The sequence below is a fragment of the Rattus norvegicus genome, chromosome 5 (genome assembly GCF_021556685.1).
Source record: "Rattus norvegicus strain SHRSP/BbbUtx chromosome 5, alternate assembly SHRSP_T2T, whole genome shotgun sequence".
Classification (NCBI taxonomy): Eukaryota; Metazoa; Chordata; class Mammalia; order Rodentia; family Muridae; genus Rattus; species Rattus norvegicus.
In genome coordinates, this window is record NC_141538.1 from 127,800,465 (window position 1) to 128,041,057 (window position 240,593).

At 45.6% G+C, this 240,593-nt stretch overlaps 7 protein-coding genes, 2 long non-coding RNA genes and 1 other non-coding gene across 54 annotated transcripts; 5 read left to right on the forward strand and 5 right to left on the reverse strand.

Moving 5' to 3' along the window:
• Positions 1-9,892: 9,892 nt before the first annotated feature.
• Positions 9,893-49,516, reverse strand: Tceanc2 (transcription elongation factor A N-terminal and central domain containing 2). Of its 2 annotated transcripts, XM_087550200.1 has the most exons (6): positions 49,050-49,516; positions 48,794-48,940; positions 47,388-47,527; positions 36,539-36,680; positions 19,108-19,301; positions 9,893-10,871 (listed from the first exon to the last, which is right to left on the reverse strand). In XM_087550200.1, the coding sequence occupies exons 3-6, from the start codon at positions 47,484-47,486 to the stop codon at positions 10,683-10,685; spliced, it is 624 nt and encodes a 207-aa protein (XP_087406326.1). In that variant the 5' UTR covers positions 47,487-47,527; positions 48,794-48,940; positions 49,050-49,516; the 3' UTR covers positions 9,893-10,682.
• Trnaa-agc38 (transfer RNA alanine (anticodon AGC) 38) lies at positions 29,838-29,912 on the forward strand. The gene has a single exon. It is a non-coding gene; the product is annotated as a tRNA-Ala (tRNA).
• Tmem59 (transmembrane protein 59) lies at positions 48,510-69,808 on the forward strand. 2 transcript variants are annotated; one of them, NM_001139465.2, is given in 8 exon segments: positions 48,510-48,748; positions 54,665-54,770; positions 56,621-56,715; positions 59,753-59,905; positions 61,640-61,721; positions 62,529-62,610; positions 66,312-66,420; positions 69,182-69,808. In NM_001139465.2, coding segments are annotated over 8 exon segments (972 nt in total). In that variant the 5' UTR covers positions 48,510-48,559; the 3' UTR covers positions 69,338-69,808.
• A 3,981-nt stretch (positions 69,809-73,789) lies between these two features.
• On the forward strand, positions 73,790-87,065 carry Ldlrad1 (low density lipoprotein receptor class A domain containing 1). 14 transcript variants are annotated; one of them, XM_087551176.1, is made up of 8 exons: positions 77,402-77,601; positions 77,869-77,950; positions 78,055-78,157; positions 78,492-78,542; positions 81,237-81,362; positions 83,525-83,662; positions 84,546-84,674; positions 85,878-87,065. In XM_087551176.1, the coding sequence occupies exons 1-8, from the start codon at positions 77,489-77,491 to the stop codon at positions 86,024-86,026; spliced, it is 891 nt and encodes a 296-aa protein (XP_087407302.1). In that variant the 5' UTR covers positions 77,402-77,488; the 3' UTR covers positions 86,027-87,065.
• A 13,713-nt stretch (positions 87,066-100,778) lies between these two features.
• Lrrc42 (leucine rich repeat containing 42) lies at positions 100,779-121,797 on the reverse strand. 5 transcript variants are annotated; one of them, NM_001025653.1, is given in 8 exon segments: positions 100,779-101,253; positions 103,063-103,147; positions 106,101-106,214; positions 106,640-106,728; positions 107,818-107,936; positions 108,908-109,039; positions 115,745-116,231; positions 121,577-121,748. In NM_001025653.1, coding segments are annotated over 7 exon segments (1,266 nt in total). In that variant the 5' UTR covers positions 116,218-116,231; positions 121,577-121,748; the 3' UTR covers positions 100,779-100,999.
• Ift25 (intraflagellar transport 25) lies at positions 121,575-148,644 on the forward strand. Of its 15 annotated transcripts, none has more exons than XM_087551111.1 (9): positions 121,575-121,686; positions 123,795-123,928; positions 126,614-126,716; positions 126,798-126,876; positions 130,285-130,397; positions 141,748-141,854; positions 143,451-143,519; positions 146,486-146,529; positions 148,431-148,639. In XM_087551111.1, the coding sequence occupies exons 5-9, from the start codon at positions 130,300-130,302 to the stop codon at positions 148,542-148,544; spliced, it is 432 nt and encodes a 143-aa protein (XP_087407237.1). In that variant the 5' UTR covers positions 121,575-121,686; positions 123,795-123,928; positions 126,614-126,716; positions 126,798-126,876; positions 130,285-130,299; the 3' UTR covers positions 148,545-148,639.
• Positions 148,645-159,791: 11,147 nt separating this feature from the next.
• Positions 159,792-176,620, reverse strand: Dio1 (iodothyronine deiodinase 1). 2 transcript variants are annotated; one of them, NM_021653.4, is given in 4 exon segments: positions 159,792-161,186; positions 163,177-163,376; positions 167,040-167,183; positions 176,265-176,620. In NM_021653.4, coding segments are annotated over 4 exon segments (774 nt in total). In that variant the 5' UTR covers positions 176,602-176,620; the 3' UTR covers positions 159,792-161,093.
• Positions 176,621-183,005: 6,385 nt separating this feature from the next.
• On the reverse strand, positions 183,006-188,364 carry LOC148005965 (uncharacterized). The gene is made up of 2 exons (XR_015621034.1): positions 185,231-188,364; positions 183,006-185,148 (listed from the first exon to the last, which is right to left on the reverse strand). It is a non-coding gene; the product is annotated as an uncharacterized LOC148005965 (long non-coding RNA).
• Positions 188,365-191,950: 3,586 nt separating this feature from the next.
• LOC134486960 (uncharacterized) lies at positions 191,951-197,760 on the reverse strand. The gene is made up of 3 exons (XR_015621035.1): positions 197,681-197,760; positions 195,351-195,540; positions 191,951-193,103 (listed from the first exon to the last, which is right to left on the reverse strand). It is a non-coding gene; the product is annotated as an uncharacterized LOC134486960 (long non-coding RNA).
• A 97-nt stretch (positions 197,761-197,857) lies between these two features.
• Positions 197,858-233,120, forward strand: Yipf1 (Yip1 domain family, member 1). 11 transcript variants are annotated; one of them, NM_199383.2, is made up of 10 exons: positions 197,871-197,946; positions 199,370-199,449; positions 200,920-201,083; positions 211,584-211,664; positions 211,901-211,988; positions 214,542-214,658; positions 218,764-218,930; positions 219,286-219,468; positions 224,705-224,812; positions 232,911-233,120. In NM_199383.2, exons 2-9 carry the CDS (start codon positions 199,419-199,421, stop codon positions 224,792-224,794), a joined length of 921 nt encoding a protein of 306 aa, NP_955415.1. In that variant the 5' UTR covers positions 197,871-197,946; positions 199,370-199,418; the 3' UTR covers positions 224,795-224,812; positions 232,911-233,120. The 11 variants fall into 11 exon arrangements, with proteins under 11 accessions (XP_087404292.1, XP_087404291.1, NP_955415.1 ...); XM_087548166.1 differs by lacking the exons at positions 224,705-224,812; positions 232,911-233,120 and adding an exon at positions 221,116-221,563 and having other exon boundaries at positions 197,858-197,946; XM_087548165.1 differs by lacking the exons at positions 224,705-224,812; positions 232,911-233,120 and having other exon boundaries at positions 197,858-197,946; positions 219,286-220,878.
• Positions 233,121-240,593: the final 7,473 nt, after the last annotated feature.

The window sequence follows — 240,593 nt, forward strand, 5'->3', positions numbered from 1 at the left end:
GAGGAAAGAGATGTCCCATAAGCACTGTCACTCGTGAGAGGATGCATTTATCTCCAGCAGGACTGACATAGCACACTGCTGGCTGATTTTTTTCTCTTTTATTCTATTGTTGTTGTGTGTGGTGTACATGTATGTATGCATTCATGTATGAGTATGTGTGGGGGTGTGGGCACATGTGTGAGCCTGGGTGGCCAGAGGTCATTGGGTGTCTTCCTCTGTAATTGTCTATTTTTCACCCAAGACTCTCACTGAACCTCAGCTCATTAATTCAGCTCTACCCTTGGTGTCCCCCATCTCTGCTTCCCCAGTGCAGAGATTAAAAGGACAGGGCTTTAAAAATAAAACAAACAAGCAAACAAACAAACAAAAACCCATAAATGCCCTCACACGTGTGTGGCAAACACTTGACTAGTGACTGAACCATCTCCCCTCACTGTTGGCTTCAATGACAGAATAAATTTCCCTGGAGGCCTTGCTCTGCTTTGCACAGAGCCATGGCCTTGCTGTGGTTTCCACAAGGTCTCTGTGTAGCCCGTGTCCTCAAACCTTTCTGTAACAGTGGCATCATACTGGAGCACGGCATTTGCCTAAGACCTCAGTCTGCCCTGGTTACCCCTTCCCAGGCCCTTTTCAAATGCAGTCAACTTTGAAGCACAGAAAGGTGAGACTTCAGCATGTGACGTTAGGAGAACACTATCAGTTTACAGACTTTCAGTAAGAGAGGGGGCAGACAGTGAGAGGTTCGAGAAGGACACTGAGTAGGGCAGTAGGCACTTGGTCTAGTCTCTGGAGAAAAGGGTGAAGAAGAGGAGGAGAACGAACTCCTACCGGGAGAGGGTGGAAGAACAGGAAAGGAATGCTTGCTGGGGTTGAGATGGGAAACAAATGTAGATTGTGTTCATAGCATGTTCTCAAGAGCTAGTAGCTCCGAGGTCATTTTCCAGCATAAATAAAGATAGACATTAAAGATGTAAGGTCTTGGGCTGGAGAAATGGCTCAGTGGTTAAGAGCACCCGACTACTCTTCCAGAGGTCCTGAGTTCAATTCCCAGCAACCACATGGTGGCTCACAACCATCTGTAAAGAGATCCGATGCCCTCTTCTGGTGTGTCTGAAGACAGCTACAGTGTACTTATATATAATAAATGAATAAATCTTTAAAAAAAAAGATGTAAGGTCTCTTTCAGGCAATGAAATGCCCAGAGATTTAGAAATACACAAATGCCAGCCCCTTCTTTACCCTAGAGCAGAGGTTCTCAGCCTTCCTAATGTTGCCATCCTTTAATACAGTTCATGTCATCGTGAGCCCCAGCCATTAAATTATTTCATTGCTGCTTCATAACTGTAATTTTGCTACTGTTATAAATTGTAATGTAAATATCCGATACGCAGGTTATCAGATACTCGACTTCCCAAAGACGTTGCAACCCACGGGTTCAGAACTGCTGCTCTAGAACATTTCATTAAGTTGACTTTCTAGTTAGGGAATGGAGGCCTGAGAGTCAAAATCGCTTGTGTGAGGTTGCTGGGCATCTGTGAGCATCTCCTCATAGTCACAGGGAGGGAGAAGCCTGCACAGAACTTAGCCTTCGTGGTCACTGAGGAATACAAAGCTCCACTGTGAAAAACAAGTAGCCTGGATTATAGCTCAATGTACAAAACAACCATGACTCCATGTTGATATAACTAGATCCATGGGGGAGGGACAGGTCTTCCTCAGAGGAGACTCAGACCTGAGAAGCACTCCAGGATGTGGGTTACACCCACCTCCATTCTCTGGCTGGGGAAAACAATGTGGTGCTAGGGACTTGCCCCTAAGTCAGAGAGGGAAACAGTCCTGAGGGAACCCTCCTCAGACAGAGAGGCTCCTACCATTGGGGGTGGCCCTGATGGGCTGTGGTGAAAAGGGACCTTTGTGGTGCTATTTTCACCCTCAGTAATCCCAACCTAGCAAGGAGCAAATTCTCATTCAAACCAGACTGAGGGGCCATCTGCGAGTGACCGAGTGACTGGCTAATGCTGCTCAGGGCTGGAAAGGCTGTAGGAACAAGAAAAGTTGGAACCTGCTCCAGGGCAAAGGCGTCTGCAGAGGCGTCGAAGACTGAGTGCAGACAACCCTGGTCCAAATCCTGGATTAGAGAGGGAACATTACCAGCAAAGTGAGGGCTTCAGCTAATAGCAGTGTACCAACAGTAGGCTTTTCCTCTCGACAAAACATGTAGGAGGCTGACTGAGATGCCCAGTGGATGAATGTGCTTACGGCCAAGTCCCATGACCTGAGGTGCTCCCTTAGAGTCACATGGTGGAAGGAGAGAAATGACTACTGGAAGTTGTCCTCTGACCTAAACACACACACACACTTCATTTATCTATTTGTGTATTTATTTACTGTGTGCATTGATGTTGACCTGGGTATATCTGAGTGAGAGTGTCAGATCCCCTGGGACTGGAATTACAGTTCTGAGCTGCCATTTGGGTGCTGGGAATTGAACCTGGGTCTTCTGGAAGAGCAGGTTAGCTCTCTTAATCGTTGAGCCATCCTTCCAGCTCATGATTTTTTTTATATTGACTTTTTTTTCTTTGTTTTTGTTTTTGTTTTTGAGACATAGTTTCTCTGTGTAGCCCTGGCTGTCCTGAAACTTGCTTTGTAGACAGATTGGCCTCAAACTCGCAGGGATTCACGTGCCTCTGACTCTTGAGTCCTGGGATTGCTAAATTCTTTGTAGGGAGTTGTTTGTACACGGGGAGAAATATTTCCTAGAGCAAGGCTTGGCAGAGTAAGGCCTATTCCCCAAGTGCAGCCCAGCACTTGTTTCTGTAAATAAGGTTGTTGGACACAGCTGCATACACTTACACATTCTCTATGACTGCCTTGGTACCTCAGCGGCAGAGGAGAGACTGAGTGTAAAGGATTTAGTATCTGTCCCTTAAAATTTCTTCCTGACCCCTTTTCTAGAGTTGCTACTAGGTCCGGTTCTCTGGAGAGTGGACTCATACAGCAGCAGGCAGGAAGTTCTGGAGGTTACTCTCAGGGTTCAAGAGGGGATGCCATCGGACCCCAGTCACCACGCTGTGACTTGTGCGTGACTCAGGCTCCTCCTGAGTCATCCGGAGAGGGGTGGTGGGGACAGGCTGCTGCAGGCCTCAATGACCTGTCTTGGGAAATGGGTGCATCCTTGGGTGAGGTGGCTCCCTTCTGCAGAGGGCATTCCGAGGACAGTCTGGCTGAGGGCCTGCCCATGAGAATGTGCTGGAGAGTGGCAGATGCAGCCATACCCTGAGCTGCTCTCTTCGGTTCTTGGTGTTGTTTGTTGCCCTAGGGTCTGTGCATACTAAGCACATGCTGTACCACACAGCTTCAGCATAGGCCTCCACTCCAGCTCTTGGTTTCATTTCCCTTGGGCCTCTTCCAGGGGGAGGTACAAGCTGGTGGGTCAGACTAAAACCTCCATCCATCACTGTGGCTGCTCCTGAGGTCACAGCAGATGCTCCCCGCTACAGTAGGGAAACCTGCTCTAGCTGGTCTCCTTTGCTCCCTTCTTCAGGCCTCCAGGACTTACATGGAGACGTGAGCTACAGACTATCTGCCCTGAAGTTATCAGAGCCCGCACTCACACATCCTGCTCAGGCCATGGCCTCTTAACCTTTAGGACTTACTTTTATCCCCCCACTCTTCTCTCTCCCCCTCTTCTCCTTCCCTCCCTCTCTCTCTCTGTACATGTCTGTGTGTTTGTGTGTCTGTGTGAATACATGCCATGTGTGTGCTGGTCCCCACTGAGGCCTGAAGAGGATATTGAATCCCCTGGAGCTGGAGTTACAGGTGTTGGGAGGTATCTATGGGTGCTGGGAACAGAACTCTGGTCCTCTGGAAGAGCAGTAAACATTTTTTATCAGCTGAGCTCAGATCCTTGTCTACTTACTAACTGGGGAAGGTGTATCAAGAGGCCAACTAGATCAACTGGGTGTCAAAGATGTAGCTTCCTGCTCTCAGAGCTTCCCATCAGGGCTAACCGTGATCAGGAGCTTTGGCATCTAGTAATATGGTAAACCTGATGGTCCATGGTCAGATGATCTGTCTCCACCAGAATTCTTGACCAGTCAGAAGATGTATTTGGCTTTGTTTTGAGAGTTCTACATAACCCTGGCTATCCTAGAACCACTAGGTAGACCATGGTGGGCTCCAACTCTCGGAGATCTGTCTGCCTCTGCCTGCCGAGTGCTGGGATTAAAGGCGTGTGCCCTTGGTCATCCTTGGCTGTATTTTTTTTTTTCCCCTCTGGATCCCCAGGGGCTACATTGCAGTTTTGCCGTGGAGTCTTGTCATAATACTCTGTAGGTCATTTTTCACCCTGCCAACTACCTCAGATAACACAGGCTCTACCAGCTTACATGGCTCACCCAGCATGGCAGCTTGCAGTAGAGTCTGCACCTGCTTGGGAGCCCTTTTCTGTTCTGGGCTCCTATAACAGCTGGTAGCTTTGTGTCAGCCAAACCTGGAGAGGCTGACTGGCCTGGGGTTGTTTTAATATTAGGAGTGACCAGTGGCTGTCAGACCTCTGACTCATCCGAGTTCCCCATTCTCTACAGTGTATGCTTCCGATATACCAGTGTTTTGCTGATCTGACCCAGGTGGCTGATGTCTTCCAACTACTGGGTCAGCATGTTATCTGGGTGGAACAGGTCATTGCAAACCGTATTATGAGAGGGCTGGAGCAAGCAACCCCGGGGGCAGGCTAGTACCTGTATACCGATAAACGTATATGGATAAATGTTGGATGTGAATGTGAACTGTTTCTGATCTTCCTTCCCACAGTCCAATGGCTACACACCTGGGATCTGAGAACACGTTGATGTACACAGCTGGCCCAGATGAGGCAGACAGAACTACCTCCAAGTTTTGCTGTTGTCGCCTGAGATTCCTCTGCTTTGGCAGCGGCTAAAGCTGTGGCTTAGAGCTGTGGTGACCTCCAGGCCTCCAGCCCTTAAGGACCGTATCCATCAGTGATCGCCGGCAAGGCTGAGCATCTTCTAGAAGTGTTGTTGGTTGGGTCACGTGAGATGGTTCAGCAGGTAAAGGTGGTTGCTGCCAAGCCTGACACCTTGGAATCAACCTTTAGAGAGGGGAGGGAGAACCACCTCCCCTAGGTTGTCCCCTGACCTCCACACACACATCATGGCGTTCGTCGCCCAATACATAGATATAACAAATATTTTTGTTGGCTATTATTTTATTGCCTTTTTTTCTGAATTCTCATAAATCACAATCATAAGCCTTTAAAAGAAATGGTCTGCTCAGTACCAGAGAGATGGCTGAGTATGGTAAAGGCAGTTGCCTCTGCGCTCAACGGCCTGTTTAATCTCTGGTACCTACATAGGAGAAGGAGAGAACCTTGCAAGTTGTCCTCTGGCCTCCACACACAAACCGCAGCACGCACTGCCCACACTCCAAACCAGAGTGACTTAAACAACTTTTAAAAGAAGGTCAGTTTATCATTTTCCTTCATCAGGCTGTGAACTTGAGGCTAGAGTCCACTGTCTTTGTCCCATGACCTCTGTACCTGACACACAAGAATTCAGCACCAAATGAATGATTTTGACAAGAAGGGAAAACGGCATCACTTTGGGCATCATGGTCCTGTTGGATCTGGAGACCAGCCTACCCAGTCTACGGATAATCCTGACAGCAACTATATCGTTTTGGGGAAATTTGACAGGAAACACCATGTCATCCAGTCAAGCTAACTCTCCTCTGAAGCCTGTGTCCCCTCGCCAGTGGACGCTTTCCAGCCTTGTTTTCCCGGCTGGGCTGATGGTTTCTGATTGCAGTAATGAGCGGTAACAGACTGAACCCTTGTCCCACGTGGCTGCAATAAATGCATCCGAAACACATTGCCCATCTCAGGGTGAAGCTCGGAGGCCCGAGGCAGCCGGGGAAGAAAACCAAGGTTGACAGCTCCCAGTTTAAGAACCTGATATTCTATAAATGAAAAAAGACCAGCTGCCTGTCCCGTCACCACTGAACCCGGTAAACGAGTTATCTGGGCCTTCTGTTATTTTTCAAACCCGGAACTCCTAATGATATCTGTTTGGGCAACTCTAAACTTCATTTGTCAAAAAAAAAAGGTCTCCAATTTACTGAATCTGAGTTTTTTTTTGTGTTGTTTTTTTTTTTTTTTCTTCTCTAGAACTTAAATTGTAGAGGGTTTTTCAAAGCTTGTTTCTCTTCCAGAAGGACCATTTTATCTTGACTGCCTTCCTCAAAACCTTCTTGGGTCACCCACACCCGAGGACCAATTGGCTAAGGTTTCAGGACCCTGAGACCTTTTTTTTCGTAGTTCCTCATGAAGCTGGTGCCGCACACGTCTCTCCTCTCTACCTGCTCTGAAACCAGTCATGCACTGCGTGCGCAGAGCTGGGCTTCCTCGTGCTGCCAAGACTCCTGGTCGAGCTTCCAGCTTTGCTGTGGAGATGAACCCTTCCGGGACTCTTTCCTCCTCTGAGTAGCTAATCATTCCCTTCCCCACCTCCTCAACATGTAAAACAAATGTCTACAGTAAACACCCGATAGGCCACATCCTAATTATTTACTTACTCGTCCTCACTGGACTAAGAGCCCCTCAAGTGGAAATCATATCTCGCTCATTGCTGTATTCCCAGGGCCACTCTAGTCTTTGGCATACAGAAGACACATTTATTTGTTGACTGAATGAATGAAAATAAGGAGACTTAGTCCCTACCCAAAGGACAGGGACTTAAAACTTCAATTTAACCACTGGAAAAGGCCAATAACCTCTGGAGTGGATTCTAATGGTATGGGTCCTTCAGCAACTGAACGCACGCATTAGACACAGAACAGCCAGCCTTACAGGTAACTTCCCCATCCATTTCCGGGAGCAACCCTTTCATTTTTAACCACCTGAGCCTGCAAGCACTTCTCAGCAGGAGAGCGGGCAGCCCGGTCAGAGCGGCCAGAGCTGGCTGCAGCCTCCTCCTCCCCTTCCATGAGCTCACAGCAGCTCCATTAGCACCCGTGGAAATTCTGCTCATGCATCAAGGAGAAAACAGCCACTGAGAACACAGCTGTTTCTCTAACGCCAAGACATCTCCAAAGCCATCTTACCCTCCAGCTATCGCTGCTGAGGTCTTTTGGGTAGGTAGCAAGCAATTTGTTCTCAACTTACTCTGACTCGTAAGTTAGCAGAACTCCTGGGTTTACTTATAAAGGAGGCCTTCTATTTCCACTCCTTCCTCACTTCTCCTGAGAGCCAGATACCACCAACCTGACCATGCCTTAGCCTGCCTGTTGCAGGATATTCGATCACATGGTGAGATGGTGCTTTTTGCTGGGAAAACTGTTTCCAGTTGTGGTGCGGCTCAGTCCTTAGCACACACCTTTAATCCCAAACAATGAAGGTAAAGTTAGTCTGTAGAAGGACGCACGGATGTTTGAAATCGATGTCTAATTGAGTGACGAAGTGACGAATCAGAGAAAGCTGTGAGACAATAGGATCTGCCCAACTCTAGTGAGGAGAGGAAAGGGAAGCTACTTCAGAGAGCTGCGTAGAGAGAGAAAAAGGAAGGAGGTGGTTTTACTGGGAGACTTTCATAGAGACGGGTTGCAGAGAAAACAAGCTAGACGAAGGTGAAGACAGAATGAGCCATAGAATGAGAAGGAGCCAGAAGATTAGAACAGACTGCCAGAGTTAGTATGAGGCCAAGCAGAGCAATTCAGGAGAGGCCATGAGAGAAGCCAGATTGAACCAGTTAGCAGGGAGAGAAGCTGGACCCAGAACAGCTGAGTTGAACCAGCCTCAGAAAGAACTAGGAAGGGTGAGCTAATTCAGCGGTAAGTCTCAGAGGCTGAAAACATTCTACCCTAGATGAGATTGTAGGAGGGTGGAAGCTTCCAGGACTAGGCTTAGGTTAGCAGACGGAGGCAGTAAGCCTCGGAGAAGACAATTATAACAGGAGAGTAAAAGTTACACTTTACACTTGCCTAGTATGCTGTCTCCGGGACAGCTAGACCTGTCACTTGCCAGTCACCTCTACTTCTGGATCTTTCATTTTATGCTTTCTCTGCTGGGCATGCGCCTCAACCATGCAGGTACCCCTTCCTCCAGGAAGCGCTCCCTGATTTGATTAGGTCCTGCTCCTGTTTCCCCACAACTAGATAGCTGTTCAGTTATACAGTCAACAGCTATGGCCGCCTCACTGGCACCAGGCTCTGTTCCTGGTACTGGAGACTCAGAAGGGAGAAAAACACAAACATTGCTAAGTGGGGACAAACAGTAAACACACAAATCAACAAATGAAGTTTAATTAAAAAGCCTCCCAGCATTTAGGGGGCTGAGGCAGGGGGAGCTCAAGTTTCAGGCCTGTATGGGCTACACGGCAAGACCATCTCACAACAAACACGCAAAATCACTGCAAAGAGAGATCAGCAAAGAAAAGGGAACAAGGAGAGGCTCTCTGTTCTGTGGCACTGGGGGATCTAACAAACTCAGGGCCTTGAACAAGCTAGGCAAACGCTCTCCCATGAGCTATGGCCTCAGAACTAGACCAGGTTAAAGTGCTACAGAATATTTGAAAGGAAGAGAAATTGTATTCATGGCTATCTGTGGAGCAATGGACCGTGCCAGGAAACTTGGTAAGGCTGAGTGGCTTCGGAAGTTCCGGCACCTCATACCAGAGGGATGGTAGGTGCTTTACCTGTTCCTGACCAGGCCCCTGTCAGGTGACCACAGCACCCCATGGAGAGAATCGGGTCACATAGGTGCAGGTGAGGCGTCCCTAACATCCCAGACCCAGCCAATAGGAAACACTGCTGTCAGACCCCAACCCACCCCTAAAATGTACATAAGACCCTGTGTACATAAGACCCTATGTACATAAGACCCTGTGTACATAAGACCCTGTGTACATAAGACCCTATGTACATAAGACCCTATGCGGAAGGAATAAAGGTGTGAGAATGGCTCCATCGAGGACCATCTGAGAGCTTCTGTCATGTAAGCACTGTGACATTCTCTGAAGAAGAGAGCTCTGCTGAGGATTTCACCTCCAGAAGCTGCCTGGGCCCACTGAGGTCACTTCCCACCCAACTCGGTGGCCCCCCACATGGCCACCCCCACCTCCCCACCTGTTCTGCTCATAGTTTCATTTGGACTCCAGAGTAACTGCAGTCGAGCTTCCCCCTCCCTGTTTGAGCAGCTTCCCCCACCGCACCCCCCTGGGTAGCAGGTGCACATTCCCATCTGAGCAAGAGGCAGGGCAGAAGAACTACAAGCCTCAAATCCCCACACCCCTCATCTCAGACCAAGAACCACTTGCAAGGGGGGCCTTCCATCCTTGCTTTGCAAGCGATCCCTTTCCTTGGAACTCTCTTCTCCCTCTCTGCCTCTCGGAGTGAGCTTCCACATACTTTTGTTTACAGCCTTCCTCGGGTCTTGTCATCTTTTGCAGATTCTGCGTATGTTTGTGTGTGTGTTTTGAGACAGGATCTCACTACACAGCACTGGCTAAGTTGGAATTCACTATGTAGACCAGGCTGGCCTGAACTCGCAGGGATCCACCTAACTCTGCTTCTGAAGGGCTAGGATAAAAGAAAGGTGTGCGCCACCAACCTGGCCTCCCTCCAATTCTCAACCCACCATGAACTTTACCAACTGCACCTTCTAACCCATTTACTCTGTCCACTATGCCCCTCTTCCTGCTCCAAGCTCCCCCAACAGAGTCTTGTTACGCAGCTCCAACTGGCTGGGTGCTCACTCCATAGCCCAAACTGGCCTCAAACCCACAGCAATCCTTTCGCCTCAGACGCCTGAGAGCTGAGGCTACAGGCAGGAGCCGTCATGCTCGGTTCTGTAGGATGCTTCAAGGAGGAAGCTACATTCTTGATTTGGTATATCTCAGTTTATTATTACTTTTTAAAGAGCAAGAGCATTTACATAATCACCCAAGCGGGCACGTATAGATGTATTTCATTGAAAATCTTCACGTATGCATTTTTTTCTTACTGCAGTAAGTCACTGCAAGAGAAATTTCATTATGCATCTTCAACAGAGCCTGTATTCAAATGAACCCTGAGGTGCAGGGAAGCTTCAGGCCAGTTCCTCATTAGAAGCCTCAGCATGGGGGCTCAGGAGCCCATCCCCGAAGGTCTTCCAGGGAGAGCTGAAAGGCTCAGATAAGTGAGCGAAGGCAAGCAGGGCTGGTCTCGGGCTCCAGTGGGCTCACCCCTGGGGTAGAGCAAAGAGAGCAGGCAGGGGAGTTCTGAGAGGCATCGGAGCTGTCTAAACTCAGGGGGATGGAACCAAGTGAGGAGCAGCGGTAATTGAGTTTCAGTTACCTGCAGGGTGGCGAAATAAAGTGGTAACTTCATCTGCCTGACATGGGGGAGTTTAGAGGTGTCCTTGGCAAGCTCACAGTGAAACCTGTCACCCTTCCATTGTGTTGGGTGATGGCAACTGGATGGCGCTTCCTAGTGACAGCCCTGTTCGACCCGTCAGGCAGTGCCAGCGCGAGGCAGCTAATGAAGCCGCTCCCACAGGCTCCCAGGGCTCCCCACGCTCCGTCTGCAGGAATGGCACCGTGGGAATATCTAGCACAGCCAACATCCGCATCACCCAAACTCAAAAGAGTCTTTGAATGGTGAGCGGGGCCCAACGCTGGGCCGTCCTCGGGTCACTTTTTGTGGGTCTGTACAAACGTGCCGACCGGCAGCGTCCCGCTCTTCACCTGCTCCCGGATCTCAGCTCGGTGCTTTAATGTGAAGACCAGAGCGCGCACCGTCCTCCGGTAGGGCCTGTTAATGAGCCGCGAGCAGAGATGAAACGTTTCCCGTTCAATATTTTCAACCAGTAGGTGATCCATCTGAAAAACAGCAAAATTATCAAATTAGGGCCTTGAGTTGCATAAGGATTAAAAGCAAGAGAGGCTGGCGCACTCTGCTCTGGGGCCTCCATTAATCAACTGAAATTCAAGGACATCTACTTCCTGTCACAGGAGAAACAGGAAGAGCAAATTAATTCCACCCTGGCAATTAAGGAACAAGGCCATGTGCTTTGTGACAGGGACCTCATTCACAACCCCTGCCGGGTGGTAATATTTGCCATTATAACAGGAAACCGGCCTGAACTAAGCAAACGCCACCAGGCCCCGTGCTTCACCAACCAGGAAGTGGGGTTCAAGGATAATAAATCAGAGTAACGATGCCTACTTCTTTGTTTTAATCGTGCCTTTTAACTTTGTTTAACATTTTAGAAATGCTGGTCTGGATCCTGAGACGCTTAATATTCGTAACCGATTATCAGATGTTTTACATCTGAGGAGGAGTTTCACAACTCAAGAGGCAGACAGAGCCTGACTAGAGTTCATGCGTCTTCCCGTCAGCAGAGACACTGCTGGGCGGCTGAGTCTGGATGGGGAGGCCAACTGGACAGGATCTGTAGCAGTGCTGGGTGATCTGCCTCAGGTCCGGGCCAGCCGGAGGTCACAGGTCTAATCAAGGCCAGCCTCTGTGGCTGGTCAGGGACTTCCAGCCAAACCCACTTTTTCAGGCCCACCTCCTAGTAGCAAAGGCCACCTTTCCCTAGGAATCACTCTGTGCTGGCTGGCTTATGTCAGTTTAACACAAGGTAGTCATCTGAAAGGAGAGAACTGTCAGAAAATGCCTGTGTAAGATCAGGCTGCAGGCAAGTCTGTATGCCCCCCCTCCCTTTCTCACTCCTTCCTTCTTTATTGTTTTTTCTAGACAGGGTTTCTCTGTGTAGCCCTGGCAGTCCTGGAACTCACTCTGTAGACCAGGCTTGAACTCAGATCTGCCTGCTTCTGTCTCTGCCTCTGCCTCCCAAGTGCTGAGATTAAAGGCATGTGCCACCACGCCTGGCTGTAGGGCATTTTCTTATTTTGTGCCAAGGCCCAGCCTACTGTGGGTAGTACCACCCTGGGCTGGTGGTCTTCTGTTCTATAAGAAAGCAGGGTGAGCAAGCCAGGGGAGGTAAGCGGTAAGCAGCACCCTCCATGGCCTCCGGATCTTCTCCTGCCTCCAGGTTCATGCCCTGCTTGAGTCCCTGCCTTGGCTTCCCTCAGTGGACTGTGATTCAGGATATATAAGCCAAAGAAACCCTTTCCTCCTCCCCAAGTTGCTTTTGGTCACAGTGTTTCATCGTAGCAACAGTGACCCTGAGTAAGACTGTGCTGGTATGTCACTCCATCACACACACACACACACACACACACACACACACACACACACACACACACACAACCTTAGTGCAAAAGACTGAGAGTTCTTTAGGCTGCAACGCCCTCCTCAGTGTTCCTTGATCACTGTCATAATACACTGCAGTTCCCCTGGTAATAAATTCTTCAAAACAGGAACTCTCTTATTTACTTATTTACTGGTTGACCAGTGCTGGAAACTGAACTGGGGACATTACACATGCTGGGCATATGCTCGAGCACTGAGCGATATTCACAGCCCAGACAATTTTTACTTCTCACTTCCTCTTCAACCCTTCTTAGGGTTTAGTGTGGGCCACTAAACCGGGCTTGGTAAGGGTTTCTATTGCTGTCCAAACACCATGACCAAAGCAACTTGGGGAGGAGAGGGTTATTTGGCCTATCCTTCCACATCACCGATCATCATTGAAGGAAGTCAGGCACCTGGAGGCAGAAGCTGATGTCCAGACCATGAAGGAGTGCTGTTGACTGGCTGGCACGGCCTTCTTTCTTACATCACCTAGGATGACAAGCCCCGGAGGTGGTACCACCTACAGTGGACAGGACCCCCCCCCCCCCCACGTCAATCGCTAATTAAGAGGATACTCTACAAGCTTGCCTGTAGGGGAACGTGATGGTGGCATTTTAGCCAGCACAGGTATGCACTGTACTATGTAAAACACAAAGATCAAGTAGGGAACGGTTCACATCTCTAATCTCAGCACTCAGGAGGCTGAGGCTGGAGGGCTTCGAGTTAAGGACGCTGCCTTGGGGAGACTGCAAATTTGAAATCATCCCGGGTAAAATAGGAGAATGTGCTTGTCTAAAATCAAAACGAACCAAACAAATAAAAGCATAAATATATAAGGTCAGGCATGGTGGCACAAATCTTTGATTTCAGCACTTGGGAGACAGAGACAGGCAGATCTCTGAGTTTGAGGATAGCCTGGTCTATAGAGCAAATTCTAAGCCAGCCAGGGCGATATAGTGATATCCTGTCTCAAAAACAAAATAAATATATGGAAATGTATTATGGGCCTGGAAGGATGGCTCAGCAGTTAAGAACACTTGCTGTTCTTGCAAAGGGCATGGCTCCAGTTTCCAGCCTCTGAACTCACATGGTGCACATGCATGCACTCAGGCATATACATATAAACAAACAAACAAACAGAACTTGGAAAGAGAGAGAAAGGCAGGGTAAAACCAAAGAAAAGGAAAAAAAGAAACTTCCCTAAGGACTCACAAAAGAGAGTAAGAATAAGAGAGAGGAGGAAGATCCAAGAGTAGTCACTGGTGCAGGCTGGCCCACAGACTGGCTCAGGCTGGCAGACACGACTGTCTTGGGCTTCACGCTTCCCAGCCACAGCTGGAGGGTGCACACTTTGTGCCACAGTTCTTTGGAACCCAACTTCCTCAGGCTCATCAGGGCTCCCTGAGGAGAAGGCACTGGACTTGTCCTGAAGAAACCCTGTGTCCAAACTACTTTAGCAAGGTTGTAATGGCAGCCACTCCCTGGCCCTGGGCCTGCAGCATTTGCCAGACAGGTTCTTACCTTGGGGTGAAGTTCATTAGTTACCAAATGCTAAGATTTACTTAGTTTAATGTGCAAGGAAGCCTTTTTAAAGGGGGGAGGTTATCAAAGAAAGAGGGTATGTTTCTGTTTATACAAGTCACAGCCTTGGAAATGGAAGTAAAAATACCAAAATAAAAAAAAATCAGAGAACTTTGACATTCAGTGAGCTGGACACACACACACACACACACACACACACACACACACACACACACACCATTCAATAGTCACTGCTCTCTCAGGTCTGATCTGGGGCACAGTGCATAAGACCCCACTCTTCACCTCTGGACACTCACAGCATAGAAAGACATGGCATGTTACCAGGCATCATGGTGACACACACCTTTAATCCCAGCACTCAGGAGGCAGATGCAGGCAGATCTCTGAGTTTGAGGCCAGCCTGGTCTACAGAGTGAGTTCCAAGATAGCCAAGGATACATAGAGAAATCCTGTCTAAAAAAACTACCATCACCTCCACCATTAGAGAGAGAGAGAGAGAGAGAGAGAGAGAGAGAGCGAGAGCCAGGCATAGTGGTGCAAATCCTAACTCTTAGGAGTCCAAGGCAGGAAAAGCTAGTTAAGACTAGCCTGAGCTCTATGGAAAGATTATGTCAAAATATCAGCAAACAAAACAAACCACAGACCTGGGGCAGCACAGCAGATACTATTCAGGGGTGATGGAAAACAGAAACATCTAATAGTTCTCATGCTCCTTGCTAAATTTAGGCCAGTCAGGGTAAAGAAATAAAGAGAAATATGTGTGCCACATATAAAACCCTCTTGTATAGGTTTACTGCATGAAATGAAAGATACTTTTGACTGATGCAAACCTGTTCAATGTTGACCCTATTCCAGCAGGTCCTAACCTGGCGCTTTAGGTGACAGGTGGGTGAATGATTCAGAGTCTCTCTGGGACCTCAAGACAAAGGGATTTTTCTGTGAGGTGTAACTGCTGAATGGGAATGGGAGCAAGAGACCCCACCCACCCACACCCCCCAAACCTGAGGCAGTTACTGTGTGTAGTCACCAGATCCTGTTTTTGTAACAGAGATCATGGTCTCTTGCTGGTTGGTTCTTTGTCAACTTGACACAAGCTAGAGTCATCCAGGACGAGGGAGCCTCAGCTGAGGGAATGCCTCCATCACTCTCTCCACATTCCACACACTCTCTACCCACTTGAGCTCCCTTGTAACACCCCAAACCCCAATCCCAGTCTAGAAAGGAGATGGCACCTAGCACCGATAAACAAGGGGCCATACAGCCAAGTGTGGTCACCCCCTAATCTTGTCAGGATAGAGAAGCTGATGTGCTGCCATTATCTATCTACTGGTGCCTGTAGGTAGAGCGTGTATTGGTCAGCTGTCCAATGTGGACCAACTGGCTAGAACTGGGGGAACGTATACACAGCAAGCCGTGTATCAGAGGAGTGGGCTTGGCAAGACATGGAGCCACCATCAGTTACCAGTTACCATGTCCGTGAACTCTCCTGACGCTACCCTCACACTGAGGGTGTTTATTCCCCAGCAGACAGCAAGCACCTCTGGGTTGACCTCAAACACAAGACTCACTTCCTAATTTTCTGTGCTTGACAAATACCTGTTGAGTGAATATCGTTTCTCCCCGTACACACCTCCCTCTTCTCCTGTACTTCTAATAGTATCAGTCCCATAGCAGATAAAATGTAAATTAGAGCTCCATTTTGTTTTCTAGTTCATAAAATTCTACCCCTCTTATAACAGGGAGCTCACCTGACATCTCTTTCATGAAACCTCAAATTCCCAGATCACACTGCGTGTTTGCAAACCAACTGTTCCCAGGGATCACTCGTTCTGCAAGCCCTGTAGTTCTATTAGTCACTCACAGGCACTGGCCGGGGGACAGGGAGCTTTTAGGGACAGGGAGGCAATTCTTCAGGCTTGTATGACACCCCCACCCCCACCCCCACCCCCACCCCGGCACCTAGCAGATCCCATATTTGCTGAACTATATACTCACTGGGGGCAAGCTTTAGCACGAATGGATTTGTACACACTTCCCCACACTTCTTTTTGACCACTGGATAAATTTGTGAGTGAGCTGGTCAAAGCCAGGGGCACAGTCTGAATCTGTGATTCCATTAAACAAAGAAAAAAAAAAAAAACCTGCCAACAGTCCTGCGTGAGATATACCCCTGAGCTGGACCTCATTAGCACCGTCTGCGACCAACCGGGCCACCAACCAGTGTCCCAACTCTTAATGATATGGCTCACTTTAGAATCAGGCTCATTTTTTTAAATGACATAATAGGAAAATGATCCCAGGCCGTGCGTGAGGTAGGAAGGAGCGTGGATAATGAGGAAAGGGAAGTAAGAGAATGACACTCAGGGGTGCTCATGTGAGGAGAGATTAAAGGATAGGGAAGAACAAAGAACCTGGAAGGGAGAGGGGAAAGGGAATGGGGCCCGGGCTTCGGCAACAGCACCGTATTCATCTGGTCCATTATTCCAGGAACAAGGAAGGAATCCATGAACATGGAAAGCAAATCTGCAGCGTGATAGAGAGAGAACCTATGGGGTGTGCATTTGTCACACATGACTTCCACCGTTGAAGCATGAGCCGAAACAGATACACGAGAGACTTGGGATTTGCAAAAACACATGCTAGGATAAGTGGAAAAAGTTTGTCACTGGGCCGGGAAGTTAGGTTTACTACTGCGTGGAGAGGCACGCTTACAAAGCCCTGATGTCTGAGGTAGATGCGATCAGGATTAGGTGGGTCACGGACTGACGGCAATGAGGAAATGGCGGGTGCGGAGGTTAGCCTATGTAACTACGTAAAGGACTTGTGATAATCTTTTGGACATACCAAACCAACAGAACAACCATCAAAGCTGCTTATGCAAGGCAGACAGGGTGTTTGTTTTTCTTTTTTGAGCGAAGAAGAGGCATCCTTTTTTGAGTAAGTTGCATACTTCAGATTTTTGAAATTTACTCCTTGGCAACAAACCCATTCAGCTGTACTGAACCTGACATTCTTTCCAATTACGGTGGAAAGCACTAACGAATGTATCACTTTTTAAACTTCGCTCTGCAACACTTGAACGCTTACCACTTGATGTGCCATTTAAAGGATAATTAATGGATAAACTAAAAGGATAATTATTATGGAGTTTAATATAGCAGGCAAACTGCTCATTAATCCTTACAAGCATGGCTTCGTTATTATCATTTACGTAAAAAGATACCACAGGGAACTGGTATTTACCACCACATTAACTACGTATTATAGACCGCACTGTATGTTTCGGCAGTAATCCGGGTTTATTTAAAAAATAAGCTTTATTTAAAATATCAAGTCTGTTGGCTAATCGATACTCTAGAAAATGACTTACATTTCACACTTTCTGTTGTCATTATTCACATCAAAGTTTCCACTAGGAAAAGTTATTTTACAGCCTAGTGAGTCTCTGCCCATCGGACAGACAGTAAAGCTCACAGACACGAGAATAAAGATGCATAGAGCAAGACATAGAGGGTGACAGTAATTGAGACTGAGCAAGGTTCATGGGACAACACAAATATAAATAATTATGTCAATTTTCTGGGATGTGATTTAAATAATCAATAAAAATATCTTATGGGACATTTGGCAAATAATTTGCCCTAAATAAATCTTGGCTAACCACAGCTTGTCTGACATTTCATTAAAAAAACTGTAATAATTCACCATAAAAGAAAACACACCAAAATGTTAGCAACATTATCTCTAGGTGGCAGGTTCAATGGTGACTGTTTTTTCCCCTCTCTGTATCTTTTTCATTTGGTATTTTAAGTTTTCATTTAAAAGAAAGCCCACGTCTTTCTTTAAAAGTGTAAACAATACACTGTGTGTCCGTTTGCTTTCTTCCGTGGATAAATACTTGGGACAGAGAAGTGCAGTGGCAGATGTGGCGTGTAAGCTAGGCTCTGAGTGCCTTCCTTTAAAGGTTTTGTTGTCATTTCTTCATGGAGGGGGCGTGCATAACGTGTGTGTGCACTCGTGGTTCACTTGGATGCCAAGGTCAGGGAACAACCTTGGGGGCCAGTTCTCTCCTTCCCCCTCTGGATGTTTCTGGGATCAAGGTGCCAGGCTTGCATGGCCAGTGCTTTCGCCCAGGGAGCCACCTTGCCAGCCCCAAACACCTATGTTTGCAAGTTATTCTTTAAGGATATTTCAATAAGGAGAAATTACAACAGGAAAAATATGGATAAAAAAAATGTTGTGTTTTCATGACACTAGCTTCTTTATTTTTTGAGACAGTCTCCCTATGTAGTCCAAGCTGACCTGGAACTCACTATGTACCCCAGGCTGGCTTTGAACCTACAGATCTGCATGTGCCTTTACTTCCCCAGTGCTGGAATCAAAGGTGTGTCCATCCACATCTGGTTCATGATTAATATTATTAATAATGAACAAAATTTTGTCCAGTACATATATGCCAAACTAATCACCTGGGCTTCTAGTTGCCAGGTTACAGGGAATATGCCTATGGCATTGATTCTATGTCATGGATCTGAAGGTACAGGTCTTGACAAATAATGAGGCAACAGTCTTTTTTATTGCCACTGATATTTTACAACATTTCAAAATTTTTATTTCAATGGGAGGAAAAAGAATTGAAATGGAAAGAAACCAAGATTCATTAAATGACTTTTTGTTTTGAGACAGTGTTTCTCTGTGTAGCCTTGGTTATCCTGGAATTTGCTCTGTAGACCAGGCTGGCCTCAAACTCAAAGAGATCTTCATGCCTCTGCCTCCCAGTGCACAACTGACTATGTTCTTATATAAACTGTTCATTTAAGTTTCTCAGGAACTTAGGTGATGGGATTCTGAGTCTCCTTTCACAGGTAAACATGGGCGTCAGCAATGTTGAGGAATGTCCCTGAGGTACACAACAGAGACCTGAACTGGAGCCTGGTTCTTGGTAGTTCGAAAGCCAACATGCAACACTGTTTCCCCAAATGCTTATAAATCCAGAATCCTTAATAACCTATGAGTTTATGTATGTGCATGTGTGGCTATGGGTATGTATGTGCCTGTGCATTGTGAGTGCCTAGAAGGCCAGAAGAGGGAGTCAGGGCCCTGGAGCTGTGGTGGTTCTGAGATACCCAGTAGGGTGCTGGGAACCAAACTTGGGTCCACTGCAAGAGCATCAAGTGGTACCCTTAACTGCCGAGACATCTCCAGTCCTGAGGATTATCACAGACTGGGCCTGGTGATGGCCAGAGCCCATCCTGGGAACACAGGCTCATTCAGTTAGGAGCCCCCTCAGCCACAGTTCAAGCAGGACCTTACCTTCAATTCCAGGGCTTCTGAAAGTAATTTCTGGGCATTTTTTCTAAATGACTCAGTTTTTGGATCACTGTGGACTTCAATAGAGGGTCTGTCCAGATGGTTTTCAATGAAAGTTTTCCACTCAGTGTAAACTTCTTTGGCAAGGCCCGCCACCTCTGGGTCCGAGTGCCTGCGCACCTTGTTCACAGCATGACCTGGAACAGGAGAGAATCAAAAGAAAATGCAGTTCTGTCTTCTGGAAAATACAGTGTTGCAGGATCCTCGATCACACTCTGACCCCGAGACTGTGTTATTTACTAGAAAACCTGTTTTTAGTTGAGGTGTGGCTCAGCCTTAGCACACACCTTTAATCCAAGAGCTTTCTGCTTTAATATTGTAAACAGGATTAAATAAAGTCAACCATGGGTCAAGAGGCGGAGACCAGTTGACAGGAAGTGAACAGAGGACTGTTAAGAAAAAAATGGAAGTAAGAGGGAGTCAGGAGGATGGATAGAGACGCACAGGAGTAGAAGGGAAGGACATCGGTCTGAAGAGATTTTGTGAACCGGGCATGAGAGAGGGATTCCTTCTGGGATGCTGGCTGAGGAGGAAGGTCAGCTGAGTGCTTTCTCTGCCTGCTCAGGCAGGTTTCCACCACTCCATCTGGCTCTTGAGTCTTCATTGATAAAATGGAACAACTGAGGTTTGTACAGGGCTCGACATACTGCTGTGTGGCCCTGAGGAGCACCCATACATTCGAAGATGCAGACGTCTGTGCAAGCAAGGTCCATTTCATGGGAGTGAAATGAGACAACCCCCCGGGACTGAATTGGCCAATGTAGAGGTCAGAAAGTAAACTCAGAAGGAGCAAAGGAGGCAAGCATGGTGGCCCACACTTTTAGTCCCAGCACCCAGGAGGCAGAGACCAAGGCAGCAGATCTTGATGAGTTCAAGGCCAGCCTGGTCTATAATAGGGAGCTTCAGGCCAGTCAAGATTTGTGATTCCCTGTCTCAAACAACAACAAAAGGGGAAGGCTCCAGAATTGCAGTAAGAGAGAATGAATTAAACATTTATCTTTTTTGGAATCTTAATATATTTTAAGTAAAAAAATTAGTCCTATTTATTGAAAGAATATTCTTGGTGGGTGTGGGTGTTGTACGCATGTTTCTGTAGGTAGCTGATTGTGTGAGTGTGCACGAAGGCTAGAGGTTGATGTCAGGATACCTCCTCAATTGTGTCTCCATTTTATCATTATTAATTAATATATTTGTTACATGTTTGAGAGTTTGTTATGTTCATATGTGTCTATGTGTACCATGTGTACACATGAAGGTCAGGAGAAGAAATTAGAGTCTTTGGAACAGGAGTTAGAGGCTGTGAGCTACCCTGTGGGTACTGGGAACCAAACTCAGCTCCCTGCAAGGAGAGGTCCTCTTTGCACTGAACCTTCTCTCCAGTCCCTGTCTCCTTATTTTTGGAGACAGGATCTATTAAGCTGACTGCTTCAGTAAGCCTGTCTATCCAACAAGTCCTGGGAAATCCTCCTGTCTCTGCCCTCACCTGGCTGTGTGAGTTCTGGTGACTGAGGCATAGATCTTCTTCATGCTTGCATAGAAACGCTTCACCAATCAAGCCACCACCCCCATCCCCATCCCAACCAGACCCTAAAAGAACATTTTTTTATTCAACTAGTATGAATGGATTCGCAGAAAACATTTGTAGGCCCTGATAAACGATGCAGTCAGAAAGCAACTACTGGTACAAGGAAATGCTGACGGGGACTTGGTGGGGTGTACTGCCATCGCCTGTATCCTGAGATGGACCCCTATGAGAGGGACTGAGACAAACGACCTGACAGCTCTGCCTATGACTAGTTCTCCTCGCCTCCCTCAGAGAGAAATAGGAGCTGCAATCCACCTGCCATTCAAAGCTAACTCCCTGGCTCTAGGGAACCTGTTCGAGAGGAAGAAGCAAACTCATTCAGAACATGGACATTCTGTAAGACAACCAACAGGGTCGCTTCAAGCCCATGGCACTGTTCACAAAAGGAGAGCTTCAGACTCTGAGTCCTGGTTACCAAGCGGATGTGTGATCTGAATCCTGGACAGAGCCACATAAAGGGTATTTTGAAATAAACAAGAGTATGGATATGCACTAAGTATTCAATTATACCAGGGAGTTGTTAATTTGGTCATGCATGAAAACCATATTTTGACTGACTACAAAACTATGTAGGTATTGCAGAAATGAACCCTGATGCCGTGTACTGGAGCTGTGGTGTCTGCTGAGCTCAGGAGCCCCTAGCCTTGTCCATCACAGCAGCTAGGGCAAACTGGGCTGCTCCTTAGTATTTCTTCTGTGAGACTGACACTACCTTGAGGGACACTACCCACAGAGACACTACCCACGGTGCCAAGTCTCCTCATTTGTCTTCTTAATTCTTTGATGATTATTTATTGTGCTTAGTGTATCTATTTGCTGATGTGTTTGTGTGGGTGTAGGGTCTTCTGTTTGCATACCATGGCGCACATCCGGAGGTCTGAGGACAACCTGTGGGAGTTGGTTCTCTCCCTCCACCATGTGGGTCTCAGAGTAGGCTTGGTGACAAGAGCCTGTATTTTCTGAGCTATCTCTCTACCCTGTATTTTCTCTTTTAAAGAATTTCCCCCCCCCCTAAAACATAAGTTTGATTACTTCACTCTTTTATTTAAACCCTTAAGCCCTACAGCCAAACTCTTTTTCAGGGGTCCCTTCACAATCTGCCACCCTTCCCACCACTCTCTAGCTTCATTTCTAGCTACTGTCTTCCGGTCATCCTACACCAGCTGCTTGTAAGCTCCTAAAATGCTTGAATAAATTTTCTAGTCTGTTTACTTTGGAGCACACATCCGTATAAGCATTTCTGCTGCCTGGAATGCTCTCATCCCTCTTCAGCTGGCTAGCTTTCAGCTTTTAAGACTCATTCAGGACCCCTCCTCCAGGAAGTCTTCCTTAGTTACCATGGCTTTACTGGCACCCCACCCTACACCTTATGATCCTAATGATCACTAGTGTATGCCGTACTTATCTGCCAGTCAACTCTTGCTCATAGAGCCTCTTCTTCAGGTCTCCATGAGTGAGCACAGGAGCAAGAGCAGGCTGGCTGAGACCCACAGGGACAGCTGAAGGTATTTGACTAAAGCATGTAAGAGATGACCTGAGTAAAGTGGAATATATCACATGGAAGGCTGGAAAGAGACACAAACTCCAGCAGAGAAACTGATTTGCAAACTGTGGATGGCAATGGGAGGTTGTGAGGTTAATACTCAGGATTGATGGCAGGACACCAAAAGCTCATATCCTTGGTTACATCTCAAGTTTGAGAACAGCCTGTGCTACATGAGACCTTATTTAAAAAGAAGGGGAGGAGGAGGAGAGAGAGGGAGGAGGAGGAGGAGGAGAGAGAGGAGGAGGGAGGAGAAGAGAGAGGAGGATGAGAAGGAGGAGGAGTATGAGTATGTATATTTAACAGGAGCTCAATTTAAAAAAAAATCACAGCTGGTGGTACACACCTTTAATCTCAGAACTTGGGAGACAGAGGCAGTTGGGTCTGCTTTATGAAATGAGTTCCATGACATTCAGGACTGCACAGATAAACCTTGTCTCAAAAACAAACACTCCCCCCACCCCACCCCCACTCCCACACACAAAAGAAAGAAAAAAAGAAAGAAAAACTACAGTAAGTGGCTTTTATTAGAGCACAGCTATTTCTAGACTAACTTTGGAACTCTGTTGCACGAGAGCCTAAATCCTGCTTTTTACCCAAAGGGTTAATCTACTACAGATGCTTTCCAAAGTATCAGAAAGCATCATAAAGCAACATTACTTAAAGCTGCACAGACCAACAGTAAGACAAATGGATGGATCTAGGAAATAAAAGTAAGGCCCAGAAACACACGTATTTAAGACTCTGGTACGAAGCTGGGTGTGGTGGCACAGGCCTGCAGGAGGCTGAGGCAGGATGGACGATTGATTGCTTAAGCCCACCAAGCTTGAGGTCGGCTTAGGTAACGGGGAGATCCCATCTGAGAGGGAGATTTAACATGTACTAGGAGAGTTACTGAACGAAGGGAAGCAGGGATTTCAAATTGAGCAACAATCAGACCATCTCCCCAGGTAAGCCAAATGCACAGCTCTAAACTGCTTGACTCACTCTTCTCTGCACACTTGCCCAAAGGCCATTTGTACAAAGTTCTAGGCCAGACGCTAGTCATGCAGGGCTCGAAAGGAACTATCGTCACTCTTAAAGGGCTCTGTGCGATGAGGAGATACCGGTGCACAGCGGTGAGCACGACCTCCAGTCTAACTTGTTTATGAAGGTTCTCATCTGTCTTCCACCAGGAGACGAGCGCCGCGCTCACTAGACACATCTGAAGGTGTTTTCCAGCCAACAAACGCTCAGGACAGCGCTTCTGAAGCACACATGACCTAGAAGCAGGTCCGCCCCTACCACACTCTCCTTTCTAGAGCTAGTCTCACGTCCTTGGGACTATTAACTCACAGACCGTTCTTTATGCTGTCACTCAGTGTTGTAAATACTAAAAACACAAAGATGTGGCTAAGTGTGGACTCAGGGCGAGTACACGTGCTGAGAATTTTCCAGGCTATGATGTAGTTTCCCGCACCAAAACAAGAAATAGATAAGAATACAAAGAGAAAGACAACATTGTAATATTCAGGTACCTTAACCGAAGGCACTGTGAAAGCCACAGAGACTCTGCTTTATGGCCAGCCCTGGGGACAGAGGTGAAAAGTGACAGACAAGCCAGAGGTCAGCTTTCACTCACCATGTGCAAAGAAAGCACATGAATAGAAACATTCCCCTAAGTGCTGTCTGAAATGGGTCAAAGCTAGGGACAATCTATGAGCTTCCCATCAAGGGTCCATTCCAATGGTGACAAGCACACAGTCCTACCAGCTGGAATAAGGAAGCTGCACACACCAGCACACACCTGTAACTCAGCATTCAGAGGTGGAGGCTGGCTGGGTACACAGTAAGACCCGATCTCAAAAAAAAAAAAAAAAAAAAAAAAAAAATTCACACTATAGAAAAACTAGAAACAAACAAACACAAAATGCAAATACTCAGATAGCTCTACACGGAGAACCATAGAAAGATAATCACTTCTTAAGTAAAGTTAAAACAGCAGAAGAGTATGTTCAGTGTGAGCCAATATTTATTTTAAAAATTACATATGTAGATACATGTAAACACCATATTTGTTTACACACAGAGAAAAAAAAGTCTTAAAGGATTTACAACAAAATTATTACCAGAGGTGTCTTCCGAGCAGCAGGCCTCTGTCTCGTAGTTCAACTCACACACCGAGAGGCTGAACAAACTGCCTTCACAGCACAGTGTGTAGAGCGGGCCTGTCCCACCACATGGTCCTCACGGTATCTTCTGCTCTCCTAAGGCACACTGGTCTCCAGGTATGAGGGGAAAAAGATGTAGTCTTTTGTGTAAAATCCAGGGGCCTTCTCTGTCCTGCCACTACTTAGCCTCTGTGGCACCAGACTCGTGGCCTTCTTCCTTCTGAAAGACTTCCTTCCAATCCTTGGATACTATCTGTTACATCTAGGGTCTGCTGCCTGCACCGTCTTTGACTCGCCCTTAATTACTTGAGGACCCTAGCCAGGACACTGTCCCCAGCTTCTTTCTCTACCCATCTCTCCTAGGTAATCTTACTCCTGTGGTCCAACCTCTGCCAGAAAGCAGGTATCCTCCAAATATGTATCTTTAGCTGAAGGTTCCCCTGGGTGTGGGGCCACATCTTCAGTATCTTCCAGGACACCTCCTCATTCTGAGGTACCCCAAACTCAACATTGCTGTCACACAGTAGTTCTCCTGTTCTCTCGCTCTAAGACACAGGTCCACACTGTAACACTTCTTACCACCCTTCCCCTTCCTCCATCTACCTCCCCGCTCCTCCTGCCCCGACCTCTCCCTGGGTCTATTCAAACAGTTACATGCTTGCAATTAGGAGGAGAGCAGGTATTTAAATATTCTGGGCAGGGCTGGTGATGTGGCTCAGTGGAGGACCACTTGTTCAGCATGTGTAAGAACCTGGGCCATTTCTGTCCCTGAGCTGGTCCTTTCTGATTTATCTTCTACACTGAAGCCAGACTGCTGTTTTAAGGTAACTGGATGAGGATGGGGTGTGGCTCAGAGGTAAACACTTGCCTAGTGAGAGGGAGAGAAAGACACTGAGAAAAGGGGGAAGGGTAGCATGAACGCTCTGGATATCTGGGGCCACTCTGGACTAGACCCTCCCCTGCCTGTGTCACCCTCTGCTGTCCCAACTCTTCCACAGAAATTAAAATTGTATGTCTGCTTTGGGTCATGCTATCTGGCCTTGTCACATTTCTGAGTCTTAGCACACACAGCTCCTTCTACCTGGAATATTTGTTGTTGTTGCTGTTGTGTTAGAGATCAAACTAGGGTCCTCGCACTTTCTGGGCAAATGTTCTACCACAGACTTACATCCCCAGCCCTGCCTAGAATAATTAAACACAAACTCTCTGTTCTAAGTGGTCAGAAGCTTACTCTGAGTAGTATCATTCCCAGTCCTCAGCACAAGGCTGTCACAAAAGAGATGTGTGCAGAATTGAGTCAAACTATTTTTGTTAGTTGTGTGTTTGTTGTTGTTTGAAACAGGGTTTCTTTGTGTGGCCCTAGCTGTCTTGGAATGTACGATGTAGACCAGGTTGCCCTCAAACTTATGCTCCAACCTGCTTCTGTCTCCTGAGTGCTAGGACTAAGGTGTATGCCACTGCACCTGGCTCAAACAGTCCGCTTTAAACCGTACACTTGGCTTTCAAATGAGTTCTGTGCTAACACTCAGATACAGATGCAGGTGACTGAGGAAAGCACACACCTGCAAAAGCTCTGCTGTAACAGGGAGGTTCAAAGGCGCTGAGGAGGTAACACTGTTGACTCTGCCTCCCCCACCTCAGAGGCTCTCCTACCCACCTCACCAGGCTCTGTTCTGATCAGTCCATTTACTTAACAATAAATTAAACAGCTCTAATGTGTCCTTTTATAAATGGTAAGCTGGAGCTCAGTACAGTTACTTGCCAAGGTTTCCCAGCGAGGGAGGGAGTCCTGAGAGCAGGATTTGTAACACACCGTGACTCTCACAGCCTATGCTGTCCCACGAGTGCCTGGCACAGAGATCACTGAGGTGTCACTGAGATAATGCAGTGCACCCTCTTTTTTTTTTTTTTTTTGGTTCTTTTTTTTCAGAGCTGGGGACCGAACCCAGGGCCTTGCGCTTCCTAGGTAAGCGCTCTACCACTGCAGTGCACCCTCTTAAACTAGGGGTTGGGGATTTAGCTCAGTGGTAGAGCGCTTGCCTAGGAAGCACAAGGCCCTGGGTTCGGTCCCCAGCTCCGAAAAAAAGAACCCCCCCCCAAAAAAAAATCCCCAACTAGAAAAGGACAGCCCTGAGAAACAGCTAAAGGCCAGAAGGCTTGACAATCATGTCAGGGCAATGGAGTTCCTGCTTTTAGCCTTCGGGGGCTGGCATCTCCCATAGAGCTCCCACGAAGGCGAATGCTCAGGGCAGTACAGACGAGGACCAGCAGGTACCAGTCTAGGGAGGCAACTGAGGAAGAGCAGGGCTAGAAGCCCGGTGAGGGAAGGGTTACGACACTTGTTGACAAGAGGCAAGGATCTCAAGAAGAATCACAAGAGATGGAGAAGGGCAATCTGGTTGGTCTGAGGCAGAGAGAGCTTGAGGGCCTAGTTTCTAGACAAATGTGGGCTGAACACATCTGAACACAGAGGGAGTATTAAGGTAGTAAGAAACTATTTTCAGGTGTTTCTCAGCACTGTACAGGTTTCTTTGGTGCAGCCAAATGTTTCCCATTGTTCATGCACTGAAGGCCGGCTCTCCTGCTGTGGCCTGCTGGGAAACGGTGGAAACTTTAGAGAGAGGGACTAACTGGAAGATCATGGTGATGCACCTTTGAAGGGAATATGTTCCTCCTTGTCTCTGCTTTCTCACCGAGTGAGAGGAGCAGCACGAGGTGAGGAGACAGAACACAGCCATCATGTTCTCTGTTTCACCATGGCTGCGGAGCAATGGAGTCAAGTGAACATGACTGATACCCTGACCCTGGTCAACACCGATCTCTTCTCCTTTGAACTGGTATTCTTAGGTATTGTCATGGCAACAGAGATCTGACCAACACAGAATCTAACTTAACTCCGGCAAGCCCAGGACAACCTGTAGAAGATGCAACAAGTCCCTGTCTTACAGGTTGGGAACCTGAGGTGCTGAGGGCTAAGTAACATAGGAAGCAGAGTAGAAAGCAGGGCTGGTGGGCAAGGGTGTACGTAAGCAGCCCAGCGTCTACTCTATCATCTCTGGTGATCAAACAGTCCTACCTTCTCTGATTTCAATGAAAAGAAGAATGAGGTTTCATGACCTTTCCCCAAGGTTACAAGTTGGTCAGTAGCTACATCAAGGAAGTTAATGATCTGCAAAAAGTCATTATTTGCTCCATGAAGTTTATATTTTAAAGTAAACAGTGTCACTGCTGGTCTTATGACCTGGGTCAGGTCCCCTGGGTTTAAGGTTAAGGGTTTCTACATCCTAACACATTGTTAAGACAAATTCCCCACAGGAAGCAGCGCTTTGCTCATCTAACAAACATTACTAAGTACCAAGTGTATCACAGGCCCAGGCTGGGCACTGGCCAGAATGCTGAGCGAGACAGAGCCCTGAACTACGGGTCTCCAGGTGGGACTAAGACACTGGCTCATACTATTTATGGGCCCTAGAAGATTACTAAAGAGGGTCTCCAAAGACCCCAAAGAACAAATAAGTCAAGTCAACTAACCAGGGAACACCACAAAAGAGGCAGTGTTTCCCCCGAGTCTTGATAATTACAGGAGATAAGACTAGTGTAAGAAAGGAACAAGAATACAGAAGCCTGAAACTGTGAGTGTGAGTGAGGATGACGGTAAGGAAGTGATGCCCAAGAGGCGCCCGCATTGCCTCTGTGACTGCAGCATCACCTCTGTGTCACATGAGCCCCTCGAATTGGGAGAAGCTGTCTGTGTGGAAGATGCAGAAGGATGGTCAGAGAGACCCTGGACGTGAGGAGAGTTCTAAGTCACTCATTTGAAGATGAAGAAAGGGGACTGCAAGCTAAGGAGCACAGGTAGCTTTATAAGGAGCCTTCAGAAGGCATCTGACCCTGCCAACACCTTCCCTTCAGCTTTGCAGACTCTCAGGTGTCGGAAGTAGAGGACACAGTAAAGAACATCTTGGTACAGTTGCTCATCATCTGGCTGTCTGACTTGGAGCAAGTTACTTTAAACCCTCAAGGCTTCAATTTTCCCATTTTCAAAATGGAGAAAATAATTATAATGACTTTACAGGACTGTTACATGGGTCAAAAGGGTCATGGATGTGACAGCACTTTATAAATATGAGTAGCTATTTATTGCAGTTAACCAATCGTGAGTTAAAGGAGCCAGGCATCTGTGAAATCAGGTCACTAGAGCAGACAGAGCCCTTTCCCTGGACTCTCAGGTGCAGAACTGCAGGTGGGCATTGCCTGCTTGCCGGCCTTCATCCTCATCTTCGGTTTGCTCAGTGCCCCTTGCCCACTGGTTCTATGACAAAGGAATCTTCTCGCAGAGGCCCAGTAACTGCAAGGCTCAAAGGCCTTTTTGTAGCTGGCCCTCAGCTGCCCTGACCACTTCAGAGTCACTCATTTCCAATGTCCCTGGCCCACATGGCCTTCTGCCCTGCTTTCCCTGCTCCAACAGAATCTTAGCCTCTCCATAGCTGCCCTTCTTTCTACTATGAATTTCCTCCAGGTCCAAGACTTTGGCCTTTAGTCCTTCCTTTAACTCAGAGAATTCATTCACTTTTGTGATTCTAAACAGATGTTTCCTAGAAACTTACTTCCAAATACCCATTTGTAGTCTAACAGTCTCTGAGATGGGCATTTCCATTAAGAGATTTCAAAATGCAGGCTGTGTGTGGTGCCCCACGCCTTTAATTTCAGCATTTGGGAGGCAGAGGCAGGCGGATTTGAGGCCAGCCTTGGTCTACAAAGTGCGTTACAGGACTCCAGTGCTGTTACACATAGAAACCCTGTCTCAAAAAGCCAAAATGATAAACTCTTACCATTAAATGACCAAAGAACACAATTTACGAGAGAGAGAGAGAGAGAGAGAGAGAGAGAGAGAGAGAGAGGAAGAAGAAGAAGAAGAAGAAGAAGAAGAAGAAGAAGAAGAAGAAGAAGAAGAAGGAGGAGGAGGAGGAGGAGGAGGGGGGGGAGAAGAGGAAGAGGAGGAGGAGGAGGAGGAGGAGGAAGAACAACAAGAACAAGAACAAGAACAAGAAGAACAAGAAAGGCAAAAGGACATATGGCTGACCAGCCTATTACAAACATGAATTCTACTTCTCTGAATAGATTCTTAATAAGAATCTATTTCTCTGACTATTTTTTCGCCAGTTGGATTACTAAGAGTTTAAGGAAAACGTAGGCATGCTAATGAGGACAACTTCCTAGGATCTAAGATTCCCAAACAGATCGAGCCAGAAGGCGCACAGGGAAGTCTAGGTGAAGGCCTTGGGGAGGCTGGAGCCGTGCACATGGCTAAGTGTGGTGGAGTGGTGGCTAGAGGCTGAGCTGCCCTTCCTGAAGAAGCATCTTTATTGGGGAGAGCAAGAAACAGGGATGGGAGTTTGGGGATTTAGCTCAGTGGTAGAGCGTTTGCCTAGCAAGCACAAGGCCCTGGGTTCGGTCCCCAGCTCCGAAAAAAAGAAAAAGAAAAAAAAAAAAAAAAAAGAAACAGGGATGGAAGGCACGCAGAGCCATTGTGAACCCGCCCAGTCCTGCCCTTTCCTGCTCTTGGACAAGCACAGTCTGCACTCCTGTTCTGTAGCAGTGAAGTGGGAGGCAGTACATATAGCAGCACGGTCCTGCTGGCATGGAGTCACCGCTCAGCAAATAGGAAATAAAGAGGCAAATCATTAAATAAGTAATTACAATCTGAGATAAGAGCCGGGAGGAAGACCGGTTAAAAATACAGACGTAGCAGCCAGTTCAGTGTCACTTATGCCAAGAGAAAGGAAATAATCAACGGTTTCAAATCACAGGTCTGGGAAGATGAGAACCGAGACAAGACATTGGATTTGGACAGAACAAAATCACTGTGTCCTGAGAGGAGTGAGTGTGGAGAAGCCGCTGGGACGAGAGGCCAGAGGAGGGCGCTATGCGCAGCCAACACTTAGAGAGGCCAGAGGAGGGCGCTGTGCGCAGCCAACACTTAGAGAGGCCAGAGGAGGGCGCTGTGCGCAGCCAACACTTAGAGAAACAGGTGTCTGGGAACGGGGACAAGGACAGTTAACGGAGAAGAGGAGTAAGGAGAGCCGGTAAGGACACAGCTCTGGTGACAGAGGAGACGCACTGGACCACACCCACTTCCACAGTTGGTCCTTGTCAAGTCCACCTAAGGGCTGCCTGCGGCGCTGTTTCTCCGCTCCATTCTCAGTCCGTGCTTGCATCGTGTCTCGCCGTGACCAGAGCCATACTCTGCGCCCTCCCTCACACCCGTTATGCGTTTGTTCACTGCCAGCCTTTCCCATGAGCTATCACCATCTACCACCACACAGATGACTTCTGTTTCTTCTCTGTGCTTCGCTTCCTTTTGTTACTGTTTTGTTTTGTTTTGTTTTGTTACTGTTTTGTTTTGTTTTGGATACAAGGTCTCTGTATCCAGGAACTCACTGTGTAGTCCAGGATGGCCTCAAACCCAGGGCAATCCTTGTGCCTTAGGCACCTCTCAGCTCTAGGATTATAGATAGGCTCCACCATGCTCAGCTAGGGCAGAGATCTTTGTCAGTGTTGACCACAGGCGTCCACTTCAGTGCCTGGCACTCGGCAGGTGCTGCAGTTTCATTGGCTGATGTAATAAAAATACTGTGGCAAGAGTAACTTAGGGAAGAAGGGTTCACTGCGTTGCCAATTCCAGGCTATGGTCCATTACTGCTGGGGAGTGAAGGAAGGAGCTTATAGCCTCACAACCACAGTCAAGAGCAGAGAGCATAAAAGCTCAATCCTCACCTGCTTGCACCCAGCAAGCTCTCTTTCCCATCACATGGTCCAGGGCCCTAAACCAGGCAATGGTGCCTCCCACAGTGGATGGGCCTTCCTCTACCAACTATCAGTTAGGACAATCTCCCAAAATTCCTCCAGGCTCTCTTCCCATGTGACTCTTGGTTAAGCTGACAGTTTAAAAGTAGCCAGCATATCGGGCACTGAGTACTCACTGAACAAATGCTAGGTGGTTGCCTATGTGGTCTCCCTTACCCTGGTATCCGTCACCTTTACCTTCTTTTAGCCACCAGAAGCTCCCGGCATGCATCCCATGGCTTAACCGCATTAAATGATTACGAGTGTGTCGTTTAACCTTAGAGGTTGCTAATCAGATATTCTACGAAACACTTTCATGAATAACCCTGAGTTAAAACCAAAGCCCAGAACAAAGACGGACAAGCTTGCTTGTTTGTCTACTCATTTGGCAGTGCTGGGGATTGAACCTAGGGACTTGTGCACTACCATTGAACTACATTCCCAGCCCAGCTTTTCTTCTTATGAGATTCCTCTTACTTACCTTATTATATAAGAAATTATGATGAAAACCTCCAGTAGAGAGGAGACTACCTCCCTGCAGGAGTTCTGGGAATACACAGTAGCAGACACAACACTGAATACAGAGGTCAGACGCAGCTGATATCCAGCTGTCCCCTTTCTTTACAGGCAGACACACCTGGACCTGCTGCTGCCACCCTCCCCAGGCATCTGTGTTCTAGGGTGCTGTCTCAGGACTTTGGGCTTTCTTTTCTCATGCCTCAGCCTGAAATGAACAGGAGTTCATTCTGACCTACGGAAAGTACGTGTCTGTGCAAACCCTTCCTACTCTGTGGAGAGTGCCGTTGTACCCTCATGGGCTCCAGTGCACGCCCTGACTTCCATATTTTCAAAGGTCAATTATAAGTACACACTCACACGCTTCCTTTCTAAGCAAGAACTGAGGATCTTACAAACACAGACCAAGCATCATTGTCTGGCCTTCAGCATAAGGCATGGTATATTAAGGTCCTTTATGTGTCAAGTGAGTGAATGATTCCAGATTGAAGATAAAATACAGATCAAATGATCCAAGGCTCTTGCTGATCGGCACGCTACTCATTAGTTAACACACAGACCTCGCCCTGTGAGCCTCCTCTATGCAAACTCCTCTCACTCGACTGGATCCTTCTCATTAGCGTTCAACATTACGTTTCTCTCCTACCTAAAACCCCGTTCTCATCCATCTCCTTTCCCTTCCTTATCCTGTCACCCTTTAATAGCAAACTTCTCAAAAGCATTCTCTTTTCTGCACCCTTCCTTTGCTCCTCACGCTCCTGCCCCCATCTTGCTTCTGAGATTGTTCCAAAACTACCTATTCCGTTTTTAGATTAAGCTTATTTGGCACAGAGATAACCTCGGATATGGCTGATGGTGCTTCCCCGCAAACCCCAACTCTTTTCTTTCTTTCCAGTGACAACATTCTCTTCTGTTTCTCTGGCCAACTTTCTCAGAATGGTCCTATAAATCCCTTAAATAGTGGAGTGCATCAGGATTGTGGACTTGGCTCCTTGTTTTCCTTATAGTCTTCCTGCAGAGGCTTATCTAGTTCTGTCTTCAGTTCCTAGCTCTATGTTGATAGTAAGTAACTCCTGCTGAAATGGTTACCATCTTTCTTTAGTTTGGGCTTTATCCATCCAATATCATTTTTTGTTTTGTTTGTTTGGTCTTGCGAGACAGGGTTTCTCTGTGTAGCCCCACTGCTGCCCTTGACTCAGAGATGTCCTCGCCTCTGCCTCCTGACTGCTGGGATTAAAGGCTGCGTCCAACATCTGTTTGGACACTTCCTCTGGAATGTTCTATGGTTCTAGAGAAAATAGGAAAGATGAAAACAGAAACTGGCTTTGGAATAAAGAGCTCATGAATGAGTTAGAGTCAGCAGAAGAAAGAATTAGTAATTTGGAAGACATGTATCTGAAGAAATTAGCTAGAATTCTGACAGACATAAAGGGATAAAGAATATGGCATAGGGGTTTGGGATTTAGCTCAGTGGTAGAGTGCTTGCCTAGCAAGCGCAAGGCCCTGGGTTCAGTCCAAAAAAGAAGAAAAAAAAATATGGCATAAACATATGAAGAACAGGTCTAACACAGTCTACCTGTAGACTCTCAGGAGGGACTATAGAAAATAAAAGCGCATTTGAAGAGAGAATAGTTAGAAGCCAGGTATGGTGGCTCATGCCTGTAACCCTAGCACTTGAGAGCCTGAGATAAGACAATCACAAGTTTGAGGCTGGCTGAGGTACATAGTGAGTTTCAGGCCAACTGGGGCTACACAATGAAACTCAGTTTCAAAAAAAAAAAAAAAAAAAAAAAAAACACAACCAAAGAAACAAACAAATTGTGACTTCCGTATCAGTTGCTGTTTCACTTTCTTGTCCGTTTTGGGAACTCTGGCCCTGGGGACTTCAGCTGCTGTGAGGGCCACCATGAGGACAGGCCGAGGAACTAAGGGCCTTCTCTGAGCAAGCCTTTAAAATGTGCATCTAGGGGGCTGGGGATTTAGCTCAGTGGTAGAGCGCTTACCTAGGAAGCGCAAGGCCCTGGGTTCAGTCCCCAGCTCCGAAAAAAAAGAACCAAAAAAAAAAAAAAAAAAATGTGCATCTAGGAAGCCCTTGGATGCCTGAAGCTCTAAGCAACAGACCAATAAGAAGCTCTTAAAAGACAGGGAGGGCTGGTGCAGACCTCTGCACAGTACTCAGGAGATGGTGAGAAGAGAATCAGGAGCTCACGGTCATTGTAGCCAGGCTGACTGGAAGAGCACCTACCTAATCAAACCAAACCAAACCAAACCAAACCAAACCAAACCAAACCAAACCCACTCTGAGCCAGAGCCAGTCCCACAAGCTGGCCCCTGGATTGCTGACCGGCAGAGGAACTATGAGAAACAATGCTTTCTTAAGCAGCGGATTTTAGGGAAATTTTATATAGTAATAGACAACTAATCCATTGCCAGAACCAACCAGTTTTGAATTGCTTACAAAAAGCCTTCTCCATCTGGTCCAGACTGTCTCTCGGCTGCCTTTCTTGCCATACTCTCTGGCATATTACGTTTTAAATACACCTAACAACTCGGGGCTTTTGGAACGGGACTGTGTTCTCTCTCCCACCTCCACCCTCACGCAGCTCCCACGATGCATCTCTGCCTGACACATCCCTCAACACTTTCTTTCCTACTTCCATACACTTGGCTAGCCGCGCCCCATCCTCAGAGCACTGTACTAAGCTACAGAACAAAGTCTATAAACTGCCTATATCTCCATCAGACTTAAAGCTCCAAAAAGAAGGGAGCAGTTGCTGTCTCCGTTATCCCCCATAGCTCCCAGCACACAGAGGACACTCTGTGATATCTGGTGCTTACATCCCTCGAGGTAGGGAGGCAGGAAGGCTAAAAGTTGAAGCATAAACATTCTCAGGAAATGATCCAAGTAAGATTTTCATCTGATACAACTGTAGAGGAACCACGAACCCTCTGCATCCCATGGGATTTCAGTTTAAGGAAGGCTCGGGTAAGGTCAGGGTTCAACAGCTGGATGGGTTCCAATTCCTGCTAAGTCAAACCTCATGGTAGTTCCATTCCGGCCCCTGGCTGTAATCTCTGGATACCTGACACACCCATTCTTGAAAATACTCACTACACTCATCTGTCAAACAGAAATGGTTTTTAAAATTATCACCTGCTGCATCTTTAAGACAGTCTTAGCTTATCATGTTGAGATTTAGGATCTGATCACGTATGGTATCTGTGGTATGTGTCTAAACAGGAACACATACGCACATACATGCATCAATAAGCAGGTCCTAAAATATTAAACACTAGTACCCTCTACCGGTGGAAAGCCCTTACAGGCTCATGTGAATGGTCGTACTGCCCTCTAGTGACCACAACCTATAAAGACAGCAAACCCGGCAGCAGATGGGAGCATCTCCTTGGCTATAATGATAGGGTTTTATATTCTTTAAGCATCTAATTTCCTCAGATTCTGGTTTATATTACAGGGGTGCAACTCTAAGACTCTTGGGGGCTCCCTGGGGACTCCGTAAAGCTCTTCCCAGCTGTTAGTGACAGTGTGAGGCTGCTCTCTCCTGCTTCTCAGGAACAGGAGGTCAAGGGGAGGCAGAGGAGGCGATGGCAGCACTAGTGAGGGCAGAGGCAGCAGCTGTGCAGGCCCGCCCTGAGCTCCCCGGGGAGCCGAGAGCAGCTTGAGGAACACATGTTGTTCTTCCCTTGCATATTATCCACAGTTGTGTGCTGTGCTAAAACGGCAATTCAACTCGGTCCCTCACTCACCTCTGAAATATCTCCAAAGCCATAATAAGTGACACGGTGGCAAGTGTTGCTATCGTTTTTGTTTTATAAACCAAGTTCGCCAGTTACTGCCACTGGTGACAGATTAAGCTGAATTTCTTTCAAGATTTAACTGAATCACCACCTCCTCTATGGGGCCTTCCCGAAGTCCCCAGACTGCAGCCACTGCTCCGTCCTTTCTGATCGCATACAGACGCTCCAGATTGAGCGGACAGTGTCAGATGTGCTCATTCATAGCTACGGTAGAGTACTGCTCCTGTCTGTGTACACCATCACCTCTCTACCAAACCCTCAGATCCTCAAGGTCACAACCAAGTCTTAATCAGTTTGCACAGTCAGCATCAGGCACACTCAAAATGTCACCTGTAGGTGCTCTATACGGTAAGCACAGATATTGGACACATGCTTTTAAAACTTTATATAATAACTGTTATTATAAGCTAGCACCTCTGATAACTCTAATGAAAAGGTAGAGGGGGTATAGCAAGGTGGCTCAGTGGGTAAGGGTGCTTGCCAACAAACCAGACAACTTGAGTTTGATCCCAGGACTCACATGTTGGAGGGAAAGAGCAAACATCCGCTAACCCGTCCTCTGACCTCCATATGTACACTGCGTCAAACACACACCCAAGCCCATTCCCAGCACAGTAAAATGAAGGCAAAAAATTTAAAAGATTGAGGACTGTGCTTTGTGTGTTTTCATTTCATTTTTTAAAAATTTTTACTGTATGTTACTATACTTTACTATACATTACTATTTTACTATGTATTGCTATAGTTTACTATATATTATTATTTTTCACAATAAATTCCTAGCCTGAGGCTAGAAGTGTTCTACACAGCAGTCCCTCCAGCGACAGTGTGGAAAGCACCGATGGGTCAGGTAACTCATGGCGTACAGGAAGAAGGGAGACACCAGGAAGTGCTTCCCAGGGCCCAGGACCATACCTATCCTTGTCGACCGCAACACCTCCCTGGAGGGTATCTTCTTCTTTAATTCTTGTAGGGCGGCGACCAGGTTTTCTTTGGTTTGCTCAGGAAGCTCCAACACAGTTTTCCACCTTTTTATGTCTTCTATAACCACAACTCTCTGTGAAAAAGAAAAGTTATTTGGAAAATAGAACCCTTTTATTAGAAAGACAGCTGCCTCCACCTGAGCTAATGGCTCTCCTATTGACATATGAATTATTGATTATGACCTGAACCAAAGCAGTGTATCTGATGGCCCCCAATGACGGGTAATTGCTTAGAAGCAGGCCCTGCCTACTGCAGATCTGGAGAGATGCATCTATTAGGAAAAGTGCAACTTTTCACCTCCCCATGCCCGGCACCATGGCACTTCACCGTGAGAGGTGACGCAGGAGAGGAAATGAAAGCTATGGGTACTCAGGTGGACCAACCTCACAGCTCACTTAAGTGTCCTAATTTGCATGCACAGAGCAGAGAAGCCATAAAGCCATGTTTACTTCAACAATAAAAATCACACAAACAGTTCTCCACTTCCCACAGGAGGAAACTCAATTTTTTTTTTCTGAAAGAAAGAAAACTTCCTTTTTAAAAAACTTCAAACACATAGAAAGGCACGGAGAGCAACCCACTACTTAATGAGATTACTATTTTGCCATTCCCCGTAAAATAAAACATTATAAAACTTAAGTCCCTTGATGCTCTTTGCAAATTCACTTCCCTTTGTCCTTCCCAGAAGCTGCCACCTTAAGGCTGCTTCTCATGCTTCCTGTAAGCACTAGGGGTTAGAGAAATGTGTGAGGGGATGGAAAAGCTTTCGTGATTTTTCTGTAATTTCCACATAGTTTAAACGAAGGACTTTTTAGTGAACAAAATTGGCAGACAAAAAGTAAAAGAGTAAAGTGGCTTTTATAACTAAAAATTAAATATCTTAGAGCTGGGCACAGTGATACACCCCTTTAATCCCAGCACTCGGAAGCAGAGGCAGGCAGATCTCAGCCTGGTCTACAGAGCAAGTTCCAGGACATCCAGGGTTACATAGAGAAACTCTGCCTCAAAAACCCAAAATAAACAAAAAGACAAATAACTATCCTATCGTGGTCATTCCTCACCACATTTGGCATGTGTACAGTTTTCCACATGAAATTCCAGTATAGCCATGTCAATAAGGACAATCCCATAAAAACCTCATCTCCTTTCCTTGGGGGAAAACATGGGGTCTGCTTCTAGCCTAGAAGCCAAGGGTGAAAGGAGGGTCCATCTGCGCCCTGACTCCCAGCTCCCAGCCTGCTTGCACTGGTTTTGCTTTCTAGGTTCAAAGCTGGGAGGACAACAAGGGAAAGATTTGCCGTCAGTCCAGTTTGGGTGTCTCTGAAGTGGCGGGCATTTAAAGATGACTTCCCTGACAGGATGACTTCTGCAGGTCCCTGAAGAGCTCTCTGCCGAGAACTCACCTGAAGCACCTACTGCATTGGTAATGATTCTTCTAGCGGTCCCAAGACAACACACACACACACACACACACACACACACACACACACACACACACCACACACACACACACCACATACACACACACACCACACACACACACACACACCACACACACACACCCACACCACACACACACCACACACACACACACCACACACACACACACACCACACACCACACACACACACACACACACCACACACACACACCACACACACACACACGCACACACCACATACATACACCACCCACACACACACACACCACATACACACACACGCACACACACACACACACACACACACACACACACACATACGACGGGAAGGGGAGCAAGATAGAGTAATGGCATACATGTAACATGAGAACAGAAGGTGGGCTGTTTTCTGGGAGGAAGAGGTCCAGTTAGGGTGGAAGGACAGTGGAAAGGGACTAGGGAAATATAATGAAATGTATAACCATGCCATGAAAAGAGCGGTGGGAAGGCTCAGAGGATACAGGTGCCACCAAGTCTCAACACCTGAGCGTGATCCCTAGAACTTAGAACTGCAAGTTGTGCTCTGACCTCCACACAACTGTAATGAATAAATATAAGAAATATAAAAGAGAAGAAAGTGTCACAGTGAAACCCATTGTTTTGTATGCTTTCTAAATACAAGATCAGAGTCTCCAGTTTGGGGCAACCTAGTCCATAGACTTTCTCTGTAGGGACCCCAGCATCCTTCTAAGGATCCTGTGAATCCAGCCATTTAAAGCCATTTAAAGCCAGGCTGTCCAGCTTTCTCTCCTATGATTGCCTGGAAAACCTTCCCAAGGCTAACAGCTCCCACTTCTCCCTCTGGCATTAGCCAGCAACTGTCTTTGCACTTTCCCAAACACAGGTCTGGTGTAGGCGTTGACCAACCCCAGGAACAGAACTGAGTTCTCCAACTGAAGCCACCACAAAAGCCTCCCACTTTACACAGACGAGCGAATGCACTGTCTTTCTGTTAACTTCCACCGGCTTCACGGCCTACGGCAGGTGGTGGGTTCAGGATTCTGAAAACAGTCTTTGTGTGCTGCATGCACATGTTCCAGATAGATGGTCAAGATTCTCACTTGGAAACGCCATTTTACATCCACTCTGTTCTTGGAGACTCAATCAAAACTGAGAGAAAAAACTCTTCCTATGTGCTATTGTGTAGTATAAACTAGTATTACTATTAAATGGTTTAAAAAAAGAAAGAGGGGGTTGGGGATTTAGCTCAGTGGTAGAGCGCTTGCCTAGCAAGCACAAGGCCCTGGGTTCGGTCCCCAGCTCCGAAAAAAAGAAAAAAAAAAAAAAAAAAAAAAAAAAAGAAAAAGACAAAACGTAAGCCACATAAGAAGCTATTTTCTACTGGAAGGTATAAATATCAAAATTTTCTCATTCGGTATATTTTACTGGTGTTTCCATAGTAATATTTATTGTTAGAGCTGACCACTACAATGGCAGTATTGAATTGTAATCCTACTATTGTATACACACGCCTTAGACTCTTGAAATCTATTTCCCTAAGAGGTGTTGGGAGTTCCTTCGCTGTGTGTTTACTGTTATAAATAGTGTCTCGGTGGACTCCTGACTTCCCCGTACACCATCTCCCACCTGCTTACTTTTATCTCCTCTGTATCTTCCTGTGCTAAGTAGCGAGTGCTGTGCTGTTTTGCTCTCCCTCCCCTGCTCCAGTGGAATCTAAGGATCTGTTTTCCAATGTCCTTATTTGGTCATCTGTATTATTCGCTAGAGATATTTTTCCTTTACTTTTTATCTCCTTTCTTATCGTCTGCTAAACAAACTACATTTGTTTGTTTTGTTGTTTTTAGAGAGGTTCAGTGCATCTACATTGGCCTGGAGTCCTCCATCTTCCTGTCCTAACTTTTAGATTGTTGGGACTACTGGAGGCACCGCCACCCTTGGCTCTGGGTTTTCTTCATAGTTTTCCCTCACAGTTTAAAAAGTAATCATTCTTCTTTCACTTAAATATTGCCATTTTTAGAACACACATTCAAAGGAATCTGGGCTGATCTTACATCTGCCTTTCAAAACCTATTTTTTTCATATTTCTTTTATTTCTGTGTGATATATTCTAAATGATTTCCTTATTAATTAATTAAGCTTTCACGTCATCATTTTCTCTTTAGGCACTAATCTATCTACTTTTATTTAATCTGTTCAATATGTTTCTGCTTCAACAAACATGTATTTTTCATTGGACAAATCATTTCTCCTTTCATTCTTAGTTCTATTCCTTTCCTTTTTAAATGTTTCCTTGGTGAACATTACAAACATACTTGAGATTTCAGATTGTTTTCTGACCCCCATCTTTGGGGATAGAGAATTATACATCTACCCCTTCACTCCCTGCCTTTGCAGCTCACTTTCTCATAGGGTTCACTTGAACCATGAACTCTTCTCTGAAGAGGACTGCTTTTCTTGGGAGTCTTGTGTGCTCTAGGATGTGAAGTGTCTTAACGGCAAGCTCACATTTGCCTGTGTTTGGAGTTTCCTGGTTTTACATTAGACTTCATACTAACACTGCGGTTTATATGTGTGGTAAAAGGTATGTGGTTCTAATGTATTCCAGTCAACTCTTCTTTTATCTAAGACCCCAAGAAGACGGCAATCTTCGCACTACTTTCTTCAGCTGGCAGGGAATTTTTCTGCTCACTGTTCACAAACATGGTAGACTTCTTTTAGTTCCAAATTCCACTGAGAGCATGAGTGTCAGCTTCATCTCCCCACAGATGAGGCTCTGACATTAAAATGGAAGCATTACAGCCACTTACAACACCCCCCAAACAACTCCATTGTCCACTTAAAGCTCCAGGTTTCAATTTCCTGTCTCTTGTAGCCCTGGCTGTCCTGGAACCCACTATGTAGACCAGACTGGCCTTGAACTCACAGAGATATCTGCCTACTTCTGACTCTCCAGTGCTGGGATTAAAGGTACACCATGCCTGTTTTTAAAATTAAAGACTTTCAATCCAGCCCCGATACATGGTTGCAAACAGGTCAGGAATCCCAAATCAGATCGTTTTGACTTATGGAATAAGTAAGTCCAAACATTTTTTTTTCCCCTTCAAGACAGGGATTCTGTATGTTACAGCTCTGACTGTCCTGGAACTTGATCTATAGACTAGGCTGGCCTTGAACTCAGAGACCCACCAGCCTCTGCCTCTTGGGTGCTGGATGAGGCTTAAGTCTAAACTCTTATACTGGCTATAAAAGGCCTTCAGGACTTGCCACCCTGTCGGTCTCACTACATGCTCTGGATACTATCAGCAGCGGCCAATGCTTCATTCACACCCACCTGCGATGCTCTTCCGCTGCCTGGCGGCCAGAGACTCTCTGCAGCATCACCCTGTCTTTGGAAGCTTCTGTAGCCTTTGACTGCATCCCTCTCCGTGTTCCATTTGCTGTTCCTGCGCTTCTGAACGCACTCCTGAACAAGACTACCTTTCCCACCAGACTACAACTTGAGAGTCCAAAAAACTTCTTTATCTCCCATCCTCAACACAGAGAAAGTAAAACAAAGCAAAACTGTTATGATAGTTTCAGGTCTGAAAAGTAAGGCCAGAAACCAGAGAGAGGAAAAAAGAATTCTACAGATATCAGAGAAATATTTCCTTGTAACTCTCTTTCACTTTTATGGAGGGCAGAGTACGGTCTCGTGCAGCCAGGCTCCTCGCCTTGAACTTGCTAGGCAGTTTGAGGATGACCTTCAGGTTCCACCATAAGAGTGACGGAGTTACAGGATGATAAGCATGCGTCACCCCCACTGTATCCGCATATCAGATTCTTACCAGCATCACTTAGAGCACAGATACAGAAATGGATGCAGACTATCACTGGGAGAGCTATTCTGAGTATTGAACAGTTATCACTGGAAAAGATATGCTGTCTATCTGGTCTTACGCCTGGGGATGGCTGCAATGCCCAGGTTCGATCGCAGAAAATAGTAAGTCATAAGCGGTCATGTGTACACCATTCCACTGGCTGGGCCAGGAGTCAGCACACTGGCTGGTCAGCCCTACAAGGGAAGGTTCATAAAGCATTAACACTTCGGAGTGTTTAACCTGAACGAACTGGCACATTCTCTATCTTTTAAAAATAGTAAAAAGTGTTCTTGGAACTAATAGAGGAAATCACTTGCTAAAGAGCAAGATGAGATTAACCAAATTAACCTTTACCATTTAAATGTGCGCGACATGAGTTCCACCAAGTATCTCTTTTATTGAATGAGATAAGACCATGGTGAAACTACTTGTAATATGCTGATAACAGAAGTAAAATGATCCTAAGATTTTTATGCCTCCCCAGCCCAGCTTGGTTGGCACTCAGAAACCTCTACTCTCTTTTTAGTTTTAGTGGGCAGACTATATGGACCCAGATTGCCCAGTGCAAATGCCAGCTCTGCCACTTAGTGCTGCCCTGGTCTTAGGCAAACCGCTTCACCTCTCTATGCCCTGGTTTTCTTTCTAATGATGTGTATGGGTTTCGCCTGCATGCATGTCTGTTCACCTTGTATATGCCTGGTGTATATGCCAGAGGCTAGAAGTGGGTGTGGGATATCCTAGAACTGGATTTCTAGATAGTTGTGAGCTGTCCTGAGTGCTGGGGATAGAATCCTGATCCTCTAGAAGGGCAGTCAGTGTTCTTAACCACTGAGCCATGTCTCCAGCCCCTGGAATCTTCATCTGTATATGATGAAACTATACCTTTTGCCGCTGTTACTACGACTGGAGAGCTAATATCTGCAAAGCATTAGCATAACATCTGGCCTATAAAAACAGGCTCAATAAATGCCATCATCATCATCATCACAATCATCATCATCATCACCACATACCCCCATCTTGAGCTTTAAACTCTTTTTTTTACATTTTTATTCATTTATTGTGTGCATGCCTAGGTCATAGGGCACATGTGCTGGTCAGAAAGTGCCTTTACCAGCTGAGCCATCTTGCTGGTGTCTTGTGGGGAAAAACAAACTAAACAACCCCACCCCCACCCCCAAACCAATGGATCTTCACGACACACCAGGCATAAAGCTCAGTCAGCCCCCAGCAAGCATCTGTTTGTTAGTTCTCTGACAGCTCTGTAGACTGGGTGTTATTGGGAGTCATTCCTGACACTGATGGGAAAAACCAGGCTTCAGCTTCAGCAGATTCTCCCATTAAACCAGAATGCTAGTCAGCCATGGGTGGCACGCACCTCTGATCCCAACACAGGGTGGCCAGGCAGCGAGATCACAAGTCAGCTCGGGCTACGTTGGGATGCTCTGTCTCTAGACAAATAAAAACTAGAGCTGGTGTGTGGGAATAAGTAATTGTCAGGGAGCGGATCTAGCAAATTCTCTAAATCACACACAGGTAAACACAACTTACTTTTAGAACGCTGCCGCCGTACACTTAAAGAGGAGAGCACGGAGACACGCTGAAAGAGAACGGCAGACACCCATGGCTTTGTGTGCAGCCTCCCTTTACCTAGACAAGCCCTCCTTCCACCCTCTCAGGTACTTGTCACAGAGGCTTCTCTAACCACCGAAACAGTCATTTTTTGGAATGGGGTCTCATATAGCTCAGGCTAGCCTTGATTTCACTCAGCAGGAGAGAATGACCTTAAACTCCTCGATCTTCCTGCTTTTATCTTCCAAGTGTGGAGATTACTGGCATTTGTCACAACACCTGACTCGCTTTCTTCTTTATTGCTTATATGATAATTTTATAATAAATCAGTTTTATAGTATTATCTTTAACGCCCTTATTGGAAGTCTGAGGCTTATATTTTTGAACTCAGATTTATGCTGGGCATAAAGTTGTTTATCAAGACTGTTACATGGGTCTGGAGAGACAGCTCAGTGGTTCAGAGAACTGTCTGCTCCTCTGGAGGACCCGGGTTCAGTTTCCAGCACCCACAGGGCAGCTGACAAAGGTCTGTAATTCCAGATCCCTGATGATCTGAGGCTGTCACCTGGCTTCCACAGGTACTGGATGCATACGGCGCACATATATTCACACAGGTAAACAGTCATATATATTAAAAAATGAACAAAAGTTTAGAGAGAGAGAGGGGCTGGGGACTGAAGATAGAAGGGTCACCTCCCTTAAAGGAGGCAGAAAACATGTCAATGCTCAATTTTAACAAATGCTTAATGACTCTTTAATATATATCGGGCACTAAAATATTCCAAGGGCACAGAGGTAAATATTTCAGAGTCCCTGTATGTAACTTATGAGCTAAGTTTCCAAGGAAACTAGTTCTTGATTGAGTAGATAAATGAGAAATTATAAAAATAAAGATTTTTATATGAAAAGGGACCAGCATCAGGTCAAAAGAAAGCCGTGATGGCTTAAAAGAGACAGGAAAAAAGGGGGCGTGGTCAGAATGTCCTCACATAAATGGAGAGCCACAAGCATAAGTCATGTTGGAGCCAAACAGGAAAGACCTCCTGTGTCATGCCAAAACTTGTAGAGTTCTGGGTGACCTGGTTGTTTAGAAAGATATCCTACCTGTCAGGTCCTATGCCAGGCAGTAGGCTTAAAACCAAGAGGGTACACATGTTCAAGAAGCTCAGAGTACGGCTATAGAGTGCCAGAAGCAGAGGACGCACACATGCAAAGGAGCAGTTTTGAAAAGGCGGAAGTAAGTGCAGCGAGAGGAGCATACTTAAGTTACACAAATGACACAAAGACCAGCCTCCTCTGTCAGAGTGGTTCTGTACCCAGGAGACTGACAGTAACACAAGTTATGGGAGTCAGTCCTCTCCTGCTCCCATGTGGTTCCCCAGATTGAACTCAAATCTTCAGGCTTAGCAGCAAGCACTTTTAACCTGCTGAGCCATCTTGCCTGCCTGGCTCCAGCGTATTCTTAATCACTATACTATACTGTTTCCAAGACAGTGGACTAAGGAAGAGCATTCCTAGCAAAAGGATTACAGGGGGCTGGTGATGGAGATACAGTTCACAGTAGAGCCCTTACTCAGCATTCAAGAAGCCTGGAGTTTGATTCCCAGTACTGTCCCCACTGCCAAAACTACCTTGGCAGGCCCTCTTCACTGCTCTCTAATACAGGTCTGGTAGCCTAGGAGGGAACCGAGGAAAAGAACACGTCTAGGATCTAAGCCAAGTACTCAGAATACTGCCTTCCTTACCATTGCTGTTTATAGCCCCAGATGCCCTCTCGGCTTTAGAAATCTAGACTAGAGAAGTAGGTGTGTCAGTTACAGACACGGAGAGCCTTGGGATGGATATGGTCACCCTGGTTAAACACAGAAAACAGGGCAGAACTCTGGGGAGCACAAACATTAGGAATCTCATGGATAGAGAAGCCAACAAGGAAAACTAAAAATAAGCCAGAAACGCAGAAGATGTAATCAAAAGGATTCTCTGAAAGTTGTTCTCAGTACATCACAATTCATTCAGCATTCACATGACTGTCGCCTTGTAATTTTTTTCTTTGGTGTGGTGTGGAGACTGACTGGAGGGGCCTTCACACATGGCAAGCAGGCACTCTACCACTGAGCTACACCCTAATGTAGTTCTTTTCCTTTCTTGGACAGTCTTGCTATGCAACCCGTTATATTCTTGAATGTTCCATCAGAACACTCTAAGTGCAAGGCCTACCAGTGTGTGTTAGCACACTTAGCTTGGCCGATTATTTGTAAACAGTCCTAGCCTCTTCCTAACTAGTTGGGATCAAACTTAGTTCCATCGAGCAAACAGCACATTTAAGTCTCTGTGGTCCAGGGTGGCAATGTGGAACCATATGAGTCATGAAACCATGTGCTACAATTCTGGTCAAAGCACGACATATAAGATGCCATATCATCATTTACACTCCACTAGGTTTGTCTAGAGCAGTGGCTCTCAACCTTCCTAATCCTTCAATACAGTTCCTCATGTCGTGCTGACCTCCAACCATAACGTTATTTTCACTGCTACTTCATTACTGTAATTTTGCTACTGGTATGATTCTAACGTAAATATCTGTTTTCCCAATAAGGCAACCCCTGGGAAAGGGTCACCTGACCCACGGGTATAGAGAACCTTACTAGAAATCTTAATATTCTTGAGGAAAGTTTTGGGGACAGAGAGATGACGGCTCAGAGGTGGTTGAGAGCGGGCACTGCTGTCGGCATTCTGGGTCTTATGGGTCGATTGGAGAAAGAGAGACACTACAGGACATATCAAGGCCTTGCTGGCAAGAGGGAGATCCAGCCTCTGTGAACTGAATCTCGAAAAGCCATGCAAAAGCAAAACAACAGTTGTCCTTTAGGTGACACAAGCTCCTCACACCAAAGTCCCTGAGGTAGTCTATGTGTTTTGTGAAGGGAAACATCACACCCCAGCAACTTTATTGTGTTTGCAGTACCCAATAATGCAGAACGTTCCAAGTGTGCCAGGATTGTCTTGTGACCAAAGTCATGCAAAGGCTGTACAGCTCCTTCAGAAAAACAACTCCATAGATAACAGAAAACAATCACTGTTTTCTACAATGATTTCCCCAAGGTCCAAGTACTTCTAGAACACAGCGATTCATTCCGATGTTTATCCTACATAGAGTGAACAACAGCTATTTCATCCTAACGTTTATCCTAGATATAATGATTCTGCTAGAATGCCTGCCCTACACTGCTCTCGCAGAGGACCCTAGTTCAGTCTCCAGCATCTGAACTTTCCACTTTAGGTAGTGCACAATCACTATAACAACAGCTCCCGAGAGATCCAAAGCCTCCAGTGAACATATTCACACACAGGCACAGACACATACAATAAGAATAAATCTTAGCCAGGAGTGGTAGCACAAGCCTTTAATCCCAGCACTAGAGGTTCAGGCAGGAGGATCTCTGAGTTCTAGGTCAATTTGGTCTACAGAGTGAGTTCCCCGACAGCCACGGCTACACAGTGAAACCCTGTCTCGAAAACATATATATATATATGATTTATATTTGATATATATTTGATATATATATCAAAACTTTTTTTTTTCGGAGCTGGGGATCGAACCCAGGGCCTTGCGCTTCCTAAGCAAGCGCTCTACCACTGAGCTAAATCCCCAACCATATCAAAACTTTTTAATCAAGGTGGGTGGTGAGCCTATCAGCGAGCAACCATACTCGAAAGCCAGAATAATTGGATTAATTCAGGATAGCAGAGGTACAGGAATTGATAAGTCTGTACGGGGTGTGTGAGAAAGAAAAAATGGTCCCTGAGGGGGGGCTTAACAAGAACCCATGATTCCCTACAATGAAACCCATTCCCTGTCTCTTTATGGCAGTCCTTGGGACATTTTCTCTCATCCCACATTCCTTCTCACCTTCAAAGACTCAATCGTGGCTTGCTTGTAAACCTTTTCTTTGAGTTTTTTCTTCGGGCTATTCTGGATCCTAGGCGTTCGAATGACAAATTTATCCATTGCTGGGGGCTCTGATTATCTTCAGGGGCTTGAGGTGTATTCTATTCAAGAAACAGGGTGAAACTTCATTAGATTGACAGGTGTACTCCCAGAAGTGACACGACTAGATTTTCTAAACACTCCTGAACTATGGAGGCTTTTGGATGGTATTTACAGGAAATACGATTCCTTCTCAAAAGAGGAAATTTCTTCTGAAAAACTGAAACTGTAGTTAAGTCTACTTCCTGGGTTAGATTCCTAGCTTCCAGAAGGGCATGCTCTAGAAGGAATAGGATTCTAATACCCAGGATAATGGGGTGACTTCTGAAGTCCTTTTCCAGTTTAGGTTGAGTTGTGTTAGGGTTCCACTGGGCTCAGTGAATCCCTCTTTACAAGCACTCCGCGGTAGCCCCAATCCTAAGAATTACTCTAAGACCCACAACAACCATCTCCAGACACCAGCACAATACAGAAGCAGCTCCAGAAACCACTGCTCTGTGGTCAAAGAACCCCAACCACGTCCGTAAGGATCCCATCCTTCCCTTGCCCCCAGCACTCGGAGGCCTGGAAAGGGGTTATCCAATCACAGTTCGACTGAGACCCACCGGGAAATCAGCCTGCCTACAGCTTGGTCTCTTGACCCCTCCAGACCTCCAGCCGGACCACGCGTTGTAACTATTTTATACACTTCTTCCGGGGCCCAGTTCCTCGCTGGTGACTCGCAGGAACTACACTTCCCAGAACGCACTGGGAAGAGCCCGGAAGTTGTGGTTGAGGGAGGCAACACCCCTCTGCTCGCTCCCGGCCGCCGAGAACTACAGGCCCCAGTCAGCCTGGCACGGAGAAAGAGGCAGGCGCCGCTCTGAGCCCAGAGCTGAGATGGTTGGCCCGGTTCTCAAGCCCGCCCACGAGAGGTTTTCCGTCTCAGAGACCGGCCGGGAGGTAGCTGCTTGGACGGGTCAGGGCGGAGCCAAAGAGCTCTTGGAGGCGGAAGCTCAGGCCGGAGGGGCGGGGAAAGGGGCTGGCCCGGAAGAAGGAGAAACACTGAAAAGAAAACAGCAACAATTCGGGCTGCTGTGACAGAGGGGAACAAGATGGCGGCGCCAAAGGGGAAGCTTTGGGTCCAGGCCCAGGTGGGGCTCCCGCCGCTGCTGCTGCTGACCATGGCGCTGGCCGGAGGCTCCGGAACTGCAGCGGCCGAAGCGTTTGACTCGGTCCTGGGAGACACGGCGTCCTGTCACCGAGCCTGTCAGCTGACCTATCCTTTGCACACCTACCCGAAGGTAGGTAGGGCCCATCGATACCAAGTTCCCCTTATCCCTCGGTACCCCAGCTCGCGTCTTCCCATGTCGGTGTCAGCGCCGAGACCCTAGTGGTGAATCTGCGCTTCAGCTGCTCCCCCCTTGGTGTAGCTGCAGTTTTCCTTGCTCCTGCTGTAATTGCCGGAAGTTTGTGCTGCAGGTCTCGATGATAGGCTGGGGGAGAATACAAAGATGCGAAATAGGCGAACCCTTGGGAGCCTGCGGGACCACAAGGGAGTATATCACTTGCTAGGGTAGATTGGAAATGAGCGGGGGTCCTGACCTACTAGCAGCGCGGGGGGTGGGGAGGAAGGCGCGGATGCATGCGTGCACAAAATATTGCCTTCCAGCCCGGATTTATTGCGCGCCTCTCTGGGACGAAGGGACGAAACGCGTTCTGTTCCGCGAGTCGGAGAAGCCGACAATTCCTTTGAGGTCTGAAGTGTGAAGTCAGCCTCAGTAGTTATGAGACACACTAGAAAGGAGGACTTCCTGTCTGTGTTGAGTGAGTGTGTGCGAGACGCTGCCGCAGGAGACTGGATGCCTTTGTGAGGCAGCAGTTAGGGCTCTGTCTTCAAAAAAATAAAGTAAAATGAACGTCACTCGGTGCAGAAGATAAGGAATCAGTGGAGTGGATCAAGAAATTCGACTGTCCCACTGAAGACCTATGCTGTGTAGCTAGAAGAGGGACCAATTCCTACCCCTGGAACCTCCCCGCAGCCGCTGCCTAGCCTTTAATTCTACCTCCTTAAGTTGTTTTTCAGTTTCTTATGAATTCTGTTTACTCAACATTCTAAATTGCTTGGTGATTCTCCCCACCCGTTTTCCATGTATAATTAGGGTTTATACCCCTCCCCACCTGGCCTTGTAAGGGCTTTCGCTGATGCTTGTGGTTTTTTATCCTTGTTTTCTTTCGTCTTCTGTATGCTATTTGCTTAACCATTGTGGCTATCCGTCTTTGCCTTCTAAAGCTACAAAGTGGCTAGAATAGCAGTCCCAGTGACTTTAAAATGTTCCATATTGACAAATGCTTTCGTGCCTTTGAGATGAAAAATTGTAAATTTTGTACCTTTCAGCATTTTGTTCCCCTTACCTATCTGAGAGTCATCAGTTACAAGCAAAACAGAAAAGGCGCCACAAAATTGTAGTGGGACTAGCCTTAAATTTTCTAAGTTAATTTCTAGAAATTAATAAATAATCGGGAGAAATGAAGAGCTGGAATGATGGACACCTGTGATTACAGCCTGCTGGAGGCTGAGGTCAGAGGGTCATGAGTTTAAGGCTTGCCATGGAACAACCTTTGGGAATAAGAAGGTTTCTTTAGACTAAAGTCTATAAAGGCTCTCGTCATCAAAAGGTTCTACAGGGAAGTTCATCAGTATTGATTGGCCTAGAATTAGACTAAGGTTTATGTTATTTTAATGTTTGGTCCCCTCTTTTAAAATTTTTCCTAGTAAATTTGTAATGTAAGCCAGAATACTGAGAACATAAATAATTTGAAAGCCATGGATACCATGAATCTTTGGCTATTTCTGAGGTGTTTGTTTTTGAGACAGGATTTGCCTACATACAGTTCAGGTTGGTTGTTCAGTCTCAGTCTCCTGCCTCAGGTTCTTCAGTGCTCTGGGGTTACAGACGTGCACCATCACAAGCAATGCCTTAGGTATTATAATATTCACTAGTTGCTAAGAGTTGATGTGATACTGATAAGTCATTTTCACTAATTTATTAATGCTCTTCTTAACCAGAACTCCAAATCATTGGCTCCCTGTCTATCCTGGACTTCAATTTGTTTTGTTTTTGAGACAGGATCTCGGGTTGGCCTAGAACTCAAGGCAGTCCCCCTGCCTCACCCTCTGAATTCTAGAATTATACGCATTTTTAAGAGTGTTTGCTTGAGACAGTGTCTTGACATACAGTGCAAGATGGTCATCCCAAGGGCTGAGATTATAGGTTTGCCCAACTGGATCCAGCTCAAAATTTACTTTCTTACTAGGCATGGTGGCACTCACCTTTAATCCCAGCACTCAGGAGGCAGAGGCAGGCAGATCTCTGAGTTTGAGGCTAGCCTAGTCTACAGAGTGAGTTCCAGGACTGTCAGGGATATACAGAGAAATTCTGTCTCAAAAACAAAAACAACAAAAAAGGAAAAATTAAAAAAAAAAAAAAAAAGAGGTCTTGGCCAAGATCCTATAACTAAGAAGTAGTGAGGTAGAAACGAGTCTTCAAGCTGGCTGCCCCATGCTATTGCCATCAAAGAATGAAGTTGTATTACAAATACTTCACTGGTTTCTAGAGGCCCTCATTGAGTTACTGTGCATTGCATTGCAGGCAAAAAGTGGTGCGTTAAATAGAAAGTAAATGAGCTATAAATCTCATCTTGTCTCTTCATCTAATAAGTGGCAGATAAAAATCTCATCTTAATTATTTATCGTAAGGATATAAAATATTGGAAAGACATAGAGTAGATATTCTAAAATTAATATATTTTGCCCTTTGTTCTCAAAGATTTAGTTGTATGATGTCTGGGTTTAAATGTAAGGAGCATAAGGCATGTTGTCAATAACTAGTCTGTTACAGGACATGGGCTTCAGAATCGTGCAAGCCTGTGGTCCATTCAGGCTCCACTCTTAACTGTATTGCTGATCAATTATTTTCTTAGAATTTAATTTTGTAAACTGTAGGAAAATCACATATTTGCAGAGCTAGCATTAGATTGAAGATAATTTGATGCTTTCAGGGCACTGCCTAGCACAGCCAGAGGTAGCTATTTCTCCTCATACCATGCAGTCTGACTAGGTTTGTGCATGTTTGCATTTGTGGTACTGAGAAAGAGAATACTTAAAACCAGGCATGTGGCTCATGCATGTAGCCCAGTACTTGGGAGGCTGAGGTAGGGGGATTGCTGTGAATATGAGGTCAGTCTGGACTACAGACCAAGACCAGTTACAAACAGCATTAGCCAAAACAAGGGAGAATAGGTAGATTGACTTAGCTAACTGAGGGTAAGAAATGTATATGAAAGCTATCTAGGGAGCATTGTTGTTAAAGGACCTTTGAATTACTTAGCTGATATTATGATGAGAAGTACCCTTTTCTTGCTCCTGTCAGGAGACTATATTTTCTAAAAGCTTGTCAGTCACTTGAGATGCATAGAACTGAAGTGTTTACCATATTTGAATTTATGTTCTGTAAAATACAAAATGCTTGAACTAAGAATATGATTTTTTTTTTGCTTTTAAAAAAATAGTATTTTCAATTTATGTGTATGTGTTTAGCCTGCATATCTGTCTCTACACCATACAAGTGCAGTGCTGGCAAACACCAGAAAGAGATACGTATTTCTTGGAATTAGAGTTACAGACTGTTGTGAGCTGCCATGTGGGTGCTAGGACCTGAGATTTTTGTCCTCTGGAAGATCAGCCAGTGCTGCTAACTACTGAGCCACCTCTCCAGCTTTCTCTTTATAGGTGTTGTATAAGGGATTAAATGTTAACATATAGCCTGGCACACTGTGGGTGTTTATTGACTATGTTATTAATGTAATATACCAGCACAACATAATATGAATGTTTAACGTTCCTAGTGTGTAAGATTAATGTGAGAGTATCCTTCCTTACAACTTAGATGACTCTGAGAATCAGAGAGATTAGTAACTTTCCCAAGGCTGTACAGAGTAGTGGCAAGGCTGAGCTTTGGCGGTTGATTCCTGACCCACCAGACTTTCAGCATGCCATATGGTTTCCCAATGTTGGTTCTGGGTGTCTTTTGGGTTTGGTTTAACAAAAGAAAGCCTTCTGAGCTAGGTGTATTGGCACATATGAGCAACCCCAATATTCAGGAGCTGAAAAAGATGGGGATTAAGGGTTCCAGGCCAGTTTGGGATATAGAGAGAGTAAAATGTCATCTGATGTAGTTCGTGGTAATGAGCTCTTTATTGTATAAGGAAATATGTGGCGCTTGAAAAACAGGACAATTCTTTTGCTGTTTTACAAAGCCTGTAAACTGTAAATGCTGAAAATGAAATGTAGTTTTTTGGTTTTTTTTTTTAACCTTAGCAATTAATGCAGTTAGAACCAAGGTCTCAAAATGTACCACCTCCAAACTTGTGTAATAAAACTTCATGTAGGACTTACAGCCGTGTCTTCATACGGGTCATTGCTGCTACATTAGCTTTGCTAATTCTGCTGCTGAAAAGAAATGCACACTACTGTATTAATAACTGGAATATGCGCTGCTTCTTCATTAGGTGCCCGACAGTGTGCACAGTGGATCACACATAAAGTTACAAGGACGTTATTATTTTTTTAAACACTGTATTCATCAAAGGAAAGAAAAGCTTGTTGATCTCATTGTTCATAGTCTCAGTATGCACTTAACCATTTTCTAAGCATGAAAAACTCTCCTAAGAAAAAAGGGGAAAAAATTTTATTTTGATTTTCACATATAGTTCTCAATGCTTGTAATTAACATTTTCTACTTTTAACACATATTACTATAAAAGAGAAAAATACTATTGTGATTGTTATTAGTACTAATATTTGTTAGGCACCTCGTGTGTCTCAGACATTTTGGTAAGATTAGCAGTCTCCCAGAATAGTGTTGTCTTACTTCATGATGAGGAAATTTGAGATTTCAGCAGGTAAAGTAACTTGCACGGGCTTTGTTTTTGTTTTTTTAACCAGAAAAATGTGATTCTGACCTAGCCCATTGCAGTACCTGTTTCCGTATCTCACCCTGTTGCTCTTGTTCCTAGTCCTAAGCCAATTAAAAATTAAAATAAAAACCCTTGGGGGTGGAGGATGGCTCGTTGGTGAAGAGCACTTGCTGCTCTGGTAGAAACCCCAGGTTCTGTTCCCTGAGACCGTGTGGTTGCTCACAACCTCCTGTAAACTCCAGTACTGGGGCTCTGATGTCCTCTTCTGGCTTCCCCAGGCTCCTGTATGCACATGGGCTCCACATGCTACATACAAATTTTAAAAAAGTGTTTAACATATAAAAATCCTTCCACATGAATATTCGTGTAGATCCCTCGTCTTTGTTCTGGCCTTTGTTTTGCCATTTGCTCTATGAAGCTGGTCCTGATACCTTTTGCTAATGAGCTGATGGCTATGCACTTGGTCACAGCAGAAACATGCCAGCGATCCCTGGTGCTTGCTAACTCCTTTCTGCCTCATGCAGGATTCTTATTGTCACTCTTAGTTCTATTTCCAGTTTTTCTACCTGTTTGTTGTGTCTACAGAATATGCTAAAAGGGTGATATATATTTAGCCACTTGGCTTTTTTCTTAGCATCTCTTTTAAAATAAGGAAATAGGGATGGGGCATGGTTTAGTTATTAGGTTCTCAATGTTCAGTATCACACAAGCCAGGCATGGTGGAATGAGAAATCCCAGCATTAGGAAGGTAGAGACAGGAGCTTGGAAAATACAAACTCAGGAACTGGAGAGATGGCTCAGGAATTAAGAGCACTAGCTGCTTTTCCAGAGAACCCACATTCCATTCCCAGCGCCCACGTGGCAGTTCACGACTGTCTGTAATTCTGGTTGGGGGGAGGGGGCAGGACTGATGCCCTCTTTTGGCCTCCATGGGCACTGGATGTAGGTAATGCACAGATACACTTATAGGCAAAATACATTAGATAAAAATATGTAATTCTTTAAAAACAAAAGTACAAGGTCATCATTTATTGCACGGGAAGTTAGAAATCAATCTAGTGTGGGAGAGCCCATGTCTCTAACTGAGTAATTTAAATTAGGAACTAAAACTTTTCCCTTTTAGTGCAAAACTTATTGTATGGTTTAAGACAAACACTAACTCTGCTTTCTTCTTGACCTTTTTTCCCGGCTGAAAGAGCATCTTATTTTTTGGTAATCGTCTTTGTTCTTGAATTTCCCAGGAAGAGGAGTTATACGCATGTCAGAGAGGCTGCAGGCTGTTTTCAATTTGCCAGTTCGTGGATGATGGAATTGATTTAAATCGAACCAAACTGGAATGTGAATCTGGTAAGAGACTGTGCTAATGACATCAGCCGTGCATAACTTTGGGGCTTTCTTGGAGTTGAGTTATGCTTTTTATGTATTTTCCTAGAAAAGAGAGACATCCTGTTTAAACTAGTCACCCACCATATTGTAATTATAAAATTAGAGTTCTCATAGATGCTGCTAAAAATGTCATGGGCTTTCATCCATCTGTAACGAGACAGTGTTTATTTTGTGCTATGGATAGGATTCCTTTGTTTAGCTAGGCATTCGGTGAGACAAATGCAGAGGTGACTAGCCAACTCATTCACCACACCTTCCCATGGATAATATAATTTCCCTAAGCCTTTCCCTCAGGCGGCCAGTTGACAGAGCTCCAAGGTTTTTACTGAATTGGCCTTTGACTCTGAAGTGTTTTTAGAGTGTTCTTTATCAGTCATGCCAGTGACAATAACCGGAGGCTGTCACCACTCTTAACCACTCTTCTTACCTTTTAGTGAAAGAGATGTGCTTGGGGTTGGGGATTTAGCTCAGTGGTAGAGTGCTTGCCTAGCAAGTGCAAGGCCCTGGGTCCTCAACTCTGGGGGGAAAAAAAGAAAAAGAAAAGAAAGAAAGAAAAAAAAAGAAACTCGCTTAATGAAAGAAACCTACAATCAGGACACAAGGAACATTTGACTTTGTAAAGAACTGTAATGGAATCTTGTCTTTTTTGCAGCATCCTCAGTGTGGCAGGACTCAACTGTCCCCTGAGGTGGCCCTCACACACTCTTCTGTGATATTGTGAATTATTTTTATGGTTCAGGCTCCTTTTCACTGGCCACCGTTGTATATTCATAGTGCCTCGTTGGTTTATCTAAAGCTTCTGAGAGGTACATTACTTATCTGAGTGGAGAAGAAGATAAAGTTGCTGTGGTGGTGAACTGTTAAAGAAATGAGCGTAAACTAAGGGATGTGAGTGTATCCGATAGAATCCGTTTCAGCTGTTTCTTGTCTTAGGAGTGCTGAGGATTGAACCCAGGACCTAGTGAATGCCAGGCCAGTGTTGTGCCCCTGAACTACAGCCCCAGCCCTACTCCAGCCTTTAAAATTCCCTATTTCAGAACATTTCCTAGTTCCATTTTCTTAGAATTTAGCATAATAGACTGATCGGCTTACCCCCCACCCCCTTGCCATATTGATACTTTGTTTCTCAACTGAACAATCCCAAATACTTATATGAATAACTATCACACATCGTTTCGTTCTTATAGTCTATCCATTTCAGACTTCCAGAAATCAAACTAGGCCCAGCGGCACAAGTCTGTATTCCCAGTCATTTGGGAGGCTGAGGCAGGAAGGTTCAAGGCTTGTCTGGACTGCAGAGTGAGTTCATAGACAATCTGGGCAACTTGGGGAGACCTTGTCTCAAAATAAAAATAAGAGCTAGAGATATAGTTCAATGGTTGAATACTTGTCTAGTTCTTACAAGGCCTAGGAAAAAAAATGAAGACTTAGAAAAATCAGTCAGAGGTTTAGTCCCTCAGTCCAGGTTGAAGACTACTTTCAGTGGCATCATAAGGACATCAAACTATTTCTTCCCTCTCCACAAACTTTTAAGCTGTGAGAATACTTTATGTGAGTGTCATCATATAGCCAGAGCCAGGTATGAAATTAATAGACTCGTTTACGAGACATTGAACTTGTAGGAGAGAGATGAAAGAATTCTGTTAAAGTATTTTCTGCTTTTGCCAAGTTTGGCCGCTCATGGAGAAGAAATACTGAAGTGTGTCTTTGTGTCTCTGCAACCTTAGAAGTATGCCAGATCTTTCTCTTTTGCAGCCTTTGTCTTCTCCACCCTCCTCCTCTTTCTAAGAATTTGCCGTTTCCTCTTTCAGCGTGCACAGAAGCATATTCCCAGCCTGACGAGCAGTATGCGTGCCATCTCGGCTGCCAGGACCAGTTGCCATTTGCTGAACTGAGACAAGAACAAGTAAGAGACAATCCCGCCCTTCCAGGCTGCCTGCTTCTGTGCTCCGTCCGACTTGCTTACTCCACGTGCTCATTGCCAGTGTGGTCTTATTTTACTGTTTGATTCGATACTTACTTTCCAGCCATCAAAATTATGTTTTCAGATAGAAAAGTTACTAGAATACTTTCTAAAAATATTTTTCTGTAAAACATTATATCCATAATGTCATCTTGTTTTCTCTCACAGTCCAGTAAGAAGACGCCTCCATTTTTCCCTTATTTTAATTGGATATTTTATCTACAAGGATACTTCCATCTTACATGTGCAAAAAAAGCAAACACAAACCCAAAAGCCCTAAATTGGCTAAGAGAAGATGACATTGGAGTCCCTCTCTCCATCCCCTTTGCCACTAGAGTCTCATCAGATCATCTGTCGTCCCCATTGCTCAGTTAACTCTTAGACTGTTTTTCTGCGCTAGCCCTTCCAAATCCTTTCCTTCTCCTGGGTCTGGATATCTTTCTTTCTAAATGGAAATCTTGTCATCTCCCTGCCTTACATAATTCAGTAGCTCACAATGACACACAGGGTTGAGTTCCAACTGCCTCTCAGAGCTTAGCTCCCAAGAGCCTCTACCACCTCGTCTCTGAAACTGCCTTACTCCGTGGGGTCTCTGTCCTGGGGAAAGGATCTTATTTCTATTCATACATTCATTCCAGTTTTTCGAGACAGGATTTTTCTGTATAATAACTCTGGCTGTCCAAGAATTTGCTTTGTAAATCAGGCTGGCCTTGAACTCACAGACATTCCCCTGTCTCTGTCTCCCAATTGCTGCGATTAAAGGCATGTACTACCACGCCCTGCTGGATCTTAAGTGTTAGGAAAAAATGTTTTTGTTTTTTTTTTTTGTTCTTTTTTTCGGAGCTGGGGACCGAACCCAGGGCCTTGCGCTTCCTAGGTAAGCGCTCTACCACTGAGCTAAATCCCCAGCCCCGGAAAAAATGTTTTTAATTAATTATTTTTTAGACAATAATTTTTCAACTTTGTGCATAAGCAATATAGTCTGTATGAAACTCCAGATACAGTGTTTACAACTCGGAGGGTGTGCCTCTGTGCTTCGTACTCGACACCTGTGCTCATGGTCCCCTGGGAGCATCGCCTTCCTCCACTGTGCAGCCAGGGTACTCATACTGAGGTATGTTATATGTGTACAAGGATGTGCAAGTGACTTTTGTTAATATAAGCATGTAAAGCTCATCTTCTTTCCCTATATGATATTCCATATGGATGCATCATGGTGTCAGTAGCCCCTTGTTTGGGGGTTGGTTTTTGGTTTGTTTTTAAGCAAGATCTCACATAGTCCAGGTTGGCCTTGAACTAGGTATGTAGATGAGGGGGCCTTGAACTCCTGATTCTCTCTCCCCCTTGATTTTAGAGTTACAGGGCTGAGCTATCACACCCAACTAGAGCATCGTCTTGCTAGTGAACATGACGTTTCTTCTGATGTTTCTCTTTTATAAGTGTTACATATTTCATACATTTGTGAGTATATCTATATAATAACATAATGAGTATATCTATAAAATAAGAATATATGAGAGTATATCATAAATTAAGAACATAGGATTAGAATTGCTAAAGTTTGTGCAGTTCTAATTTTGAGAAATAGAGCAAAATTGTCCTCCATTGCAATTTGTAGAAAATTTTTAATTTGACAAATAATGCACATATTAAAAGAAATCCACGGGCTGGAGAGATGGCTCAGGGGTTAAGAGCACTGGTTGCTTTTCCAGAGGTCCTGAGTTCAATTCCCAGTGACTACATGGTGGCTCACAACCATCTGTAATGGGATTGGATGCCCCTCTTCTGGTGTGTCTGAAGACAACTACAATGTATCCTATACCTGAAATAAATAAATAATTCTTTAAAAAAAAAAAAAGAAATCCACACTTCTAACTTCAGTGACTTTTAGAATAAATTGCAGTTGCACAACCATCATCACTATCTAATTCCAGAGATTTCCATCACCCCAGAATAAATCTCACACCCATTAGCAATTGCTTTCCCCTGGTTTGCAGTAGGTTTCCCTCCTTTCATATGCACGCTGCCCTGTGCTAATCCCTTTCCTAATTAAAGTATTCTGACTAAACACAGGTGCACATTGACGATTGAAATAGATATGTAAGTAGACATGCTTGCAACCTCAGCTTTCAGGATGCTAACTAAGCCTGGAGGATTGCAAGGGGGAGGCTAGCCTGGGCCACATAGCAATACCTTATCTCAAAAAAATGAAAACAGAAACACCTGGTCTCTGATCTCTTCAAATTTGTAGCCTCACTAAATACTTTTGAGTGGACTTGTGATAGGTCTCATAGCTACTACATGGGGAAACTGGACCCTGAGTACAGATTGTCCTACTCTAAAGCTGTCCTTTGCTTTGCAGTGGCTCTTGTGGTGTGTCTCCTGATGTCACATGAGCCAACACTATCCCTAGAGCTCAGTAGTCTGCACCCCAAGTCTGTGCCCCAGGGTCAGAGCCACTTAGTAAGTTAAGAAGTCAGAATTGGGTTGAGCGAGGTTGCGTCAGCTGGTGTTAAAATCTTGTCAGCAGCACCCATCACTTAAATTAATACCACAGAATACCAGTCAGCTTTCAGTGCAACCAAGCCTCATGTTTTCTGTGTACATTTTTGCCTTTGATGGTCATTAAGACATGATTTTCCCTCCTGGGAATGTTAAGGGTAAGAATGATTTGATTTCTCCTTTCCCATTCAAATTTCTTTTAATGAGATCTTAAGAGTTTCCATGTTGGGGGCTTGGCTCAAAGCCTGTTAGCCTGATAGAAGTCGTGGGTTGTGTATGAGTGTTTGAGTTTGGGTAGCCTGCCATGTTAGCTTTACCAGAGTTGATCTGCATCAGCAGCAGGGTGGAGTCTGATGCTGGTGGTTGTGACTGTTCGTGAAATTATCTATACCCTCTCCCGGCAAGGTTTGTTCTCTTGAGTACACACATCATAAATAAAATAATTCTTTTTCCTTAAACGCTTTCCTTGTTTGTTTAGCTCATGTCCCTGATGCCAAGGATGCACCTCCTCTTCCCTCTGACTCTGGTGAGGTCCTTCTGGAGCGACATGATGGACTCTGCACAGAGCTTCATAACCTCTTCATGGACTTTTTATCTTCAAGCTGATGATGGAAAAATAGTCATATTCCAGGTGACACCTGTGTCGCACACATTGACCGAAGTACAACAATGGGCGCTGTCCGTGTCTTACATAAGGGCCTTGGCATAGAACCATGTAGTCAGTCACCTAATGCTTTTGTCAAATGCTGCTGCTTAACTGGCCTTGTGGAGACCCTGAGCAGCAGGACACAGTGTAGTCACCTTTCCTTCTTGCCTTGAGGCCTTACCTCAAGCTTAGTGGTTATTTGGTCTTCTTGGTTTGACTAACTTGGAAAATGAGAAATTTAGATAGGAAGGTAATACCATATACCTTGAACATAAATAGTGGCATATAACACAGACACTAGAAAAGTGTTAATGATACAATAGGAAGTTTATGTGTTTTCCTCTAGCTGCCTGTAAGAACGTGGTACAGATGCATTTGCCCTCCAGGGAGGTAATTTTCCTCTTGTCTAGAAATTGACTGTGTGATAAGATGTTAACAAGTTCTATATAGTCTTAGAGTGCCTATGAGAAGTTATCCAGGATCCTGAGGATGCTACTATTTGGGGATGCTAAATCTCATAATATGAAGTGACATTGCATTTACATATAACCTACAAACTCCCCCCTGTGTAGGTAGTTATGGGTCATTTAATAATATAGTATTCTTGAACTGAGATGCTACAGTATTACTAGGTGGGGATGTCATTATAGTGTTGCTGTCACAGTGCGTGACTGCGCTTTAAATCACCCCTGAGTTGCTTGTGAAATCTGCACAAATAATTGTTATGATGTAGTTTAATGATAATGGAGATGCCTGTGCACACTCAGTACAGATCCCCCCAGGAGTGGTTCAGTTACAGACATGAAGTGCAGTGACATAGAACGCATGGGTGTAGAGAACTGACTGGTTTCTGAAGCTCTAAACAGTGTTGTGAGGTTGTATCACCCCTGCTTCTTGGTGAGGAAGCTAAGCACCCAGCTTTCCTAGAGTCGTGCTGTTGGTTACTAGTAATGTGATATTCAGCTCAAACTCAGGGCATTTTTAGGCTCCACACCCATAGTGCATCCTGACATCCTATTTTCTTCAATTCAGTAAGTTCCTCATCTATATCAGTCAGCAGGTTGCGTTGTGACACTATCTAGCTCTCACGTAGTAAGCCACGGCTTTAAGCATTATTATAGTGGTTTACCATATGACTACTTTGTGATTCCTAGCATTATCCTACGTTTGGGTCCTCTGCACTTAATTTGATGGCAATAAAACACAGTGTCTTCTTATATTTATGGATAAGTTCTGTGTCCTAAAGCTACATACACAAAAGCATCCTCAGTGGATGAGGGATTCTCTTTCTCTCAAGTCTATGTCAGCTTGAGTGTAACTTGGATGAAGAAAGTCCCTTTCCAGAGGCTCAGAGATATGAGGTGTAGAATGCATGCCTGTAGTGTGTCAGAAGCTTAGCGTTAGGAAGGAACAGAATGTTCCAGATGAGAAAAGAGTTCGTATGTACAATATGTATTTGGTTAAAATATACTATATCCAGGATAATATATAATATATATTTGGTTAAAAATTTAAGCAGGCTGCTGAGTTATTTCTGATCAACTAAAATCGGAATTCATTTTTACCAGCTAAATAATATTGAAGTTTTGTGGTTGATGTGTTTTATCTGTTACTGTTTTTCAATTTGAAGTTTGATAGTATGGATAGTGTGTTCTAGAACTTGTTACTAAGAACAGCGTCTGAGGTATGAATGACATAATGCTTTCCTCACCATTTTAGTCTAAGCCGGAAATTCAGTATGCACCGCAGTTGGAGCAGGAGCCTGCAGACTTAAGACAGTCATCGTTAAGCAAAATGTCCTGTAAGTTTTATTTGAAGTAGATGGTTAAACCTTAGCTGTCAGATCTGTTGTAATTGCCCACTCTGACTTCCAGTTCTGGTTCCATCTACCTGGGGGTTTGCACTTCTAATGAGTTCCACATCCTGGTAATGCTGCTAGCATGGGGACCATGCACTGTTCTAAACTCCATTTCAAAGCTTCCAATGTGAACTAACAAAGTAGTGGGTTTTTTCCCAATAAGCCTAATCGTGATACTACCTTAAAAGTGTGAGTTTCCTATTCTCTTTTTTATTTCCATGCTAGATACGAATTTTAAATCATAGGAACATCAAAGATCAGGCTAAAGCAGTTTATCTTTGATGATGTTCTACCTGCCATCTTTTACTTGTTGATATAGTTAATTTACAGGTTTTACTGTTGAGTGGGAATGAATAGATAATGCTAACATGGACTGTTTTAATTAGGATAGACTAAAACAAATTCTGTTACTCAGGTTCACATGTAACTCAACAAGAACATCAGTACCAAAAACATGTGATCCAGGCATGATAACACACACCTTTAATTCCAGCATTTAGGAGGCAGGGGCAAGCAGATGGCTGTGAGTTCAAGGCCACTCTGGACTACAAAACAAACAACATTTAAAAGTAAGGCAGGAGATTCATAATATGGTACAATACTTATTTGGTTTTGATGTGTCAGAAGAATTTTAACACATAGAATGTGTCAGAGCCCACTCACAGAAACTCCCTTCGGGATGTACATATCTAGGAGAAAGTGAGACTGGCACTCAAGACATTGATTCAACACCGTGCTTTCTCATTTCAGATCTACAGATGAGAAACTCCCAAGCACACAGGAACTACCTGGAAGATGAAGAAAGCGATGGCTTTTTAAGATGTCTGTCTCTGTATGTGTTTCTTCTTAGCGTATTCACCAAAGATAAAGTCTGGCTCATGCCAGTCATTCTGTTTGCCATTTTTAGTTTTGTTTTTTTTTTATTTTTATTTATTTATTTATTTATTTATTTATTTATTTATTTATTTTTAAGATTTATTTATTATTGCCTACATGCATACCTGCAGGCCTGAAGAGGACACCAGATCTCATTACAGATGGTTGTGAGCCACCATGTGGTTGCTGGGAATTGAACTCAGGACCTCTAGAAGAGCAGTCGGCGCTCTTAGCCTCTGAGCCATCTCTCCAGCTCCCTGTTTGCCATTTTTAAATTAGAAGTTTAATAGTTAAAAAGTGAATATTTTTTTCAACTTCCTTTCCAAATTTGTACTTTTGAATAATTAGTCTGATGAAGGTAATATTACTGTTTTCTAAATAGACATATACTTATACAGTGGGATATGGTATGCTATTTTAATACGTGTATGCCTCATGTAATAATCACACAGGATAATTAGCATATGTAGTACCTTAGACATCTACATTTCTTTGAAATCACAATGAAAATCCTCTCTTATAGCCATTTTCTTTTTTTTTTTTAAGATTTATTTATTTATTTTGTATATAAGTACACTGTAGCTGTCTTCAGACACACCAGAAGAGGGCATCAGTTCCCATTACAGATGGTTGTGAGCCACCATGTGGTTGCTGGGATTTGAACTCAGGACCTCTGGAAGAGCAGTCAAATGCTTTTAAGTGCTGAGCCACCCCTCCAGCCCTCTTGAAGCCATTTTCAAACAGTACGTTACTATTAGCTGTGGTCATACTGTCACACAGCAGGACAAATCCCTCTTGTCTCACTGTTGATCAGCCTCTTACCGCCTCTTTCTGCTACTTAGTAAAACCAAACAGAACACATATTTTTTCCTACAGTACAAGGGCATTCTTGTTAGAATTACTTGATTTGTCTTACTCACACATTTAAATTAAACTCCACCGGGGCCTTAGTAAGGCTGTAATGACTTAGTGGGTGACACCAAGCTGATAAGCTAAGTGCAGTCTTGGGAACCGCATGATGGAAGGAAAGAATCAGCACTGCACACACTAAATTAAAAATAAATTAATTAAGCTCAACTTTAAAGTATGTCTGACTAGTTTTAAGGATTGGTTTTATGTGCACGCACAAATACGCAGTTAGAAGAGATAGGTATGGACTAGGAAGATTCTTAGGAGGAACAGGAGAACTGGGAGGCACCAGTGACGGCTGCCTTATGCCCCCTCCAAGGAAGGATGGCCAGCCATTCTGATGGAGTGGAGAGGGTTTGATCAAAGTGTACATCTCACCATAGGAGTGCCTCCATGAGCCCTCCCGATAAAGCTGCAAGCCATTATGCTTTACAGTACATTGTTCTGGGGGAGCCAATCTGGTTGAGTGTGATACTGCAGTGAAATATTTAAGTTGTATTGAGAGAGAGAGACTGTGTGTGTGTGTGTGTGTGTGTGTGTGTGTGTGTGTGTGTGTGTGTGTGTGTGTGTGTGAGTTGGGTCTGGTTGAGTGTGATACTGCAGTGAAATATTTAAGTTGTATTGAGAGAGAGAGACTGTGTGTGTGTGTGTGTGTGTGTGTGTGTGTGTGTGTGTGTGTGTGTGTGTGTGTGTGTGTGAGTTGGGTCTTGCCTTCACTGTGGGAGTTGTGAGGATTGGACTCAGGTCATCAGGCTTGGCAGCAAGCATCCTTGCCAGCTAAGTAATCTCACTGGATCTGACCTAACAATTTAAAAGTAATCTTTGAATGTTTTACTTGGAAAATAGCTAACTTTTAACTAGAAGTTTATTCTCTAGAAGTTTCTGTGTACAGATATGGGTTATTATAATGTACTCTATATTTGAAAGAGAAGTATATATAAAGAGTGTCAGGAGCAATCCTGCATATAATGAGTATAGGCCGGAGAGCTGTGAGCAGGAAATTATGGGCCAGATCAGGACAATGGCCAGGGAAGTCAGGAGGTCATGGAGATGATTGGCATCTACAGGATCTACTGTGCTTTGCTATGGGGGTCTAGGAAAAAGATACACTTGGAGATGCACCCCAGTTTTCTGTCTGTACTAGTTGCTGTAGTCCAGATATCAGATCTGTCCTCACCCATGGAAGTGAGTTCCTTAGGTCCAGAGAGGATGAACCATGAAAGGGGAGTGAATGCTTTTATTAACAACATTTCTTACTCTGCTACTTTTTAAAAATTGGAATATTTGGGTTGGGGATTTAGCTCAGTGGTAGAGCGCTTGCCTAGCAAGCACAAGGCCCTGGGTTCGGTCCCCAGCTCCGAAAAAAAAAATTGGAATATTTGAAATTTAGCATCAAAGTACAATTGCACGCTTTCTAGAGTCTACTTCTTTTAAAGTAAACATAAAAATATTTTATTTGATTATGGGTGTGTATGTCACAGAACCACACAGCGACCAGAAGGCAATTCTTCCTTTTTCAATTCTTTCCTGGAATCAAGCTCAGCTTATTCTCCAAGACCCACGTCCCTCTTTTGTTAGGAGACAAACAGTGAGTGGCACGCCATTTCCTTAGGCTGCGACAAAAAGTGAATGGATCACTGGCGATCTACAGTATAGGTCCTTTGACCATGAATGAACACATGGGAATTAGGGATTGTCACAGACTTTGAGAGTCCGAAATGCCCTCCTATGTAGCCAGACTTTGCTACTTTTTGGGTTTTTCATTTTCCTACCCTTTATCCCCAAGCCCTATTCCATCCCCTATCACTGGATAGGAGAGAAAGGAGGAGAGAGGAGAAAGAAATAGAATTCTCTGAATGAATTTCTTTCCTTTTGTTTCTTCTTTGAGCTACTAACAAACTACAACCCCTCCTACCAACCACCAACCCCTCCCCTCGGGACCCTAGCACTTATGTACCCTCTGAAAAGTTTGCAGATTCCAAACATCACGTGACCACAGAGACTATCTGCAGTTGGCAAAATCATGCCTTGGCTAGAGCATGAGGAAAAACAAATAATCATTTCATAACTTACCTTAACTTTTAGGGGTATTTTATTAAATGAGTATTATTGCAATAGCCTACAAATTTAAAAAAAAAAAAAAACATGTTCAGTTTTTAGGATACTTGCTTGCTTTTTCTAATTTAGTAAGTAGAATGTATTCTCCAGGTTCGGTGGTCCAAACTTGTAATCCTAGCGAGGTAGGAAGGCAGGAACTTCAGGCCAGCCTTATCACACACCAAGTTTGAGGCCTGCCTCAAAAATAAATAATTAAAATGCCCTGGACAGTAACTTGATGGGAGTCGTTTTTGGTTTTGTGGGTTTGTTGTTGTTTTAGAATAGGCTCTTACTGTATAGGCCTGACTGTCCTAGAACTTATTATGTAGACCAGGTTGTCCTGGAACTCAGAGATCCATCTGCCTCTGCCTCTGGAGTGCTGGGATCAAAGGTGTGTTTCACTAAGCCCAGCAATTTGAGGAAATTTTGTAAGTGTAGTAGGAAGTCTATATGTCTGATTTCATCATTATTAATTATTATTGTAATAGTTATTTAGCCATGCTACAGACATCCTAGACATAGAGGAAAGAACATCAGCTCATCCTAACAAAGTAGATATAATAAATAGGTTCGTTAACTAGTTCTGAAGACAGTGCAGAGTTCAGTATTCTGTGTGAAGGCAGTGTGACTGACTGCCATGATGTTTTGCAGTAACTCTGGGTGGATTTTAACTACGACTCTGGTGCTCTCGGTGATGGTGTTGCTCTGGATCTGCTGTGCAGCTGTGGCTACAGCCGTGGAGCAATACGTGCCCCCTGAGGTGAGTGGGCTTTAACCCTTGGGCTACCTAAAGCCAGAGCCCCTTGAATAACCAATTTAAGTGCCCGCTTAACTAGAAAAATAAGGCCCTGCTGGTAGAATGAGAGAGTTTTGTGATGGTTTTACTCAGGTGAGATTGGCCTGTATGAAAACCACAAGTTTGTAAGCCCAGCCACAGTGGCTTCCATGGGCCCTGACATGTATCTGCTTGTGGGCTTGAGCACAGCACCATCACTGCTGCTCTGAGACTGAAGAGAACTGCTGGCCCTGCTCTCTAAGCTGGGGTGGGAGAGAGGGCTTGTGCAGCCACTTAAAGTTATGAATTGCCATAAATATTGTTTTAGAGACTAAGAAACCAGTCCTTGATTCTGAGTTTCTCTGTTCTGGTAGCTAACCTCAAAGAGATTATGACCTTGTTCCTTAGTAATTAAAATTTAACTGGCTCAAGAGACAGTTGTTAAGGTAAAGAATGTTTGTTTGGGGAAAAGCTGTAATTTGCTGATTTGCCTTAGTTTCCAAGAAAAGAAAGTTACTTATATAATTAAATGTGGGATAATGTCTGTTGACATCAAATCCAACCGAAACAAGCGAGAGTTCTGTGTGTCTACAATACCACAGGAGAAGAGCAAAGAGGGAAATGCAGTAGGATGTATAGTGAGTCACTGCATGGTACCACAACCAAAGGGCCTGGAAACTGGGTCAGGATGCTAGCTAGCACTGACGTCGTTCTTTAAGACTTGCAGAGCATTTTCTCGAATGTCAACCCAGTATTCACCAACATCCTACTGTGTGATTTTCCTCCTCCTTGTTTGCTTTTTGAAACAAGTTCCAAGATGGCATTACAGGCCAGCACTACCATCTGTGACTCCTTTTTACTTTAATTTTATGTTTATGGGTGTTTTGCCTCTATGTATATATGCACACCGTGTGTGTACAGTGCTCACAGAGATCAGAAGACTAGAGTCCCTGGAACTGAAGTTACAGATGGTTGTTAGCCACTAAGTGGATGCTGGCAGTCAAACCCAGGTCTTCTGGAAGAGACACCCTTAACCACTCATCCTCTCTCCAGCCCACGTGCCTGACTCACAGCTGGTCCTAACCTACTTTATATATGCATAAGAAAATCTAGGCAATGTTTCAGGGATTGCTTACCTGTGGAAGCAGTAAAACTGGAACGAAGTTCATGGTAGATGTTTGTTTTGATGCGGGCTTTCAGTCTAACTCAAAGCCTTTGATCTTTGTATCTTGCCTGGAGTCATGAGCCAGTCCTTGGGACTAGACTCAGCACCCACTCTGACTCTGGGAAAATGGCCACCTCTTGACGGGTTTCTCACTTTGCCCTCCCTTCTCCTCACTTGATTGGGAAGTACTTGTTGGGATGGTCTCACATAAAATTCCTCCCCCTTAGATAACTCTTTTTTTTTTTTTTTAAGATTTATTTATTTGTTTCATGTATTTGAGTACACTGTAGCTGTCTTCAGACACACCAGAAGAGAGCATCTGATTTCATTACAAATGGTTGTGAGCCACCATATGGTTGCTGGGAATTGAACTCAGGACCTCTGGAAGAACATTCGGTGCTCTTAACCACTGAGCCATCTCTCCAGCCCTAGATAACTCTTTTAAAGTTGTATTTTCTGTGCGTATGTGTACCTTGAATTTATATGCTCTGTGTATATAGGAGCCCATGGAGGCTGGAAGAGGGCCTTGGATCCCCTAGAACTGGAGTTCAGGTGGTTGTGAATGGTCATGTGGCTGCTGGGAACTGAACCCAGGGCCTGTGCAGTAGAGCTCTCTCTCAACTGCAAAGCCTTCTCTCTAGCATGACTTGATTTCTCTCTTTTGTTTTGATTGTATAATTCTGTGAGACAATTTCTCCATTTTTTTTAAGTTCTTTGGGATCACCTCATATTTTAAATTTTTAAAAATTTAACTTAATTTTACATGTATGTGTGTGCCTGCTCATCCATGTGTGGACCATGTGCACACAGGACCTACAGTGACCAGAAGACAGTATCAGGTCTCCTACATAGGTAAAGGCAGCTCCAAGTTGCCCAGCGTAGCTGCTGAGAGCTGAACCCAGGTTCTGCAAAGCTGCAAGTGCTCTTAGCCACCGACCTGTCTGCAGACCCCGCCGCCTCAGTGTCTTACTGAGCACAGCAGCATGAGGAAGTGTATATATTCAGGAGGATCTTTCTACTAGTGTTAGAATGTTTCCGTTTAGAGCAGTGCGTGTCACTTTCCTGGTATGACAAGTTAGACACCTGCAGCAAATCATTTCCTAACTGAATGGGAGACTTAAGGTCATAAACTTGGTCACTTGAGACATCTACCAAAACTCCAGAACAAAAGCTCATAATGTGGCCATGTTAACTTCAGTTAAACCAAAGCACGTTTACCTGCTACTCGTTTGTTTGCCTCTAAGGATTAACGTAGGACGTGTGGGAACACTCCCTCCGGCTATGTCCAGGAGACTGAGCCTCATCCATAAACATTCTCCAGTCTCAGAGATACAGATGGAATTTCCCAAACCAAATATCCATAGATCGGTCGTGTGTTTGTTTTGTGTTTTCTGTTTTCAGACTGTATTCTACTGCATGGCCGTGGCCGGCCTGCAGCTTGCATGGGGCCTCCTTCCTCTGCCTCCCGAGCACCAGAATTCACCAGCCGTTCAGCTCAGAGATTGAACTGTTGCCTGGAAACTTAGGTGGAGAGATTCCTGAGTGTCCAAGTTAATGGTGTGTGCTGATTTTTCTTTACAGAAGCTGAGTATCTATGGTGACTTGGAGTTTATGAATGAACAAAAGCTGAGCAGATATCCAGCTCCTTCCCTCGTGGTTGTCAGGTCTCAGACTGAAGAGCACGAGGAGGCGGGGCCCCTGCCCACCAAGGTGAATCTTGCTCACTCAGAAATCTAAGCTTTTTTAAAAAGTGTTGTCAACACATAAACTTCCATTCCTCATAGAGCTTTTTAAAATTGTTTCATTGGACATAGGCCTTAAGAAATCACTATGAGATGCAAATAAAGTGACCCGACCCTGGGAAGACTTTATTTGCTGTGACTTTACCTGTATTTTTCTAGTCGTTTGAGATGGACATTGGGTTGTATTTCATTTTACTAATACCTGTAGCTACTTTGTTAGTTGCCTTGGTTTTGGTTTTTTCCTCTCTTAGCCAAATTCTATGAGCTGATCATTGTTGCCCCGCCCCTGCCATGACCCCGTCAGTCACCTCACTTAAGCTGAAAACTTAGGATGTGATGCTTCTGCCCGGAAATGGCCTCCAAACTGTACTCTGAATTATAGCAGAAAATGTTATTTAATGACACTACATTTTCAGTTGTATTGAATTGAAATCATTAAAATTTATTTGAATAATTATGTACTGAATCTTGAGTGTTGAGCTTTCTTGTCCTTCCCTCTCCCCCTTTCCCAGTGCAGGGAGTCGTGAGTTGCTGTGCGTCTGCTGTTCAATGCTAGGTGAAAGCAAACAAGGGCCTTCTCGGGAGAGGCATTGGTGTGATTTTCTAAAGTGTGTGTGTGTGTGTGTGTGTGTGTGTGTGTGTGTGTGTGTGTGGTGTGTATGGTATGTATGGTGTGGTGTGTGTGTATGGTGTGTGTGTGGTGTGTGTGGTGTATGTGGTGTGTGTGTGGTGTGTGTGTGTGTGTGTGTGGTGTGTATGGTGTGTGTGTGGTGTGGTGTGTGTGGTGTTATGTGGTGTGTGTATGGTGTGTGAGTATGGTATGTGTGTATGGTGTGTGTGTATGTGTGTGTGGTGTGTATGTGTATGGTGTGTGTGTATGTGTGTTTGTGTGGTGTGTATGTGTATGGTGTGTGTGTATGTGTGTGGTGTATGTGTGTATGGTGTGTGTGGTGGTGTGTGTGTGGTGTGTATGTGTATGGTGTGTGTGTATGTGTGTGGTGTGGTGTGTGTGTGGTGTGTGTGTGTGTGTGTGTGTGTGTGTGTGTGTGTGTGTGTGCTGGATGTGAGGAACATTTGCATGCCACAGCATGTGTAGAGAGATCAGTTCTTTCCCTTACCAGTTGAGATGGGTCCTCTCCTCATATTTTTGCTGCTGCACTGTGTACTCCAGGGTGGCTGACCTGAGAGCTTCTGGCATATTCCAGGAACTCAAATGACAAATTTGGGTTGTTGGGCTTTTGAAGCTAATGCTTTGGCCCCTCAGCCATCTCTCCTGAAGTCCCATTTGATGCAGTTTTTGCACAGCTTAGATTTGCAAGAATTTTTCCAAAGGAACTGTTTGACCTCTTTAAAATCACATCAAGGTATTTTTAGAGAAAATGGCATTTTAACATTAGACATTCATTCTCCTGTGCTGTAGACTTAGGTACAGATTTGACTTGGTAGAAACTGACATTTGTTGCCCTTCCTTTACCATCAGTGATAGAGAATTATTATTGATTTTTAGCTGTTTATTTCCGGTATGCCAGTGTTTTGCCTGTATGTGCACACGTGTGTGCCTGCTGCACACAGCAGTCAGAAGAGGATCTCATCCCTCAGAACTGGGTTTATAGGGACTTGTGAGCTGCCATGTGGGAGCTGGGAATGAACTTCAGTCTGGTCGACCGGCCAGCGCTCTTAGTGCTGAGGCAGCTCCCATCCTAGTACTAGAGATTGAGAACAACGGCAGCACCAGAGGCCGTCTTCTACTGCGTCTTGATGTGGTTCTGCATCACCACACAGGGAATGTTAAACCTTTGCTAACCACCATCGTTGATCTCAGAGCTGGGTGGCGCTGCAGTGGGAGTCTCACTGGAAGGCCTCACACACTGTGGTGCAGTTGTCAAGCTTCTCTAAGTCAAGAAGATACAGCTGACAGCTAAGAAGCAGGGACACTGGTCACAAAATATAGGCTTTGTTTATAAGATAGCGTGTCTAGATTTGGAAGACAGCAGGCCGAGGGCCAATTCTCAACACATGAGCCTTTCGTGGGCGTTTTCCCTCTGAGCCTGAGTAAGCCTGGAGGACTTCGAGAGCACTTGGGAGCACCACTAATTTCAGGAGGAAGCAGTGACCGGCTTCAGCCTGGAGGGAAGTTGGGGGGGGAAGCTAGGGAAGTTGCAGGGAACAGTGTTCTCGCAGTGGGGACAGCAGACCTAAGCTGAGGGACCCAGAGCCGGGACTGCAGATTGTTCAGCAGCCTAAGCTAGGACGTAGATGTGAATATTAAAAGGCCTCGCTAAGCCTCCATCCTGCACAGAATGGAGAGTCATTGCAAAGAAGTGAAGCCCCAGGGTCTCGTTGGAGAATGGGTCCCAGAATGATTCTGAGACAGCAATGTGGAACAGCCTGGGAATGGGAGCAAATGCAGAGACGGCCATAGCTTGGCCCCACTGTTGGGTTTATACTGTAGGCCAAACCCAGGGCCTCACTCATACTAGGTAAGTGCTCTACAGTAGAGCTCTATCCAGCCTTGGATTTCTGAGGCAGCCTCTGTGTAGCTCAGTCAAGCCTGCCTCAGCTCCCGAGTGCTGGGATTACTTACGGGTGTGTACTTTGCTCCATACTAGTTTTTATTAAGTGGACTGCGGTCCTGTTCTCTTTACTCACATTGTTTAGACCTTATTCCCCACAGTGTTGTAAGTCTAGGACCCTGCATTGTGGTCACAACCCAGATCAGCAGTTCTCAACCCGTGGGTCACAGCCTTCTGGTGGTGGCACATCAGATGACCTGTGTATCCGAGATTTATATCACGATTCATAACAGTAACAAAACGACAGTTAGGAAATAGCAACCAAATGATTTTATGATTAGGGATCCACAACATGAGAAACCATAGGGAAGGGTCGCAGCATCAGGCTGAGAACCACTGCTCTAAGTGAGGCCAAACAAAAGACTGAGCCAAGATCCAACCATGAACTGCTTCCTGTTGGACTGAGTCTTCAAGCTACATTGTCACACAACCAGTCGGCTTAACCACTGTCTAAGGTTGCACATTCTCAGAGCAGGCTCCCTCAGCTGCCCTGGAGCCCTCCCCCAGGCTTCAAGTTGCTAAGCTTCCCGTTTGAGTACCCTCAGCTCCTTTCCCTTTAATCTTTCCTTAACTATTTGTTCTACATTAGTCTGGGTTTAAGGTGTGGCCTGCAATAAAGGCTGAGGCACTGGAGACTGCATTGTGTTCTGTGGAGAGCTGACTTCTGAGGCACAGCCCCTACCGTACTTGAAATTCCTAATTATGAAAACCATTTTCATATTTCACTGCTAAGTGCCCTTCCTATGCTGTGAGTAACTGTCCTGTTTAGAACAGGAATGTTCTTTTTGGGAGAGCATGTGTGTGTATGCATGTACCCCCAGTGTATCCATGTGTGGAGGTCAGAGGTCAGCATCAGTCTCCTCCTATGTTGCTGTCCACCTTATTTTTAAGACTGAATCTCTCACTGAACATGGAGTACAAGAATTTGGCTAAACTGGCTGGCCAAGCCCCTGAAGTCCTTTTTGCCTCCCCACTGCTGGAATTACAGGCCTGCAGCCCTACTTCCCCTACTTTTTATTTAGATGCTGGGGATCCAAACCTAGATCCTCATGCAGATTACCTACTGAGCTATCTCCCCAGACCCCTAGGACCGGGATTCTTACCTTCTGCACCACAGAGCTTTTGGAGATCTTATGGAGTCCTTGGACTCCCTCTCAGAATTATGATTTCATATGTAGAACACTAAATATGAAGGATTACAAGGAAACTAACATAGTGCTAATCAAAGTGTTTTCAGAACTTTGATGTAGTTATATATGTATATATGTATATATATATGTGTGTATATATATATATGTATATATGTATATATATATGTGTATATATATATATATATATATATATATATATACATTCACCCAGAACATCAAAGGGTAGTTGTAACACTTCTTTGATCTCAGTATTTTTTTATTACTATTAATTAACATCTACTGCAGTGTGGACTCTGCTGGTGATGATGTCACAGGCCTGCTATACTCCAGTTCAAATCTAGTGAACACTTGAATTAGCTTTTTCCCCAACCAAGTTCACCTAATCCCCGCCCGAGGGTGGTCTGAGTTTGACGTATTAGGAGGAAGTTGTTTTAGTTTGCTTGCTGGGTTCAGGTTATCGACCGACCCGACTCACTGTATCTGCGTGAGCTTTCTACACCTGAACTGTTTGCAGTGTTAGCCGCAATTGAGGGCTTGGGTAGAAAGGAGTCAGGAACTGATTGGAAAAGAAGGATTTCATCAGAAGCTCGTGGTAGTGATGCTTTCCCTGGGGCAACATGCCTCTTAAGTTCATAATGTTCAACTGCATGGACTCTAATAAAATTTGCAACATCTGAATGAAGCAAGTACCTAATTAGATAATTCACAATAGGCTTTGCTTTTAGAAGACTTGTATCTCACAGGATCTTGTCTTCAGTCTTCTTTCTCAGCTTAGCTATTTTGGTGGCTGAAGAATCCTTCTAACACCCCTGCAAGGAGAGCAGATGGACCAGACCCTCTCCATCTTGACAGTACAGTCTGGGAGGTAGGTTGTGTGTGTGTGTGTGTGTGTGTGTGTGTGTGTGTGTGTGTGAAGTGCTGTAATTCTAGGGCTGTGGAAAGTACCTGGGGGGGGCAATAAATGCTGAGATGGGGGTCAGGCCATTCTTCTAGACAGTTCGATGCTCTGGGGCCCCTGTAATTGGGGTACCCATTTAGTTAGATGCTTCTAACGCTGTGCCTAGCTCTCAAGAACATCTCTCTGCCTGGAGACAGACTTATTCCATTCTGCCCCCATTGTTCTGATGAGACAACTGAGGCTAAGATTGGTGCTGCCTTCTTAGATAGTAACTTGATAGTGAAAAGGAAAACTGGGGCTGTCTGACTCAAGGCAGGTGTCCTATGTCCAGTGGGTCTCTCCTGGCTTCAGCAAATTAAGATGTGGCCAGAAGCTAAAGAAGGAAAGGCAAGGGAGGTATGATACCCAAGGCTCCCTGGAAGGAGGCAGACTCAGAAAGATAGAGGAAACCTGCAGAACTCCTCAAGCAGATAACCAAGCACAAGCCAGCCAGCCCATATGGCAGGCTGCTGAGATGAGCGTTGGTGGTTCGTACCTGTTACTCTGTCATTAGGGAGCTGCGGCAGGTAGGTCACCATTCAAGGGGAGTCCTACACCTCCCAGAAGAGGGATCCTTCTCTGGCCTTTACAGGCACTAGGCACACACATGGTGCACAGACAAACATCCATGCAGACAAAACACACACACAATAAACAAACAAATCATAAATAATGTTTTTTAAAGGAACAAAGGGACTGGAGAGATGGTTCATTGGTTAAGAGCACTTGCTGCTCTTGCAGAAGATGTTCAGTTCCCAATACTCATGCATCCTATAACTCCAGGGGATTTCACACTCTTTTCTGGCCTCTAAGGCACTGCAAACATCTGGCACACACACACACACACACACACACACACACACACACACACACACACACACACACACACAAATAGTCATTAAAAAGAGGGAGAGGAGAGGTAGAGGGAATCCACAGCCAAAGCAGTAGCTGTCCAGCACCAGTATCACGTTACAGAACTTCAGGATTATCCATCTACTAATGAACACCATACTGGGTCCTACCCTACTACGTCTGCAGCAGCATGGACATCCATAGCAACCTCTTGACCTCCTCAGGCTAATAGCAACAGCGTGGAGGTCTTCAGCAAGTATTTCTACAACGCCTTCGAACATTGTAGAATAGGGTTCAGCTTTCATAGTTTTCTGAGCACCGATGAGCTGTTGCTTAGGGCCAGGTAACTGAGATACCCTGCTTGCCCTGGGGTAAAGCGGGCTTTCCATTCTGCTGGCCCTTTTGGACTCAACCTGCTTGAGTCCCATTGCCTGGCTGGCAGCCAGCCCATCCCAATGGCCTACACCTCAACTACAGGAAGAAAGGACCCAGAAAGGAAGAAAGATTTTTATTTCCCTGCCTCTGGGCCCCTGCTGTGGACATAGCCTGCCTTTTAAATCCTGAGTGATTGTGCCATCATCAAGTGATGCTGAGACTGTATGGGGTGGAGCCCCAGAAAAATATATCTTCCTATAGAACAGAAAGACTCATGAGTCAATAAGGGAAAAAAAAAGCACTTGTTGAAAATTGAGCAGCCTATGAGCAGTGAACAAGCAGTCCACTAGAGGCGAAAATCCTCCAGATGGTGCATTCTTAAAAGCCAACAGTGGAGGGAGGGGCCTTCAGGCTCTGGTCTGTAGTCTGAAATGAGGCCTGCCTGTGGGAAGGAGTATCAGGATGGTTCAGCCAGCTGAGCTGCAACCCTAGCTCTGTCCTTCAGATGACAGCCTTGAGCAAAATGCCTTTAGACCTGTTCCCTCATTTGAAAAATGGCGATGGGATGGCCTGTATCCTATTGGGGAAGACAAGGTGGGTTAACTTACAGAAAGCAAACCACACAGCAGACAGGGACAGTAGTAAGCGCTCAGAAAAATGGTACCCTTGGAGCAGTGGGAGAATAACCAGACGTAAGTCAAACAATCACCTTGTCACAGGAGCCAGCCCGGCAGATGTTGGAAGACCTCTGGGTTTCGAGGGCTGAGGAAAGGGTCTCTTACCGTTTACACAGTGCTGACTAGCCTTGAAGAGCAGCTTTACAGCACCTGAGACATCGCGGCTGCCTATAGTAGGACTGGAGGGGCAAGAGGCCAAGCACATATACTAAGATGATCCGTAGGACCCCTGCTGCCCTTCCTTCAAGGGTTCCTGGCAGAGCCCTGGAGAAATGGGATTCTTCCAGTCAGACATGGCTATACCTGCATTGAAGGAGTCCAAAGGAGGAGGCATCGAACAGGATGAGGAGTATCCTGATAAAGGAACACAAAGCTGATGTATCAGAATGTAGTTCATATCTGTCGTCGCAGTACTTGGGAGACAGAGGCAGGAGGATTGCCATGACTTGGAAACAATCTTGAACAATAAAAACAAGAGTAACAGCAATATGTACATACAAACCTATGTACGTACATACATACATGCAATCATGCATGCATGCATGCATACATACATATAAAGGGACACTAAAGAATCAACAGTCCATGGAAGTCGAAGACCAAAGGGCATGTGTTGGTCCAGGAATGCATTCTACTCTCCACTCTGACATCCATGGTAGGCATTACTAATCAATCATAGACCCTGACCTCAACATCCTTTTGAAATCATGTTCCTCATGGTCTCTACTGTAGTTGGCACAAAAGAAGAAATCTAGGTAGCACCTTTAGTTTATTTTCGTCCCCTTCGGCCTTTTCCTTTTCATGGCTTACCAGCCTGACTTGCAACTGCCATTGGCCTCCCTTTGCCTCCCACAGGCCAGTGAAGCTAGGGATAAGGGGATCGCCAGCAGACTCATCCAATGGCTGGCAGCATGGGCTAAGTGCTCCAGTTCCCTCAGGTGCATCTTCCCCAGTGTCCCCAAATGCCTCACAGAATCTAGGTGCTGCCCCATATCAGTGAGAAGTGTCTTCTTCACCCCAGCTCCCTCACTCCATACCAGCATGTCCGGGATCCTTCCCTTTGAGACCCACTGACTTCTATTCTTGTCAGAGGGCCAAGCTCTGAGAAACCTGCACTCAAGCACCCCTGCATCTTCATGCCTGTGAAGGGAAGGGTCTTTCCTGAGCCATTGGCAAGGCCCTTGTAAGAACCAATGCTTAGCTTGCCCAGCCCACTGACTACCTATGGTCTTCAACCTCCATGGTTTGGCATTTATTTCCCACCGCAAGAGAAATGGCCCAGCAGGGGAATCTCTGATGGGAACGCCTGGACACATGGAGGTAGGTACTACCCTTGGGGTGGGCCTCGGAGCATCCATACCTGCTTCCAGGACCTCTGTCTCCTCCACAGACTGCATTGCTAAGGACTCTGCTCCATGCTGGGATAGAAGGTATTCTGGAAAGCAGCTAGCGCCCACCCAGATACCATCTCGAAAACGTTAAAAAAATGTACCTCTCTATGCTTTTAACAATGCTAATGTCTATGCCTCTCTTTTATTTATTAATGTATGTATGTAGGGGGAGGGGTGCGCGCATGCGTGTATGGAGTCAGGACAACTTTGTGGAGTAGGCGTTCTCCTTGCACCTGTACCTGGGACTGGAAAGAAGGTGCTCAGGCACCTTTACCCACTGAACCATCCTGCTGGCCCTCAGAAGTACATATCCTTCTGGCTTAGATCACCTACTTAATGAACGTCCATCAGTGAGAAAAGGAACTTGGCCTTCTAGCCACTGAACCAAGACTCATGGCACTTCTGCCTGTGGCTTCCTTCTGCCGGGGGAGGGTGTATGTGTGGGTGGGGGTGGGGGATGGGGTGGGTTGGGATGGGGTGGGGGTGGAGGTGGGGGTGGGGGTACCTGAGTCTGTTGGTGCAGAGGAGGAAAAGCGTGCTAAAGCCCTGGTTCATCTCTCCCACGTATAGCGTGACTCGAAGCACAAACAGCAGCTTGTCATCTGTGGAATGGGAAGTGTCCCTGTCCAACTGCAACCTAGGGAGACACTTGGTAGGAGCAGGTACACCTGTCCTTTCCTCCGTGCATGCGCATGCGGGAGGTAGCCTGGGAGGAGAGTCCCTGGCAAAGCCTGTTGCTGTCCTTCCCTCCCCCAGGCTGCCCCTGGTGACAAGGCAGAGGACTCTACACTGAGCTCTCCTTGTTCCACAACAGTTCCTGGAGATGAGTGTTGGAGCCATGAACAAAATCTGCCCACAGGTAAATGCTGCCTGAGCCTGAACTGACTCTTGACCCAGGGGGCCATCCTGGAGATGGAAAGGGCTCTGGGGAGGGGGACCCTAGGACCTATGGCCACATTCACCTGCCCTGGAGACTCATTCCAAGTGAGAGTCAGGAGCGCTGAGTGGCAGCACCGAACACCTAGAGGTGTTAGGACACTGCCCCAGGAGGACCTGCCTGAGTCAATTTGGAGGATGAAGGAGTAGTGGGTACTGGGCAGAAGTCGCCCTACTGTACCGGGTGGGAAAGTGTGGAAACACGAAGCAGGCAGGATAAGTTTGCCCAGCCCTCTTCTGGTCTCTTGAGCAGGCAGATGCCGAGAGCAACATGACCACTGGAAGGAAAACCCGCCCTGGAGGTGAAGGTAAGGACAGAGGTGGGGGTCAAGCTCTGAGCTGTGATCCCTTCCTGGGAAACTACCCTGATGCTGGGCATAGAGTCCGAGGCTACCTTTCTTCTACCCCAGTGTGGGTGGTGATGTCTGCTCCCAGCTTCCTGGTCTGCCATACCAACAGTCATTCGCTGGATAGAACTGTTCATTCTCTCCAGCTACTAGCATTTTCTGAGTGCCTACTATGTGCCTTTTGCCTGCTGGCCTACCACGCTGAACCTGTAACACCAAGGACCTCCGAATCAACCTCTGGACCCCATGCCTGATCCGGACGCTTCTGCTGATCATGAGACAGAGTGGGTCAGGACCCCAGCTGTACTTTCTATGTCTCCCCAGCTCCTGTGCAGCCAGGACCTTTGTGTCTCCCAGGGCCCACAGTTGATCGAGGAGGAAACAGATAGGCGCAAAGCATGGCTGTAACGGGTCTGCCTCCGCTCCCCGGAGCTGCAGATCTTGGTTTCAGGACAACCCTGGGTGGGTGGGGTACAAGAAGCAGCTGAAGCTAGGAGAGGTCGGGCAATCAGGCCAAGGTAATATGGCACCGGGGAGAAGGCCCCTGGTTGCCAAGCTTTAGGGTCATGCTCCATGCTGGTGGCTATTTCTGAGTTCAGTGTGGCTATAGGTGTGCTTTTTCTTCCTTTGCCCTGGGTGGGCAGTTTCCGAAGTTTCTGGCTTTAAAGTGGGCATCTCCACCAGGGCAAGACCTCTCTGGAGGTCTGCCCCTCCAGTCTTGCCTACAACCCCACCTTGCATACCATATATTCTGCACAAATATTTGAGGATCAACCATTCAGCTGGCTCTGCTGCCAATGTCAACACCATCTCCCTGGTGACCCAAGTTTACTCTGTGTTGCTGACCACAAAGAAACAACCCACCAGGCTTCTGGGAGTATAGGTTTTGATGTATACTGCACTTCCTGTAGGCTCCTTGCTGTCTTCTCTACCAACCCACACCCACACACCTTCATCCACACCAGCCACCCACCACGCCTCTCCCCCGCAAGCCCTCTCCCTGGAAGGCCTGCTCTTTGAGGCCTCTGCCCCACCCCACCTTATAAACCAGCCGGTTTTCCTGAGGTCCCTAAGTCACCAGGAGCTCCTCAGAGTCCTGTTCACACCTTTCCAGCCACCTTTCGGGCACAGTTCTTGCTGACAGGGGACTGGAAACTTGAGTGTCGTGAATTAAATGACCCAAATCAGGATCCTCCCCTTGTCTTCTGTATCTCTAGTTTGCACACTTGCACATGCATGTGTACCCCCCCCCCCACACACACACACACACACATGCAGCACCAGTGAGAGCCTCAGAACATAAGAGCGCAAGGGATGAATCAAAGCTACCTCTGCCCTTCTGTGGCTGGACACAGGGGACTTAATCCCTACCCTCCTTCCTATTCAACCACGTCTCCAAGTGAGGCTGAGAACTCTTTGAGAGGATTGGAAGCTACTGTGTCACCTTCTACAGAGCAAGGTGCCCATGAGGCCCACGGATAAAACTGCTTTGCTTCATTTTGCTACACACCCTTTTTTTTTTTTTTTTTGGTTCTTTTTTTTCAGAGCTGGGGACCGAACCCAGGGCCTTGCGCTTCCTAGGCAAGCGCTCTACCACTGAGCTAAATCCCCAGCCCCAGTGCTACACACCCTTAATCCTAGCACTTGGGACGTGAAAGCAGGCGGATCTCCGTGAGTTCAAGGCCAGGCTGAACACAGTGAGTTAGGATAGCCAGAGCTAGATAGGCAGAGACTCTATCTTGAAAAACATAAGAAACAAAGGGAATTAGGGGAGCACAAGTCTAGAGTATGGGACATCTGCCAGCTTCTCCTTAACTGCTGTCTCTGCCATGCCTAGAGTTTGTGGCATTTGGTAGTCGCACAACAAATTCTTAGCTCACACTTAGCACCTACTGTTTCAGAATAATCATTCAGCTAACCAGCCCCCAGCAAACCACAGTAACTCTCCCCGTCCCGGCTTAGCCCTCGAGGAGGCTGAGACCCAGCAAAGCAAATGCCCACGGTTCTGGGGGGTACTAGAACAGATGATAGGCCGGAGGTGAGCAAAGGCTCTGGCTTTTGGCATCAAACAGAACAGGGGTGACCCGGATGTTTGTTTCTTGGAACCTCGGTTTGTCATCTACAAAGGTCAAGTCACAGCCAGTCCATGGTGGCAGGGAGCTCAAGGAGCTGGAAGGGGCTGGTCATATCAGACCCGCAATGGAAAGAGGAGAGGGGTGAATGCAGAGACTGTCTGCTGCTCGGCTCTCTCCACTTCCGCAGTCCAGCATCCATTTAGGGAATGGTATTGCCCACTTCAATGAGTACAATCAGGATAATCCTTCCCCCCTCCCCTCTGCTTCCCAACCCAACCCCCCCATCCCATTCCCACGAAAGCATGCTCTGAGACTGCTCTGGGTACACAGATGTCCACTGTCCTATGCCCCTGGTCATGAGGATAGGCTAGGAAGGACATGAAGGAGAGATACCCTGTATGAAGCAGAGGCTAGCCCCTAATGGCATTTGGTGATGGTGGAGGACAGGCAGGACCAGAGAGTGTCATGGAAGGCTTAGGAATGCTTCCTCTCGCCCTAGTACTCCCTCACTAGGGAGGGCTGCCTGCACCTGGGATCTTGGGGGGATCCCTGCACCTCTTCATTGTCTTCCCCTCCACAGGCTGTGGCCCCCTCTGCTACTCACGCCGCGGGGCCTGCCTTTCTGTCTTCCTGCTGCTTCTGCTGGCCATGCTTGCCGCCTTGCTCTTGATCGTCACCATCCTGGGACATCCACAGCGCACACCAGGTCAGGGGGCAAGAAGGAGGCTTGGAGGCTCAGGGAGACGGGAGCCCCAGCCCTGCCTGGCTTCTTCCTGAGTGACTTGAGTGGTTCCTTAAGGTGCATGCAGAGGTACCTGTCAGTGTGTGGTTACAAGGCTGAGAGGCTATTTGTGTACATATCCTTGTCATGCGCTATTTTAATTTTTTTATTTCATCTTTATAAAGTTTATGTTTATGTGTATGGGTGTTTTTCCTGCACATATATGTCTATGCCACATGTGTGCTTGGTGCCCAGGGGTGACAGAAGATGATGTCAAACCCCTTGGAACTGTACTTACAGATGGTTAGGAGTATCCATATGGGTGTTGGAAATTGAACCCAGGTCCTCTGGAAGAGCAACAAATGCTCTTGACCACTGACTGAACCGCCTCTCCAGTCCCAGCATGATCTATTGAGAGGTCCTGGTTTTGATGTTTCTTCCTCTAAGAAATTCTCTCTGACCCCTGAGCTGGGCTAGGAGCTTCCTTTCAGTTCCCACAGCCACTGCATTTCTTATTCTCCAGGCCTGGCCAGCCTGGTTAGTACTTTCAACTACCCATCAGGCTGGGCCCAGAAGTTCCCTGCAGTCTGACCTCAGTGCTGAGCTGCCCAGTGCAGTCCCCACCCTCAGGGAGCAGTTCAGAGAACTCTATGAGTTTGATCCAATAAACACTCGGGCCTAATGGGAGACCAGGAGTCTGGAGCCAGGGCTCTCCTCCCATCAGTGTGGTGGGAGTTAGGGTGAGGAGCACCATGGGAGGTGGAATAGACTTGAAGTGAGAAGGGAAAGCAGGGATTGGTTAGCAAAGAGTGTAAGGGATAGCATCCAGCATAGGGACCAGTGTGTGTGGAGTTCCTATGGTGGAAGGAAGCATACGGAGAAGGAGAGATGGCAAGAAGACAGTGGGAGAGTAACAGAGGAAGGGAGTGAGGGAGTGGGCTCAGTGCCTAGGGCCTCAGGAGCTGCCCTTGGGAGGGAGGTCATATGCCAGGAGCTTAGAGAGAGGTCCCATCCTTCGAAGAACTAGCTTTCTGAGAGAGGGCTCCATGGCCAGGCAGGGCTGCTGTAAGGGACGAGGAAGAGGAAAGGTGAAATCATAGCAGAAGGGGGAGTTGCAGCCATAGACCTGTGTATGCACATGTGTGTGAGTGCCCGTGTGCATGCAATGCACATGCCTGCTTGCTTATGTTCACTTGTGTGTGTGTGTGTGTGTGTGTGTGTGTGTGTGTGTGTGTGTGAATGCCTGTATGTGTGCAGGTGCCTGCCTGCCTGCGCGTACATTAATGCACATGTCGGTGTGTCTGTGAACGTGTGTCAGTGCATGTTCGAGTGTCTGTGTGTGCATCTGTTGCTGTATGCATGTGCACGAAGGTACAGGTGTGTGCATGTGAGTACACATGAATGTGTTCATTTTCCTGTGTGCATCTGTGACAATGTGTATATCTAAGGGTGCCTCTTATGACTAGCTGCGGTAGCTCTGGGAATGGAGACATGACTCCTACTGGCTCAAATACACTTGCACATGTGTCCATAGGCACAGCCTATGACCTCCATCTCCTTAAGTCAGTTTCTCCTTTAAATCTTGTGGTCACCTTTAAGGGTGAGCTTAAGGGTAACATTTCTTATGAGTACTTGGAGGAACAATAAAAAAAATTATGGAAGTTTGCTGACTGTTAAGGTATACCCAGCCAGAAGGGATTATGACATGCGGTCCCCAGACAGCCAAATATACAGCTTCCAACAAGCTAACCTGTTCCAGGAGATCCATCATTAAATCTGTATGATGCTGTCCTTAGTGCTTCCTGTGTGACCAAACCACCCTGCACAGCCTGTGAGCCAGTGTCTAAAACAACCATGTTTCCCAACATGCCACCTACCTCTGGGGCTAGGCTATGACCTCTATTTTGAGGACAAAGGACCTTAGGCTATAGAAGGCCAGGTCACCTGTGCCTGTCATGCTGTGGCATAGGCAGAGTGGCAGCTTCAAGTCCACATATGCCTTGGAGTTCAGAGCCTCTCCACTGCCCGAGGCCCTCTAGGAGCTCAAAGGGGCTCCCTGAGGGACCTAGTGCAGTGCCCACCTTGCCCACCCCAGGGCTGCCTGTATGAGTTCTACCTTCACTCTAGGGTCTCTCTTGCCCCTACAGAGCCTCACTCTTGTGTGACACTGGCCAACAGGACGGGGTTCTTGTGCCATGACCGAAGGTACTGCATCCCGGCCCATGCCGTGTGTGATGGCATCCGCACCTGTCCTCATGGTGAGGACGAGGCTGAGAACTTGTGTCGTGAGTACCCCTCAATCCCATACCCCTCTTCATCCCCATAACCACATTAACTCCCCTTGCAGCTCTGTGGACTATCCCTAGGTACCACCTCCATGTCCTCATGCCTGTGGTGACATGGTACCTCAGCCCAGACCTTCTGCTACAAGGGTAGGGAACACTGCACCTCAAATCCATGAGAGCTGGACTCTAAAGAACCCTTTAACCCAAATCCAAGAGTTGCTGTGTGCATGGCAATCCCAGCACTTGGAAGGTGGGTGCAGATGATCAGGGGTTCGAGGTCATTCATTTCAAGTTTCAGGCCAGCCTCCTTAAATGAGACCCTGCCTCAACAACAAAAAGTGTCACCAGGTCCATACTCTAGCTCCTATCCTATGAGCTACTCCAGAAAGCCAAGAGAGACTGCCCAGCCTCTGCTTAAGTGTTTCTAGGATGGCGAGCTCACTACCTGAGGCTGGCCTGGGTTTGTGTGAATCTGGGTCACCCTGTCCACTCCCTGACGTAGATGCTACTTTGGAATTCTGGGGCCCTTGTGTAAGAAATCTGGTTTTACCTGCTATGTTCTGATGAGCAGAGGCTTCTTGTGGGGGACTTGACCCTAGATTGAAGGTAGCAGGCTAGCAGAGGGGGGACTTACGCATGAGTATGCACACAATGCTGAGTGTGGGGACATACAAGGGGTGCTCTCAGGGACCCTTGTAATCCCACAAATGTATAGAGTAAGAACACTCCACTCTTTGGAACCAACCTCCTTCCTGGAAGACCTCCTATGCCCTTTCCAGAATGAATGGGGAGACCCTGTAGTATGACAGGTGATTCAGCTGCAGGTGGCCAAGATACTGAGGTCAGAGGTGAATTTTGTCCTGCCCCATTTGTCTCTCTATAGGAGATTTGCCCAAGAGCCTCCCCAGCTTCCTCCTGACCACCTGTGGAAACCCAGACTCCTGGATCTACTCAGACCAGAAATGTGATGGCACCAACAACTGTGGGGACTGCTCAGATGAGCTGAGCCCAGGTGGGGGCTGGGCACAGGTGGGCAGTGGCCAAGGGCATGGGCTGAGCGGGAATCCCCATGGTCCCCTACATGTCCCTGAATCCTGGGAAGAACATTTCCACTGTGGAGTAAACGACGTCCTTAGACATCCTCACACTCTTCCCCAGCACTGGGGAGATGCTCAGTGAGGCACTGCTGCACAGCATGAGAGGCCAAACCCCTCCCCGTGGTAAAGAGAGAGAACCGACCACGGGTTCCTAACTTCCACATGCTGTGCGTGCACCACGTCAGGGAGGTAGGGTCTAAAGATGCAGCTCAGCTGGTAGTGTGTCTGCCTAGTGTGCACAAGGCCTGGGTTGGTTCTCAGCACTGCAGAAATGAGGTATGGTGGTACATTTCTATAACCCCAGCACTCTGAGAGTAGAGGCAGAGGAGTCAAAACTTCAAGGTCATCTTTGGCTCCATAGTTGAAGGCCAGCCTGGGACTGTCTCAAAAGACGAAAGGTAAAGGACCATCAAGGAAGACACTGTAGACCTTATGCCTCCACACAAGTGCCCATATACGTGTCCATACCTTCACATGTGTACATGTCTGTATGGCATGCATGCACGCACATTCTATGCCTGGTGTTAAATTAACAAACATGTTCTGGGCACTGCTGAGGTGACCTGTACCAGATTCTGGAAGGGAGAGTCAGGAGTCAGACCCATCCCCAGGACTACACCATGCTGGTGCCAAGAGGAAACACCCGGACATTGTAGAATCTACCAGACACCTTAGAAAAGACATCACAGAACAGGACATAGAGAACAGAGGCCAACAGTCGGGGCTGGTGTGTAAAGAGGAATGGGGGATCCACGGATACAGGACAGAGGGTAGAAAAGGGAGGCACCCCCAGAGCATCCAAGGGATCGCTGTATCAGGAGTGAGAGCTGAGCAGAAAGGTGAACTGGGTGGTGCAGCGTCTCCGCATCCATTGATCCCCGAGCGCTGTCTTGTTTCCTTTACCCAACAGTTGAGCAGATGGGTGCTGAGGCTTAGCCGGGCGAGCAGGTCACACAGCCTGTGTATGAGTTGTGCAGCTGCAATTCTCTCTGCTGCTGCTGCAGGGGAGCCCACACAGTCACCCCACACTAGGGGTACAGGAGCTATGCGTGTTGCAGATCTTGCCTGGAGAGCCCAGGATCGACGGCTGTTTATCCCGCTGGCTCTTGTCTCCACAGTGACTGCGTGCCCACCCTGTGGCCCTGAGTGGTGGTATTGCACTCCAACTGTGTTCAGGTACTGCAGCTGTGTCCCGAGGGTCCTGTGCCGGGACGGAGTGCAGCACTGCTCTGACTGGTCCGATGAGTACTCCTGTCCTGGACCCTGAGTGAGCCTCATGGTCTGGGTCAGCATGGAAGCTGGCACCCGGAACCTTAGACCGGAGCACCGAAGCCTACACCACAAGGGCAGGAAGAAACCTTTGTCATCCACCAGTGGCACCTAGCCCCCATGGTCTCTGAACAGGAATTCAAGTGTCTCAGCCTCCACCTGAGCACTTCCAATGACACGGAGCTCACCACCATGTTAGGCAGATTCTAACAAAGATGAGGCGGCCTCCTCCATCACTTTAGGCCTGTCAATGAGACCACAGGAGAAATGCTCCTTGACTCCAGGGCAGACTTGAAGTCCCAATCTTGTCATTCCTGGAAGAGACAAATGTGTGGCTTAAATACCAAGTGAGTTTAGCCCTGTGGGTAGAAAACAAAGCACACACATTTACCACCATTCGGTGCCTAAGGCAGGAACTCAAGGCCCCTGGAGCTTCTTGCCCAACTCACCAGCAGCCCCGACTGATCACATGAGGTTGCACATGGCACTTGGGACCTGGAATCTTTCTAGTTTCCCAGTATCCTAGAGGCTTGTGGCTGTGGAGTAGAAGACCCAGAGACAGTGCAGCTTAGAAGAACCCCTCTATGCCTTTAGTCTTAGCCTCTGCCTTGCTTCACCCCACAATTGCTTGCAGGTTTATATTTTGGTCCTGCAGCCAGGACCTATATACCTTGCATATCTTCTAGCTTTACAACACCCACCCAGGCAAGGATGGGTGTGCTCATTAGACAGATGAGGAAACAGAGGCCTAGGGGATGACTTGCCCAGGGTATACTCTGGAACTGGGACTCAAAGTCAGTCTGCAGAACTCTGACCTCAGGGTCTTCCCCACTATTAATGGGGAAGAGAGATGGGCTAGAGAGATGGCTCAGCAGTTAAGAGCCATGGCTGCTCTTCCAGAGGTCCTGAGTTCAATACCCAGCAACCACATGGTGGCTCACAACCATCTGTAATAGGATCTGATGCCCTCTTTGGGTATGTCTGAAGACAGCTACAGTGTGCTTATATAAATAAAAAAAATAAATATTTAAAAAAAAGAATAGAGTCATACCTTGGTGGGGGTTGGGGTGTGTGGGGAGGGTGATGAATATTAAAGAGGTAGCTTAAGGGACCAAAAGTATCTTGTCCTTATCCTTAAAGACAGACTTGGGATCTGGCTATGGAGGCCCCTGTTAGAAAAGACAGAGACCGGGGTTGGGGATTTAGCTCAGTGGTAGAGCGCTTGCCTAGCAAGCGCAAGACCCTGGGTTCGGTCCCCAGCTCCGAAAAAAAGAAAAAAGAAAAAAAAAAAAAAAAAAGAAAAGAAAAGACAGAGACAGCCCCTAGAAATGAACAGAGCTGGTTTTCTACGTTAGAATCTTGGAGGTTTGAAAATGGCATGCAAGGAGCAGCTGGGCCCTGGCCATTCATTTGTTCTTTCACCACGTGTGTATTTCTTCAGCCATTTCTTTCTTTCTTTCTTTTTTTTTTTTAAGATCTATTTTTTTCTTTTTCTTTTTTTTTTTTTTCCTTCGGAGCTGGGGAGAGCTAGGCAAGCGCTCTACCACTAAACTAAATCCCCAACCCTCTTCAGCCATTTCTAAGCTGAGCTGAGTTGGGAGCTGGGGGCTGAAGGCTGGGGCCTGGGCCCCCAGAGAAGAGGCCTGTGTCCTAACACATGAGCAGTAGGGGGTCTTATAGAGAACCCACCTCATGCCATGCAGGGATGAGTGAGACAGCATGTGGGGTCCCCATGATGCTGCCTGAAGGATGGTCAGCCTCAGCAATGCCCCTTCAGTTGGTTTCTCTGCAGAAGGTGAGGACTGTCTTCAGGAGGAGGGGCATTCCATGTTTGACCCACAGGAGCCATGTGACAGTTCTGAGTCAACCATGACTTACTCAACAGGCTAGAGAGGCCAAAACCTGGACATATGCAGGAAACAAAGAGCCCCACTTGCTGGAAACACAATAGCAAAGGCAGATCAGTTTATTTCATGACCCTGCAAGGCAGCAGCTTAGAATGGCGGACTCGCCTAGTGAGTATAGGGGGTTTATAAACCCTAGCATACGATGACCCTCCCCTGTTGTGAATGATCAGGAGGGTGCAACCTTTCCCGAGTTACCTCCGAGTAACTTTCTATTCTCAACGTTTAGTATGGGTGGGAGGTAAGTTAGCTCAAGGCACCTTCAGAAATAATCAAATTTTTCTTACAAGGTGTGTGTGTGTGTGTGTGTGTGTGTGTGTGTGTGTGTGTGTGTGTGTGTGTTGGGGGCACAGTAGTGGGGAGAGAGTAAATCAATGCAGGTAGTGTCTCAGTGTCTCAGTTCATTCTCTGGCAGTGGCCAGTGAGGGTGCCATCTGGGAAATTAAGTCTGGAAAGTGGACTGTTTTAACAGAATCTAAAACCTGTCTCTTGCTGGGCAGTGGTGGTGTTCGCCTTTAATCCCAGGACTCTGGAGGCAGGTGAACTTATGAGTTCAAGGCCAGCTTAGTACAGGATAGCCAGGGCTACACAGAGAAACTCTGTCTCAAACAACAACAACTACAAAACAAAAACAAAACAAAATCCCATCAATCGATCAATCAATCAATCAATGAAAAATAAAGAAAAGAAAAGAAAAGGAACGCCCACGTCTTAGCGTTGGGGAGACAGTGAGCGAAGCCCTTTCTGTGTAAGCGTGAGGACCAGAGCCTGAGTTCTCAGCTCTTACAGGCAGGGCAGGCACGGGGGTGGACAGTGCTGGGGGTACAGAGGTACAGTGTGCAGACAGGATTCTGGGGGCCGAACAGCCATCAGCCAACCTGTTGAACTCTGGTTCAGTGAGAGACACTCTCTCAAAAGACAAGGTAGGGTTCGAGAGAGCTGGCTCAGCAGGAGAAGGCACCTGCTAACAAGCCTGGGACCCACAAGGTGAGAACAATCCCCTGGGGCTTGTCCTCTGCTGACACGTGTTGTATGGTGGGACACGCATGCCCACAAAAACCAATGGAAACATAAATAAAATAAAGAAGGTGGAGAATGATTAATGAAGACACCCGGGTTGGGGATTTAGCTCAGTGGTAGAGCGCTTGCCTAGGAAGCGCAAGGCCCTGGGTTCGGTCCCCAGCTCCGGAAAAAAAAAAAAGAACCAAAAAAAAAAAAAAAAAAAAAAAAAAAAAAAGACACCCAATGTCTCAAACACACACGCGCATGCGCGTGCGCCCACACAGGCAAACACACACACACACAAGTGCACACACACACCATACACAGTAAGTAACGTGATTAATTAAAACCTATTGGGGGAGGCAAGGCAGCTGTTGAACACGGTGACACTGAGGGCAAAGCGTGGTGTGCAGATTGTGTAGCTTGACATTTATGGAGCACCTCACTGTTCCTGAGCATGGTAGTCTCAGTGCCTGGAGTACGCAGAACGCAGAACGCCTTAGGGGCTGGCTTCTGAGAGGGGTCTTGGCTGCAGGCCACAGTTTGTTTCCAGCATGAGGAATACATTGGATTTCTTCACATGAAGAGGGACTTAGAGGGAGGCTATGGAATAAGGGTCTAGTCCAGGCTGTTCTGCAGGCTCACTGAGGGGAGGTCCATTTGTAAAGGTTTCTGCAGAAGACGGGTGCCCAGAGGACCTGTGGCTCTCATTAGCAATGGGTGCCTGCGAGTGAGTGTTCCCCTGCACCACTGCATACTACTGTAAGCCCTTATCAGTCTGTCTCAGGGATCCCATTTTATCGCCATCCTACCGCCACGCAATCTGGTATAGTTGGACACAACTCCCCAGAAGCACGGAGAGATATCGCGCAGCTTTTTAAGAGCCAGGGCTTCAAGGAAGACAGGCCCACATCCAAAGGCTTCTCTGAGTCTCCTGAAGCCTTGCTCTTTCAGCCAGGCCTCCGCAGACGGGAAGCTGGAACCTGCCAGGTGCCACAGAAGGTGTGCAGGGGCCAGCTGGCATGTGTTCCTCTCTCATTTATTGGTCCTTCATAAAGGAGCAGGTGCCATAGCCACCACCCAAACAATTCTCTATAAGGGATTCCAGGAAGATACAGGCCTGGGGCCTGGGCCAAGCCGACCCACCCCTGGCGCCAGGCCGCAGAGCGGCCAGAGACACAGCTCAGCAGCCAATGCCAGTATTTGCCCCGGCCCCGCCTCCCCGGCCCCGCCTCCCCGGCCCCGCCTCCCCGGCCCCGCCTCCCCGGCCCCGCCTCCCCGGCCCCGCCTCCCAGGCCCCGCCTCCCAGGCCCCGCCTCCCAGGCCCCGCCTCCCAGGCCCCGCCTCCCTGGCTGCTTCCCTGGCCCCAGCCCCAAGATCAAGGCTTTAGATACAACAGGTTCTTTGCTGTGCAAACACGAAGGGCTAGATGAATGGTGGAATTTAAAGTGGCTCCAGCTGGGCCCCAGGGTTTGGGTTGAAAATCTGCTCTGGGTTACGTGCTTGCCATTTCTGTTTGCTGGGGCTCTCTTTTCATCCTTAAGCTCACAGAACCGAATTTGCTGCAGCCCCTAAGAGGCTCAGGCAGGCTTTTGACAAGAGGACACTACTTCCCAGAGAGGACAGGGGTTGGCTCAAAGCTGCAGTGGCTAACACAGGGTTCTGGGGGCCACACTAACTCCAGAGCCAGCCACACCAGTAATGTCTGTGTCCCAGAGTCCTTTGTTTCTCTATTTCTTCTCAAATACAGTTTCATGTAGCCCAGGGTGGCTTCAAACTCATTATGTATTCAAGTGTGGCATGAGTCTTTACAACACACACACACACACACACACACACACACACACACACACACACACACAGAGAGAGAGAGAGAGAGAGAGAGAGAGAGAGAGAGAGAGAGAGAGAGAGGAAAAGACATTAAAAGAATTATCAGCAGGCCTGCCTGACTCCTTCAGCTTTGAGTGGGCTGGAAGAAAGATACACTAGCGTTCGCCCTGGCCCTGCGGCCAGTGCCACTGTGATGAGCAGATATGTGCAGGAGAGGTGGGAGAGCCGGAGTATTTCCTGGACAGATGGGAGAGCGAAGCTGGATGGTTCATACACTGGGGAGAGAGGTGGAACTGGAGAAGCAACAGGGGTGAGGAACAGGCAAATATGAAGGGCTGGCACAATCCCCATGGCGATGTTTGCACCCAAGCTACTGCCGGTCCATAGCCCTACCTCAGTTGGGGGTCAATGCTAATATCTCTGGCCTGTGTTGCCACCTAAGGCCATCTGGATGTTAGTGGTCTGGCTGGTGCCTGAGACCATGTTGATGTTCTGCAGGCATGGTGATGCTGGGGGAGGTAAATGGTCTGAGTGGTCTGTGGTGCCACCTGGACGACCATGGCCCATGCTTCCATCAAGGATCATGCTTGGGTCCTTAGTCTTAGAACAGCTGGGGGCTGTGTTGATGTGCCAGGCTCATGTTACCACCAAAGCCCATGTGCATATCCCTGGTCTGGACTGTTCCTGAGGCCATGTTGATGTCAGAGCACTGTGCTGAGCTGGCCCTGCCTCTCATCCATCACCACACCCTGGAGAGCTGGCCCCACCCCTGCTGGCCACAGCACCTGGGAGAGCTAGCCCATTCCCTGTCTGCCTAGAGATGGCAACATGTCTCTCCCCCTGTACCCCACCTTCTGCTTACGAGCAGCAATTCCGACCCCCAGCCGAGGCCTAGATTTCCTGCATACCAGCCATAGGGAAAGAGCCACTGAGTCTCATGCTTCTAAAGATGAGGGACTGGCTCCTTCCTGACTCTGTGGCACCGGGAAGCTGACTCTACGAGATTCTCAGGTTTTTTTCAAGTCTAGCTCCAGAAAATGTATCTGGTCCCTTGGTTCCAGGAAAGCCTTCCTCTGCAACCTGGGGACCAGCTCCCCTGAGGCAGCTCAGGCTGCAGAGTCCCTTGTGGGGTCAGTGTTTTAGCCACGTAGACAAGCCGGAAGCAGAGTTGGACATGGTGACCTTCATTCAACTTGGCTTCCTCTTGTTCCTTAGGAGCTACTGTTGAGCTGGCGTGGCCACTACTGTCCTGGAAGGGAAGGACAGATGGGACTGGAGCCCTGATGACCAGGCTGCTTTCTTCTTGGGCTCGTTCCTCATAGCATACCAACATGGGTCATGTCTCAGCCTTTTTTGACAAACAGCCCCCCAGACATCAGTTTTCCTTTGACTCTACTTCCAGTCAAGTTGCCTGTGTCTCTCCCCTGTGCCCTTTCTGCCCAGAAGCCTTAGCCGAGCACTGCCACCATGTTGGTCATTTTCCCCTCAGTTTCCATAGGGCACACCATCCTGTTTTCCTGTTGGCCATCTCTTCTCACTAAACCCATCCCCCTGCTTTCTTTTAAATACTGCCATCTTCTAGGGCCCCATCAGTAACCATCATTTGGGGAATTCTCTTCTTCCCTTTGGAATATGATGATAACTGCAGATCCTCGCCACAGACTGGAGAGAAAAACCCCCTTGTAAACCCATAACACTGGATGCTTAGCTCCAGGTTCTTAGCCTGAGGCTGTTTTTCTCCCTGGCTTCATTCTCACCTCTGGCTCCTGTCTTCCCGACTCATCACTGATGGACACTGATTCCTCTCAGCTCCATCACTTCGTCCCCGTGCCCCCCGCTGTGGTGTCCCTCTATTCTGACTCTTCCCCACCGAGCAGAGCGCCTGCCTGCTAGCAGGTGCTTGGGCAGTCGGCCATGAGAGAAAGAGCACGCTCTGTTCTGCATCCCTCTGCTTCCCCTCACATCTCACATCGCTCTCCTATGGTCTGCCCTCCGAGTTGGCTTTGGAGGCCCCTTTCTGAAACATGGATCCCTCACAGGCTGAGTTCTTCCCTACTCTATGATGCTCCACAATTGGTCCTTGTGACAGCTCGAGCTTTATCATACCACTCTTCACCCCCACAGCTCTGCTCACCCACGGCTCCCCTGAACTCCACATGTGGAAAGGCTGTCACTAGTTTCCACACTCACAGAACCCCGAAGGCCTGGCCCTGCCCTTTGAGACATGCTAGCTCACATTCATCCTTCAAATCTACTCGGGCATCAGTATCCCTTGGGAAACATTCTCACCTCAAAGCTTTTGATTACATTTGAACTTCTAGCTGTGGACTCACACTTCCCAAAGCATGCAGAAATCATAGCATTGGCTACACTCAGCGGGATGTAGAAAGTCACTTGTCTGTTTTTGTTAATTAAGAGAATGATGAGTCTAGAAGAAGAGAAGCCAGAGGTGAGAATAAAATCAGGCAGAAAACAGTTACTTGAGGGCAGAAATTGTCTCATTTGCTTGGCCTACCTGGGCCATTCTAGGTGCCCAATAATTGTAAAAGGATGACTGTTCTGGTCAGGTTTACCCAGAGAAGGAGAACAGGTGTTTCTCTGTGTGTATTTCTGTCCATTTACCCATCTGTCCATCCGCCTGTCCGTCTGCCCATACATACATATACATACATACATACATTCATACTTACATATTCTCTATCTCTACATATCTGAGAGACTTCTTTTAATGAACTGGCCTGTGCAGATACAGGGGCTGGCAAGTCTGAAGTGTTTGGGGCAGGCCAACAGGCTGCAAGTCTCCCTTCGTCGTAGGGTCTTTTATTTCAAAGCTGGTTGCATAATATGCATATTTTGACGGGCAATCTGTTTTACTTAACATTTACTAATTCCAATATTAAGCTCATATTTTAAAAAGGAGCTGATATTTTGGAATGTATATAATATATATATATGAATGATATATTAAAATATATAAGAAACAATTTTTAAAAAGAGGCCATAAATTTGAAAGAGAACAAAGAGACAGTCATGGGAGAGTTTGGAGGGAGAAAGGAGAAGTGGGAAGTGATGTAATTACAATCTAAAAAAAATCGGAGCTGGATATGTTGCACAGGGTGAGTGTCTGACTAATATGGGAGGTCCTGAATTTAATCCTTAGTAAACAACAATGCATTCTCACAGTAACTTGTAGGCTGGTGTTTGACCATATCTGGGTGCCATATCTGAGTCACCTTGACACAAGGCTGACAACCACAGTGAACCTTGTCTTCCCCACTTATAAAATAAATAGTTGTTATTATGTTCTAGGATTCTATAGAGAAATCAATCATAATTGTACTATCTGGGGTTGGCTTGTGCTTCCACTCACAATCTGGAGTCCATTGCTAACTACAAGGCAGCTAGGGAAAGAGATTTACTGAGTAGCAGAAAGAAGGGCTGGACTGGGCTTTCTCATATTCAGCCTAGAACTGCTCCATTTGAGCCTGAAGAATCATTTTTGAAATTTGGGAGAAAGGAAATTGTCAGAAGCAGGAGCTGACCTCAGAGATCACTAAGCCTGGTGTCATCACCCTGATGTCAGCATAGGCCTGGGACTATTTGCTTATTTGCTTGTGTAGAAGTTTCACCTCCCAGCAATAAGTCTCAGACTCAAAATATATTTTTGAATACCTCAACCTTGGTTATATAGTTAGGCTTTTCTCTTATTAGATCCTAACTTAAATTACCCCACTTATTCTACTCTGCATTCTCATATCTCCCCGGGGCAGATCTATGCCTGGCTCTATCCCAGAATTCTTCCTACCTTCCGGATGTGCCACCTTCTATGCTAGCCTTTCCTATAGGCCACATGTTTACTAATTGTCAGGTGACTCTTCTCTCTCCAGCTTGTTTGGTTACTATTTGATGTTTCTAAGTGTGTGAGTGCAGGCATGTTTACACCATGGTGAACATGTGGAGGTCAGAAAAACAGCTCACAGAAATCAGTTCTATCCTGTCACTTTGTGGGATCCAGGGCTCAAAGTCAGGTTTTCAGTCTAGCACACAGGCACTCCTGCCCAGTGAGCCATATTGCCAGCCCATCTCAGGAACTCTTGAATATAATCTCAATCTCTCTCTCTCTCTCTCTCTCTCTCTCTCTCTCTCTCTCTCTCATTTATTTATTTATTTATTTATTTATTTATTTATTTATTTATTTATTGTATCTGAGTGCACTGTAGCTGTCTTCAGACACACCAGAAGAGGGCATTGGATCCCATTACAGATGGTTGTGAGCCACCATGTGGTTGCTGGGAATTGAACTCAGGACCTCTGGAAGAATAGTCAAGTGCTTTTAACTGATGAGCCATCCCTCCAGCCCCATAATTTCTCTTTTCTAGTAAAGTGAGTACAAGCACAGACAAGACATCACAACTGGTGGATTGAAAACAACTGACTTGGGGTCTAGAATAATTTTCAAAAGTCAAGGTGGAAGACATGTAGATTAAAGCTGGAAAATCTGAGTCACTGCTCTCTCCTTATAGGACGGAATGTTATCAGAATGTTCTCATACAAATCTATCCAGCTTGGCCTTCATGTTTCTGCCGGACTGTGGCTGCCAAAGCCTTCAGGGGAAAGACTAGACACAGCACAGCTTCTGGTGAGGTCTACATACCTAACTTGGTATGATTGTTTCTTTTCAACACCTCAGAGAACTTCATGTGTGTGATGATTAGTCTAAACGTATGTAAGTAGTATTAGTTAAGTTTAACCCTAAAAGGACAGAGGAGGGGACTGGAGAGATATCTCAGTGGTTTAGAGCACTGGCTGCTCTTCCAGAGGTCCTGAGTTCAATTGCCAGCAACCACATGGTGGCTCACAACCATCTGTAATGGGATCTGATGCCCTCTTCTGGTGTGTCTGAAGACAGCGACAGTGTACTCACATACATAAAATAAATAGATCTTTAAAGGACAGAGGAGGAAGCTTTAGATCAGAAAGCAAAGTGCAAGCCACCTATGCCAGGCTTGTTCAAGAAGCCACACGCCCCCTATTGGAAAAGGAGGTGGCTGAGTGCTTAAAGTCAAGGCCTGCTAGTCCTTAAATGTTCTGGCTTTCCTATCAGGGTTTGATGAGGGGATGACCCACCTCCTTGCCAGTTTTCAGCCTACCCATTCCCTCACTTCCATCACTGTATGTTCTATTACTGATTCTGACCTTCTGCCTCCTCTTGAGAAAGACCCTTGAGATCCTTCTGGCTAATCTGGGAGAATCTCATCCAGGGCTTTGATGTGGCTTAGCATGCACAGGCCCTGGGTTCTACCCTCGACACATTAACTAACAATCCTCCTTGAGTTCCCTTAGGCACAGCACCGCAGCCCCTTTCTTAGGCAGTGTCTCCCAGGTTGCGTGGGAAGCTATTGCTTGGCTTGGCACTGAGGGCACATACACATGCCACTTCGTGTGCCACAGGTCACGGAAGGAGGTCTTGGTGACGGCTGAGTGGTTAAGATCATCTGTTCTTCCAGAGGACTCAAGTTCTGTTGACAACACACACATTGGGTGGCTCACAGCGCCTGTAACTCTGTCACCCATCCCTGGCCTCTTCAGACACCAGGCATGCGTGTAGGGCGCGTACATACATTTAGGCAAATAATCATACACGTGAAGTAATGAATCAATGGAAGGAGGGGATAGGGTTTCAAAAGACAAATTCCAAATGGAGTCTTCTTACATTCACAGATGTGCACTCACACATCACATACACACATAATACACAATAGTGCAAAAAATCAAGCAAAGACATAAAACGACGAGCTGTAAACAACCACAAACGATTTTAAGGTAAAGCGTTGTTTCTCCTAAGGATATAGCTTAATGATAGAACATTTGCCTGGCACACACAAGGCCGTAGATTTGATCCACAGCTCTAGGAAGTTAAAAAAAAAAAAGGCCCGAACCTCCTATGTTTGTCAAATATGAAATAATTGCCCTAGTTATATTATACCAGAGTAGAGTGTTGATTGCACACCCGACAAGAGCACTGGGCAGGCAGGAACAAGAACACCACCTGCAGGCTGGCCATGAAGTCGTGACCTGTTCCTCGACCACTGAAGTAAAGTCTAGATTTTCACTCGAAAGACAAAATGAACTGTTGAGGCCACAACAAGAAATAGTTGTTTAAAGGACTCATCAGTACAGGAAATCGAGACCCTTAGAACAAAGGATTTTTAAAGAGGAACTCTTAAACCAGGTGTGGTAGCACACGCCTTTAATCCCAGCAGTCAGTAGGTGGAGGCAGGAGGAAACGATGGTGTGGCAGTGATGGTGTGTATTTTGGGTGGAGTAATCAAATTAGGCTCAGGTTTGATTGACAAATATACACTATGTTAGATGAGCAAAGTTATTGGTACTTGGAATTTGGTAAGGTATGCTACTGTCTGCTTAAAACAACTTGTAAATATTTATGTTAAAATAGATGTGTGTGTGAGTGTGTGTGTGTGCGCGTGTCTGTGTGCGCGCGCGCACCAAGGACAGAGGCATCAGATTCCTTTGGAACTCAGGTTACAGGCAGGCGTGAGTGACGCATGTGGGTACTAGGAACCAAACTCCAGCCGGCTGCGAGAGCAGTACAGTTTTAGCCACTGGGCAATCTCTCCAGGCCCACGAACAACATTTTAAAGCTACATTTTATGTGCACAAAAACCAGTGTGCACTGTGCTGGTCAGCTCTGTGTTTCTATGACACACTGAGATACCCGACCTAAGATGCACGTGGCTTACTGACTCAGTGCCTTGGCTCAAATGTTCTCAGTCGGTGGCAAGGCAGAAAAACATCATGGCAGGGAGTGTGTGTGGAGCAAAGCTTCACATCAATCTCACAGCAACCAGCAAGGGAGACCTCAGCTTTCTAATGAAGTGTATCTCTCTTTTTGTTTTGAGGAATTGGGAGTTGAACTTGCTATGTAGTTGAGGCTGACCTTACGTTTCTGGTGCTCCTGCCTCTACCCGGAGTACTTAATTCCAGGCACTCCACTCTTCATTCCCTGTCTCTGTGGTTCTGCAGCTTGAACCCAGGCCTTCACATATGCTAGTCACACATTCTACCAACTGAGGAACATTTCCAGCTCTAAATTCTACTTCCCAGTACCAGTTTTCTGCATTTGCTCTTCACTGCTTTAACAAAATACCCAAACAGTATACCAACTTCAAAGAAGAAAGGCTAAGACTAGGCATGCTAAGTGACATGGTGGTGGCACATGCTTGCAATCTCTCGTTTAGAAGTTTGAGGCAAGAGGGCTGTGTATTGAGTCTGAATTCAGTCCTAACTACATGCATATTGAGTTCAGGGTAAGTATGGATTACATAGAAAGACTCTATCTTAAAAAGAAAACCAAAAAAAAAAAAAAAAAAAAAAAGAGCCAAATGGTTCATTGGCTGAAACACTTTCAGTGTATGCCTGTAGGCCTGAGTTTGATTCCCAGAATCCATGAAAGAGAACTGACTTCGTAAAGTTGTCCCCTTATCTCCATGTGTGCCTAAACACTCTCTCTCTCTCTCTCTCTCTCTCTCTCTCTCTCTCTAACACAAACACACTTTTCCTCCACACAGAGGACTTATAACTCACAGTAGACAAGTCTTAGTCCACAGTTGCTTGACAGAGCTCTTTTTAAGCCTGTGGTGAGACAGGATACCAGGAGAGTATGTCACATTAGAGTATGTTACACATACAAGAGAATGTAGAACGTGTCCCCAGGCCTTAAAGGGCCTCCAGAACTTAGTACAACTGACTCTGTGATGGAGGCACCATGCAGGCTGGAAAACTCAGCACATAGACAGCATCCCTGCCAAAACTAAAGCCAAGATCTCATCTATCAAAGTCCATAGTTCTGGGGAAAGTCTCAACGCATTGAGCTAGCTTTCAGGCTTCAGTAGTATTGCTTCTGCTAACTGCCCTTGTTAACTGAAGTCTGTCAGCCCAGAACCTGGTTTTGTGCATAAAAGCTTACTCTGAGAAAGGCTCAGTGCAATACCGGGATCGCAAACACCCAGTGTAATCTCGGGCTGGCTAATGAAGACTTTCTGTTGGCGTAGGCCCTAGTCAGAGCAGCGTTCCCTGGCGGCTGTGGATGAAAAGCTGCTGTCAAGTGAGCGGAGAGGGCTGGCCTTTCTAACAGATTCTAAGCCAGAACCATTTAAGGCACAAACCCGCAAATGGTTTAATTCAAAGGAAGATTGGTGCCCTCATGATCCAGTCACCTCCCAAAGCCTGCCTGTGAGCTTCAGGGAATAAGCCTTCAATATCTGAACCTTAGGTCCATTTAAGATCCGAAGCTTAGTGTGGTGGTGGTGCCCACCTGTGCCTCCAGGCTAGACCACATAGTGAGACATAATGTTTCAAAACCTCAAGACAAGAACCTCCAAGCCATAACACGCTCTGTATTCACCTTGTCACCAATTTCACAAGTCCAAGCTTTTGCTATGACCCCGGGTGGCCTTCTGTATGGTCGAGGCACCACACATAGCTCAGAATAGCAAATGAAACCCAAGACCTACCTTTAATAAAAACTTCGCTAATCTCTAGTGTTTCCAAATGTCAAATCAATATTTTCAATTTTTTTGAGATATTTTCTCCCTTCTGTAGTTGCCTATTAAGTCTTGCTGTTAGCAGCCTTTTAAACATGGCTATGTCGAGAACAGTCCTCAATCTGTGGGTTGTGACCATTTGGAAGTCACATATCAGATATTTACATTATGATTCATAGCCAGCAAAATTATAAAGTAGCAACAAAATAACTGTATGGTTGAGGATTACCACATGAGGAATTGTAGTTGTAGCATTAGGTGAAAAATTCTGGTGTGGAGACAGAAAAAAGGTAATTCACAAACCCAAGTCATATACATCATCTAAATTTTCCTAGTAGCCACAATTAGAAAAGTAAAACCAGGCATTTATTTTTTTTATGCTCTTTGAGACACAGTCTCATATAGCCCAGGCAGGCCTGAAACTTACTACTTGAGAAGGACCTTGAACTCTTCTCCATTTTCCAATTCAGTCTTCCAAGTGTGGAGATTGCAGGCATGTGCCGTCACCCCTACTCAGATATTTTTCACAGACATTTTAATAGGTCGTTAACACCTGAACATGGAAACATTCTTTGCTGTCGTGTCCAGTGTTTACACGGCTAGGAGTTAGAGCCTCAATACTCACTGGTATCTTCTGGGTGTTTGCTGGAAATGTTGAATCTTTTAATACAGCCCAGGCTAGCCTCGAGTTCCTGATTGTTTGGCTTCTACCTCCAAATTATGATAGGCATATGCTGTGCCCATCTAGAAATTCTGAATCTTAAGTCCTACTCCAGACCTGCTGAGGTTAACTCTTGCTAAATTGCTTCAACTGTACAGTCCTCACAAGGGTGCTTGCTTTTAAACAAGAGCTGCCTGGTGCCAGGTGTAGTGGCATGCACCCAAACTCTGGCTAATTTGCCAACCACCTGTCTTTGTAAACAAAAAAATGTATTGGCAGGCAGCCATATTGATTTACTGTGTGTAGCTGGGTATTTGTAAGAAAATTCTTGTGGCCTGAAAGCCTACAATATTTATCATTGGGCCTTTTCCAGTAAGTCTTAGGATGGGAAAAGCTTCTGCCCTATTACTACCAAGACTGCTGTGAGTCACTGGGGTTCTAATGAATACCTTCAATGGCTGGGATTTCAATAAATGCTAATGATTGTTGGGAAGGCAACCTAACAGAATGGGCTTTGCAGCCAACAAAGAAGTGTAAACTCTAACGTGCTATTGTAAGCTCTGTGACAGTGAACACGCCACTTAACTTGTGGTTGAATGCTCTTGGCTCTGAATTTTGGCTAGTATACTCACTACGAGGCCAGGGCACGGCTCAGGGCATACAATCAGCAGCAGCTTCATTCACATCTACATTCTATCACCTGTTCTAAACTGTAGCAAGAGGAGCTCGAATTTGTTAGTTCACGTGGTGCTGCCTCCTGTGGCTCCAATCTCCAATCCACAAGCAGAATTCAACGAGAGCAAAAGAGTTTATTTGAAAAAATTACTATGTATTGAAAATATACATTAGAAATTATTACAGACGTCCATAGCCTTCCCTCCCCCACCACAAAAGTAGAAATATCTGCTTGCTATGCTAATGCCAAAGGTAAATCCAAACCAAAAGAAAATCACCAGCAGTCCTCCACATTTCATGTGCTGAGGTGAGGGGGTAACAACTGTATGTGTCAGTCAGTAGGAATTGAGCAAATCCCAGTCTTCCACAGCCAGACACACACACTTCTGCTTAGCTGACTGCGGCGAGCTCTGCTCCTGCTCTGACTCCTCGAAAGCTCTCTTTTTGCTCTTCTTTGATTCTTGGCTCAACAGTGGCTCATGGCAGTCCGGAGCCTTCTCCCTATAGAACTGGAGTTTTCCAGAAGAGTTCATGTGGGTCTCTGCTAGGGGACATTTCCTTGAAGCTTCTGTGAGAGCTCGCTTCTGATCTGTAAAAATAAGAAGTGGGTGAGTTTTCTGTGCTCGTGGGCCAGGACCTGCCAAAGTCTGAGACCACCCAGGACTAAGACAAGGCCCTGGGGTGGTCTGGGCTGAATGCCCAGCAGCAAGGGCGGCAGATATACTACCACGGCAGAGGGAGAGGAGGGCGCTCACTGGGTTCAGTGACTCTAAAATACCTCAAGAATCCATTTTCTCAATTTCCTATGAATAAAAAATCTAGAATGACACAGAAATAAATAAATAAAATAATGTATACAAAGGGACAGTGTCGGGCACATCCTCAAGGCTAATAAGCTGTTGGCTTCCTTTTTCCTTTTCCAACCTGGACCTGACTCTGACCTCTGCCCCTGTAGTATGTGGTCTGCCCTAGGGCTCTGATTTGGTTACTGTTTCCTTCAGCTTATCGCTTAATTCTTTTTTTTTTTTTTTTTTCTTTTTTCTTTTTTTCGGAGCTGGGGACCGAACCCAGGGCCTTCCGCTTGCTAGGCAAGCGCTCTACCACTGAGCTAAATCCCCAACCCCCCGCTTAATTCTTTTTAAAGTGACAAAATGAACATTTTAACCAATCTCCAGAATCTCCAGAATGTTTCTATTTTCAGAGCTGATGGATCAGAGCCTTGTGCATGCTTATCAAGTATTCTGCCACAAGCTGCAGCCCCCCCCTCCTCCAGAGCACTTTACTGCCTGGGTATGATGTGAATGTGCAGGCACATGTGGCAGTGCGTAGAGGTCAGAGGAGTCAGTGCTCTCCTTCCATCATGGGATCAAACTCAGGCTGCCAGGTTTGCATGGATGGCAAGCACCTTTTCCCAATGAGCCATCTCACCAGCCTACAGAACATTTTACCATACAAACTAAAAGTCTGTAGCTATTCAATAGAGATTCCTTAACCCTGCCCTCTAACTATTTCTCTTTCCCAGTGAACCTGGTTTTTCTGGGAAGCTCCCAAAGGAACAATCATAATACAGTACTTGTCCTTTCACCACTGCCTTATCTCATGTAGTTTTAATGCTCGTGTGTCAAAACGTCCTTACCTTTTAAAAAAACAAGAGACTGGGGCTGGAGAGATGCCTTAGTGGTTAAGAGCACTGGCTGCTCTTCCAGATGACCCAGCACCCACATGGCAGCCCACAGTTGTCTATGCCTCCAGGATCTGACTCCCTCACACAGACATACAAGTGCCAATGCATATAAAATAAATAATAAAAAGTTAAAGAAGAAAGACTTCTGTCATTTAATCATATTTAAGTGTGTGACTGTGTGCACATGGGAGCTGGAGTTTCAGGTGGTTGGAAGGCACAGATATGGCTGCTGCTGAACTGAATTCAGGTCCTCTGGAAGAGCACATGCACTCTTAACCGCTGAGAGCCATCTCCATCCCACAATGCTCTTGCTTTTTAAGACTTGGATCATACTCCCGTGTACATAAACACTGCATTCTGTTAACCCACCTGTCTGCTGCAGGGCGTGCAGATTAAAGTCTTTTTTCTCTCATGTTTGAGACTGAACACATGGCCTTGCCCGTGGAAAAACCCTTGATCCCTAAACAACATTCCTAGTCCTGCTTCCATCTGTTGGTGACAATTTTCTGTGCTGTTTTCTTTAGTGCCACCACAAGATACAAATAATAAGCAGCAGCCTTCCCAGTGGTGGTGCCTGCACCATGAGCTACGCTGAGGGAATGATCTGTCTTAGTGAATACTAGTACAACTCATTTTCCTACAGAGAGAAGACGAGCTGATTGTTTTAAAAGTATAAAAACCCAAGAGCAAAAACTCCAAAACGGAATTTCTCACAGAAGTACTGAGCTGCCTTTCGAGGCTCCGGATCTTTCCGCTGCCGCACCGCTTCCACGCTCACTCGCTCCCACTGCAGGACAATCTACAAGGAATTCGGAAAGACTTGAACACAAACAAAACCTTGCCTTTTTAAATCTCAAATTTTTCTCATTCCTCCTTGGCCCCTTCCCTTTTTTCTCCTTTTTGTTGTTTTCATTTTTTTGTACCAGGTAGGCAAGCACTATTCCTCCTAGTCTTTGCTCCCTTTCCTGAAACATAAACCTACTGATAACTGTTATTCGTAAGAATCAAGTCAGACTGGATCCAAAAATTTGTAAGTGCATACTACAGGCCAGCCTGCTGAGCTCACGCATGCCCAGTCCATCCTGTTCTAAGTAAGGAATCAACTGCAGGAACTGCACATCTTTAAATACTAAAAGCTAAAACCACAGTCACAGTATGTTTCACACAACCCCAGACCCTTATGCCTGCCATCTCTATGTGCCTATATAGGATGCTCATATTTCTATAGCCACACGTTACAAATGTAATTTTACTTACTAGCTACTGCTGCTTTCTTTAGAAATATGACTGGATATAATAAACTATACATGACAGAGTGAAAAGTAATCATTTCAACATATTTTGAGTAACAAGGACTTTGCATTTAATATTTCTTACTAATGCAATACAACGATCATAATGACCATGAGTGATGAAACACTTGCAGGATACAGAGCAGGTCAAGCACTAAGAATAGACCTCGCACAGTAGAACACACCTGCAGTTTCAGAACTATGAATCTAGGGCCAGCCTGGGATACGCAGTGAGACTCAAGATACAGACAGACAAAACCACAAACCGTTAAGAGCACATTTACTAGCCAGACAGGCCATAGCTAGGGATCTAACTTCTGAGTCTCACTTTCTTGACATGTTGAATAGAGCTTAGTAATGGTATGCATTCCACAGGGCTGGTACAAGGACTCCATAGAGGGTCTATCAGTGTCTGTTATGCAGAAAGCACTTGGAACATATTAGTTATGGATCCTTCAATGATATTTCCTGGTCCCGGAAATGGGTACTAATCTAAGGGAAGCCAAAATGGACTAAATCAATTTGGTGACTGGGTAGAAAATAAAGACACTGTCCTTCCAGCAGCAGAAACAGAAGGGCTAACTGTGAATCCAGAAAAAGAAAACAAGTTTGGACAAACTGACTTTGAGGTGCCAGGAAGATACTTGTAGGTAATATTTGGGGGGTTGGGGATTTAGCTCAGTGGTAGAGCACTTGCCTAGCAAGCGCAAGGCCCTGGGTTCGGTCCCCAGCTCCGGAAAAAAAGAAAAAAGAAAAGAAAAAAAATATTTGGGAATACAAATGGCTTTTGATAGATTGGTCTTCCTTTCAGGACACTGAGAAACAGAGGCATAAAAGGGAAGGAGGAATCAGCTAAGGCAGAAAAACCCCAAGGCATGCATGTCTATATTTAAGGCCATGGAAGGGGAACACTAGGCTACTTGGCAGCTTCCAGAGACACTTAAAGTAGAGCAGTGGAGGCCAAAACCAGACTGCAAGGGAAGGCAGCAAGGGGTGTGAGAGCTAAGAGCAAAGAGAATGCAGATGCCCTGGTGGTGAGGGACTCACTAGAGTAAGGATAACAGACATTTACATAGAGAAAGAAAGCACCACCAGAAGGTGACACAGGGGATGAGGTGGTGAGGAAGCCAGGGAAATGCAATATGACAAAGGAAGTTGAAGGCTTTCAGGAATAAGACTGAAAGAAGAAATAAACAAACAAGGGCTTACCACTAAAATAAACTTGCATAGTTATTTCCTTAAAAAAAATAAAGGCAGTAAAAGGTGGAGAAGTGGAGAACTTTGGAGACAGTCGTACAGCTAGCTACTAAGTTTATGAGGCTCGACTCTCAACTCTCAGTCTCTGGCCCCACAACCTATGTTCTTTCTACCACGTTACTTGCTACCAACCTGTAGGAGGTCTTGGCAAGAGCCATGTGTCCCCCAGATGCACCTACGATGGAATCTGGGTCCACTCTGGCAATTACTGAACCATGCCCAACTGGAGCCAGCTCCAAATGGTTCTAACACACTTGACACAGGTCCCCCTTCTTATCTACTGGGAGGTGATGCTATCTGTGTTCAGGCTGGTAGATAGATTTTCCACCATGCCTTCTGGCTCAGAGCCAAGGAAGAACTCAGGATAAAGTTGTCCATGCTTCTGCCAAGAAACAACAGATAGGTGTCTGAAGGGGAAGGTGCCCACACAGGTAAGCTGCTATCTACCTGGTACCTTTTGACTTTCTATTTAAAGCTATACTTTATCACTAGGGAAAGGCATTACAAAGTCAAGAGAAACTCAAAGGTTAGATCTTTCACTGGCAAAAGGCAAGAGAGCGAAAGCTCAAAGAGACTCCTCATGAAGGCTCTGGGAAAAGAAAAGAACAGTCAGATTTGAAATCTTTACAGTGTGACACCAGTTAATTCTCTCTGGAATACAGCACACTGTGAAGACAACAGATCAGGAACACCCCTCAGCCCCCTTTTTGCTTAGTGAGTCATAATTTACTTATTTCCTGAATCATTTGTAGAATAAGATGACTTTCTAGGGCTGGAGAGATGGCTCAGCGGTTTAAGAGCACCCGACTGCTCTTCCAGAGGTCATGAGTTCAATTCCCAGCAACCACATGGTGGCTCACAACCATCTGTAAAGAGATCCGATGCCCTCTTCTGGTGTGTCTGAAGACAGCTACAGTGTACTTATATATAATAAATAAATAAATCTTTAAAAAAAAAAAGATGACTTTCTAGGCATGAGGCCCGGTCAGTCTCTCAACCAAAGCAGGCTAGTATTAAGATCTGAGGTCCAACACTACTCCTTCCTTAAGTAGATGGGTCAGTAGAGACTATCACCACTGATGACTGAAGAGACAACAGGACAACTGAGGTAAAAAGTATCAAAGGGATCATGTTTCTGTGACATCCAGGTACCTAGAATGAAAGAGAGCAGCTGTACTAACTCTAGTGAAAAGCCTGGCATACCTGGTCAGCCCAGCCCTCTGTTTTACAGTTACTGTGATCAAATTCCTTCAAAGGCACTTTGGAGTGAACAAGGCCTATGTGTGTCCGGAGCTTGTCCTTAACGGCTTTGATATCCTAGTGAGAAAGAAACACCAGAGACATGAATGAATTTTCCAATTCTGACTTGTTTTTAGTAGCAAAGACCACCATAAATTAGGTATGGTGGTGCACACCTATACTTCCAACACTCTGGAGACTGAAGCAGGAGGATCATGCATTCCAAACCACCCTGGGCTAGCCAACCAGACCAAAATGCCAAATGCTAGGCATGGTGACATTTGCCTGTGACCCTAATATTCAATAAGCTAAGGATAGCCATGAGTCTGAGGCCAGCCTAGGCTACATGGGAAATTCAAGCCCAGGAAGGGCTACATAGTAACACTGTATCTCAAAAACAAAAGAGAGTAAGACCATCATAAATACTAGCTCTTTTTAAACATCAAGCTGTAAAAGAAGCAAAGTCCCATATCATAAAGCCTATAAGAGACCAAATGCCTTACCTTTAGTCCTGTTCCAGAGATATCCAAGCAGTTTAGTTTTCTAAAAGAAAATAGGTATCCAATTCCAGCATCTGTTATCTCAGGGTTACCTAGACATCAAAAACAAGGCAGCATTCTGTCATAACTGTTGGAAAAAACCCCCACAGTAAGCTCAGAGGAAAGCACCCAGGCATCAATGAGCGGAGTGCATGAGAGTTCCAGAGTGAATTCAGTATGAATTCTTATTTTTTCTACTTGCAACGTGAAGCAACCACACTAGATCCTTCACAGTCCAACTACCTAGGACTCAGATGAGCAAAAAAAAAAAAAAAAAAAAAAAAAAAAAAACATGACTAAGGCAGTTAATCCCACAGTCAATTAGGAGCAAAACTACTCAAATGGGGCATACTGTCCTGCTCCTCACCAATTCACTTCTCAAGTAATTACGGGCATGTGCTCAGTCTAAGAAGATTTTCAGAGTACTTACAAAGGGACCATCACTGCTCTTACTACTATCTTGATTTTCAGAAGCTTTTCTTACATACTGCCTTTTCACCTCAGAGAGTACTGCTCTAGCCGTCCCGTCTAGGAACACTAAGCATAGTGCCAGCGATACAGCAGATGCTCAAGTAGGTAGAGGGGATTCAGCAACATTACTGTGCAGAGGCCAAAACCAAGGCTCAGAAGTCAAGTAACTTGCCCAAGGGTACAAAACCACCTGCTGCCCTAGCCTCTGCGGTTTCTACTCACTGGGAACCAACCCACCTTGCCACAGATGGTATTACAGGACTCCCAAACTGCTGGCTTCCTATCACTGGAGTCAAGTTAATCTTAAGTTACCACAAGAGTGATTAATTCTGCTTCTTACTAGGTAAATACTGAGAAAAAGAATGTAGCTGACAGACACCATGGTTCAGAGAATCAAAGTAGAGCCAAATGCCCTTATGGATGCTCTTACCGTAGCAGAAGGACCCTGCTGGCTATATGCTGAGTGGCATGGGAAATCTGAAGGGCCTTTTCCCTCTCTGTAGGAAGTGGTGATAATCTTCAAAAGGCACTGGGCCAGGAGTCAAGAGCTGTTGGCCTCAGTTCTGTCACTGGACTGTTATGGCTCCTAGATCAGCTTGTCTTTTATCTCCTCACACAGGGGATCAATGACCCTAAAGCCATTCCCCAGACACTAACACCCAGTAACTTACAAGACAGGTCTAACAGCGTTAGATTCTCAAGGCCTCTTTTCAGCACCCGTACTGGCGCTGTCATTTTCCGAATGCCTGCATCTGATAAGCAATTATCCTTCAAGTGGAGCTGAGTTACACTAGAGAAACAAAGGCCATAAAAGTATCACTTAATGAATGTTTAAGAACATACTTGGAAACATTTCACTTATAACATAAAATATTAACATCTCTAAATATTATAAAAGTTCACCCAAATCCCACTAAAATATTCTTCTGTTTCCAACTGTCCTTTCCTGCTGATATTCTTGAATTTCTGTAAATTTTTAAAAATAAATTTTAGGGCTGGAGAGATGGCTCAGTGGTTAAGAGCACTGACTGCTCTTCTAGAGGTCTTGAGTTCAATTCTCAGCAACCACATGGTGGCTCAAAACCATCTGTAATGGGATCTGATGCCCTCCTCTGGTGTGTGTCCAAAGACACAGTTACAGTGTACTCATATGCATAAAATAAGTACATCTTTAAAAAAAAATAATGACGGTTACTTAGAAGCTGGACATGGTGGAGCACACCTAGCACTAGGGAGGCAAAGCCTGGCAGATCTCTGCGTTGGAGGCCAGCCTGGTCTACAGAATGAGTTCTAGGACAGCCAGGGCTCTGTTACACAAATACTTTCTCGAAAAAAACCAAAAACCAAAAATAAACAAACCCCCAAACCAAACCAAAAAAAGTTATTTAGAAAAAAGAACAAATTATCATTCCTAAGAGCTTTCCAATCTATACTGCTATATCAAGTGAACAGAAGTTGAAAAGGTTTTTAGAAAAAAAATTAATAATACAGGAAAGTAATCCTTAAAATGATCCCACTAGACCATCCTTTAAAAATAAAACAGGGCCTGGAGATGGCTCAGCAGTTATGAGTACTGGCTGCTCTTCTAGAGGACCCAGGTTCAATTCCCAGCATCCACATGGTAGCTCACAATGGTCTGTAACTCCTGATCCAGGGGATCTGACACCTTCACACAGATATACATGCAGTTAAACCACCACTGTACAGAAGATAAAAATAAGTAAATATACAAAACATTTACAAGTAACAGTGAGCTGGTACCTGGACAGGGCCTCATTGGTGAGATGTTCTAGAAGTTCATGCTCATCTCCAAGCCAGCAACAAGATAGATCCAGGCGGGTCAGCTCCCGGAAAGACTTGATCTCTTCAAGTTTTTCTGCAACCACCAAATACCTGTGCAGTGTGGAGAGCTGTCAACAGCTTGCCTTTATCTTTTCAAACATTCGGGTTGTGACTTGGTGCCAGTCAACATGACATCGTCCCAAATACCAAGAAATAAGCACATACACTGATGACTATCACATGGGTTGGTCTAATTAGTAAATAGCTCAAAAAAACCTTTGTATATGACAATAGAATAAACATTTTTCAATAAACAGAAAAGTATGAGCAAAGGCAAACCACAAGGAAAAAAATCCAGCTGGTAATTAGCCAGACCTTCATGGTAGCGCTGGATTTCACCTGGGAAATTCCAAACTTACTCCCTTTTCTTTTTCTTTTTTTCGAGGAAGGGTCTTCCTCTGTAGTTTAGGCTGGACTTGATTTAAAAGTCTTTTGCTTCAATTAGTAGCATGAGCCCAGGCTTTAATCTGCATATACTAAAAAGTGTTTCAAAAACTATCTAGCACACGGCATTTTATCTTTCTACCGAGGCTGTAGCTTGAGCACCCGTCCACACCACTGGATCTGTTCCCCTAACTACCTCAAAGTATGCTGCAGCATGACTCTCATTTAGATGCTTATTAAGACAAACTATGAACATAAGTGACTTAATTACACTGGAGCACCTTGCCAAGCTGTTACCAGGAAGCATCAGGGAGGCCTCTGGAGAGGAAGAGATCAAAATGCATTCCACAGTCTGGCTGGGCTCTGCTCTGCCTTCTAGTTGTTCATCTATTTCTAATGAGGTCAACAGAAAAAAATGAAAGGGGTTAGGTGTGACAGAACAGGATACTAGGGAAGCCTGACTGTGGCCAGAGCACCCACTTCTCATCTACTTTCCTCTTGGAGGCCTGTGACTCCTACAGCGGGAGAATATGCTAGGATTAGTGAGAGCACACAGCACCCTTACTCAGCAGGATCTTAACTGCCAAAACCAGGATGGATAATCAGAAGGGAAGAATGGGGTGGAGCTTTCCCTTCCTAGATCCAAATGAAATTATCAGTATTAAACTGACGACTGGCCTAGTAGGTAAACGGCTGAGGTGCAGGATCCTTTTTAAATTGAAAAGTTTAAGCTGCCTGGAGAGAGCTCAGCTGGGTACACAAGTAAGCATTACTTACCCAGACTACTGTAGCTGCACTGAAAATAAAGCTGCTCTCTACCCTCTGATCACAGTTCTGAAGTGTTAGTGGGGACTCTGGGGGTTACTGGCAATTAGAGAAAGGAAAACAGGTCCTTTGATCAATTACCATTGGATTTTTAGTAATGCTGAAATTAAGGGTGAAGAATATAATACTGTGTAATGTGATTAAGAAACACTGTGGAACTCAAGCTGAGGATAGGTACAGACAATACTACATGCTAATCTAGGACAGAAGGCTCCAGATTCTTGTTTGCAGCTTGTCTTCCAAATGACCTCTGAAGGCTCAAAGAGTAAAGAAACAACAGAACACAAACACACATATTTTAGTGCAAAACAGACCTGAGTTTGAATTCTTTTTTATTTTTTTGTGGGTGAAGAAGCAGAGACAGAGACAGATTGGGGAGAGAATGAGAAGATAGTTCTTTCTTTCCGTGTTTATGTGAGCTGCAGGAGTCACTGGGAGGTGTCATTCTTTACCTACTGAGCCACATTGCTGGGCCCAGTCTGTATTCAAACAGCTTTAATTATTTGCTCCATCACTTGACCCTTTTGAGCTTTAATTTTTCCAACTATAAAACTGCACCTTCTCATTCTTTCTTACCAAATTAAGAAAAAAAAAACATTTATGAAGTATATGGTCCACCCTTTAAATAGAAGTGATTATTACTACTTTGTTAACATAGAGTGATATCTTAAGAAAAATGTACTTGCTCTCTGTGACCACCATTAGGTTTAAAATATGAGGGAGTTTTGTCTGCCTGGCACCCCCCCTCCCCGCCATAAAGACACGGCCTTCTTTCAGCAGGCAGCTTCTGGGCCTAATGAGGTGCTCCCACCTGCCCGATTCTCTTATTGTCAATTATTTTCTCAAAGTTCTTTCCTCTGGCCTGACCTCCTTTGTGTTGTTACAAACACCTCTGCTACTGTAGCTCTAGATTGCAAACATCTCTACAGCCCTTGCTCTCTAATGTTCTTCTGATTAGTCAAAAGAGAGGGTTTTGGTCACAACTGTAAACTCACTTGTACCTGCACAAAAGTGCAAAGTTTGGAATTTAACAAAATACAATCTGAAAGATTATACTGAAAATGTTCCCTATATTTTATTACAAATACATGATCAATATAAATACAAAATACAGGATAAGGTAATGGGGGAGGGATTAAGAAACTACAGAAGCTGGGCAGTGGTGGGACATGCCTTTATGCCTTTAATCCCAGGACTTGGGAGGCAGAGGCAGGAGGATCTACAGGGTGTGTTCCAGGAAAGCCAGGGCTACAGAGAGACCCTGTCTCAAAAAACCAAGAAAACAAAATTACAGAAAGTACAAAGAAAATAAAACCAATTATAATTTTCCCTCACAGACATTAGGTTTTTTCTTTCAACAATATATAAAAATATTTTTTAAACAAAATTTAAAAAAGTCACTACCTTGAATGTAATCACAAGTAGAATGTGAAAATAATTTTTTTTTAAAAAAAAAAAATAATGGTATCTGGCCCTCAAAATGGCCCAGTGAGTAAAGCATTTGCCATTCAGGTTTCATGACTTGGGAGTTCAATCCCTCACATCAACCAAAAAGGTGGAAAGAAAGAACTAACTCCACACAGTTGTTTTCTCACCTCCATGCACATCACAGCACACAGCATATGCCATGTCATACTCGCATCTACTAAAGTGTACAATAATAAAGTGGGTTTTTAAAAGCCCACGTGCATCTGGGCATGGTGATACATGCCATTAATCCCAGAACTCGGAAGGGAGAGGCAGGCAGGTCTCTGATTTCAAGACCAGTCTAGTTTATTCAGTAAGTTAGGGCTACACAGAAAAGGTCTGTCTTGAAAAAATAAATAAGTAAAAAAGCCCATTTGTGGGGGCTGGGGATTTAGCTCAGTGGTAGAGCGCTTACCTAGGAAGCGCAAGGCCCTGGGTTCGGTCCCCAGCTCCGAAAAAAAACAAAAACAAAACAAAACAACAAAAAAAAAAAAGCCCATTTATCTAAAGAAAGAATAATAAAAAAAAAATCTTAGAAACGGGGTTTTGCTAATAGCTCTGTTTGGCCTTGTCCTGGCTCCATCGCTTGCCTTAAACTCACGGTGCTCTTCCTGCCTCAGCCTCCTGAGTGCTGGGATTACAGAGTTAGTCCATATTTGTAGGTTCATTATTTTCTTTTTCTTTTTTTATTCATTTATTATATATAAGTACACTGTAGCTGTCTTCAGATACACCAGAAGAGGGCATCGGATCTCCTTACAGATGGTTGTGAGCCACCATGTGGTTGCTGGGAATTGAACTCATGATTTGTGGAAGAGCAGTCGGGTGCTCTTAACCGCTGAGCCATCTCTCCAGCCCGCTAGGTTCATTATTTTCATTTGTCACATTCTGACCATCATTTAAATTATCTGACTATACCATAATCTGCCCAACAAATTCTCTAGCTTTCAGCTTCTCACTGCTACAAAAAAAGTGTTATCAGATTGAATACATTTTAAAAAATATTTATTATTTGGATTTTTTGTTTGAGATAGGGTCTCACTATGTGGTACTGACTATCCTGGAACTCTAGATTAGACCTCACAGAGATCTGCCTGTCTTTGCCTCCTGAACGTTGGGATTAAAGGTGTGGGCTACCATGTCCAGCTTAAAAGTTATTTTTAAGCGAAGTCCTCACTATGCCATCTAAGCTGGCAATGAACTGGGCCTTTGGCTCCAGGGCTGCAGCTGTGCGCCATTATGATTAGGCTCACAAGAGAGGCTCTTTCCCCTGTCCAGTTTCACCTCCTGTTTTTGCCTGAAGCCAGGAGTAAGAAGAGAAACAAGAAGGTTGAATCCTTTCACTGTGTAACTTCATTTGCAACAATCACCTACTTGGAGTCCAAATTTCTCCTGTAAGATAGATGTTGCTCTCTAGGGTGATCACCATGCTTGCTGAAACAGTCTTAACATGCAGAATTATGGGCTAAGCATGGTGGTCCATGCCTGTATACTCAGACAGAGCAGTGGAGGGAGGATTAGCCATGAGTTTGAGGCCAGCTGGATTTACACTGAGTTTTGGGCAAGCGCAGCTTCATAGAAAGACCTGTCTCAAAAAACCTAAGCAAACAAAGTGAACTAGATGTTGAACAAATCATGTAGTTGTTTTTAGGTCTCTCAGTACACACTGCAAACTACTTTCTAGAAATGTTACACGCACCTATTATTTTGGTACTGGAGCTGTTATATTATTTATATGCTCATCAAATGTGAATTAAAAGTGTTATTATCACAATCTAACAATCAGAATACAGAATACTACGGACAAACAGCATTTTCTTTCTTTCTTTCTTTTTTTTTTTTTTTTTTTCGGAGCTGGGGACTGAACCCAGGGCCTTGCGCTTGCTAGGCAAACGCTCTACCACTGAGCTAAATCCCCAACCCCCAGCATTTTCAAAAGCATGGGAACTATTAAGACTGTAAAGATAACTGGAGAACATGGGAAAGTAGAATACCAGTTATAGAGCATGTACTTTCTTAATGAAGGAAAGTATGTCTTTGAACATTATTGCTGTGGTAGGATTGTAAAGTTTTTCATTTTAGTTTTATATATTCTCAATATGGAGTTTTTATACATAATTCTGCTTTTCACCCTGCTAATTTTCTAGAATAAACAAAATTACTTGGAATAAAGTACAGGAGTGAGGCAGCACAAGGTTGCCCATGCCTATAACAGCACCCAGGAGGCTGAGGCACCAGTTTGGCAGTATAAGGCCAACCTGAGCTAATTAATACAAGATCCTACCAAGGAAGGAAAGAATAAGGGAGGTGGAGGGATAAAATGTGAAATAAATTGGCTTTGTCATTCAGCAAGATAAGTGTTTTCCTTTCATTGGCAGCATTCCCATGTAGGCCATAGCACAGACAGTTCAGGAAATGCCTGCTTTGTGTTAAGTCCAAGGTTCTGTTCTTTGTGTCCTCTGGCCTAATCCTTTTAAAGCAACATATGCAACCTGCCCTGGGGTAAAATCATTAACTCCATGAACCAATTAAGTAAAGACTAGTTACACTTTTCTTCGTGTTGTATGAATTTTATATTTTGTTATTGCTTTCTCTTTTGTACACTTGTTTGGCTTCTTTTTTTGGGGGGGTTAACCTGTGTACCCCTGGATGTACTAGAACTCACTCTGTAGACCAGGATGGCCTCACACTTAGAGATCCACCTATCTCTGTCTCCTGAGTGCTAGGACTAAAGATGTGCTGTTTGGCTTCATTTTATAGGTCATATTTATTACTCATCTGAACCGTAAACTGGTAGCCTGGGGAATGTGGTTCACATAGACACTATACTAGTATGTATTAGGTCTTGGGTTGGATCTTCAGTATCACACACATAAAAAATGAATTAATAGCAAGCTGCCTTTTAATCATAAAAAAATTCAGATGGTTCACTATAAAACTGTCTACAACACTGACCACAATGATTTTCAAATTATGTGAAGAAAGAAAGTTACACAGGTTTATAAAACATGTAGTCCTCTACATTTCCAGCTCGACAAACTGGAAAGAGATGTTAAATGTTCAAAGTATCTCTGGAATGAGATAAAAGTGGCTGGGCTCAGGGAAGGAAGCAGGACAGGGAGAGACGTTATAGTCTTCTGTACTCATGTTTGAACTGTTTGCCAGGGCCATTTTTACTCTTTTAAAAAAAAGTAGATGTTCTCAAAGTTTTCTTAAATGATAATGAAATAAATATTTTAAATAAATGCAAAAAAGTACATGAACAAAGGCAAATCAGTTACAAGGGAAAAGTCTGCTCTGTAAGGAGACAGGCCTGGATGTTGGGAGCATTTCCAAACTTCAGGATGTTTGAAATTTTAATCATGTGTTTTAAAAATGTTACCTTTAATCTAACAATCAATATCTAGTGTTCTCAAAACTGAAAAAGGACCAAGAACTCTGAGTACTAATCTTATTCCCAAGGCTATACCAAGAGATATTTGGCAGGTCATAAATTTCCTGTATTCTCTTATGAGAAAAGTTGACTCCAAGGGAGCAAGATGGAATACGCCTATACCTAAAAGTTGAAGAAGAGAACAGAACAGGTTTTTTGTTCTTTTTTTTCCAAGACAGTGTTTCTCTATGTAATAGCCCTGACTGTCCTGGAAATCGTTCTGAAGAGCAGGCTAGCCTTGAACTCTGAGATCCACCTGCCTCTTCCTCCCGAGTGCTGAGGTTAAAGGTGTGGACCACCATCACTTGGCGAGCCTAGTGGTTCTCTACCAGCCTGGGGCAATATAGCAAGACCATATCTTAAGGAAAAAGGAACAAGAAGTTGGTTGCCAAGTATTTTTATCTATTAGAAAAGCTGTGGTAGCCAGCCGAACAGAACATTTTAAAACAAGGCTAAATGTTGTCTAAGAGATGAGAGAAAGACAGGTGATCCCCTGCTGCCTCCCCAACCTCTCTGTACTTTAAAGGTTTAAGTGTGAAATCGAAAGTACTGTTTGATGGTAGAGCTTATGAGCCCACTAAGCCCCAGTCGGGGCTTGACAGGATAAACATCCACTAAAGTACTCACTAGCTAATGAGAATACCCACCTGTTTCGCAAGCACAGTGAGCAAAGCACCAGACTTCCATAGGCCTCAGTGAATTTCTGTAAAGCCCTCAGCCCTGCACCTGGCTCTGTGAATTTCTGTCTGGCTTCAGCAGCAGAAAATAACTTCTCAGCAATCTGCTCAGGAAAGCCAATAAGGGAATCAATGTGATCAACATTGTCGGAGATGAAGCCCAGCACCAGGCTGAAGAGGGATTTAGCAGAGTAGCGCAGATTCCCCTCTCGGGTGTACGTGAAAATGAAGTGATCAGTTTTCTCTTTCTGTGCAGTGTCGTCTTCCCTGTTCATGCATAGCTCCACAGAAAAGCCTTTGGGAAAGAGTCTGAAAGGCCGTGGCTTCTGCAGGCTGTTCTTAACACCATCCAAGGCCAGACTGACCATGTGGAGCTGCCCATTTTCTCGAACATAGATGGGCCCCGGATCCAGGTGGGCTTCTGAGTTGAGGTAGTAAGCCATTGCCTTGGTTGCAACTGTGAAAGCAATGAGCCCGGAAGCAAATCCAATTAGAATGTCATCTGCAGTATGAACTTCACCTGGCTGTGCCCACAGCTTTATGATCCTCCCACCATGATGAAAGCAAGACTCCCCAATTGCTGAGAGCTTTATCACTATGAGGCTGTTCCACTGTTTCTACCCGAAGTGCCTCTTTTCCATTTTTCTCACGATTTAGTAATCTACTCATCTTTCAGAACTTTGAGCTCAAATTTCATTTCTAAAATTCACCCAGAAGTTACAAAAAATGCCAGCAACAATACTTTTTTTTTTTTTTCCTTTTTTTCGGAGCTGGGGACCGAACCCAGGGCCTCAAGCGCTCTACCACTGAGCTAAATCTCCAACCCCAACAATACTTTTAGAACTAGATTTACAGCTGCATAACTTATGTTAGCAATGAGGAACATCCTAAATGCTCAACACTGAGTATTAATAAACAAAGCATACAGTATTTCATCAGATGTTATAAGCCCACAAAATTCTGGAATTAAAAAATGTTTACACACAGTAAAAAGGAACTCCCCTCGCTGGTTTGGCACCTTCCACTCTTCTCTTTGTTGCCCTTGGCTCACTGTCTTATTGATTTGCTTCTGGGCCTGTCTTTGCTGCTTTGTACACAGAGAGAAGGGCTGCATTTAATTCATTCAGACTGGTACGGTGCAGTCCCTCTTGGAACTAGTTTACTAGTTCCATAAGCCGTAGGTAAACCACAAGCAACAAGCTGTCTTGAATTTACAAATAAAGGCCTCCACAACAAAGGCTAAATAAAGTCATTACACTCCTCCAGTGTTAGATCTGTTCAGACTCTGTCAGAGCACTCTGAGGTAAGTTAAAAACCCACAAGCAGTTTTGTTTTTCTTTAATCCCATTGGTGACATTATGCATCAAGAATTAACTGTAATAAATATTGTTTTCTCGAGGAACTGAGATTTCAAATTACACGAGAAACTGCTACGTTAAATAAAAGCATCTGATTATCATTTTTACAATAAGAAAGGGGAAAATGTGAATTTTAATACCATGTAGGACTATCCGTATTTCTAAAGGACTCAAATTATCGCTCAAAGACTCTGGTCGACTTTTAGAGTGTATTAGGTCAGCTTCTACATCAATACCTACAATGTGGCCTGAAGCCACTAACGAGTGTCAGCAAACAATTAAGTCAGTGACAAAAATGCTGAGTCTCTGAAGATCAAACAATGATCCTGTTTGTGAGAATCACTACTATTCATTTTTCTCCCAAGAATAATTATGTGCATAAAGCATATCAGAAAGGAGGGCCAGCCTAGCCCTGGAGCCTCGCCCTTCCCAGCTCATCTACTATGTCCTATTCTGTGGCCCTGCCAATACTACATGGGTAAACTGCCACTCACTCAACCCACTGGAATTAGCTTAGTTTACTGCTTTTGGTTGTTCTGCCTGACCTAGCCATTTCCTGTTCATCATTAACATTCAGCTCAACCATCACTCAGCATTCTCCTGGGAAACTTCTCCAACCCAGGACCAGTCCATGCCTGTCTGGTTTTCCCAGAGCACCCAGTGTTTCCTTTTACACAACACTTAGCACCGTGTACTATGTTCACTTGTTACTATGCCCAAAGCTTTGAGTTTTTTCTTTCTCAGGCTGGACATGATGCTTAGTACTAAGCACTCAACAGATATAAGCTGAACTGAATGAGACCTCAAAGGGGTAGATTTAGTGCTGAGTTGAAGGGCCTGCTGATATTGTTGCTAGGAGCCAGCGGCTCTTCCAGGCAACAGCTGCAGGCTCCTCCCCCACTTGTCAGACCCTTCTGCAGGTGGTAGAAGCACAGCAGATGATGGGGCTATATTGCTACTGGTACTACATGGGGGGTGGGGTGGGGGGGAGGGAGGACAAAACAACTAAAGTAAAAACCAGTTTAAAAAAAAAGTCTTGTCATAGTGCCAGCTCTTATACTTCATACTCTTGCCAGCATTCAAGGGCTGCTGCAGAAAAGATGTCCCTCCCCACTCCCCCCACCCCCACGCTATAAGAGTTTCTTTCAGCAGGGGCAAGCATTTGGTCCCTTCGACCTCACAGACCTTAATCCTAACTAGGAGAAAAAGAAAATATCCTTTGATCTTTAAGACTAGACTTTCAGAGCCTACTCTACCTAGATATCAGAAAGTAGATACTCTGTATGGCGTAAAAACAAATTATTTGATACACAGACAAGAAATGACCAAATGGGTGAGTGAAGGAAAGAAAACATTTTATCATTATCACCATTTTAAAGTGGCCGGAAATTTAGTGTGTAGTCCAGGCTGGCTTCAAACTCACAGTGATCCCTCAACCATAGCTCTCCAAGTACTGGGATTACAGTCATAAGCCTAATGATCTGTGACAGAGGAAAGGCAAATCCTATGGAAGATAATATATCTGAATAGACCAGCACACCATAATGCTGACAAGCAGAAGGAAGGAAAGACAAAAACCCAATATTTACATATATGTATGCACTGCTCTTTACCCCTCTAACCTCCCACAAACTTTGGAGTGAAACACAATGAATGGATGACTTCTATGAAAACTAGACGTATGATTCCATCCAGCAGAGGGCACAAGTAGTGTGCGCCGAGAGTTTGGATGCTAATCCTTTACTCTGCCCCTCCTGGCAACTTTACCCTCCAAGGATCATTTTCAAAAAAGAGGGCCCAGTTATGACTGTATCACATCTTCAGACTCTCGTCAAACAGTTCTCTTTTTAAACGTTGAAAACAAACTCAGTATTTACTGACGAGTAAATCTACGTCTTGTCCAGGCCACAGTCCAAGGCTTTGTTTTCTTCAGTTATTTGAAGAACTACTCAGTTTAGGGAATCATGCATGGTGACCTTTTTTTTTTTTTTTTAAAACACCCTGCATTCTCCTAATCAAGTACTTCCTGAAGTTTGTGAGGTACTATAAAATGATCTAAGGATTAAATGAATGTCTGAACTTTCAACTTGAAGAATCATAAAGGGTAAAGCTTCTAAACTGGATATTGTTTGCCCCTCATTATTGTTCATGTTGGCCTACTACAAACCGGCCCCTTAAAAGACAGAGCCTTCAGGGGTTGGGGATTTAGCTCAGTGGTAGAGTGCTTACCTAGGAAGCACAAGGCCCTGGGTTCGGTCCCCAGCTCCGAAAAAAAAGAACCAAAAAAAAAAAAAGACAGAGCCTTCCTTGCCTGGGGATGGGAGTGCTCATTTAAACTGGAAAATTAACGTAATGGCTATCTGCAAAAATAACGATGTTCAGTGTAGATCTCATGGCAGTTATATGTCAGATTAACAGAGTGACAGGCAGTCTGGTGGTGGTCTAGCCCACTACAGAGAAGCAGCTCTGTGACCCACCTGAGCATTACCAAGTATGGTACGACAGTACATTAGCATTACATTGGTGAAGCTAAAGTTAGCACAAAACATGCATATCATTTCTTCAAATAAATGAAACATAAAAATTCAGTTCTCTACAACTTCTTTAAATAAGAGACAAGATAAAATGGTTTATAACTAAACAGGAATTTTTAAAACCTTGAAGCCAGTTTCCAAGCAGAAAGCATAAAAATTATCCCAGTCAGGAGAAGAGAGAGGCAACAGGATAATAGTACTAAAACTGTGAGCTGAGCCTACGGTTCAGAAAAAATAAAAATAAAACCAAAACCAACAATCAAAAAGAACACCTAACCTTAGTAGCCAAGCTAGTCTTCTAAGAGTAGTAAGTAGGCCGAAGTAATGATCAACGGTAATTCTTCCAGATGGGACTGAAAGCTACCATTTACTATATACCTACAAGCTGGTAAGCACTGTTAGGTACAATATAAAATGATGTCATGCAATCACTGATCCTATGAGGTCAGTTCTGCCACTTACTGGATGAAGAGCCTCAGAGAAATGAAAGTCCTTACTTAAGGCTCACAACTCCTAAAGGCCGAATTCAATCACAGGGCTGTGTAACTCCAAAGCCCAAGATCTTCCCACTTGCATTGCTGCTGTATCTCAAGACTAAAATTACAGCACCAGCCTTAAAAATGTTTTAAAACACTCAAAATTAATCTCGCCGGCCATTTGATCTCTCTGGTACTCACACTGGCTCAAGCTGAGGGTTAAGAGGGCCGGGAATATATTGAAAAACCAAACAGTGTTCATCTGAGGAAAAGAGTGGGTGGAAACAGAACCAGGGCTCACTTTAAGGGATGAGGCATTCCTCCTTCACTCTGCCAGGGCAGAAATCCGCCATATCCACACCAGAAAAACATCTGTCAACCCATGACCTTCATCTCAAGACTGCAGATACCTTCGCCTTACTTGAACATGTGTGGTTTTTAAAGACTTTTTCTTAACAACAACAACAACAACAACAAAATCCAAAGAGAAAGTAGTTCTGAAGTATCTCTAACCAACTAACATCCACCTTCATTGTTCTGTGTCACCGCCATTATTCAATTTCCCACTACTTCTTTTTCCCTGAAACTTACACTTCCCTACCGCCTTCTCCCCCAAACTGCAGAAACTCACGTCATATCCAGGCCCATACTTTGTTCAAGAGCAAACGAATCTCTCCCACATCTTGATAGTTTTACCCACCCTTTAGCTTTTCATACCAAAAAAAAAAAAAAAACCCCATTTCTCAAATTCTAACCTTCCTTATTCATTCCCAGATCTTCTACCCATCTACCTCACAGCCCAGACTCTTCCCGTGCCCCTCAAAATTCGGCCCCGGTCCTCCAGACTCAACCCCACCTCCACCTGCCTCCTAGAGACCCGTTTCCAGCCCCATCCTTCTCTCCCTCACGATTCTTCCCTTCCTCTCGCCATCGAGGTTCCTCTTAGCACCCTAGTCTCTCCATCTCTTTCCCAGTTTTGCGACCTCAACCTTCAGAATCCCCTTTCTTCACGCCTCACTATCTCCAACTTCACAATCCGCGGTCTCAACTAGTTTCCTCCCTGCCCCCCCAAGCCCCACCCCTCCCCCTATTCCAACCCTAGCTCCTTTCCTCCGTGCACTCCTCAACCCCTTTTTTCCCCCTTCCCCGACACTCCCACCCAAATCTCTCCCCAAGTCCACCCAAGCTAAATACGCTCCCTCTCCCGCCCAGAACCCTAATTCTCACACACCCTCAGTCTAACCCCGGACGCCGCCGACCCCACCCTTAAACCCACCTCAGGCACCCCTATATCTTCATCCTCCCACCTCTCCCACCGCGAGCTCTACCTCGTCCCTAGGGCCTTTCCCCTCCCCCAGTCCCCTCACACTCCGCCCCCGCACCCACGCGCTGCCCGAGGCTCGGCGAGCGGCCCGACCCGCGGCCGCCACCTACCTGTGCCCCTGCCCGGGGCAGCGAGCGGCTGCACCTCACAGGCGACTCCTTCCTCCACTGAGCGGCTGACCAGGAAGCGGCTCAGCACCTAGGCCACAAAGCCCGTGAGGGTGGGACACACACACAGGGTGGCAAGAGGGAGGGGCTGGGGGGCGACCTGGCGCCGCGGGACCGCGGTACCAGCGGGGAGGGGGAGGCCTCGGCTGGGTAGGCGCGCGTGCGCGGGGCCGGCATTAGGGGCGTGGTCTAATCTGTAGTGGGCGGGGCATATGGCGGGGCGGGACCGGGAGTGGGGTGGGACAGCCGATCTGAGAAAGCCCGGCAGTCGCAGGAAGGGTGAAAGGGGCGGGGCCGGACCGTGCGTGTGCGTGCCCGCGCGAGGGCGTGTCCCCCAAGACCTCTGGGGGCCCCGGAGGCAGCGCGGAGTAGGGTAAGGGTAGTCCTGAGGAAAGACGCGCAGGCGAGGTGGCGCATCTAGGCGGGTCCAGTGCCAGGAGAGGGCGGGGCGGAGCTTCGCAGGGCGCGCGCCTGGGAACTCCGCTGGGGCGGGGGCGGGGCGGGGCGGGGTGGGGCGGGGCTTGGCTTGCCGGGCGGGGATCGCGAGCGGACTGGGTCCTTTCGCAGAGCTACCCGAGGCCCAAGCGAGCGGGTCTGTGCAGCACGGTGGGCGGGCACCGAAGAGGTGGGAGCCGGGTAGCGAGGCGGGCGGAGGGATGCGGGCGGGAAGGAACCGGTTGTGAGCTGACGCGCGGTGGGTGACCGCGGGAGGAGCAGTGATGTCGCTGGTAGAGGACAATCTGACTAGGGCCTGGCCTCTCTCTAGGCCCCCTCCCCAAGAACTTTTAGTGCCCTGAAATGATGTTGACCCACAAAGGCAAGAACAATTACAAATTACATTTAATATGCCAAACGTAAGACATCATCAGCATCGACCACCCTCCAACAGTTATGAATAATATTTAAAGTCGATGTGGGCACATTTTAAGTTATTCGAAATCCTTTGGGTCTGGGACTTGCGAAGGTGAGAGGACTGTGTCCGGGCTGCCACCCTGGGAGACAGATAATGACCTGTTTTAAACTTAGAACCAGTTACCAGTGGATGGTATAGGAAAGGATTTTGAGGCAGGCAGGTGTAAGCGCACCCAGACCTAAGGTCAACGAGAAAATTCGTGTTCTGGATGTGAATCACATTGTTAGCATCCAGCTGCTAGTTGTGTGTCTGTTATCAGCTTGCCATATCAGCATTATACATGTTAGTACACGGGGACCCCTTCCTGATGTTCAAAGAATTTGATGGAATGTACTATCTCTTTAACTTCTTAAGTGGCGTTTTGTTTTGTAAGGCTGTTGAATATCCAACCTGAGGCCCATGCCTGCCCACTGGCACTTTTCCATTGGTTGCCTAACTTTTAGTAAATCTAAAAATAACAATTTTAAATTTTGCCTTTGGGACAGTGTTGTCTTACAGTGATTTTGTCATGGACTAAACAAGTTAAATTTTAATACACCTAGATCAAGGGGCATAGAGGGCCAAATAATATTTTAGATTTTATAGTCTGTGTCGGCTACTCAATTCTGCCACACAAAGGCAGCCATAGACAATATGTAAATTGATAAACATAAACTCGTACCAATGAAACTGTTCTATCTTGTTCTCTCTCTCCCTTTCTTCCCCCCTCCCTCCCTCTCCTTCATTGAACCCAGGATCATGAACATGCTAAGCACATGCTGTACAACTGTACTATACCCCTATCCCTCCAGCATTTCTTTTGAGGGCCAGTTTTATTATTCAGCATATAAGCTGACTTCTCAGCTTTGTCATGTCTACAGAGTTGATAAGCATACTTCTTTTTGGGGGGGGGGAGAGAAAGTGTTTATTCAGCTTACATTTCCACATTGCTGTTCATCACCAAAGGAAGTCAGGACTGGAACTCACACAGGGTGGGAACCTGGAGGCAGGAGCTGATATAGAAGCCATGGAGGGATGGTGCTTACTGGATTGCTTCCCCCAGCTTGCTCAATTTGGATAAGCATACTTCTTATACCAGTATTTAACAAAGCTGTTATTTCAAATACCTTTACTTAATTCCATTCCCCACTAGCTTTGGCAATAGGATCTTACTCTATAGTTGAGGATGGCCTGGAGTTTACTGTAGCCCAGGCTCCCTGCCCACTTGTGGTAATCTTGCTTTTAGCCTCCCATGTGCTTTGATTACAGATCTGCGCCACTATGCCAAGCCACAGAAGTTTTGAATGGGATTATAGCTCAACAGTAGACCACGTGCCTAGCATTCTGAAAGCCCTGGGTTTAATTCCTAGCACTATAAAAATAAATTGAAAATTTAAGAAGTGGTAAGCAGTACATCTTATTCTGCTAATAATTATTCTCCAAGTGTGGCTGTTCAGAGAGTTATAAGTAATTGTTGAAGCATTGTCTGTCATTCAGCCCCTATTTTCCTGGCCCAAAGTGTATCTTGAAAATGTTTGTTAAAAATTTCAGAAACAAACATATTCCTAATTGGTAGGAACTCAAAGGGGGAAAAAGAAAGTTACTTTAGTGTAATTTGGTAGTTAATGTTATTATTACCTCCAATTTTAACTTGAATCTACATTTTCAATTTGTAATAAACTAAGAATTCTGTTTGTAATTAGCATCTAGGTCCATCAGCATGATATATATATATATATATATATATATATATATATATTTTCTCCATTTTCCTCATCTTTAAGAATTAACAATATTCATTCTATACCAGTTCTCTGGTATTAGTAGTATGAAGGTTGTAGTTAGATTAGTCAAGAAAAATGCACACAGAAATATTAGAACGTGTCTCTCACAGTATGACTACAGCTTTCAGTACTCTTGATACTGTTTTGAACTATAATGGAAAGTGAACTTTTTGATAATATAGAGATCAAAAAGAAATTATATCAGCACCTAACACAAGGCCTACAAAGTGCCTCAGCAGGGAAAGTGTTTGGTACATAAATCTGTGCCATTTGAGTTTGATACCCAGAACCCACATAAAGGTGGAAGGAGAGAACTGACTGACTTTTAAAGTTGTCCTCAAAGTTTCGCAGCCACCATGAAGCTCACAGCTACATAAACATCATATTACACACTCAGCATTAGTAGTAAATATAATTTTTTTTTGGTTCTTTTTTTCGGAGCTGGGGACCGAACCCAGGGCCTTGCGCTTCCTAGGCAAGCGCTCTACCACTGAGCTAAATCCCCAACCCCATAAATATAATTATTAAAAAGTATTTAAATTATAAAACTGTTCAAGAATTACCAATTTTGAAATAAAAAAATGGAACTAGAGCTGGGCTTGGTGGTACACAGACACACACCTGTGATTCTAGCACTGGGGGGACTGAGGCAGAAGAATCATAGGTTTGAGGCCAGCATTATAAATATAGTGAAAACTTGTCCTAAAAAAACAAACAAACAAACAAAAAACCAGGCCCTATAAACACTTAACCAGGTATGGATCATAACCCCTTTATGTCTGTGTGTGTGTGTGTGTGTGTGTGTGTGTGTGTGTGTGTGTGTGTGTACACTTGCACAAGTTTAAAGCCAGTTTAGCCATGTAAAAAGACCCTATCTGGGTAAAAAGAAAGAAAGAAAAACAAAGTGTACTATATCCTATCATTGGCTTTCAGTCTGTGTCTTTATAAAGTTATAGTGTATCTCAAAAATATTATTTGGTTGATTTTTAAATCCAGTCTAATATCTAGTGCTCAGTTTATTAATGAAAAGTAGAAAGATAATGTATTTATGCTTAATTCTGTGTTCCTGCCCTCTTTTAGTATAGTCATGTGTTTTTCTGATATTGCTGGTGTGGGTAAGGATCTCACAGGTGATGGCATGTAGGGGGAAAGAGAGTTCACAAGGCCAGAGGTAGAAGCAGGAGAACAGGGAAATGAACCCACTCCTATAAAGGCAGCCTACTCTCCAAGTAATCAGTTTAAGAGGACCGTTGTAACCTGTTCGCCTCCCAGTAGGTTTCATCTCTTAAAGGTCCCACCACCTTCCACTACACTATAGTGTCCAAACTTCCACCATTTGAACCAAAGAAGCCTTATTTATTTATTTATTTATTTATTTATTTATTTATTTATTTATTTAATCATTCATTCATTCATTCATTTATTTAATGTGAGTACACCGTAGCTGTCTTCAGACACACCAGAAGAGGGTATCAGATCCCACTATAGATGGTTGTGAGCCACCATGTGGTTACTGGGAATTGAACTCAGGACCTCTGGAAGAGCAGTCAGGGCTCTTAACCACTGAGCCATCTCTCCAGCCCTGGTTTTATCTTTATTGCTTACTCTACAATCCTAAGATCATGTCATGAATCCTTAACATCCTAGTGTTTCTCCTTGTCTGTCTCTGTCTGGTTTTGCAGTACTGGGATCTAACTCAAGACCTTGTACATGTTTGACCAGTATTCTACCACTGAGCTGTTTCCCAGCCTCCTAGTCTATTTTGAGTTAATGTTATTTTGCTTCATGTTCAGTGTTAAGAACTTTACTTACAGACATGAACTAAAATTTAATTCTGACAGAACTGGTTACAGCTGTTAGGTTGAAGTAAACTTTAACTGTATTTTCTAATAAAGTCATATGTACTGTTCTCCAGGAATGGATATGAAAAGACTCTAAAGAGATGTTGGGTGTCACAAGTGAAACCTTAAAATGGTTTTTAAAGCTAATTGAAGAAGGGTCCCTAAAGTAAATTGAAGAAATCCTCAAATCTTCAGGCTAAGAACTTAGAAGTTGCCAATGACTGCAAAAGACAGATAAAAGAGGGCTAAAAAGCATAACTGGATGACCTTGAGAAAGGATGGCCTGGATGGACAGCAAAGAAATCAAACCAACCCCTTAAATAAAAATTTATTGACAATAAATAATTTTAGACATTAAAAAAGAAAAAAAAAGAACTTATTAACATGATCTATGGATGTAATTTTATTACCGTCTTCTTGCTTCATGTTATTTATTGTCTTTGTTTTGTTTTTATTTTTTGAGAAAGGTCTTATATAGCCAGGTTGTGTCCAGCTTGCTTATGCGCTAAGGGTAGACCTGAGCCTCTGAGCCTCCTGCCTCCAGCTCCTGAGTGCTTGAATTACAGGCATGTGTCACCAAATCCGGCTCCTATTGGCTACCTCTGCATCTCTTAAGTCCCCACTTTTCATTGCTATTATTTTTTTAGGTCATTCGGTAGAGTTTGGGAGTCTTTCCTGCTCTCGTTTTGCTGCTGGGGACACAACCCAGGACTTCTTGCATATAAGGCAAGTATTCTTATTCTTATCCAGAGTCCTTTACAGAGAGTTTTAAGCTAGTTTCTCTGTAACATAGTCTTTGTTCACAGTATGTAACATCAGTAGTGCTTTCATTCTTACAGAGCTAGATCCAATCTAGAAACACTTACCTCGATGGTTAAGCTTGATTGGACTAACCCCCACCTACATGAGCAAAGCACACCTCTGGCGGGATCAGTGTTTCCAGAGATGTGTTAGTGTGCTCTTTGCTGTGACTGCTTTGCTTTTTCTCTTTTTTCTTTCAGCAATAGACTAATCGTGCCTAAGTAGAATCTTCTATGTGTTTGCTCAAGTTAAACCTCAGAGTTATTTGCAGTTGTGAATTTATATTTTAGATTGGTAAAGTGTTAACCATCTTTCTTCATATTTTTCTTCTACACTATTCCGTTTCCCTCTCCTAAGATATCAATTCCAACCGTGCATGTTTCAGACTAGATGATATTATTTTATAGGTCTGATGCTCTGTTCTCTTAGTTATTTTTTAAGTTAATTTATTTTTATTTTATGTGAATGGGTATTTTGCCTACATGTCTGTGTTCTGGGGATTGAGTTAGGTGTGGCTAGAAGTGCCCTTCCTGACTGAGCCATTTTGCTAGTCTACTGATCTTTGATTAATGCTAAATTCTGTTTGATGTTAAGCCTAGCTAACATTTCTTTAAAAAAAAAACCTTTATTTATATTTATATTTTTTCATTTCCTGAATTTCTGTGTTATTCCTTTTGAGTTTTCGCTTCTCTTGCTAAACTCACTTTCTGTTTACCCATTTTGTCTGTGTTCTTTCTAAATTATTTAACAGAGTTCTATAGAGGTATCATTGTATCTTCTGATATAAATTAGCACACGGGTACCGCCAGCACCTGAGTCATCTGTTGAGCCGATTCTAACCTTGCTTGTTCAGTATCTCAACAGAAGGTAGACTAAACAGGTAATTCCTTCCCTAGAGACTTCACGTCTTTCACATCTTTTCTTTTGTCTGGGAGATGACGTAAGGGACAAATCAATTCTTCTGCTTCTTTAGATGCAGTTTTAAATATGTTTAATTTACTTCTCATTTCAAATGATTAAACAGTAAGCTTAGTTTCTCCTTCACTGGGTCTGTCTCCTGTGTACACAAGACCAGAGAAACCTTTCTTTGCTGTTCAGCTAGCAGCAGCTTCCTGTGGAGTTTCACTGGGGCTTGTTTCTTTGATCTCATCTCAGGTGACATGCATGGGGGCTGTGCTGCAGCTGCAGCTGCACCTAACTGTATTTAACGTGCATGCGACATTGATAAATCTCACAAACACAGTGAGGGAAGATGCCTGATACAGATAAGCCTGAGCTATGATTCCATGTACATAAGATTTAGACAGACTTCACCCTCAGAGTTAGAACTAGGACCACTGTTCCCTGTGGGGAGGAACAAGAGGTAGTATTTGGGAAGGGATGAGGAAGACTTTTCACAGGCTCTAATATTTCTTTACCTTAATGAGTTTGATTTGTAAAGCTTTATTGAATACATTGCTTGTGATTTGGTCTGTGTGTGTGTGTGTGTGTGTGTGTGTGTGTGTGTGTTATAGTTCAGTAGGCAACTCTTGCATCAAAACCAAACAAAGCCCAAGCCATAAACCGAGTTTGGTAGAACATATCTATAATCCTAGCAGTTGAGAGGTTGAGGCAGGAGGATTAGAGTTTGAGCTAATAGCAAGAACCTGTTTCAAAAACAAAGTTAAAAAAGAAAAATCAAGCATGGATGGGGAGAAGACATAAAATAGAATTTGTATATTTCTAAGGGACGTGTGTGTATGTGTATTGGGGGGAGAGAGGGAGGGGGAGAGAGAGAGAGTGTGAGAGAGAGAGGGAGGGGGGAGAGAGAGAGAGAGAGAGAGAGTGTGTGTGTGTGTGTGTGTGTGAGAGAGAGAGAGAGAGAGAGAGAGAGAGAGAGAGAGAGAGAGAGTCTGTGTGTGTAGTTGTAAGTTGCCCAGTGTAGGTGCTAGGAACTGAATTCTGGTCCCTGGAACCCATGTAAAAAAGCCAGATGACTGTGCTAGTCAGCTCAGTGTTAGAGAGGTACCAATGAGCAACACTATCTCAAAGCAGGTAAACACACACACACACACACACACACACACACACACACACACACACACGTACATCTGGTTATTATGCATCTGTCTGTATCAGAACAGGTATGAGAAGCAGAAGATAAGATCTGAGAGACTCTTCTCTGTTTTACCCTCCAATATCCTCTGGGGTGGAGCTCAACAAGATTCCTTCAGCAGAGATGAGTTTAGTCCAGGTGACTAGTTCGGAATTTTTTAGAAATAATTATTTATTTTATGTATATAAGTACACTGTAACTGTCTTAAACACACCAGAAGAGTGCATTGGATCCCATTACAGATGGTTGTGAGCCACCATATGGTGGCTGGGAATTGAACTCAGGACCTCTGGAAGAGCAGTCAGTGCTTTTAACCACTGAGCCATCTCTCCAGCTCATAGTTTAGAATTTTAGAGTAAGGTTATCACTTTCCTTATTTCATGTTTCTATTCAGAAAATAATGACTGCTGTTGTTACAGATCCCTGTAATTTTAGCTGTTGGAGAGACTAAAGGAGGGGAATCACAGGAGGCTGGGAGTTCTGAGGACAGCATGGCTAACAGAGCAAAACTCTCATCTCAAAACAGTAACCAAAACCAGTGTGTCAAGTGTAAATTAGCCTGGTGTGGTGGGTAGGCCTGAAACCCCAGCTCACAGGGAGTAGATAAGGATGATCCTGAGTAGGAGAGACCTTGTGTTTGCCACTACCCCCAAAGTGCAGCCAGGTATGGCGGCTCTTGTCTGTAATCCTAGAATGTGGGAGCTGGGGCAGGAAGACTACTGTAAGTTCTAAGCCAGCCTAGGCTTCTAGTGATTTTTAGACCATCTTGGGCTACAGAGTGACCCAGACTGAAAAACAAAAACCGTAAAAGTAAGTATTGTTTGATACTTCGATCGAAAAGGTATAGATACTCAAAAAATACCTATTTTTAGCCCCCAAACTTAAAAAACAAACAAACAAACAAATACAGCTATAAACAGTAAGTCACTCATAATTTATGTCACCATAACTTGTTAACTATCTTCCTATAATTACTGAGGGTTTTAATTTTAGAAGTAGAATAATGATATCAGTTCAAGTAGTCAAAGACATTTTGTGGAAGATAGAAACGGAAATGATTGTATTTTATAGGTCATCCCAGGAAGAGGGCAGAAGTTTGCAGAAACAAATGTGCACGTCCCTCCCACTGTTTGAATAGCTTGGTTGTTAAACTGTGTGCTAGGCAACAGCCTTGCTTTCTCTTCTGTTGAGAATCAAGAGTTTGCTTTTTTATGACTGTATGTTTATAAAAATTGCAGGCTACACATTTTGAGATGAGGAAGGTGGATCTCTGCTCGAGCACTGAAGGGACAGAAGTGATTCTGGCCACATCGAGTGATGAAAAGCACCCGCCTGAAAACATCATTGACGGGTAAGAGGCCTCTTCCTTCTGTCCTAGTTCTTGGGTTATGTTAGATCAGGGAGCCCCTCGAGTACTGGGGCCCGATTTCATAACTAAACTGACACTATTAAGTAGTTTAATAAATATTTAGTGAACTAGATGACTTCTTGAATCTATTTGCAGAGTCATTATTGAACTAATTGAATTGTGAGTACGTTTTTTTATCCTTAGTAATTTTTTGACTGATCCCTTGTGCAAATAGGTCCAATTTTAAAATTTGTATTCTTTTTCGCAGTGCTGGAAATGAGACCCAGGGCCCTCCATGGTAGACAAGTACTCTACCATCAGCTTTCTTCGTATTTGTTGTGATTTGAGTTTTCTAAGATAGGGCATTACTGTGTAACCTAGATTTGTCTTAAACTCAAATTCTTCTGTCTCAGAGTCCAGGATTAGAGTTGTGTTCCGCCATTGCTGCTATGCAAATAGTTGCACACGAGTGGTTTAAGATTTATTTATTTTCATCTTATGTATGCTGGTGCTTTGCTCATATGTATGTATGTGTACCATATGTGTGCAATACCCAAGGACAGAGGATTCCATATCCCCTAGAACTGGAGTCACAGATGCTTATGAACTGCCATGTGGGTGCTGGGAACCAAAGCCAGGTCCTCTACAAGAGCAGACAGTGCTCTTAACTGCTGAGCCATCTCTTCAGCCCATGAATCAGTTTTAAAAGATGTTCTACTGAGACAAAAAAACCAAACCAAACCAAAACAAAAAAACCAAGACAGCAACTTCATTTTATGGAAGAGTAAAATTTAATATCTGGTTTTGGCTTAATTCTGATTTTTCTTTAAAATATAAGTATATAAATGTTGTCACTTCCTACGAACTGTTTGCTTGCTTGCTGGTCTAAGCAGCATCTTTGCTAAGCTGAATGCCTCACTTCTTGCCCTGCCTGTGTTGTGTGCTTCATTCCAATCCTGGGGCCAGGGCTAGAGCACATTCTAGGGAGAGGTAAGTAGTATTCTGAGACCTGTCATTCCAAGAAAAGTGGCCAATGGAGAACACACCACTTTTGTTTATTTTTAAATTTTATTTTATATGTGGATTTTGCCTACACATATGACTGTGCAGATGTGTTCAGTACCTGGAAAGGCCAGAAGAGGATGTCAGATCCCCTTGACTGGAGTTTCAGACCATTGTCCGCCACTGTGTGGCTTCTGGGTTTTCTGGGAGAGCATCCAGTACATCTCTAGACTGACAACACCTCTTTTAAATAAACAAGCTTACTCGTAAAATCTTTTGATTTGTGTACATAACCACACCTGACTAGTAGAATCATACTACTTTAGAGCCAAAAGGATTTATTAGATTATCCTTATTTTAGACTTGGAGAAGATAGGTGTGCACATTAAACACTAGTTTTAATTATTGAGGCAGAGCCAGTTGTAAGAAGGAGCTGTTATAAGTCTCCATGTTTTATTGTGCTTGGACAAGGCCTCAACAATCAAGGTCGGTTGCTGCTCTTTCCTCACACCTTTTCCCTCAGGTGGGATCACCTCATGGTTTTGCTACACTCTGGGAGCATTTGGTTTTAGTCCCTATAATGAAATTGTGTGATTTGACCTTTCCGTTTCTTTTTTTGTAATTGATTATCTGTAATATTATGTCCTCTCTTGGTTGTGAATTCTTTTTTTTTTTTTTTTTCCGGAGCTGGGGACCGAACCCAGGGCCTTGCGCTTGCTAGGCAAGCACTCTACCACTGAGCTAAATCCCCAACCCTCGGTTGTGAATTCTTAGAAATCAGCCTGTGTTTTGCTTATCTTTGACTCTATAGAATCTTGAACATTTGTTAACTAGGTTGATTTAGATGTCAAATATCTGTAAAACTTGGCTAATGTTAAAAAGCACGGTAGTGTAATTTATATGCATGTACACACATATATAAATGTATGTGCACACACATGTATATGTGACTGCAAATTTGTTTAGAGCTTTTACAATGTAGGAAGTAGTAAGCATATATAAAAACTGTTTTTAGGGGGTTGGGGATTTAGCTCAGTGGTAGAGCGCTTGCCTAGCAAGCGCAAGGCCCTGGGTTCAGTCCCCAGCTCTGGAAACAAACAAACAAACAAACTGTTTTCAATTGGGCATGGTGTTTCATACCTATAATCTTACTGTACTGGGAGACTGAGGCAGGAGGCGAATTGCCTTGAATTCAAGGCTAGTCTGGGACTGCATAATGAGACACTGTCTGGAAAAAAGCAAGGAGAACAGACTAAAGAGATGTCTCAGAAGTTTAGAGTGCTTGCTGCTCTTGGAGAAAACTAGAGTTTTGTTCTCAGCATCCACATTCGATGGCTCACCACCTGTAACTCCAGAAGATCCTCTTCTGACCACTGTGGGCACCTGCATACAAGTAGCATAAACACACACACGTGTGCACATGGACTCATACATATATGCATAAATACAGTAAGTAAACTTTTTTAAAAAAGTATTTTTGGCTGGACAATCCCAGTACTTGGGGGGCAGAGGCAGGTAGATCTCTGAGTTTGAGTTCATAGACAACCTGGTCTATGGAGTGAGTTCAGGATAGCCAAGGCTACACAGAGAAACCCTGTCTTCAAAAACAAACAAAAAAAAGTGTTTCAACTTGTTTTAAAGATTAACAAAAAGAGTACCAAAGGTAAAATAGTTTGTTAAAAAAATCACACAGATAAACCAATGATAGAATCAATTAACGTGCGTGTTTTCTAACTCTCAATTAAGGGTTGTATATGATAACACAAATGTAAGACTTGGATCAGAAACTTTTTTTTTTTTTTTTTGGTTCTTTTTTTTTCTGGAGCTGGGGACCGAACCCAGGGCCTTGCGCTGCCTAGGTAAGCGCTCTATCACTGAGCTAAATCCCCAACCCCTGGATCAGAAACTTAATACCTGCTTTTGCCTGTGTCATAGTTCCTGTGAAAGTCAAGTAATAGTTATTTATCCCAACAACTTGGTATAGAAAAATTAATGTACATATATACACAGAACTGCAGAAAATTGTCTTTAAGTTGTTCATTTAGAATAGAGATCTTTCCAGAAATACCCTTCGCTTTAATGGGAGATAAATCATTTTTCTAAGGCAAGATCAGTTTATCTCCTCCCTTTCTAAAGCCTTTAGTTAAAAAAGTTATTTGTGTGTGTTTTCTGCGTGTATGAATGTGTATCGTGTACGTGCCTGGTGCCCATGGAGGCTAGAGTAGGGCATCAGATCCCCTGAAGTTTGAGTTGAAGGAAATTGTGAGCTGTTGTGTGGGTCCTGGGGACTGAACCTAGGTCCTCTGAATGAGAGATCAGTTCTCTTAACTGCTCAGCCATCTATTCAGCCTCAGAGAGTTTTAATCTCTGTAGTTCTGGCAAAATAAACAGGCTTTGTATAGGCGTTAAAATTGTTTTCTGCTCAGAGATTGTTTTATATCAATGGAAACAGCTGCAGAGTTACTTGGAGAAAATGGTGCTGTAAGTTTATTCCCACAGCTCCGGCTGCATACCTTAAGTTTCCTTAGAAGTTAGTTGTTCTGTCTTTTGTTACCGTTTGTCTGTGTTGTTATTTTGAGATAGTCTCATGTAGTCAGGCTGATGCAGAACCACTCACTATATAGCCAAAGACGACCTGCAACTCCTGGTCTTTCTGCCTCTGTTCCCCAAGTCTGGAGATTACACTTGGCTAGAAAGAGGGGTTAAAGAGAATGTTTATTTCCCCTTGACCCCACCTTTGTCCTCTGTACTAGTATGCCAGTAAAAAGGGAGGAAAGGAACTCCACAGAGAAAACAACAAAGCTAGGTTGAGATCTCTCACACTGGGAACCCCAGCATTTGGAACGCTGAGACAGGAGTGGTTCATCAAAGCTGGAGGCCAGCCTAGGCATCTGCAAGATACTGTTTCAGATGTTAAAAAAATGTAGGACTGTAATGGTAGATCATTGCACACATGTGATCTGGGCCCAGTGCCCAGGAAGTTTTCATCCACCCCATGCTCTGAAAAAGAAGTGGCCCTGTTTGCAAGTACAGGTTGCATACTGTAGTGAATCGTATACATAGAATCATATATGTTGTGGTTTGAGCTTTTTGAAGAATAGGATGTCAGTAACTGAAGCAATTTACTGTGTAGCCCAGGCCAGCCTCAAACCCACAGCAATCCTCCTGCCTTAGCCTTCCAAATGCTAGAGTTATAGATGTGTATCTCCATGCCTGTCTCAGTGTTTGTTGTTTATTGTTTTGATTTTTTAACCAAGAGTATGGATGCTTTTCTCGTATACTCCATATGTGCCTGGTACCCACAGAGGCCAGAAGATGGTGTCAGATCCCCTAGCACAGTAGTCATAGATGGTTGTGAGCCATCATGTAGGTACTGGGAATCGAACTCCGGTCCTTTGCAAGAATAGCCAGTACTCTTAATTTCTGAGCCATCTCTCCAGCCCCCCATTTTTGTGTTTTTATGGCAAAGTCTAAGTGTGGAGCTGACTGGCCTGCAACTCTTGGTGGAAATCTGACTGACTTGAACTTGGCAGGATCCTCCCATCGTAGCATGAGCCACACACCACACAGAGCATGTCCACTGTTGTGAGGCTCCTTCCACTTACATGATTTAAGGTTGCTCTGTCTTGTAGTACATATTACTATTATTTTTTTTAGATTTATTTATTTATTTTATTTATTTAAGTACACTGTAGCTGTCTTCAGACAGACCAGAAGAGGGCATCAGATCCCGTTTCAGATGGTTATGAGCCACCATGTGGTTGCTGGGAATTGAACTCAGGACCTCTGGAAGAGCACTCAGTGCTCTTAACCAATGAACCATCTCTCCAGTCCCTTATTACTACTATTTTTCTTATTGTCAAATTTTCAAATATGTTGATAGAGCATATAGTATTTATGCATTCTTAAGTTGAGAGACATTGTTTCTACTTTTCTAATTTTACTTAAAAACGCCAGCTTAGGGCTGGCGAAATGACTCTGCAGGTAAAGACACATGCTGCTCAAGACTGACTACCTGAGTTTGAATGCCAGAATGCACAGTAGAAGGAGAGAACTGAGTCCTGAAAAGTTGCCCTCTGACCTCCGCTTAAGGGCCACCATTTGCAATAATACCCCCTCTCTCTTTCACACACACACACACACACACACACACACACACACACACACACACACACACACACTAATAATAGTAGCAATGACAGTAATAATAATATAGACAATAAGGAAATTCAATATAAAGAGAAATAAATCATCAATTTACAGATCTAAAAACTCAGGAAACCCCAAACTGGATAAATAGAACGACTATGTCCCAGGAAACACTGAAAAAGAGAGAAATGTTTAAACAGCTGGAGGAGAAGAATTGCGTTTGCTGAAGCACGGCAGTGCTGATGACAGCAGGCCTGCTTACTAGAGAGAGCACTTCAGCAGTAGAGTGTCTGACAGATGCTGAGCTGGAGAATCAAACAGACGTAAAAACTGTCAACCCGGAATTCTTTCTCTTGCTAAAACATACTTCCAAAGGAAAGGTATTTATTTGTTACCTGCATGGCAGAAAATATTCAATGAACTTTGTGATTTGAAGAGGTCTAATACCAGGGGAAAACTCAAACCTATATGAAATGTACTAGAAATAGTAAATATTTGGATAAGTATAAATGACTATATTTTTCTGAGTTTCTTTGAGAGATAGCTAATCACTTTATGATTTAAACCACTATATTGTGAGATTAATTGTATGTAAAATATATTACAATAGCATAGACATGAAGTTCTGGGTGATCTGACGATCACAAAGCTCTCTCCCACCTTTTCTACTTTTTCACTTGTTCGTGTGTATTGTGTATGTGGTGGTTTGAATAAGAACGGCCCTCATAAGCTCATATATTTGAACACTGGGTCCCCAGTTGGGAAGAATTGGAAGGTGTGGCCTTGGTAGAGGAGGTGTGTTACTGAGGGTGAGCTTTGAGGGTTCAAAACTCACACCATTGCTAGATAGCTCTTTGCTGCCAGGAATGGAAGCTCATCTGCTTCAGCACCATGCATGACTGTCTGCTGCCATGTTCCCTGACATGTGGTAATAGCTAAACCTCTGGAACCGTGCGTCTCCAATTTTGTTTTTTTATATATTGTCCTGGCTGTGGTGTTCTATCACGGCAATTAAAAAGTAACTAAGATAGTGTATATGAGTGTGTGTGTGTGTGTGTGTGTGTGTGTGTGCATGTGTGTGTTTATCTGTGTGGGGGTATGTGGGTATGTTTCTCTCTGCGTATGTGTTTCTCTGTGTGTGTCTGTGTTTCTCAGTGTGTGTTTCTCTCTGTGTGTGTTTCTTTGTGTGTGATATGTGTTTCTCTGTGTGTGATATGTGTTTCTCTGTCTCTCTGTGTGTCTCTGTCTCTGTGTGTGTGTGTATCTCTCTCTCTCTCTCTCTTTCTCTCTCTCTCTCTCTCTCTCTCTCTCTCTGTGTGTGTGTGTGTGTGTGTGTGTGTGTGTGTGTGTGTGTAGGCCTGAGATTGATATCTGGAATCTTCCTCTATTAATTGTTCCCACCTTATTCACTGAGGCAGGATTCCTCAGTAAAATACAGAGCCCACCAATGATTCGGCTGATTGATTGCCAGTCAGCTTGGTCTGGGCATCCTTTGTTTCTGCCTTCCTAGACTGGATTCTAGGAAAGCTACTGTGTCTACCTGGCATTGATAGTTCTAGAGAGCCAAACTCTGTCTCCTTTGCTGCCATGGTAAGAACTTTAGCCACTGACCATCTCCCCAGTCCCATGAGGTTCTTCTATAGTAACTTTGGGAGTAACCACTATCACACTTTTAAAAATAAACAGCAGAAAGAGCCAGCCTGGTGTCATGATGATGTCATCCTCCTGCTCCAGAGCCTGAGGCAAGAGGACCAAAAGTTTGAGGCTAGCTTGAGCTACGTAACAAGACCCCTCTTAAGAAGCGGGGGTGGTGGTGCATGGTGGTGGCTCTGCAAACTTTTAGTCCCAGTGGTTGGGAGGTAGAGGTAGGTTGATCTTTGTGAGTTTGAGGCCAGCCTGGTCTATGTAGTGAGTTCCAGGCCAGCAGAGATAAACGGTGAAAACCTGTCTTCAAAAAACCAACAACTTTCTTTTTGGTTGTTGCTATGCCACCCAGACTGAAGAAGATCCAGAAACTTCATGGCCATGACTGTATCAGTCAGCATTAAAGCAGCCAAGAGGTCAGGGTAACTGATAACATGCATCACCACAGGATCATCTGTGACAAATTCCAGGTGACTTTGGGGGAGTTAGTACTACACACTTCCTCTTAAAGAAGAACCAGAGCTCTGCCCAGCCATCAACCTGGATAAATGGTGGACATTGGTCAGTAAGTTGGTAACCACTGCCAGAATAAGACTGGCACTATCCCAATCACTGATGTGGTATGATCCCAATACCACACAGTTCTGGGGAAGAGAAAGTCCCCTAAGCAGCCTGTCATCATGAAAGCCAAACGCCTCAGAAAAGGAGCTAAAGAGATTAAGGATGCTGGGGGTTTCTGTGTCCTGATGGCTTGAAGCCACGTGCATTAATTAAATGCTAACTGCCTTTAAAACAAAAAACCCTGCACGGGGCAGTGAGAAGGCTCAGTACATAAGGTACTTGCCACCAAGTATAGTGACTTGAGACACACACAGGGAGGGAACAGTGACTCCTAAAAGTTGTTCCTTGCCGTCCTCTTCCCAAATGTACCATGGGTTGCACATACGCACACAAAAGAAAATTTAACACATCAATAGGTGGAAAGTGAGTGAGAAATGATCTTCCCCACCAACTCTACATTTGAAAGAGGCTTAATTATATTCATAATAAAGTAGAGGATAAGACAGAAGATTACTAGGAATAAAGGGATATTTTTGTACTCTTAGGTCAATTACTTAGGAAGTTATATTTCTACACATCAGAGACCTAATAATCAATTTTTTTAAAGTATATAAGGGCAAAACTGAAAGGTGAAAGGAACCTACAGTTGGATATTTAACACTCTCCTCTCAATAAAGCTAGAGCACATAGGCCGGTAAAGATTCAGATGATATGCACAGCGCTGTCTGTTATCGTGATTAATTGACCTGAAATACTGGCATCAGTGGTGGCATATCAAACAAGTACACATTGAATTTCCCCAAATTTCCCTGACTAGGTCCCACCAATCTCAGAAAACTGAAATCATGAGGAGAATGTTCTTAGCTGGGAATGGTGGTTCACAGCTGCAATCTCAGTACTCAGAAGGCCTCTGAGCCACACAGTGAGGCCCTGTCTCAAAAAGAGGGGGAAAAAAGCAACATTAAGTTTCAACTTGGGAATCTAGAAAGAGGGGCAAATTAAATCGAAGGAAAGTGGAAAATAGGACAGGGCTGGGGTCAGGCGGTGAACTGCTGCTTAGCATCCACGAAGCCCTGAGTATGACCTCCAGCTCCAGTTTGTAGTCCTGGTTCTCAGGGGAGGCGGGAGAGTCCTAAGCTCAGGGCCACACATAGAGCCTGATTCAATAAGCAAGCACATGCACAGAATGTGTAAATATCCAATACTAAAAAGAAAGAAACTATTAATAGAGAGTCTAAGAGAATACCCATTGCATTATAAGTAACAAAACTAAGCTAATTTAGCAATTTAAGAGGAAAGGGGCAAATCCTCAGGTCACTTAGACTGTAGAAATAGCACAAGAGTGGATTGGAGAGATGATGGCTCAGCCGTCAAGTGCACTGGCTGTTCTTCTAGTGGACCCTGGTTCAATTCCTAGCACTCACGTGGCAACTCAAATTAGTTTGTAACTCCAGTTCCAGTAATCTGATGTCCTCCTCTGACCTCCAGATATACATGTAGGAAAACACTTATACACATAAAAGTTTTTAAAAATGTAAACGACACAAAGTGAAGTACAAAACCTGAACAGACTTCTACCCACTACCAAAACTATAAAGCACTCAGAGAAGAAACATCAATATCTAACAAATCCTTATAAAAACAAACAAAGCTCAAGCAGAGCTCAGTGACAGAGTGCTTGCCTACCATGCTCGAGGCTGCCTGAAGTTAATCCTCCTCAGAGGGGAAGGAGAGATTGCCCACCAAGTGTTACAAGTGTTACGCTAGCACCCCATTATCAAAACCAGACAGAGCATAGTAAGAAATATTTATTTTTTTTCTTTTTTTTAAATTTATTTATTTACTTATTATATATAAGTACACTGTAGCTGTCTTCAGGCACACCAGAAGAGGGCATCGAATCCCATTACAGATGGTTGTGAGCCACCATGTGGTTGCTGGGAATTGAACTCAGGACCTCTGGAAGAGTAGTCGGGTGCTCTTAACCGCTGAGCCATCTCTCCAGCCCATAAGAAATATTTAAAACTAGTGTTCTTTCTGAAAGTCAATTAAAAATTTTTAACGAAATATTTTAAATTAAGTTGGGCATTGTAGCCCATTCTTGTAATACCCACTCTGGAGAGGCTGAGGCAGGAGTATCGTGAATTTCAGGCTGAGGCCAGCCTGATGATCTTCGTAGCAAGAACCTATCTTAACCGAACAAAAACAAAAGCACGAAAGCCCAAAGGATGAGTCTAAAAACATGTAGTTTACCCTGGGAATAGATATTCATAAAATCATAGGAACACAAGGCTGCACTTATAATAACTCGCAGTGTTAGTAGAACGAGCACATGCCTGTGAGTCCAGCATTAGGGAGGTAAAGGCACAATCAGAAGCTCAAGGCCAATCTTGGCTACACAATGAGTGTGGGGGTAGCCTGGGCTATATGCATGAAAATTCATTGTTTATCTTGGCATTTGCTCTCAGCTACCTAAGAGAAGAGGGTCCCCCAGTCTGATAAAGACAAACAAAACCTTTTCAGCTCAGTGGTAAAACAGGAAATACTTTACCCTAAGATTGGAAAAGCTCTCTCGTTCTGTCTTCTGGAGATCTTACGAGTATGGTCAGATAAGCAGAGATATAAAAGGTAGAGAGGTGAGAAACACAGTAAAACTCTCTGTTCACAGATTCTGTGGCTATTTTCATAGAAAACCTCAAAGAATCTACAAAAACAAAAGCAAAAATGGTCATAATGGTAAAAGCCTATAACCCGACCCTTGACAAGCTGAGGTAAGAGGATAAAGGTCAAGCCGGGCTACGTAGTGAGACCTGCCGTAGCACCTAATTCAAAAGAGAATAAGGAGGTGGAGAAACTAATAAAGTGGGAAGTAAACGCAATAGAAATAAAAAATTAAATTTCACTTACTAAGGCTGGAGATGTAGCTTAATTGGTAGAAACTTGCCTAAATGTATGAAGCCCAGGTTCAGTTCCCAATGATGTAAGATTGAGTGTAGTGGAGCACACATGTGACCTGGGAGTTGGAGAGATGGAGAAGCAGGAGCACGGAGATCTCAAGGTCATCCTCAGATATACAGCAAGTCGAGGCCTGCTGGAGCAATGTAGTGATACTGTGCAAAAAAAGAAAATGAAACAAAAAGAGAACGAGCTAAGGGTGTAGCTCAGCAGTTCAGCCCTTGCCTAGCACATACAAGGCCCCAGGTCGCTCTCTGGGACCGAAAGAAGAAAAAACTGCAAGGAATGGACTGCCTATTGTGATGAAAATAAAGCAGTTATTGGCTAAGGGATACGGAAATTGTCTGGAAGAAAGATAAGAGAATTTCTGGACTCATGGGACTGTTTTGTATCCTCCTTGGGGGTATTGGTCACCATAGTGAATCATGAGATACTTGAAACTTCAGTTTTTTCAGCAAACATTGTTTATATACTGTGAGTCCCCCACTATAATAGATAGCTATTAGGGACATAAAAATAGAGAAAGGCAAGTGTCTGAGCCCTTAGGGACATAAAAGCAAAGAGTGGGCACAAACGTTATAAAGCAAGCAGAACACCAAGGATGTGACTCTCATCTGCTGCAGTTAGAGAAGGGTCCATAAACTACACAAAAGGAAGAAGGACTTTGGGGTCAAGAGAACTCATTAATGTAGGTATGGAAGCGTACATCTGCATGATGTGTTTGAGAGTCGCAAGCAGCTGGCCGTGGCAGCAGGGATGGGTGATGTCGTAATGGGAGACAATATACTTTAATGGTGGGACGAAAGCCGTTGGGTTGATAGTTACTAGGGACTGCTGAAGTGGGAGTGACATCAGTTCTCTTTCAGCATTTTAGAAAGTATGTCAGTTTAAGAAAGTACTAAAGTTGAGATTATAGGCAGAAGTATATTAGAAAAGGATTATAAGATAAAGCAGTAGCTGTTTTTAATATTTATTCATTATAACATTATGATTATATTTTTATATCTGTCTATTCCCTTTCCTCCTTTAAAATTAACACTAGGAATCCAGAAACCTTTTGGACCACCACAGGCATGTTTCCCCAGGAGTTCATTATTTGTTTCCACAAACACGTAAAGATTGAAAAGCTTGTGATTCAAAGTTACTTGGGTAAGCAAATCACACATTAATTTTTTATTATCCTTTAATTTTCTGTAGGCAGAGGACACATGTAAACTTTTGGCAGAAGACTAGTTTTTCCTTACAGCATGGGACCCAGTTTTATTACTGCAATGGGAGGGTGGGGAGTCTGAGTTAACTGCCTTCAGCACAATTAGTCTCCTAAGTTGCAAACCCTTCCAAAGCACATCATAATTTCCATGCAGCTTGCTGTGTGAATGTCTTTGGCAGAAGACTCTTAGGAATGTAAGAAGCTGGCTTGCCCAAATACTGAGTTCTATGACATCCTCGTCCTAGGTTCATTTAGCCTGTAGTTCTCAGATTCTTGCTGTAAATCTGATAACCCCGATTATTCCCATTAGATAGTTCTGATTCTTCCATTGCTAATGACATTTTCTGGGGATTAGGAGTGGAATCTCCCCTTGGAACATAAAGTCCGGTCTGTGATAAAGTGTATTAGAATCATGGCAGGAAACAGAATAGGTCCCAGATGTTTCAAATGAAGAGCCTTTATTAATAGATCTACTTATAAAATTCTGGCCTGGGCTGCAGGAATGAATAAGGGATAATGGGGCCCTCAGAAACCAGCTACAGCAGGGAGCCACTGAGTCCTGAGACAAGAAAAGGAAAGTGTTACCAGAGCCCTGGGGAGGAGGGGAGGGAGAGAGGAAGGGGAGGGGAGGGAGAGAGGAAGGGGGGGGGAGAGAGGAAGGGGGGGAGGGAGAGAGGAAGGGGGGGAGAGAGGAGGGGGAGGGGGAAGGTCAGGGAATGTACTAGCTGGCCTGGCTAGCGGGAGCTACAGTCTTGAAGGGGAAGGACCATCAAAGGCATGGCATGAAGCAGGACAGAGGGTAGATAAAATATCTTGGTCTCACTTCCCTGCCCTCCAATCTTCTGGTGCCTGCCACTGGCCATCCCCAAAGACAATTGAATTGGTAAATTAGTCTAGAAAGTATGATTTGTAGGAGTCATGTCCTCCAGAGTAGGACAGGAGGGAAGGATGGTTCTGGAGGTCATGTGGGGACAATGGCAAAACCCTGTGCAGAAGGAAGGTGCATGCGTGCTATGCTTGTCATTCCTTATGGAGACCCTAGACAGGCCTCGTGTGTAAACTCCTGTTCTGGCATTTACTAGCTCTAGTTTACTGGACACCTTTCCTGACTTCTGTAAAGCCTGTGTCCTCATCAGGAAAGTAGGTTAATACCTTCCTCATAAAGACTTCAGCCAAGAGAGAATGAACAAATATGCCTGACTCAAGGCGTGTTCTCTGTAAAGACTTAGGACATGATTACTAGTATCCCCACCAGTATACAAATACTGCAGATAATAACAGGACTCAGAAAAGCACTACTAGATTTGTGCTCTGTAGTGATAAATACTAACAGGGCACCACTATAGAAGGTTGTGCTTTACTATAGGATTTATGGGAAAAGTCACAGCTTCCAGGATTCCTGGTGCCAGTACTTTGTGTTGTCCCCCACAGTCCATGGCAGACAAGGGCAGCGGAGAAAAGAAGCGCAGACACAACAATATAGAATTAAGTAGCTAATTAACATTTTTATTTATTCTGTTTATTTATAATGCTAGTGCGGACTTTGAGGATTGAAAAGACCACATCTAAAGAGCCATTGGATTTTGAGCAGTGGGTTGAAAAAGGTGTGTATTCATGTCTCCAGTGAGCGTGAGGGAGTGGGTGAATGCCTGGCCTCTGCCTTTATGCTATCAGTCCAGCTGGATTTTGGTAAATAACAGGGAACTTTAATGATTCTTTAACACACTTAAGGCCTAGAAAAACACAAATTTGTTCAGTCCTCGACATACTATTTATATAGCAACATTTTCAAAATTTTAGGCTTCTTATAAAAAACAGAGATGACACATTTAAGGCTTTTGTGAGCTAGTGGCTTATATATGACAAGCAAACAAATATTAGCTTCGTACCTTTTCTTCTGGATTAATAATAACGTTTAAATATCAGCTGAGCTGGGTATGGTGGTACATGTCCTCAGGCCCAGGAGTTTGAGGGCAGCTTAATCTACATAGATCGTTCTAGGCTGGCCATCACTACATAGTGAGTCCCTATTTAAAAAAAAAATCTTTAATAACCACTGTCCTCCAGTTAAGCATGAACACACACAATTACTTCATGTGTCTATTTCCTGTTCTTAGCAAATGCTGTGAGAACAGAACAACAAAAAGGTATAAAGCTATAAGAAGAAAAGAAAATATAAACCCAGTGAACCAGGCAAATGTAGATCAATAAATTTGATGCCAGAGGGACAGGCCAAGCTTCCAGAACCCAGCAGGTTCAGTTGAACCTAGTGCCTTCCAAGGAGAACAACAAGAAGTAAGCCCACGTATTACATGCAACCCCGGAAAAGCCTAGAATCTGAGAGTAGCCAGTGACATGGCATATGAATGAGGTGGGGAGGATTGGTTTATAATTGATTTCTTATTTCAGCACACTTCTTTTTTTTCTTTTTTCTTTTTTCTTTTTTCTTCGGAGCTGGGGACCGAACCCAGGGCCTTGCGCTTGCTAGGCAAGCTCTCTACCACTGAGCTAAATCCCCAACCCCTTCAGCACACTTCTTAGACCAAGAAGTGGGTATTGATTTCTACTTACTGTGACATAGACTTAAATAGCAAATATATAAGAAAGAGAATATAGCCGTATTATAGGAAAAACAACTGAAGTTTAGATTTTAGTGTGCATGGATGTTTTGTCTGTATGTATATCTATGCACCACATTCATGCCTGGGGCCTACAGAGGCTGGAAGGTAGGTATCAGACCCCCGTGACTGGAGTTACAGAGAGTTGCGAACTGCTATGTGAGTTCTAGGAACTGAACCAAGTCCTCTAGCAAAACAGTCAGTGCTCCTAACTACAGAGCCATCTCTGTAGTCCCCCTCCCCCCCAGCCTCCACTACTATTTTTTATACAGGTTTTTACTCTGTATGTAGCCTAGGCTGGTCTGGAACTTATAATCTATCCTCTGTCTCAGTCTCCTGAGTGCTGGGATTTTGGGTGTGTACCATCATTCCAGCCTAGAAGCAGAAAACATGACTAGAGAAGGCATGGGAAAGCAGGGGAAATGGTTTGTATTATCTAAGGAAAACATTAGGAAGCAGGAAAATGGCTCCAGAATCTTACTGCCCAAAGATTTCCCCTTTGGTGCTGGCTAGTTTTTGAAATTCTGTGCATTATTTGATACAAATTAATATCAAAAGGTATTGCCTTCTGGTTTGCATTTGCACCCCAGGAGTGGACCCTGTGCTACAAAGCCCTCCACCCCCCAATCACACCCAGAGGCAGCTTGATCCCTAGGAGTTCTGATACACCCAGGAAATACAGAGACAGAGTGAAGCAGAGACTGAAGGAAAGGCCATCCAGAGACTGCCCCACCTAGGGATCCATCCCATCTGCAGACACCAAACCCAGACACTATTGCTGCTGCCAAGAAGTGCTTGCTGACAGGAGCCTGATACAGCTGTCCCCTGAGAGGCTCTGCCAGCACCTGACCAATACAGATTCAGATGCTCATAGCCAACCATCAGACTGAGCATGGGGACCCTAGTGGAAGAGTTAGGAGAAGGACTGAAGGAGCTGAAGGGAATTAAAACCCTATAGGAAGATCTAACTGAATCCCCCAGAGCTCCCAGGGACTAAACCACCAACCACAGAGTCCACACGGAGGGGCCCATGGCTCCAGCTGCATATGTAGCAGAGGATGGCCTTGTCAGGCATCAATGGGAGGAGAGGCCCTTGATCCTGTGAAGGCTTGATGCCCCAGCATAGGGGGATGGTAGGGAGGTGAGGCCAAAGTGGGTGGGTGGGAGAGCACCCTCATAGAGACAGGGGGAGGGGGAGGAGATGGGGGATTTGCAGAGGGGAAAGTGGGAAGGGGGACAACATTTGAAATGTAAATAAATAAACAATTTTTAAAAAGATATTATATTAACTAAATAATTCTTGTTTCGGAAAGGATACTCAAAGTAATTCATGGCTAAATAAACTAATCTAGCCTACCATTATGCAAATAGTACATTATTAAACTTGGGTATAAGAAGAGGTCATGTCACAGGTGAAATTTTCATGTAGGAAAATGGGTTCTTACATAAAAGTCTGTAAGGAGCTTGATCAATAAAAGGGAGGAGCTTGGGTCACCGGCTGCTCTTCAAAAAGTCCAGAGTTCAATTCTCAGCAACCACATGGTAATTTACAGTCATCTATGTGAGATCTGATGTCCTCTTTTGGCATGCAGATGTGCATGCAGATAGAGCACTTGTATACATATAATAAATAAAGAAATCATGTTTTAAAATGGAGGACTTTCTGCATTTTATCTATTTCTTTATTCTCTAGTGTAATTTCTTTAGTAATATTTCTTTAGTATAATTTACATTTGCATTGTCTTATTTATAATTACTGGAGGTATTTTATAGCTCATTTTTTAAAACCTTTAAGCCAAATGTCTTATCAGATTTCAACCCCCAGATAATAATTCATTTAAATCTAGCTTTAACTTATAGTTTGCCAAATAATCACATTTGCTGGCACCAATTTCCATGGCTTTCTTCAGATGTTTGAGCCTTAACCTGTTTCTCTTAAATTTATGCTTTAGATTTAGTACACACAGAGGGGCAGCTTCAAAATGAAGAAATTATGGTAAGTGTATATACTTTATAGAGATAAGATTGTCTCCAGTGAGCCCAATTGAGATTTTTAAGGTTTCCTAGTATGAATTATTCATGATGAAAAACCTTGTGATATTAGCAGTTCTTTGCCTATTCAACCATTAGAGATTATTCTCAATAATATTATAAGCTAAATATATTATTAATTAGGTTCTTTAAAAACAACAAAAACAACCTAATCCTGGAGAAAGAGGCTGCATGGATAAGACAGAATTGAATTTATTTGTTTGTTTTATTTGGTCAGTGATTCATTTTTTAAGTATTTGGTTACGCTGTTTATTTGATTCTGTTTAGAATAGGACTCGAAGGGGGTTGAGCTGTCAGAGTTGGGTGGTAATTAGGCGTGAAAGGACAAGAGAGGTTTAGATGAGGGGAACTAGAGCATAGGATCAGAACAAATAAGCCCGAGAGCTGAAGTGGACCGAGAACCAGAGGTTTTCTGACAGCATTCCACTGGGCTCTGCTTGTCAAGTGGAGTGAACGCCCACTGACAGGGAAGCTGCCGCTTCATCAGGAGTCTCTGTCTCTGCCAGTTTGTCACGCCCTAGTTTTAGACAATCGGGTCCTGGTACAATTCTCCAAGTGCGTTTAGCTGCCAGTGTTGGTATACAGCTCTTCTTCATGACATTTTGAGTGGCTTCTTACCTGCTAGGTTTGCGGCTTTGCACTTCCAGGAGCGGAGAGCTAAGTCCACTTATAGTGCAAATGTTAAGACTTGAGTTTGTTCTCGTCACAAACTGTAACCTTGCTGGGAGGCAAGGTCTTTGGGGTTTGCTGGTATACATACACACTCTCACACGCTCACACACTAGAAACTCTACCGGAATTGTTTGAACCCCACAATTCATTTTTCTTCCACATAAGTTCCTCCAGGAATTTGGGAGGCCAATAAGATCAAAAAAAAAAAAAAAAAAAAAAAAAAAGAAAGAAAGATTAATTATACTAAATTGCTTCTGCATTCTTTGGTATTATATGTTAAGGACTTGCTGCGGAGAGTTATAGAACATTTGAAAAGTGGTAAGGCAAAATACTCACACATTTATTTCTTTTATTTCTTTTTTTTTTTCCCTTTTCTTTTTTTCGGAGCTGGGGACCGAACCCAGGGCCTTGTGCTTGCTAGGCAAGCGCTCTACCACTAAGCTAAATCCCCAACCCCCACACGTTTATTTCTGATAGTTGACTGACTCCATTTGTCCTTCTAGCTGCTGACCATAAACCTCAGGTAGCACAACAAAAAGTATAGAAAACTTATATCATCTTTTTAAACTTAATATTATATCCCAAGCCTTATAATTATGTTTTATGGCACCGTTTACTTGTTTACACATATTTAAGCTACTGTATGCTCTGTCATCTCAGTGACTCACAGTGGATATTAATCAGCACATGCTGTGCACAGTGTGGCCTTCACCTTTTTCATTTTGTCTAGGAATAAATTCCACAGGACGGACTTACTCAAGACAGGAATATAAACATTTTATAGCTTTTTGTGTATCTTGCCAAATTGCTTTCCAGGGAAATTATATAAATGTGAGAGTGTAGTCATGCTTTAAGGTAGTGTATCATTATTAGCCGACAGAACTGGTTAGCATGACAAAGACATTTACAAAGACACTTGTAAAAGAGTTGGTCAGAAATGGACATTTGTAACTTTTAGTCCTCTCAGTTTTTCCCAAAACCAAGAGTAACAGTGTGCTGAATCACTTTCTGACAACTGTGAGGACGCTAGCTTGCCTTCTGAACACCCTTGCCTTCTATTTTGTTACATGTTAGAAAAGTTACTCTTCATCAAAGCGTGCATTCTGCCAAATGCTTCTAATAGTTTGCTAGGATTGCTAAATGCATCCTTATTGATTTCTTTTTCTCTTACAGGCACGAGATGGCTACGCCACTTTCTTGAGATTCATTATTGTCTCAGCGTTTGATCATTTTGCATCTGTGCACAGCATTTCTGCAGAGGGACTGACAGTCTCAAGTCTTCCTTAGTGATTACAACAGCATGCTCTGAACTACTTTTAGAATATATTTATTGAAACACAAAGCTATCTTTGATATGTTTACTATTAAATAGATTTGTATCACTCTGTTTCCATTTTTATTCGTATTTTCTTCAGTAGTTTGGGCAAAGAAATTCTGGTTCCATGAATCAGCAGTGTTGGAGGCTAGGAGGAAATTTTGACTTCTATATACAGTGTAATCAAGGAAATGACTCTATGAAAATTTATCTATAATTTACCGTGCCTCCATGGCATCTGCCGCAGAGCCCATCAGATCTTGGTGCATGGATTTTTTAATTTATTAAGTGATTTTTGCAAAAGGCTAAGTGAGCAGTGTAAACAGTACAGTGTATGAGCCAAGGGGAGGAGTCCTTATGGAAAGGGTCACCACAGTCCTGGAACCTGAGCCAGACCTCGTAAGGCAAGTCAATTTGTAGTTTGCTTGCTTGCTTGGTTTGGTTTGGTTATTGCCAAAACAGATTTTCTCTTTGTAACCCCAACTGGCCTGCCCTATAGGGCAGGCTGACCTCAAACTCACAGAGTTATCTTTATTTCCCAACAACAGTCATTATTGACATCATTTTATATGTCCTGATAATTTTATAAAGCAAGGAGCATAGTTGGATAGACTGGTGAAATAAGACTTCTTTGACTATATTTTACTATTGTTTTATTTTGAAAACCTAAATAACCAGTGTAGCAAAAAAACTAAATTATAAAGCAATTGCAAAATATGCCTTCTTCCCTCTGGTTGTATGTCTCTATGTGTCTCCTCTTCTAAGGGCATTAGTCCTGTTGAATTAACAGCCCACCCTACTCAATATAGTAAGTTCATCCTGACTAGCCATGTCTGCACTGAAGTGCTCAAGGAAGATCCTACTACTCATGGACTCTAGTTATTAGGACTTTAATGTGTCTTTTTGGGAGATGAAGTTAGACTCACTACATACTTTATTTATATAAGGGTTAATTTTATTTATCAACTGGCTGGCCCATGGTAACTAAAGGTTTGTCAAACATTATTCTAGGTGCTTCTTTGAGGTGTTTGCTTTTAATAAATTAAGCATTTAAGTTGGTAGGGTTTTGATAAAGTATATTGAATTCCATACAGCACTAAGCCTAAGCTAGCCATTTGGAGCTTATCATCACTGGTGTGTGTGTGAACTCACTCCACAGAGCTCTAGGCTGGGCTCCCCCTATGCTGCTGTCGGGTGATGGGCTTGCAAAAGCACCAATGCACTGCTCATGGGTGGGAGAACAATGCAGCCTAAGATGGGGACCTCAGCCTGGGTGAGAAACTAAGTAGGTTGAGGCTGAAGAGTCAGGAGTTACCAAGCTCCTGAGCGCCCAGCCACTGCTGGAAACCATGTGGAACATGAGGAACCATGGGGAACAGAGGGGGCCCGTAGGCCTTTGATGAGGCTGGGGTGGGCAACTCTGGCTTTTCTTAGTGGGCAAGTGTCTAGAACAAAGGAAGGGCCTTCTGTGGGAGACTTAGTTGGCAGCTCTGTACAACAAAGGCTTCCCCGTGTGGTGGTTCTTGATACTGTTTATTTGCTGTCCTTCATAGGAAATGGGTGCATACCACTTCCTCAGGGTGGACGAGAGATTAAATATCTTTTGCAGGAAGGAATGTCTGGGAAGGGGCACTCATTGGCTAAACCCTCGGGATCCATCTAAACACCTCATTAGCATGGAGATCTCTGTGTCCTATGCTGTGTGACCAGTGGTCATGTTCTTTATATGGGGAGTTGTGGTCATGTGTCCCAGGCCAGGAATCTGGTTGTAGGTAAAACATCTATCGTCCTCAGGTAGGAGATGCCAGGATTTCTGAACCCCACTCCACCTTACCAAGTCTCTGGCATGGTCTACTTACCCACAGGCGCTCTTAGCAGAACAAAGATTACTTCCCCCCAACAAGAAGACAAACTGCAGACTTGGCTCTCCCGTGGCTCTTCCTTTTGCAAGTCTTCTCACTTCCTAGCAAGTTTGGACTTGCTAGCTTTTTTGAAATGTAACCTAGCTTCTGCTTAGTTCCAAACCAGCCCAAAATGTCCTGGCAGACACAACAGCGTCACCTCACAATTCTGGAGTGTTGTTTCTACTTTATTCCTGATTGGCTGATTTCTGTGGTCGGCTGGCAACTTAGTCTAGGCAACAAAGGTTTGTTGCACCGAGGTGGCCTCAAGCAGGGATAGTACTCAGCCCCAGGAAGAGCTTTCAATGGTCTACTCTGAGCCTCTTCAGCGATTCTGAAGAGTAGCAAAAGAGGGAGAGGGAAAGCCAGTGCAAGCACGTTTACAGGTTTCAGATCATGTCACAGAGGGAAGGGGTTTCCAGATCATGTCACAGAGGGAAGGCCACTGCCGCAATACAAGTCTTCCCAAGGGCAAGAGCGTAAAAGGTGTGGGAGTGGGGATGCTTACAATCTGTTAGACTCATCTTGGTTTTTCCTGCTATGGCACTGTGTGAAGAAGCACAGAGCAGCCTGTGAGATATGCTGGCCAAAATGACTGAGCATGAATCTAATCGAGCTCCAGAATTAACTTCCGTCTTCAGTTAATTCTCAAGGTAGGTGAACAAAGAAAATGATGCCAGGAGAATAAATAGACAAGTGGCTAAAATGTTCCTATCCGTGACTTAACTGCTGCTGGGCTGGTAGTCTTCCGGGCCTCTTTGGGTAGTGCCATGTGGTCAGTGCGGCCAATGAGATCAAGAGTAATATAATTAAAGGCTAAGCATTAAATTGCCTTGGTGCGAGCCTTCAAGGCTCTTCTCTGTGCTCAGATGGCCAGCAATGGTCTGTGGCAAATCCAGTCTGGGTTTGGAAGTGAGGCCAATGGCATACAGATCGTCTTCATCTGAGTTATCTTCACAGGAATCAAAAGGCTTTACTATGCTGTGCTTGGGAGCTTCTGGAGCTACCTGTCCTTACAGTCTGACCTTGCAGATCCCAAACCATACACAAGCGACCTGGCTCTGTCACTGTCATGGAAAATGTTAAGGGAGAGTCTCCACTTCACAGACATGGAGCTTCTACATCCACGTGTCATGTGTGGGTCTTATCTAGAGGCAGCTTGAACAAACCAACTGAGAGATGTATTTTAAAGATAATTTGGAACATTTGCCTGTAGGCTGGGTGTTGTTCTTTCTTTCTTTCTTTCTTTTTTTTTTTTTCTTTTCTTTTTTTTCGGAGCTGGGGACCGAACCCAGGGCCTTGCGCTTGCTAGGCAAGTGCTCTACTACTGAGCTAAATCCCCAACCCTGTAAAATGTATTCTTAAGATTGTTCAGGATGGGGCTGGAGAGATGGCTCAGCGGTTAGGAGCACTGACTGCTCTTCCAGAGGTCCTGAGTTCAATGCCCAGCAACCACATGGTGGCTCACAACCATCTGTAAAGAGATCCGATGCCCTCTTCTGGTGTGTCTAAAGACAGCTACAGTGTACTTATATATAATAAATGAATAAATCTTTTAAAAAAAAGATTGTTCAGGATGAAAGAGTAAAAATACCCTACAAAACTTTATTTATTGTTTATTGTTTATTTATTGAAGGAAAGTAAAAGGGTAGATTCTAAGGGGAACACCTCAGAAGACCTCTCGTGCTTACATCTTATATGTCCTTCAGATAGCTTCCTCAGATGAGATTCCCGGGGAATTAAATCCAAGCTGGAATACCAGCTGAATGTTTTATTTGTTTGCAGGGGTGAGGAATAACAGCCAGGGCTTCACACTGTTAGGCAGAATTGCTCTATCAGTGAGCTACATCCTTAGCCCAGGGTTTTAACGCCCTTGGGATTCATGATAAATTGCTTACAACAATCTGTGACACCAATTTACCCCAGAAAAGTAAAGTCTGGGGTGGGGGACAAAGGAAGTCGGGAAGGAGTGTGAGGAGCAATGTTGTCATTGAAGATGGGATGGTGAGGGGTTGCTCATGGATCACATCTGGGGAAGAATGAACAGAAAAGTCCAATGGAGCAAAGAGCCATCTAGTCATGGAGCCTGTACAGCTCTCGGTGTCCTGTGACATGGAGCCACTACTGTTTTTGAGAATGTGACTGAGAGCGATTGCTTTCATCCTCAATACTGAGAATTTTCTTTTTGCCAAGTTCCTAAACTCAAATTCTTTGTGTAAGAAACTCTCTGTTGAGGCCCACAGATTGCTGGACGGGGTCTCCAGGGTTTATCTGATCCATTTCTGGCACATCTCTGGTGAATTCTCTTTAAGCAGCTTCTGTGCATTCAGAGAACAGGGGTCACTGACATCCCTGTAATTCTGCTTCATACGGGACCGGAAGGTGGCTGGGGGTGGGGCTCAATGGTAGAGTGTGTGCCTAGCAGCTCAAGGCCCTGGTTGCATTCCCAGAAACAAAAGCAAACAACTAACAAAGACAGACACCGTGCACAATTTGAAAGCTGCTTGTTGGGGTTGGGGATTTAGCTCAGTGGTAGAGCGCTTGCCTAGCAAACGCAAGGCTCTGGGTTCGGTCCCCAGCTCCGAAGGAAAAAAAAAAAAAAAAGAAAGCTGCTTGTTCTGGCTTGTCTCCCTAGACCTTAAAGCAGTCGCTCTCACAGGGTAGAAGCTCCCCTGGAAGACACCTCATTCCATTTCCATTCCAGCTTGCCTTTACACATTGACATTGTTGCCTTCCCTCTGCTGAACCCCATTCTTTTTTTTTTTTTTTTTTTTTTTTGGTTCTTTTTTTCGGAGCTGGGGACCGAACCCAGGGCCTTGCGCTTCCCAGGCAAGCGCTCTACCACTGAGCTAAATCCCCAACCCCGCTGAACCCCATTCTTAAGGTTTATTGATTCTGCTCTTTTTTTTTTTTTTCTTTTTTTCGGAGATGGGGACCGAGCCCAGGGCCTTGCACTTGCTAGGCAAGCGCTCTACCGCTGAGCCAAATCCCCAACCCCCCTTGATTCTGCTCTTGACCCCACTTGCTGAACCCCATTCTTAAAGTTCTGCCGCACCATCCCAACTTGCTGTATGTAGATGAGGTTCCGTTGTTCTCTCTGCCCAGAGCCTTCATTCTTCAGTTCCCTTCCTGGTAGCTTTAGATATACAGATCCGTAGTAAATGTTTGTTGACTGAAAGGAACTCTTGGTGTGCTTGTCTGTGTCTTTATACTGAAATCCTTGTGGAGGAGTTTTATCTGTGGTCTCACATAGCTCTTGAACTGCCAAGAATGACCTTAAACTTTTGATTATTCTTCTTCCTTGCCTTACTCCTTCCTGGAGTGCTGGGCTTTTAGAAATGCCTGGTTTATGGGATTCTGAGTATCAAAGCCAGACACTACCAACTGAGCTCCAATCTCAGACCCAAGTTTTTAATATAGTTAGCTAACAATATATATATACTATTGAAAATTCCAACCTGGTGTTCGTTCTATTGATGCATCCTCTTCCTTTCCCCACAATTTCAATTTCTTCCATCTACCATAACAGAAGAAGATAGTAAAATCGAGGGATTGTTGGGGTTCTCAGCCCCTTGGGCAGTTAGAAAAGATGTAGAAACTGAAGCAATCATTGGATGTGACAGAGAGACTTAGCAAAAATGGGGACCAAACAAGGGGAAAGAAAGAAGCACAGGAAAGGGGCTAAGGGGCCAGGGAGACAACCTCGAACATTAAGGGCGGGTTCTGAAGAAGGGGAATGTGGAGGTCAAGGAAGGGACTCCCCTGTCTTTGTAGAATAGAACACTGTAGGCAATATGTAGGAATAAATCTTCCTGGTGTTCCTGGTTTAGCTGATTCATCGGGGTCCTGGTGTTGTTGACAAAGAGAAAGCAAGCTGCATGCAGATAAAATGGCCTCTGGATCAAAAAGAAGTAGAGTTGACCATCTGTAAGATGAGAAGGCACCAGGCCCAACACCCAAGTTTTGGAAACTTTTTCTATTGTCCCCAGGGCTGCTCCTAGGACTTCTTTCACGTTTCTGTGCCCTCAGAGAGGCCCCCTCTCCAGCTGATGTGCCTTTATATACAAACTCCCATTTTCCAAAACAAGGTGAGACCAAGCTGAGCTGAGGGGAGGGAGACTGAGGTACTGGTCATGGGGTAGAGGTGGCTGTTGTGTTTATAAAAAGATAAGGAGTGAAGGCAACAGCCAGGTGTGCCTGATCACTATAAAAGGGGCTGGCTACTTGCCCCCTCCACTTTCTTGCTCTCTTGTCTTCTTGCCCTCACTCTGTCCTCTTGACCCTCCCCCCCTCTCCATTTCCTTACCCCCTCTCTCTCCATGTGCTCATGGCTGGCCTCTACTTCTCCCTTCCCCCCTCCCACTCCATTTCCTTCCCCCCATCTCCACATGCTCATGGCTGGCCTCTGCTTCTCTGTTCTCTCTCTCTCTCTCTCTCTCTCTCTCTCTCTCTCTCTCTCTCTCTTTCACTCCTACCCTCTCAACTTCCCTCCCCATGCCCTGAATAAACTCTATTCTATACTCTATACTATACCATCAGGTGGCTGGTCCCTCAGGGGGAAGGGGCGCCTCAGCATGAGCCCACGGAGGAACCCCCTTCCCCATACCTGACTACACATCCACAAAACATTCCTTCTCTCCCCTTATATTTTGATAAACGCAACAGTTTGTGCACTAGTAAGTTAATATCAACTTGATACCAGCTAAAGGAAACCTCAATTGAGAAAATACCCCCACCAGACTGCTGGTGCACTTTATTGCTTGGTAATTGATGTTGGGAGGGACCATCTCACTTTGGTTGATGCCACCTCTCGTCTGATGGTCTTGGGTGCTATAAGCGAGCAGAATAAGCAAGCCATGAAGAGCAAGCCGTAAGTAGCACTCCTCCATGGTCTCTGCTCGGGTTCCTGCCTCCAGGTGCCTACCCAGAATTCCTGTCTAGCTTTCCTCAGTGATAGACTTATAAACTGTAAAGTGAAATGAACCCTTTCCCTCCCAAGTTGTCTTGGTCACATTGTTTTATCAGCAATAGAAACCCTAAGACAGTGGGCTTCATCTTCCCCATGAGCACCCCACAGTCCTTTGTAACTTGAGCCTGATAGTGAGCCTTCCAAACGATAGGGCTATGGTAGTGTGCCTCAGAGACTTAGACAAACACACAGCCTTTAACATTCTCCGTCTGTAAAGATATGTTTGAATGAAATAGACAAGGGATGAATACACAAAGAGACCGCCCTCTAGATAGCTTCACCCAAAGTCTCCCCTTGTCCCAATCATGCAGCGAGCCTCGGGGTGTGAGAGGTGACAGAGTATGCTATTCACCTATAACAAGAGACCAGCATTTGAACACTTTCAGCCCACACTCAGGTGGAGGGCGGTCTCTTAGGTGTTTCTGGTAGATGGCTCCTGTCAGTTGAGGGCAGTTCTCAGAAACAGGGGTGTCTGTGAGCCCTCAGCAGCCAGCACTCACATCGGCTACCACATGAGTCACTAGCATAGGCGGCATCTGGGCAGAGCACCAGCAACATCCATTGAGGTAGCACTCTGCAAGGGTGGTCCTGGAACAGCAGCGGTGGCTTCATCTCTGGAAACTTGCTGGGGATGCAGGTCCCTCAGCCCACCGCCAAGCCTACCGGACCCCAACCTCTGCAAGCATCGGCATTTTCTCAAGCCCTCCAGGTAGTGTTAACACATGCACAAATGTGAGAACCACTGTGCTGTGGGGAAGATGACTGGAAACTGTAAACCAAGTCAAGTCTCCGGAAAATAAAGGAGATTCAGAACATGATTTGCAAGAGAATTACACACAGAATTCCCAGACTCAAGTGATCCTTCTGACAGGGTACCTGGGACTGGAGGTAGGCATCTGCCAACCCCTGTGACTCCTGAATGCCAGGAATATTTGCTTTAGGACAATCCTCACCGGAGCAGGCTTTGGTAGAGTTGCTGGACTTCAAGTATAAAGGGATCTATGGCTTCCCTAGCAGAATAAATTATTCAAGTGCCAGGAGGAGTAAGTTAGGTCGACCCAAGTCACCCCCTCTATAGCTTAGCTGCCAGAAGACCATTTAACAATGTCCATAAATCTCAGAGACTGGAGCTTGAGATGCCTTAGCTCAGCCACCGTACTTTCAGCTTAAAGGCAACCGCTGGGTTTTGTGAACATGGGAGGCTTCGGGGCAGAGGGTCCATGTGGCCTCCTTGGTACTGGTAGCTTCAGTGAACTAAAGTGCTAGGGATTCTAATCCTGGAGTCTGTTCTCAGTGGAGCAGCTAATGATATTTGATAAAATACACACATACATGGAGAAGGGAAAAGAATCTGTTCACATGTCATTAGCCCAGTTTATCCTAAAATACCCTGTGTACAGCAGCCAAGGCTGGTCTTGACTTGAAATCTATCTATCTTGGCCCCCTTGGTGCTGGGATTACAAGAATGTGCTACCATTCTTGGGCTTAATATACTATTTTAATTGCCTCTGTCCTGTCAGAATGGGTGCAGGCAAGAAGGAGTTTATTCTCAGAGTCTATACCTAGAGCGAGCTAGCTCTCTCTCTCTCTCTCTCCATCATCAATTAAACTTGAGCTTCTCTCTGCAGTGTAGTTCTGTCCACCTGGTTTACTTTCCTGTCGTTGTAATAAACACTATGCAACTTGGAGAAGAAAGAGTTTACCCCACCTTACAGTTGCAGGTTACTGATCCATCACTGAGGATAGTCATAGTAGGAACCCCAGACAGGAACCTGGAATCAGGGAACTTGGATGAATGTTACTTACTATCACCCTCTCTCTTACTACCCCTTTCATCCCTTCCTGTATGTATGTACAAACACACACACACACACACACACACACACACACACACACACACACACGAGTCCAGACCCATCTGTCTAGGAATGATACCACCCACAGTGGGCTGAACCCTCCTAAATCAATTAGCAATCAAGAAAATGATCACAGAAATCCTCATATAGGCCAATCCGATCTAGGCAGTTCTTTGACGGAGGTCACCTCTTCCCAAGTGACTCTTGTTTTCATCAAACTCACAATAAAAATTAACCAATACACATTCTCTACAGGCTCCTTTCCCAAGTGTGGAGGTGCAGGGCACCCTTGAGGACCAAGCTCAAGTGCCACCAGCTCCTTAAAGCTTTGCTGGATTCTCCCAGCTCAGAGAGTCTCCTCTATGTCCTCAGCTTGAGCTTATCCTAGCCTACTTTGAGTGACTGTTTCCATAGCCTAGATCTGATCCCCATAAGGTTACGTTGGAACACTTCAGCTACATTATGGTGCTTTAAACAAAAAATGGCCCCATAGACTCACCTGAGTGGCACTATTTGAAAGGATTAGTGTGTGACCTTGTTGGAGTAGATGTGGCCTTGTTGGAGGAAGTATGTCACTAGGGGTGGGCTTTGGGGTTTCAAATGCTGAAGCCAGGCCCAGGGTCTTTCTCTTCCTGCTGTGTGCAGATCCAGATGTAGAACTCTCAGCTGCCTCTCCAACACCATGTCTGCCTGCACACTGCCATAACCATGATGGACTGAACCTCTGAAACTATAAGCCAGCCCCAGTTAAATATTGCCTTTATGAGAGCTGCTGGGCCCATGGTGTCTCTTCACAGCAGACATATATCCTGCCCATCTTGCATTGCTCTGCACCCTGAAAAGAATCAGCTCTCAGTGCTTAGTGTATTGTAGAGAAATGAACTGGGAAAATGGAGGCCTATTTAACTTCAAGAATTTGGTCTCAGCGGCTAGCATTTGTTGGCAACAGGGAGTTTGCTATGCTTTACAGACAGGGACTGGGGGAGCATGAGAAGTGGTCCAGGGGTTGCAGTCTTACCGAAGGCAGCAGAAGGAGGGCAGTGCCCCACCCTGCATCAGTCCTGCCACTCTCACAGTTGTCCACTCTTGGGTCACCACACAGACCCATACCTGGGTTATCAAGTTACAGAGCAGCGCAGAAAATTTTTATTCAGTGACTGTATTGTCCTTTCACACATGCTGGCTCTGAGAAAAGGGGGATCCAAGGAGGCAGTTGTGGGACAGCGGGACAGCAGGACAGCAGCGGTCCTCCGTGGCACTTTCTCTGGGCCAGGCATGGTTCTGAGAACTTGCTGATGAATCCTCTGGAGAGACTCTGCTCAGGTCTTCTTTTATCCTTCAGGATACTGAGGCAGCTTAACCAATGTCACAAGGTCAGTTGTAACAGATCCAGGACTCTGGCCTGTGTGGCTTATTAGCTCAGAGAACTCACATTACCCTGAGCCCTGACTTCCTCGTCCACAAATGGGGAGAAAGAAATTCTATGAGAATAAACCTGAAGGTGCTTTTGATAAGTAGATGATTAACTACTAATGTGTATTTTGTTTGTTTACTTGTTTGTTTGAGACAGAGTCTTACTATGTTGCTCAGGTTGGCTTCGGTTAGGATCCTCCTGCTTCACCCTCCCCTAGGGCATGCACCACCACACCAGCAGTATTTATTTTTATAGCAGACATGTCTATAATCCCAGTACTTGGTAGACAGGAAGATCAAGACTTTGAGAATGGCCATAGCTACTCTAGAGTTCGAGGCTGGCATGAGTATATTTGCATGTATGTAAGTGCACCATGTGTGCCTGGTACCCAAGGAGGCCAGAGGAGGCAACCCAACCACCTATAACTGGAGTTATATACTCTAGTGAGTCTCCATGGGGCTGTTAGAAGCTAAACTCAGGTCCTCTGTGAGGGCAGCAAATGCTTTCAATCACGGAGCCATCTCTTTACTCTTTATTATTATTATTATTTGGGATTTTTGAGTGTGCGTGTCTGTGTGCATTCTGTCGTGCGTTTTAGAGTATTATAGACCAGAAGAGGTTGTCAGGTCCCTTGGAACTGGGTTACAGGTGTTTGTGACCCATCTGACATGGGTGCCAGAAACAGAACTCAGGCCTTCTACCAGAATGATGAGTGTTCTCAACTGCTGAGCCATTTCTCCAGGGCCCTTCCCCCTTTTGAAATATATTCTTACTGTGTAGCCTTGGATGGCCTATAACTCCTTGTGTAGACCAGGCTGGACTTGAACTCACAGAAATCTGAATGCCTCTGCTTCTTGAGTGCTGGGATTAAAGATGTGAGGCATCATACCCGACCTGATTTTTTTTAGGGTAAAGCAGTAAGCATAGTGACACATGCCTTTAATCCCAGTACTTGGGAAGCAGAGGCAGAAGGACCAGGAATTTGAGGATAACTGTGGTTATCCTAGAATTTGAGGCCAGTGTGAACTACATGAGACACTGTCTAAATAAAATGAAATAAACCGAGTGCTTGTAAGAGTAAAACATTTTTTATATAGGGGGACAGACCTGGAATCCCAGCTACTCTGAGTCTGAAGATTGTAAGTTCACAGCCACTCTCGACTTTATAGCTAGATCCTGACTCACCTAAATCCATACATAAATGCAATGTTACAGTATTGGGTGTAGCCCCTAAGGCAGAGCCAAGGAGGAACTGTTTGGATGCTGGAGAATGCTCCCCAGGTCCATTCACGCATCACCCCTAAAGGTGCTTTGCTGTGACGTGAACAGCCACGTCCCTTCCACAACACTTCACAGGACAACATGTTGGATGCGTGCCACATACGAGCTTCTTCCTCCAGGACGGGGTCCCTCCAGCAAACGATGCCTTAGCTGATTACATTACACGTGGGCTATCGGAAAAGACGGCAGAGCAGGCCCACATACACAAGTCAGAAAGGAAATTGTAAGGATCACACCGGAGCCATTCAAAAATAGCCTGACGGATTTTAATCGTTAGCTTGCTGCATCTTCCAACATTTTTAAAAATCAAGTCACAGCTGTGTGAACTTTACACTGTGACCATCATAAACAAATATAAAAAGAAGCAGACATGACAGATGAACCCATGGCTACCCGTCAGTCCAAAGCCATCTAACATGAAAGACCAGTAAGAGACTGGGCGCCAGTGGAACAGAGTTACAGCAGGGGAATGGCAGTTTTTGCTGGCGCCTGTGATTTGGTTTAGTTAAAGTTATAAAGCTTTTGTGTCAGTACCAGAGAGCCAGATTTCTCTGCAATCTATTCAAAGATGGTAGAGGGAGCAGAATTAGATTATAGGTTGCCATGGAAACACCTATCACCAACAATATTAACGGATTTCAATCTTAGGGCCAGAAAAGTGTTTCCAATGTCTTTGGTTCCTACAAGTAGAAATACGCCTGCCTGTCGCTTGGTACTAAACAACTGATTCTATGAGTGGCAAACTTGGGCAAATGGATTGAGCTTTTGACGTCATCATCATGAGTCACTACACTTCAGAAGTCAGCCAACCAAGCATGAGTACCCTTCCACCAGAAGGGGCACACACTGGATTGGTCTCCGCTATGGGAGTGGTGCAAAGCTGCACACTTACTTTTGCTAACAGCTCGGTATTGCTTTATCTCTGGTTGTAACAATTTGTGCTGGTTGGGTGCTGTGAACTGAATTGCCTCCCGGGTAGTTATTTGTTCAGATCAGAAAAATCTGAGCTAGTAATTGATCTGGGAACGAAGGTCAAAGCTAAAGGACATCTGTACTGGTGGGGAGGAGTACCAAGCTTGGGGGACCTTCCTGCTGGCCCCCTAGAACTGAGGCATGTGTCCAGGTGGGATGCAAAGCTTTTCCAGAACAGCTCGGACTTCCTCAGGATTGTAGTTCCAAGGGCCAGGTTTACCCTGCAAGAGAGGTGAGTCAGGTGTCAGAGATCTCACTGTACAATGCCTGTCATGTCTGGGGTATGGCTGAGAGATCTCAGCTAAGGATATCTACGTTGTCAGCACAGGACAGTTACAGCCTTGAGGTGGGTCAGGTCGCTTGGAAATTGTGGAGAGTGGTCCAACACTCTCTACAATTTAAGAAAGGGCCGAGAAGTAGGAGGGGAAACAGGAGAGGTCTGGGAGAAGGGGACCAGACCATAAGCTCCTCTTGAAACATCAGCCTTCACGCTGAGTTCCTTCTGCAGACCGACCTCTGGCCGTCCAGACCCTCTGCCCTAGCTCAGTCCTCTTCAACCCGATTTGGGCAAGAATCTTACTTCCTGTCCTTAGTCGCTGCTCTTTGTCCTCTCTCTCCACAGACACCAGTGATCTTTTGAAAGCACAGACCTGATCAGACCATGCTTTTCCTGCCCAGAAACTTCCTGTGGCTCTCCTTGGCCTTTGGAGGAAGATGATTTCTGGTCCAGAACCAGATCCTGGCCCTCTAAATGCCGAATTCCCTACCCATGCCTTGCTTTAGTGTGCCTCACACCTTGCTTACAGAGTTCCCATATTCCCATTAAATAATCCTCCCCAAGCTTGCTAGGCTGACTCTATTGTTACCCCATTCCCTCCTCTGTGTCTGTGTGAGTGTATGTGTGTATATTTGTGTGTGTGTGTGTGTGTGTGTGTGTGTGTGTGTGTGTGTGTGTATGTGTGTGTGTAGGTACATGTGGAAGCCAGAGGTCAACCTTGGGTATTGATCTTTAGTCATATTTTTAAAATTCTCTATATGGGAAGGGGTGAGTCTATACACCCCAGAGCAGTATTCATGGACTTCAAAAGAAGGCATGGCATCCTGTGGAGGTGGAAGTGCAGATGGTTCTGAGCTTCCTGCTGGGAACCGACCTCAGATTCTCTGGAAGCCTCTTAACTGCTGATCCATCTTTCCAGCTCTAGCCTTGCTTTTTTGAGACGTGGTCTCTCACTGGTCCGGAGTTTACCAATTAGGCTAGACTCCCTGTCCATGGTTCCCCAGAGATTTGCCTGTTTGCAGTCAGTATTCCAGTAACGACGTCTGTGTGACAGCAGCCATGAAGCTGGGCTGACCCTGTTTCCAAGGCATTTTCCTATTTCATTTCTAACTTCTAGCCAGCAGGTCACCTCAGCAGTGTTAGTACCAGAGCCTCCCTCTACTGCTTGCCTGGTGACCTTGAGCAAGCCATTCCTTCTCTGAAGATCATATATAAAATGGAACCATTTTCCATTCAGCCAAGGGCCAGTGAAGACGGCTCAGTGGGTGAGTGTGTCTGCTGCCAAGCCTGATGTCCCGAGTTTCATCCTCAAGACTCACCTAGTGAAAGGAGAAACTGACCCCCACAAATTACCTTCTGACCCATACACACTCATGGCAGCGTTTCCCCCTCCACATGTGCAAGACAAATTCAAATGTAATTTTAAAAACAAAACTGAAGGCTAGGAATTAAAGTACATGCCTTCAATCCCAGCATTTGGAAGGCAGAGGCAGGCAGAGCTCTGTGAGTTCAAGGCCAGCCTGGTGAGTTCCAGGACAGCTGAAGCTATGCAGAGAGACCCGGTCTCAAATAAGATAGATAGATAGATAGATAGATAGATAGATAGATAGACAGACAGACAGACAGATAAATAAATAAAAACTAAACAACACCAAGAGATAAAGATTAAGCCAGCCATTGGATGCTGGGGAAGCCAGGAGATTGCACCTCTAGTCAACAACTAGCGTGTTTGTGGTCACCGCTTCATACAGCACGGGGCAAAGACCAATCTCATTTTGCAAGAGAGAAGACAGGAAGGCTTTGAGGTGTGAGGACTCCCCAGGTTACATGTGTGAGAAATAATGGAGTGGTGCTCTCCCTAGGATGAAATCCTCTTCTGCCCCTGTGACACTAATCCCCTTCCCCTTCCCTGGACCCTGAGCCTAGCTCATCACCTTGTAGCAGATCCTGCCTTCCTGTATCACATAGAGCCTCTCAGGCAGAGCTGCATAGAGCTGGCTGCTCTGGTTCTGCATTGTGTCCACCACCACAGGACACTGGGGGCTCCTGGCCAGCAGCAGATGTGCTGCCCGCAGGCGGTCCTGGAGGCTTCGGTGCTGCCTGATGTCCACGTTGTTCTTAAAAGCCCATCCATCTGCAAGAGGAAGGTTAGACTGCAGCCGCACAGATGTGACAGACAGTTCCCAGAGTCTAAGTCCCACCTATTTTTAACAGAAAGCCTCACATAGCAGTGTCCTGTTAGAGAAATCGGCCAAGTCTCCCGTCAGAGATGAAATGCAAGGCCACACAGGAGGTTACCAGAACCAAAGCACTACCCGTGTAGCCGACTGGCAGGCCTCAGGTCTTCAATGAGAGATAGTTGGACAAAGTGGCTCTTGATCTTCCGTCTACCTTTGAACCACTGAGGGGGCTTTGTTAGAGGAAGAGTCAGCCTGTCTAGGGTGGCAGCGAGAGTGGAGCCAGCTCCCAGCATGTCGAGGTTGTTGGTGCCTCAACCGAAGTTAGAAGCAAAGGTCAGAGTTGGGGTTATCTCGGTGTGAGGTCCCGTGTTCAGTCCTGGTCCCATCCCATCTCCCCGACTCCTCTACCCCTTCCCGTTCTCCGTGACTCCCATCCTCACCCCAAACCCCTGTTAGTAACCAGGTCTTGCTCTAGGCCATCAAGGAAGGCGTTCTTAAGCTTGCGTTTTCACACTTTTCTCCATGATTCTTATGTACTGGACAGTTTAAGAACCACTAGTCTGGCTGGGTAACAGTGTTGCATGCCTTAATCCCAGCATTCCAGAGGCAGAGACAGCAGGGTCTGCAGAGGCCAGCATGGGATACAGACTGAGTTCCAGGCCACCCAGGGCCACATCAGAAAAACCCATCTCAAAAGCACAACCCAAAACCAAACCAAACCAAAATCTACTCTTCTGGAATCTCAACAACTCTTCCATTTCTTACCACAGTGTTCTTCCCAAAATGCAAGTCTGCCCTTGTCACTCCCCTGCCTTGACCTTTTGATGGATTCCTGTCACTCTCAAGCTAGATCCCAGGCTCCTTAATGTCTTTCAGTTTTAAAGGTGCGCTCCTACAGGAAGGAGGCTCATTTCTCCCTCCCTGGGCCCAGCACGGGCTGGAGCACAGCAAGAGCTTGTTGAACACAGCCGAGTGATTCTGCAAGGCAGCGCTGTCCTTCTATGCTTGAAGTAGAAAAACAAGTCAGGAAGTTGACTGAGGTCACATGGTCAGCACATGATGGACCAGGACCTGGATCCAAGTTGAAACACAGCCTGTGACCATTCATCCCACTGCGTCATGAGCCCCTGCATTTTACCTGGGTAAACCGTGAAAGCCAAGCAACTGACTTTGGCTACAGACTCCGGGGTCCCTATATTTGGTGACACCAGTTCTGGACATTTTGTCTCTGAAGTTCATGTCCAGTTCTGTCTGATTGATAAAGCAAGCATCTCAGAGCAGGAGACGGGAAGGAAGAATTGTCTGCCGTGGGGGAGCAAGACCCAGAGGTGACAATTACAGGAAGCTTTTCCTTAGGGGCTCAGGTGGGTGGACAGGTCTGAGTTCTGGAAAGGGTGAGACGTCCTGGGTCTGACTTCAAGACAAATGCATCGGACACCAGAACCAGGAGTCAGTGCTGAGTTGACCCTAGCCTGCTAGCAACTTACTCTTTTGGAAATGAAAGCTGGACCCTCTAAGACTCTGTTCCTCAAAGTGTGGTCCCCTAGGCCAGCTGTCCTGGCTTTCCCTGGCCACACCCCAGCCCGCCAGCATCCAGATAGGATCTCCAGGTGACCTTATGGAAGTTGAGAACTGCCACCCCAGAAATAACCAGCTTTGGCTGAGCACCAACTGTCATCTCTAAAACTGTCAAAGCCCTGTCTCTTCTCAGCTATGGAGACTACAGATCTCAGTGGACTGACTGCTCAGGGCTGCTTCTCACAAAGAGATTCACTGCCATGTGCTGAAGAGCCTGTTACCTAAACTGTCCCTTCCTTCCTTCCTCCCTCCCTCCCTCCCTCCCTCCCCCTTCCCTCCTTCCTTCCTTCCTTCCTTCCTTCCTTCCTTCCTTCCTTCCTTTCTTCCTTTCCTTTCCTTTTTTCTTTGTTTTTTGTTTTGTTTTGTTTTTCAAGACAGGGTTTCTCTGTGTAGCCCTGGCTGTACTGGAACTCACTCTATAGACCAAGCTGGCCTACAACCTAAAAATCCATCTACTGTGCCTCCCAAATGTTGGAATTAAAGACATATACCACCACGGTCAGATGCATAAGCTATTCTTTGAAAATATGTTTTATGGGAAATCTTAAATATCCATGCACTTGGGGTTGGGGATTTAGCTCAGTGGTAGAGCGCTTGCCTAGGAAGCGCAAGGCCCTGGGTTCGATCCCCAGCTCCGAAAAAAAGAACCAAAAAAAAAAAATATCCATGCACTTATTATCTGGTGATATTTTAAAATTTCCCCAAAATATGAATGAGAGGGGAAGCTGCCTGTCAAATGAACACAGTATTAAGTTGAAAATTCTCAGGTGTTATGAGTGCAGAGAACTAAAAATATAGTAGGCTTAGGTTAGGGTCCTGGACTATGCATTTTCAACCAGCAATCTAGGAGGTCCTGTCTTCAAGGACTTCAATACCACACTAGGGCACAGACCACACTGAGAGGTGCACCACTTGGCCAAATGGGATGAAAGCGATCGGAGAGATCTCTGTGCCCCCACTTGTGGGCAAGCCAGCAAAGATAATGCAGCCTGGATGCTCATTCACCCAGTTTCCACAGAGCCCTGACTGGGACATGGACCCTTCAGAGTCCCAGGTGACAAGGATTCAGAGCCTCCCACCATGTGTACAAGCAGGTGAGTACTGGTTCCCCTCCACCATGGAAGCCTTCTTCAAGCTCTGAATTTGTGACTGGGACTAAATTTAAGGCTCCAGTCCCCACGAGGGCCAGGAAAATGGGGGATATCCTGATTATCCTGCAGAGTTCAAGAACCATGATGTAGATGGTTCTAGAAGGAAGTTCTGTCCATCCATTGTAAGGAAAGCCTGTCTCACCGTTTCAACTTTCTTTGCATAGGAACAAGGTGCCTTGTGTGGCAACAGTGGTAATGGCATGGTTAGGGCTGGAAAGGGACTCCTACTTATGTACGAAAGAGCTTTTCTACAGCAGTGTTCCTCCGAGTGTGGTCCTCAGACCAGGGGTGGTAGCATCATCTAGAACTCAACTCAGATCTGTGAAGGCATCTGTGTTAGCAGTGTCCCCAGGAGTATGGGGGGTTACCAAAGCTGAATGAGCTATGATCCAGACAAACCATTGTCCTGTCCTTTAGATCTTAGGATATGTCCTGAAAAATAGCTACAGAGCACCCCTTTTCACTGTGCCACACCAGGTTTCAATTCCTTGTCAGTGTGCTCAAACCAGTTGCCCTCCCCCAAGTCCTCACTTAACTATGCTCCTCTTCAGACTTCTGCTCTCTATGCCCTTGTTGAAAGCAGACTGTGGGGGTTGGGGATTTAGCTCAGTGGTAGAGCGCTTGCCCAGGAAGCGCAAGTCCCTGGGTTCGGTCCCCAGCTCCCCAGCTCCGGAAAAAAAAGAACCAAAAAAAAAAAAAAAAAAAAAAAAAGCTGAGGGAGAGAAGGGAGGGAAAGCCAGTACTGGGCTTCTCTGGTCCTCCCTCCTTCCCCTCACTCCCTCCTTCCCATCCCAACTGTAACATGGGCTCCGATGATGGGAGAAAGATAAAAATGGAAAGAGTAGAGGTCGGGAGGTCGGGAGGTCGGGAGGTCGGGAGGCTCTGTACCTGTGGCGTGAGCTTCTTCAATGTAAATGATGAGGAAGTCAGCTGTGGAGGCAAAGTCGTCTACGAGTCTCTTGAACTGGTCAAATTTGAGAAGAAATGAAGGTCAGGTGCAGCTGCCGAAGTTCAACACCAGGGGTCTGCTGCCTGCAACAGGAAGGAACCATAGGAGCTGCGGCTTGCACGATTTCTTTCACATGGACTGTCTTCCCTCCTGCATCCAATGCTGTTCCTTCTGTCCCTACGGGATGAGTCCCGGGCACCGTGTGGAGTCCAAGCCTAGGCAGCATGACTAGTGAGGGTTAGGGCTGGCTTTTGACTTTCTGAAAGCAGAGATTTTGTTAGGTGTCCCAGTGACCACAAGGTGCTAGATGGTAATCAAATTAAAAAAAATCCTTCCCTGCAGACTGTAGCTCATAAGGTGGGCAGACACCCGTCCTCGATGAGATGTGATTGCTAACAGTCAGGGTGAGTAGTTACTCCCCTTTTTTGAGACAACATCTCCCTATATAGCACTGACTAGCCTGGAACTCACAATGTAGACCAGGCTGGCCTTGAACTCAGAGATCTGCCTCCTGAGTACAGCACCACACTCGGCCATTCTCTCTCATTTTTACAAAGCACCTGAAGTTTATGGACTTGCTTCGGCACCCACACACAGCAGGTCAGCAATGGAGTTAAAATGAAGACTGGCTTCTGGACTTGCAAGTCAGTGCTCTCTATTAAAAGGACCTCCGCTTCCTCAGTGGACATGAAAACACAGACTCTACAGGGAGCTGGGACTGTGGCTCAGCACTTTAGAGCACTCTGATCTCACAGAATCCATTCTCAGCACCCACGTTAGGTGGTCCACAGCCACCTGCAATTCCAGGTCCAGGGATCAGACACTCTCTACTGGTCTCTGAGGCACCAGGCACACAGGTGGTGCACATACGTTATACAGGCTCTCACTCATACACATCAGACAGAGAGTAAATCTTAAAACATCACACACTTTGCAGCATCATTATGAAAGTTAAGTAAACCAATGCTGATATGGGTTTAATAAGGTGCCTGGCCCATAGGAGATGCTCAGCAAACATCCGCTATTGTGAGGAGCTCGGATCTACTCGATGGGCTCTGATGTAGCGGAACGGTGGAGATGGCATCCCAAAGGGGACAGGGGTGGGAACTGCTGCGAAACAACCATCATTGAAAACAAAGCAAGAGCTGCTAAGTTTGCTATACAGATTCTTCATGCCTCTGTGTCCTCTCTCGTCACCTGTCACGTGTTTTAGTTAGCTGCTATTTAACGCTACACTCTCCTAAGCCCAAGGATGTTGGAAGGGTGACAACAGGCCCACCGTGGTCATATTGAAGCTCCAAGCACCTGCTCTCAGCCAGGAGCACCAAAGCTGAGCCAGCAGCTGCCCCCTCCTACCTGCCTGTCCTTCCTGCCACTGGGCATAGCTTTTTCTATTTCTGGATGTTCCGGGTACCTTTATGAGGTGGAGGCCTCTCCCTCCAGGTCCCTCCTAGTCACTTACCAAATTGCACAGTGTCAATGCCAGTTCACGATGGGGATGAGACACTGGAGGATGCCCACACTAGATCCTGCCTTTCCTGTTTAGTGATCCTGCCCAGAAGGGCAGAAAGTGACAACATTCACTGTAGGAGCAGGAAGGCACACCCAGAGATAGAAGCGTGAGTCCTGGAGAATAGTGTGTCTCAGACATTCAGAAAAGGCTGTACCTGTGTGGGCTGAGGGTCCTGAGGTCTAGGGCCCCAGAGCTCACCCATTGTCCCACAGGCTTAACAACTAAATGCAGATTTGAAGATGAACTCATGGTTGGGCATAGTGGTACAAGCTTGTAGTCCCAGAACTGGGGAGGCTGAGGCAGGTGATTGCTGTGAGTTTGAGGCCAGTCATGTAGTGAGACCCTGACTCACAATACCACCCTCCGAAAAAGAGGACATCAGGAGGAATCTCAGGCTAACTTCTGCAAAGTACTGAATCCCCAAGCACCAGGCCTTTCTGATCGTGGGAACCCTTGATCTCAAGCCTATGAAGTCAGCTCTAGGCAGGAGCTTTCTGTAACCCCTCAGTCAAAGCTGAGGAAAGCCCTAGGTGAGCTGCTATTGTATCCTGAGGTTTCTATTGCTAAAGCTGAAGACCTGTTGAGCCCTAGCCACACATCTATTTGGAAGTTTGCTCGCCCTACACAGTGACGTGACCTGTTTAAGCAGCTACATCACCCAAGCAGCTCCTTGGCCTTAGGGTTCTTACTCCTGTCCCCTGCTTTGAGCACACACACATTTTCCCTATAAGCATTTATTCCGAATTTACAGTTTGCCAGGGTTGTCACCACAGGCAGCAGTCAGTGGAGAAGGAACCCATCAGGAATCCATCTCCATGTGGCATGGGGTTTGTTCAGCTGGGCCACAGGCAATGAACGGGCAAGGGAAGCATTGTGAAACCTGTACATGTTATGAAAGAGCTCAGAAAGGCTGGCCCACTGCAGACAGGTGGAGCAGGGGGGCCTCTGGGGAGCTGCAGTTCAACCTGAGAGCCGAAGGACTGGAACAAATCAGCCCTGGAGAAAAGAAGAAGGGCATTTCAGGCAAAGTGAGTTAATGTTCAAAGTCCTCAAGGAGGGACAGAGCCCAATTTGTTTAAGGACCCACAGGACCACTGTCTGGAACGTGGCAGGGGGGGACTAGGGGTGGAGTTGGCAGAAGCTGTCATGGGCCAGAGAAAGAGGTGCTGGGTTTTATTTTAGCTGTGGTAGAATGCCAGAGCTATAAGCAGGGGGCGGGGTGGTGGGCATAGGCTATAATTCCTGCCCACCTGGCTCCTTAATCCTCTTTCTCATTTGGAATTTCTAGTCTGCGTGTGACTGCTGGGACAGTGTGTCCAGCCTTGCTCTTTGGAAGACCAGAGAAACGGGCATGCTCCTGTCCTAGCAGCTAGGGGCAGGCAGCACTCCCCATTCAGGTCTTTTGTTCTGGAGTCACTGAGATAGAATTCATTCTCAGTCCGGTGGTGGTACCCCTCAGGGGTGGCCAGTGGTGGACATCCCAACCACAGTGACTGCAGATGTGATCTAACTTGTTAAAAGGCAACTCATATCCAAGTCTACAGATGCTTTTAGTTCTCTGGACCCCAAACTCCTTGTCGTGTGTGTGTGTGTGTGTGTGTGTGTGTGTGTGTGTGTGTGTGTTCATGTGTGCATGTGCAAGTGTGGGTATATATGCATGTGTATGTGGGTGTGTATATGGGTGTGGTGGGTGAAGGTGTGTGTGTATTTCTTTGTGTTTATGTGTATGTCTGTATCTGTGTGTTTATGTGTACATGTGTATGTATGGGTATATATATGTGTGTATATATGTGTGTGTGTGTGTGTGTGTGTGTGTGTGTGTGTGTGTGCAGTTGGTATGCCTGTGTGGAGGTCAGAAGATGACAACTTGCAAGAGTCTTTTTTCTTGCCACTATGTGGGTCTTGGGGATTGAACTCAGGTTGTCTGACTTGGCTACAGATACTTTTATCCACTGAGCCATTTTGCCTGAACCTCCACACATGCCCCATGGCACACTTGTGGAAAACTTGTACCCATGTACATGTAGCTATATGCATACATGCACATAAAAATAAAATTTGAACATAATAAAATTATTCGTTAAAGGAAACCAGACTAGGGTCTGATGCTTTCAAAGTTCTCTAGCTTCATGTACAATCAACTTCACACTTGAGTAGCACACTAGCTGCTGTGTAGAGAAGAGACAGAGTGGGAATGGATAGAGAAGGGACAGAGTGGGAATGGATAGAGAAGGGACAGAGTGGGAATGGATAGAGAAGGGACAGAGTGGGAATGGATAGAGAAGGGACAGAGTGGGAATGGATAGAGAAGGGACAGAGTGGGAATGGATAGAGAAGGGACAGAGTGGGAATGGAGCTGCGGAGCAGCAACTGGGGACGGCACTGGAGAAGTGGGAGCCCCAGCAGCGCACAGGCGGGGAGAGGCGGCCCTGAAGATCGTGCTGCTGCTGGATGGTGGCGGAAGCTCCTCAGCTGCCCCGTTGTTTCCTGTCATCGTTACACATCCTCCTGGCTCTGTACGGGGTTTGAAGCAGCTTACATACATGTTAAAATAGCACATAATAGCCAAGGAAAGAGATCATGGCTTTCTGAAAAGCGTAGAACAGGACAGGGTAAAGAAGCTCCAAAATGCTTTGCACCTTTGAAATTCAGTTTACTTTTTGGCAATGCAGGATGTCGAAACCCAAGGCCTCAGACATGCTGGGCAATAAATACACTGAGCTGTAACCTCAGCAGCTGTATCTTTGTCAGGACACAGCTATATATTGACTTTAAGTTGTCTAGTACTCAAGTAAAGAGAGAAACACAAGAATAATTTCATAACTTGGGGCCAGCAAGGTGGCTCAGAGGTAAGAGGGCTTGCTGCCAAGCTTGGTGATTTCAATTTGGTTCCCAGAACCCACATGGTGGAAGGAAAGAACCTGTTCCTTTGAGTTGTCCCTTAACCTCCACATGTACGCTGTGACGTGTCCATGTGTCCATGTAAAACACACACACAAAATAATTTTAAAAGTAAATAAACAAATAAATGTTCAGCCTCCAGTGTAAAGGGAGGACAGCGGGCTTCTCTGCAGACACCAAGCCCTCTGAGTCTGGTTCACAAACTGTTTTTCTAGGAGGCCCTGGGAGGCCCCAGGGGGGGCTTCTCTGTCCCTGATGGTTGATTGAATCATGAACCTTTCCATGTGACAGGGAGGGGCCCAGGCCTTCTCAGGGGAGGCTCTGAGGCCAGTCACTGACAAGTGGCTGGTCACTAGACTGTAATGACCCCAGAGAACCACTCCAGATGATAAGAAAACTGATTTCAAGTTAGGACCAGTTTGAAACGTTAGCTGTCTGGGATTTTGCTTTTAATGGGCAAAAATTCAACAGGTCCCAGAAAGGACAGGCACATCTGTTTAACTTTCTAGAGTGTGGTCGGCATGGTGATGAGCAGCAAGGGCAAAGTCTACCTGGCAGCAGAAAGAGGAAATATGTGTGCTGATGGCTGGCACACTGCGAGTGTCCACAGGCCACAGGCCACATCGTGAGGGTGTCAGGTAAGGACTCGAGGTTAGGTCTGCTGTATAAACACAAATAGCTCCAGAGTGCGACTGGACTGGGCTCACGCTCATGCCTCCTGGGCCAGTATGTGAGCCTCTGGCCCAGGCTCTCTCTCTCTATACAGAAACCCCTTAACTCTGTGCATGTGTGCTGGTCAGGAGTATGTGCATACTGTGTGTGTGTGTGTGTGTGTGTGTGTGTGTGTGTGTGTGTGTGTGTCTGTCTGTCTGTCTGTCTGTCTGTGTGTGTCTGTGTTTAGGGCCATGCAGAGGATCAGAAATGGCCCAGAATCTGAGGCTCCAGTGTCCCATGCATCAGTAGAAAGCCCTGAAGCACAAGCTCTTGTTCTTATTCCACTGAGAACCCGCTATGGGACTCTGGACGGTTCTGTGCCACTCTAGCCCTTTGTGTCTAAAACAGTCAAAGGGGTTATACTAGACCATCTGTAAGAAATCTTCATGGCCTTCCAATTGGTGGCTTTAAAATGAGCTCTGGACTCTTGTTCTCTCTTGCTCTTGCCTTCTTGCCCCTGTTCTGTCCTCCCATTTCCCTCCCACCTCTCTCTCCACTGCTCATGGCCAGCCTCTACTTCCCTACTCCTCTCCCTCTCCCTCTCCTTCTGTCTTTCTCTGTCCCTACTACCCTCTCAACTCCCCTCCCATGTACTGAATAAACTCTATTCTATACTAAAAAAAAAAAAAAAAAAAAAAAAAAAAAGGAGTTCTGCATCTATACCCAAAGCATCCTTTGGTGTGTCAAAGGCCTGGGAGTTTCTGAAGAGCTATGGGATGTCTTTGATCTTGATAAACCAACCAACACCCTGAGGCGTGTGTGTACCTGCAGGTAGGAGACAGGACACCCTCCAGCTCTGGTCCCTGATGGCCTCAGCAGCTTCCCCTTGCACCCAGTCTCTACATCTGGGAACTCACCTGCCCTCCCCCTCTGTCCTAGGCTGTTCCCTGCATTCTTGTCCTTGTTTGACCCAGAGCTTCAGGGCTGCTAGGCTCCCAAAGTCCTCCCTGCTGCCGTAACCCAGGCAGGGAGCTTGAGTTCTCCAGAACCTCCCCCCTCCCATTCTACCTCTCCCTCTGATCTGTGAAGTGTGCTAGGGCAGAGACCAGTGGCACTTATGTCTGTTTCACCAGTGCCTGTGATTTCAGGGCACGTTTGCTGTGTCAGTGTCCTGAAAATCAACTCTGTGTTATAAAATGGAGGTTAGGTGTTCTATCTCTGCCTCCCGTATCATTCGCTTTCTGATACAGCAGCAGGGATCAGGGAAAAGCTGTACAGTCCCTTTTACGTTTCTTAAAAAGTGTGTGTGTGTGTGTGTGTGTGTGTGCGTGTGTTTTGTGCGCGTGTGTGTGCATGTGTGTTTTGTACACATGTGTTTTGTGTGTGTGTGTTTCGTGTGTGTGTGTATGTATCTCTGTGTGTGTGTGTGGTGTGTGTGTATGTGTATGTGGTGTGTGTGTGTATGTGTGGTGTGTGTGTATGTGTGGTGTGTGTGTGTATGTGTGTGTGGTGTGTGTGTGTGTATGGTGTGTGTGTGTATGTGTGGTGTGTGTGTGTGTGTATGTGTGTGTGTTTTGTGTGTACCTATGTCCAGGCACCTGCAGAGGCCAGAAGAGGGAGGTGAATCCCATGGAGCTGAAGTTACAGGCAGTTGTGAGCTGCCCAAATGGATGGGCAGCTAGAAACTAAACTCAGGATTTCTAGAAGAGCAGCAGCCACTCCTAACTGCCAAGCCATCTCTCCAGTCCACTGCATCCTACTTTCTCTATTTTAATCAGGGCCTCATGTAGCCTGGGCTGGCCTACAATTTTCTAAGTAGCACGAGCTTGAAATTCTGATCTTCTTGTCTCTACTTCCAGAGTTTGGAGATTATAGACACCTGACACCATGCCTGATTTGCTGAGCACTCTGTGTTTTCTTATTTCTGGGTTGAAGATTAAACACAGAGTCTTGTGTATGCTCGGCAAACTCTCCACCATCGAGCCATGGACCCAGGCAATAGTTTTTGAGCCCCAGGTTGGTTCTGACCCCAATCCTCCTGCCTCTGCTTCCCTAGTGCTGGGACACCAGGTGTTTGCCACCACACCTGGAAAACAGATTTTTTGTTTTTAACTGAGAGAGGACAGTTAATGGACACAAGTGGGCTCCATGAACTGGCCCCGGGGCGGGTGGCTTCCAGGGAACTGCTTTTCAGATTGTCTCTGTTCCGTTCTGTCCCACCAGTGTCTGGCACACCAGAAACACAGATAAAAACCACCGTTCTCATGGCTCTCACTGCCAGTGCTGGATGCTGTTAGCTGAATGAATTAAGGTCCTTTTCCTGTTACAGTTTAAATTCATTAATGAGGGGGGGGGGGGAGAGAGAGAGAGAGAGAGAGAGAGAGAGAGAGAGAGACTCGTTCTTCTTCTACTTTGAACATTCTCCTCAGACTACAAAATTCGTATTCATTAGTTCCAAACACACCCCTTCCAGGAAGCCTTCCAAGTCCTGCAGGCAGTCAGGCCCTCCCTGCCCACAGGACCATTGAATTTGCCTGTCCTATTTATCTCTGCCACAGAACTGCAAAGCCCTTACATCTAGAAGAAGGATCTTGCCTAAGCTCTGGATGCTTAGCTGAGGGTCTGGCACACAAGGGACCACTCCGTGATTGTCCATCAAGGAGCACTGTGAAATGGATAGAAGAAGGCTGATTCTGAGTCTGACCTGACACTTAGTCAGTCAGCTTGGCTTCTCAAATCTCTCCATTCCTCTCTAGAATGTTAGGTCAACACTTCCCCAAGGGTGGCATTAGGAATCAGCATGATGATCAAAGGCTTCCTGAGAGGAGTTGGGAGGGGAGGCATATTTTACAGTTCTACTTTTAAGCCCTACAGCCTTTCTGGGTGTTTCATGTGCCTCTTGTCTTGTGGAGATCACAGGAGACTGACACAAGATGTGGGGGTTCCCAAACTGGTTTGCCCTGGAAACTCTTAAGTAGTGAAGCTTATCTGAAGGGCTTGGATTCCAAAGAACATGCTTTGAAAAGCACTGGGTTATCCCCCTGTCTTGGTGCCCTGGGGTTAACTAAATCAACCACATCTCTTTCCCAGGGAGCTCTGCTGGGGGGAGCAGGGGTGGCAGTAGCTGGGTAGGAAGAAGCAGTTCTTTGAGGGAAGGGGCAGGCAGGGAAGCCTGGGTCCAGCAGGGAGACAGCAGCTCGCTCATTAGAGAGACCTGAAGTGGTATTTCAGAGGATGAGGTATGAGAGTTGGACCCTGGGAAAGGTGGCTGGCCACTCAGAAGGGTGTCCCAAATCATACATGGTGTTAGCCAAGGTACAGAGAAGTCAAGCCCAGGATGGGTAAGCCCCACATTGAGCTAGTAGAGTTAGCATGAAGGAATCTTGGAAATAACGCTGGGGTGAAAATTCCAAGCCTTACTAGGGAAGACCGAGCACCAGTCTGAGCCCAGTACTCCCCCTGAGTGCAGGAGCACGGTGCTGCAGGGTGCTGTGCTGGGTCGTCTTGGGAAAGAGTGATCTGGCAGCCGTCAAGTGGATGGAGCAGAGCAGAGATACGGTCTGCTGGGGAGAGCAGCAGTGAGGACTACTTAGGGATTCCAGAACCCAAACAGATCATTGTACCTGATGGAGAAAAGGATGGACTACTGAGAGATCTCACGACGCATAAACACGTTATGTGTTATGCGGACTGGGGCACCCCCTGTGAATTTATAGTCTAGTGAGGGTGAAACTTAAGTACCCACTCATAACTGCAAACCTTGAGTGTCAATAAAGCAATGTGTAGGATGCTAGTTGGCACTTTAAAAGAGTAAGTCAGGGCGGGCTTCTTGCAGGAAGTGGCTGAGAAGGATTTCGCCAGATAAAGATGAACTGCCCATGTCCAGGGGCTGGGAGGCCAGAGCGCATAGCTTGTGATATGCACCCTGGGAAGACATCAGCCAAGAGATAGAAAACCTGGGTGAGTTCCCCCACTGAGCAGGAGGACAAGCAGTTGCCCAGGAGCAGCTGGATGGGAGATAGAAAGATTGTTGCTTTCTGTCCCACCTCTCCACCCAACCCATCCCCACTACTCTGAGCCGAGCCCCTGAGCTGACCTTGAATGAAATCCCAGACGTTGCACTTCTGTCCTGAGAGGCGGACCACGGTGCAGTTGGGGGCCAGCCCCCCATACTCAGCCCTGTCTTCCAGTCTCTGCCAGCGGACCTTCAGGACGAACCAGAAGTACTGGATGCTGAAGAAGGTGGGGACCCAGTTGTCAGGGGCGAATCGGGGATTCCTGGTCATTCCGGTCTTTTGGCCCATGGCCAGGATGTTCTGCTTGACTCTCTCTGGGAACAGTGTCATTAGCACCTTGCCCGTAGCCACCTCCAAGGCTACCTGCAGGAATATCACAAGCCGCTTCAGCCACAGCCATAGCTGGGACAGCCCCATCTCAGCACGGGGCAGAACTGGCTCTGAGGCCTACAGACTGAAGGAGAGGCCCCAGCCAGACAACGCTGGGTGGAGCTGGACAAAGGTGCAAGGTACTGCAGCCAACCCTGACAGACAAGAGGACCGTGCCAGGACAGCCAACCCTGACAAGGGGACCGTGCCAGGACAGCAGGTGTTTGCCTTGCTGTCAATCAGATGGAAAATTCCAAACCCAGGGCACAGAGGTCTCTCTAGTAATTATCCTCCCGGATTCTTTGTTACCAGATTTCTTAGTTTCTCTCTAATTTAAAAAAAAAAAAAAAAAAAAAAAAAAAACACTTGAAAAGATCACCCTGGAAGGGATCCCGAAAAACACAATGAACTTTGCTATGTACAATTAATATCCAGTCATTAAAAACAAAACAAAACAAAACAAAAAAATACCAAAAAAGGAGTCTGTTGGAAGACTCCAGCTGCTGTAGCAGCACATTTTTAACCCAGAACTCAGGAGGCTGAGACAGGGGATCTCTTTGAGTTTAAAACCATCCTGGTGTACATTTGTAAGTTCCAGGCCCTGTGAAGAAGAAAAGGAGGAGGAAGAGGAGAAGGAGGAAAGAAAAGGAAGAGAAAGAAAAAATAATCTCTTGCAAATGATTAGTGGTTTTTTTTTGTTTTGTTTTGTTTTTCATTTTGTTTTTTGGAACAGGGTTTCTCTGTGTAGCCCTGACTGTCCTGGAACTAGCTCTGTAGACCAGGCTGGCCTGGAATTCACTGAGATGTGTCTGCCTCTGCCTCCCTAGTGCTGGTATTAAAGGTGTGTACTACCGCCACCTGGCTATGACTAGAATTCAAGGTTAGCTGTCTTTTAAATATATGTGTGCTGTGTGCGTTTCTGATACCTGAGGAGGTCAGAAGAGAGTGTAGAATCATCTAGAATTGGAGTTAGGAATGGGTGACACATGGGTTCCGGGAGCAGAACCCACGTCCTCTGCAGGAACAACAAATGCTTTTACTCTCTTTGACATTCCCCTCCCCGTGTGTGTGTGTGTGTGTGTGTGTGTGTGTGTGTGTGTGTGTGTGTGTGTGTGTGTGGAGAGAGAGAGAGAGAGAGAGAGAGAGAGAGAGAGAAAGAGAGAGAGAGAGAATGTGTGTATATGTTTTTTTTCTTTTTTCTTTTTTTTTTTTTTTTTCGGAGCTGGAGACTGAACCCAGGGCCTTGTGCTTGCTAGGCAAGCGCTTTACCACTGAGCTAAATCCCCAACTCCGTGTGTATATGTTTTAATAATACCAAGGATGGCTAGGATTGTGCCTCAATGATAACACACTTGCCAGGCATGTACAAATCCTGTGATTACAACAAATAAGATAAGACTAGGTTCTTTCAATAATAAAAAATACTTTATGCAGTCACAGCTGGCAGTGCATGGCTACGTATTTCTAGAGACAGAGCCCTTCAGAGAAGATGTGGCCTGGGCCCTCTCCTGCCCCTTCATGTAAGTTAGAATCATAGCTGCAGCCTTTTTCTGTTTCCCTTCTATCGTTGAGTGGTATTCAGTTAAGTTGTCTGACTTGGTAGCTTATTTCTTTTGAATGTGGTAATTCCCCATTGTCTGGCTACACCAAACTTGATCCATTCACCCACTGGGGAACCTCTGGGCTGCTCTCAAATCATAGACAAAGCAGATAGAAGGATCCGAGGCAGATGGAGACAGTTGGTTGAATCATTTGTGTCTCCAGTGGATGCAGCCGGTGGTTTGTGTGGAAGAGTGCTTGGTCTTGTAAGTAACCACCCCACTGTCTTGCAGCATGTCAGGGATATTTTTGCATGCCCCTAGCATCTGTTGCTTCACACCTTTGGTCAGTATCGTCAGTATTTTGCATTTTTGCTATTCTGGTACCTTAGCATCTCTCAACACAGTTTGCAATTCTCTGAGGACATTGCTGAGGAGCCCCTGTTAATAATAGATACATGTTATCCTGAGCAGGGTGTGATGGCACTTGGGAGCCAGAGGTAGTTAGATCTCCGTGAGCTCAAGGTCAGCCTGGTCTACAGAGTGAGTTCCAGAATAGCTGGAGCTGCTACACAGAGCTCTTATAAATTAAAAAACAAACAAACAAACAAGCAAATAAATATTTCCTGATAACCCACTGCAAGTCAAAGATATCAAAAGTTGAAAATGCCAAAGGGCATGGTGGACCATGCCTTTAACCACAGCACTGAGGAGGCTGAGGCAGGTAGATCTCTGAATTCAAAGCCTGGTCTACAGAACGAGTGTCAGGACAGCAGGGGCTCTACAGGGAAACCCTGTCTCAAAAAACAAAACAAACAAAAAAGCATTTAATACAGCAATCTACCAAGCACAATAGTAGTGCCCTACTATTGTAAAATTGAAAATGAGATTACATTTATCTTCTTTGTGTGTCAGGGGCCATGCATGCTGTGGCATATGTGTGAAGCCCGAAGGACAGCTCTCTCCTTCTACAGCGTGGGTGCCCAGGGATTGAACTCAGGGCCCTGGGCTTGGTGGCAATTGCCTTCACCACACGGGCACTTTTGTACCACAGTGAAGTTAAGAACCATAGCAGCACATTCTAAGTTCGGCACCATCTTTTCTCGCCAGCCACCACCTGACTCTCTTCCTGGATCACGGCTTCTGTTTTTAATTTGTGCTGCTGATTGAACTGAGGGCCTTGTGCATTCTGGGTGAGTTCTACCACTGAGCTACAACCACATCCTAAGCTACAATCCACTTCTGCCTATTTAAAATCACGTGTCTTTTGTGTGTGTGTGTGTGTGTGTGTGTGTGTGTGTGTGTGTGTGTGTGTGTGTGTAATCTTAAGAAATCTTTGAATATTTTGAGTAAGATTCGTTTCCATATATCTTTTGCAAATGCTTTTCCCAGTCTAGGCTTGTCTTCTTGTTCACTTGATTTTTTTTTTTAACTTGCTTGTGTTTTTGAAGCAGTCTCCCTGTGTAGCCCAGGCTGGCCTCGCCACCCTTGCTTCCCAAGTACTGGATTACAGCTGTGTCACCCTACCTAGAGATTACTCTATCTTTTTAACTCTCAAATAATGATAGTCCCCTGTGTTAGTAGGGTTTCCATTGCTGTAAAGAGACACCATAACCAAGGCAACTCTTACTAAGGCAAATATTCAATTGGGGCTGGCCTACAGGTTCAGAGGTTCTGTCCATTATCATCAAGGTGGGAAGCATGGAGGAACTGAGAGTTCTACATCTTCATCAAAAGGAAACCATGAGCAGGCTGTCTCCCATATGGCTAGAAGGATCCCAAAGCCCACCCCTACAATGACACACTTCCTCCAACAAGACCACACCCACTCCAGCAAGGCCACGCCTACTCCAACAAAGCCACTCAACCTAATAGTGCCACTCCCTGGGCCAAGCATATTCAAACCACCATAGCCTCTGATTTTCTTCTTAATTATCATTATGACTATTTTAAGATCTTTTTCTATCCCACAGAGACTCAAGAATTAATATTTGGACACTGTATGTCCAAATATTAGTTTGAATATGCTTGGCCCATGAGAAGTGTCATTATTAGGAGGTGTGGCCTTGTTGCAGGAAGTATATCACTGTGGAGTAGGCTTTGAAGTTTTATGCTCAAGCTCCACCCAGTGCAGAAGGGACCCTCTTCCTGCACCTTTGGATCAAGATGTGTCACCCTCCTTAGAGACTACTGTGTCTTTATAATAACTCTTGAATAAAGTTAGTCCTCTGTCTTAGTTAGGGTTTCCATTGCTGTAAAGAGACACGATGTCCAAGGCAGCTCTTACAAAGGACAACAAGAAGACTCTCCTCCTGGATGCCTTTGGATCAGATGTGGAACTCTTGGCTGCTTCAGCACCATGTCTGCCCGCATGATGCTATACTTCCCACCATGATGATAATGGGCGGAACCTCTGAAATTGTAATCCAGCCTCAATTAAATGTTTGCCTTAACGAGAGTTGCTTTGGTCATGGTGTCTCTTGACAACGATGAAAACCCTAACTAAGACACTGTACCAGCAATATAACTTGCTAAGTATAGCCCTGGGTTGTATTGAGTATGTAGATCAACTTGAGAAGAATGGAGATCTTGGCTGTGTTGGGTCTTCCTATGTGTGAATATGGAAGACACATTGGTTTCTTGGGTCTTCTTTTCCCAGTCAGAGTTTTGTAGATCTTGTCCTCATAGCTTTAGATTCATACTAAGATATTTTATTTTGGGGATGCTAATATAGATGATATTGTGCTTTGAATTTCATTATTCAGCTATTCACTGATCTTAATTGTCAATTGATAGAATCTAGGATCACCTGGCCACAGGTTGGGTGGGGGTGGGGGATGGCTCTGAACCTTCCAGTTGCATTCGATGAGGTAAGGAGATTTGTCCACTATGGGTGGTGCCATTCCCTAGGCTGGGATCCTGGACTATAAAATGGAGAAAGGGAGCTGAACAGCAGCATGTATTCACCCTTTTCTCCATGACTGTGGTTACAGTGTGGTCATCTGCCTCAAGTCCCTGCTGCCGTGCCTTCCTTACCTAGATGAACTGTGACCTTGAACTGGGAGGCAGAATAAACCCTTTCTCCTTTAAAATTGCATTTTGTTGGGTACTTTGTCACAGCAATGATATAAGTAACTAATACACACACACAAACACACTCAGTGATATTCCCAGTCCAAGTATGTGTGTGTGCGCACACACACACATGTGCATGTGTATGGTCAAATGCTTTGCTGCCATTATTGTTTTGGATAAAAAAAATTCATCTTTACTTTAACTCATCTTTCTCTAGTGATATTTACTTCATTCAAAACAGTTTCTTACTAATATTTTCTTTCTCTAATAAAAAGTTCTTTTGATTTTTTTTCGAGATAATTCATTGGCAGTAAATTTGCTCAATATTTGTTTGACAAGAAAATCTTCATTTCGTCTTTATTTCTGAAGGGTAATGTCTTCAAATACACTGTTCTTGTTTTCTTTCTAAGATGTAAATATTTTACTGCTACATGTAAACTATTTTTCTTGCTTTTTTAAAAAATCTTTACCTAGGGTTGGGGATTTAGCTCAGTGGTAGAGTGCTTGCCTAGCAAGTGCAAGGCCCTGGGTTCGGTCCCCAGCTCCGAAAAAAAGAAAAAAGAAAATTAAAAGCAAGTTAATGCTTCATTAACTAGAAAACTAATCTCAAAACCATCAGTAACATTAGTTCAGAAATTGACCTTGGCTCAAAGTGGTGGATGAGGAGTTCTCAAGAATGATGCCTGGGGTTGTCCTCTGGCTTCTACATATACATGTACAAGTATGCACACTTATACATGGGCATATACATGCACCATGTGCAGACTTACCATAGATTTTATAAAAAAGTATAAGTAAGGGCCAGCAAGGTGGCTCAGCAGGTACAAGCCTAATGACCTGAGTCTGATTCCCCAGAGTCCACATAGAGATGGAGACCTGACTCCACAAAACTGTCCTCAGACTTCCACACATGCACTGTGAAGTGCGCATGCACTCACCACCCCCCCCCCCCGCTCGCCCTACCCACTCTCCCCTTCCCCCATACTCCCCCCTTCCCCCACACTCCCCCCGCACACACTCCCCACACACACTCACCCCCATACTCCCCCCTCAGCCCCCACACATTCACCCCTTTCCCACTCACAATAATAATAATAATAATAATAATAATGATGATGATGATGATGATGATAAAGTTGGGGGTTTTTTTGAGACTGGCTCTCAGTATGTAGTCCTAGTTGGCCTAGAACTTGCTATGTTGACATGTTGACCTGGCACTGAACTCCCAGACATCTGCCTGCCTCTGCCTCTGGAATGTTGGAATTAAAGGTGTGCACTATCACACCCAAAGATAAAGGGTTTTTTTGCTTTGTTTCTGTGTCCTGTTTTGGGTTTTTAGGTTTGCTGCTGTTCCTAAACACCAGGAGTCCTCCAGATCCTTCAGGATCTTGTTCACCCTCAGGCCTCAGCTTCTCGGTTTGGGGTGGGGCTCCATGAGGGCGCAGTAAGCCACGGAAGGAAGAGGGCTCTGAATTCTCTCCTATGTTCGTATCCTATGAGATATCGCTGGGCATTCTCGTAGTCCAGGCTTCACCACACCTAGTGCTGGGGATTAAGCCCAGGACTTTCGCATGCTGGGCAAGCAGTTTACTAACTGAGCTACTAGTATGCCCCAGGTTCTGTTTGAGGTTTTCTGTTAAATTAGCATAGTAAGGGCTGTAAGACTCTCAGAGAGAATCTTCCCTCAGGAGGGAGATCCTCGAGCCCAATGACCAGTCCGAGTCCACAGGCTGCAATCTGTAAGAGGATTTTTTTTTTTTTTTGGTTCTTTTTTTTCGGAGCTGGGGACCGAACCCAGGGCCTTGCGCTTCCTAAGTAAGCGCTCTACCACTGAGCTAAATCCCCAGCTCCCTGTAAGAGGATTTTTATTGATCAGGATACACAGGTATCTGTGGGCGTCCCAGTCAATTCGGAAGACTGGCGCGCCTAACAGAACCAGGGGCAGGTTTTTATAGGGTATTGGGGAGCAGAAGCAGGCTTACAGAAGCAGATGCATGGTTGGTGGATTCAAGTGAGGCGCAGATGTATGGTTACACCCAATTGGCTATTCAAATGAGGTTGTTACACAGCAAGAGAATACGTGCAGGTTGGGGCGTCCGGAATGTCAGGGGCTAGGGGCTTATCTCTTGTTAGGTGGCCCATAAAGCAATATCAATAATTTAGACTGGTTTCTGTATTTTGTTTTCTTTTATGGTCTGTTTCGTCTAGATGATGGGTCAGCTTGTCCCACAAAGCTTGGACACATCTGAACTTTCCCAGGCTTATTTTAGTTTTGAGTCTGTGTATCTAAAAACTTATTTTTTACTTCTATAGTTGAGGGCCTTGGGCTTGTACAATTCCCTTTCTGGGAGGGGGTCTTTCATTCCCCCATTTTCTTTTTTTGTCCTTGAGTGGAATCTTCCACTCAACTTGGTTAAGGTATCTCTGTTTTTTGTTGTTTTACCATCTGATACTGTTGTCTCAGCACAAAAGTTTGAATGACTGAAAGTCTGTATCTCTTACTATTCTTGTCTGATCTGTATAGAAACAACATTTTTTTTAGTGTAGCACACAGACTCTTTCTTTAAGGAATATCAGGTCTAATCTCCTATTTTGAAGGACTACCTCTGAGAGGGAGGTTAGGTATTCTTGGAGGTCAGCTAAAAAGTCTTTTTTATTTTTTTTATATCTGAGTCAATGGCAGTTCTTAATTCTCTATAAGCCTTGCATTGTAGGGCAACAGCAGATGTCCTTGTGCTGCCCTTGTAGCACCTAGATAGCCTTAAATAATTTTCAACTCTCTTTTGTGTTTTATTAAGTCTTTAGCATCAGGATTTTAATCTGGACACTATCTGAACCTATACACCAAGGTCTTTTAGAACTTCTAAACTTATATAGGTTGTGATCCCTGAGGCACAGTCCCAAGAAGTGTTAGGAGTACTAACATATGCAATGTTACATCATTTGCAATAAAAATCAAGCCTATCCTTACACCTATTCCGAGGGAACCCAGGGCAAACAGGCAAACATGAAATTCTTGTTTTTAAAACACATTCCTCAAGTGAGCATTATAGCAACCTCCCAGTCACTTAAGTCTAGGGAGCTTTTTGAAGATCTGAGTGTCCCTCTAGGTCCCAGCTCTCAGCCCCAACAGCTAGTACGCGGCTGGTGAGGGCTGAGAATTGACGGCTGTCAGGGTGGTCAGCAGCACCAGGTACGGTCCTTTCTAGCGAGGCTCGAGTGTCTGGGCTCAGTGTAGCTGTAGTCTCTAACCTGGAACTGATGACATGTCTCGGGGGTCCCCGGGGCATAGGCTGCTGTCAGCTGTGAGCAGATTTCTTTCTGTATCGCCTGTAGGTCTTTTAGCCTGGCATACAAATCATTATTATTATGACATGCTGGTTCAGTAACATCATCTAATACAGTCAGGGGAGCTGAGGCCCCGTATAAGATCTCAAAGGGGGTAAGGCTGAATCTGGAAGGGGTATTTCTTGCTCTGAAGAGAGCAAGAGGGAAGGAGTGTCACCCAGTCTGTGCCAGTCTCCATGGTTAATTTGGTCAGGGTCTCTTTTAAAATTTTATTTATTTATTCTATCTGTCCTGAACTTTGAGGTCTGTAAATATAACGTAATTTTTAATCAACCTCTAAATACCTGGCCACACCCTGGCTTACCTTGGCAACGAAAGTAGGGCTGTTGTCTGACCAGATTACCTTGGGCATTCCAAATCGGGGGAAGATTTCTTCTAGTATCTTTTTGATGACTATTGAGGCCGTCTCTTGCTTGATGGGGGAAACTTCTATCTATTTCTGAAAAGATATCTATAAACACTAGGAGACATTTGAAATCATATTTTCCTGGTTTTATCTCTGTGAAGTCCACTTCTCAGTAGTATCCAGGCCGTTCCCCACGGAGCCTCCTACCACAGTCAACTTTCCTGAAAACAGTTACCTTTTGGCATGGTATACATCAGTGCACTATCTGTTCCATGAGATACTTGAGACCTGTGACATAATATTTAGTTTTTGAAAACGTCTGGATGAGTTTGTTTACCCCTAAGTGAGTCTATTGATGCATTTGTTTTACCATGGCCTCTGCCTGTAAAAATTGTAGCAGGATTTTCTTTCTCGTTGAGGTGTAGCAGAGTCTCTTCCTCGGCCTGGCTGGGTCATGGAGGGCCCTTAACAGAGCCAGAATCTCTTTTTTCTTGCCCTCAGATGTCAGCAGCCCCTTTGCTGATGGGCTGTAGCAAAGGCATACCTGTTGTCCACATAAATGTTAAGTCTGTTTCTCAGCTCAAGGGCTTTGGTGAGGGAAGTGAGCTCTACCCTCTGAGTAGTGGTGCCTTCTGGTAGGGCCTGAGCCCAAATGACTCTGTTTTTATCTACCACTGTTGTCCCAGACCATCTTTTTCTTTTTCTAAGAAGCTGTTCCCATCTATGAACCAGATGGCATCTACCCCCTCTGGTGGCTGGTCAGTCAGATCTTTATGCCACTCCTGTGCTTTAGTGAGCTCCTGCTGACAGTCATGAAGGGGGGTGTCTAGGTCGGGGTCCGGGAGCAGGGTTGTAGGGTTTAGACTCGTAGGGACAGTCTGGGATCACAAGGAACAAATGGGATACCCGGCCCACGCCAAGGTCCACTGTTCTTCGGGTAGTCCATGAGTATCGTTTGTTGCCGGTAGTCCCCTGTACTCAAGGTCTTTTGCTGGACACTAGCCCATTTGGGTGTAGGAGCACAGAGTGTTGGGCCCCCGTATTCACAAAACAACTGGGCAGGCTTCCCTTCTATCTTTGCGGATAGCCAGCACTCTAGGACCAAGAGGCTTGCCTTCTGGGCTGCTGGAGAGGCCCCTCTTGTTCTTCCTGGGGCAGTCCCTCACCCAGTGTCCTTTTTCCTTGTGATAGGCACACTGATCTTTAGCTAGGAATTCTCTTCTGTTGCCAGGTACTGTCTTCCTAGGTTCCCTAACTATTGTGGCCAGTATATATTCCTCTCCTGTCTTTTATCCCTCTTTAGCTCTCTAGCTTCTTTTTCTTTTTGTCTCTTTTCTTCCTTAGCTTCCTGTTCTTTTTACCTTCTTTCCTCTTTCTCTTCCTCAGTCGCTTTCATATCTCCTGCATCTTCCTCCACAGCTATTAGATGCTGTCCACTTATGTAACCACACTTCAACTTTACTTTCTCTGTAACTTACACTAACCCTCAGCAACTTAGCTTAACCCTTCTGTAACTTTTTCTTTATATCTTTTCTTTATCTTAGCCAGATTGGTGGGGCATTTTCTAGCCCCTCGGAGACCCACCCTTGGAGTCTGGCGGCAGACCCAGAGTACTCCCTACCTTCAGGCGTATTCAAGTCAACAGTCAGGAGTGAGGGTCTTCCATCCATGTCTGGATTTATCTTTCTGGCCTCTAGTAGGATTCTGTCTTTCCTCAGTGGTAAAGAAGACCTGTAACAGTTACTAACAAGCATCTCAAGTGGGATGGTGAGAAAACAAGAAGAGAATCTAGAGAATAGAGGTCCACTGAAGAGGACAAACAGCATTTAGTCACACAGCTAAACCAGGAGGCTTTCTTGGGACAAAAAGGCCGTTGTAAAAATAAGCACAAGCTTTGTGTCTGTGAAACAGAAAGGCAAGCAGAGAGGCAGCTGATCTGTTACCGACTGTCTCTCTGGACTTAGATTTTACTTAAGAAGTACCTCCCTTCAGTGCCAGCTCAGTGGCTCTGCCTCTCAAGAGACCCAGCCTCTGAAGGACACTAGGCTTCCAGTAAGAACTAATAACAAAAGGATGGAGAGATGGTTAGGACCTGGGTGCTAGATGCCAAGTGGCTGACAAAAGAATTGTAACCAGTTCACCTGGGACTTTCAGGACCTCAGTAGCAGCCCTTTACCAAACTGTCTCAGTGGGCTAAAGGCCCATGGAAAAGAAAACATTAATCCTGACCTTGGCCATAGCCAAAGCCTGAATTCTAAATTTTGACTGGCAAAACAAAGTTCTTCACAGTTTGTTGTAGATTCTTTTTGAAACTATTTTAGGGGCTTCTCTGCCCCCCAACCTGGGGCATTTTGACCACAGGGGCAGGAACTGGCTGCTGTGGGGATAGGATCAAAGGTATTCTCCATGTCAATGATGACTAACAGGGAAGGTTATTTAATGCTGGAGATCAACTCCTCTCTTGGAATAGGGCCAGCAGATAAGGCAGGCTTCCTTAAAGAACTTCTCTTAATGAACGCTCTCCTTCTGTGAGCAAGTGTTGAAGATCTGGCCACTGAAGGCAGCAACTGGAATTATTTTTTTTTCAGGGCCAAAAGTCTCATAAAACAACCACTAACTCTATATTACCTTTTTGTTGTCAAAGCGTCAACCCCAGCTGGCCTCATCACCTTGAAACTCCTCTTACGCTGACTTGGCCTGAGCTGCGCCACTGCCCACGCGCAGCCTGCAGCTTGCTAGCAGGCCTGCATGCTTGTCACCCTCAGCCCCTATATTTTTCTACTCTGTGCTGTCCCTTCCTTAGAAGCTGTGAATGTTTAAGCAACAGGGAGAATTTTTTTTCAGGATCTAAGGTAAAGCTTTCAGGCTCTTGTTAATACCTGCTTCAGACAGGGTCACTCACTAACCTGGAGTTCTTCATACACAACTGTTAAAAGCAGCTAGACTGGACAAGGGGAGCAAAGGGAGAAGCATCTCTCCTTGGGGAGGAGGCTTAAGAGAGAAAGATAAAACTCCCCGGCAGAAAACAATTTTTCTCAAGCAAATTATTTCTAAGTTAAGCACCAAGAGGACCAAGTAAAACTCCTTGACAAACAAAGCAAACAGTTTCATGATTTCAAACACAGTCGTCAGTCCAAGATTTTAAACACAGTCATCTATCCAAAGTCCAAAAACGAAACAAAAGTCATAAAGACACTGGACAATACCACAGAAAACAACCCAGACAAACAAGACCAAGACAAAGAATCCTATAACCAATTTCCACAGATGTTTAAAGAAAATTAGGACACAAAGAAGACAAACAATTCCAACAGTCAGACAGACAGACGCACCGTGCGGCTTCGGTGTCAAACTGAAACCAAAAATTCAGACAGAGGCGACGAGGGTTCGGATCCTTCAGTGGATCCGGCTCTCTCCTCTCTCCTCCAACCCAAAACCACGTATCCTTCCGATACAGGCTGAGCCCCGAAAAACCAGGCTCCAAACACCCTTGGAACGTCTTCCAGGGCTGCGGGAGAGAAGTCCGAGCTCGTCAGCTCCTTCTCTGGCCCACTCAAATACAAACGGTCTAGACCCAAGCCAAGTAACTAAGCATTTACAGAACAAGTCACAAAGCAAGACAAGACAGGACAAGACAAACACTGGCCAGCTTACCTCCCGGTGGGTGGTCGGTGGTCTCTAGGCAGAGGATCTCCGATCCCGGACGAGCCCCCATAATGTAAGACTCTCAGAGAGAATCTTCCCTCAGGAGGGAGATCCTCGAGCCCAATGACCAGTCCGAGTCCACAGGCTGCAATCTGTAAGAGGATTTTTATTGATCAGGATACACAGGTATCTGTGGGCGTCCCAGTCAATTCGGAAGACTGGCGCGCCTAACAGAACCAGGGGCAGGTTTTTATAGGGTATTGGGGAGCAGAAGCAGGCTTACAGAAGCAGATGCATGGTTGGTGGATTCAAGTGAGGCGCGGATGTATGGTTACACCCAATTGGCTATTCAAATGAGGTTGTCACACAGCAAGGTTGGGGCGTCCGGAATGTCAGGGGCTAGGGGCTTATCTCTTGTTAGGTGGCCCATAAAGCAATATCAATAATTTAGGCTGGTTTCTGTATTTTGTTTTCTTTTATGGTCTGTTTCGTCTAGATGATGGGTCAGCTTGTCCCACAAAGCTTGGACACATCTGAACTTTCCCAGGCTTATTTTAGTTTTGAGTCTGTGTATCTAAAAACTTATTTTTTACTTCTATAGTTGAGGGCCTTGGGCTTGTACAATTCCCTTTCTGGGAGGGGGTCTTTCAGGGCTAGCTAGAAAAGGCAAGGAAAGCTAAGTCAAAGGCCCAGAGTCAAGAGAAAATGTCACATCTGTTGACATCTGTCTTGGGGTCATCTGTCTGAGAGAAAGTGAGAGAGAGTTCGCCAGTGGAACTCATCTCCTTTAGCCAAAAGTCTCCCAGAGAGACTGGCGTACACTCCTGCAATCCCAAGGCTTTGGAGACTGGATCTGGAGGATTACAACATTGAGGCTAGCCTGGGCTATATAGTGAGATCTTGTTTGTCCTTATACCGTTAACTCCATCACGTTTTGGACATATGTAAGGCCATGAGAGGTCCCTGTGGAAGAGCCCTGAGGCAGAGTCCTGTCAGGTGGCCCATGTGAGGACCTTGTTACAGACCACACAAGTCATAGCAGAGGTGTCTGGAAGGTGAGAGCTGGAGGCAATAAGATGTTTCCCTAGAGAGGGATCGGATGGCATCTGCAGAGAGGTTGTGCTCTTGCAACTCCACTCTGTCTCACTGAGGTATTACATTAGGACATGGTCCCTGCCTCCTAAGAGAGGTGAGCAACAGGCAGAATCTCTCAGGGGTCTGTTCACTGAAGAGGACAGCTCAGTCCACAAGGCGGTGTTGTAAAGGAGCCATTAGAATGCTGCGCTCTCTGATGCTGCAAACGGTTCTCTTCCTTTTCCTCCCTCCATGGCCTCTTCCCAGTCTCCCTCAGCCTTAACCAGCATTTTGGAATAACTTAGAATGCTCTTCCTGAGTGACTCAGCCCTTAAGTGTCCTTGCTAGAATGTAGTTGCTTAATTGCCTGCTTATCTGCTTATCTTCATTGATAGGTGTTGAAGTCCCAGGAGGTGTCCAGGCAACTCCCTTTTGTCTCTGTCTCTGTAGCTCAGGATGCCCTTGAACTCACAGCAATCCTCTGGCCTCAGCTTCCTGAATAGCAAGTTACAGATGTAGGCCACCACACCTTCTCCCAACTTTTTAAAGCATCCATGGCTGATTATCCTGACCACACAGCCTTCCTCTACTGCACTGGAGCACTAGAGAGAGGAACCAAAAATGTCAAGAGATAGTTGCAGCCTCCAATCTAATGGAACTAGTTAGGGAGCAAAATTGATCCCTTTCTCCCCTGACCTCTCCCTGGGAACCAGGACTTCCTACAGAGAGGAACTTCAACCTGGGGAAGGACATGATCCCATGCATGGGCTACTTTGCTGAAAATGATAAAAAAGCACTACCCTGTGGCTTATATATGTTTAAATATGTGAATTTACATATGTATAAATATATGAACACCACATATTTACAACAAAGCCCATTGTAATGGATATGCCATTGGCTTAATGCTGGGACCTTCATGATGGAGGACAGGGTTGCTATCACATCGATTTCTTCAAATGTGCCTCAGCTGTGCCTTCAAGTTATTACACAAGTCTGCTAGGCTGGCTCCTTCTGTGACTGAGTTCCACGTGGATCCAAGGCCAGATGTCCCCGTCATTAGTTCTTTCCAATTGTCTTGGTCCCTTAGTCTGAAACAATGATGAACAAATTACTGTTTGTCAGGCTTTGACTGAAATCCCCCAGAGGCTCATGAGGACATAAGGTTTCATATTTTCATAGTTATGGGAAACAAAGTTATAAAAACAAGGTTTTGAGAAATACGTCTGACGTTAGGTTGCCTAATGTTATGACAAAGTTTTGGTGATCAAGATATTGAGTCAGAAGACCAGGCTATTCTGACCGAACTAAAGTTAAGACAAAACAAAAACAACTGTTCTCGGATAGACTCCCTACTCCTCTCTGTGGTGAATCCCAAGAACAACCACAAGATGTCATCCTGACCCTGCCTGATCACCCAGTTTACTCACCCCCCCCCCCAAGGGATGTGCCAACTTAACCCTTTCCCAGTGATTCTCCAAGGCCAGGTGTAGGGCTGGATGAGGAAAGTGACCAACTGAGCCCAGAACAGCCCCTTGTGCAGGCCAGCCAATACCTGACCAGATCCTTTGTTCTGTGTACCACCAATGAGGCCAGCTAACCCTGTTGCTGAAGTCTGCCCTCTGTAACAAACAAAAGTTGTGTGCTTTTTGGGTTCGGGGTTGCCTCTCCCTGCATGGATGAGCAACCCCACGTACGTGGATTAAAAACCTTATATTCTCATGCTATTGCAGCAGTCACTTTGTCAATCTGTGCTCTGTGGATGATGCTCCTGAGGTAAGGCCACTTCGGGGTCTTACAATACTCACGGGCTAAAGGTTGGGTTGCTAGCTCATGGGGCTTTGTGGACAGGACTAGATCATGAGGACTCTGGCTTTATCAGCTCATTCATCCAAGGATGGATCATAATCCAAAGGCATTATTGGGAGATAGGAGAGAATGGAGGAAGGAGAGCACTGGAGGTACACCTCTCAAAAACATCTTGCTTCTTTCTGTCTGTCCCATTCTACTTCTTAAATGCCAGGAGGTGAGGGGCCACCTGCTCCTGCCACGGTGATATTTTGCTTTGTCTTAAACTCAAAAGAATGGATTCGGATCCCCTTAGGCTGAACTGTTATTCAAAAACAAAAACCCCAGCTGTTAAATTTTACTGATAAAGACTCAGGAGCCAGATGCTGGGGTGAAAGCCTGCTAGCTCAGAGAGGCAGAGAAAGCACCCAGATGACTTTCCTACTTCACTGACATCCCAGAGGAAAAAAGCCCCTTCTCCACGATGTCTTAAATACCCTTTGAAATACCCCCAGAGCAGGGAGACCCTCACTCAACTCTCGGGATGATGCGACCCCCCAAGAACTCATGTAAGACCGTCCTTGCTGTAATGATACGAGGTTTATTGAAAGGAACCAGTGCACTGGGGTTGAGGCTCATATCCCATGCAGGGGTAGAAGAGTTCAACCCCAAGTAGCTGGGAGAAGAGGTATTTAAAGGAAGAAACCACAATCCAAGGGGGTAGGGAGGGCATCATTGGAAAATGTCGAGAATACCAGTGAAAAATCACAAGGAGGAGCTTCCTGTTTCTCAAGATTGTTTAACTTTATGGTCAGCCAGTTCCTGGGAGAAGCTTCCTGTTTCTCAAGATTGTTCTTTAAGATTTTAATCTAACTTTATGGTCTGTTAGTTCCTGGGAGAGAGTTGCCGAACCTGCTGGTGTAATTGCAATTCCAGGGCCCGACCAGTTTCTTTCTTCTGCTCTAAACTTTTGCCTAGGGGGGCAACCTTAAAACTTCTACCTTTCGTCTTCAGCTCAAAGACTCTCCTTTCTTTTCCCTGCACCTTCCTATGTTCACCCCCTGCCAACTGGCTGCTTACCCTGCTTCTTGACTGATGGTTGACTTTATTTAATCCTGTTTACAGAAAGCTCTTGGGTTAAAGGTGTGTGCTAAGGCTGAGCCACACCACAAGAGGAGGTTTTTTGCAGTTCACAATCTTGGGGTTCACAGTGTGATCAGATATCCTACAACACTGACCCCTTGGAGCCATGAGCTTACACAAACCTTCTCCTCTTTGATTGCTTTTCTTGGGTATTTGCTGCTACAAAAAGTTACCTGGTGCTGTTATAGCATCTGTAAGCAGGAGGAGATTCTTTTCTTGGGAAACAGGAAAAATATTGCTTCTGCCTCTATGGGAGACCCAAGGGAGTATGGGAGTAGGGGACAGTCAGTTGTGTATGGCTTTTCTACCCAAATGCCTACATCCAATTCTCAGGTTTTCACTTCTGTCCATGCTAGAACTGAGGTGGAGGTGACTAAGAGACTGTGCATTGAGGACTCTTTGACAATTGACTCTCCTAACAATAAACTGATTTTCAGGTAGCTTTACTTAAACAAAAACAAAAACAAAAACCCTAGAACAAGTCTCCTTCAAAGCTTCTACAGAGATTCTGCAGTGTCCACAGTGTGCCTTAAGATGACAGCTTCTCCGATCCTTTTTTCTCAGGGCTTCCAGTGAAGTTAAGAAAGGCTAGTCTGTTATGGACAAGAAACCAAGAAAGGGAATAACATTTGAAATGTAAGTAAAGAAATAAATGGAATAAAAGATTAAAAAAAAACAAAGAAAAGCTAGTCTGGGGCAGGAGAGATGGTTCAGTGGTTAAGAGCACTGTCTATTCTTCCAGAGGTCCTGAGTTCAATTCCCAGCAACCACATGGTGTCTCACAACCATCTGTGCCCTTTTCTGGCCTGCAGACATACAGGCAGGCAGAAAGCTGTATAATGTATACTAAATAAATAAACAAACAAACAAATAAATATTTTTTTTAAAAAAAGAAAAGCTAGTCTGCATGCTAAGCGTGGTATCACACACTTTAATCCCAGCACTTTGTGGGGAAGATGCAGGGGGCTCTTTATGAATGCAAGGCCAGTCTGGTCTACAGAGTGAGACCCTGTTTCAAGAGCTAAAAAGCCAGTCGATTTCTTGATTTCTTAATGATTGTCAGCATGGACCTCCTATTCTTCCAAGGCTTCAGCACCTATTTTCAATGTCCGTCTCTTCTCAGTCAGCCATAGTTAGACTCTTGAAGAATCGTGATGCTGCCAGCCTGCCCCTCCTCCCCATGCCCCATCCACCTTATCACCAGCTATGGGGCTATTGCTGCTTTCTGTCACATGGGTGGGCTGGTTCCAAATGCCTGTACTAGGGCTGAGGAGATGGCTTGGTGGGTCAGAGCTCTTGCTCTGCAAGCCTGGAGATTGGAGTGTGAATCTCCAGCATATATAGAAAGGGCATGGGGGGTCATGTGCTCCTGTAATCTCAGCATTGGGGTGGGGTGGAGTTAGGCTCCCCAGGGGCTTCCTAGCCAGCCTCGCCAAAATAATGAGTTTCTAGTTCTCTAGTCTCTAGTGAGAAGGCCCTTCTTAAAGAATAAGGTAAGAAAGGATAAAAGATGCCTGATGTCCAATTCTGGACTGGTGCCAGATGTGGGGTAGGGATCTTTCAATTATTCTAGTTGGGGTCCCTACGGGACCCCCAGGACAAAACAAGTCACGGTCGTTGCTCATGGTTATGGACCAGGACAGACGATAAGACCCTCTGATGGAGCTACCACACATAGGGTCATAGGACATGGAGAATTCAAGCTAGTACTGACCCCAGAGTTTCTTCCCTACTGACTAGTGTTCATAGTACCTGTGCTGGTTGGTATTTTTGTCAACTTGACACAAGCTATAGTCATCGGGGAGGAGAGAACCTTAAGTGAGCATTTGCCCCGTCAGACTGCCCGTAGGCAAGTCAATGGGGCATTTCTTTCTTTTTTTTTTTTTCAGTTACTACTGTACTTTATTGTGTTCAACCAAATCACCATGTTACAAAAATAGCAAGCTGCCATAATAAAAAATAAGGCTCCTCTATCCAGCACCAGATAGCATCATTTTACTTTCAAGCCTAGAAATTGCACACTTGTATATAAACCAATCGAAGATGAGGATTGAGAGTTCATCTTGGTGGATTTTTCCTTTGATGAATATGAAGTGTCCTTCCTTATCTTTTTTGATGACTTTTAATTGAAAATTGATTTTATTTGATATTAGAATGGCTACTCCAGCTTGCTTCTTCTGACCATTTGCTTGGAAAGTTGTTTTCCAGCCTTTCACTCTGAGGTAGTGTCTGTCTTTGTCTCTGAGGTGTGTTTCCTGTAGGCAGCAGAATGCAGGGTCCTCATTGCGTATCCAGTTTGTTAATCTATGTCTTTTTATTGGGGAGTTGAGGCCATTGATGTTGAGAGATATTAAGGAATAGTGATTATTGCTTCCTGTTATATTCATATTTGGATGTGAGGTTATGTTTGTGTGCTTTCATTCTCTTTGTTTTGTTGCCAAGACGATTAGTTTCTTGCTTCTTCTAGGGTATAGCTTGAATGGGGCATTTCTTGATTGATAATAGATTTGGTGGGGCCTAACCCACTGTGGGTTGAGCCATCCCTGGGCAGGTGGTACTGGGTGGTCTGAGAGAGCAAGCTGAGCAAACCATGTGAAACAAGCCAGTAAGCAGCATTCCTGCACAGTTCTGCCCTGACTTTCCTCACTAATGGGCTATGACTGGGACATATAAGCCAGGTCAACTCTTTCCCTTCCAGGTTGCTTTGGCCATGCTATGTATTAGAAATAGAAGACAAACTGCAATAGTCAGGAGGTGCTATACAAGCAGCTGGTAGAGAAAGGTTTGACCTACTTGTGAACACTTGTACCCACACGCACTTACCTGCCCCCAATACACACCTGACTGCGTCCATGCTTGGTGCCTACGTGCCTCAGTGGGCTCTCATGTGGATAATGCAGTGTGAGTCCCAGGACTAGGCGAGGAGGGGGAAGTGTAAGTCAGGGAAGAGAGGTAGCCATCTTGGGTATACGTCATCAAGGGGATTTGGCTGCTCAGTCCTTCAGGGTATTTGAAAGCATCAGTGTGCACCTGTAGACATGAAAAGATGCCTGGGTTCACCAACTGTTGACTCCATTGGTCAAGGATTTGCCCACGAGGCATTAACTGCTCTCCCTTCTGCACATCTGGGATGCACCAGCCTGGGTCCTAGGTGGTTTTAGTAGAGTCCCATGACCTGTGGATGAAGAAACAAGGCTTGGTGCAGAAGAGGAGGAGCCCGTAGCATGGGTTTGGGGTGACCTTTGCTCAGGGTCTGTCTGCTGTAGCTGGAATAAGATCAGCGGGGATGAGGTTAGCAACAGGTGAGTGTGAGACAAAGGCGGCGCTGGGCATGCTTGCATGACTGGATTCATAAGCCGATGCTTATTCCTGACAGTCACCAAAAGTGCTCAGCACGTACTCTAAGCCCGGTTTCCTTTATACAACAAGGGTGGCCCTTTCAAGTTTGCAGCATTGTTCTGAGAGTCAGAGGTCCTGCAAAGTCCCTTCACAGGAGTTAAAATGGCTAGCGTGTGATTCCACCTGACTGCTTGCCAGTTAGAAAAACATTATCTGGCTGGAGAGATGGCTCAGCGGTTAAGAGGACTGACTGCTCTTCCAGAGATCCTGAGTTCAATTCCCAGCAATCACGTGGTGGGTCACAACCATCTGTAATGGGATCTGGTACCCTTTTCTGGTGTGTCTGAAGACAGCGGCAGTGTACTCACATACATAAAATAAATGAATAAATAAATAAATCTTTAAAAAAAAAAGAAAGGAAAAACATTATCAACCATGATAAATAATTGTAGTGCCATATTGGATTTGGGCCTGGCCGCTTTGTAACTGCATGGCCACAGTAAAAGTCATGGGATTGTTGGACAGAGGCCTCTCCCATGTATTTACGGCACAGGAAGAAAAGACCAAGTAGTAAACACCCGATATCTCCACTGCATGACCTCTGCTGAGCCCGGCTGACGCATGTGGAACTGACACACCTGGACCACACCTGGGTGGTGGTCAATTTACTTCTGCCTTTTACTTCCTCAGCCTTTATCCTTGAGATTTAGGCTGGTCTTCTGGGATTTCTCCCTAATTAATTCAGGCCTCCTAGTTGGTCTTTTGTTACCGAAGTCATGAGCCAGGTAGTCACGAGCCAGGGTTTCCCACTGTGCTTCCCAGTTATTTTCTACCTGGAGACTTGGGTATATAAGTGAATAAAGCTACAGGAGACTCTCACTCTTCTTCCTCACTCTCGCTCTTCCTTCCGCTCTTCCTCTCTCTCTCTCTCTCTCTCTCTCTCTCTCTCTCTCTCTCTCTCTCTCTCTCTCTCTTCCTCTCTTCCTCTCTTCCTCTCCTGGCTTGACACGATAACCTGTGTGTGTGTGTGTGTGTTTCTTTCATCCCGTAGGCTTTCGCCCGATTCTCGGTACCAGGTTGGTGCTGGCGCCGACAAATAATCGGAGTATTTTAGACATCAAATGGGAAGTCTGCTGTGGGATAGGCTAAAGACACTGGTCTCTCTGTATGAACTGTGAATCAGCTGTCTGCTGTTTACACTGCTCCCAGACAGCAAGAACTGTCTATGGACCCTTTCAGTCCATGTTAGAGTACTGTGAACAGTAATTGTACGATACCACCTTGGTTGACCCTGGCCACCCAGAGACTAGAATCATTCCTGGTCTTTTTTGTTCTCAAAGTGTTCACAGGCTGGTAAAGCTGAGCAAACAGAATCCAGGCAAGCAGTGCCAAAGCTGGGGGAAACCCAGGGGGTTAATAGAGCAACAGGAGTCTGGGGAGCAGGTAGAGTCCTCTATGGGTAGGAGGAGGCAGTTTCCCAAGCTTGGAGGAACTCATAAACCAGGCCCAGGCAGAAAGCAGGCCACAGGTAGCTCTCCATACTACTCCACTGTTGCTCGAGTCCTGCTGTTTTCAAGGTGACTGTCAGACACCTAGGTGGTACAGCTGAGGGGCCAACACCAGATAAACAGTGACAGGAGGACTCCTTTGGTTCACAAGCTATCTGCTATGGAGTCTTCCCAGTTGGTTAAGTTTTCATGGCCAGAGAAAACAGGAATTGGTGACGTATTTTTTTTTCCTCTTCTCAATCCTTTTTCATTTTTCTATTTGCATAGGAAAAACGAATAAACAAAGAGTAAAACACTCCCGAACTCCTGAGAATTCGCCCTACTTCGCATGTCTCTTTAAGACCACCGAGAAGGGCGGGACGCAGCTCAGAGATCCTCCGCTGCTAGGGTGACACCGTTGCCTAAGGAGTCCTCGCTGGGTGACCGCTTTTGCTTTAAGAGAGGGGGCGGTGCTCTGCCCGGAGGAGGTGGAGAAATCCAACGCCCTCCCCCGGATCTCCGGCTTCCGGGACCAGGCTGACCAGCTACCAGTGCAGAGATCATCACAGGCCCCAATCATTCCTGGACAGCTGGACCCTCTCCCTGCGAGGTGAGGGCATCAGGGCTTCTGGGCCAGTTGGGGAATCTCCTACCCGCCCGGGCCTCTGCTGCTCGACCATTTCCCCCTCTAAACCCTGTCTGCGTTTCCCCGGGTCCCTGAGTGCAGGGTCCCAAACAGTCAAGCGCTACTAATTGCCTGGTTCTTCACTAAGAGCCTTATATGCACTACCTTTTAGAATGGTCTAGACACCACAATGAACCCATTTTACAGATGAGGAGTCCTGGAGGAGCGCACACACATCAGAGAAGTAACAGAATCGGGACTCAAACCCAGGTCTGTCTGACTCCAGGGTCTAGGACCTTAAACCGGCTGCACTGGGATGCTTTCCCCATCACCTCTCCCAAATCCTAGGCTCTCCTTCCATTTTCTTGCATCTCGAGGCTGCACCTGGCCCCTAAAGATTCAGGCGCCAGAGAGTGTCCCCTGCAGCCAGCCTCTTTTTGTTGATAAGGGCCCTCTTCTAACTCATATGGTCTTGAGCTCACCAGGTAGCCTGGGATAACCTAAAACTTCCTCAGTCTCCTGCCTCCATCTCCTCGGTGCTGGAATTGCAGGCATGCACCAGCATTTGCAGGCCCTGAGTATTGAACCCAGGACTTTGTGCATGCTAGGCAAGCATTCAAATGTGCTACGACACCAGCCTTCTGTTCCATCAGTCTGTCCAGTGTTGCTCTGGATGGTTCTTCCCTGCATTGGGTGGATTCTGATGTCCTGATCACAGGCTGGGCTGGACACTCACTCAGAGAGAGGCCTGAGTGCTTCTGGACTTTCCTGTGTTTAGTTCTCACTCGTCACACACTCTATCCCCAGGTCAGTTTCCTTATTCTCCGGCTCACTCCTCCTCGTTAAGTTAACTCAGTGAGACTGCTCAGCTCGACACATGCTCTCTCTTCCTGAGCTACATTGAGTAGCAAGTTGTATGACCTGTGATAGTTACATTAACAATCAGTCCCCACTGAAAGAGTAGGCAGGCATTGTACAGGGGAGATTGCTCAGCAGGGAAAGGTGGCTGTCCCCAAGCATGGTCAGAGTCCCATTCTGTGTCCCTCATGGTGGAAGGAAAGAACTGACTCCCATAGCCACAAAAGATAAAGAAATGTAGGAATCATTTTTAATTTCTGAGACAGGGTCTTACTGTGTAGAGCAGGCTAGCTTTTTTTTTTTTCTCTTTTTCGGAGCTGGGGACCGAACCCAGGGCCTTGCGCTCGCTAGGCAAGCGCTCTACCGCTGAGCTAAATCCCCAACCCCGCAGGCTAGCCTTAAACTCATAGAGATCTGCCTGCCTCGGCCTCCACAGTGTTGGGGTTAAAGGCACAAGCTACCACCACAGCTGGCTCTAAACATTCTTTTACTATGAATTCTTTTTGCAGATTGTCCCATTTTCCTAAGCTGATTTATTCCTTTGTTTTAGATCCCCGGACATTTTCTTCCTCAGCCCTGGGAGAAGAGCCTCTGGCTGAATGGCAGCTGTGGATGACTTGCAGTTTGAAGGTATGGCAGGAGGGTCCCCACCTTTATCTTGTGATCGCAGCCTCCTCTGCCACAGCAGTGGATTTCATTACTGACACAGACCTCAAAGGATTCTATTAACAACATCCTGGTAAGAGGCTGTTGGACACTCCCAGGTTTTTCTAGTTTGCTTATTTTTCTCACAGAACTCTTCCAATGGGCAACAGGCACATAAACTCAGAATTAGCAGTTGCCTCCTGTTTTCTTTTTCTTTTTTTTTTTTAAAGATTTATTTGTTTTACTTATATGAGTACACTGTCACTGTCTTCAGACACACCAGAAAAGGGCATCCGATCCCATTATAGATGGTTGTGAGCCACCATGTGAGTGCTGGGAATTGAACTCAGGACCTCTGGAAGACTCTGACCTAGGGCTGGGGAGATGACTCAGTGGATAAGAGTGTCTGCCTCAGTAAATAACGTGGAGAGTGATGGAGGAAGATGCCTGATGTCAATCTTAGCCTCTCTTTGTACATATGCAAGCATACACGTGCAGATGATTACACACTTTACACATACACATGCACAGGCACGTGCATAAACACACACACACACACACACACACACTCACACACACACACACAGGTGACTTACTGGCCACACTGATTAGTGGCCATCTTAAGACTGGAGCCCCATACCCTTACTTTCCTTTCTTTTGTTCTCTCTCTGCTCATTTATTTACTTATTTTTCAGGTAGCAATTCAGAAAGTAATTGGTTCACCATGGCGTCTTCATATGTATATGTCATAGCGTGTTCTTCCCCATAGCCCCTCCACTGAAAGCTTTGTCTACACTGTCACCTCTTGTGTACTTCAAAAACTCCTACAGCATAGAAGTCATTGTTTCTATGCTGTCACCAGTAGACAAAGCAGGTTCTAGAATTGTTTGTTAGACGTGAGCACACCCAAGAACAGGACCTGGTACCCTCTCAGCTGAGGGAGGTGTTTGTTTTGTGAGGGAGTGGTCATCACCGGCATGAATCTCACTGCTCAAAGAAAAGAAGCACACCAGGATGTTCCTAGCCCTACTCTTTCTGTGATTCTTATTCCGTTATTTCCACTTTGCTTTTTGGTCCCCGTGGTGTCTGTGGTAATGAGGACTTGCCTGAATCAGAGATTTTCCAATGGATTGGGAACCCTACTAAAGACAATTCAGATGATCCCCCTGGTTCCCCTCCTCGCTGTGCCTTGTGCCCAGGTGGATCTTGAGTCAAACCCTCCTGCTTTAGCCTCCCTGGTGCTGAGATTGTTTCCAAAGCCTCTTGCTGCGTGTCATAGATAAGGTTCACGGCGGGGCTGAGGACCGGGAGCCAGGTCCTTAGGCCTGCTGGGCGTGTGCTCTACATGCGCCCCCCCCTCCCCCAGCTGCATCTCCAGCACCAGAGCTTTTGGTGAAAAGCATCCAGCACCAGTGGGGGAGGGGTTCCAGGCCTTTATGCTTTGCTTCATTTCAGAATTCGGTGATGGAGCCACACTGCTAGCAGCAAACCCAGATGCTACCACGATAAACATCGAGGACCCCAGTGTATCTTTCAAACACCAGCCCAGACCTCCCGGGAGCTTGGGGAGAGAAGAGGATGAGGAGCTGCTGGGAACCAATGACTCTGATGAGACCGAGGTTTGAACTAACCTTCCAGTTTCTGTCCTTTTACTTTTCTCAGAGCTTAGCGTCCATGCACTTACTCATTTAACATGCCTGGTACAGTGCCAGGCAGTGGTGACACCAAGGTATATGACCCTTGACCTCACTTGGGTAAACAGGTCATCGCCCACGAGAAGCACTTGTGGGTGTGTGGGACTGGGAAGCAGAGGGGAGGTCAGGGTGGGCTTCCTCGTGTGAGTGAGTGATGCCTGGCTAAGTTTGCTGAGAGAGGGAATGAGAGCCTGGGGGAGGAGATCGGCAAGGTTGAGGGAGGCAGAGGGAAGGATCTCAGTAAAGTTATGGAGATGTGGTGGGGACAGCTTCACCTCCTCCTGCACTGCAGCAAAGGGTCAGGGAAGGCAGCAGGTAAGGCTCTGGATGGGCCAGGACCTAGAGAGTTCACTTAGCTCTCTTGCATTCTGAAAAGCATCAGGAGCCTGTGAAAGGTTTAAGCCATGTAACTAGGTAAGTTCAAACATTATTTAGATTTGGTGGCCTTAAATATAAGGTGGGGGAAGACAGACTAGAGGCCAGAAGGCCAGACAGCACCAAGCAAAATGGTCTTGATTCGAAGCAATGGGAGTGGACTCAGTAGGACTTGAAGGACAAGGTAGGAGCGCCACAGGGAGACATGGAGGCCTCCATCTGATTGGGTGGCGTACACACCAAGTGGGTCTTTGTGACCGTGGGCACAGGGTTAGGGTGTGTGTGGGGAAGACTCTTCAGTATTCCACACACTGAATTATGTCCACAGCCCTTGAGAGGAGCCCTCGCTTAGTGTGTGGTAGCAGTGGCTTCACTGTGCAGCTCTTTGGCATCATCGTCAGCTACGTGGGTCCTTTGTCACAAGTAGGATAGGAATCAGACACTGATTCATCCTGCAGTGAAGGGAAAGTGAGTCTCTTACAGAAAACACATCAGAAGTCTGCAGAGCACTGGGGTGAGAGAAGTGGGCAGCAGGCTCCCCTACAGGGAGCAGCCAGGAGCAAGGGGCTACATTTCATCCAGAGGAAACGGATTTGAATGTATGTGTTCTCTAGGAAAGGACAGAAACCCAGACTCTGTTCCTGACTCAGCACTTGCTTGGCCCCAGTACAGCACCTGCTGACAAGGCTCTTAAGATGCTTTACTATAACCATATGATGAAGCCCCTGGAGGCTTGCATGGTTGCATGCACTTGAAGTCAAGGCACTCCAGAGGGCAAGGCAGGATGATTGAGAGTTCAAGGCCAGCTTGGACTACATAGTAAGACTCTCTCTCTCAAGTAAACAGAAACAAAACTGACAAGGACAGTACTGACCTTGGTCAGAATGAGCAACTTGTGAGAAGTGACTAGTCTTAACCAGTTTGCCCGTAGCTTCCTGGTCTTGTTTTCATTTTCTTGCCTGTAGGCCACTTGCATTTCCCTGCCTCACCTCTCCTCTTTTCTGAGGCCCAGTACCAGGCCTTGGCCTTTTGTCTCTCTGTTGCAATTGCCTGGACCCAGCACTTGAATGTTAACTTTAGGTGGGATACTTGTAACCTAGCAACACAAACCTGGCTAAAATGTTTATAGAGACAAGGACTGAAGATGAGTTACTAACAAAATGATAGCCATTAGAGGACCAGCCTAAGGTAGGAGCCAAGACAGAGGAGCAGGGCAGTTTTCACTGCTGACCAAGAGGCCCTTGGGTATATGAAATAGTACCTTAAAAGAACAAAGTGGGCTGGAGAGAAATGACTTAGCCCTGAAGGCTAGTGTGGTAGTTTGAATACACATGGCCCATGGGGAGTGTACTGTTAGGAGGTGTGGCCTTGTTGGAGGAAGTGTGTCACTATAGGGGTGGGCTTTGAAGCTCCACCCAGTTTGGAAGAGTCATTCTCCTGGTTTCCCTTTGGAACAAGATGTAAAACTCTCAGCTCCTCCAGTACCATGCTTGCTTGGAGGCCGCCATGCTTTCTGCCATGATGATAATGAACTGAACCTCTGAACCTGTAAGCTAGCCCCTATTAAATGTTTTTCATAAGAATTGCCTTGGTTGCGGTGTCTCTTTACAGCAATAGAAACCCTAACTAAGACAGAAGTTGGTATCAGGGACTGGGGTATGGCTGTGATAGGCCTGACCATGTTTTCATTTGGAAGAATGTGGATTTTGGGACTTTGGATTTGAACAGCAGTGGTATGCTTTAAGTGGGGCTTAATGTGCTGTCCTAGTAGGAATATGGAAGACGTTGTTCCTAAGTATGAATTGAACTGTACAGACCTGGCCCAAGAGGTTTCAGAGAAGAAGAACTTTAGTTTGTGGTCAAGAGACTGTTCTTGTGGTATTTTGGTGAAGAATGGCTGCTTTTTGCCCTTGTCCTAAGAGTCCGCCTGAGGCTAACGTGAAGAGAGTCAAATTAATTGCTTTGAGAAGGGAGATCTCAAAACAACACAGTTTAGACTGTGCTATGGTTTACCCTCACAGAGAGTGTGTAACAAGGAAAAAAAATAGGAAAAATACAAAATAGAAGGCTGCAGGAGTGCAATGGAGTCCAGGAGATAAACAGATTAGGGGATTGGTGACTATGGGGCAGGATCCCACCTAGCTAAGCTTATTGTTTATGCATTTGCTATTGACCAGGGAATAGTTAGAGCATATTAGGTGTTATTATTACTTGGTTCTTGTTCTCATTTGGACTTTTAATCTGGAATGAAGTACAGTCCAGAAATGGATGGCACACACTTTTGATCTAGATCTTGAGGAACAGTGGCCGTGAAAAGCTTAGGCCCTGGGGTTGGGGATTTAGCTCAGTGGTAGAGCGCTTGTCTAGCAAGCACAAGGCCCTGGGTTCGGTCCCCAGCTCCGAGAAAAAAAAAAAAAAAAAAGAAGAGAAGAGAAAAGCTTAGGCCCAGGCATTGTGGCACACACCTTTAATCCCAGTAGTCAGAAGCAAGCAGATCTCTTAAGTTAAGACCAGCCTGGTACAGAGCAAGTTCCAGGTGAAGGAAAGCTTAAATCCAGGTGTGGTGGTACATGCCTTTAATCCCAGCAGTCAGGAGACAGATCGGTACAGATCTCGAATTCAAGGTTAGTCTACAGGGCAAGTTCCAGGACAGCCAAGCTTAGGTAGTGAAGGAGTTAGAAAACAGAAAGAGGGGTGATGGGATTGGGAATTTAGCTCAGTGGTAGAGCGCTTGCCTAGCAAGCGCAAGGCCCTAGGTTTGGTCCCCAGCTCCGGAAGAAAAAGGGGTGACCAGATCCTGCTTAGATCAGCCAGCTTTTCTCACTGACCACTGTGACCACTGGTGTCCTTTTTGAGCGGATCCTATAATAAACAGCTGACATCACTCTGAGCCCATTTTGTCTTATTTCGTTTTATAGCCCTGGTTGGCTAGGAACCCTCTCTGTAACCCAGTCTGTCTGGCCTGCAACTTGAAGATCTGTCTGCCTCTGCCTCCCCAGTCCTGGGATTAAAAGACGTGAGCTTCCATGAGTGAGAACAAAACAGGAACAACATCCACTGTAAGTTAATGGGAGACCTAAACAGGAAAAATGTACCTCGCAGGTTAAGGGTTCTGCTCGCAGTTAAGACACTTAAGAGTAAGTGCCTGTTGTCTTGTGTTAAGTCCTGGGAAGTTAAGGTTTCTATTTGAAATTAATAAGTTCTTGTTTCTTAGATCTGGTGTAAACTACTGGCAACCCATTCCCATGATGCATAGCGCTACCCTCCTTCCTTCCTTTACATTGTATCTTTTTTTTTTCTTTTTTTTTTTTTTTTCGGAGCTGGGGACCGAGCCCAGGGCCTTGCGCTTGCTAGGCAACTGCTCTACCACTGAGCTAAATCCCCAACCCCACATTGTATCTTCCTGACAATGGATAACAGCCAACACTCTCTCCTCTGAACACCTTCTCCCTCCTATAAAAGGGACTTTAAGAGGCCAGCAGGGGCTGCTGTCTCATTTGTGACTTAGGGTGAGACAGCTGGCTGGCCAGGCCTGGATGCACCCCACAATACAGCTTGATTTAATTGGACAACCGTGGGTTGTGATCTCAGGCTTGACACATGGCCTCAATCAGTCCCCATTAGATTGTCTCTCTCACTGATTTAAAATGTTGCTAAGTTTTACATTCTTTGATTGTGCCTTCCTGTGCCTCAGACTGAGAAGGTGACCCACAATGCCCTTTTCCTCTCTAATGTTAAGGTTGGTTGAGGCTCCTCTGGGTTGTGAGAAGCTCTTTGGCTCCTTTAATCTTTGTCTTTTGCTGCTCTGCTAGGATGTATTCAGAGTCGCATGGCCACATGGCTTTCCTTGGAAACATGGGGGACATTCCCTTTCCAGTGACTCTCACTGTAGAATGCGTCCTGGTTAAAGGCCAACCTCAAGTAGCTACAACATCCCTGACCAAGAGGGCTGGTGACTTACTGGGGTTGCAGACTACTTTTAGAGGGATCCCCTCATCCTCTGGATGTTGACTGACCATAGAGGCCAAGCACTGAATATTGGCTTTTAAAAGCGATCCTTCTGTCTTTCCTGCAGCTTCCAAGCTTTGGTTGTTGAGTACATGTGGGCCACTTCTTCCGGTTGTGAAAGGGGACTAGTGGGTTCTCATTTTAATTTTTGTAATTTCTATGGACATGGGGGACACCTTGAGATATAAAGAGAAACCAGATAGCAGCTCCATTTAAGACTGTAAAATCTTTGGCACAGAGTTATAACCCTTTGGATAGAATTTGGCTCGGTTTGGTTTGGTTTTTGCGGCAGACCTTGCTTTGTGGGCGTGATTAGTCTGGAACTCACAGTGCTGACCACGCTGGCTTTGGATTTGCTGTGATCCTCCTGAGTGATGGTAACGTGTATGTCTCTACCCATTGGGACAGAATTTTAACTGGGCTTAATTTTGATCACTTTGGGACCATTGTAACACAGAACAGGGTAAGAAGTAGAGCCTTGGGCCAGCCAAGATATGTCTCTAAGAGGAGTCTTAAAGTCATTGTTTAATTAAGATCTTAACATTATTATTATTACAGTGTGTGTGTGTGTGTGTGTGTGTGTGTGTGTGTGTGTGTGTGTGTGCTTGAGACAGGGTTTCTCTATGTAGCCCTGGATGTCCTAGAACTCACTCTGTAAACCAGGCTGGCCACAAATTCAGAGATCTGCCTGCCTCTGTCTCCTGAGAGATTGGATTAAGGCCCTCATTATTTTTTTTTTTACTCCAGGACTATCAGTATGGCTCCACAAGCCAGGTAACCTGAGTGTAATCCCTCGAATCCATGTAGAGTTGGAAGGAAAGGAGAAAAGCAACTCCACAAAGTTGTCCTCTGACCTCCATACACACCCATGCACAAAGTAAATGCATAAGTATAAAAGGCTTTTGTTTTACGACAGTGTCTCCCGTCTCTCAGGTGGACTTCGAACTCACTGTGTAGTGGGGCTGTCTTCAAACTTCTGATCCTCCTGCCTCTACTGTCATGTTTTAGAATTACAAGCACGTGTCACCATGCCTGGCCCTATGATTCATTACGAGCTTGCTTATTTCAAATTATGAAATATTAAATGACATAAATAATTACTCATTGCATAGCTGGGTATGGTGGGGCATATTGTAACCCAGCACTCGCAACACTAGGAAGGTATAGGCTGGAGAATCTAAAGTTCAAGGCCAGCCTGGGCTATATACCAAGACTCTGTCTCAAACTACAAACAAAAGTAAAAATTAAAAAATGAAACCAAAAGCAAGGAGAATACCTGTTACGCTTTGCTCCTGTTTACAGACGTGCTTCCCAGGTGACTAATGTGCAAGTGGCATTATCAGAATGCCACTTCCTTCCAGGAGTGTCAAGTGTTTGGGCAGGGCTACTTATCTTCGCCTGAGGATGACTGAACAATTAAGAGGACGCAGACGGGAGCCTGAGCCAGCACCTCTAACTTCCGGTTTGGAAGACACCTGCTTGGTAACATGCACCCTAAGCTTTGCATGTTAGAAGCTTTGCACACTGGGGTCCATATGGATATTAAATAAGCAAAGAAGGCAGAGTTAGTTGGCTTCTAGACTTTCACCTCCTGAATCCCTCCTGGGATTATAGGTGTGTGGCACCAAGCCTGGCTCGTGTTTACTTTTGATTTTTTGTTTTGTTTTGTTTTTGAGGCCCAGCTTGAACTCACAGCAATCCTTGTGACACTTCCACCTCATGATTATAGGCATGAGCTATATAAATAATACCTGGCTTCAATTTTTACATTTGAAGTAAAATTTAGACTCTGCCTTGGCAGGGCGTTAGGTCCATATATATTAACTGCATTACTCCCCGTCCCCAGAAGAATCAAAGCGTAGTTTTAGACTTTTGAGAAGTTCTGGAGGCATCAACAGCAACCACAGGGGCTAGAGAGATGGCTCAGTGGTTAAGAGTACTGGCTGCTGGGGGAGGGGGATGTTTGCCCGGAAACCAAAGAATTATTATTAAGTATTAAATAAATAAAAAAAAAATTTAAAAAAAAAAGGCAAAAAAGAACCAGAAAAAAAAAAAAAGAGGAAGTCAGATCCTGGTGCTGGGACCAGAGTTAGGTCTTCTGCAAGAGCCCCTAACTGCTGAGTCATCTCTCCAGCCCCCCAATTTCCCTTTGCTTTTATTACAACCCTAATAAAAATTTTTGAACTCCAAAAAAAAAAAAAAAAAGAGTACTGGCTGCTCTTTCAGGGGTCCTGAGTTCAATTCCCAGCAACCACATGGTGGCTCATGAACATATATAATGGGATCTGTGTCCTCTTCTGACATGCAGGTTTACATGCAGACAGAGCACTTGTGTATAAATAAATTAATTAGACAAACAAACAATGACCACAGATTGTCTGCCTGATGCCCAAGGATATACAAGAGGGAAGCACTTATTGTTAACACAGTAAATGCAGATTTTTTTCTAAGTAGAACTTTACTAGCCTTTGTCTTAAGCTTATTCTCTCTCTCTCTCTCTCTCTCTCTCTCTCTCTCTGTCTCTCTCTGTCTCTCTCTGTCTCTCTCTCTGTCTCTCTCTCTCTGTGTGTGTGTGTGTGTGTGTGTGTGTGTGTGTGTGTGTGTGTTCGTGTGTGTGTTCTCGAGGCAGGGTTTCTCTGTGTAGCTGTGGCTGTTGTTCTGGAACTCACTTTGTAGCTCAGGCTGGCCTTGAACTCAGGAATCTGCCTGCCTCTGCCTCCTGCGTGCTGGGATCAAAGGCATGTGTGCCACCATTGTCCAGTGAGCTGTTCTTACTTTTAACTTCTGTCAGAAGATCTGGAGTCTTCCTCATCTCTGCGGCTGTTCTCCACCCACGGAGACCTCCCCTCTGCTTCGGTTCCGTTCCACCAGCGTGTTGCTGTTCCTGCAGTCTGGCAGAATTTTCCTGATTCACAATGGTTTCTTTCCTCCTATCAGAGGAGAAATGGAGGCACACCGGGCACTTAGGAGTTCTTGGGCAGATGGGCCCCAAATAGAAACAAACACGTTGGAACACAAGATCCAGAGCTGACTTGAATGGCCAGCCTGATGAAGATTATCCTCTGTCTGAAATTCGTCTGATTACTTTCTTTCTGAATTACTGAATACAGATGCAGAGGTGCATTGCCCATGCTATACGTCAGAGCCCGGATTAATGTGAATTGTAGAAGCAAGAATACCTGTAGATTACCTTGTGTATTTTGAACCTACCTACCTCAATTTTTGCGTATGTGTTCATATATATGCATATATTCTCTTAAATAGTCTATACCAACCTAAAACAATAGTTGGTCAAACTTAACCAGATTTTAGCATTACCTTGTTTATCTGTGTGTGGGTGTGCATGGGCCATGGTGCATGTAGAGGTCAGCAGACAGCCTGTGGGAGTCAGTTCTCTTTTTCAACCATGTGGGTTCCTGGGATCAAATTCGGGTCATCAGGCTTTGTGCTTGCTGACTGCACTGTCTTCTGACCCTAAAATGTTTATTTTAAAGGTTTCAGGACAAAGAGTTAAGTAAATATTGACTGTGTGCTAAGAATAAATTCCCTAGTAATTGGGAATGCTCCCTCCCCCCATCAGAAAACACAAGCATCTTTTAAAATTTATTTTTTTTAAGATTTTATTTTATTTATATGAGTACACAGTAGCTGCCTTCAGACACACCAGAAGAGGGCATCAGATCCCATTACAGATGGTTGTGAGCCACCATGTGGTTGCTGGGATTTGAACTCAGGACCTCAGGAAGAGCAGTCGATGCTCTTAACCACTGAGCCATCTCCCGAGCATCTTTTAAAGTACAGTATCATCCTGTAGCCAATTTTGTGTAACTGTTACTGGGTAGAGCAATAGTTTAAGAAAATCTGTCTCCGAGGTCCTGAGTTCAATTCCCAGCAACCACATGGTGGCTCACAACCATCTGTAATGGGATCTAGCACCCTCTTCTGGTGTGTCTGAAGACAGCTACAGTGTTCTCATACATAAATAAATCTTAAAAAAAAAAAAAGAAAATCTGTTTCTTTAAAAAAAAAAACATTTATTTTTATCTTATGTGCATGGTGTTTTGCTTGCGTGTGTCTATGTACCATGTGACTTCGGTGCCTGAGGAGGCCAGAAGAGAGCACAGGATCCCTGGTACTAGAATTCTAGGCAGTGAGCCACCATGGGAATGCTGGGAATTGAAACCAGGTCCTCTGAGCCATCTCTCTCGCTCCTAAGATCTGTTTATTTAAACATGCAGGATGAACTTTAGTTTTCCGTCAGTGTATTACACTTTAACCTTAGGAAATAGTTTCAACAACCTTTAATTTTTTTAATTACTGTCAGGTATATGGGTGTTTTTTTTTGCATGTATGAACCTGGTGTCTGAGAAGGCCAGAATAGGATGTCAGATTTCTTGGGACTGGAGTTATAAACCACTATGTGGGTGCTGGGAATCGAACCCAGTCTCTGCAAGAGGATCTAGTGCCTGTTGAGTCATCTCTTCAGCTGGAAATAATCTAATTAGAGTTAACTTGATCACAAGCATAAACTGTTTTTATACAGCTGCCCACATACGGTCTTTGTCTTTACTCTTCGTTCTGATTTGGGGATAATCTTTACTTTAGGGTACAGCCTAATTTTTTCATACAAAATTCTTTCTTACCCTAAATATTCTCTTTCCTGTTAACTAAGGTGAGATGAATTTATTGTTCCGTCTTGTTTAATTTTTGTGTATCTGTGTGTTTTATGTACACTTATGTGCGAGTGTCTGTGGAGGACATTGGATCCCCTGTGGCCGTTGTGAGTTACTTGACAGGGTGCTGGGAACCCAACTCTGTCTTCTGCAAGAGCAACAAGTGCTCTTAACTACTGAGCTACCTCTCGCACCCTGCTTGTTTCTTCCTTTATTGGAGACAGGGATTCACACAGCCCAGGTTGACCTCACATTTACCATGTAGCCACAGATGGCCTTGACCTGCCGATCTTCCCACCTCCTCCTGGGACTAGAGTGCTGGGATTACACAACAATGAGATTACAGACATATGTTGCTACATCTAAATATGTACTTTAAAAGGTATGACAGCTAGTAGGAACAAGATACCACATCTCCATTTTACGGCTGGGGAGATGGCCCATTGTTAAAGTGCTTGCCAAGGCGTGAGGGAGAGCGCATTAAGAGCTGGGTGTGGTGGTGCTCCTGTAATCCCAGCACTCAGGAGATGGGGAGCGCTGGGGCTTGATGGCCAGCCCGTGTGACCACTCCACCCGCTCCAGCGTCATTGAGAGACCTTGTCTCCCAAAACATGGTGGAAGGGGCTAGGGAGGTGATGGTGTTTATCACAGCAATCGAACCCTAAGTAAGACGTGTGGGCTCTTTAAGACGTGTCATGGTCTTAGAGCCTCGAAGGAACAGGCAATTTTGCAGAGCTAATGGAATAGAAATGCAAGCATAATGTAGGAAAGGACAATAATAGTCACCTTAGTTGACAGTGACAAGTGGTCTTATGTCTTGGCTGTTTGAGCAGATATCTGACAGCCCACTGTAATTCTGTCAGTCACCAGCCACTATTCCGTTTCCCTCTGTTTTCCCTTATGCCCATCTGGCCTCCTCAGTTGTATGGAATAGCACGTTCCATGTCCTGTTCAGTCTAATGCTTCCTTCACTCCCTGAGGTAGAGAACTTGCTATCTGTTCTTCTCAGCCTGAGGACTAGCAATACTAACTTCCCCTGCTTTCTGATGCTTGTTTCTGTGTCAGGCTAGGGGCGGGCCGTGACGATTGCCCTTAGTCATTGAGTATCATTTTTGCATTTTTGTTGTCTCAAGAAATTAGGAAGTCGGGGGCTGGAGAGCACTGGCTGTTCTTCCAGAGTTCAATTCCTAGCACCCACCCACATGGCAGCTCACAACCATCTATAATCGTAGTCATGGGACCTGAAGCCCTCTTCCGGGATGCAGACATATATGCAGACAAAATACCCATGTGTATAAGCAAATAATTAAAAGAAAAAGAAGAAATTAGGAAGTCTGGAGCTCACTGTGTTTCATTTCCTCTCTGACAGTTACTTGCCGGTCAGAAGAAAAGCTCTCCCTTCTGGACATTCGAATACTATCAGACGTTCTTTGATGTGGACACTTACCAGGTCTGTGAACTAGCTTCAGCTCTTATCTTCATAGCGGGGACTTGTTTCTGCTGAGATGCAGGAGCCAGCCATCATCTGAGAGCCTCGTAGGTCTTCCGCAAACACCAAGGTTTGCGGTGTGTAAAACACCCTTGCAAAAGCTCAAATAACCAACCTTGAGTTTTGAGGTAGTTGAACAGGTTAAACCCTAAGGAAATGTAAACCTTGAGTAGAACTCCTGCTGTGCTACCTTGCAGGTCTTTGACAGAATAAAAGGGTCTCTGCTGCCGGTTCCTGGAAAGAACTTCGTGAGGCTGTACATCCGCAGTAACCCAGACCTCTATGGTATGTGCCGTGCGTGAAGTTCAGTAAATGTGGGGGTTGCCTGGGACGTTAGAGGATTGCACTGCCCGTGGCGTGTCCAATGCTTTGACTCGACTCCCTGAGACTTAGGAACAAGCTTTGCAAAGAATTTAGAGGACAATGCCATTCCCTGTTGCCTCAGCACTGCGGCCACTATTCTGCAGCTGCAATTACTTCCATCCTTTAAAGGGCTTTGGGTAACTTCAATGTAGGCTTGACGCACGCAGATAAGCGTTTCTGTGTGGGGGTGGTTTTCCTCCATGGAGGATTTGGCGGTGTAGGGCAGAGAAGGTTTGTTTGTTTGCTGTTTGACTATACTCCATAGTCCTGAGTCCTGGGCATTTGAATACTTGGTCCCTGGTTTGTGGCATTGTCTGGGTAGGATTAGGAGGTGGGGCCTTGCTGGAGGACGTGTGTGTGTGTGTGTGTGTGTGTGTGTGTGTGTGTGTGTGTGTGTGTATGTTTGCGAGCTGTCAGCTGCCCGGCCTGCCTGTGCCACACTGTGATGGTGATGGCTCATAAGCTCCAACGAGCCGTCTACGGGATGCTTTGGTCTTGGTGCTTTTATCACAATAATAGAAAAGTAACTAACCCGGTTCTCTTCCATGTTGTCACTGATGCAGTGGGTTCCTCCTCAGCTGTCAGGTGTGTGGGGTACTGGCTCCTCAGGACTGGCTAAAGAATGGGTGCAGCCCCTGACTCCCTTGATGTCTGAGGAAAACACAGGTCCACCCAGAGCTCCTGAGGGAGGTTTGCACACCACGGCCTTTGTATTTGAGGGCAGATGAGGCAAGGAGGCTGCGCGACTCTTTGCGTGGTCTCCCTGTGCTGGGCTGCCCAGTCTGAGGGAAATCCTCTCCTTCAGTTAATCTTTCCTGGAAATGTGCTCACCCACAGTCACCCAGAGCTGGTTTCCAAAACCCATAATACTTTAAAGGAAAGTGTTTTTTTTCCCCTCTGAGACAAGGTTTCTCTGTTAGCTCTAGTTGTCCTGGAACTCACAGAGGTCCACCTGCCTCTGCCTCCAGAGTGCTGGGATTAAAGGGCTGTGCCACCTCTGCCTGCCTTTGTGTTGATCATTTCTGGCAGGACTCACTGGAACAGTGGGGAGCTCTCTGGAGACAGGTATAGAGCTGGGACACAGAAAGGGAGGGAAGCTTGTTTGTTTTTTTCCTGTATTCTCTTTGAACTTGGAACTGTTATTTTCTTTTTTATGCAATAGGGTCTTTGGGGCAGGCTTTCTGGCCTGGAACTCACTATGTAGACCGAGTTGGTCTCAAACTTGTAACAATCCTCCTGCCTCTGCCTCCTGACTGCTGAGATTACAGGCATGGACTGTGTCCAGCTGTTGGATTACTTTCTCATTAGAAAGAGAAAAGAGAATGGCTCCCAGCACGTGGTCACATGGATGGCCCTGGTTAAACTCGAAACTTGGTGTAAAACAAAACAAAAAGATACAACTGTGAAAGATTTTTAGGAAAGAAGGGGTAGATGGGAAATAAGGAGATGGGAGAGGGTGGGGCAGGAGAGTGGTCATTGTACATTATATACATGTATACATACAACTTTAAACATGTTTGTCCAAAAAGAAGAAACAGCATTTAACTGTCTCTCCACCTTTGACTCTCTATCTCTGTGTGTCTCAGACATAAATAAATGCACACACAGGTGCACACACAATGATGGCGTTTAAGTATGTTATAGACATACACACACACACACACACACACACACACACACACACACAAATACATACCACACATGTATGTGTTTTACCTGCATGCATGTGTGTACCACATGCATACTTGGTCCTGCAGAAGTCAGAAGAGGGTATCATAATTCCCCTGGGTCTGGAATTATGGACAGTTGTGTGGGTTCTGGGAATCGAACCTGGGTCCTCTGGAAGAACACTCAGTGCTCTTAACCTGCGAGCCATTTCTCTAGCCCCCCAAGTCAGCTGTTGCCTGACATTCTTGCACTGCTCTCCATTTATAATGCAGAAGGACCTGACTGGCTCACCTGTGTGTCCTCTGATGTCAGCAAAAATGCTGGCGTGTTTTTATGGTCCTTTACTGAGGGACCTCTCCCTTCACTCAGGTGGAGACTGTTTCCCCCATTGGATTCTGATTACCCCAGCTTCTCAGACATCTAATTGCTGAGTTGGGCGCCAACCTCTCGAAAATGAACATCCCATTAAGTAAGTAAGTGTTGATTGCATCTAAAATTCTATTTTCTGGCTTCAAGTGTGACCAGAAATAATTCTGGAGAGATGGCTCAGTGGTTAAGAGCACTGACTGCTCTTCCAGAGGTCCTGAGTTCAATTCCCAGCAACCACATGGTGGCTCACAACCATCTGTAATGGGGATCTGATGCCCTCTGCTGGTGTGTCAGAGACAGTTATCGTATACTCATATGCATAAAATAAATAAATCTTTTTTTAAAAGTGCGACCAGGAAGAGGCTGTAAGAAGTGATTCAGAGAGTCTAACAGCGAGTGTCTCATTCCCCCTTTCTGCATCTTGTGGTTGCCTTGCAGGCCCCTTTTGGATATGTGCCACTTTGGTCTTTGCCATCGCAATCAGTGGGAACCTTTCTAACTTCCTAATCCATCTGGGAGAGAAGACATACCATTATGTGCCTGAATTCCAGAAAGGTAGGTGGGCAGCTTGACTCCACGATTCGAATGTGGCCTGCCTTTGACTGCGCGCTTTCACCCCTGATACATTGTCCAGTCTCTAGGCACTGCAGCTCTGTTCTCAAATTCAGCCGTGCCTCAGAGCTCACCACCCATCTACATAAACCATGGTTCTCCCCGCCACGGCAGAATTCCAGTGCATGCAAGTCTCTGTCCTAAGTGTGTTGCTCAGTGGCACATGTATGTTCATAGTGCTGTAAATCTGTACTATTTTTAGGAAAGCTGTTGGGCTGAGTGCTGATGGGAGTTTATTCTAAAAAGATACAGCGTGCAGGAAGCGTTGGTTGTCTGCAGTGTTTTCATTATGCAGCTATTAGAAACAACAGAGGCATTGTTCTTCAAGTTCTGATGGCTCAGCTAGCCGAGATGCCTGTAACCACTAATTATAAAGCACCTAGAGCACTGTGGGAAACCAGTAACTCTGCCAGCCAGGGGCCTGTGATGTTGGCAGTTTTGTTAATGACAAGTCTATAGCGGTCAAGACTTGGAGAGGACCACACAGAAGGTGACCCCAGTTGGAGCTTGTAAATGACATTCTTGCTTTGTAGTGTCCTTCCTCATTTTACCTCCTGTGTGTGTGTGTGTGTGTGTGTGTGTGTGTGTGTGTGTGAGAGAGAGAGAGAGAGAGAGAGAGAGAGAGAGAGAGAGAGGTGTGTGTGAGAGAGATGTGTGTATGTGTAGGTGAAGTGTGTGTCTCTGCGTGTGTGTGAGAGGATGTGTGCATGTGAATGTGTTTCTCTGTGTGTGAGAGAGATGTGTGTGTGTGAGAGAGAGAGACAGACAGACAGACAGACAGACAGAGAAAGAGGTCTATATGTATGTGAGGCGTGTGTGTGAGAGATGTGTGCATGTATATTGAGGTTTGTGTGTGTATGAGTGTGAGAGAGAGAGGTGTGTGAGAGGTGTGTATGTGTATGTGAGGTGTGTGTCTGTGTGTGTGTGAGAGAGAGGTGTCTGTGTGTGTGCGAGAGAGAGAGAGAGAGAGAGAGAGAGAGAGAGAGAGAGAGAGGTTAGAGAGGTGTGTATGTGTATGTGAGGTGTGTGTCTGTGCGTGTGTGTGTGAGAGAGAGAGGTGTGCGTGTGTGTGTGTGTGTTGTGAGATATGTGTATATGTGAGGTATGTGTGTATGAAAGAGAGGTGTGTATGTGAGAGATATGTGTGTATATGTGTGTGAAGTAAGTATATGTATGTGCGTGTGTGTGAGTGAGATGTGTATGTATATGTATGTGTGTGAGAGAGAGGTGTGAGAGAGGTATGTATGTCTATGAGAGATATGTGTGTAAAGTGTGTGTATGAGAGAGAGAACATGTATTCTCCTTTTTCTCCCTTTTTACCCTCTTTCTTCTCTTCTGTCCCTTCTCAGCATGGAGTTAGACAGATTCAGTCCTGTTTATTAAAAACCGTCATTTGAATGTAAACTTGGAACACTTCCCCCGAGCATGGCCATTATGCTCAAGTAGCTTGGTGGTTAACAGAGCAGGACAGTGACAGTCACGGTAAGTAGGTAAGTTGCAGATTGCAGGGCTGTGTAGAGCTCCTGACCAAGAGGAGAAGCCTCCCTGCCTGAGGAAGGAGCTGGAACACCGTTGTTATCCCCTTAAGTTGGTCATCCCAGGCGTGATGCAATCATCACTCTGCCCATAAACATTTCTCATCTTCATAAAGAGTATGAGTCCAGGGATTGGGGATTTAGCTCAGTGGTAGAGCGCTTGCCTAGCAAGCACAAGGCCCTGGGTTCAGTCCCCAGCTCCGAAAAAAAGAAAAAAGAAAAAAAAAAAGAGTATGAGTCCAAAGCCTGCGGTCAGCTTGGTTGGTAAAGGTACTTGTCATACACACTGGACACTTTGAGTTTGATCTTCAGAAACCACAGTGGAAAGTGAGAACTGACTCCTGAAAAGTTGGCTTTTGGCAACACATACACACTCGCGCGCTCGCGCGCGCACACACACACACACACATATACACACACACACATATACACACACACACATACATACACACACACATACCCATACACACACACACACCACACGCGCGCGCGCACACATACACACGCGCGCGCGCACACATACACATACACACACACACACACACACACACACACACACACACCCCACATATGCATTATTAATAAATCTAAACACTGTTTAAAGTATGAGACATATCTGACAGCTTGTCTGCTCTCATCCTGTTTTCCTCTCTGAAGGGAAAGTAGAGGTGATACAAGGCACTGTGTCTGTATGCTAATAACATAAAGTGGCGGTTCTAATTTTAATGGTACGTAGTTTAGTCCATAAAGTTATAATGGTTTTGCTGTAGCCTCCCAAGCATTTGGATTACGGGCATGTGTGTGTACCTTTTGTTATTTTGTCTTTTTTTTTTTTTTTTTTTTTTTCCGGAGCTGAGGACCGAACCCAGGGCCTTGCGCTTGCTAGGCAAGCGCTCTACCACTGAGCTAAATCCCCAACCCCATGTGTGTGTACCTTAATGCTCAGATTATAATCTTTTGTGTGTGGCGCGGGAATTGAACCCAGGACTCGAGCATACCTGCCACTCAGCTCCATTACCCGTCCTTGTTCTTGGGAGACAATCTTCGTGTGGCCCAGGCTAACTCCAGTTCACTGTGTTATTAGAGGTGGCCTTGAACACCTGGTCCTCCAACCTCCACCTTCCAAGCGCTCAGATTACGGACTCTGACATCATGCCTGGCTAAAAAGATCATTATTTTATTTTACTTATTTACTTTTATATATTTATTTTTGAGACAGGGTCTCTCTACATAGCTCTGACTGTCCTGGAACTCACTATATAGAGCAGGCTCATCCTGAACTCACAGAGAACTGTTTTCCTCTGCCTCCTGAATGCTGGGATTAAAGGCACCACAATGACCAGCCTTACTTATTTATTTTGAAAAATTATGTGTGTGAACGGGTGTGTTGCCTGCGTGTATGTCTGTGTACGACTGGCTCGCCCATTCCCCTAAAGGGTCAGAAGAAGACATCAAATTGGAGTCGGAGCTCCAGATGGTTGTGAATAGGGAGGCTATGTAACTCTCCACCCTAAATTGCTGTGCCTGGGATTAGAACCCACCGCCTGGAGCATGCCTTGCCTTAGACACCATCGCCTCGCAGTGAAGCTCTGAGTGCAGTTCTGATGTCTAACCAGTGCTTAATCAGCAGTGGCTACAGCCAAGGTAGAATTTCCTTCCCCTTCCTTACCTACCCAAGGGAAAGGAATTATGTCAGCAAAGCTACATGTGGCTCAATAAGGCTATTCCAACATGGAAAAAAAAAAGACCTGTTAGGGAGCCTCCGAGGGTTCTGGGCAACACGCTTTCACCAGAGCCTGACTGTAATTACTAGGAGGGGCTGTTTTTGCAGGAGGTGCTAATTGAATTATTTGCCCACTTTCCTGTTGGAAGGGCAGGTGCCTTGGTTTAATGCGTCCTAGGATTGTCATTCTGGAAGGAAGACAGTCCTGGGAATGCTGCTCTTCAGGAGAGGACAGAAGGTCAGGAGAGTGTCCAGCAATGGTTCCCAGGAGCCACTAATGAGCGCTTCAACTGCTGACACGGTTACTTATGGGAGAAGAAACTAGCGTGGAGATATTTCAGGCGCCTGTGAGCTGGAACTTCGTATTTTAGAGACAGATCACTGGATGGCACGCAGAGCAGGTTAATCTGCACCCAGGGCATTTTAATACATTTGCTAAAGAAATCAGTGTCAGCTCTTGTTTTGCTAGGTAGGAAAAACGTGTTCTTCCAAGGGGGTAGTTGGATTTTATTTGATCCAAAAGCTAAGTGTATTTAGACACTTTTAGTATGGCTCTCTGAAGTATTTCAGTTACATAAATCAGTTGTTTCTATTAGAAGTTTTTAGTCACCAAGTCCATTATAAAACCATGTGGGAGATACTAGTCACTACCACAAAGACACATGCTAAGGGTTCGTTAGATCAGCAAACGTTCATAAAGCACCTACTGTGTGCCGGGCCCAGGAAGTGTGTGAAGCACCCTGAGCTTGCTAAAGGCTTGTTGGGGATGGAACTGACCTGTCATCCGCAGTGTCCATCGCGGCGACTGTCATCTACGCCTACGCCTGGCTGGTCCCCCTGGCCCTCTGGGGCTTCCTCCTGTGGAGAAACAGCAAAGTGATGAACATCGTTTCCTATTCATTTCTGGAGATTGTGTGTGTCTACGGCTACTCGCTCTTCATTTATATCCCCACAGCAGTAAGTACCACACGGACGGACGAGCAGGCAGAGCCTTGCTGTTTTGGGTAGAAAATGAGAAAATTCAACAAAGTATTCCACAGGGCCCTGTTATTTCCAGCCTAACGCGCTCCTACGCCCCTGGAGGTTCCTTTTGAATTTAAATTGCAGGATGAATGGGTGCTGGGAAGGCAAGGGCTTTGGCTGTGTCAGGATCCCTTGGCTAGGCCAGCATCCCTCTGCCTGCAGCTGGAGTGCTCTGCAAAGTGTCAGTGCACATCCTACTGCTGACTGTTGGCTCAGGAGCTTTGTGAGCACGCATGGGGAATGAGCAGACGCCTCTGAGGAACTCACCTCACGCTCTCTCCTTTCCCAGGTACTGTGGATCATTCCCCAGAGAGTCATTCGCTGGGTCCTTGTCACGATTGCCCTGGGCATCTCAGGGTCCGTGTTGGCAATGACATTTTGGCCAGCTGTTCGTGAGGATAACCGGCGTGTTGCCTTGGCCACCATTGTGACAATCATGTTGCTTCATGTGCTGCTCTCTGTGGGCTGCTTGGTATGTTCTTACGGTACCCACTTGGTACTGTACTTGTTTATTTATCTTGTATGTGCAAGTGTAGGCACGTGCAAACCACGGTTCACGTGTGGAGGTCAGAGGACAACTGTCAGGTGTCAGTTCTTTCCATCAAGTGGATTCTTTTCATCATGTGGGTTCATGTCCACCAACTGCCTAGAGAGCTGGTCCGTTTTGGATCCTCCTAAGGATGTCCAAGCCCTTGGGATGCTGCCGTGACCCTCAGCCCCTTCTATCCATGGAGGAGCTTCCTTTCCTTTGTCAGTAACTGCCTAGCCACACTGGCTCCCCCCAAGCCCCCCACCCCCGACACTTTCCTGCCTCCTCTGGGTTTTTAACATTGTTAGGTAGGCTGAGAAGGTGAGGAGGAAGAAGCAGAGGAGGAAGAGGAAGAGGAAAGGAAAGGCTGTTTTTTAACCAGTGAGGGCTAGAGAGGAGCAGGGCACATTGAGTAGGGAAGCAGGGATCTGACATCATCATTACTGAACTCATTTCAGGAGCTGGAGAAATGGCTCTGCTGTTCGCACTGGTTGCTCTTACAGAGGTCCTGGGTTCAGTTCCCAGCACCCACATGGAGGCTCACAACTCTCTGTAACTTCAGTTCCAGGGGGTCCAGTACTCTCTTCGGACCTCCCTGAGCACCAGGCACACTTGTGGTTCACATACAGTCATACAGGTAAAACACATTTACACATAGAATGAGTATATGGGGAAAAAGAAGAACCCGTTTGGGGCTGGGGATTTAGCTCAGTGGTAGAGCGCTTACCTAGGAAGCGCAAGGCCCTGGGTTCGGTCCCCAGCTCCGAAAAAAAGAAACAAAAAAAAAAAAAAAAAAAAAGAAGAACCCGTTTTGGAGGGATAGGGTTATAGCCTAATGGGTAAACTCACTTGCTATATAAGCATGAAAACCTGAGTTTGAATTCCTAGCACCCACATAAAAAGCTAGGGATGTGGGCATGGTGGGTACACACCTTGAGTCCTAGATCTTGGGGGGCTGAGGCAAGCAGATCTTTGTGAGTTCCAAGTCAGCCAGAGCTACATGGTGAGACCCTGACTCATAAGAAAGAAAAAGGCGGGGCATAGACCACATGTGCCTGTCACCGCAGCACTGGGATTGGAGGCAGTTTGATCCTGGGAGCTCAGTGACCAGTCAGATTGGCCAAATGGCAAACTTATAGTTCATCGAGGAATCCTATCTCAAACCAGTAAGGTGGAAGGGACATGATGTTCTGCATGTTCTCTGCATGAACATAGCATGCATGAATCTGCATCTCTCTCCTCTCTCTCTCTCTCTCTCTCTCTCTCTCTCTCTCTCTCTCTCTCTCTCACACACACACACACACACACACACACACACACAGAGCCCAAATAAAGTCAAAATAAAGTCAAAAAGACCCTGTTTTGGGATTGGGGATGTAGCTCTGTTAACATAACCGAGAGTCCTGGGTTTGTTTCCCCGTATCACATAAACTGAGTGTCATGGTATACACCTGTAATTTTCTTGCTTGGGAAGTAGAGGTTGTTGGAGTCAAAGTCCAGCATCATTGTCAGCTACCTAAGGAGGTGGAGGCCAGCCCAGGCTAGACCTTACCTAAAACAAATAAAAATAAAAGTTACATGACACCACAGGTAGAACTTTCCTGCCCATCGTGCTGCTCAAGAATTTTCTGGAAGAGAGCCAATGAGATGAGATGGCTTAGTGACTACAGGTGCTTCCTGCCAATCTCCATGACCTGAATTCCATCATCTCCAGGACCCACATGATGGAAGGAGAGAACCAAATTCCTTGACATTGTTCTCTGATCTCCAAGCATGCACTATGTCCTTTGTCACACACACACACACACACACACACACACAATTTAAAAGTAAAATAAGGGCTGGAGAGATGGCTCAGTGGTTAAGAGCACTGACTGCTCTTCCAGAGGTCCTGAGTTCAATTCCCAGCAACCACATCGGTGGCTCACAACCATCTGTAATGGGATCCGATGCCCTCTTCTGGTGTGCATGAAGATAGCTACAGTGTACTTACATATAATAAATAAATAAATCTTCTTTTAAAAAAAGGTAAAATAAATAATTCTCTGAAGAGACCATTATTATTGAAGCAGCACAAGCCCTGACCTGGGAGATGCTTAGTGGTAAACTGAGGCACCATGACTGTCACATCCCCAGTTTCATTTCTTTCTGGGCTTCTGTGACAGTTGGCATGTGGCCGTGGAAACCCCTCCTTTACTGTGACAGGTCTTTTAGGTCAGAGGCATAAGTAGAAATTCCAGGACCACTCTGCTGCAGTTTATAGCCTAATGCTCGCACAGGAGCGATCCAACGTCACACAACGCATAAACAGAGCAAGGCTCTTGTGACAGATGGTGACTGCTCCCTGCACTGTCTCTGACCTGACCTTTTCACATCGTGTGATTGGCTGAGAAGAGGTGGGAGACAGGCTCATTCCTTCCAGCTCTGAAAAGTCTCCTAATCAGGCATGCTGGACTCTGGGCCAGAAGCGTCTGCTGGGAGAAGGGCTCTTCTTGAGGAGAAGCCGCTATGTTCTCCTGAGCAGACGGAGCCCTTGATGGCAAGAGTTAAGCCAGAACCCTGTGTCTGAACTGTCTTCTCTGCGTTGGACATGGTTCCTCCTTTCTCTTCTGGAGGAGGGGTAATCAAAATAGAGGAGGCTGGAGATCCTGTCCAGCTCACACACCCATGCTTTGGTTATGGAGGAGGCTGGAGATCCTGTCCAGCTCACACACCCATGCTTTGGTTATGGAGGAAGCTGGGAGCCCCATCCAGCTCGCACACCCACCCTTTGGGTACTCTGGATGTCTTTCTCTTTCCTTAGATGAAGGGCCTGACCATGCACATCAGAGCATCGTCTGTCCCCTTGGAAGGTTTGGATAGGTTTTGCAGCATGACAGTCATGACAGGTTGGCTGTGTCTGAGGTCTCACATCTGTTATCCCAGTACTCAGGAGGCTGAGGCAAGAAGGTTGGGAGAATAGCTCAGTTATTAAAGTGCTCTCAGAGGACCCTGGATCACTCTCCGGAGCCCACATAAAAGGAATTGGACATAGTGCACGCTTGTAACCCCAGAACTGGGGAGCTGGAGACAGGTGAGGCTGTTAGTCAGCCTAGTCTACAGGTGAGGGGAACCTGGTGTGATTTTCAAGGAGGAGGAAGAGGAGGGTGATGAGGAGGAGGAGGAAGAGGAAGCAGATGAGGAAGAGGAAGAAGAGATGATGAGGAGGAAGAGGAAGAGGAAGGGGAGGAAGGGGAGGATGAGGAAGAGGAGGATGAGGAAGAGGAGGAAGAAGAGGAGGGTGATGAAGAAGGGGAGGCGGAGGAGGATGAGGAAGAAGAGAGAAAGAAGAGGAGGATGAGGAGGAAGAGGAGGACAAGGAAGAGGAAGAGAAGGAAGGGTGAGGATGAAGAGGAGGATGAAGAGGAAGGGGATGAAGAGGAAGAGGAGGAAGAGGATAGTGACAGGAATAAGCCTGAGGTTGTGCTCTGGCCTTCACACACATGTACATGTGTACCTACACAGCATACACAGGTGAACATGCACATAGACACACGCATACAGAAAGAGAGAGAGAGAACTGTCTGTTCATTTAATCAGAAGACAGTATTATTGGAAATCGGTGGGAGGAGTTGCTGGGGGAGTCATTCAAGCTGAGGGGCACCAACTGAACCAGACAGCCTAGCCCAGCTTTCTCCGTGTCCCCTGGGAACCTCGGCTTGGCGCTTTGGTTTCAGTGCAGTGATGTATGTGGCAGCCTCACATCTGCTGAGGTCCCTCAGTGACTGCACTGGGAAATGATCTCCAGTCTTCACCGAACACACCTGGCAGGGACAGTGAAGGAAGCACAGAGGGTGAGTCCTTGGTGGGTTAGAGTCAGACAAGCCTCCGTGTGAGTGATTACCACTGAGAGAATGGTGCTTATTGGCTACAATGCCTCAGGATGGGCTGGATGGAGCACAGACCCTGTGCCACATCACAGGCTGTGCAGAGACTAGAAGAAAGAGACAATTTTCCCCCAATTTTACAGACAAAATGGAGGAGGTAGAGAGGCACAGTACTAGTAGCTAGTGCAGATGAGGACTTAGAGCACTGCGACTCAGAGTCCTCAAGTGACCTGGAAGAGATCCACTCCTTCACTGAGGGTCCCACTCAGTGCTCCCGAGGAGCCAGGGATGACATAGATAGACTGGCCTCTGTCTTACTCATGACCCCCAAGTAGAGGAATTTCCTTCCTTTGTGCCAAAAAACAGCTTCAAGAAAAACATTTAAAAGCAGGTTTGCTCTGGGGCTGTGATAAGCTAGAGGGAGTTTATGGGGAAAGCAAAGAGAAGGTAAAGAAAGAGAGCTATTAAGTTTGATGGTTGGAACAGGCCAGGGAGCTGAGCATGCTGTGTTGGCTCCCTCTCCTGGCTGGTAAGGGCAGAGCTGCTGAAAATGGCTCTTAGTGTCTTACCTTTGCATCTTCCCAGAGCCACCAATGTATCCCGTGGCCCTTGGTACAGCAACAGCTTTACCCTCCCTTTGAAGGGGGAGCTCAAAGCTAACAAGACTAGTGTTTTTCTGGGCCAACATTAGCGTCCTCCAACCTTAAGGCAGGAGGGAAGATCGTCCTTGCTGCCTCCTCTGTCCCACCACATCTTCCCGGTTCCTGGCAGCTAAGGGTGATAAGTGTCACACTCTTGTCACACTCCTCATTTTCAAGCTCAAGTGAAGGAGTGGGAAGTGAAGTGGGCCTCGTACTTTGTTTTCCAGTTCTCTGCAAGACTCGACCAACTGGTTTAGCAACTGTCAGCCCATAAACGTCTGGCCACTTACTATCATCCCAGGCCGAGATCATTGTAACAATCCCTCAAGGGTGTTGGGAAGAGTCAGGCATGCAACATAGCATATCCATGAATGGGAGCTAAGTTTTAAAAGGTTGAGTGGGGCTGGAGAGATGGCTCAGTGGTTAGAGCACTGACTGCTCTTCCAGAGGTCCTGAGTTCAATTCCCAGCAACCACATGGTGGCTCACAACCATCTGTTATGGGATCAGATGCCCTCTTCTGGTGCATCTGAAGACAGTGACAGTGTATGCACATACATTAAATAAATAAATAAATAAATAAATGGTTGAGTCAGGGAGACACACAGAGAGGTGGTAACATGGTCCCTAGAGGAACACTCACCTGTTCCCTCACATGTCTCCTTTCCTGCAGGCTTACTTCTTTGACGCTCCAGAGATGGACCATCTCCCAGCAGCTATAACCACTCCCAACCAGACAGTAGCAGCGGCCAAATCCAGCTAATAGGGAAAGCAGGTCGTGGTATGTCACAAATGGGAAGGGTGTATCAGTTCTGTATTAGCACCGGGGACCAAAGGCTAGACCCTGTGTCTTTCTGCACAGCATTCCTACTGCTGGAAGTTCATTCCAGCTCCACGCGCCTCTCCCCTTATAGAGTGGAGAAGTGCAAGCCTCTAGATGCTGGGGTAGCAGGAACCCTGCTCTGGTCATCACACCCAACCTCTCCATTCCCACTGCGTTGTCCAGTGGCACAGAAGGGTTTCTACCATCTCCTAACTGTCCCAGTGATTTTTCTGCATTCTGCAATGTCCCAGGCTGGTCTCTGAAACCCATGTTGCCCTCTCTAAAGGACCCCTGTATTTCTCCAAAGGCTTCTGAGATTATTTCTCTGTGAATAGTTAGCTGAGCAGGTTAGAGTGCGAGAAAAAGATCCAGCTTCAAAACTTATCCCTCGCCCTCCTGTTCTACTTTCTTAGTGGTTTTTATTTATTTATTTATTTATTTGGTTGACGAGTTCTCATGTAGCCCAGGCTAGCCTCCAATTCACTATGTACTGAGGATGACCTTGAACTTGAACTTCTGTACTTCATACTTCTGCCTCTGGGTCTCAAATGCTGGTGTTACAGGTAGGTGTGTGTCATCATGTCCAGTATGCCTTTTTCCCCTTTCCCTGTGGGTGAGAGCCAAACCTGACCCCAGGGCCTTGTATAGGCTAAGCAAGTACTCATCATACACACCATGACGAAGTGTGTCAGGGATGGGCACTTACTGATTACGATACAGTTTCTCATGCCAAGCATATCTGGGTCTACACCTAGGTTTTACTTTTACATGAGGGAAGGGGTACGGAGGGCTGAGTGTGGACATGCAGGGTTCTGTCTGTTTCTTAAATTTAGCATTTTGTTGGCCTTTTTCATGTTTAGCGACTTTTCTATCCAGCACCACTCTGCCTTGTTCCAGATGACAAAACAAGATGGCAGAGTTCCCAGTTTGTTTTTACTCCCTACTGGAGAGTTAGAGGTAAACGTATTATCAGGGCTGTTTTCACACTTTCTGAAGGGAATTAAATCTTCAGTCGAGATGAACATTTGAAAGATATCAAAGGGGGCTGGAGAGATGGCTCAGTGGTTAAAGAGCTCTTCCAGAGGTCCTGAGTTCAAATCCCAGCAACCATATGGTGGCTCACAGCCATCTGTAATGAGATCTGGTGCCCTCTTCTGGTGTGTCTGAAGACAGCTACAGTGTACTTATATATAATAAATAAATAAATAAATCTTAAAAAAAAAAAGAAAGATATCAAAAAGAAAAGATAAGGCTATAGTTGGCACCTTCTAATCCTCTAAGTGCCTGGCCCTTCATGCAGGGCAGGGGAGGCTTCTTTGTGTAGCACCAGCGCGGGTACTGACCGCAGCATAGGGCTATCTGTCATGACTGTTCTCGCCTAGACTCCCTTGCCACCTCGGGGCCACTGTTCTCAGACCAAGACCTGGTCCTCCCTCACATAGATTGAGGCACACTACATCCAGCAACCACCCAAGACCACTCAGGGATGACGGGAGCATGGGAGTCCCCCAAAGTTTGTGTCCCCTCACAGGTTCTGGGTCATCTCTGTTCCTATGCTCACATTTGTCTGATGCTATTGCTGGAGTGTACATACTGGTGACCCTGACACTCTCTGTACTGTGTGTACTCTGCTCCTGTGCTCAGAACATGTCTGTCTGCCTGTTCGTTAATATGTTAATATGTTCAGTCATTTAGCCCTCCATTTGTCCTCTGTGACTCCCTGGTTGGCATCAGCTCTTTGAGGACAAGGGTGGATTTCTTTGTTGGTTGTATAACCAGGTATACAGTGAGTGCTCAGTAAATGTTTGTACGCTCGAGCTCACTGTGGGACAAGAGTCTTTACTCGCTGTCCTGTCTCCCAGGGCAAAGGGGATGTGCAACCACCAGCTGGTTAGTGGCTAGATAGGAGAGGAATGCAAGCTTGCTCCTACCTTGTACTTACAAGGTGTATTTGAGCCATAGGTGACTTATCTATAACATAAGGACACAGCCCATATGAGAAGACTGTTGTGACTCTTAGAGACAGTGGCAAGTAGGCCCTGTGTGGTAATGTGAAAGCCACTGTCCCACTGACAGCGGCTGCTCATTTATATTGAAATGTGGTCGTCTCCCATTGACTGCTTTGATAATTTAGTTCCCTTTTGTAAAGTGTGGGCGAATTTTCTTTTTTCACTGAGGAATTCCAGTTGTAAGCCCTTCAAGTTAATAAGATGTGATCATTAAAGGAGCCTCCTATGACCTTGGGAATGGTTCCCTGAGTGACACTGTCCTTTCTTCTCAAGGATATGCAGTTTAGAACTAAAGGCGGCCAGAAGAGAATGGGTCTTCTTCATCATCTATGTGAATGGAGCCATGGCCAAAAGAGTATAGAGTTCCTTACTCACAGCCACCTAAGTTTGGTGGCAGACACACGCCTGTCACACGCTAATGCACAGAACGAACACTCCCCAGCTCCCTCTCAAGCCGTCTCTTCCCAGCCTGGCCCACCTGCTTGAGGAGGGTGACTGTGTGGTTTGTGGTCACCTGCTGCCGAGAAGCAGAACAGAGCCTTGACACAGGTCTTAGAGAGTCCGCCTCCAAGTTTGCCCATGCCCTGGGCCACACGCTGCCATTCAGAATTTTGTGGCACCTGCTTCTTGACTATATGTTGTGCTCATGTTGAGTCTGACCCTGTGTCTGTTGTTCTCCCCCCAGTTTCTGTGGGCTGGGGAATCCAGGCGTAGCTTCCCAGGCTTCCTCCTGCCTTCAGGTCCTCTTCCAAGGCTGTGGCTTTGCGCAGGCTGGAGCTGGGGCTCATCTAAGGCCAGACTTGGGGAAGAATTTCTTTACCTCTAGGACCATTGGTAGGGTTCAGTTCCTTGTGGCTGATGAGAACGAGGGAGGCTTGCAAGCTGTTGTCAGCTCCCTGTCCTATAGTTCCCTTCATATGGTTGCATACTTCAGCAAAGCCAGAAGTGGGCGAAGGGTCAACAAGAGACTGTTAGCAAGGTGGAAGTCACTGTCTTACATAGCATAGACCTGAAAGTGAGCCTTTCCTGTGCTTTACTCTGTTGGTTAGAAGCAAGTCATAGGTCAAGCCCACACTGACGTGGGGAGGGAGTTAGCTATACGAGAGCCTGAGACTGCAAGTCAGTGATACACTTTACACATTTGCACATACTCTTGTCAATCCTTATGGTAACTATTGAAACAAGTTTCTGTGGAAAAGCAAATGGAAGTTCTAGTATTTTCCTTTCACTTCATCAGTGGGTTCTTGTGGCTCCCTTAGCATGGACCTGCCTCATGTAACTCATTCTGCAGATGAACTCCTCTGATGTTGATGGAGACAGCCTTGCAGGGCAGAACCTGTCCTTAGGCCAAAGTTCTTGGGGATGGGACAGAGTCTTATTTGATGTGGCCTCTGTAGTAGCAGGCCTGGGGCCTGGCTGGCATGAGCAGCACAGATGAGCAGTGCATGCCGGGAGGGTTAACCAGCCTTTGTGAGGTGAGGGCGTACATAAATGAGGGCACACAGGGAAGGTGGTTTCTACACTGAATGCAGACCTTCACTGCCTCTGCCCTCACTGGGGCAGTTTGATGAGACCGAGACCTAGAAAGCCTGGTCTGGCCTCTGCCTCAAGTAGCCTAGGTCTGATAGGTTGGTCTAGCCTATGTGGTGTGAGAGTCGTTTCTGAAGTGGGTTGTCAGCTGAGCCCTATAGGGTACAGGAGGCAGTGATTCGGGCTTCACAGGAGGGTCTGGTTTGAATTGGGTTCTGATCATGAGTACAAGCAACTAGTTACTCAGTTCTGAAAGAGCTGTCCAAGTCTCACAGCTTGGGGAAGGGGACGATCTGGGCCGTTCAGTGGGACACAGTGGGACTTCAGAGGCAAGCATCCCTGAGAAGAAGACACCGAGTCCAGCTAGAGAAGGACAGAGCGAACACAGGCAGCCACTGTCTGTCCCCTTGGCCTGACCGCCCACATCAAGCTCATGAGGGCTCCATTGACTGCTGAGCAGGGCCCTAAGCGTTTCAGTCTGAAGGAGCAGGATGCACTTCTCCTGATGCTGTCACCCTCCAGACAGTTGGGGCAGGGTCTGGGAAGAGATTTCCAATCTGGTCTGCACAGAGCTGGCACCTCTGGGCTGTGCACAGATCCGTGAGCTGGGGTGGCTCCATTTAGGTGTCAGGCTTCCAAATGAGATAGTGATGAACAGCCTCTTTGCAGCCTCCCCGGCAGAGCATCCATCGCTTTGCCAATAAGAGGGCCTGCTCAGAGGCCTGGGCACTGCGGATTTATGAGCTGGCTATGCCTTCTCCTGTAAGCTCTGGGCTCCCAGCTTTCACTGAAGAAAAATGGATTCGAATCTCAACAGTAACCTCCCCTGCATAAATCTGTGCAGGAGAATGGCTCAGCCGGAATAGGTTCCTGTGAGAACATTAACCTCTCCTCTCCCGGGAGCACTGGTCTCCTAGGGGAGCCTCTAATTACTGGTAAGCAGGAAGCTGCCCCAGAATAAGTCACTGAAGCAGGGAACAGAGGGTCTTCCATCTGTCCTTTCTTGTGCACTACCTTATCACCTGGGCTCAGGGCTGCTTTTCCTGCGTCAGGACCCTGGGAAGGTCCAGAAGCCGTGTGGGAAGGTCTGCTTTGGCTTGTGGGATTGTATGAAAGACCACATCCAGGCTGGGGCACCTTCCCATCCACAGTGACAAGTATGAACGCACAGAGGACAGCAGTTAGCACACAGTTCAGACTGCACTGTGATGAGGGCTTTCATAAGATATACACATATGCCTACATACATGCATGTTCAAAAAGAATAAAAAGTAGTAAGTGCTCATGGCATGGGGGAGAGGAAGGACGGCAGCTTATGAACACACATGTTCAGTCAGGAGGGTTTTCAATACGAAGGCCTCTCCAGAAATCCTTTGTTCATCTATGTATCTGTGAGTGTGTATGTGTGTGTGTGTGTGTGTGTGAGTGTGTGTGAGTGTGTGTGAGTGTGTGAGTAAGTGTGTGTATGTGTGTGTGAGTGTGTGTAAGTGTGTGTGTGAGTGTGTGTGTGTGAGTGTGTGTGAGTGTGTGTGAGATGGCAAGTGTGAGAGGCCAGAGGACATCCCGAGGGAGTCGCTTCTCTCCTTCTACCATGTGGTTTGGAAATTGAACTGATAAAGACAACCAGTTCCGTTGTCCTCGGAGCCATCTTGTTGGCCCAAGAGTTCTTATTTCCTAAGTTAAAGTACAAACCATCTCCCCAGGTTTCTGTACATTAGTTCTTTTATTATGAAATCAGCTTTGACTTTGTACTGTAAGCTGTCTCCCTCCCATTTTTAAAAATATGGTGTGTATGTGTTGGCATGTGCCTTTAATCAAAGCATTTAGGGGGCAGAGGCAGCCAGATATCTGTGGGTTCAAGACCAGCATGGTCTATGTAGCAAGTTCCATGCCAGGTAGAACTACATAGCAAGACCCTCTCTTGAAAATAAATTACTATTCTACACTATTTTAATTAATTCCTTAAGAATGTGTACATTTATACAGTGTGCTTTGGTCACTTTCACCCTTCGCTGCTTCTCCTAGCCCCCCTCAGGTCTACTCTGCATGAATCTCCCATTATCTCCCAGCCTGTATGGTTGGTTTCACCCCCTCACCCTCACTGTATCCTGTCCTTTTCATACCAGACATGTTAGTGGTGGCTTGCTGGAAAACGTCTTCCCAGTCTCTGGACTGCTGCTTTCTCAGTTTTGTTCTCCAGTCCCTCTTTGAGGTAGACTGGAGGACCTGGGATGCTAACTGGGTCAGCACAATCATTTTCTTTTTGACAGTAGAAAGTTTTGACTGAGAGGTTGAACAGGTAGCTGTGGACCTCCAGCCTGACAGGGCAGTTACTGTCTTGAAGTCAGACAGTTGTAATCATCTGCACTCACAAGACCCTCATAAGGTTGGACTGGCTAACATTCCCATGTGGAGAAGGGGTGGGACTCACAAGCTCTACCCTTCACCAAGAATATCTAACCAACCAACAGTGGCTCACAGAAGAGGCTCCTTCCATGGTACAATTGGCTGTCCGCTGCCCACATTTCTGTAAGTAGCCTGGTTAAAACCACTGTTTACCCAACTAGAATTAGGGTGCAGTTGCTTTTTTTCATTTATGTTGTTGTTGTTTTGTTTTTGAAGACAGGGTATCTTGTGTAGCCCTGGCTGTCCTAGAAACTAACTCTATAGACCAGGCTGGCCTCAAACTCAGAGATTCACCTATCTCTGCCTCCCAAATGCTGGGATTAAAGACGTGCCCCACCACTGCATGGCTAGCTCTGTCTGTCTATCTATCTTATCTATTGTCTGTCTGTCTGTCTGTCTGTCTGTCTAATGTGTAGTACTGTCCCGTTGTGTGCAGCTGTGCTCTCCCCTCATGAGCATCACTTGTATGCAGTACTGTTCCGTTGTGTGCAGTACTGTTCCATGAGTTGGGGGTCCTAGACTGCATAAAAAGCAGAAAGCAAGCTAGGCCCCAGCACTTATCTTTCCTAGTGTCCTGCTTGAGGATACAGTACAGCCTGCCAAACCTCTTTTGGCCACCATCTCTGTCTTGCCAGGATGGACTGTGTGCTCTAGAACTGTAACTCAATATAAACCATGCCTAGGTTACACTGTCCGGTATTTTGTTACAGCAACAAGCCAAAGAACTAAAATAGCCAGCGAGGCTAGAAATCCCAACACCAATACACGTCCCTCCCTCTCATCCTCCATATCGTATCATAGGCAAGTGCAATCTCAATCTATCTCAAAACACACCTACCCACACCACCTTTGAAAATTCAAGCTCTCTGGTTTGCCATGGTTGGCTTAACCTTTGTGTCCTTCCTCGTGCCCTTATGTTTAACTTCTTGTATCAGCTACTACCACAGTTAGCTTTCCAGGCCTGTCTTGTGTCACTATTCCTGGGAGACACGAATAAATGTCTACTCACCCCAGAGAGGGAACCAACAACAGATCAAAGTATACCTTAGTGAACTACTCCATTTGTTGGGTTTATTTATGGAAGTGTGGGTGAGAGGTTACTTACAGGAACAGAAATGACTCAAAGACTGCTGCATCAGCAGAAGCATCAGCAGAAGCCTACCCCAGCATGAGTAATAGCTCAAAACAGCTGGAAACCTGGAGCTTATGCACAACTTGGCAGGCAGGTTGGAAAGTGCCTCTTCCAGGCAGCTTAGCTGGTCTGAGAGTGTTTGTCAACAGTCCCAGTGGGGAGGGAGGTGCTAGTGAATCTGGTCAGTTTCAGGAATTTCCTGAAGCTTTTGAGTTGTTTACCTGTGTCTTCATGGAGCTTCCCTGTCCTAGGGAATGTCTTATCTCTATTTAGAACATCCTGATTCTAAGGAGTTTCCCTCCAACAAGTTCCCAGATCTTTTTCTTTGTGTGTGTGTGTGTGTGTGTGTGTGTGTGTGTGTGTGTGTGTGTGTGTGTGTACATGCAAAGGCATACAGAGGCCAGGGACTAAAATCAGGTGTCTTCTATCATTTTCCACCTCATTTACTGAGGCTAGGTCTCTTGCTGAATCTGGAGCTCACTGATTTGATTGGCTAGCTCACCTAACTGGCTTGCCCTGGGGTATCCCTTATTTCTTTCTGCTGCGCTCTGGGGTTACAAGAAAGGTCACTACATCCACATGGCTTTTATGTAGGTTCTGGAGATCTAAACTCCAATCCTCATGGTTGTACAGCAAGAACTTTATCCACTAGGCCATCTCTGTGGCTCTAGTCTCGGATCTTTTAAGTCCCTCCATATCTTATCATGCCTCTGCCTTAATACAGTGGTGCCACACAGAAGTAGGTGGAAGAGGGGTGAACAAATCTTGGGGGTCCAGGTTGGAGAAGATCAACTAGGTTTCCAGGAAAGTAGAGGAAAAGCTTAGGTATTGCCCTACCTTAATGTTCTGCATTGAGTACAGAACTCAGGGTGTACTTTCAGGATCTGTGGTTTGGGGGCAGCAGGCAGCCCTGATCGTTTCTGCTCTTTAGCTCTGGAATCTTTATCTTGAACCTCACTTTTTCCTTTTTTTCCTTCAGCCAGATAACTGTTGGGAAGGTGCGGCTCTTCTGGACACAGCATCCACTGTTGGAAAGCAGAAGGCCAGCATCAGCAGGAAACCAATTGTCATCGCACTGAAGCCTCATCACCTATTAACAAGAATTAATTGTTAGTCTGGGGTGTCAGGCACGTGATGGAACACTTGCCTCACATACATGAGGCCCTGAAAGTAAAATGCACTGATGATGCTTGGTGTGTGTCGTCCAGCTCTTTCTTCCTGCATACTGACCAACACGGTGACCAAAACTGACTGGGGGTGAAAGGCGAGGGTGGGGCAGGCAAGGGGAGGACTTAGGTGAGGGTCGCTGAACCTAGGAGTTAGAGGCCATTCTGGGCAACAGCGTAAGACCTGGACGCCCAGTTAAACTCCTAACCCCATAACAATGTATACACAGGACACACTTCATACCTGGGGAAACCCTCACAGAAATAAACACTTAGATATAATCTTATTAAGATGAATGGATTTTTGTTTTGATTTATTTCTTTGAGACAGCAATTTGCTATGTAGCCCAGGCTAGCTTTAAGCCTGTGTTCTTGTTTCAGCCTCCCAAGTACTATTATTACAGATGAGTCTCATGTATGTAGTTGGAAGCATGGGGTTTACTTCACAGTAGAATCCACCTTCAGCAGAGTCATAAAGGGATTTGGTGGTGGAGTCCACTGTGAGCAGAGAGAACAGAGAGAACAGAAAACAACATGTTTAGTGGACAGTAAGGGGTCTATGGGGAGCGGTCTATAAACAAGTACGATTTAATGTCTTTAAAAGACATTTTTGAGTTTTCTGTGTATGAATGAATCTTGCCTACATATGTGTCTGTACACCATGTGTGTGCCTGGTGCCCTTAGAGGTCAAAAGAAGATGTTGGATCCCTTGGAACTGGAGTTACAGGAACACCTTTGTGGGTGCTGGGAATTGAACCCAGGTTTTCTGGAAGAGTAGCCAGTGCTCATAACCACTCAGCATCCCTCCAGCCCCCAGTTTCAGTTCCTTAGACCTCTGCTTCCTGTTTTAGTCCAGTACCCAGGAACAACTGTAAGCAAACACAGTAACCAGTTCCTCCAGGCTCTGGTTGATATCCATGACGACAGAGAACAGCTAAACACAAAGCTTAAATCCCAGACAGAAGCATCTAGCACGTTGCCTGGCTCTACTCCTCGGTCAGTGGGTGCTGCTGGGTTAAATGAGCAAAGTGATACAGACAGCAAGGTTTCAAGGACCTGGACCAGCAGGCTGTTGTTCCGTAACACGTTCCTGAGAGGGGACCAGGGAATCAGACAGTGAAGAGATAGGGAAGTTGAGGATCAACAGGTCTTGCAGAAGCTATGTCTTTTGCCCAGCAGGTTTGCTAAGAAGTACAGTGCCTTATATATAGTTTTTGGGGTAGGGGAGGATGGGACAGAGTCAGCAGAATGCTGTCATACAGTGAGATGGAGTCAACAGGCAGCTAGTCAAGCAGTGTTACATCATCAATGGAGCACAATGGCCTTGGGACAATGGCTCTGGTCTCTTTACAGAAAAAACCCAAGTTTCCAGGAACCAAAACCTTATTTCGTTCAAGGCCCTATCTTTAGTCCCAGACTGGGGTTTGCCAAGTCTGCCCCTGGACAAGGACACAGATCTAATTCTATTTGTCCTTTCCTCAGGGCCCCATTGAAAGCCTTGGTAGTGGCCTGCCTCCCAATAGTCTACTGAATTTGTCAGTGCTGTTTGAGAGGGCAGTATGTTATTTCACCAAATCCAGAGCTCCAACTTAAAACATCAGTGTTGTTTGTGTTTCTTATTACAAATTCATTACAAGTCGATGGGGAGATGGTCTATTCCATCACCCAGGTACTGAGGCAGAGGCACAACTGGTTCTAAAACCTTGTTGGTCACTGTGTCAGAGCAAAAGGTCTCTGGGGCAACTCCCAGTGCAATGAAATCTAACGGCTGTAAATGATACACGGCAGTCGTGCTCACAAGAGCTCATGTGGCGGGCTGGAGAGATGGCTCAGCGGTTAAGAGCACTGACTGCTCTTCCAGAGGTCCTGAGTTCAAATCCCAGCAACCATATGGTGGCTCACAACCATCTGTAATGAGATCTGGTGCATCTGCAGACAGCTACAGTGTACTTATAATAAATATATAAATATAATTTATAATAAATAAATAAATCTTAAAAAAAAAAAAAGCTCATGTGGCCCTGCTGACAGGTTATTTGAAAGGTGGCTGACCGCTCAAGATTCAGTTTCAATACGTTGGTGGGAATAAACAGTATACAGTAATGTCCTCCTTTATAGCCGAGTTACTCAACACTGAGGCTGAGGTACTTGTTCAAACCCTTGCTATTGTACACAGGGCTCTGGTCTTTCTCCCGCATCTGCTCCACTCCAAGCCCTTTACCCATGGCTGTGGACACTCTTGATTGTCCAGATGGAAAGCAGTGGGGCAGCCTCTTTCTCACAATCCTGCTGACCTGTGGGTTTCATTTGACCATCTGTGTCATGTCCTTAAATCTACCTTTGTAGAAAATCTGAGATTAAATAACAATTGGAAAGTGTGAAAATCTGTGTGTGTGCCTGGATTGCGTGGGTTGCTCGTTTTACATGGGTTTCCCCATGGTTCCCCTCTCGACATTTGTTTCTGGAGATTTCTGACCCCTGTGAAACACATGGTTCCGAGGAGTACAACCTGCCCACTGGGGAAGAGGGAGGAGCCTGAGCTTACCTACCAGTGAACTGAACTTTTTCAAGTCTTTGTCAAGGCCCAGGATTGGGTCTTTAGAACAGTGGCCTGCTCTTATCCTGAGACGTGTGCTTCCTACACCACACAGAAAATCTCACCCTTGTGTTTCAAATTCCTTTTCTTGCCTCATTCACTAAATGTGGCTGTGCAAGAGATGCTGGATATCCAAGGAGCCATTTTCAAAGTGAATGTTTCCTGCAAAGGCTAATTTCATTCTGTTAAGAGCTTGTAGCCCAGGCTGGAGAGATGGCTCAATGGTTAAGAGCACTGACTGCTCTTCCAGAGGTCCTGAGTTCAATTCCCAGAACCCACATGGCAGCTCACAACTGACTATAAATCCAGTTCTAGGGGGTGTTGGAAAAGCCCACAGTATTGTATCCCAGTGTTGCCAATTGTTAATTGTTGTGCTGGCAGCAGCAGGCTGGCAGGATATATAAATGTCACTTCCTCATCTACATACAAAGAAAAGGCTAGATGCCTTTTCTGACCTCTGTGCCAACTGTGTCATTTTTTTTTAAAAAAAAGATTTATTTATTCATTTATTATATATAAGTACACTGTAGCTGTCTTCAGACACACTAGAAGAGGGCATCCGATCTCTTTACAGATGGTTGTGAGCCACCATGTGGTTGCTGGGAATTGAACTCAGGACCTCTGGAAGAGCAGTCAGTGCTCTTAACCACTGAGCCATCTCTCCAGCCCCAGAGTGTGGCTTTTTACTTAATAAAGAGCTGGCAGCTGGGACAGGAGCTGGGGAAGGACAGAGGAACAGACAGAAAGGAGACAGGGAAGGAGCATGGAGGAAGAGCAGTGAGCTACCTGGAGAGATGGAGAAATTGGTCTAAGTTAGATAGATGGGCTAGCTGAGAGACTGCCCCAGCAAAAAGGGCAAAACCCTCAAACTATACAGATGTCTCTGAGTCTTTATTATTAGTACCTCAAGTGGGACCCTGAAAGCCCCACACTAAGGGGTCTGACACTGTCATACAGACATACATGTAGGGAAAACACCAACTTACATGGAATGTAAATAGGTAAATAAATAAATAGAGCTAGTAGCCTTTTTTTCTGGGAAGGACTGAGTCTGAAGCTAATCAAATGGGCAGAAAGAAGGGCTATTTTGTTGTGTTAATAAAAGATAAAAGAGTGGGGTTATGTTCTGTGGTGGTCTGGGAAAAGGGGTTGCTTCAGTGGACCCATGTTGAGACGTCCCTTCCCCCTGAGGGGACTAGCCACACATGACCACAGAATAGAGTTTACTCAGGGCATGGGGAAGGAAGTTAAGAGAGTAGTAGGGCACAGAAAGAGAGAGAAGTAGAGAAATAGAAGAGTAGAGGAGTAGAGGCCAGCCATGAGCATGTGGAGAGGAGGGGGGAGGGGAATGGGGAGAGAAGGGACAAGGGGGAAGAGAGAACAAGAGAAAGCAGGAGCAAGAGAGGAGAGGGCAAGCAGCTCCTGGTTATACTGTCGCCAGGTAACTGTGGGGGTGGAGCTTAGACAGAAGGCTAACATATTTGCTACCCCCAAGCCCCTTTATTTTACTAATTAGAAAATATAAAAATCTGTGGCTGGAGAGATGGCTCAGCGGTTAAGAGTATTGACTGCTCTTTCAGAGGTCCTGAGTTCAAATCCCAGCAACCTCATGGTGGCTCACAACCATCTATAATGGGACCTGATGCCCTCTTCTGGCGTGTCTGAAGACAGCTACAGTGTACTCATCTATAATAAATAAATATATCTTTTTAAAAAAGGAAGCCAGAGGGGGCTGGAGAGATGGCTCAGTGGTTAGGAGCACCGACTGCTCTTCCTGAGGTCCTGAGTTCAAATCCCAGCAACCACATAGTGGCTCACAACCATCTGTAATGAGATCTGATGCCCTCTTCTGGTGTGTCTGAAGGCAGCTACAGTGTACTCATACAATAAAATAAAATCTTAAAAAATAAATTAAAAAAAAAAGGAAGCCAGATAAACATATTTAAAAAAATATATAAAAATCTATTCCTATTAGTCACATTTATATTTTTGGTTCTCAGCCTACTCTTTAATGACTGAGCCATCCCTTCAGTCTCCTGTCAGTCACTTTTTATCCTTTTTTTCTTTATTTTTTTATGACCAAAAATCCTTTTGCTGTTGTGTTTTCTAGCCCTTGAATTCCTTCTAGTTCAACTCCCATTTATGATTTTTTTCTTTTTCTTTTTCTCTAAATTCTGTAATTACTGAGTTTTTATAACACACTGTGGTATTGATTCATTCACATCACATGTTAGTTAATCTTATTCTCTTTGGGGAGGGGCTATAGTTTCTTGTGAACATTTTCTGAATCTCTGTTTAGTTTTCACAGACTGGGAAAGAGGAAGTGACTTAGCAGCTCCTGAGTGGCTAGGGACTTAGTTACAACACGGTTACCAAGAGCCTGTAACTTCCAATAATGTACCAGATAATTTCTGAGCAAAACCTTGTTCAGTCCAACAGCTTACAAACGGTCTCATCGTTGGCGAGGAAATTGGGGCTCACACAGCGACTGCGGATAGTGTGGGCGCTTGTGGTCATTTCAACCACTTCAGGGGACTAACTCCTCAGTTGCTGCTGACAGCTTGGTGAGTGGCGAGCATCACTCTCATCTCCCTCTGCAGTCTGACCTGAATGGTCTCACTGGGTGTGTGCTGGGAAGCAGTGGCCTCCTCTGTTTGGGCAGTAGCTCTCCCACTCACAGTTGCAATCTGTCCTTTGCCCGCCGTGTCAGTTATCCACATTTCACCTTTCTTTGAACTAGATATCAAAAGTCGTTCTGGATGGACATTCTCTGACATCCTTAGTTTAGGTTGTCTTCCTCATTATTCTGGCCATTTAATAAGCATTCTTGGACTTTTGCTGATTCCACAAGCGCTCTGGAAACAATAAGCAGCAAGACAGTCAACAAAAATAGATACTTTGTGGGGCTGGGGATTTAGCTCAGTGGTAGAGCGCTTACCTAAGAAGCGCAAGGCCCTGGGGTTGGGGATTTAGCTCAGTGGTAGAGCGATTGCTTAGGAAGCGCAAGGCCCTGGGTTCGGTCCCCAGCTCCGAAAAAAAGAACCAAAAAAAAAAGCGCAAGGCCCTGGGTTCGGTCTCCAGCTCTGAAAAAAGAACCAAAAAAAAAAAAAAAAAAAAATAGATACTTTGTAAAGATGACTTAACGACTATAAACATGGGCACATGCCCAGGCCTGGAATCCCAGCACTGAGGGAAGCTGAGGCCAGTCTGGACTAACAGAAAGATCCTGCCCCAAATGTCCTGCAGAGCAAAGCAATGTGAGGAATTCTATAAAAAGTAAACTGTCTTTACCATGAAGACGTCATCTTCCCTGTGTAAATTAACTGAGAAGGTGAAGGCGGGGTCCTTTGGACTGTTGTGGTTGCTCTAAATACCAGTTTCCTGTAAGCTTAATGGTTTATTTTTCCACAGTTGTGACCCTCTTCCTGTGGTGCAATATGGCCCTGGTCCCCAACCACACCCCAAATCCGGGCAGGTGAATGGAGGAAGGGGTTAAGAGGTGAAGAATGAAGCCAGACTGCGGTGGTGAATGACTTTTATCCCAGCAGAGGCAGAGACAGACTGATCTCTGTGAGTTCAAGACTAGCCAGGTCTACAAAGTGAGTTTCAGGACAGCCAGGGCTAATAGAAACCTGGTTCCCCCAAAAACAAAAACAAGCAAACCAAAGGGGAGAGCAAGTACTGACTCACTTAGTTCCATGTCTGAGGAGCTGCCATGCAGCAATCAGAGAGGGGGATTGGAACCAGTGAGAAACTGTGTGTGTGTGTGTGTGTGTGCATGTGTCTGTGTGTGTGTGTGTGTGTGTGCATGCATGCACTTTGGTTATAGCATTGGCCTGAACTCAATCACTTGACCAGTACGGGAGGATGGGTATAGGTCCCCTATATCAGCCTCTTATAATTGGGATTCTACAATTGAAAAAAGTCAGGGGATACTGAGGCAGGCATCTGGTAGTCTGTACCACAGAAACTAACCCCTGATTTCCTGGAACCTCAGGTGTACTTACAGAATCCTATTTAGACTGATTTAAAAATACTTATTTGTAAAGCTATTCATCTGCTACCCTTTCCAACCTTCCTCTCCTACTCCGACACCATATGTGGAGTAGTGAGTCAGTCTAGAGGTAGAGAATCCAGAGTTTGACATTTTAACTCACTACTGATTCTATGGCGAGTGGTCTGATCCACTCAGGTTAACCCATGGATGGATCCAGAATTTAATGGCAGTGTTGGGAGCAGTCAAAATTAGGAGAGTTGGTTAAAGGAAGTAGGTCTCCGAGATACTCACTGAGGGTATATCTTGTTCCTAGCTGTCTTTCTGCTTCCCAGCCCCCCTGAAGTGAGCAGTCTTCTCCCAGTTCATGCCCCAAACCCCACAATGCTCTATTTCACTGAGTCTAAAAGCAGGAGTCAGCTGATCGTGGACCAAGACATCTGAAACCATGCATTCAAACAAATGCTCTCTCCCTTAAATATTTTTCTCACTTAAAGTAAATTGATTCATTAAAAGTTTTCTCCATGACTCAGAAGGGTTTCTTCTTGACAGTGACTTGATAACCAAATATAGTCCCAATTTTTGTTTAGGTGTGATTGGAATTAATGTAATTTTGGAAGTTAATATGTCACCTTAAATGAGCCAGGAAGCCATTGTTAGCAAATGGTACAGAGTATCTTGTACCATCTCAGTTTCTCTCAGTAGCCCATGAGTTTATACAGAGTGAACAAGACACCTTGTCTACCTCTCTGCCTTTTTTTTTTCTTTTTCTTTTTTTTTTTTTGGAGCTGGGGACCGAACCCAGGGCCTTGTGCTTGCTAGGCAAGCGCTCTACCACTGAGCTAAATCCCCAACCCCACTCTCTGCCTTTCTAGGGTGTTGATTGTTAGCATTTCATAAAAAGGA

Excerpts from the sequence above, each read along its gene's own strand:
- Tceanc2 (XM_087550200.1), bottom strand. The coding sequence starts at position 47,486 with ATGGATAAATTTGTCATTCGAACGCCTAGGATCCAGAATAGCCCGAAG. Across the intron at positions 36,681-47,387 it reads CCACGATTGAGTCTTTGAAG|AGAGTTGTGGTTATAGAAGA; the intron begins GTGAGAAGGAAT and ends TCTTTTTCACAG. Across the intron at positions 19,302-36,538 it reads GTTGCGGTCGACAAGGATAG|GTCATGCTGTGAACAAGGTG; the intron begins GTATGGTCCTGG and ends CTCCTGTTCCAG.
- Lrrc42 (XM_087548163.1), bottom strand. The coding sequence starts at position 116,217 with ATGGCTTACTACCTCAACTCAGAAGCCCACCTGGATCCGGGGCCCATC. Across the intron at positions 106,729-107,817 it reads AACGCTGTTAGACCTGTCTT|GTAACCCTGAGATAACAGAT; the intron begins GTAAGTTACTGG and ends TTTGATGTCTAG. Across the intron at positions 106,215-106,639 it reads TCTCTGGAACAGGACTAAAG|GATATCAAAGCCGTTAAGGA; the intron begins GTAAGGCATTTG and ends CTTTCTCACTAG.
- Ldlrad1 (XM_087551176.1), top strand. The coding sequence starts at position 77,489 with ATGGAGTCAGGACAACTTTGTGGAGTAGGCGTTCTCCTTGCACCTGTA. Across the intron at positions 83,663-84,545 it reads CGAGGCTGAGAACTTGTGTC|GAGATTTGCCCAAGAGCCTC; the intron begins GTGAGTACCCCT and ends GTCTCTCTATAG. Across the intron at positions 84,675-85,877 it reads CTCAGATGAGCTGAGCCCAG|TGACTGCGTGCCCACCCTGT; the intron begins GTGGGGGCTGGG and ends TTGTCTCCACAG.
- Yipf1 (XM_087548165.1), top strand. The coding sequence starts at position 199,419 with ATGGCAGCTGTGGATGACTTGCAGTTTGAAG. Across the intron at positions 214,659-218,763 it reads TGTGCCTGAATTCCAGAAAG|TGTCCATCGCGGCGACTGTC; the intron begins GTAGGTGGGCAG and ends TGTCATCCGCAG. Across the intron at positions 218,931-219,285 it reads TCATTTATATCCCCACAGCA|GTACTGTGGATCATTCCCCA; the intron begins GTAAGTACCACA and ends CTCCTTTCCCAG.
- Ift25 (XM_087551103.1), top strand. Across the intron at positions 143,520-146,485 it reads TGAGCAGTGGGTTGAAAAAG|ATTTAGTACACACAGAGGGG; the intron begins GTGTGTATTCAT and ends TTTATGCTTTAG. Across the intron at positions 146,530-148,430 it reads TTCAAAATGAAGAAATTATG|GCACGAGATGGCTACGCCAC; the intron begins GTAAGTGTATAT and ends TTTCTCTTACAG.